This window comes from Denticeps clupeoides, chromosome 2 (genome assembly GCF_900700375.1).
Source record: "Denticeps clupeoides chromosome 2, fDenClu1.1, whole genome shotgun sequence".
In the NCBI taxonomy this organism is placed as follows: Eukaryota; Metazoa; Chordata; class Actinopteri; order Clupeiformes; family Denticipitidae; genus Denticeps; species Denticeps clupeoides.
In genome coordinates, this window is record NC_041708.1 from 32598350 (window position 1) to 32881384 (window position 283035).

Genomic DNA, 283035 nt, shown 5'->3' on the forward strand with positions numbered 1-283035 from the left:
GATCCCCAAAGGAGAATTAATGAGTATGTAGACTGATATGTATATTTGAGTGTGTAGTAGTAGCTTTAATACTACAAAGATCATAACGTTTATTCATAATTTGAGCTTCCCTTGTATTGCACTGAGCAGAATTCATCAGTCAGCTGTATAATTTTAACAGAAGAACTCATCGTCTCACATGCCCAAAGTAGACTATATTCATTAAACGGAGATGTATTCAAGATTCAAAATTGGTTTATTGCCAGTACAACATTATACACAGTATACCGTGTACTTAAATAGTGTTTCACTCAGATTCCCCCATAGTTTAATCATAAAAGAAAGAAAAAAATCTATGTGTATACACACTAAACTAAACTCTACTAACTAAAACTAAAACGTAAATGCTGTACAGTTCTCTATAAGAGAAAAGTGAAACTTTTCTGTGCAATGAACAGGACAAACAGGACAACATCATGCAGGAACATCTTGTAAGTGGATATGTTGGATGTTTCAAACAGGACACACAAGACAAGACACACATGTGCAAAAAGAGCAGAAATGTACGAATTGAATTGATATTCATTATTTTTATTATTATTATTATTATTATCCACGGTCAGGTATGACAGATCTCGTCACCCGGTGCCCCCAGGGAAGGCGAACCGCGCATGCGCGGTCTATTAGGTCCATTACGGTAGAGCCGGGCCCGCTCACTCCCCCCATGTGCGTTGACATAATTGACATGGCGGAATCCCACATCAGCTCGGTCCGCGGCGGACGCTCCAGTCTGGTTATGGCTTCGTTTTGATGCCAGTTGAAGGAGGGACAAGAAAAAAAAAGTGGACAAACAAAAAAACAACAACAACACAAAAAATCACGTCCGACGAAAAGGAAAGAGAAGTCGAGGTAAGGGGAAGCGAGCGGTCTGTATTTTTTCCCCTCCCCGTTTCTGTCGTCCGATTGTCCCGCGTCGCGAAGTTGGAGAAAGTCGCACGGCGCCGGTTCTGCGTTCTCGGTAAAAGGAAGTTTTGGCTTCGGGCGAAAACGAAACTTTCGGCGCCGCGTCGCACGCTGCTTGTGCTATTTGGGGTTTTTCTTTTCTTTTCTCCCCCCCTCCATTTCTTTTAAACGCACGAATGCGGCGCGACTGCTAAACGTTGCCGCGTTTTCGTTGGCGGCTCCGACGAGAAGCCGAGACCCTGGACGAAGTTGGAGAGAACTTCACGTCCACGCAGGAACGTCCACGCCTGCCGGTTCCCCGCGCTGCGGATTTGCAGAATGGCAGAAGTTTCTGGAATTTGAATGTGCGAAAGGTGTTACGAAGCTCCCCCCCCCCCCCCCCCTCCGAAGACCGCAGCCAGAGACGGGACACGGTGGCCGCAGGTTTTATTTGTAAAACTTAAAAAAAAAAAAAAAAAAAAAAGAGAGAATTTAATGATTTTATTCGGCGTGGTGGCGATCACGCGCAGGAAAACGCCGTAAAAACGCCGAACCCCGATTTATTAATATGATTATTGTTGCTGTTTATTGATTTGATTGGTTTATTAATGGCGCGTCGCTCCGCGGAGATGCTCGCGGGAAGGCAGGAATGCGCCGCCGGGACTCCGGGACAGTGGCGACACCGTCGCTCGGTCCCACGAAGGAGAAATTCGATCCCAAATACGTGACGTCAGACGAAATTCCAAGACCCGTGTGGAGCTGAAGGGAGCAGCGCTTTTCCACTCGTTCTTTTTAACTTTCACTTTTTTTTTTTTTTTTTTTTTTTTTTCCTTCTCTCTCTTGAATTTTTTTTTTTTTTTTAATTTTTGGGAAAATTACAGCGGCGACGTGCATCTTCCGACCCTGGAAGGTCTAATCTGTTTGCCTGGGGAAAGTGTGGAGAGGAGCAAAGAGGATTTTTCCTCTTCCTTCTTGTTGTGTTTTTTTTTTTTTGTTGGCCTGCGAAATGCCTCGCATTTCGTTTGCATTGTTCGGCGTGTGAAGTTGTCAGACGCGCACACCCCCCCACCCCCCTTTTGGCCAACAAACGCCGAGCCCACCACCACCACCACCTCGAACCCCCCCTCTCCCTCCCAAACTCCAGACGGGAAAGAATGTTAAGCCGCTGGCAATTACCAAAGCCCCTCCGCTCCGGGGACGGAGCTGCTTAAATATGCCGAAAGGGACCAAAGTCCCCCCCTGCGACGTCGCCAAGGGTACTCGGCGCGAGCCGGGGTTTGGAGGATGAGTCGGACGCCGCGCCACGACTCTGAGCAGTACCCCCCCCCCCCAGGACGAGTGGGTGCTCCACCCAGAGCTTCGAAGCGAAATCGCCGCCGCCGCCCCGAGCGTTTATTGCGTGGTTTTCCCATTCAGGCGGCGAGAGAGAGAGAGCGGTGCACGGTGCACGCGCCGAACCCGGTGCCAGGCGCCCTGCTGCATCTGCCCGTCCCCATGGGCACGGCTGCATTCCTCGCCTCCCCTCCGCTCTCATGTGTTCCGCACCTGGCGCGCCGCTGTCCGGCACCTCCCCACCGACAACCCCGCTCTCCTCCCCGGGGCCGTGGGCTCCCTGCGGCGGCTCCCTCTTTGAAGTGCGCCGATGTTATCCACAAGCGCGCCTGATAAAAGCCCTCTGCCGTCCCTGAGGACTGAGAGTAAGATGCGGCGCCTCCAGCTGTTGCCGCGAACCGTGGGCCGAGGGCCTGTGCTGACCTGTCGTTAATGAAAGTGATGTGATTTGGTTGTCATTGTTGATACACTGCAGCACAGCACACGCCGACGCGCCGAAATGTGTCCTCTGCTTTTGACCATCGCCCTTGGTGAGCAGTGGGCAGCCGTGACCGGCGCCCGGGGAGCAGCGTGTTGGGACCGCGCCTCGCTCGGTGGCACCTTGGCGGACTGGGATTCGAACCGGCAACCTTCAGATTATGGCGCCGCTAGGCCACCACTGCCCCTGATTGTAAAATGGCAGCTTGCTTTGCCGTAAATAGATTGATGAATCTATGAGTTATAGCGCACTGCTGCACAGTAGGACTTAAGGTGGCATGACGATATCAAGGAAGATATTGCAGGAAGAGAATCCAGACTGAGAAAGAAGTCATATTATTTAGCAATTAATTACATCCAGAGCGACTTGCAGTCACTAGTTACAGGGGACAGTCCCCCCCCTGGAGACACTGAGGGTTAAGTGTCTTGCTCAGGGACACAATGGCAGTAAGTGGGATTCGAACCCGGGTCTTCTGGTTCATAGGCGAGTGTGTTACCCGCTAGGCTGCCACCACCCCTTCCTTTTTATCATTCCTTCCGGGTTGATTAAAGATTTCTTGAGAGATCTTGCAGCATCGCAGCTGTGTGATGAGCGCTGCCACGTCACATTAGCAATTAGAAATAGTTGCTTCTAATTGCCCACATGTAGCCCACATGTAGTGACTAACATTTTGCTGTCCAAAGTCAACAATAAAGTGCGGCACTGCAGTAAAAACGGGACGTGTGCGGTAGTAGCGTTTTTCGGCGTGTGTGTGTGTGTGTGAGACGGCCATGTCGATGGTTTACTAGCAGAGGAAGACCATTGTGTCGTCTGTGCGAGTGACTGCTGGGATGTTCTTTTTCGCGGTCTGGTTTCAGGTAGCTAGGCTTTTTTTTTTTTTTTTGGTCTGCAGTCCCAGTGCCAGTGGTGGCCTATCGGTTAAGGAAGCGGCCCTGTAATCAGAAGGTTGCCGGTTCGAATCCCGATCCGCCTAGGTGCCACTGAGCAAAGCACCGTCCCCACACGCTGCTCCCCGGCATGGGTTAAATGCAGAGGGCAAATTTGACTGTCCACCGTGTGCTGCGCTATCACAAGTGACAATCACTTCACTTTATCACATAGTACATCCATCCATGTTATGGTCACCGTGAGCACCCAGAGAGACCCCCACTGAGGACACACACACACACACACATATATATATATATATCACACACTCACGGTTTTCCAGTATGTAGAATGTAGTAGAAGCATGAATGAGGATGAGGAATTTGACCTGTTGACCTTCTTAAAAAAAAAAAAAAAAAAAAAAAAAGGAAGGTGGTGGGGGCGTAAATGGAGGAGACGCTCTCTGTTTTCGGCACAAAAACATACATGACGGTGGCAATTTTTATTTATTTATTTATTTATTTTTGCCTCAGAGTTATTATTTTGAAGGCATCACACTGGCCTGCCTTTGATTTTGTCCTGATTTCCTGTAGATGCCGCATGCCGAGATCATAAAGCGCCGCTTCTGCACCAGGCTGATCACATCAGCTGATTTTCGGGATTTCGAGCAATGGGTGAACATTCAATCAAACTCCGACTTCACCGGCTTGCACGTTGTCAATACAGTCCAGGTGTTAACTTTTTTTTTTTTGACTGAACGAGGGTTCGGCTATGATTTCATTGTTTTCCCGTGCAGTAGTCACTGGTCTTATCAACATTTCGACCCCACCCGTATACGTTTCGGCCTGTCTGATTCATTGTCATTTCCTTTCCTGTATTGCCCTGCCGATGACTTCCTGCTTTGGTCCTCCAGACTTTCGTTTCAGATTTTTTTTCCGCATTCTGTTGAAATGCTAGTCATTGCTTGCTTCCATTGGAATTTACGTCACACGTCAGTTTTATGGCACTAAATATTTGTTCAATTAGTTTAGCTTTTTGGTGTGGTTGTCTGGACCTACGCGAGTTCGTGCTTTTGATTTGGCACTGGCGGCTTATTACTCCTCCTCAACCAGTAAACCCACGGTTCCCCGTCCGGGCTCCTATCGGTTGGGATTCGGATCGAAGAGCTCGAAAGCATGTGGGTGAGAGAGTGACCCGCTCCGTGTATGTTTTAAACCTTGTGTACAGTGTCTGTGAGGCTGTTCACCTGCACTTCACTGACCTGACGACCTTTGCCCTCCCTCGCTCAAAGCAAAGGGGTTCACCGGGGTTTTCACCCAAATATGCTTTCAGTTCCCAGCAGAGCGGGCTCTCTGTGTTTTAGAACGTTAAACTCCTAATATAATATGATCTTAATATCTAACTAGATATGTTTTCAGGTTTAATTATTATTATTAAGAAGGGTGGTAGTAGCCTAGTGGGTAACACACTCGCCTATGAACCAGAAGACCCGGATTCAAGTCCCACTTACTACCATTGTGTCCCTGAGCAAGACACTTAACCCTAAATTGCTCCAGGGGGACTGTCCCTGTAACTACTGATTGTAAGTCGCTCTGGATAAGGGCATCTGATAAATGTCTTAAATGTAAATGTAAATTATTATTTCTACCCGTGGTTTGAAGAGGCTGTGGGTGAAATGAGGGGAGTGGTATGTTCTTAAAGACGTGATGTCACCTCCCAGTATCCGTTGGTGACTGGAGACTCCAGACGTGTGTAATGGGTAACGGAGGGCCGAATGGAAACGGTGAGGCTCTGGCGTCGGCCGGGTGTTTGCGAGGTGTGCGGCTGAGCATCGTGCGCATAGTGGATGTGGCTGGGGGGGGGGGGGGGGGGGGGTATCATTAGTTGGATTATAGGGCCCGTGCCAGACTGACTCCCCATCTGGGCCTGTAAAACTGCCAGACGTGAAAACAAGACCCCCCATTCCCTCCCTTTTGCAAAAATCCGACTTTTGAAAAGTTTTGAGGGCTGGAAGGGGGGAGGTGATGATTTTGTTTGCTTTTACTGTGCTCATTGTTAAAATTATGATTTATTCTCACTGCTGATTGGTAATCGAGTGCAGATGGAGGCGGTAGTCGTGACGGGGTTTCTATTGGGATGCATTTTTTTTTTTCCAGATATTGGGACCGTTGAGGGGGGTGGGTGAGTTCCAACTGAATGCTGGAATTTGGAATATTATGGGGAGGGCAGCAGGGTCTCCTGAAGCTTTTCAATTATTTTAAAGGTTCTCCTTGTTCTTCAGCTGTCCTTTTAAACGTAGAACAGGAAAAACCGTGCTTATCCCCTGCACCTTTTTTTTTGCAGTTTTGAGATCCTGTTCCAAACCTGTTATCTCAGACCACCATTCCAAACACCAGAGATGCTGTTGCTAGGGTAACGTCTGTCTCCGTAGGGCTGTTTAATTTGTGTGAAAGGCACGCGGACGCGGGTGGTGCTGCTGGTGGAGGTTTCGGTTGGAGGGGGTGGAATCTGGCCTCTCGTGGTGCCTCTCGGTCCGCTGGATGAAAAGCCTTTCTGCCTCGTTTGAGGGCGACACGGTTAACCAGTGCCATGGTCCTGAGAGGTAGGGGGTCTGCACTCTCGCATACTTGCATCCTGCCAAAATCTTGTTTTCTCTCAAGGTTGAATTTCCGAGGTCTTCTCTTCTCCTCTCCCCACCCTCTGATTTAAACGAGACACTAAACCTCCAGGGGAAAAAAAAAAATGTCGGGAATTGACCGGGAGAGTGAACGGCGCCCCGGTGGAAGAGGCAGAGATTACAACCGGACTTCTGTGCCCTCAGGGAGACGACATGTTAAGTCGGTGTTGAGGATTTCAGACCCCACAGAAGAGGGGCTGAGGCAGATCCCAGAAGGAAAGGCTCATCCAGCAGAAGCTAGAATAGCTGTTATCTCTGTTCTTGGAAACCGTCTTGCCGGAAGCAACAGGAAAGAAAACGCTGTGGAGGTGCTGCTGATGACAGTAGTTCTCCAAAGTCCGGCCACGGAGCCTGTAAATCACTTCCGTAGCACAGAACTTTGCTTCCATGCATGCTGCGAAATACTCTGAAATTTAAATATAAGCATGTAGGGGTGGTTTTCTCACGAAGGTCTGGGTCATATTTTCCAGTAATAAATGTTGTTCTCACTTTAGAATAGACACAATCTGCGTTCGCATCATGTTATTTTTGTTAATCAGGAATGTAATAGATGGAAGATTCAGTGACTGTCTGTGGGTGATGCCGAAACCTTAATTTTTAGTGATGTAGTAAATGTTTTTTGATGCCCTGCGCAATTAATTTAACCTGATTTTTTAACAAAAAAATTTTATTACCATTTACATAAAACAACATAATCTTAATAATGGTTCTCCTTTGCCATGATACCATGCTATGCTTAAATTTCAAAATCTGTCGAATGACCTAGAGCAGCGTTTCTCAGCCCTGGACCTTCCCTCCAGCCCTACCTGAATTAGGCTCGGGGGTTTATTAATGGTTTAATAATATGTGGGGCAGGTTGTGAAGCCGTGTGGGTTGGAATGAAAACTTGGTGGCAGACGTTCCTGCAGGACCAGAGTTTTGGAAACACTGTCCTGGTTACGGAGCATTGTTTTTTTTTTTTTTTTTCTTCTTTCCTCCCCACTGTTCCTAGATATGAGAGATACTGGGTCTAAGTGTGATCTGGGAATAAATCATTGAAATCCTTCCCCCTTTTAGAATATCCACTTTTAACAATAAATCCAGACAGGAAAGAGGAGGCCTATTACGGGCATCGTCAAATTTTTTGTCAAATAATCCTAATCCTAGTTTGATATCGGTTTGACAGACATCTTGAGAAACACCCATGCAGCAAATTAGTCATGCATCTTTGCAACTCTCTGGCATACTGTTAGCAGAGAACCGAAATAAACTCGCAGTATAACTGGAGGCTAGTTGGTCCTTCACTGTAACTCAAGGTGAAGTTTGTTTTTGCAAAATTCAATTGAAGGTATGAAAAATGGCAAACCAAAGGCAACCATTTTGCAAGCTACTGAAGTAAATCCTGTAATGGTCTTTTTCCTCTTTAGAAATGTATTTATCATAATGCAGATTTCTGGAAGCTGTTATATTGGTTTCATCTTGATTTTTATTTATTTATTTATTTATTTATTTATTTATTGTTTTAATTTAAGAGGTGGTGGACAAATTATCACCAATTACAGACTGAAAATATTTTGCCCTGTAATTTTCTGATTTTGATATTTGTGCTTTCGCAGATCCAATACCAAAACCTGGTGTTTGGATATCGGCCTATCTTGACTACCGATCCGACACGAGTGTGAACCAGTTACTTTTCTGGCATCATTTGTTCTGTCGCACGTTCGGAAGTTTTCTTGGCGTCGATCTATACTGAAATCCAGAAAAAAACGTTAGACGGTTTGTGAACGGCAGTGAATCGGCAATTAGATGCAGCTACACAGCGTAGAAAAACGTGTAGGGTTTTTAGAGTGCATTCAGTTCGACCGTCAATTTGAACGAGGCTTTACTCCTTTCCCGGAGCAGCGCTGTACTCGGATCAGGCGGCCACAGTCACTACCGGCACTTCTTTTTAACTACAATTTCTATGCCGCCTCCAGAAAATCACCAAGCAACATCATGATCTAATTGATTACGTTGTGCACAGCGTTGATGTAGAGTCGCGCTTCAATACTCTTATTGCATGATGTGCGGAACACAAAAACCACACTGATATGCACGCTGTTGCCTTATTTGAGTCAATTTTTTGACTTATAATTGTACTGGATTAGTGTATTCCTAATTTTATGCATGAATGCCCCTTGGTATATATGTATATTACATGAACATCACCAAAACCGCTCCTTTTGACTGGAGTTTTGTTTTGGGTCAATTCATGTGGGAATCATCACGTTGACCTTTCTTGTTCTGACTGTTCAGTGTTTCATAGATCAAAGCTGCACTGTTCGTCTATCGGACATGCCGATAGGCTGCGGTTCCATGGCTTTTTGTAACTCCTCAGGGCCCTTGTGGTGAGTTGAACCTCCGGGGCTTTGAGGCATCTTGATTTGTCAGGGCGTTCCGAGCACTGCTTCCTTTTAAATAAAAATTGGGTTCAGGAGGAGGTTGAAATTCATTGATTCAGCAAGTTGGCCTTTTTTCCATTTAGTACTCTGTAATTTCTGCCGCAAATTTGTTTCTAATGGAGTCATTGGTTTCTGTTCTCTCTCCTTGTGTGACTCCAGCAGGTCTGCTGAGGGGCTGGTGGGTATCTGGAAGAGTGATTTTGTGAAAGAATGGGTCCTACTTAAGGAGATTTGGGGTCTCCGTAGGCTCCCCTGTGGTGAAGCTCTGCAGTCTTGCCTCCTTACCCTTGCCCAGTCTTCCCACTTTGATGGAGACTTTATACAAACATGACATCATCCTTATACAGATTACATCATCATCTTATAAATCCTGGTGACCGCATCTTTTCATCAGTGTCTTTTTTTTTTTTTTTTTTAACCCGCTGGTAAACGATTGTGCAAAGTTCTTTGTGGAAACCAGATTATGAAATGTAAACTTTTTTTGGGGGGGGTTGAGTGGCTATTGCTCTGAAATGTTTTTTTCACAAGTTGCCGTACTATTTATTTTATTAACATGTGCCTGTCCCTGCAGGAAGCCAGACCTGGAGAGGTCTCCATGAATGTATGTCACAATGATGATGATGGACCACATGGAACTTCCGCCAATGCCGAATGGCGATGTTCCCCTTCATATGCTTAATGGGGATGCACCTCAACAAGTGAGTCCCCTCTCCTTTCAACTCTATGCTCAATAACCCCTTGTTGCCATGGCTACAGCGGTTTCTGCATCTTCCCCTGCAGGTTATCCTGGTCCAGGTGAACCCGGGTGAGACCTTCACCATCCGGGCAGAGGATGGTACGCTGCAGTGCATCCAAGGTCAGCTTTTGAATTTCTTCTCCTCCCTTTTTTTCCATGTGACTCGGTGTGATGTCATCTTCGTTTTTTTAAGAACTTGAAATCATGCCCCACTAACTTCATAAAGACTTTTTAAAGCCTGGTAGCCGGCGCTTGAAAGGGCTGCGTTGTGCATGTAAACGAGCTAAAGACCTCGAGGGGCCGGCGGGGCAGGGCTGCACGCGAGGGCCACGGTTCCGCGCAGCAGTGCGGCGAGGCCACTTTTGAAAAATTCAATTTGTTTCGATGCAAAGCCCGGCTTCCTCCGCGCCGATCCGTTGGGGTCAGTCGGGGCGGCCGGAGAGCAGTGAGTTCACGGAGCTGAAGCTTAGCGGGCGAGCGCCCGCCAGGACTGCAGGGGTGAGGTTGCAGCACGCCGGTGATTCTGCCCGTGTTCTAACGTTTCGCATTCTTTCGCCGCGTGATCCATGCCAGGTGACTGGGGACTCGGATAAGCTGGGTGCTTTGGTCACTTTCGGTCATTGCAATTTGTAGTAGTAGGCCATGCCGACTTGGCAAGCTTACCTTTGAATTTAAACATTTGTTTAAGTGGGCCGGGTTTGGGCGGGGTGCCAGGGGGGCTCATTTGTGCGGTTGGTTCACCAGTCAGGAATGTCCTCTGCGCTCTTGTGGTATAATCGACGCGCTGCATGGGTATGAAGCGGCCGTTGCCCTGGTTTCTTTCGTGTAAACTGCTCCCACCGTCGCTCCGTGTGACGCCCGCGTTGGACCAGGTCCGGCCTGCCAGAGCCCTCCGGCCTCCTGGGATTTTTTTTTTTTTTTTTTGCCTGAATGTGCTGCAATGTGGACTGCCGGTAATGACCTCAGTAAGGCGTCTGGGAGGCTGCCCTCCTCTCCTCGAGCTCCCGGATTGCCCGGGTCCCTGATGAGATGAGCAGGTGGGGAGGAATGGAGGTGATGTAAGCCGGGCACGCCGTTTCCCAGGGCTCCGTGGGTAATGATTAAGCCTCCAGATTATGGCCCTCCGCTGTGTGGGCCTCAATCCGAAGGGTAATTTAGGCTGCCGTGTCACCTTGTCATAAAAATGTTCCAGCTGACTTGTGTGCCACCAGCGGGTTCAGTCTGGTAGCCTCACCCACACGCAGGCACACAAACAAGCTCATAAAAACATACACTGCATGCACAGTCATATGGCTGGACTTTCTCAGTGCAATTAAATGCTAAGTGTGCTCTTCTGAAGTATTAGGTGCACTATATGCGAAAAAATGACAAAGTCGCATCACCTGCGCGAAACCACGTCTACTTGCAGCACGAGAGTGCAAAGTGCACGCCTACATTTAAAAGTCTTTAAAAAAAACACTGCAGACCCAATAAATGAAATAAAACAAGTAATTCGCCAGTCAATGCACGCTGTGCGCGTCCGGGTTTACTAAGTGCAGCACGTGTGTCAGTGCCCTCTTGCCCGATCCGTACCACTTGCCCGATGAGTTCCGCGAAGTGCGTGCATGAATGCAATTTTTAGGGTTAGGTGTTACACATGTGCAGAATCTGTATGGTAAGGGGTATAGATTTTTTTGTATTGACATCACTCATGGAAATTACCTGGGGTGGTCCCAGCCTGTTTGGTACCCTGTGCAAAAAAAAAAGTCTTGGTAATTTTGAAAACATGAACAAGCATAGTGTTATTTAAATATTTTCTGACTATATTTTTTATGTACATTTGTACAGTTGATACAGAAAAATGTTATATATATAGTCACTCACATCAAACAAATACCTGGTATGTCAGTGGCCTTATGGGTGTAGCCGAAAGATATTGTTTCATCTGGTATATGGTTATGCTATATATTTATTATCAAAGTTCCTCCTGCAGTGACTGCTGCAGTGTACAGTTACAATTCATATTGTGATATAAATTTATGCCATATAGCACAGCCCTACCTCACACCTCCAAAAGTTCGAATCACTGCTCAGACCTTATGTGTGTTTGTGTGTGTGTGGTTTTCTTTTGTGCCTTCTTTGTTTTAGTACATTGTTTGTTTGCATTGATCAGACACCCTTATCTAGAGATGCTTACAGTAGTTGCAGGGACGGTGGCCCTGGAGACACTCAGGGTCAAGTGTCTTGCTCAGGGACACAATGCTGACTATATAAATAAACTGAACTTGTGGTAATGTTGTAAGAATGAGTTATTTTCATATTTTATCATTTTTCACATCCTTGAATACTTTTTGGTTTTTATGATTCCTATGCTTGACTGAGACTCATCAACATGTTATTCAGAATTTAATCTGTAGTATATATTTTTTACACTTCTAAGATCACTGACCCATCAGCCTTCATCAGTAAAAACGTAGTCGGTGGTGCATTTACTGTTTTTGATGCCAATGAGACATGTGGTATGCAAGACATTGAAAGAGAGGAATGTGAATTTGTGCCGAAGTTCAATAGTCTACATTCATTATCCTTACAGTCTGGTATTTTTTGTTTTCATTATCGTTTATAGCTGGTATTTCATGAAAATCAGATATTCAACATTTATATTATGTATACTGTCAGTGCATGGATTAAGCTGAATGATTTAAGGGCTTACCTTTCTGTATTAAAAAAAAAAGAACTTTGTGCCTTAATATAATAATTCATACATGTATACACACACACATACATAATTCATATTTTAGCATGGTTTGAATTTTAAAGAATGAGGACCGGTTTCACATAGTCACATGGAGTTGGGTATTGGCAGAAATTTGGATAGAGCACCATAGCAAAATGTATGTGGACCATTTTTTTAATTTTTTTTTTTTTTCTGATAATAAGAATCATGGCGAGAGGAACTGTAGATTTTGGCAGGAATTTTTCTATTGCAGCAACTGCTCTTCCATCATTATTTCCAGTCAAGGAGAATACATGCATGCATGCATGTAAGTAAAGGGAAGGTGGGAGTATTTTATGGGTGGTGATTGTCTATCCCCACTATATTGCACCATGTCATGTGACCTAGCAATTTTGTGAAGTGTGCCTTTCGGAGATCACCTGAAATAGCATGTGATGGATTGTCTCGAAATGTAAATTTTTGGCATAGTTTCTTTTTGCAGTGTCATTTTCTGAAACTGATGAAAAGGCAAGTGCAAGTTTTGACTTGTGCAGAGATGTCCAGAAGTGGTGGAAACCGTGGCTTTTGAAGTTGCATTAGAAATAAAAATGGAATCTCAGAGGCAGTCCGCCGCCTCCCAGCAGCCCCCGTCCCCCCAGCCCTGCGTTTCTGTCAGGCTGCAGTCTCTACTCTTTCCTGGTGTGGAGGAAACCCCCTCTGTTCCACAGATGATCATAGCAGAGCGCCAATTCCATTCCTCTGAGTCACGGCTCAGTGGAACAGTGGATTTTTGTGTGCATCATGGAGAAGCGTTGCTGGACGGGGGCTGTGTCTAACCCACATCCTCACACTGCTGTCGCTGTTTTTTTTTTTTTTTTTTGGGGGGGGGGGGGGGGGGGGGTGTCTGTGTCTGGATGGTGTGAAGGTGTCCATCCCATCACAATTTACCCAGAAAAGGAAGGTGGCGCATATCTCAGGACTGTGTGTGAGGAGTGTTTCTCATTCTGCTGGCACTACGCAGCGTAGAACATCAGAACAGTGGAACATTCCACAAAATTTTTTTTTTTTTTTTTTTTTTTTTTTTTTATATATATAAACTGCTATTTTGAGAAGCTGTTCTGTCCTGCTGGGCTCCTCATGCTTTTACGGGGCAGCGGCTCAGTATTCGGAATCTGCAGTTCTAGTTCACACACACAAATTGTTGGGCATCACACACAGACTCAGAGCAAACTCGGTTAAACTAATTTATCACATTTAGCAAACGCCCTTATCCAGGGCAATAAACTTCCAATAAATAGTTAAGTGTGGGTTGAGTGTCTTGCTCGGGGACACAATGGGGCTTGAGCCTGTGACCTTTGTGACTCCTCCTAGGCTGCTACCACCAAATATATAATTATTTAGAATGGCAGTCAAAATTAACAGGTTACTTGCTTTCTGAGCCAATTGTGTGATGAAATGTACCAAATAATGTGTTTTCATGATTTTAAAGTGATGTCGCTTATATGGAGTTTAAGATGCTATTGATGCCATTGTTTATTTATTTAATTTTTTTTTTTATGATCGCATGCCATACCTGTGTCTGTTCCTTTGAAAAGTCTCACTTCACACCATTGCATTTTGAGCGCAGGGTCACATGACCATAACACAGGAGCGAACTCCTGTTTTCTCAGAAACCTGGTGACTGCTGAGCTGTTTGCAGTCTGTGTACTGGCTATGGCTCCGTGCCCTGGGACAGATTTCCGAAACTGTCCTGTTTGTCCTAAGGTTTTTCATTTCTGTTGACGTGTGCAGCTATGAGCTGGTCCTGCTGGAGTCGGTGGAAAATCCTCTTCTTTGTGCTCTGCATGTCTGTTCACGTCACAGAGCTCCTTGTTCTCTCCTCTTTGTGTTTTTTTTTTTTTTTTTTTCTTCTGCCCCCATCCCTGATCTCTCCCTTCTGCTTTGATCTTCTCCACTCCTGCCCATGCAGAGCATTCTAGAAATCCGTTTAAAATGTTAACGGCAAACTCCACATTACAATGGCGTGTGCTTCCTGTGATTTTTTTTTGCGAACTGCCACGCTCTGTGCGCGAGAGCATCAGGTTGATGAATAAGCCGCGGAAGTGGGTCATCCCTCCTCCCGTTGCAGCACTACAGCAGTAAACACCCGCGCTTTCATGGGGCTTTGATGTTATGCATTATGAGGAGGGCTATTTACACCTTAGTTCATTCAGCACAGAGGCTTCAGTTGATCTCAATAATACATGTCCACCCTTATTAATAATTACCTCCCTGAGTCATAAATTCACTCAAATATGTGGCAAGTCGACTCGAACCTCTTTATCTGTCAGCGGTGGACCCATCTGCTGCTGCCACATTACTTCGGTGGTAAAGGCAGCAGAGGGTGTCAGCCAGTGCACTCGGGTCGGGGGGAGAGAAAGTGAGGCAACGCCTCCCTGACCGCTAAACTGAGGTTGATCCACCAGCTGATGCTCTACCAGTGGTTCTGGTGATGATGGTGTGGGTTTTGAGTGTGACATCCTCAAGTCCTACAGTCCAAGTCCTTTTTTTTTTATTTAAACTATTTTAATTTGTAATAGTTTTCAGTACATTTAAAAGCCTGCTATCCTATGTATTATGTAGTCAAAAGTTGGTTTAAATAGTCTAGAATGAGGAAGTAGGGTACACGAGTGCAGTTAATCATCGCTATGGGCTCCTTGGTGTCAAATATTTACACACCATCAGAAAGGGGCCGTTACGCAGTATAAACGGTATGCGGTTATACATTTGGCCAACGGAAGAGGTTTTGATTGTACCTACCGCGGTAATATCCATTTTGGGCCAGAGTGCAAAGCGCATGGCATGTGTTCCGCTGACCTTTTAAAAAGTTCTAAATTCGATTCCATAAAAATAGGGCTGTAAATATCATTAAAACGACTGGTTATGCTTAAATCTAGATTTTAAGTCTCAAAGATACTGCAGACCCAATAAATAAAACGAAACAAGCCTTCAATCTGTCAGTAATTCACTGGTCACCGGTCAATGACAAGGGGTAGTCACAGCCTGTTAGGTGCCCTAATTGTTTGCCCAGATATTGTTTTATCTGGTGTATGGTTATGCTACATGAAAGGGGAGTGATCGCTTTTTCCAGCGATTAATAGAGTAATCTGATAACTCATAGTTTTGGCGTTTTGGAACTACTCTAAATAGTCTGTTATGCAACATGAAAATCCTCTTAAAATGAGCAAGCAATTGGCTGTTATTCCTCACAAATTATTATTATTTTTTTTTATTCAAACTCACTACTTTTGTTAGATCAAAGCTTAAAACCTTTGGGTTACTCTCTCCAGAACTAAGCCCATTTAATCAATCTTTCTGTGAAACATTCATGATGTAAATGAAAAAAAACTGACACAGGGTAGCCTATTTGTCCTTAGTTTTATTTTCATTTAAAAAAGGAAAAAGGGGGGTACCCCCTGCTTTAGCCCATCTGGGAATTAAGAGGAAAAAAGTATAAAGGTACAAAATAGTAAAACGGAAATATAAATAAACAATTCAAGTATTCCTAATAATTCAACTTAAACAATACAGTTCAGTTTTCAGTTGTATCCAGATGAGGTAGGTAGGTAGAATGTTTGTCTTTGTGCAATTTTATGTGGTGGTAGTAGCCTAGTGGGTAAGACACTCGCCTGAACCAGAAGACCCGGGTTCAAATCCCATTTACTACCATTGTGTCCCTGAGCAAGACACTTAACCTTAAATTGCTCCAGGGGGACTGTCCCTGTAACTAATGATTGTAAGGCGCTCTGGATTAGGGCGTTTGATAAATATATATTTATATATTAGAGGTGGGCATAGATGAATTGTCTTAATCTAGATTAATCTCACTGTAATCTTGGAATTAATCTATAGTAAGAAAAAATTATCTACATTAATCTAGATTAAAATGGCTCATTTGAATTCTGCCAAAGGCATTCAGAATATGTGTGTGCTGTCCTCACTACAGTGTGGAACTGAAGCTATACAGCCAGTTAAACTCTTCCCGCAAATAATGGCTCGAGTCGTCGTAAGTTTTCTTTTAAGCCATTTACTGTGACTTCATTTATTTACAGAGACAGAGTGAAAACTATAACACAGAAAAACATAAATTAACCATCCTGTATGTGTTTAACAATCATAAATAAATTGTCTTTGTAACATACATTTACGTTTCTTTTCTTAAACAAATAATGCCTTTAACATTAACCTAACACTTTAATTTATGAAATTAGGTACTCACGACATTGCATCTGTGGTGATTGCAGTGTGGATTACATGCGATGGACCCAGATTACACACAACTGAATTCTAGTGTGGTCTTGACTAATTATAAGGAAACAGGATATGACCCATAACAACTTCCTGTACAAAATAAAAGCACTCGCTAAAAGTTTCTAACTTTGAACCTTTCAAAATAATAATGACTAAAATGTGTGTGCAATGCATGTGCAAGCCTGCACCGCTGTGATGTACAACAAATGCTACAAACTCGCCCAAAAGTAAATCTATATGCTAATGAATGTAGATTTGTCCATCTGTTGCATTTATTATTACTACCTTATGTATGGGGAAGATGTGTTTTGAGATGTAACCTATCTGTGTGTGTGTGGCGCACGGGAGGGATGAATTACATGAGTGAGATCATGCCTCATCACTATCGACTCATAACACAAATAATTACAAATAATGTACGTTCTAAGAAGCGCTAATGTTAGTTAGCAATCATAAAAATACAATACCTTGTAGAAGCTCAGAGTCCGTGGTTTACGTGAGGATTTGTTCGGTTAAGGTGCTGTAGTTTTGAAGAAGTACTTCTATGGTAAGATAGGTCCGTTTTACAGTGTATACACAGCGCACTACGTTGTCCATGCAGTGTAAAATGGTCCCACACTTCAGACATTTTATACCTTGTACGCACACTGGTATCTTAATTTTCCGCCAATAAATCGCGCCTCCTTAAATCTTTGAAATGCGTGTTAGTTCAAACAGTCCATGTAGAAAAGTGATTCCGGTGCTGCGCAGCTCCGCGGGAGCGATATGATAATTGATGGACTTTGGTGACTAATTAAACGAAGCCTCGAGGCAAAGAATTTTCCTCGAATATTTTTTGGAATCAAATTATTCGAGTTATTCGAATAATCGTTTCAGCCCTAATTTAAATGTACCTATCAAATTTTATACCAAAATATGTATATTCCACATAGTCTACTGTTTATGGTTCAATTTATATGGCAATATAACTTATATGCCATATCCCCCAGCCCTATTTTTCTCATCCTCAATAGTCAATTAGCAGCAAGATTTTATAAATCTATACATGTGATTTAAAAAAAAAAAAAAAAATTTAATGATTAATATAGCGATTAATTATAACTTCAATTTTTTTTAGAATCTGTTTGATTCAATTTTTGGATTATTTCCACATTAATTGACTAATTACAACTACCTCCAGTAGTTGCATGCCTGGTCCCTCCATCTCTGAAGGTAAAAGGAAGACCCTCATCTAGACTCTTTTCTGTTTTGGCTCCTCGGTGGTGGAATGACTTTCCCCTTGAGGTCAGAACAGCTCAGTTACTGAGTATTTTCAAACGGCAGCTTAAGACATTCCCCTTTAGAGAATATTTGGATTAACTTCTCATTGTCTGACTTATGTATAGAAACTACAACAGAGTGAATAAAGATCGTAAATCGCTCTGGATAAGGGCGTCTCCCAAATGGCTTGAATGTAATATGGCAATTTTTACATTTTAACATGCATATTACAAAAAAACATTTAATAATATTCCAATATATGTATATAAATTAAGAGTGAAATAGGTGCAAAATAATCAAGAATACTTCGTCAGAGCAAACTAAAAGAATACAATAACTAATGTAAAATTTAAAACAGAATTTGTTTTAATGAACAATGGAATTTACCATCCTACTATGGTGTTCTTCCTGAACCAACACAATTTAACACATTTTTTCATTTTGAAAACTCAACCCACTTTTTTTTTTTTTTTTTTTTTTTGTGGAAGTAGTCCTCCGCCCTGCTCTTCTTGTCCCTGAAAACATAAATACTGTAGACGGGTAAATAAAAAAATGAATAAAATTTTGAATGCTGCAGAATGCTGTTTTTTTTTTTTTTTTTTTTTTTTAAACAAACTGATCAACTCTGCATGTCATGCGCATGCTACATGCATACGGGCACTAAGTGGGTCGTTTTCCTGCAGTATAAAGTGGGGAGTTGAGTTTTGCCATCTGAACTCGCTGCACCAGGATACCACCTCTTCAGGTGTTTGTGCTCCAATTCTACTGCTGGCCAGCGCCGCCATTTTTGTTTTGCTTCTGATGCACTGGTTAGTGTATTTTGCATCAAAGTATTTATTTATTTGTTTATTTGTTTGTTTGTTTTTGCATTGAGTCAATCAATGGCATCGATGAATCACAACAACATACAGTGTGTCTCAATGGGCTTTGATGGGCCCTACAGTTGACACCCGTCCACACTTGACCCACACAAAAAAACTCTATGAGAGAGGAAAAAAGGAAAGGAAGAAATGTTGGGAAGGAGTGAAACAGAGAGGGACCCCCTTCCAGGGTAGAGTGGTGGTGTCAGTGCAGGGTTGGTGATTTGTCCAATAAGAGAAAAAGTCCTACAGTTGTAGAGGTGCAGAAATCCAAAGTGTAGTCCAGTGTCAACAGACACGTTATGTACACCATATGATGCTACTGGTCCATTTGAAGATCCCTGAAGCTGTAGTTGTTAAGGTAGTGGTGACTGTCATGCGAATTGAATGAGAGAACTGCATCAATGAGGACACCTAGATCCTTTACTTCAGTACTTGGTGAGATAGAAAGGCTATCCAGTTATGATGTAGTCAGCCAGACCCAAGTATAAGAGCTTCTGTCTTATCACGGTTTAGCAGAAGAAAGTTGGTGAGCATCCACTGTGTAATGTCCTTCAGACTAATTCTGAGCTGCTGCCTCTTATCTGGCTGATAAATAGAACAGTGTGTCGTCAGCATAGCAATGAAAGCTAATACAGTGTTTTCGAATGATGTCACCTAAAGGTAACATGTATGAGGAAAATAGCAACGGACCTAGGACAGAACCTTGTGGAACACCAAACTCTACTATGTGAAGACGAATCACCATTGGTGTCCACAAATTGATACCGGTCAGTCAAATATGATCTGAACCATACAAGGGCTATTCCCTGAATCCCAACAACATTCTCTATCCTGTCAAGGAATTAGTGGGCAGTTTGAAGGTGGCCGTCAATATTTCTGTGCCGACTTCAGATGCTCCCAAATCTCTTCATGATGTGTGTCCAAGGCTGCATCTGATCCTAATCTTGAGTTTGACTGACTGTATCTGGACTGCTTTTGTTCCTTTTTACCATCACCAAACCTGTACAGCAGGCCTGGCATTTAAGATGCTGTTTAATCTAGACCTTCATAAGTATGAATAGTGTTGTCTGGAGAAAGGGAACTTGTGACTACTTCTTTTTCAGATATTGTTATGGTAACCGTCCAAGGTCTGTCCTGGCCCTGGAAAACCAGCTGTGTTTTAAAGACGATGTAATGGCAAAGGAATCAGGGTTAGATTTGTGTCTAAGAATGCAAACGTCTGTAGCGCCTCAGACGCCCCTCCTTCCAGACGGTCCCCTGACCCCACCTCCCCCAGACTGCGCCGCTTCTACTTTTGCCCCCACTCCAGAGATGATGCTGATGGTGTTTACAGCACAGACAATGAGCAACGCAATCACATGCTTTTGTGTACAGTTTCTCATCGCGTGTACGGCGCTGGCGCTCCTGCGGCGTGGATCTAATTACAGAAACAGGATTTATGCACCCATGCTCAGTTCATACAGTGTTTATGTGCTCATGGGAAGATTGATTGTAAATTTGTTTCCGTAATTTCCATATCCTGCCTGTTTTAATGTCCAACAAGGACATCTGAAATTAAATTTAAAAAAAAAATGTCTTCGTGCTGCTCCTTGAATGTGTGTCATTATTTTGTTGTCCTCACACACGGAAATGTATGTACACAGAGAGCACATGTATGTCTACACCCCATCCCACCCCCTCTCTTGGCTAAATCTTTACAGCCATTCCAAGTTCCTCACTGAGAAAAGGAGGGAAAAAAAAAAAACTGTTCTCTTTTTCAGTTGCTCTCGCTCTGCTGTCGTCTCTCTGTCTGGCCAAGTTAACTTTCCAAACTAAATTAGTGTGGATTTTTTTTTTTTTTTTTTTCTGCTTAAGGAACCCATGCTTTCTTCCCACTTCCACTCCACACACGTGTAGATTTGCTCTCGGAATGTCCTTATTCTTTTTTGGATTCAACAGGTCCTTACTTTCACCAAAGTAGTTCCGTAACTGAGAGAATAGGACGGGCGCGCACACTTTTCCCGGTGTGTGTAGGAGTGGTGGTGTGGTGCCGTAGCCTCCTGTGGGGCTCGGTGGCCCAAGCGAGGAATCCTCAACCCTGACTGCAGGCCTCCGGAGAGGGGAAAAGCCTTCAGTCGGGAGCACAAAGAGGGGCTTGTTCTGGAGATGAGGCCCCACTCCCTCTGCTTGCTCCTGGGAAGCCTGGCAAGGGAGTGTAGTCACCCCCCCCATCTCTCTCGATTTTCTCTGCACCCCCTTTCTATTCTCTCTGCAATTTGTGTCGTCCTCTCTGCTCAAACCACATCTCCTCATCCTTGATTTAAAAAAAAAAAAAAAAAAAAAACATTGTTTTTTTTTTTTTTTGTTTCATATTTTGTCTGTCTGTCCTATATTTATCACTCAGTTTGTCCCTTTTCGGACAGTCTCTCCCTCCCCCGTCCAGCAGAACGGGTGGAATGCTGCTGTTTGCCCAGCGTCTTGGCGGTGAAGGCTCCAGTGTTCGCTCCTCTCTGCAGCAAGGCGAGGCTGAAAGGGGCCTGTTATTCTGAAGAGGTCTGGATGCAGCGGTGGAGAGGCTGGAGCTACCCCTCCCCACATACCACCCCCATCACCCCCACCCGCCGTCTCTTCCCCGGCCCCGGGGCTTGGGTTCTCAGGGTGGTGGTGGTGGTGGAGACTGTGGGGCCCTCCCTTGACCCTTCAGCATACCTGAAGGAGCCCTTTTTTCTCCTCTTCCCTTTTCTTTCTTTTATTTTCTTCTTGAACAATGTGAGTGGGTCCTGCTGTTGTGGGTTTGCCCTGCCGACGCCTCGTGTCCCCCTGCGAATTTAAACAGGAGCTTGTCCTCATATTTGTGCCCGTATCAGGTTCCCTCATTTTGCCCGAGGCTCCTGTTGTACGTGGAAGGAGGTTGCATTCTTTCTCTCCATTCACTGAGAGAGCAGCACAAGCAGCACCCCACCTCCACTCCACCCAACAATAGTCTTTTGGGCTGGAGGGTGGGGCTCGGGGACTGAAGACTGCAATCAACTGTAAAATTCATCAGAGAGCTCCAGTGATTTACGGACCCTCCGCTCCTGTGGCCGGTCATGCCGCCTCACCTCTGGGCTTTTGGTGGGGGGGTACAAATGTGTTTAACAGCTGCCGGTCTGACCACCGTATCCACCTCCAACCCTCCACTCCAACTCCTGTGTGATCGAGAGAGAGAAAGAGGGAACTGTTTTGGAAACTATGTGGCACGTCTCTGTCTGAGCTTCTGCTGTACTTTTGCGTTTTGGGTTTTATTTCTGTTATAACAGTGATTGAGAGAGGTCTGATCGCCTTGCGGGTAAGGAAACCGACCCATAATCAGAAGGTTGCCGGTTCGGGATTCACGCCACTGAGCAAAAGTACCGTCCTCACACACCGCTCCCCGGGCGCCTGTCATGGCTGCCCACTGGTCACTAAGTTTGATTGTTAAAAGCAGAGGACACATTTTGTTGTGTGCATCGTGTGCTGTGCTGCAGTGTTTTACAATGACAATCACTTCACCTGCTATGCAGGGAAAGAGGGGTTCTCAGCAGGAGATCTCCTGCTACTGGTGCTTTAAAACAACCCAGTTGGTGTGTTTGCCCGATGTCAACCTGTATAGGATTATATTTGGAAGAGGCCCATTGTACTACCATGAGATATAAACTTTGCAAAAAAAACAAAACTTTTGTATGCAATTTGATGCTTGTCTTCTACCTTTTGAACTACAACAGTTTTAACATACAGCTGGTATAAATGGAAAGATAGTGGTAAATCTGGATGTGATATGCATTTGTCTTTTATATTTCTCAATACAGTGGGCACAATTCATAAATATCTAAGCAATGGTTAATTTATAGATGGATAAATGGAAGTTCACTTGCTTGATTGCAGTTTGATTGACAGAGGGCCTTGTAGAGACAGATGCTGAAGTGGAAGATAGGAATTGCAATCCCAATACAGAGCATGATTACATTGCCCGTAGTATCAATGTTGATACAATAAAAAAAAAAAATCCATACTTGTAATGGGTAATGCTAAAAGTATCATGAGACAGACTTTCAAATTCTTATTATTTTTACATTTTTTTTAGAGGGCTTAAAAACTAAAGGTAAAAAAACAATGCCCTATTATTTCTTGGTTCTGGAATTAAAGGGTTGAGTATCTAAACCACACACCTAATTTTTGAGATATAGCTTGCCAGTGTTCATGCTCGGGTATAATAATACATTTAAGAATTTTTGCTCCATTTGACTCTTTTATTTTCAAAATGGTTCATGATGAGTCAGACCAATGCAATCCATTTGTCAAAGCGTCAGTCTTGAAAAGATTTATGAGTCCAATTTATCATTATACACCCAACCATCTTGCTGCAAGGTCAGAAAAAGTATATTTTTGGACTAAAATAATAAATGCATTCCGAAAACCGCTAGACCCGTACAGTCACCCCACAGTTCCACCACTCCCATCCATGTTACAAAAATTACAGTAAATAGATTTCTGAACATATGAATGGAGTTAACTCATATGTAAATATGTTCGTTGTTCCATTGTTCATGTTTAAATGGTGTTTCAGTGCGTATAAAGGCATTCAAGTTTCATGTAGCATGTGGGCAAACAAGACAAATAAGGGTGCAAAATTTCATCATTGTTCATGATTCTCTGGGCCCATGATGAATGAAAACAAGTATGGAACTGATATGGGGTCGTGTGTGAGAAGTAGTCCACAATGGACAACTTTGCAGTTGCTCTTGTTCAGCTCTGTTTCTTAGCTCCTTTACAATGACGTTAATCTTCTTCTTTAATGTAACTGTAGCCTTTTTCAGGTTCTTCTTCCATCTTGTACAGATTTGGGAGAATCTCCTATTGAAGCCCCGAATAAAACCCTGGCTGGATTTAGTTGAACCGGTTCATGCCATTTTGTTATTGATATAGGTTTCCGGTTTATATTGAGGCACGCAGAGATGTTGGGCTTTATGAATGAGCTCTGAATATTTGAGGTGGTCCTGAAGAACAGTGTCCTCTTACAATATGCCTTCTCTTTTCTCCTGAGTGACGTCCGTCTTCTTTTCTCTGCTTTATTAGGGCCAGCTGAAGTTCCCATGATGTCACCCAATGGCTCCATACCACCAATCCACGTGCCTCCGGGCTACATCTCCCAGGTAACAGTGAAGGAATTAAATGGTTTTGTTAAGGGGGGAAACTTATTTTAAAGAGGAGGGGGGCACATTCCTGTCTCCTCTCCCCCCCTCCTCTTTTCTTTGTAATGCAACGGACACACACACACACACACACACACACACACACACACACACACACAGCTTAGGCAGGCTGGGGCACGTAGTCATACACTGAACAATTTGAAGTGTTCTGTAACTGTGACAAACTCCTTTGGAGCAGTGACACCCAACACTCAGGGAAAGGTCAGGCCCGCTGGCATTTTAGTGAAAGGTCAAAAAAGGAGGAAAGAAAAGAGGGAGGGAAGTGTGGGAGATAATGAAAGTTGCCCTGCACCTCTTGAGAACAGCAGAGTTTTTTTTTTTTTAAACAAGCCATGTGATGGGACCAAAAAAAAAAAAAAAGAAACCCTTACCAGTCTTGATCCTCAGCGTTGTCATAGTGAGTTAGTGTCCAGGGTCGTCTGTCTTTTCTCTGGTCTCTGGAGGGGCTTTAAATCTCATGGTCCCCCCCCCTACCTTAACTGTTTAGGTCATGAACCAGGTCACATGGTTCACCCTCCAGTGGTCTCAATCAGCCACATTAACCAAAAACAGTCAGAAACTGTTTGTCAAAGGTACTAGTGCACCTCATAATTAGGATAATATGGAAGAGTGCATTGTTTTTGTAATATTATTTAGCCCTTTCAGCCACAGTACTTTAATTTAAAAAAGATAAAGATATTAGTTAAAAAGTGCTCTGCTTTCCAAGTAACATCTCCTGGATTACAGTCCTACTTTGAGAGAATAATAAATGCATTTTCTTAATTAATTAAACATTGTACATTAATTTCACATTAAAAACACTTTACGTCTAATGAAGTAAGCATATTCAAATGTATGACTATTAGAATTTTGATATGCTGCTGTGCTTGGGTCACAGAAAAACAAACAAAAACCAAAAGAAATCCTTCACAAAAAGCTGCAATCGCTTCTCGTTCATTCAGCAGTCAGGTTGGGTAGCAGATGCTGGTAAGCAGAGGGCAAAAGACCACATCATAGCACGCCAGTTCTAAAATGCCCCTCAGACCGTCATGATGCCAGGCAGGCTGAAACGAACTGTTGCATTGACACTGTGAGTCGTTGTCCCCTGCTAGTTTTTTTTTTTTTTTTTTTTTTTTTTTGCCGCATGCTGGGGGATTGCTGCCAATGCTGCAGCTGTCGGTGTTCTCAACAATTTTAGGAATGCAAAATTTGAAGCATGTCCTCTATTATTTGAGTGGGCAGTAATTATTATGACTGGCCAGATGGAAAGAACTGGAGGGATTTGTTTCTGTAGACTGCAGCCTACTATTTTTTTAGTTAGTTAGTTAGACTTATTTTTGTCATTTGGCAGGTCCTGGAGGACAACACTGGGGTCCGGCGCGTGGTGGTCACCCCTCACTCAGAGTGTTACCCTCCCAGCTACTCTCCGGCCCTCTCGCCACCCAGTCACCCGCTGGCCCCACCCTACATCGCACACCCCCAGTTTATCCCTGCCTCGCACACAGCATACTACCCCCCTGCCAGCCCAAGCGATGTGGCCACCCAGTTTTACCAACATCGCCTCTTTTACCCAGAGGGTGAGTTTAAGTTTGTCCGCTCTATGGGACGTACATTTTTAATGAGGTGGAGCAGCGATATAAAAAAATGTTCCGTAAGTTTCTAAAAACCGATTCTGTCCCCAAGGTGTTTACATCTCCACTGTCTACCTGTCCTTTAGAGATCATTCCGCTGTACGCCATGTCCTCCTTCATTGGCCGCGAGGAGCCGTACTGTAAACCCCCGCCCAAGAAGCAGAACAACTACAAGACCAGCTCGGCGTGCAGCTCCACCACCAACGGGCACGGGAAGAGTCACGGGAGCGGAAGCCCGGGCAACAAGAGGCCGGAGCGCCGGTCAAGGGGAAGTCCCAAGAGCTCGGACCCAGCAGACCAGCAGGGTGAGGGTTTAGGGTTGGACCGGTGTATTATAGACAATATAATACTGTACTTAACCTGCCTCACCGTACTGTGAAACATCGTGTCACCAGCAGAGGGTTACTCTACATGTCCGCTATGTTTGGGCCCACGCAAGGCTCCTGGATTTGATGCATTAATAAAACAAATCAAATGTCAGTGTAACAACTTCGCGCATGGGACAGATTCAACTCGCGGCAATTTAAGAACGCAAAGTGAATGTCGGTGCAAAAACTCGGCTGATACGTCTTGTTCACCAACCAGCTGCTGGAGGCCCTGTGCGTAAATGTGTTACTACAGACTGTAAAATGCAGTTTTAAGTGTTTCTTATGCTTCATAGTAATAACATTTTGAAAAGGCAGCATGTTTATTCGCCCGAGGGTGGGCCCACATGTCTGGTATGAGTGTTTTGTACGTACTGCAAGTCATGCATACAAATATTCGTATTTCAAATCCCAACTCGGCCATATGTGCGGCAGGCCGTTACTGTAGAACTGAAGCGCACCACAGTCACGTCATCAGCGCGTGATGGCGCTTGTGCTCGCGTTCCCGCTCGGTGTCTTGCTGTGCGCTATCTGGAGCTCACTGGAACATTTTCGGAGCGGGGCTCGGGCAAAGTGTGCGAAGTCATGCTGTTCGCCAGCTGTGCGAGTCTACATTCTCACACATTGTAGTCTTTGTCCCCCGCCTTTGCATTCGTCTATCACCTTCCTTCTCATCCCCCATCCTGCCGTCCCTCGGTGTACACGTCCTCCCCCAGAGCAACAGCTCGGTGTGAAGAGTAAACAGACTTGGCCACATCCTGGTAGTGGGAGCCTGCCAGCGCAAACAGAGGCTGTGAGCGCGTCACTGCCCCGTGGCCTCATGCAGCACGTAGTCCTTCAGACGAATTGTTGCACGGTCCGCTCACGTCCAGTGATTTGGACAGGATTTAAGCGCAATAACTTCATACACCATACATTTAGCAATCGACATGTCCCTGAAATTGTCACTATACTTTAATTGAAAGGTTATGAGGGTAGTATGCAAATATTTTATACATTTTATTACTATATTACATTTATTACTGGGTGTTAATAGCCTTGTTGCTTAAGGGGGACTGTCCCTGTAACTACTGATCGTTAGTCGGTCTGGATAAGGACGTCTGATAAATGCTGTAAATGTAAATAGCCATTTGCAGTTAATCAGTATTAGCTATTCTTCTGCTGGTCACCTTAGTGTTGTTTACAGGCTTTTGTTTTCTAAGAATATCTTGAACAGTAGCTTGACTCGCAGTCTAAAGAACTGGAACTTTTCATATTTTTCATTAATATTTGTGCATACAAATTAATCCACACAGTCCCGCATGTGGGACGGTGATACTGCTAAAATGTCCCCAAAGCAAATCAGTCTCACTGTGAATTTCTCTCCACTCACACACCCCCTGACACAGTGGTCCGCCCGGCGCTCGGGTGGGTGTCTTGCCAGCGGTGACGGTGTTTTTCTTTAATTAATTCGGATGATTAATGCTGGGCAGCTCGGAACCGCCTTTGTCGGACCACACCGCCCCAGACGTGCCGGGCTGTGTGTCTGTGGGAGGGAAGGAGGCCTGTCCAGCTCCCAGTAGCGGTGGCTGTATTTTTTTTTTTTCCCCTCCCGTGTGTATTTCAGTTGCCTCGTGGGAGCTATATAAAAGTCATTATTATGGTCAGTCAGCTGCTGTGAAACAAAGACCATGTGCGCATGTTCCTGTCACTGTGTGTGTTGCTGGGTTTATGGGGGATTTAGCCCACCGATTCTGTACCACACTCATGCTATTTCCTAATACTGGCATCCAAGAGGTCTGCAAGGTACCCCAGGCTGTAAATTTTTCCCCACATTGTTTGTTAGTCTTGACCACCTGTTGAATGTGGCGCCCTCCTGTGGTCAAATAATACAAATTTGTTTTCTTTGCTAAAAATTTGGATTCTGAAACGAGGGGTTTTGAGTGTGACATCTGTGGGGCTATCTTTCCAGTGTGGTTCTTTAACCCCCCCCCACAACATATTTTTTTGTCTCTTGCTTTGGTTGTCTTTATTAACCCCCCCCACCCTGTTTCTAATTTGAACCACCCCTCCACCCACCCTTTTCTGTTTCTCCTCCGGTCTTATCTCTTTCCTCACCTCTCTTCTCTGTCTTTGTTCTCCATCTCTTTCCTTTCCCATGACTCCTTGACTCTGTCTCTCCATCCCCACAGTCTGGCTGTTTGCAGCCGCAGACTCTAATGAGACCCAGATCTCTTCCTGTTTGGCAGTGGCTGGAGAGCACAGGCCCGGAGTGCAGCATACAGTGCAAGAAAACAAAAGAGCAAGAAGCACTATCGGTGTGTAATAGCCAGAGGTTCACTTCGGAGGACAAACTTTATTTTGCCCTAAACGGGCCATCTTCATGTTGTTAAAAAAAATAATCTACATATTTCTGTTAAAATGAGGATTTGACTTATTTTCAGGCCTTTTGAAAGAGCATGTGGGGCTTTATTTCCCCCCAAAGTTTGGGGATTTTCTGGAGAGCTGGTCCAAACAAAACAAACTGAAACCCGGAGAATGAATATAAGGTTTTGCTTTTCCTGTTTTATGTGTATTATAAAAAAAAAAAAAAACCTGTACGAGTTCCCATCTCCCCATCTCCTCATGCTTATTCCCAGCAGCATTTTGGAGGGAAAAAGTTGGCCAATAGCTGAGGTCAGCCAAGATCACTGTGCCCTGGCTTGATCCGGTCAGTGACTCATTGCTGAAAACCTCACAGGGTCTGTGGAAAGCAGGCCGGTCACCCCAATCACATCACAGAACACAGACCCATGCACAATCACTCTGGCCTCTTTATATTTATTTACTTTTTCTTTCTTGTTATTCTTGTTTATTCATTTGTAAAATTTGTTGTTTTTTTTTGTTGCAGATCACAATTTGGAGACTAGAAGAGTCCAAGAGATGCTCTCAGGAATGGGGAGACCACAGGTCTGTGTCACAATCAGTGCTAAAAATAGGCTTTTGGGGTAACATCAATTGCACTTGCTTGTATACTATTAATAATCAATTATAATTCCTATGACAGTCATTCCATGTCCATTATTTGGTGAATTTAATCACCAACGCCAACACTCCTTCAACATGTTGAGTAGATGATTTGATGATTGTACCCACCAAGTACCCCCAAACCTTCCATTTTCCCCATCCTTTTCTAGTCTTTCTAACGTAGTGTTATCAAATGGTTTAATAATGGCCATAAGCTTGTTTAGTTATTTAGAACGTATTTTTTCAATTGAAAAGTCAGCCAAAAAGTGTTTTTTTTTACAATTGCTTTAAAGCCCGGTTCTATATTACGCCGACAATCCCGTTGCTGTATATGCGTGTGCGACTGTCATGTCACCAGGGGGCAGTAGTATTCTGCCGGTCATGTGTTTTCCCTCCCCTCCTGTTATTATGTTTGTCAGGTTTATTATTCCCATTTAAGGCTGTGGTTTCCAATTGAGCAACTGGGAACATTGTGACCTGTGTGCCGGTAGTAGGACATACCTTCTCAAGAATATCAACATATACGTACACAGTGTGTCAAGGACTGTGTTCTTTATTCGGTAATGTGTAGTTTTTACAGCTCTTGAGCGATCAGATATTGTACTCTGATTCAACGGTGATAGAGATGCCTGTTTAGAGCACCCTGTGAACAGGGTGTTTCGCATGGATTCTAGTTTATTTATTTTTATTCCTTAGACCTGTCCTAGAAACATGTACTCCATGGAACAAAAATACATATTTTTACTTATTATTTTTGTGTGTAAAGTGTAAAAGCCTGTACATTATGATAACACAGTTATTATAGTTAACCCTGTCTGATCATTCGTTGATGAAGTGGGTGGTGAAACAAAGGCATGTGTACAGATGCTAAATAAATATCAGAAAGAAAGAAAAAATTCCAAAAGAACCTGTCTGGTGATATTTATTTGGTCTATAAGGGACACTTGACATTGACATGGTATCAGTTCCATTACTGGAATAGCTTTCTTCTGTGATCTGTCTGACTCCAGGCTTTCATAGAATTTCTCGATCCCCATTTTTATTCAAGAGTGTGTTCTTCATTGTACAAAAAATGATTTCTGTCATTGTCATCTTTAAGCCACACCGCACTGCCAAAGGAGAGATCAAAACCATTCCTGTCGGGCTTTGGTATAATTTCATACCATCTGAACCCAATCTCTGTTTTGCGTCCCGTGGAGTCCCGAACCAGAGCCATCGTTTCCCAGTTCAATTTGTATCAAGCTGCAAAGCAGTTCCAGGTATGCAGAGTTGGCAGTGATGCGAGGCTCTTTGCGTTTTACTGCACCCAGGTGTCTAAGGTACAGTCTCGATCGGCGCTGGTGTCCTGGGCTCGGGCGGCACAGGGGGACGGCACCCCCATCTCCTGTGGCTATGAACTGATGCTGACCGATAAAGGCAGTGATGGAAAATATCGGGTGGTGTACAGGTAAGAGACCTGACCCGAACAAGTGATGCCTTATGTATTGGTGCAAAATGCCACATATTGAACACAGCCCTGGGTTAGTTCTAAATGCCTGAACTCTATATCTTGTGCAGCGGAGAGCTTCTGGAGTGCCACCTCACTGATCTCAGACCAGCCACAGATTACCACGTCCGGTAGGTTGCATTTTTTATTTATTGATTTGGTCTTCAAAACCCCTACGGCCTAGGTTTACCCACATTATCGGAATTCATCGCTTCAGCTGAAGCATAAGAACAGGGCCTGCTGACTCTCCAGTGGTGCTTTTATTTATCATTGCACCACATTTCTGCCTCAGAGCACATCTTTTAGTGAACAAAGCATTTGTCAATACTCAATGCATTTTTAAACAGGGACCTCTTCTACCTTCTGGTCTGTGTTTTTATTTTATTTTTTTTATTATCCACCCTTGCAGTAGGCACTCGGTTATATATGTGTGTGTGTGTGTGTGTGTGTGTGTGTGTGTGTGTGTGTGTGTGTGTGTTTTTTTTCTTTCTGCAGAGTAAGCGCATTTTGTAATGCAGTCAGGGGGCCATTTTCCGAGCCAGCAACCTTCACCACTCACTGTGGACCTCCAGATATCCCTCAAGCTCCCAGACTGTCCCACCGCTCCAAAAGTTTCCTTAGTCTACAGTGGAAGGTAGGAGTGTGCACAATTCCCACTGCATGCTGGGAACTGGGAGCAGTGGTACATTGAGTTCTGATTTATGGTCCTGCATGCCCAGTGTGGAGTTCAGTTTATTTGCGGGCCAGCAGTAGGTTCTTTTAACCATTTATATTCTGATGAGTTACGTAATGCCATTGATGTCTGCTTTTCAGCCCCCTGTAGACAACGGATCAAGAATCACAAACTACATTTTGGAGTGGGATGAGGTGAGTTGCTTCCCTGAAAGTGTTTGCCTTTCACGTCTAGCTATACATCTCAAATGTTTACGGAGAATGTTTTTACTCACCCTTTAGTTGACTCAGTAGTCCATATTCCTCTTCCTCAATGAATTACGGACTCGTCTGTTGCTCTCTGCCTTGTTGACAGGCCCTGTTTGTGTTCATTCAGGCCATGAATGATGCTATTGATGGACATGTTTCCACTCTGATCTTCTCATCAATGCGCTGTCTGCTTTTCCAGAGCTGCTGAATGGCTTCTTATTTTACTGCGCTCCAAAGCGCCTTCTGTAGTCGCCAGTTCGAGCACCAGCAGCTTACCATGATTAAGCCCCTTCAATTGGATTAAAGCTCTAAAATCTGATTTTAAATAATATTATTCAGGGTAGATCAATTGTAGATCACAGATTAGAGGAATGGAGAATGTGTGAGACATGATCTAAGTGTTTGGTTTGGACGAGACTCTGTCATCAGAGCCAGTAACTCTCCAAGGCAGTGTGACTGTTTGTCGTTATCTGTGTGCCATGGCTCCCTCTGTCTGGTTCTGCTGTTAATACCTTCCATCCTTCCACACGCCGAGGATTGCGTGCTCCTGTTGTCGCCTTTTGGCGCTTATTTCCTCCGGATTGCTCGCGTGTGAAAACCAATGCGAGTCTTCCAGAGCCACTCTGACCTCAACACGCCCCACAGTCTAAAATCCCCTTAATAATCGAGTAACAGACAGCTTCGTGTTCTATATGAAAATAAAGTGAGTTGGTTGGGATGGTAACTAAATGCAGCAATATGATTCTTAATGTTTGTCGTGTTGCACGGTATTGCAAGGGTTGTTGCAGGATTCCTTTGCTGCACCGTCCTGATCACGGCTGTACTCTGGATACTTTGTGTTGAACAGGGCAAGAAGAACAGCATATTTAGAGAGTGCTACTTTGGCAGCCAGCGGCATTACAAGGTTGTGCGGCTGTGCCCTGGCATGGGCTACACCTTTCGGGTGGCAGCGCTGAACGACATCGGGACCAGGTACTACTCCCTTAAAAAAAAAAAAAAAAAAAAACACTGCCTCACTCACGCTTAAATCCTGTGTTGTGACGGTGATGTGTAGAATACAAGGTAAAACATCTGCATTCAGTCCATATTACAAGGCAGTTTTTCACCAACCCCCACCAACCCAACACTGGGATAAATAACTGCTTATTTGTTATGTTCGTGCGTTTGGGGCGTACAAAACAATATGTAATGTGTACATATTTTCCTCATATCTGTACATGAGGTTCATTAAGAGGGTACAAAGGTATATCCATAGGTCCCTAATGGACCCTCTTTGCTTCACATTTTGTACTATGCCTCTGGTGTCCTTGCAGTTAATGGACTAGAAAGGGGATGGGGACTTTGGCAGGGTGTAGATGCGCTCTTAGCGAAGAGAAAGTCCAAACCTGTCCTCACTGGCTAAATTTACCAGTACTACAGTACAGCATTTGTCTTCCAAGAACAAAATAAATACCAAACAAACGTAATCTCATAAAGGTTTACAGTCATTCATAAACTGAGGGTTTTACTGCAGTTGCTGAAGTGATCTTTTTATTTATATATTTATTAGTCCTGTAAAAGAGCTCTTAAATGTGACTGTCCTTTTTATTTATTTATTTATTTATTTATTTTTTACTTCCCCCAGTGGCTTCAGCCCAGAGGTGGTCTTCCAGACGACTGGAAGCCACCCCCAACTCCCCCCTGCGCCACGGCTGGTGAAGGTGGGTTCTGCATGGGTTACACTTGAATGGACTCGACCCAGCGGCTGCAGCCAGGAAGAGCCCATCACCTACACCCTGGAGGGTCAGGAGGAGGTGTGAACCATTTCTGCTTCCTGGGAATTCTTAGAATGTGTCTAAACGCTCCACAGGGTTGCCAGTTTCTGCAGAAGTGCCCTTAATAAGGGATTGTGCCTTTTTTGTAATTTGCCTCATTTTCTCATTTGAATGTAATGTAACTGTGTTCGGCACATTGCTTGTGGAGTCACTTTTAACCAGTTGTCTAAATGTATTTAAATGATATCTCTGCAGGGACCCGAGTTCCATCCAAAGTACAGTGGTACAGACGTGAGTTGCAGGGTGGAGGGTCTGAGGCGCAGCACACAGTACAGCTTCAGGGTGAGCTCCACTCAGCTTTGGTTGCAGTGAAAATGAAATCAGAAAGACTGGATATGGCGTTCACCTCTATTCAGGCCCTGCAGAAGTACAGTGAGGCTTCGGCAATATGCTCTTTTTAGGACTGCTGATCGGATATGAAATGCATGTACCTGTGTGAGACTTTGTCCAAATCCCATTTGGCCAATCAGGTTCCTCTGACCAGCCAATTATCTTGCGTCTCCCCATATCACACAATTACGGTCACCAGATTTAGTCCACGCTGAAAGCAATGTAAGAAGGACCTCTGTAGGAATAATTGGTAGAGGAAGATGAATTGCATTTGACCAAGTTAAATTTCGTTTTCGTCAAGAATCGGAACCCTGCTGTTGCACTTGGCGCTGATGTCTCTCTGTCACCACCTGCAGCTCAGAGCATGTAGTGCAGATTGGAGTACCGGACCCAGTGCGGTGTTGGTATGTAAGACGAGCCCAGAGAAGCCTGGACCTCCTACAGACCTCCGGGTTGATGATGTAACATCGCACAGCTTCTCTGTCATGTGGCGTAAGTGACCAGAGCTTTTATTGTAGCTTTTCTGTTGTATTTGACTTGTGGATGGATAAACTTGCTTACATGCATTATGACAGAGTTAAGAAATCTTAAATATGAATTAGTTAGTGTTATTACATACTGGTAGTTACATTGCATGATTTTCACTAGGAAATGAAAATCATTCGTCCAAACAGCAGGTGAAAAATAGGCCTGGAAAAAACAGGACTGATAAGGCTTATAACAATGCTGATAAGGCTTATAACAAGTTTAACTGAATGGTCATTTTATTGTAATATTAATTCATTGACACTTTTGCCTCAGAACCTCCAGAGGACGATGGTGGTTCAGGCCCCTTGACGTATATTCTAGAAATCACAGAAGGAAATTCAAGGGGTAAGATGCAATTTTAAAAAAATCTTGAAAAGATCCAAATGAATTCAGAATGTGGGATTGAGTGTATATTTTGCAGAGGGCCCGTGGAATGATGTGTACAGAGGTCCAGGTATGCAGCATGTGTGTGACGGACTAAGGCCAGCTGCCTGTTACTCGCTACGGCTGTGCAGCGTGAACACAGGAGGGCAGAGTCAGGTACTTTCCTGTCATATCTTGTTCCTTTGCCCCTGTGCTGATAGCTGTACTCATAATCTCCATTTTGAAGCATCAGTTTGGGTTTTAAGATGCCTCAAAACTACAAGATGGCTAGGGGTTTGCTGATGCTGACGCAAATTTTCATTAGATTAGATAATATAAGATGATCCTTTATTAGTTCCACGAGTGCAGGATTTACAATGTTATAGCAGAAAGTGGACAGTACAAGATAAAACCAGCAACAAAAAAAAAGTAATATGTAATAAAATATGATTTATTTACTCTGTTCTCTTAGGGATCTGTGAGCCTGTGTGTCCAAACTCTCAACCTGCCTCCTGCAGCCTGTCCTCCCCCGAGGGTCGTGGGCCACGTCAGGCACAAGGAGGTGAATTTAGAATGGGGTGAGTTAAACTTTTTTAATCACTTATTTCATCAGTGCTTGTGCGGCAACACCAAAGGAGTTATTTGCAAATAAGAAAAACAATATATATTGATATTTTGTGGGTGAGTGTGCACGAAATGTTTATCTATTTGTGTAAGCCATTAGCCAAAGAGCACAACATTTCTATTTTGTGTTTGTCATTGTGTGTAACTGGCTTAATGAATGCAAAGGCCTGGCATTAGTGTTCATGTGAACTCTGGTCTGTGGGAGAGGATATATGCAATGTTTGTGTGTGCTTTTTTTTTTTTTTTTTTTTTTTTTTTTTAAACGAATTGCTCTCTCTCATTGTGGGCTTCTGGGAAGTGACCTCAGAGACTGCCCTGAGTTTGTTTACATTCACTTGCTCATTATGATGCAAAATAATATGCACCAAGTGTATACGAGAGTTGTCTGTGTTTGAAAAGTGAAAAAGAGGTTTAGGGGATACAAAATAAATTATGACTTTATTTTTTTATTCTGTGCGTGTGTGTGTGTGTGTGTGCACATTCTGGTTTGTATCAGCACTGTAGATTGGCTCATCTGAAAACCTAGAAATGTTGATTAAAAAGCGATGCATATGATGGAAAACAAGTCTTTAACCATTTCTGTGCACCATTCTTAGATTCTTCTTGCCTGATTGATGCCTGCCTCCTTCTGGCTTTGTGTGTGTGTGTGTGTGTGTGTGTGTGTTTTTCAATGTAATGCTACTGTAATACTTCCTTAAGTCAAGTGCAGTGCTTTTTAAAAGATTGACTCAAATAGCAGAGCAGGCTAAATCAGCCGTACGGCGTCTGGCTCTCCTCTCAGTTAATAACAGGCCTGTTTTTGCACAGTTTGTTCCCAGTCAGTGTAATAGATTGGCTACCCGGTCTGACAGGTTGCTGAGGAAACTGTTAGGTTTGTTACTATGTAAGAAGCGGTCAGAGTCCTTGTGTTGTTGCTCTCTATTCCTCTCGCTGTCTTTCTCCTGTGTGTGTGTGTGTGTGTGTGTTTTTAAATGTTGCTTAGGTCATCCTAATATTCCCTCAGATTCTTTTTCAGTCCCTCTAAATAATAATAAAAAAAAAAATTAAATGATGACTGATACCATGCCGTATTCGACACGTCTTAACTTTTTTTTTTTTTTTTTTTTTTTTTTTTTTCCCCAGATCCCCCAGCGCACGATGGAGCAAGTCTAGGAGTGGAGTTCAGCGTGGAGATGTTTAAGGTGGAGGAGACGTTGGAGCAGGAGGAGGTTTATCGTGGACGATCCACAGAGTGCACGGTGGGCAGTCTGCTCCCTGGCGCCATCTACAAGTTCCGCGTTCGCGCTGCAAATGATGCTGGGGTGAGTCGGAATTTGTCTGAAGAACCTGTTAACATGAAGGCTCTAATAATGCCAGAGTCTCGAGTAGTAGCCAGGTGGCACATTCAGTGAACTAAGCACCCAGCTCTAATAAGACGAAAACGATGTTTCCATGCCTACTCATTAATTGCACACAACAACTTGGAAGTATGGCACCGAAAAGAAATGTTAATGCCCAAAATCGAGCTGGAAACAATTAAATATGCATGGCGGAGTTCGGGAAAAACCAACACATAATTTTGGAGTTCATTTAACTGCAATTAAGCCACTAGCTGTGCCCAGAGCAACACAAAAAATGAAATGCTGGTCTCCAAATAAGTGCCCAGGCCAGTATTTTCATTTAGTATGGAAAACATTTAATTAGTCCAAACAAGTCCTTGGTGTCGTTGCTGGTTCTGCAGGATCCTTATAAAGTACGTGATGGTGAACTTTGAAAGAGAAAGGATTTTAAATTGGATGATGCTGGTCTGTAATGACACTTTATCATGTTGGATGTTTTTCGTGTTTGTGGCTTTCATTACTCACGTCAGGTCCAGCCGTCCTCAAAAGGTCACTTTGACAAAATGACAATCTCAACATGAAAGATGAGGCGGTTTCACTGGGCAAGGTTATGTGTCCTGTGATGACGTCGAGTTCTGTTTCAAAGATGCATCAAAAGCAAAATGCTTTTAGTGAAAACCCTGTGCAGTCACCTTTTAATAATTTCTGCTTTTTGCCACTTAAAAAATGATAATTTTGTGTCCCTGTTCTTTCCATAAACCCACTTTTTTTTTTTTTTTTTGCACGCATATTTCTAAAAGCTCAATTATGTAGCTTGCCTCCCTTGGACTTTTTATCCCTTGTATACAGAATGTCTTAATGGAATGGATTAATTTCTAGGTAAAAGGTCCCCTTTCCACTTTTCTCAACAGTATGGGCCTTACTCTGAAGCAACTGAGGTAACCACAGCAGCAGGACCCCCAGGCCAGTGCAGGGCACCACATGTCACCATGTCATCACACACCTGTGCTGTGGTTAGCTGGGAGGTATGTGACGTTGCTACTTCAAACATAATAATAAAAAAAATTAAATGTTCAGAGGTCTGGAGTAATCCTACTTCACCATGAACTGACTGATAGATACACATCCACATTAAACAAATGTGTCCAACACATTATACTATTACATGATTTCCTCTGAAATTGTCAAAATCCATACACAGAGGCAGCTAAGAATCAAGAAAATGAAACAGGGGAAAAATGACTGATGCGTTTTTCAAGAAAAACTTCTGTAAAATAGTGAAAAATTGATGCAGTGGGCCTTGTTCTCCCACCCAGATGTATGTTAACAGTATTTTGCACCTGGGCACCAATGCCCAGACCTCACTGCTGAAAGGGATTTAATTGACCCTGTGAATTGTTTTTCCCCCCATAGTGCTGACACAAACGTTTAACTAGGAAGTTAATCGCTCACGTGTCTTAATCTCTCCCCATTCCCACTGGCTCTGGGATATCTGAGGTCTGCTTTTGGTCATAGTAAAGATTGGCATGCAGCATGTTGCATTAATTTGTTAACTTTTTGTTGTTGTTGTTTTCAAGTATAAGAACGATACCATGTATGTATTTTTTGGCAGTAGCCTTGTACTTTAATGAACTCAAGATCTGCACTTCCCTGCGTTTCTGAACATGACATGTTTTTTACATTTCTTATCCAAAGCAAATGATTTTTAATGTGGCATTCTTTAAGGCAGTAATGTTTCTTGTTATTTGCAATCATCTGCTGTTGGACCAGATCCATATTCCCATATGTGTTCCTACCTCTTCAGGCATGTGCGAGCTCCGGGGCAGATATTTCAGAATATCGGCTCGACTGGGGTGGAGATCAAGACTCTCTGGAGCTTGTGTACAGTGGCACCAATATGTTTTGCCAGATATCGAACCTCGAGGCAGCATCAAGCTACTGCTGTAGACTTCAGGTAAGGTCACTGAGAAAATTCTGATTAATAAAATCTTAGTCGGAATGTCACATCAGGAGTGAAAGCTTACAGAACAGATGACCGATGCCAAGCTTTAACCCACTGCATTACTTTAAGCGGGTAGGTTTAGTGCTTCATTAATCTTAAAGGTCACCATGACATCAACACCATTCACAAACCACAATGTTTGTCTCAGACAGGGAAGTAGTGTCTTGTATGACTGAACTTTTTACATCGAATCACTGATCATATGCAATGCTTTGTTCGTTTGCAAGCCATGGTGTTCAGTCCAGTTTGTTTTTTACGGGAGGGGTGTGAAATTCTGTGGCCATACAAAGCATGAGAAACTGGACGTAACCTTTCCCCATATGATGTAATAAGTGGCCAAATACTAGATCGGCCATCTGAGCTGTCGCTCTCTGAATGACCAAAGCACTCTTTACACCTATCGCAATTTTTAGCCACTGCAGGACCATAGACAGGCTAGGGGAACTCCGTTAAATAATCTCACGAAGTGAAATTTTCATGTCACGGGACCTTTAAAGCAGCCTGTGGGCCTTTTTTACAAAAGAATATCCGACCAATCGGGTAGCCAATGACTAAATCAGAGTTGAGTTCTCCAGCTTTTGAATGCTGTTTGACACATGATCAATTAAACTGCTGAGAGGGGGAGTGAATAGCATTGATTATTTCCTTACAATGGTAAGAAAATGGGATAGATTAGCACTGAACGAAGGGATGGGGTGACTGATATGTGTAGGCAATGAAGGCTGGACCATGGATCAACATAAATTGTTGCACCCTGTTGTGGTAACAATAATCCCTTATGGCTCTGTGAGGAAATGATTAGTTGGCCCTGAAAATTCAGTCTGTATTTCAATTTGATGGTGTGTCCAAGAGAGATGATTCCTCATTCCTCATCAATTCAGACCTGTATTGGTGGCTCAAGGTATGCCTGCACCCAGTGATTTGGTTGACCGCATATTAACTATGGTTGATGTAATCACCAAAGCACTTTATCATGAGTGCAGCATTGACACAGAGGAAGAGTTTTTCTTTGTGATTTTTCTTTTCTTTGTTTTTTTTTAATGGCACTCTGTGAAACAGGTCTTTTATAGAGAATCAAGTATTGGTGGTCTATAGGGACACTGCGTGAATCAAAAGAAGGAGGAACAACCCACTGATCGGTGTCGTAATGAGTCTTTTTAATTCATTTGTTTCCACTTGTCTGATGAGGCAAGGAGAATAGCATTGATTTCCCCCCCCCCTCATTCTGCCTTCCACTCCGTGCCTTTTTTCATTTGCTTTGAGCAATAAAGGGCAATGGAGCAGTGCAGTACAACACTCAAAACTGATAGTGTAATGTGGGATGCCTCCTTTTCTTTTGTCATGTTTTGAATTAGGATTGAAAGTACAGTTTGCCTGCTTATGGTGACCTTAAAGAAGGCTTCAGTAGTCTCTATTTGGCTTTTTGGCAGGATTCATTGTGTAAATTATGGGGAGAAAATCCTAAATAAATAAATATAAGCGAATGAGGATGAAGACTCGATGAAAGCTTTGATGTTTGCACTTTCTGCAGGGTGCTGGTAATTCTGTCCAGGCATGGTGTTGCACGCTTCCTTATTCACTTTTCATCCAGATGGTTTTTTTCCAGGAGGCTCATGAGATTTGGTGCTGGGTTGCATTACTTTATATTATATTTAGGGTTTTCTGTTAATATGAAAATTTAGAACCAATTAATTAAGCATTTATTAAGCATTGAGGGCATAGGGCACTGATCTTTATTTTATTTACATATATTATATATTGCATCACACACACATACCCTGCAGACTCTGACAGTAGATAAATGGATATAAAATTTATGCTTATTATTGTGTTTTTTTTTTTTTTTTTTTTTTCTGCCAAAGGGAATTCATCCAAAATGCTGAAAAATTATTTAATTTCTTTTTTTCATTTTTTTGTTGTAGATGCTCCTTTGTGGTCCAACTTTTGTTTAGCATACTAACCATAGTAACCATAGTAAGTAAAGTTCTGTTTAATCACAAAATTGTCTATTTTCTTCTTTCTTTTTTATTTACCACAGGCGGTCAACCAGGCTGGGGCAGGCCCCCACAGTGAGCTGGTCACCTGCCGAACTCCCGCAGCCATACCTGATGCTGTCCAAGGCTTTTATCTCCAGGACCACATAGATGCCCATCATTACTCGCTCTCAACATCCCTCTCCCTGGTGTGGGAGGAACCCTGTTGCAATGGGGCTGAGATCACATCTTACACCATTGCCATGGGGGACCGCTTGATCTCCACTGGCAACGTGACTTGTTACGTTGTGTCGGACCTGCAGCCTGACAGCGAGTACAAGTGAGATTTCATATGCTTCGTGTGATCTTACATAAGGGCCAGTACATTTACTTTCAGGCCCACTGAGTCAGGACACTCTGAAATGGTGGCCATTATTTTTGCATTAGCTCGAGCTTTGCACCAGTCCCTGTTCCATTTGGTAATACCAGGTAGATGGTTCTCAATGGAATTGTGTGAGTGTGTGTGAAATATATGCTGTCCAGGTTGCAATAAAAGGACTATTTTTTTTTTTTTTTAAACACCATAGCTTTGGAAAATGAGTTTGGGTTGGGGTTTTGTGGGGCCATGTGGGTTTCACTTGAGTCTAATGGACCATGAGCTGGGCTCTCCAGCTGGAACTGAGAGGCTGTTCTTGCTCACAGTTGAGTAATCAGGAGTATTGTAGATGAAGGCTTTTTACAAAATATGGCAATTAGTGAAGGATAATTGCATGCTGTGCTTTCACAAGAAAAGTGCCTTCAAACTGTTATGGGTTCTTCTCGTGTGTGTGTGTGTGTGTGTGTGTGTGTGTGTGTGTGCGCGTACACCTGTATATCTCTACAACCACATGGCATTGTGGAGAGGAATTTGTGGATGAAAACTCTTATTTCCTAAATTTTAATTGCTGAACTAAAACATTATTTAGCTGATTTTTATTTTAAAACATTAAATTAAAATCATCCAACGAATGTGGATGATTTGCAGCAGTGCTCTATGTTTTGTAACACCATGGTCCTCTCCAAGAGGCAATAGTGAGTTTTTCTGTAGCTCTCAGCCCCCCAGTCCCTCCTAACCTAACATTACTTGAGGGTGAGTTGTTACCTGCAGCAGCAGTGTTCAGGGCACAAAAAGAAAACGCAATCAAAATGAATGATCCCAAAATTGCAGCAGGGTTTGTGATTCTGGTATTGTCTGATGGAGGCCGCATTCGGGAGCTTTTTTGTGCCCATTGTGATCTTCTGTACCAGGGAACTGGCTGAGCTGAGAAGTGAATCTTTTTGAATAGTCTCCTTTGTTAACATCCAAGCATAGTGTGTTCATGATGTGCGATTCGCAGGCCAGATGTTTCTCTGGTATGAGTAGAGCTTCTTTCTCTACCTAATGTTTCCTTTCGCTACTTGTATGTACTGTCTGGGTCATTGTTTGTGTGGCATCGAGTTTGGACACTGACGGTGAATTAACCCCCATTGTCTTGCTGCCGATTTTTTAAGTTTCCAGGTTCGGGCCGAGAATGCGATGGGAGCTGGGGCTTTCTCTCAGCGTCTGGTTGCGAGGACAAGACCTCTGCCCCCTTCCCCGCCTAGGCTCGAGTGTGTTGCGGTCGGACCTCAGAGCTTGAAACTGCGCTGGGGTGACGGAAGTAGAACACAGTGCAGCGAGGACACCGTGTACACCCTGCAGATGGAGGACCGGAACCAGCGGTGAGTTCTGTTTACGTCACGTTATTGGCCTAAGTGTTCCCTCCCTTTCATATACTGATGCTGCTTATTATTAAATGACATAAAGTTTTCATAAACATAATTTTACATAGACAAAACAAGAACAGTGATGTGCATGTCTTGTAGATGGTTGTGGGTTTACCTCCTCATTCTGGATGGTCAATGCTTATTGAGTAGTCACATTTCTAAGACTACTGGTGGATTTGCCTAATTATCTAATGTCAATGGGTTGGAATATATTTAAGGCAGCAAGTGAGCTGTATGTGGCTTACTTCATGTGTCCGTTGTGTTAATGTTGTGGCTGTTTGTTTACACTCAAATGTGACCAAGGGTCTGCTCATGTGGTTTGGTGATACTATATGTTGTAAGGTGATTTAGGACATGACGCTCTGCTCCAAAGGAGCATATGTTTGGGGTCAGACTTTTTATATAAATAGTAAGATGTAAAAATTAATTCCTGACTCCGACCGGACGTTTTAATTTGTCCCCTGCCGATCCCAGAACCAGGCTCGTCTCCCTGAAGCTCTCTCAGGTCCTCTGAAGAGCGCTTCATCCTCATCGGCAGGCACATTAAGCCTCCGCAGCTTAATTAGTGGGTCCATGTTCCCGCTGCTGGCTAGAATTAGCCAGGCCAGTGCAGGTCGTCTCCACCGGCTGCATTAATGCCAGTTGACATGGGTGCACCACCGACCAGTCTGATCCTTGAATTATGCTCTAAATGAGACAATGTGCTCTCTGGTGCCCTGGTGCCTGAGTGTTGTCGTCAGGGCTCAGGGGAGCATGTATGTGCTCATTAACTTGAATCAGCAGGGCTTCCTCCACTTTTAAAAAAAAAAAAAAAAAAAAAAAAAAACGTCTTCATTACTTCCTGAACTCACTCTTTGGGGAGATGTTTTACCCCTCTAGGTAAAAATGACCTCGTATTAATGCCGTCCTGCGTATATAATGGATATTGAGGCAATGCAAATGCCCATGTGCATCTGATCACATTTCGTTTGTTCACAGTGTTCTAAATTACAATGGGGACGGGCTGACCTGTTAATGATTTAATAAAAGCTGAGCAGATTTGGAATTGATTCTGTTGGAATAGTTTTATTTGTTTACATTTTGGTAAGTCTCAGTCAAACCCTTTCGAGTGTGTGGGACTCATCAGGGTTTGAAGGATCCTCTGTCAAGTTGTGAGATCCGCCGTATATAAGAATCTTTGTGCTTTTTTTTGGAGGTTGTCAGGGTTGTTTTGTGTGCTTGTTTTGTGCTGTTATCTGGTGACCATGTGAATTCTTAATGTAAAAAAAGTTTGCTAAGTGTGTGTAGTGGACAAATCTTCAAGCCAGGATAATTTGTTAGAGGTCAAATGCATGTATTTCATTATCAACATCTTGTCATTCTATTTAATGCATTAATTATTTGCTTCACTTATCTGGTTCAGTTCTGATGACACTGCTAGTTTATTACTTCTGCAAATGCAAGGAAAGGGGATTGCCTTCCCTAAAACGAACCCAACTGGGAATGATCCTTGAGTTTGAATAACACCACACCACGCTTAATCACAGTATTGCTTTTTTTTTATGGATTTTTTGGCATTTATCAGACACCCTTAAGCAGAATGATTTATCAGTAGTTACAGGGACAGTCCCCCTCGAGCAACTCCGGGTTAAGTGTCTTCCTCAGGGACACAATGGTAGTTAGTGGCGTTTAAACCTTCTCACTAGGGTACCATGACCACAGAAGACATTGGTTTGTGTCAGTTCACATCACTACCCATACTGTTGTGTTACCAGTGTTCCTTCTACTGTCTCCTGCCTGTTAATCTTGTATGTGTCCTTTGCCATTTTCAAGTCCCACATACTAGGCAGACCTCTTGCCATACATTTTCTTTCATTCTGCTTTAGGAGACCGCTTCTCTTTGAGGCTCCCTCTGTGTTTGGGGGAGCACTGGTTTCCCTTTTATTTAAAACACACATTGTGGTTGTCAATGTTCTCTCATTGGATGGTTAAATGGTTGTCATGACAACATGTCCCATGGATAAGGACATGGTTCTCTGGTCTTTTAAACGCAGGTTTTATGTTGTATTTACGTACTGTATGTACTTATTAGACCCAAATTCAGGTTAGACAGAAAATCCTTTCTTCCCCCTTGTTTAACACTAACAATATATTGAGCCACATTACACTAGTAGTCATCTGGCTTAGATATTTAATCTAAATAAATATTATAAAACATACATTATTATAAAAAAAAAAAAAAGTGGTTGCTGACTGGAAGTGTAATTTGTGTTTTAGGAGTAGCTTTCCCATCCTGATAAATCATAAAAAACAAACATGCTTTCATGTTTTAATGTCAATAAAACATTTTAAAATAGGTTTGTTTCCTTTTGTTTTCTAGGTATATTGTCATTTACAGAGGGCCGAGCCACACTTTCAGGGTGCAGCGGCTGTGTGAATCAAGTCGCTACAGCTTCAGGATCCAGGCAGTGAGTGAGGCCGGAGAGGGGCCGTTTTCTGAGATCCACACGTTCTCTACAGCAAAATCTCTCCCCCCAACATTAAAAGGTATCTCTCTTTGGCTTCATCATTAGTGCTCTTGATTGCTGCTTTATCAATTAAAAGTTGGCTTTGTGAAATATTGTGAAATTGCACGAGCACTTTATAAATGCAATGTTAGTGTTTTTTTTTTTTTTTTTTTTTTTTCTGTCTCTCTCCCTATGAATCACTATGAATCATTGTTTGAAGCAATATTGGTTGTAACCATGCTGTGTCTCTTCTCACTGAAGCACCAAGAGTTGCTCAGGTGGAAGGCAATGGTTGTGAGGTCACCTGGGAGGCGGTTCCACCAATGAAAGGAGATCGCATTGCCTATCTACTCCATGTTCTGGGCGGGAGAGATTCTGAATACAAACAGGTTGGTCCATATGGAAATGAAAGTATAAAGACATTAATAAAAATCGACACTCATTGCTGTCTATACTACTCAAATTCAAGATTCAAGTATACCATGTATTGAAGTAATGTTCCATTGTATTGAAATAATGCTACTATTACTGCACCATCTGTCCTGCGATTTAAATCAACATAATTAGAGTGCAGAAAATGTAACATGTTCATGCATCCATGAGCATATTCAAGTTGTCTGCGTGTAATATATTTCTGGTGTCTTATTATTTGAAAGCCATCTCTCTTTCTTTTTTTTTTTTTGCTGTGTTACACATGCTGCAATTTTGAAAATCAATATGCTATTTTTTTCCCCGTCCAATTTTGTACTGCAGCAATTACTGATGTTTATAGATTTTTTATTGAGCTCAAGACTCTTCTCAAGTACATCAAAATAAGAACTGATTATAGCTTCATCTGAATTAGTGTATGGAATTCAATCTCTAACTTTTAATTACTTTGGCCTTTTGGCGGTTTGTCTAGAGTTTTAGTTTGGTTTTATATATAGATGTTTTATTTTATAATCATCAATTATCTGCATGGACCTTATGTGCAAATAGGCTCAAACACATAATGCTGGCACAAATAAGAAAAGTAAGACCCCAGACAAAGGGTTCATGAATTGAAATGAACGAATGAAGACCGTTTGAGAGGTGAAATGGGCTCTAATTGGAAGAGAACCGGCTTTTCGATCACCTGCTGGTTTTGACAGCAGTGGTTTAACTTCGCCCATTTAATTCTCAGCCAGTCACAAAGCGTGCATTTTTTTTACATTTATTTTACCTTTTTGTCTGTTTTGTTAGATTCTTGGTGACGTGTCCTATTTCCTTCATAATTTTGTGGCTGTAACTTGGTAGAGACAAAAGCATGTGCTTGTAGTCCTTGGTACATCTCACAAAAGCAGGGATGGAACAAAGAATACACTGTAGGGTTGCTGTATGAAGACTGAGCCTAAATCCGTAATAATCTGTCTAGACTGTGTAACTTGATTCTGGATAATACAGCTTCACTTGGTGGGCCAATAATATTTGGACCTTTTAATAATAGCCCCCCCTCCTTCCGTTTGTTTATTTGCTGTTTGTCAAACTGAAGACCCTGCAATTAATGATGAGATGGGTGATATAACAGACATTATGACATCGCTATCAGAACTAGGCCGTCCATCCATGTTATGTAGGTGGATTGCTTTAATTGACTTCCTGTAGTGTTCAGCCCATGCAATTAAAACGTGGCTTTATGTTTTCATGATCGATTTAGACCAAAATGAATAAATAAATAACCCAGTTGCCTCTCGTTTGACCTGAACAAGGCGCTCTTCCTAAAGGTCTTGTAACACTTCCTAGTTTTCTCTCAGGACTGTGCACCGATGTGATCAGGAAACGTGCAGATGTCAGATCGGCATGTAATGAGGCCGCTCAGCGCAAACTGACAGTTGTGCCCTTTCCTTGTGACACTCATATGCTTTGTTTTTCAGCTAAATAAGAGGGTGATATGCTGCCTGGTTGTGGGGGGGGGGGAAAGCATGTTCTCATGAGAGCAGGACCAGTTACTGTCGAGAAATTAAACAAATTGCACCTTTTTGTTGTTGAAAAAATGTATTTTTCCCCACTAATTTCCTCGGGGTGCTGCTGTTAATCATGCCGCTTATTTGAGCATAATTCCCCAGCTCAGCCCACATGCATGCAGAACAAACATGCGTGCAGAACCCATGTACCTTTTGTTCCCAAATGTGTCCTCAGAAATACAGGTAGGCAGAGGGTGTACGTTGTAGCTGCATAAATTGTCTGAAATTAAACGTAATGTTAGTGCCAACCACGTTTTGAATGCGCTTGTGCTTGTCATTTTCTTTGTCTAAGCTCTATAACTCAGGCAAATTGCTGATTGGGCAGGAATTCTGGTTATGTTAAGTTGAGATTCAAGGGAATAATTCAACACTAGGTTCACATAACAAACCTTTGCAAAAAAGTAATTGTGACGGAACACATTACTGAATATTTCTACTCAATCTTCCTTTTACATGTGGCCCTTCACTTCATACTATTCCAGTCTCCAGCCTTATACTCCTCTCCTGTTGACTCATGTAGTCTCCAAATAGTGGAGGAACCCTTTCAGATTAAAGAGCAAGTATCTCCTTAAGAACTTCACACTGCCCCCTAGTGGACTTGTACAAGGAGTCATGTAATTAACGTTTCAGAGACCAGGTGGCTTTATAGTGAAATATAATGCTAAGTAAAGATGCTAAATCTGTTTTCTGTTTTCATTTATCGATACAAAATGATTCCAAAGTCAGTACTGATGAGACCTTTCACATTTCCCAGATGTCTCTCAGTTTTGAATTGACTTAACTGAACATAAGCAGCAGAAATGTAGTTAAGAAGGGCGGAAAAGTTTGAGCCAAGTGTCCTCATTTGGATTCTGTTACACAATGGATTTCTGCATTGTCTGCATCCTACATGGCGAGAGTGCGATGTTTTCGTGTGGCTGCTGCTTCCGTAACATAAAGCTGCCGTTTGCCACAGCCGAGTGAAAGGCTTTTTCATTACTCTCCAGATGAAGAGGGGGTGTACATCATCTGTGGAGCGGAATAATTTTGATTATGCTGCAGGTGGTATCTTTCAAGTCACTTTTTGATTTATTTGATTTTGTCACTCAGGATGTAGGGTTTATAGAAACCCCTATCAAAGGTTTGGGCTCAAGAGTCTCTCAGTCTGAAATCTCATTACTTCTCTTATTTCAGCCTTCATATGTCATAGCATGAATATTGTAGGTGGCCTGGGGATCGGTGTCAGTGCATGCTGGGTAACTGCTCTGTCCCTCCACTCTGCCTCACGCTCGCAGGTGTTCAAAGGAGAGGACACCACCTTTCAGCTCTCCGGCTTGCAGTGGAACACAGACTACCGCTTCCGCGTGTGCGTGTGCAGGCGCAGCGCAGACGCCTCTCAGGAGCTCTGTGGGTCCTTCAGCCCCGCCTCTCACTTCACCCCTTGCCGATCGGACCTAGCCCTCGCCGTGGAGACCAGCAGTGCCAGCGCGCCTGCAGCAAAGGCCTTTGGAATAGCCTCCACAGATGGACAGTTTGCCACCATGATGGTGGTGGGACTGGCCTTCTTATCCTTCCTCATGGCCTTCATCCTGCAGTTCTTTCTCGTGGAGTGACAAAGGGAGAACGAATGGGAAGTTTTATCAAATAATATAGGGGAAACAGGAGTTTAACTTGAGGGATATTTTCTTTTCTTGTGTATTACACATTGTAGTCTCCTGTAGGTGACCTTTTCTCTGTTCCCCTCTACCCTAAAGGATTTAGGAGACAGTTGGCTTTATTGTGCCAGTTAGAAAAACTGCCAACCTGAAAATTAGTAAGGAAAAGTGTTTTTATGGTTTTTTTTTTGTTGTTTTCTTTCCTTTTTTTTTTTTAAATATATATTTTCTACATTGCAAATCTGATGTAACGTCCCCAGTTTTCTCTACACCTGTTAAATGTATTTATGTTTGTACTGTTTTTTTTTTTGTTTTTTTTTTGTGAGTGATGCAGCTTTAACATCGCCGGTTAAGGGATATGTAAGTGGCCTTCTAATTTGTGAAATCACAAATGATGCGCTGTGGCTTTCAACAGTAATTCACTAAACAACTGGCAGTTGGGATCAACCCTTGTTTCCACCGTGCATTCAGCAACACTGAATCATGCTATTAGCTGAATGCTGCATATTTTTAGAATCAAAATTGGAGACTAACTGACCCCGAGTTGTCGGTTGCAGAGTGAATGGCGCTGCTCCTGCGTGAGCAAATGCGTTGTTGTCACATTAGCGTCGCCTTCCTACTATTATACTAAATTTCAGCTTCTTAATGGCACAACTTGCACCTTTTTTTTGGTTTTGTTTTTTATTTTTAACATCTACTTAGCAATCTCATGGTGCATTTGATATGGAAAAAAGGGAAGTGTCCTTGAGTCTTTCTTGGGGTCCTAAAATCCAGATCCAAAGAGGGTCTTTCAGCAACTCAAGCCTTTTGGCAACTGATGACGTGAAGCCTGGAATGTACCTCAGGGACTCGTTTATTTATTTATTTTTTTGATAGAGGGATGGATTTGCGTTCCAGGGTTGCCGTGTCAGAACCCACCCTTCTTTCTCAACGTCGCTGCGTGTGGTTGTTTTGTTCCACTGTTCTTTTATTAGCCTTAATGTGATTACTCTAGTGGAGACTACAGTATACACTATTCATAAATGTTTACTAGCTCGATCATACCTTAACCAAAGTTAATGAGCAAGTAAGGTATAACAGTTGTTAGGTTTATTTATGCTACATATTTCAAACAGTACTTTATAATGCAAATCACAGTGCAATCTACATTTATTTATTTTATTAAAGAAATCAAAATAACTGTCATACAATATTTTGTCATGTAGCATGTCTTGTAGTCTTTATACCTTTTCATTAAGAATTTACTTTTCTTTTTAAAATAAATATATATATTTTTAATAGTCTCAGAACAGCATTCCTAATATGATTTAACCTGTTTTTAAACCTTTTTTTTTTTTTTTTTTTACTCTTTCTAACATCAGAAAATGTCAAAAGAATGAAGTAAACAGATGCTGAATTTAGTAGCTGCGGCCCACATATTTGGCATTATTTTTGTAAACTCTGTAAACTCTGTTGATGTGAGGCTGCTTTAACACTACATGCTAAACTTGAACTGGTAACACATTTTAAGGTTTGATTTAACGTTTACTCCTGCTGAAAGTTTTATTTGAAAGATCCATGTTTTTATTAAATGGGGGTTTCTCTACCCTAACCCTTCAACTTTAATTGCACCCTTCAGGATTTTAAACCATTGCCCTTTAAAGTAATAATTGTGCGTGTTAATGCCAGTTTAAAAAAAAAAAAAAATCCACGCTGCCGTTGTCATTTTTTTAATGTAATCATGGTTCAACAATAATTGTACATTGTAATCATAGACTTGTTATGGAATACTACCATACCCATTATAATGTATAGATTTTGAAAATACTACCTTTTGTATTTAAGATGATTATGTATCTGTAGCATATATGTAATATATTTATGCACAATAAAATGTTTTAAGTTTCTCTTCTCTTGATTGTTTGGCCACCAGATGTATTTGACGTTGAATTCATGGCGTCGTTTTATGGCCTTATTTGTAGCTTTGACAGTGAGCGAGGTCTAGGAAGTGGCCCGAGTGAACGTTTACAGCCCATTTCAGAACGACTGTCTTCCTGAGTTGATGCTGGTCTCTGGTTAGAGAAACGCAGCACTGCCAAATGAATAAATGTGTTTTCAGGAGATTTTGACAACTAATTGCAAAATATGTGTACACACAGTTGATGAATGTTCATTTGTAAGTTTAAATATGAAAATAAATGGCACACAGTTTGTAAGTAAGATTTTATACAATTTGTAATACATTCAACAAGAGAATTTTGGCATGTTCCTTTGTGCTCTTTTAGTTGCTCCACAGATGCAGTATACTTTAATATCTTGTCCACGCTGAACAAAAACAATTAGCTTTTTTTTTTTTTTTTTTTCTTTTCTTTCTTCCTCTCCCTGCCTGAATGTGAACACATACAAAAGCCTTTTTTATGCCACCGTTAACTAACAATATTACTTGATGTAACAGAAGCAGATTATATTACGATCAAAAACATATACCCCCCCCTCCTCCCTTGTTAATGCAATGCAAATGTAAGTGCACTTTCTGTTGGCCCAGGTACAGTAACACTGATTCACATGCATAAGTTCAGACAACGATAATACTTGTACAGCTTTCAGCACATTCCCCTTCCATTTAAGGGTCGTTTACAGGGCTTACATCTACAGTGCTTGCTATTGTCATCCAGTATTTAGAACAGTTTAAGGCAGTTTCAAGTATATTTAAGTGTTTAAGTTGTAAACATACTTTATGACTTAAATGAATCATTAGATGATTTAAAAAGTCAAGTGATTGCACCAGCGCAGCACATGGTGCACACAGCAAAATGACTGCGTTTATTCCACCATATCGAGCAGTGGGCAGCCATGAAAGGCGCCTGTTGAGCAGTGTGTGGGGACGGTAGCTTGCTCGAAGGGACCGTGGTGGTTTGGAATATGAACCCGCAACCTTGTGATTATTTCTGAGTTATTTGTTTGTTTTATTCATGTATATTTACATTATTCTGCTGTCTTGTGTCTCTGTTTGTGAGATGTGGCAGTCACCACACAAACAGTTTCCTAGGGGATAAATAAGAGTTTATTCTGATTCTTACCCGTTAGGCCACCACTACCACAAGAATTATGTTGGAATGAATCAAATTTCATTATGTGTGTCAATTATCATTTGTATAGTGTAACAAAAAAAATCATTTTGTGCTTGTTTATTTGTCTGCTGTGCTTTTTAATTAGGTGTTGCGTTTATTTAGTTATAATTAGAGGGTCAATGTCGTTCAATACGTTGCCAGGTCCGCTTATTATAAGCTACATGAAACCTGTTTTAAAAAGCTTACTTAAAAATCCATTTTGACCATCACGAGTTGTAAACAATTATTTGCAGTTTTGTTTTTTGTTCTGTTAATAATGTAATTTACAAATATTAGCAAGGGTTTTAGTTGAGCTATTTAACATTATGAGTCTTGTCTCGAAAATGCGAAATTGCGTGTTTATTTTATAAAATAAAAACACACGAATCTATTTGCACCTTATTTCTAAATAAATGCACAAATAACTTTATAAGCAATATAGCAAGTGTCTGTACATTTTAAATATTCAAACCAGTCCAGAATGGTTTTTGTGTTAAGTGCGCCCTACTATCCTCTTACTAGCTTATCTCGACACCTGGCAACCCCGACAGGGTTCCGCGACCACCGAACCCAGCAGAATCATCGATGCACCACCCATCGCGGCCCGGGCCTGCACCCCTCCGCGGTCCGTAGTGTCCACTCGTCGCGTCCCTGCAGTCCCCCCGCGGACGTGTGCGTCCACTCGCACTCGACCCTGTCCGCGTTGACGGGGACCGAGCCGCACCCCTCCGCCGACTGTCCCGCCCAGAGCAGCTTGCAGGCCGCCGCCCGGTACTTCTTGGACATGATGTTGTACAGGATGGGGTTGATCGCCGCGCTGAGGTAGAACAGCACGAACGACACCAGGTTGCAGTACTCGCTGATCTGGGAGATGAGGGCGGAGTTTCCCTCCGAAGACTTGGAGAAGAGGTACCGACCCACGTGGAAAGGCAACCAGCAGAGAACAAAAGCCATGACCACCACAGCTGCAGAAGATCCAAAATGTTCATCAATTGCTGATTTATATAAAAATCAATGTCGGAACACATATTGACATCTATCTATCTATCTATCTAGAGAGTATGGCAAGCCAAACAGGAAGTGTGTGTGTGTGTATATATATATATATATATATATATATATATATATATATATATATACACACACACACACACACACACACACACACACACACACACACACACACACACACACACAAATAAAATTACATTTACATTTACAGCATTTATCAGACGCCCTTATCCAGAGCGACTTACAATAAGTAGTTACAGGGACAGTCCCCCCCTGGAGCAACTCAGGGTTAAATGTCTTGCTCAGGGACACAATGGTAGTAAGTGGGATTTGAACCCGGGTCTTCTGGTTCATAGGCGAGTGTGTTACCCACTAGGCTACCGCCACCCTATGACAGGAAGCTGACTATTTGGAATGAAACAAATTTCATTGTATATATTATTTATTTCCTGTTTGGCTTCCCACAAGAGAGATATTTAAATATAAATTTAATAGTAATGATATTTATTTCTTGCTCTTTGCCAAATGCGGCAAATCTCTAGCGGACCCCGGGTGCGCATTCATGATCATGCACATCTTGACTGACTGAATGCTTTATTTAAGTACAAATGCAGACACAGTAATGAAGGTTTATGGTCGGTATAATGCTTACCCAGCATCTTGACAGTTTGCTTGTTGTTTTTGTCCCGGCTGGAGACGTTCGGGCCGAACGGGTCCCTCTTTCTCCTCCACAGCCTCCGGCCGATCAGGCTGTACAGGACCGTGAGACACAGAACCGGCAGGAAGAAGAAGACGCTGGACACCCACACCATCATGGTGAGGAGCCCGGAGCGGATGGCGTACTCCGTCGCCTTGCACTCGTTCGTCTCCCACGGGTTGGTGCCGTTCTCGTGCTCGACGCCCACCAGGATGAAGATGGGCCCGGCGCTGCAGAAGGCCACGGCCCAGAGCACGAAGATGACCCCCCTCACGCGGCCCCTGGTCACCACCACCTTGGCCCGGAGCGGGAAGCAGATGGCGAAGTACCTCTCCACGCTGAGCGCGGTGATGTGCAGGATGGTGGAGTAGGTGCAGCTCTCGCTCACGAACTGGAACAGCTTGCACAGCTGCTCCCCGAAGTTCCACGGGCGGTACCGCCAGACGCGGTACAGGTCCAGCGGCATGCAGAGGAAGATGAGCAGGTCGGAGAAAGCCATGCTGGACAGGTACAGGTTGGTGGTGGTGCGCATGTCTTTGTATTTGGCGACCACCAGGATGGTCGTGAGGTTCCCGGTCACCCCCACGAGGAACAGGAGCGCGCAGGTCACGGTTATCCCGGTCAGGATGGGCACTGGGAAGAGGTGCACGGGGTACTCGAAGTCCCCGGCCGTCTCGTTGCCCGCGAAGCCCCCATCACACAGGGCGAGGCTGAGGGGACAGATGGAGAGGTTGGTCCACTCTGCCATTACGCACGGCCGCTCCGCTCAGCTCCGGCGCAGCGACCATTTCTCACTGCCACCAAAAAGCTTCTCAAAAATACACATATTCACATGCTAATATTCAAGAGAATTATTTGTACAACCGTGGAAGAGGTTGGTTAATTGCCCGGAAAACGGAACAGAACTATGGCACCGCCATGGCGTGTTAAAGGTCTCCTTCGCGCTCCCGTCGGAAGAGTCACTGGCAGCCAGGAGACGTGTTACGTCGCACTGAAGCCTCGTAAGGTCTGTGCCGGTGGTCGCGCTGTTGAGGAGGTGGGGCTGCGTGGCGCCCTTCGCGCCAGTGGACATGCGCACAAGGGGTCGGTGGAAACGTTTCAGCGTTGCCACGAATAGGAGGGTGGACGCACTCGGTGCATTTAAACGTATCTTAAAACCACGCGTCGGCTCGGTCTGGCTTGTCCGGCAAACTTTTTAAGGGGTGAAATTGCTCGTCTTCTGCCATCTGCTGGATTCGGGCACAAACAGCAGCGAACGTGAAGGGGGAATTAAGACTAATCTGCACAATAAACGAGCCAATCGACCTGTTCCGAGTATGAGTTCGGATGGGAACAGAAATGTACTGTGCACATTGATTTTTCTAGGCTGTAATTAGAACAAGTGGACGAGTTTTCATTTACATTTACAGCATTTATCAGAGGCCCTTATCCAGAGCAACTTACAATCAGTAGGTACAGGGACAGTCCCCCCTCTGGAGACACTCAGGGTTAAGTGTCTTGCTCAGGGACACAATGGTAGTAAGTGGGATTTGAACCTGGGTGTTCTGGTTCATAGGCGAGTGTGTTACCCACTAAGTTAGTCGAGTCATATACAGAAAGTGTCGTGGTTAGTAATTCCCAGATTGATAATAAGGTGACTGATTTATTGAGTCTTTATATCTTTTTTTTATTTGACCTGGCAACCCGAATTGTATCCCAAAGACCAACTGCACTTTAACATCACACTGGAAATTGTGCAGTGGCGGCCTAGTGGGAAAGGAAGTGAACTCGGAACACCACAATCCTGTCTGCTCCGAATGGCCCCATAATAAACCTGACAAGCTGTGAGAATTGTAGTGGATTGGGATGAACACATTCCAGGGTTGGAAAAAAAAAACCCTGACTAGGGGATTCTGTACGCTGTCCAGGGTGCTGAATAATTTAATATCCTTTTCCATTTTTTATCAAGACTAGAAAAAGACCAACCAGTTTTATGTGATAAAATGCCACTAAACCTATATTATCTAGATTTGTTTCCATATGTGTATAGAAAAGAAGACATTTCAGTAGTTAAATCATTTCTCTATATAAAACAAACAGAGATGGACAAAGGTGGGAAAAATTCTCAGTTCAGAGGAAACCATATTCCATATTCACCTAGCCAAAAAAAAAGTTCCAAAATGCAATTAGTTTCCGTTTGTAATGATGAAAGGTTCTCATGGACACACAGTGGTAATGTGGTTAGCGATGTGGCGCCAACACCTCCAAGGATGTGAACTTGAATCCTGCCTTGGACCTTGAAGTTGAAGTTGAGCTTTATGGTCATTTCAGCTATATACATGTTAGACAGTACACGAAATAACGTTTCTCTGGAACCTGTAGCTACCATTTTAACCATTAGACAAAGTTACACACTGGGCTACATAAGGTGCAAACATTTTATAAAAAAACATGTAGACAACAACGAGACAGACGGCACTAAGTAAAATAATGTGTAAATATTGCTGTTCAAAATAAAAGAGTGCATTAATAGATAATATTACAGATAGATAATCATGCAATATAACAGAGGTAGTGCGAGTGTGCGTGCGTGTGTGTGTGTGTGTGTGTGTTAGGCCAGAGTGGAAAGTCGCTGAGTGCTGAGGCGTCTGATGGCCTGTGGGATGAAGCTGTTGCAGAGTCTGGCAGTGAGGGCCCGAACGCTTCGGTACCTTTTTCCGGATGGTAGGAGGGTGAAGAGTGCATGTGAGGGGTGTGTAGAGTCCATCACAATGCTGGTGGCTTTCCGGATGCAGCGGTAAATGTCTGTTATGGCGGGAAGAGAGACTCAGATGATCTTCTCAGCTGTCCTCACTATCCGATGTGGTGCAGTTCCCAAACCGGACAGAGTGGTCTGGTCAGAATGCTCTCAATGGTCCCTCTATTGAAGGTGGTGAGGATGGGTGGTGGGAGATATATATTTTGCATCATACTCTGTATGATATTTTGTATTATATTTGTATATTTTTACACGCAGCATTTACGATACCTGTCCGGCTCAGGGACTGCACCTATGAAGATATTCTGGTTCTGATTCTGAATTACAAGGTGGCATATTTGCCACAGGCCGAGTCAGAAGAATATGAAGTTATTGAACCGGATGGTGAATGGCGCCGCTTTCTCGCGAGGGCGACAGGGGTTTTCGGGCCAGAGGACCGGAACCGGTTTGGTCGCGCGTGTTCCGGCTCGGCGCTCGTCAATCCGCGGGTGGGCGTGGCCCCGCGGGTGGGCGGGGCCCCGCTGCCGGGGAGGAACGGCACGCGCTCCGGTCCGCGGCGTCGACGACGACTCCGGGAGACGCTTCTTTCTTTTTTACTACATACCTACACACGCTTTACTTCTAATGAGGTACGTGCCGTCTTTTAAATATTGCGCGAACTGTGTGTTTCATCTGCAGACCGGAAGTCGAAATGTTGACGCTTTTTTCACCCTCGGTTAATAGTGGCGTTTTATTTTTATTTATTCTGTTTTTTTTTTTATCGCTCTTTCAACGTCTAGTACGTCTGTCTGAGACGAGTGTCCGTCGGAATTTCTGCTTGAATTCAGTGGTGCTTCCTCCAGTTGGACTGGAATGACGTTCATTTAACTCTAACTTTTTAGGTGCTCAGTTGCTTCCCAGGCACGTTTTTTTTTCTCCAATTTTCCATCCTGTTTCTCACCAAAATGTGGAACACCAGCTACTGCTCTTCTGGGAATAAAAAGAAAATCCGCAACAGACCACTGGACTAGTGATTCAATCACGTAAAGTACAAGGGCGTCACTCTGCTGTCTGTGGTTTATTGCAACCTCACTGTACACACACACACACACACACACACACACCAAACACATCTTGATATTTCCTGCACTGCGGCATGTCCATCGGACTGAGTTAAGCAACCTGCTCTTCCTGTAAGGCCGCTTCTAGCTCCAGTAATGAAAACTAGGTGGACGTGGCGAGATGCCCAAACGGATGAGAAATTTTTTTGCACTGTCTGCCATTACGTACCAAACACTGCTCCATTAAGTATACGTGCGCATGTTCAATCACCCCAATAACAAATAAATCCTTGTTATATGTGGATGTGGAAGGCCTTTGTTTACCTTCCTTACTTTCCCGAACTGCCAGCTGAGCAGCATCTTAAGGAGCCATACGGAATTGGAGAACAATACTGAATAGGAGGCGTGTGTGGTATTGGTTAACCGTGAACAGTGAAGACTTTTTACACCACTGTCGTGTGTGCCGCGGGCCCTGATAACTCGGCAAACATTGCATGGGTGTGTTTGGTTGCTTTAGCCAGCTGCCGCAATCGAGTGCCGTTTGCGCTCTTTGCCCCGGGATGAGACCTTCTGTAATCTCCCGGTGATCCCCTCCACGCCCTGCCACGGGCAGATAGGAATGCCCAGCTCCACGGTTCCCGGGGTTACCGGCGACGTGCTATCCCAGGCTGAGCTGAAGAAAGCCACTGCTTAAACAAGGGAATGCTGTGGTCACGCTGTGGTCTTGTGAGTTCCCGATTGGAAGCCTCAGCCGTCCTATTTGGTGCCAGCAGGGCTAGATTGAATCATCTCACCCAAGTTGCTGCTATTTGGTATTATTTGCATTATCCAGAAACATTGCATGGATGATGCAAGCTATACTGGAAGTTAAGAGTTTATTAAAAAGGGGAACCCTGCGAGCATCGTGGTGTTCGTCAATGTCATGTGTTAGCCGGAAGTTTAGCAATCAGCTGCCCTGTGTGAGAGAGACTGATGTAATACACAGATACTTAATTAGTTCCTCTAGTCAATATAGGTGTGTGCGTGTTTTAGAGAGAGAGAGAGAGAGAGACCATACATAATATATTACTCTTCTGCCTATGTATATAGACACCACCCAACCTGACCACACAATGCAGCGCGTGTGTGTGGACAGTGCAAGCTCGTCACGACTTCACTGACCTTGTGACCCTCAGCACGGTCTGAAAGCCACCAGCCAGGCTGCACTGTTATCTGAACCTGCATCCGTCATGGCTTCATAAAGTGGCTTCGTAGAGTGACTTTTTTTTATTTTTTTATTTTGTATGCTGTGTTGTGTGTCTAACTTGACTACATTGCTCTCTTTTGTTTCGTTTTACCGCAGTTGTCCCGTTCTTGAAAATCACGACTTTCACCTGCAATGTGCTGCAGGGCCGCCAGAGGGCGCCCGCACCGCACAGTTGTTGACACGGTTGACGCGCACATACTATGGCGCATAATAGATGCATACATTTATTGTTGATTGTAATTTAACTGTCAGGTCACGCTGTAAAATACATAACGTGGGGAATGCAATTGTCCGTCAGCAAACCCTGCTTTCTTGAATGTAATCAATCAAGTAATTGGCAATAATTTAAGTCATGGTAAAGTGAGAGAATGGGCCAAGTGTCACTGTAACCAAAGCTTTTTATAATTGTTGTCTGTGGCATTAAGGTTACAGTAAGTCATGATTAGTGCGGAACTGGAGGATCATGGTCCTCTCCAGAGTATAACTGTGCTATACATTTGTCCATGTAAAACACAACCTAATCTTTTCAAAGTCATAATACAGTGTTATATGTGGAATTCGGATTAAAGTGTAAGAGACACACAGTTTGCTTTAATTGAAATGAGCCCCTCTCCAAAATTATGACTCGAGGACTCCTCGTGACCGACTGATTGCAGGACCGATGCTGTGTTTCCACTGGAATGTTGTGTGTTTGTCAAATGAACATAAAACCAGGGCTGTCAAGAAGGCATTGGATTGGATTCCCACCAGGTTAATAATTCACCGGGCCAAGCTCCTCGGGCAGACACCTGAAGGCAGAAGGTAAAGCTGATGTGCCCTAGGTGAGGGAGGAGAGAAACAGGGCGTGTGTATATGTTTCTTTAGGCATGATGACCTTTCACTGCACTTGGCAAAAGCGAGGACTCCAGCTTCAATGGAACGAACTCAAAAGGCTCTTTCCAGATTGACTGGTACCGTTTTCATGCTGTTTGCTACTATCATGTAGCTTCATCTCTTCACACCACACTTCAGGACTCAGAATGTAATGCAGCTTTAGGCAAATGTATTTTATATCAGTGCTATTACTTGCCACACATTTCCATCTTTGGGATGTACAGGGTGTATGCATATTGTGTTATTAGCACTGAGTTACCAATGTTGAAAAGAATAAAACCAATATTTTGGGTATAAATTGTGTATAGAGACTCCAGAAGAAATCGAAACGCTGGACACAATTGGAACATTCTGGTTTTCCTGTTTATATTAAAGCAGAACAGCGAAATGGGAACACCTGCACCTGCCGTGGCCCCTCCCCTCCGAGTCTGATTGGCCGAGCTGCACGACAACGTCTCAGCCAAATCCTCACATGCCCTCCCCCGTTGCCTGTGCGTGACTGCGCTGCACACCCACCCTTATGGGCTCCGCACTCCCGTTCTCATTCCGAGTCCCACAGTGTCCCTGAGAGACACTGCAGCACAGGGGAGATGTATTGACAGACGGACAGAGAGACAGACAGACAGGCAGACAGAAAGAGGGCTTATGCTGTTTCCCCTCAGACTCTCAGACAGAGGACAGGCATTAGGGAGGACGGACACGATGGGGACCACTCACCCACTCAGGGTGCAGGTCAGTGATCTGCGTGTGTGCGTCTGTGTGCCGAGAGTGGAAACAGTCCGTTTTGTATTACGAGTCAGGAATCATATGGGAATTTCAGCACGTTTCTCGCATCACGCCCTTCACAGTTTGCCCGTGTGAAAATAGCTGAGTGTTTCATTAAATGTCTGGTCAGTGTCTTGTTTGTGCGATTTAAGTAGAACTTTGCTGTGGGTGAAAAAATAATAAGCACTTTTTTTTTTGCCATATTTATTTGCTATGATAAAATATCCTAAAATTTTATTTTCTTCCCCACCTGTCCACCAGCATTCATGTAGAGAATCAGAACTTTATTAATCCCGCAGGAAATTGCTTAAAGGTATGTGTGTGTGTGTGTGTGTGTGTGTGTGTGTGTGTGTGTGTGTGTATGCGCGTACAGTGAAAGAGACACTCTGACACCTGGCTGGCGGAGGATCTGGTCAGATGTATTCCAGTACAGGTCGTCCACCCGTTGTTGCCCAATTACTGTAATTGCTGCTGAGGCCGGGGCCTGCTGGCGCTGAGCCCTCTTTATGATGCTAAAATCCCTCGAAATCCCCGGGAACGGAGACCCTTTTTGCCCGCGAAGGCTCCGCACTCGCCTCTGTGCGCTTTGCAGCAGTACGTGCTGCAGACGTTTTAGCTGAGGTACAGCGTTTAGGATATGGACCAGGTAACTGTGCTGTGCCTGACAGGATAATGAATGAACACCGAGGGCATGTTCCTGCTATATGTTCTCTGTTATACCGGTTTAGTAACATCTTTGACTGTCTCCTCACGGCTGTCAGCGTCCTGTACACTTTTTACCAGTTGTAAGTGAAAAGACAAAGTGAAGTAATGGTGAGTCATTTAAGCAGTGAAAGTGTTCCTTTTATGGATTCCTTTCCTTAAAAAAAAAACCTCTTCATTACATGCAAAGAAATCCCAACATAAAAACATGATTTAGAAATAATCTTTTCTAACTGAAAGGTGTTGGTGGACCCGCATTTTGCTGATTTACTTTACTAGTCCAGATGTGTTGCTGCTTTAATTTGTACTAATGATTTCAGCTACAATAATTCATTGCTACTAACCGTTACTAATTGTTACTGAAAATGGAACATCTGCATACATGTGGAGACCCATCGTTAACAGACATTTCCAGCTACCAGTCATTTCCAACAGGTCCGGAGTGTAGAATTGCTCTATTTAATGTTAATTAAATTAAATGACACAAAATGGTTAATAATGATTCTGAACAGGTTGGAGCTGAGCTGGGCAGTGTCCTGGGTTTGAGTCATTATGTCTTTACTCATCATCTCTGATAATTGTCATTGGCCCCACGATCAACTCCGGTCCAGCTGCAGAAGGAGTGGTTGGATGAAGCGTCTCCACCAGCCACATTTTCATAACCAGTGGAAGGAGTCCATGTTTATTGAGGTCTGGTGTGTGTACTCATGTAAACAGGAGTGTGTTATGTGTATGTGCATTGTCTCTTCCTGCTTCAAAGTCACAGTGAAATCCAGACCATACTCCCATGACATCATAGTAGTCTTCAGTTTGATTTATTTGCATTTTCAGCAGTGTTTGTTGCCAGTGGATGGGTGCTGGTGAAAGAAAATTGCAGTGCGTATGTAAAAGAACCCTACAGTTCAGGGCAGGTTATCTTGTCAGCAATGGAAAAAAACAGAACCCACCCTAACAGTGCAGAGAAAGCGGTAATGGCTGCTGGCTCCCTATCTGTATCTGCAATCTCCTCTTCTGCAGCGATGAGCATGCAGACAGACACATACTTCAGTACCATTCTGCTGTTGAGCAACTTCGAAAGGCTTCTGAACAAGCTTGTGTGCGCTACCTTGAACCTGCATCCCCCACTGCATGCATGGCATGAATGCACGAGCTGCTGTTTGGAAAAAGAGGGATGGGGAGTGGTCTCGAAACCAGGCAATGTCCAGGCGGCTCGGCCTGCCAGAATTTGAACAAAGATGATGCAGCACTCCTTCGTTTGCCGTTAGAACTTGTGTGCTGAATGCTAATTCATTTTTTCATTTTCCTAATGAAAATTCTGTGTTTCTGTTGGCTGTGGCTCAGCAAGGGTCTCCTTTTTTTTTTTTTTTTTTTTTACCTCTTGTACTTGTCCAGCATCTCGGCTGAGCACATTTTTGGCTGCGGGGTTTTGCCTCCTATAAAAGTCGCCTCAGAAGTGTTGCCTATAAAAGTCTTTTTTTATTTGTGCCTTTCGACTATCCCCTCACATCGTTTCAAAATGAGATAATGCCTAACTCACAGTTTGTGGAGAAAATGTTCTCCAAAATGACTAGTCCAAGCAATTTTTTGGCAGATCTTCTCAGATGTTTAGACATCTTTACAGCCTCAGATCCACCAGAAGAGTGGGATGAGGTATGATTTTTCATACCAATCTGTTGTGTTAGTTTTCCCTTCCCAGGCAGCCATTTCTACTGATTACTCATGTGGCGACGTGCCGACGCTTCTTATACTTTTAAAGCCTCTGCGGCATCAATTAGATTTGATTCAACTGATTGATTTCATGATGTATGTTTATTGCGAAAGCCACTGCTTTATTAAATTCATCTGCAAAAAGCATCAAAAGCATCACTGGAAGAGATTTGGTAGGGAACTCTAGATTGGGGGGCTTGTAGCACAGCAAGCATAAGGACACACTAGGATGAAGAGCCAAGGAAATGATGTCTCCACTTTACCCTTTCATTTTGTTAAACCTAAAGCTGTATGCTGTTGTGGGGTATTAAATGTATTGGGTCAAACCGAGTCATTTGAATTGTTAAAATGTATTGTACCCTGTATTGAACTCCACCCCTTGGATGACCTCGCACTTGGAGAGGTGTACACACGAGGCATTTACACGTCAGTTTATGTGTGGTGATGTTTGTTTAACATACCACCCATCGTTTCTTTATTGCGAAGAACAAATATGATTAAAATCACCCACTGGCTGAACTGGTTCTTGTGTTCTTGTATTTAGGGTCCTTTGCCAGCAGTTGAAAGCAACACTAATCTGGTCGTGGGTGCTGATATGTTTTGAGCAGAGTGTCTAATGAATGCCTGCTGATAACGGACATGCACACTCATTAATCTTTCAATTTAATTGTCCGCCCGTGAAGGCCATGCATGGATGTGGATGGGCTCCTGATGTTCGGATAGTCTGAGAACTGAGGTGGTGCCTGTGTTTATGCTGCTGCTGTGTGCATGTGGGCCTCGGACCGTGAGAAATGACACAGTGCTGATTGTCACACCAACCGTCATAGGTGCCAGACAAGTCGGTTCTTTCACACGTAACTCGTTGAATTTGCATTTGGGGATGAATGGTGTTGTGGTGTATTTACATTTACAGCATTTATTAGTTGTTCTTATCAGTAAGTCCCCCTGGAGAAACTTGCTCGGGGACACAATGGCAGTAAGTGGGGTTTGAACTTGGTGAGTATGTATTACCCACTAAGCTACTACCACTCCATTTGTAAGAGGGGTGCTAGAGACGTCTGTAACATGACTGATCAGCATTCTATCTTCTTTATTCAAGTTAAAAAGTTCTGGTTTGTGTCTGGTTCATAAAATGTCACAGTCCAAAGCGTCAATGCTATGCTAATTATAAGTCTCACATGCAAACACGCACATTTCTCAAAAACATTATGCAAACTTACTTACGTTCCTCAGAACTTCACACCCCATTGATTATTTTTATTATTTGCCCTTTCTCGCTGGTCCGTGAGTTGTTTTTAGGACGAGTGCATAACTGCCGTCTGCTGTCCCTTGCTGTGGTCCACAGGAGGGCCCTGGCCGGCAGGCTGAGTGTTAGCCATGCAGCCCGATCCCTCGTCCAGCACCCTGCAACTTGTGGCCAACGACATGACCCAGATCATGGAGACACTGGACACACGCGAGCTGGACATAGGAGATGGGGAAGAAGTGTTTGATGGGAAGGATGTCAACAACCCAGGTGGGTCATAGCAAAATAAAGGAGCACTCACACTGGCCACTGTTATTAGAGGCACCCACATCATTAGCTCTCTACATTTGGCACATTTAAAAGCTGAAGCCCATCTGTTGCAATTCTTTTGCTAAATGAATGAACTTCTTTCATGATATGATATATCTCTGTGAAACACAATAACTTAGCCAGAGATGGACTAAACTTGTAGCCCTGCAAGACCTGACAAGTGATTGCTGGAAGGTAACATGGTAGCTCGTTGGATCACGAGGAACAGGGTTTAGTAACCCAGCATCAAACCTTTTAAACACCACACAGGTAATAAATGGAGAATTATTGGGAAAAATAAGCAGTATTGAGTTGTAGGTGCCGTCCCCTTGAACCTCTCCAGAGACCCCATAGAAATGGGATTAATTGGCTCCCGATGGCATTGCATTAGGCTTAATATTTACTCTGTTATTAAAGAATTCTTAAAGCATCTCTATGATGTAGGTGCCTCTAATAAAGTAGCACTAGTAGATTTTGACAAACCTGTGACTAACTGTGTTGCTGAATAATTTTTTGTCAGATTTCCAGATGCCTTTCTCCTCTGTGTATGCCACAAAGGGCTTTAAGGAACCGGAAATGCGGGTATTTCTCCCCTCTTTCCCCATTACTGCCAAAGTCCTGGAAGTTGAGCGCTTCACCTCCGCCCAGGACCGCTTCAACCTCACTAACCAGAGGAGCGTGTCGAAGGTTGGACATTTGCCTACTTCACTGTGAAGCCTGAGTTTTTAAGCTATTTGATGGAAATGTGTATCCCAGAATCTGAACTTTCTTGGTTGACCCGTAGCAAAAAGAAATAAGAAACAAGACCAAAATGTCTTTATCCCTCAACATAATCCAGGTGCTCCCTGCGGTCTTTAAGATTGAGATGAAACATGGAAACTTCACGTGGGTGGTGAGGAGGAAGGAGAAGCACTTTATGGAGCTGCACAGAGAGCTGCGCACTTACAAAACCTTCCTGAGGATCCCGCTCCCCTCACGCAGGTCTGAGGTGCCCTTTCTTATGGACACGTTGTCCATTCAAACAATAAGGCAATAATACGACTAAATAAGGGTAGTTTGTCCTTCAAGATGCAAAGATGTTTTTATGTAAATAATGAGGACACGTGACTAGACCTAAATATCATATTAGTACAATTGAAATTCAGTTTAACAGTTGATGATTCTATTATATGCAGTGACGCTTCTAGACCTAAACATATCATCACGCTTAAAATTTTGCTGTGCTGATACACCAATTGCATTGTGTTTTCTCATTGCGTTTATATGCGTTTCAAAGCCCCTTCCATGGTCAAAATTAGCCTAATTCATTGAAACTAGAGTAACCGTATAACTGTCTTTCTCTGAAATTTCTGCAGTCACACAGAACGCAGACACACTGTAAACAGAAACCTGGCACGTGAGATGCCGACGCTCCCACGAGGAGGCGGGGATGACTTTGCCAGGGAGGAGCAAGTATCCAGCAGAAAGGTTGTTCTTGCTTCTGATTGGCCAAATTATCATGTCAAGCATCTGCAAATGCAACTAAAGAGCGTTTCTATTTTTTTCTACAGCGACAACTGGAGGATTATTTGAATAAGCTTTTGAAAATGCCAATGTACAGAAACTACCATGCTACGGTAAGATTGTCCTGTGGCATTTTCTAATTTCCTTATTCTTCTATTCCTCCATTATATATATATATATATATATAATGCAAAATGTACATATTTTTCTTCCAGATGGAGTTTATTGATGTGAATCAGTTGTCCTTCATTCATGATTTGGGACCCAAAGGCTTGTAAGAATTTGAAACTTATGTTTTAAAAAAATGAATAGATAATGTGTTCATAGATAAACTGATTAAATATCAGTTGTGAATGCAAAGCATTTTATATAATCTTATTTATTATTCAGTAATGCATATGCTGTGTTGGGCCTACTTTTTTTTTTTTTTTTTTTTTCCAGGGAAGGGTGGGTTTCTAAGCGGTCCGGTGGTCATCGTATTCCTGGACTCAACTGTTGTGGTCATAGCAAAATGTGTTACCGCTGGTCGAAGAGGTCAGTATGTTGAATTTGTGTGTGTATTCATGTTGTACTTTACAAATGTCTTTTCCTCCAATATTTCTGGGTTGCTCTTTCATATCATGTTATATCCTGTTCCAAATGGGGAAATTGAATTTCTTTTTGCTGATGTTTGGACTGTTTTCTGCTGAAGGTGGCTGGTGGTGAAGGACTCCTTCCTGCTCTACATGAAGCCAGACTCTGGGGCCATCTCATTTGTCCTCCTTGTAGATAAGGAGTTCTCCATCAAAATGGACTCCAAGGACACTGAGACCAAGCATGGTGTGCGCATCGACAGCCTGTCCAGGTGAGTTTTTCACGTTTTTTTCCCCTCGGTGTTTTGTTTCATAATTCTGGCGATTTAACCTCTGCATACACAACTGGACAAAGATGTAAAAAACGTTACATCTGTCCTTTGTAGGACTTTGGTGCTGAAATGCTCCAGCTACCGCCATGCTCGCTGGTGGGGGCAAACCATTGAGAACTTCATCCATAAGCATGGAAGCGCCTTCATCAAGGACCACCGCTTCGGCTCTTTTGCAGAAGTGCAGGACCACACGCACGCTAAGTGGTAAGGCTTCTTCCCTCTCACCTAACAAAATACCCCAGCATGTGGAACAATTGTAAAGTAATGATGTACAAGGAAGAACAGTCGGCAGTGTCCTCAAATATCCATCAGTCAAGGCCCGATTTGCCTGAGTAACTTGAGAAAACATGCAAGGGAAAGTGAAACGCTAGCTTTGATCTTTTCCTGACCCTGTGGTGGAATGTGATATGTACTTCTCTATTGGCTGGGAAAGGCCGATTTATTTATTTATTTGTTTATTTATTCCTGTTTTAGTTACGTTAATGGCAAGAACTATATGGAGGATGTGGCCAATGCGTTGCAGGAAGCTAAAGAGGAAATCTTCATCACAGACTGGTGGTGTGTATGAGACAAAACTTTATCAAATTATTATTTGAAGACTTTTCACCATCATCATCATCATGAAAAAAAAAACAATCATTTTATGTCCTAAAATAAAATCTAATCTCTGATTCAGAGATTACAGATATTTAGTTTCAGTAATTGTTTCGCCAAGGTCAGTCGTAGTTGAGGGCATGAAACAAGGCAGTGAGCGCAACAAGGCAGCAGCCCAGCCCAGCACAGCATGAAGGAACACCAGGAAGAACAGGGGACGACTGGGCAAACAAATGTAGCGATAAAGCACTGAAATGTAGTTAAATTAGGCCAGAAACTCTGACCTGTGGGAAGCGTATAAAAAAGCCTTTTACAAAAAAAAAAAAAAAAAAAGTACAGTACAGTAGCTTGATTGTATTTGTTACCAACTCAGGACAGACAGCTGGTGCCCTGTTACATGTCACTCAGTCAGGGTGTTCGAAATACCCTGGTGTGCAGTGTCAAACAAAGTGCTTCATTTTAATGCCACTGTTCAAAATCTTTGTTACAGGGCTTATGCGCTTTAATGTCAAGCAAACACTGTGGACCCAACAAATACATACAGCCATTGTTGTTGGTCTGTAATTACTTCTGCCTCCCAGAAGCTGAACGTTAGTGGTGTTATTATAATTTTTAAATTATAGGAGCACATAGTGGTGATTGTCACCACTCTCTTATTCTGGAGAGTGATGCAGGGAGTACTTTCAAATTACTAGCATATTACTAGCATGCCAAATTCCTATAGGAATTCAACTAAAAATGCAGAAGTTATGTAGGCCATGTGCTGTGTATGTTACTATGGGTGTCAAGACCATCGGCTAATCTCATGTGTGAATACAGGCTCAGCCCCGAGATCTTTCTCAAGCGGCCAGTTGTTGAAGGCAATCACTGGCGCCTCGACTGCATTTTAAAGCGCAAGGCGGTGAGTTCGAACTTTGCCTCTGCCAATTACGACATGATTTTATTTTATGTTAACATGTTCATTTTGTTCATCTGTCTGTCGCTGCCCACTGATTGTGATGAAACATGTCTGAGTCACATGTGAGCCACTGCAATTTATGCGCCACAGCAACAAGGAGTGAAGATCTTTGTGATGTTGTATAAAGAGGTGGAGTTGGCGCTGGGCATCAACAGTGAATACAGCAAAAGAACACTACACCGTCTCCACCCCAACATTAAGGTGAGTGGTCAGTTCAAATTTGCATAAGATTTAACTGACAGAGGTGTTATTGTTATCATTTCTTGTGTTTTTGAAATACAGGTAGGTGAGTGTCATCTAATTTAATTCGATAAAAACTAATTAATGACAAATGCTTAACGTTTAAAGTTAGAAATAATGAACAAACACAGCATTCCATTGGAACTAAACATAAAATGTTTTTTTTAAACTTCCATAGTCACATTTTGTGTCAAGTTGATGTTTTTTTTTGTCCAATTTCTAATTTACCCTGTCTATAAAAAGACTAATATTGATGGCTTCTACTACCTATATTATAAATATTATTTTCCTGTATTAAAATTTTTTAACTATTAGGTCATGCGGCACCCTGACCACGTTTCCTCCTCTGTCTTCCTGTGGGCCCATCATGAGAAAATTGTGGTGATTGACCAGTCTGTGGCTTTTGTTGGGGGTATTGACCTGGCGTATGGACGCTGGGATGATCTGGAGCATCGCCTTACTGACGTGGGAAGTGTCACTCGAACGCTGGTCACTAATATAGAGGTGAGATTTGGAAAAAATTCATTCTTTGAATTATTTCCCCTTTGAAATCTCTGCCTCAAATTCTAAAACTGGTCTTTATAGCGCCTATAATGCAAGAACTACTTATTCATCGTCTATGTATATATTTATTTTTTCCAAGCCTGGAGTAGAGGTGCCTTCCCTGGCGAATACTCCCCCGGCCAGCAACGGCAAAAATGTCACAATCGACAGTGGGGACCTGCTCAGGCTGAAAGGGCAGGGTCGGGCATGGAAAACCCGCTTCAGCATCCGGAGACACCTGCACAAACATGGGCTGTCCCACGCTGACAGCGTCAGCAGCCTGGAGAGTGCAGCGGAGAGTAGGTTCAAACCTTCTGCACAAAGAAAGAAAAAAATTAACAACATTTTCCCTGTTAACTAACATTAACCAACATGCTAGTCTGCGTGCTATTTAACAATATAGTCTAAGGGGAAGATTTGCAATTGTAAACTTCTTATTTAGGTAACCTGTCTTTCCTTCGAATGGAAATGGAAAGAAAGTGGTTGCTTCATGTAGTGCCTAGCATGTTTAACAAATGCTTCTTTGTTTCTAGCAACACTAACACTCTGAGCTTAACACGTTTTAAGGTCAGCAAAACGACACACACGTGACCTTTAAACACTCATCTTTGAGCAAAGAATTGGAGCAGGATGCATCATTTTTCTGTTATCAGGATGTTAGAAGTGTTTGTTGTGCTATCTCCAGGGTTACGGTCTGTCAGAGATACATTGAAAGGGATTGAGTTTCCCTGTCAGCCTGCATCTTATCATGTCGATCAGAGTCCATAACAGCCACAGTTGTGAGGGTGTACATGCTTACCCCCTCTCGCAGGTTGGTCTAACAGCATTTGCAGTCAACAGAATTTGATTCCAGGTAGATGGGTGGAGTTGAAGGTAGCCACGCCCCCGGGTCTGGCCCAGGCTGGTGAGTGTGGGTCCGGAATGGCTGTGAAGAGTTAGGGGCGGGTCCTGACTGCAGGACTGCTTGAGCACTATTTCCATTAAGTCAAAAACACTGGCTCTGCACAAACAGAGGTGTCTTTGAATAATGACTGGCCACAGCCTTGTATCAGTGTGTGCTTTGGTGTGGTTTCTGGCTTTCCTTTCTACTAATTTCCTTGGCCTGTTCCTTATAGCACCAATACAAAACTTTCTGGAGGTGGTCCTCAAACATGTTCTGTGCAATTTGCAAAAACATTTACTTGAATAGTGAGTATCCATTTGTTCAACCCATCATCCAAAATACATTAATAACAAACAACAAGAAATAATTAATATATTTATAACATATTATATAATTTAGTTAGTGTGGCTGGAGCACGTGCCTCATTTGTACTTGGAATAAGAAATAAATGAGACCCCAGACCTGTGCCAGAAACTGGTTGAGAACCACCAGTTCTAAACGAATTTTAGGATCTCACGACATCAACACAAATGTTTTTTTTTTTTTTTTTTTACATAACCCATCAGCAAACGCAATCACTTCAACTGCTGATGTAAGTGTGGAGTGACTTGTAGGTTTGACTGACACGTGGGCATGACATGAGTGGTTAGGGACAGGGACATATCTGGACAGCATAGGACATGTTGACTAGATTATTATGGCTGGAATATGATTTGGCAAGCTGAGTGCATATTTAACCACCTATGTCTGTCTATATTTTTGACACTGGGGACACATTTCTACCACAGTAAACAATGTGACAGTAAAATAAGTCATTTCTGCCTGGGGTGCTCCTGAGAGGGTTGACACCCAGTATAATTTCACTTTAGAGGTATTTAGTTACATTTGATTACAGAGATTTGTGACATGACTGTTTTTATGTGCCTTTTTTTTTTATAGAATCAGAATCTTCTCAGAACCTTCAGGCTGACGTTGCTGGACTCATGGGGAACACTCGTTTTTGGCATGGAAAGGACTACTGCAATTTTGTTCACAAAGACTGGATCCAGCTGGACAAACCATTTGATGGTAAGCATTGCTGTCTAAGCCTCAAAGATGCTATGTGCTTTGCCAAAATGCATTGAAAAATGGCTGAATACTGAATACATTGTCATAAATGCATTCCATTACAGGACCTAAAAAGTAATGTATTCAGAATACTTTGACAATATATACTGTACAGGCCAAAGGTTGGACATACCCTCTCATGTGTTTTCTTTATTTTCATGACCATGTACATTGGTAGATTCTCACTGAAGACATCAAAACTATGAATGAACACATGTGGAGTCATAGTTTTGATGCCTTCAGTGAGAATTTACCAATGTAAATGGTAATAAAAAAAAAGAAAACACACTGAATGAGAAGGTGTGTACTAATGTTTGGCCTGTACTGTATATGAAATACATTTTGAAATGCCTGTGTAAATTGACATGTATATATGCCCAATACATAGTGTGTATACATGTATATATGCTCTCCATTGCCCTCTATTTGTTGGAATATAAATTTACTAGGTGGCCAAACATTGTCACACATTGCACCCTTCAAAGACAAAGCTATTTGTTGACTGTTAATGTGACATCTGCTTTTACAAATCATGGTACAATTCCATTTTCAACAGATTTCATTGATAGGCACACTACTCCCAGGATGCCTTGGCATGATATTTCCTCTGTGGTTCACGGGAGAGCAGCCAGGGATGTTGCCAGACACTTCATTCAGCGTTGGAACTTTACAAAGGTGCATGTTACCAACACTCTGCTATTTTACTCTGCAAATACTTTTAGGTTCAGAATTAATCACACTTGATAGAAAATGTAAACCAGCCAAGATGTAGTTTACTCATTATTAGCACAGATATATTTATATTATGAAACCGAGAAAGGTTTTTCACCTTTTCCTTCCTCTTTCTTGTGTAAGTGAAGGTTTAATTCCTGTTTTTTGAGGTAGTGCTCTAGCCTAAGAGGCTCTATTTGATGCTTCCTAAATAGCACAAAGAAACATTTTTCCACGTTATGTCCCAATAGTGTTCATGACTTCAGGACTAATTGCAAAGAAACCCTGAAAGTAAGATGCAATTATGCTTCACAAATGCAGTACTTTGTGCTGAACAGCAGTCCCACGCAGCTGAACAACAATATTGTCTCTTATTGTAGGTTTACTGTAGGAGACGGTGTAGTGTTCATCAGTAGGATTTGAGCTGAAGGTTTCCTAATCTGTCCCCTTAAGGTTTCTTTTTGAGCTTAAGGGTCAAAGAGTAGCTAGGAAAGTGTGTGTTTTTCTTTGTATGAAGACTGCTCTCTTTTTAAAATTTGAAAGAATTGTTCTCCCTTTCCATCATTTAATTGTTAATAGCCTGGTTATATTTATTATGGAATCATCTTTCACCAGATCATGAAGCCCAAGTACAGATCTCTGACGTACCCATTTCTCCTTCCCAAATCCCACACTACTGCCAATGAGATCAGGTACCAGGTCCCTGACTGCATCCAGGCCAAAGTACAGGTAGGCTTTCCACACAGGCATGGCCACAGACAAATGTCTTCTACCAGTCTTGTACATACATTCTGTACATTTCTCTCCTTGCTTAGGTGTTGCGATCGGCTTCAGACTGGTCTGCTGGTATAAAGTACACCGAACAATCAATCCACACTGCATACGTCAATGTTATTGCAAACAGCAAGCACTACATCTACATAGAGGTCAGTGGCAATGGAGACACATTTATTGAAATAATTTCTGCTTCTTACATAATTTTTAGGTGTTGAATTTTGGCTGATTTAGAGTAAAGTATTTGTTGATGTTTCTAATAGTCATCAATTGTCTCTATGACCTATAGTTTAAGGAATAAATATAATGTTGCCTTGTTTGATGTATCTTTCTTACGGCAGGGTGATAATTATAACATTTTCTGCTTTACATTATAGTATATGTTTTATTATAATTTTTACATACATTCGTATGTTTTTACAGGTGGTTAATTTTATTAAATGGAGCCCAATGGATTATATGTTCCAGATTTCTCAAAAATCTAATTTTCCCATGATAGAACTGGACTTAGTATTTAGTAATAGTATTTTTTTTCTCTTGTATGGCATTCTCTATAAATAGCAGTATACCTGTCATTTGTTTATCCTACAAGCCTTGCATTTTTATGTATTGAAAAATGACGGCTATTCCTTCAACATTATTTCATAAGTAATTTTTTTTCACAGAATCAGTTCTTCATAAGCTGTGCAGACAACAAGATGGTTCACAATAAGATTGGTGATGCTATTGCTGAGAGGATCATCAAAGCATACAGGTAAAATACACTGCCCAAAAAAATAAAGGGAACACAAAAATAAATGAAATATTGTTATTAAATACCTTGTTCTTTACATAGTTGAATGTGCTGACAACAAAATCACACAAAGTATTGATGGAAATCAAATTTATCAACTCATGGAGGTCTGGATTTGGAGTGGAAAAACACTACAGGCTGATGCAACTTTGATGTAATGTCCTTAAAACAAGTCAAAATGAGGCTCAGTAGTGTGTCTGTCAGTAGTGTGTCACGTGCCTGCATGACCTTCAATACCTGGACATGCTCCTGATGAGTTGGCGGATGGTCTCCTGAGGGATTTCCTCCCAGACCTAGACTAAAGCATCTGCCAACTCCTGGATAGTCTGTGGTGCAATGTGACATTGGTGGATGGAGCGAGACATGAAGTCCCAGATTTGCTCAATTGGATTCACGTCTGGGGAACGGGCGGGGCAGTCCATAGCATCAATGCCTTTGTCTTGCAGGAACTGCTGACACACTCCAGCCACATGAGATCTAGCATGGTCTTGCATTAGGAAGAACCCAGGGCCAGGCGCACCAGCATATGGTCTCACAAGGGGTCTGAGGAGCTCATCTCAGTACATAATGGTAGTCAGGCTACCTGTGGCAAGCCCCCAAAGAAATGCCACCCCACACCATTACTGACCCACTGCCAAACCGGTCATGCTGGAGGATGTTGCAGGCAGCAGAACGTTCCCCATGGTGTCTCCAGACTCGTCAGTCAAGTCTGTCACATGTGCTCAGTGTAAACCTGCTTTCATTTGTGAAGAGCACAGGATGCCAGTAGCGAATCTGCCAATCTTGGCCCTCATGGAGTCTGTTTCTGAACGTCATTTTTCAGGGCTCTGGCAGGGCTCCTCCTGTTACTCCTTGCACAAAGTGGAGATAGCAGTACTGCTGCTGGATGGTTGCCCTCCTACGGCCTCCTCCACGTCTCCTGTACTGGTCTGTCACCTGCTAGCGCCTTCATGCTCCGGGCGCTATGCTGACAGACACAGCAAACTTTCTTGCCACAGCTTGCATTGATGTGCCATCCTGGATGAGCTGCACTACCTGAGCCACTTGTGTGGGTTGTAGACTCCGATTCAAAAGTGACCAAAACATCAGCCAGAAAGCATAGGAACTGAGGGGTCTGTGGTCTCCTCCACCAAGCAAAACAGCAACCGTTTTATTTCACAGAAGACTGATTGACTTGGAGTACATTGTGTTGTTTAAGTGTTCCCTTAATTTTATTTAACAGTGTATTTTTCATTTAATTCATGTTATTAAAGCCTTATTTGCACTAATTTGATGTGATTGTGCTTTATGGCATTCTATGTTTGATGGGGTACCAGTAGAATGTCCTAATTGTTTTGTGCTTTTGAGGACATTTGATACTCAAATATACACAGTGGTTGACCTGGTAAAGTGTGTCCATATGCGGACTGGTTCCTCTCTGGCTCTTTAGTGTGGCTGACTATTTAAGGCTAATGCTGTGTGGTTTAATCACTGTGGAAATACAATAATCTACTGACAGCAGATTACGGTGACGACTCTAAAAACATTACAGTGTTATGAAATCCCCCCCCTGCTTTTGTCTGAATCTGTGTCTCCCTGCCTGCTGTCTCCAGGGAGAAACAAAAGTACCGAGTCTATGTGGTCACGCCCCTTTTGCCAGGTTTCGAGGGGGACATCAACACTGGGGGAGGCAGTGCCATTCAAGCTGTCATGCACTTCAACTACAGGTGAGTCTGAGGGACAGGTCGGAGACATGACCTTTTTATTTTTTTATGTCTGAGATTTGCAGTTTGTTAAAAGATAATCTCATGGTTTGTTTGTTTTTCCCCCCTCCACTAGAACAATGGTCCGGGGAGACTGCTCCATCATGTCTCAGCTGAAAAGAGAAAGTAGGTTACTAGTGGGTCAATACAAGTAGGCCAGATCCCTTTGCACCACTTGGGCGCCCTGACCACCAAACAGGCTGAACATACTCAAGCCTCAAACCCTCATTCTTTATCCAACTTCAGCAGTGACTCATGGCTATATAGGAATATTGTAGCTTAGATCTCAGTTAGGTCACATGTTTTGGGTCAGTTTGTGACCCAAATACCCCTTTAGCAAATATCCTTGGTCTGGCGGGCATATGGAATTGGGAAGTACCTGCCTGTTACTGTAGTATTTTTGCCAACACAGTGTGTTTGTACCTAATTCCTTAGATGCCTCACAGAATCCTTCCATTTAAGAACCAAGTCTTCCCACGCTTTGGCATAGAATACAATATCCTACACTATATTTCCCTAAATTGATCCATGTAAGAGGTACAGTGACAGAGGACACAGCAGTTCGGTGAAAATGAGGTCGGAGAAAACGAACAAGTTAGCAATGAAATTAGCATAATTGGGTTGACCTAAAAGGACTGCTTCTTGTCACCACACAGGCACGGGTGTCACAGCGCCATACACTATGTATAGGAATGTGCTCGCTGTGGTCGTGTGAATTATCCAGCAGGTTTGTGGTGTTACCTTTCAGCGTCACTGAGAAGGCAGTGCCTTGGACGAACACTGGCCACTCTGACCTCTGCTGTGTCCCTAGCACCCTCGGTTGACTGAATCATGACTTTCCAGAGTTTTACTGTGTGTGTGTGTGTGTGTGTGTGTGTGTGTGTGTGTGTGTCTCATATGAGTTTATCCACACACTGGAAGTTCTCTCTACTTTTGTTTTCTCACTAGTTCTCTAGCCATGAGGTCTCTGTTGAAATCTGAGTACATTTAAAAACAGTATCAATATGTTAATCTGAAAATAACTTCACTGCAGGTGTTATGTATAAACGGGTTTGGTAGTAGCCTTCTGGGTGACACACTCGCCAATGAACCAGAAGACCATAGTCATAGCAAAACACCTAACCCTGAATTACTCCAGGGGGACTGTGCCTGTAACTACTCATTTTAAGTTGCTCTGTATGAGGGTGTCTGATAAAATGTAAATGTATAATAGCTGTACGATTTGTTAATAAATCTATGTATATACAATACATAAATATTTTGTTAGACTGAATGAAATGTGGTCTCTCTCTTTCCCACCCTCTGTCACTTCAGTGGGGGACCAGTGGATTAATTACATCTCATTTGGGGGACTGAGGACCCACGCAGAGCTGGAGGGGAAGCTGGTGACGGAGCTCATCTATGTCCACAGCAAGATGCTGATTGCAGATGACAACACAGTCATTATTGGTGAGTGCATTTACTGTTGACAAAGAAATATTATTAACATTTATAATAATGAGTCAATTTCTGAAGTTGAAGAGTTTAAAAATGAGTCTGCTGCTCCCCCTGCTGGTGTCATGACTCCAATACTCACAAAGAACCAACACCAAAATTCTACGCTTGTCCTTGTTTCTTCTCTCAGGTTCGGCTAACATCAATGACCGCAGCATGCTGGGCTCGAGGGACAGTGAGGTGGCAGTCATCTATGAGGACATAGAGACGGTGCAATCATTGATGGATGGGGAGGAGTATCAAGCAGGGAAATTTGGGCTGCAGCTCCGACTAGAGTGCTTCAGGTTGGTCTACCATTCTACACAAATGCATAAATACATAGTATTGCACATTTTAGCAATCCGTTTTTAAACTTCTCCATGCAAGAAAGTCCTGTAACTGATGAAATGCATTATGATTTATAGAAATACAGATGGGGGAGGTGGAATAAATTCAAATTCAGATTTTATTTGTCACATACACAGTCATACACGGTATGATATGCAGTGAAATGCTTTTCATGGCTACAGAACAGAGTATTGCAAATATTGCAAGTAAACAATGAACCAATATGCAAATATTGCAATCATAGCCAAATATTACACTTTTATGTCTTTAACCTAAAGGGTGAAGGTGTGCAAATAGGTGGAGTCAAAGTATAAAGTGACAAAGTATAAGAAAGTAAATGTGCAAGGTAAAATTTAAAAATTAAATTAAAGGTTTGTGCAAGGATTTCTAGGGGAATTGAGTCCAGAAGTGATTGAGAGTGAAAGTGAAAGTGCTGGTCATCCTAACATAGCAGTGCTATGCTAATTCTACACAACTTACTTATGAATTTAATGGCAACATAGGCAAATCATTAAACACTACATATTGCAGTAAACACTACATATATAGAGGCTTCAGATTTTGAAATGCTGCTCTAATTGAACAAACAGATTAACAGCTCTGGTGGTGGTGGCGGCCTTGCGGGGTGGCCAATCAGGTGTCAAGGGTGGCCAGCGGACACACCCCTGGCATGGCCTACCTGGAGTTGAAAAGCTGATATGGCTTTTGTGCTGCATATTTTGAGGACCAAAAAATTAAACACAATGTTATAAAATATAATCTACCTTTAAATAATCATTTATTTTCCAAAACCAGAGTGAGTGGCAGTGTAGGGATGAAAGAACCACATGTAGCCCACAGACCCCTTATCTAAAACCATGAGAGAAGGAGAACAAGTCACCAATGTAACAAGCGAATAACAGAGAGAGTGTCTCCTGTTTGGTCAGTTTTCTCAGTAGGAGGGCTTTACAGTCAGCTGCTCTGTCTGATCTATCAGTTTAGTACCATCCTTCAAATTAATACCTGGAGCAGATTTCACTCAAGATTATATTTACTATTTACATTAGTGTAATGTATCTAGTATCTAGCAATTATCTAGTCTTCCAGATTATTATGAATAATGTATTTTATGGTGGGGTATGCAGTGATTTACCTCCTTGTAGGTCTTCAAACATTGAACCCAGTCTTAAAGAGATGTGCAAATCAAGTTCAAATGAGCTTTATTGTCATTTCATCTACATACAAGTTAGACAGTACATAGTGAAACGAAACCATGTTCCTCTGGAACCTGGTGCTACATGTAACATTTTAACAGTCACGTACTGATATAATGTGCACATCGACAAACTGGGCTGCTTAAAGTGCGAACAATGGACACCGGCATTGCATGGGTACATTTGAATCAAACAGAAATACATAGACAGGTGAATAATGAAGGTGCCAAGTAAAAAAAATATGCAAATCCTGCAGTAGTAATGTGCTGCTGTAATAGAAATAGAATACAGCTATATACTGTACAGTCATGGCCATAAGTTTTGAGAATGACACAGTTTGCTGCTTCTGTTTTTATTATGTCCATTTGCATATACTCCAGAATGTTTTGAAGAGTGATCAGAAGTCCATCTTTGCCATGAAAATGAACTTAATACCAAAATACCACTGTATTTCAGCCCTGCTATAAAAGGACCCGCTGAGATTAATTTCATTAATACAAGTGAGCGTGTTGACCAGCACAAGGCTGGAGATCATTTTGTCCTGCTGATTGGGTTAGAAGAGCAGACTGGATGCTTTGAAAGGAGGGTGATGCTTGAAATCATTGTTCTGCCCCTGTAAATCATGGTTACTTACACGTAAATATGCGCATCAAAAGGGCTTCACAGGCAAGGATATTGCTGCTACTAAGATTGCACCTAAATCAACCATTTATCACATCATCGAAAACTTGTGGGGCTGCTTCTCATCCAAGGGAGTGGGCTCACTCACCATTTTGCCAGAACACGGCCATGAATAAAGAACGGTACCAAAACATCCACGACAGCAACTTCTCCCAACCATCCAAGAACAGTTTGGTGAAGAATGATGTCTTTTCCAGTGAGAACTATGTGGTACTGAAAAATTTTAATCGAATTTAGAACTTGTGGTCAATCCTCAAGAGTGAAATTGAAGTTGTAGTTTGTGATGACCTGTATGCCCTGCCACGTGCACAGGGCCACCTTGTCACCCTTCCTGAAAGCGGAGTCTTGAGCTTTGAGCAGATTGTGTACCTCTACAGTCATCCACAGCTTCTGGTTTACATTTACAGCATTTGTCAGATGCCCTTGTCCAGAGCATATTACAATCAGTAGTTACGGCCACAATGAACAGTCCGCCAGGGTGTGCATTCTGCAGATCGCTAATAGCTACGTACGGCACACGGAGTGCCTCCTTCACATTAGCGCTGGGTGGAATGTCTACTATGATGCCTCCGGTCTTAATGAACTAACAGATTAAGATTTTTAATTTTCTTTTCATATTCTTCCAACAGTATGATTCTTGGTGCAAATACTGACCCCTCCATTGAAGTGAAAGACCCAATCAGTGATCAGTTTTACAAGGAAGTGTGGATGGCTACAGCTGCACGCAATGCTACCATCTACCAAAAGGCTAGTATTTATCTTTATGGTTTCATTTTTTCTTGCAGACCTTGTTATTTTTGTGTTTTAGTACTGACTTCTCCCTTTTTCTTTCTAAACCTGAACAGGTGTTCCGCTGCCTCCCGTCCAGCGATGTGCGGAACCTTGCTGAGCTTGAGAGTTTTGTAGCCAAGCCAGGTCTGGATAAAGAAGATCCCACCCGAGCCCAGGAGGAGCTAAAGAAGATCAGGGGCTTTTTAGTTCATTTCCCCCTCTACTTTCTGAGTGAACACAACCTGTTTCCTCCTATTGGCTCGAAAGAGGCAATGGTGCCCACGCATGTTTGGACCTAAATGAGAGAAGCTGAGCAGTGGTCACTGATCTGCTCTATTGCTGCTGGCCTTTTCAACACCAAGACTGGGATGCTTTCTTTGTGCACTTAAATAGATATGTATTTTCTGTCTGTCTGTCTGTCGTGTTACATTTTGGTTTATTTAATATGATAATGAACACTATGCAAGTATGTTGAAATGCAAGATATTTGCAGTCCTCTTCCCCGCAATCTATTTATATCTATAGAATGATTTAACATTAAAGCCCTAGATATTGGTATCACAAGTGTTCTAACATATATTAATTATGGACATGGTGCATGAACTTAAGTGCCAAATTTCAGTTCTCTCACACATGTAGGTATATTTTCAGTAACATTCCAAAAATCCAGCCCTTTGGTTTTTAATATTTGCCTATAATTTGACTAAGATGATTAACTATGGTTTGTGTAAGGGGATAATTGACTTTCTTATGGAATTATTGTATTTGACCTTATTACTGTGAAACTGCATAAACCCTGTATGAGTTACTACAGCCTGACTACTGTAAAAGCCATCAGGAATCAACTTTATAAGCAAGACCACAGCTTGCTGAAGTGCCTCGTGAAAGGATGCATTGCCACATTGTTCGTATGCTGCTGCTTGAAGGGTCTGTGTGGCATAGTGTCATAGTTCATTTGCCAATTCTCTCTGCTAAAGGAAAGTAGGAAGCGAGTAAACGTGCTGTCTTGCTAGTGGTTGACTGTATCTGGCTTCTTTTAAATGGTCCAGAGAGAAGTGTGCAACTTGCCCTCTACTTTAAATTATGCATTGATGGAATGTATCATGTTTATTAATTGTTAATACAATGTTATTTTAGATGTAGTTTAGTACATAGGGAAAATTAAGGGAAAAACTTGATCACACTTGCCACCTCTGTTGCTATGTAAAACAGTCCAGTTGCACAGACTGGATATAAGGGACTGTATGGATATATGAATTAATAATAATGAATACCGGTGACGTGCACACATTGTATTAGTCCTTTTCCTGTTCTTTACAGCTCTGCCTCCTGTCATTATGAAATTTTGCACAGAATGTTCTGATTGTAAGCCTTTCAAAAAAAAAAAAAAAAAACACTCATGATGTGCATTAATGTAAAGCCAAAAGAAAGTGTATTATTATTATTACACATATAAATATTATTTTCATAAAGTCAGTGAAACCTTTCCTCTCAGACCATGTTTATTCCCATCTTTTCTCCCAGATAGAATATTTTACTTGCAGTGTTTTTGGTTACTTTTCTTTTGCCTTGAACCAAAAGTTCCTTTCATCATTACATGCATCTGTGTGGGTATGGGCACTTTTGTGAACCTGTACCTCATGTTAATCATCCTGGTATCACTGTCTAAGTACATTTGAGCAATTTGGTGTTAGAAGAAGGGACGCCACAGTCCAATTAGTGCTGCAGAAATCAGTTCAATGTATGATTGACACTGTCACTGAATGAGCTGTGTCCTCTTTGAGGTAGCCAGATGGGACCTGACTGGATTTCATTTGCTCTCTCAGTTCAGCTCTCACTTGAGAAGACTCCTTTTGAAACCAGAATTTCCCCAGCAGTAAAAAAACAAAGATGGAGCAATGCGATGTTATCTGGAGCAGGATTTGCAGGCCCGAACACTGTTCCTGCATGCCCCCGAGGCATGAAGCAAATCACTAGATGCTGGAAACGCAGGCAACTTTACATCAATTGTAATACATTTAGTTAATTTGATAAAGTTTTGTTCAGGTATTTTGTGGAAAGCTTCCAAGATATAACAAATGTATCTGTTTCCCCTCAGACTCAATATCAGACATTTTTTTTAAAGACCTCTCAGCCAGATGTCCAGAAGTTGCCAGAGGGTGCTGATTTAAAGGTCATCTGTAAAGCCCTCTGTGATTCAGGTTCCCAACCTTTTGATGTGAAACAAATTGTTCCCCATTTTTGCCGCACAGTGTGAATATAGGGCAAAAATACCCATGAAAAGAACTCCATTCTCAACACTTCTCCCCACTGCTCCTCTTGTGTCTGTCTCCTCATCTATTTGAAGTGTCTCCAATCTGAGTTCCGTGGCCTGATTAACCTAGTTAATGTATGAATCATGGCTCATACAAATTCTTGTGAAGTGCTGCATAACACTGCCTCCAGAGATTCTCAAAATGTCTAATGCTTTAATGTTCAGTCTACATATTTTTGCAAGATGTATTGGAATAATAACAAATAAAAAAAAAAGTCATGCTCTTAGGACGGTGCATACATGATCACACACTGGTTCCTTTAGAAGATCTACGTGGAAAAATGTCTTTGACTAAGCCAACCAAAAAGTCTGCGCCATGTCAAGTGGTGACTGAGCACTAATATCATTTTTGCACCCTGAGACTTTCCCTTTACACTGAGGCCACCAGATCCTAAACTTTGAAGCCACAGATAATAGTCTCCCTTTTTGCCAGTAGTGGATACCAGGGTTCTGAATAAGAATTGTACAATAGGTGTCAAAGGTTGTACGATTTCCCCCACAAACCATAAAATATTACACAATGAATCATGATTTCACCAGTATGATTGTGCTGCTCACCCAGTGTAACCACCTCCCACTCCTTGCCCTCAAGATCCATGTTACTGATGATTTTCTAGCTTTCAGTAACTAACAGATCTGCATTAAAATTGCCCAGTTTTAAATGAACAGCATCAATATTGCTCTGTGGAGACTTTAGCATTTCATCCCTTTTGGGGAGGAGGGGGGGGGGGGGTAACTGACATGCTTCAAAATAGTCTTGTTACTGTTATTGTGCACACCACAGAAAGGAAACCATCTGGAGACATTTGATAACATAAAACCACAAGCTTCAGTTAGGGTGATGTCCTGTTTTAATTGTGGAGAGCTTTCGACTGTCATAGGTCTGACTTTATTCCCTACTTTTATCTAAACTACTCTAAACAAACCCTGAGCTCCAGTGAACTGGGAACACTGGGTCAGCATAGTGCTGCATAGTGCTTAACAGACAGGATGTTTGCAAGCTGAGCCGATGCAGACAGGATGGTGGGAGGAGGTTTGTAAAGTCGGATGGTTACATAAAAGGAAGGTGTGAGGAAATGACTGCTGTTATGTGTCTCACCGTCCAAAAGCTTCCTGTTTGCCAGAATTTTTGCACTGTATAGCTGCATGCAAAAACACACGTGCAGATGCAGATTTCCATGCAGATTTCCACTCTGGATCCACAAGAGTCCATGGACTTATGTATAATTTCACAGAGCTAAAACTCTGGCGGTGAGCTAGTGCTAGACATTACACATTAAGGATGTGTCTGTGGTAAGCAGGGCATTTTAAATAGCTCTTTGTATAATGCAAACAAAGAGTAAATAAAGAAAACATAAGTCATGTACTAGTAAGTCTACAAATTAAAACTGATAAATGACTAATAGGTGTTTGAGTATTCATTTCACATGGGATGTATAGTTTGTCTGGGGCTAAATTAATATTTAAGGGGTAGTGGTGGCCTAGCGGTTAAGGAAGCAGCCCCGTAATCAGAAGGTTCAAATCCCGATCCGCCAAGGTGCCACTGAGGTGCCACTGAGCAAAGCACCGTCCCCACACACTGCTCCCGGGTGCCTGTCATGGCTGCCCACTGTTCACTCAGGGTGATGCAGAGGACAAATTTCACTGTGTGCACCGTGTGCTGTGCTGCTGTGTATCACATGTGACAATCACTTCACTTAAAAAGTAAAGCTACAGATTTCATGAAGTGGAAATAAAAGTCTCAATTGCACAACATCTTCTGCCTGCCACACTGTATAAATCACAATACAGGCAATTTACTATCATTGATAAAACATGTTTTAACCAACTGTTTTCTTTTTATCATTGTAAAGAAAGTGTGTCCAAAGATCGCTTCGATCATTTTCTCCATCAGAAGTATCCTTAAACCTAATTAATGTGTAATTGTGTATTGTGGAAGTGATGTCATCTGTGTGACCGGATGGGAGATACAGGAAACAGAAATCACAATATATTAACGTGATTGTCTCGTATAATAATGCGAAATAACACCATGTCTCGTTTTCGTCAACAAAAACATAGAGATATTTTACTATAGTTTTTTTTTTGTAAACCATAGTCAACATTATTACATTTACATTTACAGCATTTATCAGACGCCCTTATCCAGAGCGACTTACAATCAGTAGTTACAGGGACAGTCCCCCCCTGGAGCAATTTAGGGTTAAGTGTCTTGCTCAGGGACACAATGGTAGTAAGTGGGGTCTTCTGGTTCATAGGCGAGTGTGTTACCCACTAGGCTACTACCAGCCCTGGTATATATTATATAATCGTTATCATCACATGACCAGCGTTTACATCTCATCTTTATCACATCAAAAAGGTTCGTTGACGCAGATATTTGGTCATAATTTTAGTTTCGCTGCAGCTGTCAGGAGCTGTAGTGGGGTGCGCACCCGCAGAACAGCTGGGTTTGGTCTGAGTGCAGTTGGAAGGTGTTTACCAGAACATCGTAGTACTTGAGCGTGAAGAGCACGCCGGTTGGTTCTATTTACCGTCTAATCCACTCGTTCGAAGCAGTGTGCTGGAGGCTTGGTATGGTCATGAGCAAGATCGGGAACTGCGATATCAAAACAGACACATGGGTAATCCACAATACGAAGATCGGGGACAAACAGGTTCAAAACCAGTGTAGCCATTCAAAAAAACGCAAGTATCACATCATCATGCGGAGGACCTCGCTGCTTTTTTCTGTATTTCTTCGCGTGCCTCACAGGAATCGTGACAGTGGCATTTGTGACACATATTTTGAGCAACAAATAATTGTTAAAAGATCACAATAATGTTCAAATTTTGAACTACAAAAAAAAAACAAAACAAAGGAAAATCGCGGTTGGGTTCTGTAGAATGAAACTAGCTTCTGGTGAACGGCAGGACCGCGCACGTGGGACCTCTACCGACCTCATGGAACTCAGCCATGAAATATTGGTTGTTTTCAACCGTGACACAATTTTATGTCCACCAATTTCTGCTTTTGTGAGTAACACCCGTTTTGTTCAGAGGGACATATTTACCCATCTTTCAGACACGCAGACACATTTACATTTACGACATTTTGTCAGACGCCCTTATCCAGAACGAAGTACGACGTGCTTTCATGTTAACATCAACGAAGGAATCAGTCTTGGTTCACTAGGTCTCAAACCACAAATACAAATCATTTAATTCACTCTGTTGTTCTTACATAATTCAATCTATAAGAAAGTTACAGGTTAGTGTAAGTATTCTTTAAAGAGGAAAGTTGTGAGGCACGCTTTTTATGGGGATGCGTGAGGAGAAGTGGTGTGTGTGCACACCACTGTGTGATATAAAGTACAGGCCAAAAGTTTGGACCCACCTTCTCATTCAATGTGTTTTTTTTATTTTCATGACCATTTACGTTGGTAGATTCTCACTGAAGGCATCAGAACTATGAATGAACACGTGTGGAGTTATGTACTTAACAAAAAAAGGCGAAATGACTGAAAACACGTTTTATATTCTAGTTTCTTTGCTCTGATTACTGCTTTGCACACTCTTGGCATTCTCTCGATGAGCTTCAAGAGGTCGTCACCTGAAATGCTTTTCCAACAGTCTTGAAGGAGTTCCCAGAGGTGTTTAGCACTTGTTGGTCCAGCTCACCCCAAACCATCTGGATTGGGTTCAGGTCCGGTGACTGTGGAGGTCAGGTCTCCACTTTTTGTTAAGTACATAACTCCACGTGTTCATTCATAGTTCTGATGCCTTCAGTGAGAATCTACCAATGTAAATGGTCATGAAAATAAAGAAAACACATTGAATGAGAAGGTGTGTCCAAACTTTTGGCCTGTACTATATGGCCGAGGGGGCGTCTGATAGAAGGTCACCCGAGTTTGTAGTATTCGTGTTTTTTTTTTTTTTTTTTTTGCTCGGACATGATTGGTCAGTCCGTCTGGCCCGGACTCCCGTTCGTGCTGGACGTGAACGTGGAACGTTAATGTAATGACATTGTGGGCGTCCTCGGCGCGGCGGAGGGAGCCCCGCCCCGCCCCGCCCCGCCCCGCCCCGCGCCGGTGATTGACAGCGCTTCGCCCGGCGGCGCTGTACGTGTGCGCGCACGCCCGCCCGTTCCCTGCCCCGCGCGTCTCCCGTCGTATGCGTCAATGTAGCGTCCGAGTCGCGGCCCGTCCTCGGCGATTCTTCCGGGATTTGCAGGGCTGTGGGGCGCACGCCGCGCATCTTCCTGAGCCGCCATCCGCAGGGCGCGGAGCCGCCGCCTGGGGTTGGACGCGGTGAGCGAGGCGGATGTTTCCGCCAGTCTGCATGACATTCTGGGCGTCATCTTTTTGAAATTGCGTTCAGCGAGATAATCATGGCGAGCGATTCTCCAGCGAGAAGTTTGGACGAGATCGACCTCTCGGCTCTAAGGGTGAGTAACAATGGCAAAAAAAGCCCACCATCGTTGATGGAAGCCAAAATGGGGGACCGGTCGTCAGCTCCCTGCACCTGATCTCGGTCCGGCTGTCATCGGGGTCCGCAGGGTCGAAATCCGACGCTGGCGCGCGGTGCGGATTTGTCGTGTCGATAAATAATCGCCGCCCGCCGCGGCAGCTCGGCGTGGGAGCCCGGCGCTCGACAATGCGACAGGAAACGCGGACGTGATAAAATAGCACAGTGACGCAGGTGCCAGGTTGCGTCTGCGGCGAAGCCCCACGCATAATTTCATGTAATGTGACATAAAACCGTACAGCAGGTGCGTTTTTAAATTCCACTCGTTCGAATGCAGCGCAATCGGGCCGATGGTCCATTCAGCATCCAAACCCACGTGATCTTGGTGTAACGTTCCAACAACGTTATATATATATATATATATATATATATATATATATATATATATGTATATGTTTGTTGTTGTTATTGCATCCTTAGAATTACAGACCCTCTGTCGTCCTCCCCCGTGACATCTGACACATTTTGTCACAGCCCGAGCGCACAAGCCTCCCCGCTTCCTCCCCATCGTCTGCCCTGTAATAACCACCACACTTCCTCCCTCCCTCCCTCTCTCCCTCCTTCCTTCCACTCGAGCTGCTCTTTCTTTCAATCATTCGCCACGGACCGCATATCGTACGTCGCACGACCCCGTTTTATCCTTTTTATCTATCTATCTATCTATTTATTTATTTATTTATTTATTTATTTATTTATTTATTTATTTATTTATTTATTTTCGCGCCATCCGCCATTTTTAACGATGCATTTGCGACGTGTTTCTATGCGTGTATATTTGTGACGTGCGTCGCTACAGTAGAGAACGCTCGGAAAGGAAGGGGGGCGTCATGGCAGCCTACAGTAGGCAGCGCCTTCGTCCCCCCTTCCTTTTGTTCCCGGGTGGACGGGTGGCGAGGCACGTTAGTTATGCAACGCGAGCTCACCTGCGACGCCCGGATCAAGTCCGGGCAGGAACGCTGCTGTGGTGGCGTCCATTTTTTATTTTTTTATTGTGAGGTGCTGTTTGAGTGAGTCGTCGTCCCCCTCCCCTACTCTCATACGTTCTATTATTATTATTATAATATGTATATATTTTTTGCAAATGGACACAGAAGACTTACTCTTCTATGATGTCCCATTACCGATTGCTGTGGCGTGTGTGTGTATATATATGTTGTGCTAAAAACAGCCACTTGTGGGACTCCTGCAACGAGGCCATCGTCGTCACAGCAGCTTCCACCAAAACCTGACATCAAGAGTCTCTCCTCACTCCCACCTGGATGCTGCCGGGGGGTCATTAGCATCGGCGGCGTCAGGGCGTTAAATCACCCCCCACCACCCCCCCGATTCCCTGCCCCCCCCTCCCCGACCTAAATGAGAGCAGCTCCGTTTACCGCACAGCATCACACATCTCTGTGTGGGTGTCTGGCAAATTCAGCAGCTCTTTGACCCCCCCCCCCCCCCCCCCCCAAACCCACGGCCAGGGCTGTCCTTGCTGCTGCCCGTGGATGGACCGCTCTCGACGGGGCCCGTCACGCCCGTCCGGGCCTTCTTTAGGGGATTTCGACGCTGTGCGTGTCGCCGGCGCGGCTCAGAGGCGCTGGTTGACACCCTCGTTCTGAAGCGAGTCTGTATGTCTGACCCCCACCCCCACCGGCCAGAAATAACACCGCAGATCAACCGAGTAACATTTACTCGGCGTGATTCGTCTAGATATACAGTTAGCGTGGGGCCACTACAGGATGGTGTGTTTTCCTGGACGCGCAGACGCGTTGGGATGTGACAACATATGGCTTGGTTTGGAAAAAGCCGTGCATTTTGCACTCTGAATAATTAATAGCGTGAAGAGCAGACCTCTCAGAGAGTTGTTAATGGGGTAGAGAGGGGGATTTTTTATTTTTTATTTTTCTCTCCCCCCCCCCCCGGGTGTCAACTCTGGATGCCATTAGGGGCCAGGGCGACGTCACCCGAACGCGGAGCGTCACGGGCTGCCTTCCTGCTGATGGCCTCGCACCGGGGAAGAACGTGGGTGGCTGTCGGAGCCGGAGAACGTTTAGTCCTCGCGCTGGATCGTCGTCACCGCTAGCACCCCAGTGCGAATGTTAATTCTGCGTCCGGTCTGGAGCGGGAGGATGGACGAGCGTCTTGTCCCCTCGTCCTTCCTGCGTCATCTTCTCTACGTGTCATGTTATCGATCAGGCGTAGAAGCCATAATGTAGGGTTAACGGCCCCGAGTTCATTAAAAGGGGGGTAATGACGGGGACCGTGTCTGCTGCAGCCCATCATGTTGAACCAATCCAATCGCATGTATCAGGTATTAATTCATTGTGAATGGGTGAATCTCCCGGGTCCATTGGACATTGTGTTTTAGCAGACACAGATGTTCCGTCGAAGTTATTTTTGGTACAGTGGGCCGTGTTCCTTGCCAGTGGATGTCATGCCGAGCAGATGATTGTGGTTTTAGTCAGGATTAGAGTATTTGTTTTCAGTGACCTTGACTAAAAAGTGTACATTTGATTTCCCAAAGAGAAAGAAGATTTTCAGAGATTTGGTGTCAAAATCTAGACTAGAAATTTTATATGTAATTTCAATATATGATTTATTTTTGGAATTAGTCGACTTTTGGTGTGATGAACAGGCCTTAAGTGACCTGGTATGAGCTGTCAGTGGAATATGTCCACGTTCCAGCTGGTACAATGTGCATTCAGTGCACGGCCTTTTTTTTTTTTTTTTTTTTGTTCTTGTGGAGAAGAAAACCTTTGACCAATTGTGCAACTGCCGTCCTGTTGCTCGGCGTACTTTGAAAGGATTAGTCATTTCATCCCTCTTTTAAAACCACTGTGCTGAATGAAACCAGCATGCTGTTCAGCAGAGCAGCATGTCTCGACAGGTGCTGCCATGTGTTGGCGGGCATATGTGTAAATGAGTTAGAATGTTACTTTGAAAGAACAAATGTGTGTGTGTGTGTGTGTGTGTGTGTGTGTGTGTCTGTGTGAGAGCGAGGGAGATGGAGATAAGAACTCAGCCATCGGGTAAGAGATTTCTTCAGTGCATTTTAATGTTATGCTACAACTGGAAGAGCTATTTCCACAAATGACATTACTCCATTCCACTGTGGTAGGCACATTTTTGGAAAAAAAAAAGTGCTTGAAGACTACTGCTACCTGGATGAAGGCTGTATGTGTACATGTCTCAATATACTCTTAAACACTCTTAAACACTCTCAACGTGGATTGTAATATGGAGCCATTTGCTGTTTCATCACAAAGACAAAAGGATCCTTCCAAAAACATTATGACCACATTCACAGCAAAACTGCCCATCTAACTCAATGGCGTGAAACGTTTGTTTTTCTTCATTCATTCGAGATTTGTAACTTGGTCAACTGATTTTACTCACTCACTTGCCTGCCGCAGGGCAAATAAACATACACACCTTACACTCACACCTATGACCAAGTTAGAGTCACCAAGCCCCCTATTGTTCATGCCCTTGAGCAGTGGGAGGAAACCAGAGAACCTGGAGAGAACTAGCATAAAACTAGCTCTTGGGGAGAGCATGCAAACTAGACACACGCAGAAAGCTGGGTCCCAAATTTGAACTTTGAGGCTAACCACTGCACCACCATGTGACCCTTTTTTCCTTTCTGGTCACAAAGAAAGCACCTATTGAGACACAAGACAGAACAGGAGAGCTGATGACGTAACGAGTCAGGAACATGACAACAATCTAGAGGACCTTATTTGCGGATCCACCCTGACTTTGAACGCATTCTGTCTTTCCCCACGTTACATCCACCACGTTTCATTAAAATCAGGTCAGTAGAATCATGCAGACAGACCAACAAACTACACTTAAAAACACAACTTCCCCTCTGAATGCAATACATAATCACATATGACACAAGCCAGTGGCAATATCAGAAATTGTTTTTGAATTGGCCATTCGTCATTCTCTATATATAATATATGCCTTTTATCCAATGTGAACATACTAAGGTTTGGGCAGGTTTACTCTAAAAGGATTTTATAATTTACTCTATAAAATGCAGGTGTCCTGAGGCCTTCTGGTATTCTCTGAATTGCGGAAATGAGCTTTGGTCACTGTGGGTTGTAAGATACCACATAAGATTTATATGAGGAAAAAAAAGTTTCAAAACCTCTTTTTTTCTTTCCCCATCTAGTGTGATCTGTTGTTCCGGTTTGCGCTGTCTGTTGCCTACTTTGATTGGTTCTCTAGGTCTTTAGGGATCTTTTCCCAGTTGTAGGTTTAGATATAAGTGAAAGTGAAGTTGGCCTTCATGAAAGTCGCCCAAGGAGCAGTGTGTGGGGACGGCACTTTGCTCAGTTGCGCCTTGGTGGTTCAGGATTTCCTTACCCACTAGGCCAACCACTGCCAAAATCCAAACACACAGCTTCAATGAGACATGGTTAAAATGCAGTCCCATCGTTAATTAGCTCGAATCTGTTCCCTGAAGAGAAAAAGAGGTTATTTGTATATGACTGCAACTAGAGAATATATTGTATGTATATGAATCTGTTACAAAAACGATCTTATGTAGGTTTAAATGAATTTTTATTGGGTTTTTTTTCAGTATGACATATTGGTGTATTTACCAGAGTATTCCCTGGAACAAACTGATATGAGAACTGTAGTCTTCCATTTTATTGGAAGGAAGGCGCATCTATGAGGACTCCTAACATAGGATTTGATGGATCAAATTCTGCTCTAGGGTCAAACTGTATGGTTGCCTCAATATAAATTTTATCAGAATGTAGGATAAATATTATTTGGTGTGCTGTAGAAATGCATATAGAAGGTTTTACTACATGCTGTGATAAGCTTGGACAGAAAATTTACCTGTAAATGTAAGCATTTGCACACAATGCATATTGGAGCAGGACCATCAGTAAACAAGTTTCATGCGGCCAACAGCAAATAGTATGACTCTAAAGATCTGGACCTGCTCAAAATCTATGCTCCAAACACATTTTGGAACCTCCACAACAGAACCAATCTTAGATGTGGTGCTGATATACTGCAGTGCAGTAGACTGAATGACTAGGGAAAACACCTAAATTTCGACAGTTCTCATTGGCAGCAAACCCTCAACGTAATGTGATTAAGCTCCTCGAAATTGCTTTTTTTGTCTTTGTTTAAGAAACCCCTGATTATACGGATACTGCAATTTGTATATTTACATTTTGTGAAAAACAGAATTTACTAGATCACTCTGCGAGTGCAAACCTCCCCCAAGGCATACTATGAAATGCTAATTTGAAACAGTAAGTGCAATATGTACAGTGGGGCGTATTTGCCAGCCACTTATTGTGCAAGTTCTCCCACTTAAAAAGATGAGAGGTCTGTAATTTTCATCATAGGTAGACTTCAACTGTGAGAGACAGAATGTAAAAAAAGTCCAAGATTGAATTTTTTAAAGAATTAATTTTTATAATGGTTCAGAAAATAAGTACTTACAAGCACCCACAAACAAGCACGAATGATGTCCTTCACAGACCTGTTACTTCTTCTTTAAGAACCTCTTCAATCCATCACTTGTTACCTGTATTAATAGCACCTGTTTGAACTTTTTATCTGTATAAAAGACACCTGTTCACACCTTCAGTCAGACTCCAACCTTCACCATGGACAAGAACAGAGAGCTTTCTAAGAAGTCCAGGGGCAAGAATGGCTCGTCCCAGTCTTGTGCAGGAATACAATATACAATAGGCAAACAGCTTGGTGACAAGAAATCAACTGTTGGAGCAATTATTAGAAAATGGAATCACTGACAATCTCCCTGGACCTGGGGCTCCATGCAAGATCTCAGCTCATGGGAAACAAATGATCTTGAGAACGGTGAGGAAACAGCCCACAACCACATGGTGGGAACTAGACAATGTTCTGAAGAGAGCTGGGACCACAGTAACAAAGGTTACTATTAGTAACACACTACGTCGTCATGGATTAAAATCCTGCAGCTCTTGAAAAGTCCCCCTGCTTCAGCCAGCACATGTCCAAACCCGTTTAATGTTTGCCAGAGACCATCTGGATGATCCAGAGGAGAATTGGGAGAATATCATGTGATCAGATGAGACCAAACTGGAACTCTGAATTGCACCCCAAGAACACCATACCCACTGTGAAGCATGGGGGGAGGAAATATTATTCTGTGGACCTGCTTTTCTGCAAAGGGGACAGATCGATATTAAGGAAAGGATGACTGGGGTCATGTATCATGAGATTTTAGGCAAAACATTTTATCAGTGAGATCATTGAAGATGAAACGTGGATGGAGCTTCAAGCAGGACAATGATCCCACATGAACCAAGCAATGAATGAGTGGCTATGTAAAATGCATTACAAGGTTTTGGAGTGACCTAGTCAGTCTCTAGACCTCAATCCAATTGAGAATCTGTGCCCAGCAACAGCCCCAAAGTAATCACATCTCTTGAAGATTTGCCCGGAAGAATGGGCCAAAATACCAGCTACAGTGTGCAAACCTGGTGAAGACATAAAGGAAAACGTTTAACCTCTAACATTGCCAACCAAGGTTACATTACAAAGTTGAAGTGTACCTATGATGAAAATTACAGGCGTCTATCATCTTTTTCTCAAGTGGGAAAACTTGCACGATCAATACTTTTTCCCCCCACTGTATGCCTACATAGAATTTTAGTTGTCTTGACAACTCCCACTAAAACAATGTAGCAAAACTTGAGAGAACAGATGAGTTTCTGATATTTTAATTGTAATGATGTTTAATTTTGTAATCACTTTGAATTCATTTATAATGTGAAGTGCTGATAATCTATTTGCACGTTTGGTTTGGTTGTGGACACGGTCATGAGATATAATAGAGATTATTGATTGTGCACTGTATTAACTTTGATACACGAAAACAAAGGGAACTGGAGGAAGAACAGAGACACTTGCATGTGTGATGTATTGACAGGAAGGGCTTTAAATCACAATGAGGATGCAGGGTGTCCCAAGCCTCACTTGCTCCTCCCATTTTAAACGTCGTTAACATCATTTAATGCAGAAAAAATTACTGGGTGGGTAGTGAGTTCCCATTCTGCAAGTTACAGTTAGCTAATAAGTAGTCAGCATTCCCCGTGCTATTTCTGATATAGTGTCACTTTAATTGGGCCATGCTCTAGGTTCCATTTTTTTTATTCAGTCTATTATATCTAGCACTTGCACTCACCTTCATTACTTTTTTATTATTCTTTTATTTATTTGTGATCGGTAATAAAATCATAGCTTTCGTAGAATTCAGCAACTGTTCATTTATGTGGGTCTTGCAAGTGACTCAAAACAAACAAAAAGGGGACAATAAATCTCTGGGCCTTGTCAGGTGATGAAGTGTGTGTTTTGCAGTCAGTGTATAGCTCCATTTTCCAAACAGTGGATTCTGCAAGGCTGTCAAAGGTACCATAATGACGGTTCATCCATCAGAGCTTGCCTGTTCTGTGCCATCTGGCCAGGCTGAGGTGTTGTCCTCTGGAGAGACCTGTCCAGCTCGCCTCGGCTCGCTGCCTTGCAGTGTTCACTGTGGGACTGAGTTATGGTGCTGTTTGCTTGTAATGGGGGTAGGAACAACAGTAATGGTGTGCGATTTAAAGCTGGCCATCACACAGTGAGATTCATGCTGGAGTGAGGACCTTACTGAAGCACGTTTGCTTGATTGGCCAAAAATCTGTCCCAAAATAGATGTCCCAATCACCTCTCCTCACTCTTGTGCAGAGTTAGGAAGCTCACCTGCTGCCCTGCCATCGGTTGTTTCCCTTCACTTGCCAATAATTTTGATTGGGAACATTTCTTCATGAAGCTCATCCTGAAACAGACTGGGGGAAGTGAAAGTTCCTTTATAGCGGACCTTTTAAATAAATAAAAAATCTCTCCACCTTTATGTAGTTTTAGATATACATTTTAGCACGGTTGTATGATTTATTAGTTAAAATGTTGTAGTTGTCAATTGACAACTCTACAATCAATATATAGATTTTTTTTTACTGTACTGTGGGATTACCACCTCTAATATGTGTACATTTAGAGACTAAGCGCATTGTCTCTCTTGGTTTTTTACTGACATCACGATGTTTCGTGTGGTTTTTGGAGTGAACCTGATGTGTGTAAAAATCAAATCAGGACTACAGTGCCTACAACACACCAGCAATGTCCCACTAGCATGTCAGAGTCCCTGTGCTGTTAAGTATGATCTCACACTTAAACCATGTGGTCAACAGTGGTCCTTGCTTGTTTGGCATATGCTGAATTCTCAGAGGTGAAGGTGTTCATGCTACTTTTTATGAATGGTCTACTGGACAGATGGCACGGCCCCTATTACCCAGCAGCCCTGGGGTGTTAATGTAGGTCCACTGCACACATGGTGGTCTGCTGTAGGGCCAGTGTCCTAAGAAGAGAATAATATTTGAACATGACCTAGTTTTTTTTTTTTTTTTTTTTTTTCCCCTGCATGTGCTTAGTGACTGGGGGTTACAAGTCATGCTGGCTTTGGGAAAAATCTGCCCAAGTTTGATTCAACATACACCGAATAAGTCAAAATGCAGCATGTCATCCATTTAATCCCTCAGCAATGGCTATTGCTGTTAAATGTCCAAAACATGAGACTGAGGGAGTAGGTCTGACCATTACTTGGGGTATTTTTAACGTAACGTTAATATACTTAGCGTTTTATCATTGTCATCGCAATTTAGATGTTGCAATATGGCCCAATTTACTGGCACTTTTAATGTGATCTTTTTCTTTCTAAGTCCTCATTTGCTCTGCTTTGTCCTTTACCACCTGCTTCCTTTTTTTTTTTCTCCACTCAATGGTTATTTTGGAAAGTAGATGAAAAGTTTGAAGAGCTTTTATTGTTACTCGAATGGCAACAATTGTTAGATTACCATGGCAACATCCCATGTCCGGCACATTGTTACCTATTAAATGCATTATTTATCTATTTAGGTTTGTCTGTAAAATAGTAGAGAAGATTGTGTGTGAATGTGCATCTAATATTCCCAGTTTTCATTTTTAAAACGATAATGATGTCTAATCAAACGACCACGTCCTATTATAATAGTTGTATGGATGCAAACATGCCATGATAAATAGGATAATATAAACTGTAACCTAAACACTCCAGTTCTTTATGTACTGTGTATAGTGTGCATATGGAGGAGGTGCAGCCTATGAGTTTGTATAATGTATGAGTACAGAACATCCAGTGGAAAAAGAAAAATATTTTGTGCTCTACTTTTAATGAAAAAAAAAAAAAGGCCACTATTTCAAACTGCCCCTAAGCAGCTGAGCTGCAGAGCTTGTTTGGTAGTGAAGGTTTAATGAAAGAATAATGGACTCCTTGGTTATCTGTATCTTGAACTCGAGTTTTACTCAAAACCTGATCTTCAGTGATTGTTCTAAACCAAGTTTAAAATTGGAGCAGGCAGATTATTGACAGAATCTCTCTCACACACACACACACACACACACACATACATACACACACTACAAATACCAATGCCAATCAATATGTCACATACACAAAAGATTTTACCATTTTCATTATGTGCACTAGTAAGGCTTGTCATAGCTCCAGTTCAAAAATCATGCCATAACCTGATTTGTAATACATTTAGAAAATAACAGGTGTTTTCATATATTCATCAATAATCAGTGTTTTTCCAATGATTTTCAATGTACAGCTTTGGAGAAATGTTAAGCTTCATGTTGAGGATTGTGTGTTTTGTATTGAAAATCATAATGGACATGGCTGGCAAAGAGAATGACATAGAAACCATCAGAGTTTATTCTGATAGATTTCTCAGACTGTACCCTGCAGGCTTAAGGCCATAAGTTATTGTCTGAGTTTGTGTACCATCAGAGGAAAAATGATATATCCTCTGTCAGGGCTGCCAGTTAATATACTATAATATATAAATCATTAATGTACTATGAAGTGTCAAACATGTATAATAATAATTTGTTCTGCTTGACCCGGAGTTATTTGTCAGCCTGTGCACCAACCTTTCCAAATGAATCCCATCGCAATAGGACAGATTTACAGAAACCCATACAGGAGTATACAGTGTAGTTTTTTGCTGGCCTGTTTTTGTCATTGCGTCAAGCTGTCATTTTAGTGTATCAGTCATGTCCTTACTCATTTTAGTCTATTTTCAGTCGACTAAAAGCATTTAAGTTTAATTTTAGTCAGTGAAAATTTTATTGTAATCTCTTTGTTATTTAGTAATGCAATTATATTTAACCCAGTAAATATAGTACAAGCACCTAGTAGAAAAAAGCTAAATTTTCATTTAGTCTTTCTTTTTAATTTCATAATTAAAACAAGGTTATTCAGGTTTTGCCAAAAAAAACCTAATTTTTTTGGCAAAAATTCCACTGCTGCTGTAGATATACTCACAAGAAACTGAATAGAAATTCTTTCACTTAAACCAATTACAAATGTAAAATACTTAGAAAGAAATAAGTATGAACTTGAGCTTGTTGACACTTCAAAAAAGACCATCCCCAAAGTAGCAGGTAAAGGCTAATAAGACTGAGGGCACACCATTTCTCAAGGTAACAGTGACATCCCACTAAACCCCACCGCCGCCGCCTCAAGAACGGGGATGTTTCATTAATCATTTTATTATTAGTGTTGTTGTTATTAATTGCTCAGACTTGTGGAAGAAATGATTTGATACATGGCACAGACAATTCAATAAAATTGGTTGATTATAATGTGAGAATATGTCAGTCATCCTGTGATAAAGAAATATGACCAAGACTACTTGGTCTGAACATCTGTTGTCAATGAACAGGCTGTAAAAGATTTTGCTACAGGTACTCGGCATTGAAAAACTCATGCTAAATATCTGGGTGTTTGTAACGTTAAAACAGAAGATGACTTACTCTGTTCCCGAAGTGATGCTCAGAGTGCTTGTGGATGGGGTCAACAACATTTTCCGAAGATTTCGTTAGAAGTTGCAGTATCATGCGAAGAATTCCAGGATTCCTTTTAAATGGTGGTGCCGTTGTATTTTACAGTCCTGCTATTTTTTGATTGACTGTTGTGTAGGCCCTTTCTTTTTTTTGATTGGCTGGTGAGTGACGGGCACTAGGACTCAGGGGAGACACGCTTGTTGTCGTGAGGTTGCAAATGTGCCTCCAGATGGGAGATACAGGAAATGGAAACTGCAATATAATAACACGATTAAACAAGAGGAAATAACGTCTCGTCAACGGCATTTTATTCTAGTCAACAATATTACACGATATATTATGTTATATTTATCGTCACGTGTGATGAAAACAACACTAGTATAAAGGTTTTCCTCTGTCAGTTGGTGTTGAGAAATCCTGAGCTATGGAGATAGTGAAGACCTCAAGTTATTTATGTATTCAAAGTGTTGGATACAAAATTTAAAACCATAGCCATTGGTAGGGCTCAATTGTCTGCACCAGCCACTGCCATATATGAAGGTGAGGGTTAGGGCTAGATTATCATCATCATCGTCAAATCAAGGTCTCTTTACTACTCAGTGTGGTTTTCACGGCTGCCCACTGCTCACATTTCGTTGTGTGCGTTGTTAAGTGTTTCACAATGAGAAAAGCAATCACTTTCATTTAACAAATAAAGCAAATATTATCAAATATTATCCTGGATTCATAATTGTAATTCTTGGGTTACTTAGAACAGTCAGAACAGTGTGGTTTTTCTTTAGTCTCTGTTAATGCCTTTTACGCCTTTATGTTAGAGTGTCAGCTTGTGTGGTTTACTGCATCATTAGAAGAGCTTTAAAGCCTGATTCCTCTTTTTTTTTTTTTTCTTTCAGGACCCTGCGGGTATATTTGAACTGGTGGAACTGGTGGGAAATGGGACCTATGGGCAAGTCTATAAGGTAAGACATATAATATATCCTTGTTTCCCACAGTCAGTCTAGTCACTCTGTGCTTAGGTCTAGAATGAGCTGGTTAAAACGGCTGCTTTATGCCTCGGTTATGGTTATTGCGAAACATTAGGGGTTCTTTGAGAGGTCAGTAACAACCTTCCTCTGATTGCAATTTTTCGTTGGATTTCACAGATGTGCATGTACCTGTCTGCGGCACCGCCAGTCTCTTGGTGTTTGAATGTTTGTGATGCCGCTGCATGTTAGGACTGATGTGTTGTTTAAACCTCCAGACACGTGTTTTGCTCCTCTAAACAGATTTTTACCGGCCTGTGAGAGGCTGCGCTGTTTGTGAGCAGCTCACCGGTTGCCCGTTTGAGATATTTGGCTGTTTGATATTGAAATACTATGAATGTCAAGCACTTGTTTTGCAAGTTAAACCCCCCCCAACCCCCCACCCCCCCCATGCAGGATGCTGACACTGCTCTGTTTTGTTTCTTAGCCTATATTGCATCGACTCGCTCAAACTTTTTATTCCCTCGAGCACGAGTGCTGCTCAGCGTGGTGGCATCAGGCATGCATTTATTATCACTTGCGTACGCCATGATGGTACAGTACTGCTGCAGAACCTCCTACAGTACTGGATCTGTGTGTGTGGAGAACAAAGATCTCTGCACTGTCCAGTACCTCCAAACATGGACAGATGCTCTATACTACACTTGGGACTTTTCCACCTCTACAACTGTAGGACTTTTTTTCTCTTATTGAACAAACCATCACAAACCCTGCGCAGACACCATTTGCAGGCTCACTTTACCCTTCTTTTTTCTCTCTCTCTCCTAGAGTTTTTTCTTCTATGGAGTTTTTCCTCATGTGCAGAAGGGTGTGGGGGGTGTCAACTGTAGGGTCTGTCAAAGGCCATTGAGACATACTGTATGTGATTTTGGACTATTTAAGAAATAAATATTGTTGTATCATTCATGTTGTGGGCTCTTGGTTTACATACTGTCAAAGTTTCACCTAGCGAGTGCAAATAGACCATTTTGATTCTGGAAAGTTTAAAAGTGAGGAGAGGGAGCAGGGGGTGGCACCCATTTACTGTCACATCTGTCGCTCGGTTGACACAGCAGCCAAGAAAGTGTCGTGTGGTTTTAAGAGCCTATTTCAGATGACATTGACCCAGTTCTGTGACAGTGACACCTCAGCGAGAAGCGGCTCCCTCCAATCACTGGTGGGACTCCACAGGAAACTGCAAGGGTGCAGGGGATCAGGCGCTCAGTTGCACCAAATCCTGGTGTACATGGCTGTGGGTGCAAACTGGCCTGACCTTTCCACCCCTCTGTCCGGCAGCTGTCAGTATTTAGCGACCTTGTTCACGGCCTCTGGCGACTGTGCAAATGCGCATGAGTGACATCATTTGAATGGGGTAAACAAAAAAAAAAAAAAATATATAGTTTTTTTTTTTTTTTTTTTTTTGCCATTCTGATTTGGCGGTTGGTCAGCTTCCAAAAAAACATTGACAGTGGGGCGCTATGTGTACTAGTGTTGGTTAAGGGGTATATTGATGGAATGCTTGGAAGACGGGTCCACAAACATTAGCACCCATATTGGTCAATCGTGGACCTGATTGAACTTAAAAGAAGATTTAATGGTATTACCTGCAATTGAAGGATTCACAAAATTCAAATGTACTCCTGAAAGTGTTCTTCAGGGTACATCTGGTGTCATCTTATATTTGTGGTCTATACTGGTAGAAGGCACCAAGTATTGGTAGTAGCCTAGTGTAGTAGGGTGGTGGTAGCCTAGTGGGTAACACACTCGCCTATGAACCAGAAGACCCGGGTTCGAATCCCGCTTACTACCATTGTGTCCCTGAGCAAGACACTTAACCCTAAGTTGCTCCAGGGAGACTGTCCCTGTAACTACTGATTGTAAGTCGCTCTGGATAAGGGCGTCTGATAAATGCTGTAAATGTAAATGTAAGTATTTTGAAAGATATTAATTTTCTGTTTTCAGTACTGTACACTATGGAAATTAAATAGGCTTTGCCCCAGTTTTTTCAATTTACATAAAAAAAAATGCAAAGAAACGTGTATGCTGTAAATCATCTGGTTTGTGTTTGTTCTTATAGTACTCCAAGAAATTAACAGAACAATAATTGGACAGTCGGGTTTTGCCGGATGTCATTATAGCTGTCAGAGAAAATCGACCGCTATTAACGGTTGGAGTGATATGGTGGCTGAACTGAATAGGATAGGAACCGAATAGGATTTTAACGGAGGGGCGTTGCAGGTCAGCGTATGATCTGTAGATACATTTTTACAAGTGGAGGAGAGGCAGAGGGGAGGGAAGCAAGATGGAGCTGTTGAATGCGAGACGGCGAGGCATAAGAATCAATACCAGCCCATGCAGGACGTCGCACTTGCCATATTATAACCCCGGTACAACAGTCCCGACAACCCAAATAAACCATCATCTTCTGTAAGGTCACTGCCGGACGAGACGCTCATCTTGTATTCGCACATCCTGCTCCTTCCAGTACGTTTAGCGCGTTGTGTGGGCTTACCAGTCCAAATACATAGAGACGCAGGGGAAGATGTGCTCCTTTTTATTTTTGTGTGTGGGAGTCACTCACTCGGCGATGGTGTGAACTGGAGCCTTAAGATGTGTTTAGTGCTCGATTTCATACAGGAATGTTGGCGATGCTCGAGCGCAGGTGGAGATCTGTGCAGCTTTGAATCCCTGCCTAGTTGAAATGGATCTGCTCTGTGAACGATGAATAAGGGAGCCTGCAAAAATGTGAACGGCGCTCTGGAGGAATTTTAATTAGCCCCCTTTTTTTTCCTAAATTCTTTTTCCTGTTGAGCATTCATTCAGAGGTGCACTGTGGAGGGTTTGCTGGAAGGAAAGTGCTGAAGGAAGCTGTAATTGAACAGTGAGGGTTCGAATCGCGACGACTTTTAACACACAATAATCAAATCCTGTTCCTCATATTTCATCCTGTTTTCAGTTAACAGGCTGTATGTATGTTTCTGCCAGCATTTTGATGGCAGTGTGACAATATAGGGGTGGGGGGGTTCATGCGCTTCCTTGGTTAATAACAAAATCAGTCACACACTGCGGCTTTACAGGACTGGCTTTTTAAAGGGGATGGGTTCTCCCACCTGACCCAGCTTTGCTCTGCTCTTGCGTAACGGACGGGCTCACAGCACTCCAGGCCCCTGGTGGAGTCAGCATCACAACTGGGTTAATCTGGCACGTAGAAACTCTCACAACAGCAACGCATTTATGTTACATTCCTAACTAAACCCAGCCTAGACTAAGGGATCCAGACCAATAGAGGTACAGGGAAATGTATGAATCATTGGGGGGGGGGGTAATATGGTCCTTTCATGAACTTAAAAAAATATAATAATATTTTGTACCCTTGCTTTGTTAATTGGCAATTCTGCCATAATTAAGAGCTAAAAGTGGGCGGGGTTTTGTGTGGGGGTAGGGAAGGGCAATCGAGCTTTGTTACATTTACATTTACGGCATTTGGCAGACGCCCTTATCCAGAGCGACTTACAACGTGCTTTCAAGTTACCATCGATGAAGAGATCAATTCCGGTTCACTAGGACCCCAACTATGAATACATCTATTTAATTCACTCTGTTGTAGATTCTGTACACAAAGTTTGACAAGAAAATTACAATTTAATCTAAATATTCTTTAAAGAGGAAGGTCTTGAGCTGCCGTGTGAAGGTGCTCAGTGACTGAGCTGTTCTGACCTCGAGGGGAAGTTCATTCCACCACCGAGGGGCCAAGACGGAGAAGAGTCTAGATTAATGTTTTCCTTTTACCTTCAGAGATGGAGGGACCAGGCGAGCAGTACTGGAGGCTCGGAGTATACGAGGTGCAGTGCGAGGTGTAATGAGGGCTGTGAGGTAGGATGGTGCTGCTCCATGTTTGGCTTTGTAGGCCAGCATCAGTATTTTGAACCTGATGCGTGCAGCTACTGGGAGCCAGTGAAGGGAACGTAGCAGAGGGGTGGTATGGGAGAATTTGGGAAGGTTGAAGATCAGTCGTGCTGCTGCATTTTGTATGAGTTGTAGAGGTCGGATGGTACATAGAGGTAGACCAGCTAGAAGGGAGTTGCAGTAGTCCAGTCGTGAGATTACTAAGGACTGAACCAGTAGTTGGGTGGCCTGGGTTGACAGGTAAGGGCGGATTCGTACGTCACTCGTTCATTTTGATAAATTACTGCCAATACTACAACGAAGCGGTATGAACGTATCGGGACTTGATGCAGAGTTCAAACACACAGACACAGACAGTTTATCCTGTTTCACCCAGCTGCCATGGAGACAGCGCACCGCACTCATTAGCTGCGGTGCCGTTGTCTTGTCAGCAGTCAGACCTTTCCTGTTGCTCTGCCGTGTCCCTAGAGCCCCCCCCCCGGTCACGTGACACGGAGCTGGGTAGAGTAGCGGGCGTGCCACCGAGGAGGAAGCCTCCCTGCCTGCTAAGCTGGGCCGAATGTGGCCAGCGGTAGTAGGCCAGTGGGAGGAGGGGAGGGTTCGGTTTGTGCACGCTGGGTCCCGTGCGGCTCTTCCTCTTATGGAATGCCATCTTGGGCGGTTGGGAGCTCCATTAAAAACGGTGTCCCTGTGTGCAGGCGGAGAAGTGGATTCTGGGTCAGGGCGTGCTGCAGCGAGGCCGCATGTCTCCACGGTCACATGTAGTTTGAAAGTGAACAGCTGGGAGAGAGAGAGCGAGAAGAAGATCTAAGGAAGGGATGCGAGTGAAATTAGAAATAAAAGGTGAAAAGGGGAGTGGCATGGAACTGGTGGAAACAATACATTTTTTTTAGTTCCTTACCTTTGAAATAAAAAGTGATGTTTTTCAGACTATGATTTTGGTTTGTGATAGCTGCTGTAAATGTTCATGTTGCACTCGGTGCAAGGAAGCTACTCGCGTTTCCTCCACATCAGACCTAATTCAGCCCAAAGCTTTTATATTAAACCAGCAATAAACACACAGGGGTTCCCTCGATGATAAGACACTTTCTGAACACTTCACATTTTTATATGCGGCGTCTCATGGGCCCTATTTTATGATTTAAAATCCCAGCTCAGCGTGTGTGTGTGTGTGTGTGTATATAATATGTATGTGTGGTGTATATGGGGCATATGTAAATTAGGACAACATAAAATAGAATGTTGTGAACATTCTCCCGAGTCTGCAGAGTAGGTAAATCTACTGTTTATAATGCATTCTGGTGATCAAGTTAATCTATAGACAGAGCGTCTACCTTTATAGCAGGTCTACTCCAAAGCCCACATAGATCCACACCAAAGCACGGATAGATTACTAGATAATGCACCGTTAAATAACAGTGACTGTAGTCACACCATTGGCATCAGGTCGGGTTTCCGTTGGCCCACCAAACTGTGTGTATTGTGTGCAGGTCTGAATGTTTGTTCACCCTGTAGTGGACTGGCATCCTATTCAGTGCCTGTATGGAGTTCCTATGCTGCTGATGAAGGCTCAATCAAATACGGTCGTTAACTGGATTAGCATATCAAATAAAAAAAGACAATTGATGGTAATGTGCTCTAAAGGTGTTGAAGGGGATGTCTGTGCAAGGGTATGATATGCTGGTAAAATGCTTCTCTTAAGCAAAGAGGTGGCCATCATTGCTCATTTTAAAGATGCTTTAACCTGTGCTTTCATTTTTACCTGATTGGTCGCTGCACTAAATGTCTGCATAACACACCATAACGGATATTTGTTGATGCGTTTAGAGAACTTTTGACAGACCTATAATCATTTGGGTAATTTAGTCTACATCCCATGTAATTAGATATATTATGGTGTGAAATCGATCTGCCGAAGCAGAAGAATAGGTCACCTTGTGGAGAAAGCAGGGTACGAATGTAAGCTTGGTCCCATAGAATCCACTAATACTTACATGTGCAGAAATATTCTCACTAACCATGCGTTGAATTATTGTCTGTGGTTATATATTATCGCAACCATCCCAGATTCTCCACAAGTGTGGTCTGTGGGGATGAAAAGTTGAAGGTCATTTGTCATGTTATAAGAACAAGGTGTTCAGGAGTCTCCCCAAAACACGAGCATCTCACAGTCTGACCCTACTTATGGTTTAACTGGCGCAGCCCTCTTATCATGAATGTTCCTACAACATTCAGTATGTGCAGTTAAAAAGTGATACGGTGCATGCTGGTCCGGGCGGATTTCTGTACTCGTTGTGTCGTGGTGGCTTGCAGTGTTTAGTATGTATGTATGCATGGATTAACTGCTGGAAGTGCCACAGTGTGGCTGAAGGGGTATCAGGAGGTCACATATCTCTGCAGCCAGTACAGCCTGTCTGACCGACAGTGTGAAAATCAAGAATCTGTCCTCAGCCACCCGCCTCTGGAACCTGCCAGGCTTGTTGCTAGGCTACCGAGAAGGAAGTGGTGTGTGTGTGTGTGTGTGTGTGTGTCTGCGTCTGCATCTTTTTCTTTTGAGTGTTGAGGCTCCACCATGAGTGAGACCTAAAATTCTGACCCTGGCCAATTAAAGAAAAACAGAGATGGTTGTATCATTTGCTTTTGATTTGCTTGGATGTAAATCTGGGGTTGTGGACACGTGACACTCTCACCCCTGACACACAGCAGCGCTGCCCTGGCCAGACGCCGCTCTGCCGCCGCCGCCGCTTCCAGGAGGCTGGCTGCGTTTCACACAGGCACAATGATGAAACTGCACAGCAATTCCCTCTGACAGCGGTGGATGAGCGGAGTAATCTGTAGAAAAGACAAAAGAGCCACACACACACGCACACAGTCATTGTGGCCATTTCCCAACACTTACAGCACTGCGGTGGATGCTGGCAATCACGTGGCATCAGACCTCTGTCACATTATGAGAGACAGAAAGTGTGACGCTCAAAAGCACCAGCGGCCTTTTTTTTTTTTTTTTTTTTTTTTGGACAGACATGGTACAGCCGAAGGATAAGTTTCTATCTAGTGATGGCGCTCATGGCCAGTTTTCCTTATGTAATAACATCACTGGGAGGAAAGCCTGGTGGGCAAGTTGGGTCAGGGTAATTTGTGAAAACTGATGCTTAATCGCCTAAATGATTTCATTTATTATAAAACATTCATAGTTCCCAAATGGCATTTATTAAAACTTAAAGTAACCTGTGTTGTATATGTATGTTTGCATCATTTCCTGAAATAGTACTCGAATAGACTCACGCTTCCCTATGACCCTGACCTGGCTAAATTAATCACAAGGTGTATGGATGGCTCATTTGTTACCTAATTATTGCTCTTGTGAAATGAGGTCTGTAGCTATAGTCAGTATTTATAACTAACTTCTGCAGATGAGTTTCCTAGAGGAGATCATGATATGGTTGCTGTGAAGGACACCATCTCACAGCAGACCCCACCACACAGTTGACCTTCAACAAATTCAAAAATATGAGTTGATGCTTGTTGGAAAGGTAAGCAGAGCCGTGTCTTGATTTTTAAGCCTGTTCCAGTTGACATTGTGAGGATGGAGTGAAGCCGGGGGTGATGGGTTATGTAAAATTCTCTTGGTCCTTGCATCCAGTGGTCGAGAGGCAAGGTGTCTCTTTAGCTCCAGCTTAGCTATATCTTTGGTATTCTCTTGATTCCAGTTCGGTTCTGTTTTGTGCCAGAAAAGATGGCATTAGATGCCTTTATTCTATAAATTCTATAAATTTTATTCAGTTAATGGCTAGTTAAAAATAAGTTATATCGCAAAAAAGTAGAATGAATACACACATTAACGTACACGTATGTATATAAATACACAGAATACAGACACACACATAAAAAAAAGGTCCCGTACTGAATACAAAATATTAAGAATATAAATACTAAAACACCAGATTTGTGCGCTTGAGGGGATGCGGAGGTGAAAGAGCTGAATCACAAATGTTCAGTTAACACAGTACATAATTCCTTCAGGCAATATTCACTGAATATTATTGCACACAACCAAAGATAAATACAATTGTTTAGGGACACATAGAAATGCTGTTGTGTCCGATGGAAAAACAATAGTTTTGTCCTAATAACATCAAATTGATTAAAAATTGATTAACTGGAATATCTGCATTAATATTTGTTCACTAACGCAAGTCTGTTCATTGATCATTCGAATGAGAGCAACAAACTGTGCACAAAGTCTGATAATGCTGTAATTTCTGCCAATAGAGTATCTTTTGACATGTTTGTTTTCGAAAAAAATAAAAATCATAATTTTGAGGGTTGTCAATGACTTTCGTAATCATTTAGTAATATTTTCTTTTCCTGAATGGTAGAGTGTGTTTCCACGTTTGTGCCGCCATATGCCCGCTCTTCCTGCAATTCTCAGTTCGCTAGCTAATAAGGGCTAATAAAAGCCGATGCCCGCTCTGCAGGATAAGTCCTTCCTTGTGCTGTTGCTGATCGTTTAAGTGAAACGTGACCATGGCGAATGGTCACTGTAGTCGCTGTGTCGAGAGTGATGGTTTGTCCTGGTGCCCGAGCTCTAGATTGAGAGCATAATAAGAAAACACTCTGCCTGGGGCCGAATGTACCATTTCCACATTCTGCTCGGCCATCCCAGAATACCACTGGATTGCATAATGATTTTGCTAATCTACACAGCATTGTCGTGTGGTGACAGGGTGGTCACCAAAAAGAGGGGGTGGGTTGGCTATCAGCATAACGGTCCAAGCTCGGTATTTGGATGTATTTCAATCATCGGAAGTGTAAAAATGGAATTACTCAATCATTTGCCAAAAAGCTGTCTCTCGCACATGCACTTGCATATAAAGAAACACACAGTCTAAGCTGTAGTGTTTTTGAAGTTCTTGCTGGTGTGTGAGTTTGAACTAAAATGCCCCTCCGCTCTCCCCACCTCTAGGGCCGCCATGTCAAGACGGGCCAGCTCGCTGCTATCAAGGTCATGGATGTCACTGGAGTAAGTCAAAATAAGATTTCTTGCTTTTCTCCTTTTACTTCATACTTTCTGGCTCCTCTTTTTTTTCATCTTTATCACCCTTTCCTTGTCAGGATGAGGAGGAGGAAATCAAGGCGGAGATCAACATGCTGAAGAAGTACAGCCATCACCGCAACATCGCCACCTATTATGGGGCCTTTGTCAAGAAGAATGCGCCGGGAATAGATGATCAGCTCTGGGTGAGAAAATGCTCTGATGCTCTGAGTACACTGTTAACTGTCGAATGAGCTGGCAAGATGTGCACATGTCTCTCAACTGCAGCTGTTGGCATGTTTACACTGTATTTTAACAGGATCAGTTGAGGTAAAGATGTTTGGTTGTATATGAGCTACCAGTTGGAGACTATGGAGACTATGAGGGAGATGAATGACTCCTTTGAACACTGTTGTTCGCATCACATCCAGTTTCATGAGATGATCGGTAACCTGAGTGGTTTGGAGGAAAGGCAGCAGCAAGTTATCAACACAGGACTGTTGGAAATCCACCCCCATACTCTGATTTAAAGTGGTTTAAAAATGCCAAGGGTGTGAAAAAAAATGAAATGCTTTGGTTTTGTTTTTAATGTTCTGTTTACTGTATAAGCATAACCTCACATGTGATAGGGTGGTAGCAACCTTGCCCTTGAACTAAATGAACTCCTCTAGTTAGGATTGCAGGTTCAATCCAGCTACTTTGTCCAATCGTTCAAGTGTTACATGTAGCACCAGGTTCTTGGAGAACTGCTATTTCGTTTCACTATGTACTGTCTACCATGTATATAGCTGAAGTGACCATAAATCTCAACTTCAACTACTACCGTTGTGTCCCTTAGCAAGACACTTAATCTTGAGTTGCCCTGAAATCAATGGTCATATTTGACTGTAATTCAATGGAAAACACCATTTTAAAACAAACATTATCAAAATGTTTGATTTCCTTTGCTCTACACAAGGTATCTTCTTGACCCCTATAACTGTGAACACTACACTGAGGTATGAGCTGGGGAATATTCATTTGTATGAGGGGGGGTTGTTTTGTTCAATTTGGTAGGAACAACTTACAGTGCAAGGTGCGAATCAGAATGAACAGTGTATCAGTTTGAGGTCAAATTTCTCTGTGACACTTCCCAGCTCTGTACTGTCACTGCAATCATTCGGTGTTCCCTTTTATATGTATGCTGGTGCAGGTATAGATGTATTGTGTTGGTGTTTACACAGCCTTTATTTATTTATCCTGAAATGAAGTATCTTCAGAAATGTCTGAATAAAATCGATTACTGAAACTTGAACTGAAACTGAAATAACATACTATTTCAAGGAAAGGCATAGACCACACTGATTTCTACACTTGTCGGGCATTTATGGATGCCCAACAAGTGTCGAGGCATGAACTCTGTAATACCTTTATAAGTGCCTTGTGGTATCCGACACCAAGATGTTAAAAGCACATCTTTTAAGTCCTTTGAGTTGTGGATTTTTTTTATTTATTTTTATCTCCCATCACATCCCACAAATTTAGGAATTTGGAGCCCAAGTCAGCATGAGACCAACCCGCCTTCTACCAAGAGTTCCCAGTTCTGACACAGTTGCTCCTGTTGTTGCATCTATCAATAGTGCTGTGCCTGGTTTGTGTCAAAAGGGCTGAATTTTCAAAGAGGCGCAATGTTCTACACTCATTAAACATTACTCAGTACATTTATTATTTACAAAGTTCTTTTGTAACGTTGTTGAAGCCACGCTGTCTTTGTTATTGACTACATCTGTCATATTCCACAGCCTGCGAGCCTCTTCACCGGTGCTGCTGATCATATCGACTAATGCAGGCCCGTTTCCATGCCCTCTGCGCTTTAAGCAACGAACATTTGCGATAAGAGCCTAATCAACCTTTATTGTGTTCAGTGTCGGGCCCTTTTTTGCGAGCTGCATAGTTGTCTTGCTTAGGCCCAGGCTCTGGAGTCCGGCACAGTTGTACTCTCATGGTGTTAGCACAGCTGCAGGAATTAAAACGACTGCGGTCATTAGCGCAAATCTGCTCACATGCCAGTAATTGATTAACACTGTAATGTGGGGGGTTGTCTGTCTCCCTGTAGCTGGTGATGGAGTTCTGTGGAGCAGGCTCAGTGACCGACCTAATTAAGAACACCAAGGGGAACTCCCTGAAGGAAGAGTGGACCGCCTACATCTGCAGGGAGATCCTGAGGGTGAGTGCAATGCTTTCGGATGCAAAGGACAACTTGACAGAGGTGTTTTTTTTTTTTTTTTTTTTTTTTTTTTTTTAAATCACGCTTTTTTTTTTTTGTGTGTTTAGGGTCTCACTCATCTCCACCAGCATAAAGTCATCCATCGAGACATCAAAGGCCAAAACGTGCTACTCACAGAGAATGCTGAGGTCAAACTAGGTAAGGAGTAGCTATTAGGGTTCATCATTAATTATATCTGGTCACTATTAGAAATGGTCACCATTAGAGAAGTCCTCAGCGTTTGGTAAAGGAGAATGCGATAGATTATCAGTTGATTGGGACAGTGGTAAATTGACGCTCTGTTGCTCCAAGCAGTTGCTCCAAGCAGACTGAACCTGTGATTAGTGATTGGAAGCAAGAGCGTGTTGAGACGTGCTGACACTCTGGGACAGAGAGCCGATTTCATTCTGCCGTTCAGGTTTTATAAGACGGTGCAGGTTGTCGCTGACAGTGACTGGAAACTAGTGGCAGGAAGGCAGATGGTGGTTTGTACTTTCCTCTAGTTACCGTACACAGTAGGCCCATGTCCCCTTGTCTGATGTGTGGTCACTCTTCACCTTGCAGTGGACTTTGGTGTGAGTGCGCAGTTGGATCGCACCGTGGGCAGGAGGAACACGTTTATTGGCACGCCATACTGGATGGCCCCGGAGGTCATTGCCTGTGATGAGAATCCCGATGCCACATACGACTTCAAGGTGCCTATTGTTTAATGGTGATAAAGGGTATTGGATAAGTGTATGTCATGCTTTTACAGAGGTCTTCATCTCACTGGGGGTTTCACTCCAGAAAAATTTGAAGTCCTTTCCTCTGACTTGTGTTCTCTTCCATTGATAGAGTGATCTGTGGTCCCTGGGCATCACAGCCATTGAGATGGCAGAAGGAGCTCCACGTAAGCAAGGAACACTATATTGAATGACCGTACAATACAGGATATAGTTCTATGGGCTTTGACCTTATGGCTATGTATTTTTACATTATCATGGGAAAAATGTAATTTTCCACATCATATTGGAATGCATACGTGTTAGTAATATAACACAATGCATTGACAACATGATGGTGTAAGATAAATAATCATGAAGCCAAGTTAACATAAATCGGGGCAGTGGTGGCCTACCGGATAAGGAAACTGACCCGTAATCAGAAGGTTGCCGGTTCGAATCCTGAACTGCCAAGGTGCCACTAAGGTGCCACTGAGTAAAGTACTGTCCCCACACACTGCTCCCCGGGCGCCTGTCATGGCTGCCTACTGCTCACCAAGGGTGATGGGTGAAAAGCAGAGGACATATCTCGATGTGTGCAGTGTGTACTGTAATGAGTGTTTCACACATCATTTTCCACTTCCTGTAAAGTACAGAACATAGTGCAGCATGTCATACAGCAGTACAAAGCAGGTTATTTGTACATGAAAGTCAAGACCTTGTTGGTAAAAACATTGAAAAATAAGACAATTCAGAAGAAAATGTTTCGTTTTTTTTATATTGTATTTATACTGTTTTATGTTATTTATACTGTAGATCAAGATATAAGATCAAGTTTAGGAGTCCTGTATTTAGATTTTTAATTTATAGACTGAGGGTTATGCCCATTGTGCTTGGGCATAATTTCACTATGTCAAATGCCCTATCAAAACAAATTCTTTGCGTACTTTTTGTACTTAGTGAAAGCACAAAGCTGTTAATATAAAAAATATTTTTTAAAACATTTTCTCCATGCCTCCCAGCTCTTTGTGACATGCACCCTATGAGGGCACTGTTTCTGATCCCCCGGAACCCAGCACCCAGGCTCAAGTCCAAGAAGTGGTGAGTAAGGCTTGTACTTACTCCCAGACGCCAATATTCCCTTCTAGCCAAACACAGGAAGTGCTATGGGAACAATCTAATCTCTCTCTGAGGGGGTGTGAGGAGGTTGCACTGCCACTTCAGTCTCGCGCTTTAGTCATCGGTGTACAGGAAGAGCGGCAGACGGGATTGTGGCTCCTGGTCAAGTTATGATCACTGACCTTTCAGGTGGCACTCGTGCAGCAGCACATCAGCAGCTGTGAGAATTTCTGACCCCTGACCTCAGAAAGCTAATCTGATCATTTGGTCTTTTCACCTTCTTTTGGTTTGTCTTGTGTCCTCAATTTATTATTTACTGTTTGTGACAGGAGCTGTTCACACAAATTCATTAGTGTCAAATACGGATAAGTGAATTTATCCTATCACATCAGTTCTCAGTACCAGCTCCAAAAATATTTGTCTCTCCTGGTTTGATCATTATGACTGACATGTTTACACAGGAAGCAATTTTGTTGCTAATATGAATATTATTTATGACAGTCATCCACTTTCAATATTACAGTTAAACACATCAAGTGATGATATTAACTATATTACATTGGAGATAATATAATAACTACATTGCTTAGAAATGCACAGCAGCTTTGAATAAACAATATTGTGTACACTAGTGGGAGCCTGATTACCACAGTTAGAGAACCAAGGTTTTGTTGTACCTAATTTGTGTACCTCTGGAGCTTCAGGCGTTGTTCATATTTTAATTACTGTAATTAATTAAGTATTGTAGATTTCAACATGCACAAGGTTAGAGCCTGTGTGACCTGCTCTTGTGCGTTCAGTGCCTGTGGTTACATCTCAGTTTTGGGACTGGATTCATTTGAAGACCATATGTGATATAAGTGGCCTGACCAGGCTATCCCACTTCAAATTGGAATGTGCTCTTGTAAAAAGAGACACTGTATTGTGACACAAAAATCACATCTGGCGTGGAGGTTTTATAGATCTTGTCCTCAGAAGGATCCAGCTTATGTACTGGGTGACCGATCTCTCCTATCACCTACACTGGTGCTGGGGGTTTGTGCCAGTTCTGATGCTCAGCCGGTGCAGAACTGGGAACCAACCCAGAACGAGTCTAAGCTGCATGATAATACACCACAGGTCAGGCCCACAAAGATCACACCCTTATTTTGCCATTTGCTGCTCTTTCTTCTTTCTCAGTGCACTTTCAAATGTCTGTGGACGTCCATATAGCTAAAAGAGCTTCAATTTCTTCAGCACTCGACATTACTGAAATTTGTCTTCTCCTTTTGTACAATATCAGACGAATCCGCCCTTATCTGTCAACACAGGCCACCCAGATACTGGTTCAGTCCTTAGTAATCTCACGACTGAATTACTGTAACTCCCTTCTAGCTTGTCTACCTCTAAGTAACATCCGACCTTTACAACTCATACAAAATACAGCAGCACGACTGATCTTCAACCTTCCCAAATTCTCCCACACCACCCCTCTGCTACGCTCCCTCCACTGGCTCCCGGTAGCTGCACGCATCAGGTTCAAAATACTGATGCTGGCCTACAAAGCCAAACATGGAGTAGCACCATCCTACCTCACACCCCTTATTATACTCCAAGCCTCCAGTACTGCTCGCCTGGTCCCCCCATCTCTGAAGGTAAAAGGAAGACAGGGAGTGCAGAATTATTAGGCAAATGAGTATTTTGTCCACATCATCCTCTTCATGCATGTTGTCTTAGTCCAAGCTGTATAGGCTCGAAAGCCTACTACCAATTAAGCTTATTAGGTGATGTGAATCTCTGTAATGAGAAGGGGTGTGGTCTAATGACATCAACACCCTATATCAGGTGTGCATAATTATTAGGCAACTTCCTTTCCTTTGGCAAAATGGGTCAAAAGAAGGACTTGACAGGCTCAGAAAAGTCAAAAATAGTGAGATATCTTGCAGAGGGATGCAGCACTCTTAAAATTGCAAAGCTTCTGAAGCGTGATCATCAAACAATCAAGCGTTTCATTCAAAATAGTCAACAGGGTCGCAAGAAGCGTGTGGAAAAACCAAGGCGCAAAATAACTGCCCATGAACTGAGAAAAGTCAAGCGTGCAGCTGCCAAGATGCCACTTGCCACCAGTTTGGCCATATTTCAGAGCTGCAACATCACTGGAGTGCCCAAAAGCACAAGGTGTGCAATACTCAGAGACATGGCCAAGGTAAGAAAGGCTGAAAGACGACCACCACTGAACAAGACACACAAGCTGAAACGTCAAGACTGGGCCAAGAAATATCTCAAGACTGATTTTTCTGGTTTTATGGACAGATGAAATGAGAGTGAGTCTTGATGGGTCAGATGGATGGGCCCGTGGCTGGATTGGTAAAGGGCAGAGAGCTTCAGTCTGACTCAGATGGCAGCAAGGTGGAGGTGGACTACTGGTTTGGGCTGGTATCATCAAAGATGAGCTTGTGGGGCCTTTTCGGGTTGAGGATGGAGTCAAGCTCAACTCCGTCCTACTGCCAGTTTCTAGAAGACACCTTCTTCAAGCAGTGGTACAGGAAGAAGTCTGCATCCTTCAAGAAAAACATGATTTTCATGCAGGACAATGCTCCATCACACGCGTCCAAGTACTCCACAGCGTGGCTGGCAAGAAAGGGTATAAAAGAAGAAAAACTAATGACATGGCCTTCTTGTTCACCTGATCTGAACCCCATTGAGAACCTGTGGTCCATCATCAAATGTGAGATTTACAAGGAGGGAAAACAGTACACCTCTCTGAACAGTGTCTGGGAGGCTGTGGTTGCTGCTGCACGCAATGTTGCTGGTGAGCAGATCAAAACACTGACAGAATCCATGGATGGCAGGCTTTTGAGTGTCCTTGCAAAGAAAGGTGTCTATATTGGTCGCTGATTTGTTTTTGTTTTGTTTTTGAATGTCAGAAATGTATATTTGTGAATGTTTAGATGTTTTATTGGTTTCACTGGTAAAAATAAATGATTGAAATGGGTATATATTTGTTTTTTGTTAAGTTGCCTAATAATTATGCACAGTAATAGTCACCTGCACACACAGATATCCCCCTAAAATAGCTAAAAATAAAAACAAACTAAAAACTACTTCCAAAAACATTCAGCTTTGATATTAATGCGTTCTTGGGGTTCATTGAGAACATGGTTGTTGTTCAATAATAAAATTATTCCTGAAAAATACAACTTGCCTAATAATTCTGCACTCCCTGTAGACTCTTTTCCGTCTTGGCCCCTCTGTGGTGGAATGAACTTCCCCTTGAGGTCAGAACAGCTCAGTCACTGTGCACTTTCTAATGGCAGCTCAAGACCTTCCTCTTTAGAGAATATTTAGATTAACTTGTAATGTGCTTAATGGGGCAGTGGTGGCCTAGCGGTTAAGGAACCGGCCCCGTAATCAGAAGGTTGCCGGTTCGAATCCCGATCCGCCAAGGTGCCACTGAGGTGCCACTGAGCAAAGCACCGTCCCCACACACTGCTCCCCAGGCGCCGGTCATGGCTGCCCACTGCTCACTCAGGGTGATGGGTTAAATGCAGAGGACAAATTTCACTGTGTGCACTGTGTGCTGTGCTGCTGTGTATCACATGTGACAATCACTTCACTTTATTATTATTATTTATAATGTCAAACTTGTGTCCAGAATCTACAATGAGTGAATAAAAAGATTGTATTCATAGTCGAGGGTCCTTATGAACCAGAATTGATCACTCCATCGATTGTAACTTGAAAGCAACTTGTAAGTCGCTCTGGATAAGGGCGTCTGTCAAATGCCTTAAATGTAAATTTAAATGTCTTTTTTTTTAGGGCACCGGCACCAATTTTTTTTTGAGGAAAAGCGCGGTACACGAATCGGAAGACTGTCTTCCAGTTGTCATTTAGTTTATGGTTGAAGAGCAGTGAAACATGAAAATGTAAAAAGGCATCTTGCAGGCATTTTTGGCAAAGCTGTCTGAACCTAATATGATATTGATACAACTGTAAAGGAGTAGACATTATATTTATTAGCTGATTAATGTATTCACTGCCGACAGAGAACAAGAGCATAACAGAGAAGTGGAGTTTAAATAAAGCAGCGTTTGCCGTTTGCCGTTTTCCTGTTGTCTGTTGTCGTGCTTCATGTGCAAAAAATGTATTGAAGAATGGAAATCTTTTTGTTCTGTGCCTAAGCCCTCTCTTAAAAATGTAGACAGTACAGATATTACCTGATAAAAATGTATTTACCAAAAGTAAAAAATTATCAAATAAACTATTGATATATGAAAAGTATTTGTGCTTCCAATATATTTGTATACTTCCCAACTCTATATAAACGTGTTTGTTATATATAACACACACACACACACACACACACACACACACACACACACACACACACACACACACACACACACACACACACACACATATATATATATATATATATATATATATATATATATATATATATATATTATATAAAAATGTCTTTGTTATATGCAACCGCATAGCCAGTGTCTTATTTTGTCAGGTCAAAGAAGTTCCAGTCCTTCATTGACAGCTGCCTGGTGAAGAACCACAACCAGCGTCCAAGCACAGAGCAGCTCCTCAAACACACGTTCATCAGAGACCTGCCCAACGAGCGGCAGGTCCGCATCCAGCTGAAAGACCACATCGATCGCACCAAGAAAAAGAGAGGAGAGCGGGGTGAGTGGGCAGTCAGGGGCGGGCTGCTGTCTGTCAGTCCCTGGATGTTCTGAGAGTGAGAGTGAGGAGATTTTTTAATTCTGCTCGACAGATGAAACTGAGTATGAATACAGCGGAAGTGAGGAGGAGGAGGAAGAGCGAGACATGGGTGAGCCCAGGTAAGATGGTCCTTCAGAGTTTCAATTCTGTCTTCTATGATTTGACAATAATCAGAGAATTGAAAAAAAATCTGTCCAGGCATTGTATTTAGTTCTCTCAGGTGGCCCCATAGGCTTTACCCCTGACTCACAGGTAGAGGAATGCAGGAAAGTCAGCACCTTTAAGTCTGTGAGCTGTAGAGAACTGCTCGGCAGCCAAATGTTTGAAATCTTTGTTTCTTTTAATGAGCTTATTACGTTGGGATGAAGATGATTAGGATGATTCCGATGTCTCTTTGTGTCCCGACAGCTCCATAATCAACATCCCTGGCGAGTCGACACTGAGGCGGGACTTCCTGCGCCTGCAGCTAGCCAACAAAGAGAGGTCAGAGGCACTACGCAGGCAGCAGCTGGAGCAGCAGCAGAATGAGGAGCACAAGCGCCAGCTGCTGGCCGAGCGGCAGAAGCGCATCGAGGAGCAGAAGGAGCAGAGGAGGCGGCTTGAAGAGGTGAGAGGTGAAGGCTCTGGTTGGAGGTGCACTGGACAGGATGCATACATTACGGTATTTTTTTTGGGGGGGGCATGGCACTGCCTCCGAGCAGCAGCAGCAGGAGATTGTGGGATGCGGATGAGTAGCTGTGCTGTGCGACAATAAACTGGTTCCATCCAGTTATGCTGTGTTGCAGCTTGACACAGCCGCTGTAAATCTCACGTTTACTACGTTTATGGCAGGTAGTGCGAGAAGGATTTTACATTGTTCCACTGTACCGGTTGTGCACTGGCTCGAGAAGAGTACACATCCTTATACTGTAGTTGCCTTGAAAAATGTCTTGATCCTTTATTAACAATTCACCCTCCTTCAGCATTCAAAACTATTCTAAATTTCACTTTTCTATAAACCTCTTTAGTTCACTGAAATATTTGTAGACTTCGGTTACCAGTGCACTGGTATTGGAGATGCATATATTAATGACAAAAATGACTGCTGAACTAAGGTATGTCCCATCTGGCAAATTCTAGCTGTCCGTCCAGGACAGATATCTTACATTTGCAACAATTAACACAAATTAATGGGAATTCTGCATGACAACACAATTTTGTCCAGTCATCACAACCCATCTGCAAATGTGACCAATGTGCTCCATCTCTCTTCAGCTTCACCAGATCCCCCCACAAAATCCAGAGATGTTCATCACCAAACTCACGTCCTTGTTTCTGAAGATATGTTGTGAAGATATGTTAATGTGGAAGATTTGCCACGTAATCATGCAACAAAACTGCAGCACATATCACAGAGGAGCCCAAATCAAGTTATGGTGGTCTGATGAGAGTGCTGCCATGTGCTGCTGCTGAGCTGTGTGATGTAGAGCTGGAGTGATGGGGGGACCCATGGGGATGAATCAGCCCCCCCCCCCAGCTCCAGCTGCCGGCATCTACTCCTCACCCATCGTCCCGCCTCCTCACTTCTAGTGTTAATCAGTGTCATGGGTACATATGGATCCAAATGATGAAATTAATTGGTACTTTGACATAAACATTGCCATGAGTTTCAGCAAACAGCACTGAATATATTGTGTAAAGGGGAGTTTAACGGTTTCACATTGAGCAAACTCTTAGCATCATTTAATTTACATTTACAGCATTTATCAGACGCCCTTATCCAGAGCGACTTGCAATCAGTAGTTACAGGGACAGTCCCCCCTGGAGCAACTAAGGGTTAAGTGTATTGCTCAGGGACACAATGGTAGTAAGTGGGGTTCGAACCTGGGTCTTCTGGTTCATAGGCGAGTGTGTTACCCACTAGGCTACTACCACCATTTAATGACTAAGCATGTTTTTTCAAGACAGTTCACCTCCTGTTCTTGCTACTTAATCTTAAGGTAGTGGTGGATTAGTGGGTAAGGATACTGACCCAAACCGCCAAGATGCCACTGAACAAAGCACTGTCCCCACTCACTGCTCCCCGGGTGCCTTTCATGGCTGCATGGTTAAAAGCTGACGACACATTTCGTTGTGTGCAATGTGTGCTGTGCTGCAGTGTTTCACAATGACGCCTGATGCCCTTTCTGACGCAATGCATCCTATTTGCTCAGGCTTGGGAAGTGGTATCAACAACGCAGTCACATGTGTCCCCAGTCCCTGGGTTCAATCAACCCTTAACTGACCCTAAAGAGTTCTTTGACAGGAATAAAACTACTTAAACAGAAATGTAAAAATATGCATGATCTATAATTTCTGTGACTGCATAATGCTGAACAGACAGAAAACTATCCAGTCCAACATCATTGCTGAATGCATATATAGGTGTGAAACAAAGGTTTCACTAGCACCACTGTGTGACTGTCAACGCACCAACAGAATCTAGATGTGTTGACAGCATATGGTTTTACAACTGCTTTAAGAGGGAGGACTATTATTGAAGCCATTGGTCTGTTTAATGGGAAAAGACTATCAAGATAAAATGGTATAGAAATGGTCCTGAAAAAAGTAAAGTAAAAGTGAAGTGATTGTCACATGGGATACACAGCAGCACAGCACACGGTGCACACAGTGAAATTTGTGCGCTTAACCCATCACCCTAAGTGAGCAGTGGGCAGCCATGACAGGTGCCCGGGAGCAGTGTGTGGTGATGGTGTTTTGCTCAGTGGCACCTTGGCAGATCGGGATTCGAACCGGCAACCTTCTGATTACGGGGCCGCTTCCTTAACTGCTGGGTCACCACTGAAGACCTGTTGACCAGGGCTGAAGACCCAGTAGGCCCAGTGAACCACCACCTGTTGAGTGGGTTATTTATGTCTCTAGTTCCTCTCTGGTTTTGCTGGACCTAGTCAGTCTGGTAGACCATGTCTGACTGGTCATCATCTGTGTCTGGTTCCATAGCAACAACGTCGGGAGCGGGAGCTTCGGAAGCAGCAGGAGAGGGAGCAGAGGAGACGATACGAGGAGATGGAGCAGCTGAGGAGAGAAGAGGAAAGGAGACATGCTGAGAGAGAGCAGGTGCATAAATAAATGCTCGCGCACATGCATGCATAAACACACACATGCTATTTATACTCAGGACATGCAGTGACTGCATATGTACAAACAGTAATACACACCTACACACTGAATTACTGTTTAGATATTGCACTCACATACACATAGAGAAGTGTGTACAACACACAGGCAGTTCTCTACACATAAACAAGCTCATAAAACACACACACACACACCAGACACATGGCAGCACATGCATGCTCTTCACTGGTCTATATGCAGGCTTACATTCACATTTGTGGCATTTAGCAGATGCTCTTGTCTAGAGCGATGTACGTCAGTGCGTCATGCCTGGGATTTTGTTTCTGGGGTGTGTATAAGAATGGAATTTCTGTTAAAGTATGTGAGTGTGTATGAAGGTGTCCAGCTGATGGCTGCCTGGTTCTCTGCTGGAATGAGATGCCCCGATGCCCCAGTTCTTTATATAAACTCCACTCTCTAGCATCTGACTCATATCCCTCGGGATGTGAATGTTCCAGGGTAGGGAATGCATATTTAACATGCATTCCTGGAGCAGGAGACCCCCCCCCCTTCATTTTTCCATCCATCCCATCCCTCCTTCTCCTCCCACATCCTCAGTTCATCTCAATGAGCCACCAGTCTCAGCAGTGACTGATTATAAACCAAGGAGACAAGCTTAAAAAAAAAAAGACCTGAAGCCATGCACAATATTTGTCCCATAACACCAAATGTTATGAAACATATATTAAAAAAAAAATTGTGTTTGCCGACCCACTGCAACACCGAAATACATTCAATCAAATAAATTTTATCTTATTATAATACATTACATTTACATTACATTTACAGTATAGTATATAATACTGTATACTATACATTTAACCAGTGCGGTAAACCGGGTAAAACCAAACAGTTCCTGGACAGTTCCTCTAATCCAAATTTCATTATCAGAGGTGGACAGTTAAGATTTAATAACTAAAGGTCCATGAGTCCAGCCATGCACCTTTTACTGATCTAGAAATGTACACCTTCACCTTCAACATGCTGTCTAGAGACCCTGCTTCTGCTGAAAAGAGCTGCCATGTGTGATAGCAGAGAGAGCCCACAATCATATTCCCACTCCGGAAGCCACAGACTGTTTTTTCAAGGCCCGTGTGACAGTATGGCCAGTTCTGATTCTCTCTGACACTTTCCTGTTGGTCTTCATTCACTTTTTGCCGCCTCTCTTTTCACCTGTTCTTATCTGTCAGTGCCCATTATTTAAAATTCCTCATCCTTTTTTTTCCTCTCACATTTGCAAAAACTCTAAATAGAGCGTTCACAGTTTTTTTTTAAAGATTGTGCTGTAGCATACAATTGGAAATATCACTTAGTATAACATAAAGTATCTTTACTGTAATATCTGTGATAAATGACCTAATTTTCCTATATTTGTGCACCTGTTGTCAGAATATTATCATATCTTGAGCTTTTTTTATGTTATTTCCTAGATAAAACCACTGCTAGAAACCACTTTTAGTTACTGTGCATGGTCAGAAATAACTGAGATGTGTAAACATGTCTCTCATACTATATTGCACATTCCTTGTCACTCGTCGTGTGTTTTGGTTCATGGATTCTGCCCCCTTCCCTGCTCTGGTTGCCTCGGTTTCCCTGACTCTCTTCTTTATCTGTTGCTGATCTCTTGTTCTCGTTTCTCTAGTTCACTCTCAGGTTTCCGGGGAACCTGTGGTGGCTTCGCTCTGCGACTTCGCTCTGCCTCACTCTTTACGCTTTTGTTCTCCCCCCTTGTCTCTCTCTGCTGCTGCCTGGGGTAGGAGTATATACGAAGGCAGTTGGAGGAAGAGCAGAGGCAGCTGGAAATCCTTCAGCAGCAGCTGTTGCAGGAACAGGCACTTCTCCTGGTAAAAAAAAAACGCTAAACCAGCCAAACATGAGGATGTGGGGCTCTGACCTTCAACCCCCAGTCTTGTGGTTATGCTCTTTGTGATTTAGGCTTGTCCTTGTGTGTAATCCGGCGTTACTTTTATTCTGAATGTAGGTGTAGTTTGGGTGCTTTACGATCAGCAAAGTTGTTGATAGTTATTGATTCAACTACATTGTCCTGAAAACCAGAAAAAAAAATCATTTTCATTAAGTAGATGGTTTTTCAAGTTTAGGGTCATTAAAAAATGTCATTGTTTCCCATTAGAAAAAGGATAATGACCTCTCTGAACCCAAATGACCCAAAACCTTTGAAGGGTAGTGTATATTTTAAGAGTAGCTGCATGTAGAAGTTGCTGAGTTTTCATAAGCCACTGAACATTTGCGGCTATGAGAACTATGGTGATATTAGACCATGTCAGAGGTCATGGCTGCCCACCGGGATATTTCCTTTGTTGAGGACACAGAGCTGTGTCTAACCCATATCTTTTTAGTCCTTTACCGATTTGCCAAAAATGAGTTAAAATAAAACATTTGTTGGGTCCAGCCTGCCTGTTGTAGATGGTTTTGGTCTGGCTGTACTGTCTTGTGTCCATTTGTAATTTATGTCTCTATGTGTAGAGTCTCCCACTTTATTTATTCTGTCTTAACCTTGAAGTCCAAGTGGTTTAATTGTATCTTTTTCTCTCTCCCCCTGTCTGTCCTTGTGTCACTGTCTGTCTTTCCGGTGTCCTCATTACATCTGTCCTTGGGTTTTTGTTCCCTGTCTCTGCCTTCTTGTTTGTCTATCTGAGTTTCCCCTTCTACTTTGTCTATTATTTTTGTCTCTGTCTGTCTGTCTGCCTGTTTGTGTCTGTGAATATTTCCCTTTTTCTGTCTGTCTTCTTCCCTGTCTATTTCTTTTTTCCCCCTCTTTCCATCTCTCACTGTCTCTGTCTTTTCATTCATTTTTCTTGTGCTCTGTGTTTTTTTTTTGTCTGTCTGTCTGCCCGTCTTTTTTTCGATGTGCCTGTCTCATTTTCTCGTCGTTTTCTTTCTTTCACTCTGTCTGTCTGTCTATCTGTAGGAGTATAAGCGTAAGCAGTTGGAGGAGCAGCGTCAGGCGGAGCGGCTGCAGCGGCAGCTGCAGCAGGAGAGGGCCTACCTGGTCTCCTTACAGCAGCAACAGCAGCAGCAGCAGCAGGAGCCGCGCCCAGCCGACAAAAAGCAGCTCTACCACTACAAGGACTCGGTCAACCCCAGCGACAAGCCCGCCTGGGCCAAGGAGGTGGGACACACCCCTGACCTCCAGTCACGTTCGCAACATGCAGCACAAACGAAAACCAGTGTTCATTGTGCATACGCACAGTTTCCTTCCCACGTCTGATGTAAAACGTGAATGAATGTTACATTGAGTGCTTTTCAGGGGAGGCCCTGAGGATGTCTTGAATCTTTTAACACCATTTGTGCCCTAATTCCCAGGTGATGAAGCGAGCTCAAAGTAACTCCCCTCGCGTTCCTCCCAAGAGGTACCACTCCTTCAACACGCAGAGGGACAATTCCGACACCCCTCACCTCCATCCAAACCCTGCTCCTACCCGCCCCCCCTCCTACCCAGCAGCCTCCTCTTCTGTATCTTGGGAGAAGCCGCTGCCTCCAAATGTTAATGTTCCCCAAGGTGTTAATGTCCCCCGAATCAGAGTGTCCTGTGAGCCTGACCTGGCTGACCTGGCCCGGCAGGGTTTTGACCTTGAGTCCCGTGGCCGAAGTGCTGTCCGCACAAACATGCTGGTTAGTGGAGGGACGGACTCCTGCATCCATGGTGACGGTGCATGGAAGTTGATGTCACACAGAGCGGTGTTTGCAGTGTTTCTGATCGGAAGCCCCCAAAGTGGAAAAGGGGATTTCGCTGGGTTCTCCACTGTCCTTCTGTCACTTCTAAACTGTAATGGGAGAAGGTTTTGGGTGTGAACGGGTACATAATGCAGGTCACCCTGGCAGTTATGAACAGCAATTGGCTACGATGCATTCTAGGACATTGCATCCTTTTAAATATAATTTCAAATGCTTTTCATTGTGAACACTAAAATCTAAAGATACAGATATTGTTGCGTCAGTAATACCAATAAAAGCCATGTTTTACTGTTCAATGTTTGCACTGGTGCCTGCAGAATTGCCTTTTCATGTAAATGACCTCAAAATCATCTCATCACTTAACAATACTTAATTCTCTACCAGGTATCCTTCTTTTCTTCTAGCATGTTCTCCAGGATGGGCTTTGGGGATGGTTGCTAATGCCTTGAAATGAGTTTGGTGATTTCACGTGGTTCTTTAGAGGGATTTGCATCACAATCCTGATTGAATTTTCCTAACAGCTGGAACCTTCAACATGCAGGGTTCCTTTGTACCCACACAAGCTTTCATTTAATCCTGTCTTTAGTGAGTCTGCTTGTGAAACCATTTTTTCTACACACTATGTACACAAACATTGGGCTGGGTGATAAGACTTGATATTATATCTCACAGTAGTGTTCCTTTAGGACATATTAGAAAAGGAAATATTATAGTATGTATTTAAATATGGCTCATTTTGGGAAGTGTGTCATTTCCTGCATTGATCCCTTACTGATATTATATCTTTTAGTTATATATTCACTGTAAGCCAGATATATTACAGAATAACAGCCACTCAGCCTCCACATTTTGTTGTCGTGAGCTACTCTGGTGGTGGGTCATGTTAAGTGTTATAAAAATTCTGGACAGGGGACTCTGTGTGACCCACTCTGTTTGTGGGGTTAGGTGGAAGAGAGGTCCAAACTGAACCGGCAGAGCTCACCAGCCCTGCAGCACAAAGTGGCTAACCGGATCTCGGATCCATCCCTGCCCCCACGATCTGAATCCTTTAGCAGTGGGGGCATCCAACAGGCCCGCACCCCACCCATGCACCGCTCTGTTGAGCCACAGGTGAAGCCACCAGTAAAATATAAATTCTGCTCATTTTAAATTTGAATTTTTTTAATAACCTTGTTTTATTGCTTACTCCTCTCCTGCCACAGATGGCCCACTTGGTGTCGGTGAAGTCTCACGGTTCCTCCATGTCAGGCTCCCAGTCTCTGCATGACCAGTCTTCCCAGGGTGTTTCGGCCTTCCAGGAGAGCCTGTCTCCGCACCGACCCCCCATGCCTCGTCAGAACTCAGACCCCACCTCTGAGACCCCTGCGCCCCCACCACGCATCACTAGCCGGGATGAAAAGTTTGACCGAAGCTCCTGGTTAAGGCAAGAAGAGGATCTCCCACCCAAGGTGAGCGAGGTCATTGTCAATGTCAATATTGATCTTGAGCCATATGAACTGAAAATTAGCAGTTAAATAATGTAAATAATGTCATTTACACAGTAGGTTTTCATAACTATTTTTAAAATGTAATGCAACCTACACAAAATGTTCTGATCTGCAGCATTGTCCTGATTTCAGAACAAAGTGTATATTTGCAACATATACTTAATCGACACTTTATATTCTTTGATACTTGCAACAAAATATATCTGTGGCCCAACTGAACAATTCATTTTAAACAAGTTGTTGCATATTTGAAAACACAATGTGACTAAAAATCAATAGAAAATTTAGGCTACAGAACTTCCTTTTCTGTCTTTTTAATGTTCTTTGCCTCACTATGACTGTGGTAAACATTACATTTGGGGAACGGAATCCTTTTTTGACTTTCGTGCAGTGCAATAATAATAGCACTAGTAGTTCAGTATTAAAATGTGATTTCTATAAGGTGCCACAGAGGACCACCTCTATATCTCCAGCCTTGGTGAGGAAGAGTTCTCCAGGGAATGGACCAGGGGGTCTTGGGCCACGGCCAGGATCCCATCTCATCAGGGCCAGGTAGAGTACAATAGTACACATTTGCCCCGATAGTGTATGCATTTACATTTCAGCGCATCTTTGATTAATTTGTAGCACGGAGCTTCCTCTTGTACGTGAGTCATTGTTTAACTGGTGTTAAACACAGCAACAATCTGTGTTTGTGTGCGTGTGTGTGTGTGTTGCCACAGTAACCCAGACCTGCGGGTTTCCATGGACTCGGCCCTCCAGAGAACCAGCAGTGGGAGCTCGTCTAGCTCCAGCACCCCGAGTTCCCAGGGTGGCTCTAGCGAGAGGAAACGGACAGAAGGTGAGAGTTTTCTCATCGGTTGGTCACCCCTGCATTTTACTAGACTGGAACCCCCTCGCTTGCCTCACAGTGAAGTGTGCTTTGGTTTAGTGAAAATTCTGGCAACTGCTGGTTCAGACTCCTTTTACTGAGCTTGAAAATCTGTTTTCATTAGAGGTCTGAAAATGCATGACCCCACATGAAACCACTCATGAGAACCTGGATCAGATTCCATTTGGACCCTTGTTACTTTAAAGTGAATGAGCATGGTCAACTAAGGTGTTACATTCTCAGCTACCATGCTGTTTTTAGGTAGTCTACCAATTTTTCTGTGTTCTCTCTGTAGCTCCCAGTAGCTACTTCATTAAACATTAAAATACAACCTGCTCTTCAGAGCCAGTATTTTTTTCTCTATTGGCCTTATGTAAATAACATGTGGAAGTGGGATGCTCCTTAAATAAATGCAAAACGCTCATTGTAAAATTATGAGAACAGGACATATTTTCTAATAATATATGTAAATAAAAAGTGGATTTTTATTTTCTGAATGCGATTCTGCAGTGAAAATGTGTGGTATTAAATCATAGTTTGCACAGGAACAATGAGAACTAGAAACCAAAAATTCTGGAGAAATTTTGATGGGCCTGTCCATGCTTTGGTCACAGGAGCAGGCGTTGGCCTCCAGAGCTGGTGTCAGCTTTAGGAGCAGGTGGTCGTAATAAAGGTCAGGTGGTCATGTGAAATTTGGTGACGTTTGGAGCATGTTGAAAAATAGAGTGCGGCCTTGAACGCAAGACACTTCCCGCCTCAAAATTATGCGTTATCTGTAAGTCAGACCCAGGCAAGCCATATGTCAAAATGTCGGGCTTGTCGATCTACTGGAAGATGTCTTTGTATACCTAACAAAGATCTGGCCACAAAGTCCAAACAAGTCACATTTCAACCCGTGGAGTTATGTACTTAACAAAAAAAGGTGAAATAACTGAAAACATGTTTTATATTCTAGTTTCTTTGCTCTGATTACTGCTTTGCACACTCTTGGCATTCTCTCGATGAGCTTCAAGAGGTCGTCACCTGAAATGCTTTTCCAACAGTCTTGAAGGAGTTCCCAGAGGTGTTTAGCACTTGTTGGCCCCTTTGCCTTCACCCTGCGGTCCAGCTCACCTCAAACCATCTGGATTGGGTTCAGGTCCGGTGACTGTGGAGGCCAGGTCTCCACTTTTTGTTAAGTACGTAACTCCACGTGTGTTCATTCATAGTTTTGATGCCTTCAGTGAGAATCTACCAATGTACATGGTCGTGAAAATAAAGAAAACACATTGAATGAGAAGGTGGGTCCAAACGTTTGACCTGTGCTGTAAACATGTTGGAAGGTTTTAAAAGGACATCAGCCTCTGCTTTTCTTTCTGTCCAGGGTCCACTAAACCGGAGGGATCTCCAGCCTCGTCACAGGAGACCAAACCCAAAGCTCAGGAGGAGAGTCGTGAGGTGACCAGGTCCAGTCGGCCAGCGGTGAGTGACTGTTGCAGCAGAACGCATCACTTCTCTCCTCCCTTCCAACTTCTGTGCTTCTTTGCTCCAGAATAGATCTTCTCAGACCTCTGCTGCAGAGCTCCAGCAAACCCCCATTCACATTCACCTCTCACCCCTCTTGTCTGACTGCTTATATCTCTTGCTCCCGTCTTTCTCAACCGGGGCAGATTTTCCTGAACAAAACCACAAGGGATGATGATGGCCCCCTCTCTGTATTTTTAATACTGGTTTCTCTCCCTCCATTCTGGGATGATCATGTGTCACTCACATTTGCTCTAATCCATTCTTCTTCTTTCTCTCATCTCTCCCTTTTTTTCTCCTCCTCCTCTTTGTTCCTACCGACCTTTTCTCTTCTGTTGACTCTCTCACTTCTGCCAGAGCTATAAGAGAGCCGTAGATGAGGTCAGTGATGTTACGCCTCTTCATCTCTACTTTTCTGTCTCTCTCTCTTTCTTCTTCCTCCTCCTTCTGTTTATCCAGTCACTCTCTTGTGAACAGTACCACATACTGTACAATCACTCATTCATCCTTCATGTGTCTTCCTCATGCAGACTCTTCCTCATGCTTCGTTTATTATTTAAATAAGTTAAGAGAGATAAACTGTGGCCACTGTCCCTGGAGTGTAAGAGGAGGTTGAGGTTTGTGTTCCTGTCATTAAATTCTGGCAGAATAAGCTCATGAAATCCTCATCAGCTGTGCTGCTATGAGATCAATTTATTTTCTGAGGGAAATGAATGAAACCCTGGCAAGTCTCATATTGCCCCAAATAAATGTTTCTGAGATATATCAGCCTTCCTGATAAAGGAGTCATTATTAAAAGTGAAGTAATGTAATCCACTGGAAAAGGGGGAGCAGTGGGCAGCTGTGGAATGCACCCGAGGAGCAGTGTGTGGGGATGGTGCTTTGCTCAGAGGCACGTCAGTGGCACCTTGGCGGATCAGGATTTGATCCGGCGACCTTCCGATTACGGGTCCATTTCCTTACCCGCCAGGCCACCACTGTGTCACCACTTCCTTTCACAAATGCAAGGTTCACAAATGCAAGGTTCTCCAGTTCAGAACGCTATAATTATAATCCATCTGCACATTTGGTTTGGTAGCGGATGTGAGATGACTGTCGGCTGACGCTCTGTGTGCAAGGTATTACGAGCAAACATGGAGTGAGACAGGCGAGAGGGAGCAGATCTTACATTTACAGCATTCATCAGATGCCCTTATCCAGAGCAACTTACAATCAGTAGTTACCGGGACTGTCCCCCGCTGGAGACACTCAGGGTTAAGTGTATTGCTCAGGGACGGAATGGTAGTGGTGGGATTTGAACCTGGGTCTTATGGTTCATAGGCGAGTGTGTTACCCACTTGGCAACTACCACCCAGATCATGTGCAGCACATGTAGCTCATTTACAGTAGGGGGGTTGAAATCGCAGGGTGTATGAGAGCTGGCAGTCATCCCTATGGGCTCCTCATATTTTAAACTTTATTTATATATATTTATTAATTTATTAATTTATTTGTGTGTTTCTTCATGCGAGTCCTTTCTTGCTTATTTCTGTGTATTTCTATGAGTCCAGAAAACGTTAAACAAACAACTTCCTACACAATATCGCTGTTATAGTGCAACTTTAATCAGGCTTTTGTTGGTGCGCTGCCATCACACCATTCATATGGTGTTAGAGGAAATGAGGCTGTCTGTAGGGAGGCTCCCCATTCCCATTCCTCACTGGCATTTCTCTCTGCCTGGCTGCCCCACCGCAGGAGGAACTGGTAAGACAGGAACGGTCTGGTAACACTCCTGACCTCAGCTGTCATGCCTGCATGCACTGCAGCCTGGTCCTGTATTTTGATGGATACGTATATATATTTTTTCCCTTGTGCTTTTTCTGTGGTGCATGGTGTATTCTTTCCTCCCAGCAAAAACATCATTGGCAGCAATGATGGCTGCTTTCTTTTCTGCCCACAGAAATTACGTTAAAAACCCTCTGGTGGGAGTTTTAAAGGGTAGCCAACGAAGCATCTCATTAAGTTGCTTGACAACTATCTTTGTTTGCTGGTTGGTTTGACCTGAAATGCTGTGCTCCGTCAGACCTTGATGTTTACACTGATCCTTCCTCTATCTTCCTCTATCTCACAGGACCTGACAGCCCTGGCCAAGGAGCTTCGTGAGCTGCGAACCAACGAGGAAACAAACCGTCCACCCGTCAAAGTGACGGACTACTCGTCATCCAGTGAGGAGTCGGAGAGCAGTGAGGAGGAGGAGGATGGTGAAGGTGGGCACCACGACGGCACAGTGCCTGTTAGTGACATCCCACGAATCATGTGAGTTTTCCTTTTGTCCAAGTAATATGTGTGTGTGGAAGAATTAAAACAGTGTGGCATTCTTTCTTTAAGGAATTAATATTTATCAAATGCAGACAGTCCTATGACCAGTACATTGGGTTTGAAAATAAATAAATAAACAAAAATGTCATAAAAATAGTATGGAAAGTTGGATGGACATTTATTTAATCACATTCAAAATGTCATGTTCTTGTGTAATGAAAACAGAATTTCAAAAACTCCCTTTGTTGTGGTTACGTTATCAGTCCTTTATAGGCAACTTTTATCAAAGGTGTGGTTTCCTCTGATAGGCCGTCCGCTGCTCAGGGTGCCAATGAATCGTTTGGTGGGGTGGGTAACCCGGAGGACTCCCATGGCAACAACAACTATGGCAACAGCTCGAAGGACAGCACCCTAATGGTGAGAGAGGTAATAATAAGAGGATATTATAAGTATATGGCGCTTTTCTCATACCCAAGCTTGCTGTACATAGTTCATCAAGGGCAACAAACATCTGACAATAAGGATGTCAAGCAGGGTGGTAAGGTGGTGGCAGGAAGTTATAGCATCTATTCATAATTTATGTTTTCGTAAAGTATGTCTTACTGTCCCCTTGTGTTTGTGATCTAGACAAAGCAGGGACCATCGGTAGATGGTAAAGATGAACACTGGTGTTGACAACTTGGTTGAAATAGTGCATTTTATTTGCACATTTGGATATATGAAATTCTCATTTATTATTAATTTCAATGTGATGAATCTAAAATGGAATTGGATAATTTAATAATTTAATGATTTTATTTAACTGATGTTAAAAATAGCCAAAACAGTCACCAATATATCCATTTGTATAAATGCCTGCATATGAATTTAGAAAAAGCGGTTGTCATGTACTGGGGGTTGTATGATTCGAGTCAGCATGGTAGTTGGATTTTTTTAATAAGACAGAAATTATTTTGAGAAGATGATGGGGAGAAGTGCACACACTGAATGTCCTGGAATCCACAACCTGATCTTATTGGAGTCCGGCTTGCTTTTTAACTGGAAGATGAGTCTGAGATCAAGGTGAGAGGTTTTGAGAATATCAACATGGATATATAGTCTCTGTGAGAAATTGTGGGATACTGTGCTCATGTGAGTCTAATGCCAATGAAATATTTTGACACGCCTAGCCTATGGATTCTATGGAGACTATGTTTTGAAGAATGTCAAAATTGGGGAGTCATATTTCTCCCAGAAGAAAACAAAATGTGTTTCATTTAAAGACATTGAGGTCCAGAAACTCCTGCCAGAGGGCAGCATCTGAAACGCCCCATGTCCCGGGTGTGTGCAGTCTCTAGTGATGCATCGTGCCTTCTTGAGACAGCAGGTGTTGTAGAGGTCTTTTAGGGAAGGAAGCCAGTGATTTTTGACCTTGGGGTTATGTATTGCTTGTTCTACAGTTTAAAAACCGAAAGAAACTGAGAAGGTGGGAAGGTGTGTCAAAACATTTGACTGACAGGGTAAGCAGTTGAGGAGAGCTTGGTTAGAGCACCGTCAATGGGGTGCAGAAAGTGTGCTGTGCTTTAGATCCTTAGAAGTCAAGCATGTTGAGATAATGAGGGGGGTCTCTGATATGTGAGAAATGCATCCATCTGTTGGCTTTACTCCCATGATTCTTGCCTCAGTTCTCATAAAGGCATCAATAGAAGCTCAGTTGGCCTCATTGTTTCTTATTCTTATGTTTAAATTTTTTTTGTTTTGTTTTCTCACTGTCTGTTGAATTAATTTTTGTTGTCTGCATAATTTGAGCTCTTTGCCCTGTTTGGCTTCTTACCACCCACGCCTATTTTAATTTCCATCCTGTGGAAGAGCGCTTCATTCAGTCTGCTCGAGCTGACAGCAGGTCACCCATGCTGCACGTCCTGCTTTCCCCACAAGGTGGCGCACGGGCACAGACGCAGCAGCATTGCATGGCTGACAGCAATAGAATGTAACAGGATGCCCCACCCCCAGCTTTAGAGTAGCCCTTCTCTCTCTCTCTTCCTCTCCGCAGACATTTGGGGATAGAAAGCGCTCTGGTCACGCTGAGAGCAACGGTTTCCCCGGTAACGCCAATCTGCCCGATCTAGTGCAGCAAAGTCATTCCCCTTTGGCCACACCCAGTGAGGGCCCGGGGCGGCACTCCAGTCTGCATGCGCAGGACATGGACACGGTGGCTGAAGTAGGTGAAGGTGTCGCCTGTTAGAGCCACCCTATGCCCTTTGACCCTTGACCTTACACAAACCCAACACTACCCCAAACCGTCATTCCAGTCACATTCAGTGACACACTTGTGAAATTCCTCTTTCTTTTGATCCAGTTTGTCTGTTCCACTCCTCTTTTTTTCACTCTCCACCCCCTCTTATATCTTCAAAAATTCTCATTTGTCATTTACTTATTTATTCATGTTTCTGTGTACTCAACTCATATAAACATTTTTTTCTTAGCTTCTTCAAATTTGACTTGTGGATTTGATGTAAAATGGAATCAGGACAGTTATTGCATTATGTGCATTATGCCAATGCTGTAGTAGCAGCCCGGTTTTAATCACACTGTACCATGCCATGTTTCTGTCACGTTGGTAGTTTGGTATGGGCAGTGGCTCAAAGGCGTCTTTCACCCCATTTGTGGACCCACGTGTGTACCAGACCTCCCCTACAGACAATGATGAGGAAAACACTGTTTCAGGTGAGTTTCTTGTGTGCATTTGATGCTGAGCTTGGCTCTGTTTTCCAGGTTATTTCTAAAAGAAATGTAGCTGTGCTATAGAAAATAAAGAACTGTATCTAGTTATATGCTTTAGGAGAACATTTATTTCAAACCCCAATAACGAAACAGTTAAAATTAGACATTATTTCTGTAATTATTGGTATGTTAATGCTCTCCTGTTCTATGTTCAGCGCTGTTTGCAGATGAGCTTCTTCGCCAGGAACAGGAGCAAGAACAAGTTCGGCTTAACGAGGCCCGGAAGATCTCTGTTGTCAATGTGAACCCCACCAACATTCGGCCTCACAGCGACACCCCTGAGATCCGCAAATACAAAAAGCGCTTCAACTCTGAGATTCTATGCGCTGCTCTCTGGGGTGAGATACCTGCTCAGGTTTTGAAAAACATGAACAACTTATTACACAAGAGATGTATTAACAGAAGCTATGTGCAGTGGGTAACATTTTGCCATGTTTAAAATTTTAACTCAGTCGGAGAAACTTTGAAATGCACAGATCTTCAGACTTCTTATGAACATAATTTATCAGAAACTTTCTTTGAAAGTGGTGGTTAAGGAAGCGGCCCCGTAATCAGAAGGTTGCCGGTTCGAATCCCGATCTGCCATGGTGCCACTGAGGTGCCACTGAGCAAAGCACTGTCCCCACACACTGCTCCCCGGGCGCCTGTCATGCCAAGGGTGATGGTTAAAAGCAGAGGACACATCACTTTACTTTCACTTCACTAAAGGGCATATCAAACTATAACTCATACCTGGCTCAAATTGTTTTTAGTCATGGGGGGGTTGAAATTATTTCAATTAATCTCTAATGGGCACATACAAAATGCCTCAGAAATCCAGCATTTTCACAGCAAACTGTCACTATAATCATCTGGATATATTTATCACGCCAGTGTAAATAGATCAGTCATCAATACACTGACTTTTCAGATAATATTGTTAATATGACTGTTTAATAATGGCCAAAATGTTATGAACTTCATCCCCCTGCTTTTTCAGGAGTGAATTTACTGGTGGGCACTGAGAATGGGCTGATGCTGTTGGACCGCAGTGGTCAAGGAAAGGTTTACAATCTCATCAACCGCAGGCGCTTCCAGCAGATGGATGTTCTGGAAGGCCTCAATGTCCTGGTCACTATATCAGGTGAGTGCAGGCCATCATGCCCAAGAGGTTCAAGGGTCATTGGTGCTAGTCGGCCATTGTTTAATAGAGCTGGGTTTTTTTTTACCTAGGCAAGAAGAACAAGTTAAGGGTGTACTACCTTTCCTGGCTCAGAAATAGGATACTTCACAATGACCCAGAGGTTGAGAAGAAACAGGGCTGGATAACAGTTGGGGACCTGGAGGGCTGCGTGCACTACAAAGTTGGTAGGCGTAAATCACATTTTCCTAAATCATGTTAACACATGCGCCTCTGAACCAGAAGATCACCAATTCACTGGTTCAAACCCCACTCACTACCATCTTGTCCCTGAGCAAGACACTTAACTCTGAGTGTCTCCAGGGAGACTTTTCCTGTAACTAATGATTGTAAGTCGCTCTGGATAATGGCGTCTGAATAATGCCATAAAACGTTGTTGTTAGTTCCACTAATCACACGCAGTATCTCTTTGTTTTGTGAAGTGAAATATGAAAGGATCAAGTTTTTAGTGATCGCCTTAAAGAATTCAGTGGAGATCTATGCCTGGGCTCCAAAGCCATACCACAAATTTATGGCTTTCAAGGTAAGAGAGAGACGTTTTCTGCTAACTATGGTATTTAAATTATAAATAAAATGTATAACATTTGAAATGTTTTGTATAGCAGAAAAGTTGTTATACTTTACCATTAAAAAGCAACTAAAAAAAGAACTAATATATTTGAATATACCACCAAAGAGACAAGTATCCACAGGTTGTAGTTTCTGGGATATTGTGTCCAGAATATTCCAAGGATAAGAATTCAGTGAATTCTATCAGATTCTGCTCGTTTTCTGAGGTGGAATGATTGTGTAACTCATCTTAATGATTTTTTTTAAAAGAGCAGTTTATTTGGGATTATTTTTAAATCCACCCCAGGCCACAAATATACAAGAAGGTACTATATAGACATACACCCAAACTGTTATTTGGCTGGCTGTTTGATTTTGCACATTGTCCAGACGAATTTGTTAGCTTCTGGTATAATTGTGGCTGGATGTTCGGCCAGTCTTCAGAGTTAAGTTGGTTGTTGGTTTCTGAACGTCCTTTCTAATTTAATTTTCACGGCGGGTGACAGTCTTCTTCTAGTCCTTGGCAAATTGGCAGCACCTTATTATACTTATTTTTAAATACTTATATTAAAGATGTATGTAGTACATTAATTATTCATCAAAAAGGTTTGAAAGTTGAAAAGGAAAACCATTAAATGTCCCCAATGACATTCATGTCCTTGAGGATTGTATGTAAACGTTTAACCTTACTTATTGTTCAGTGAAGGTGAATATTTTCAGCATCTATCTTCTTCTGTTTCCAAGTCTTTCACAGAGCTGCAGCATAGGCCTTTACTTGTGGACCTTACCGTGGAGGAAGGTCAGAGGTTAAAGGTTATCTATGGGTCCAACGTTGGTTTCCATGTGATTGACGTGGATTCTGGGAACCCATATGATATCTACATCCCATCCCATGTAAGTGGTGAGGGCTGTAGCCAAGCATCCCCAGTCCTCTAAACTCAGCTTGGTCTTAGCCTCCTGAAGATACAGAAGTGGAGGCCTCATATCGTTTTTCCTTTTTTTTTTTTTTTTTCTTTTTCTTTCTTCGATCTTCTTTTCCTCCAGCTTCAAAAGACGTTTCTACTGTTGGTACAGTCTGAATTGGGTGTCCTGAAGAGTGAAATCTAATTTAAAATGAATGGAGAGAATTCTGTTCTGTTATTGTGAAAATGTACATTTGCATTATGAATTTGCAATGCTGAAGTTGTGTATTTCAGTCAATGTAAATAATGCAATTGTAAGTTATGCAGTAGTAATGGTCATAGATCATACAATATGTAGCTTTAGGGGGTGAAATCTTCTCAATCCACGACCTTTGACTAACCAAAATGTAAAACAATTAGAGCAAAAGGTAAACCAAAGCAACTGGAGGATGTTGGTGACCCCACGCCGACAGTGGCGTTGGGTGGGTTTGCCGGTAGCGGTATTGGCTCGGTGATGAGTGGGAGATGATATTGTTGCAGCAGTTTCTCGCAGGGAGAAGTGCTGGCCATCAACAATGGAAGGGGTTAAAAAAAAAAAGAAAGAACAATAAGAGAAGGAAGCAGATGTTAGGCAGGGAACAGCGGCACCAGGTGGATGATGATGTGCACTGCAGCTCGTTCTTGTCACCCGAGGCTCATCTGCGCCCCCTCCCTCCCCGTGTTCCCTCCCCCAGATTCAGAGCAGTGTCACGCCCCACGCCATTGTGGTGCTCCCCAAGACCGATGGAATGGAGATGCTACTGTGTTATGAAGATGAAGGGGTCTATGTGAACACTTACGGCAGAATCACTAAAGACGTGGTGCTACAATGGGGAGAGATGCCCACCTCTGTTGGTAGGTTTTGGTTGTTTTATTTCATTGGGCACAATGTTCCTGTTCTCCTTTCAGACCTGTTGATGGTAGGTGCACTTTCCCTGACCCACCCCCTCACCATTAAATTTCCAACACTGTGCCTGCACACTCTCTCAGCGCAACACCCCACCAGTCACACTTTATTAGGTACAATCAGTAGCTAACCGTTCATCCCCATTCGTCGGCTGGTCAAATCGACCAAGACATAAATGTGGAGGTTGTGTATTGGACTCCAATTCTGCAGTCACTATAAATGTGTGGCTTGTGACTGTACACATACACACACCCCTGTACCAGGTATCACTTTCCCCCAATCTCCCCATGAATTTACTTTCAGACTTTACGCGGACACTTTTACTCAAAATTAGGTTTCACTTACTAGCACTAGCACAGGTCAAACTCCCCCAAAACGAGTCCTCCATGTTAACCTTCACCATGGCCCTTCTGTCAGCAGTGATTGTGTACCTCTAACCCCTGTACCAGTCAGAAATGTTTTTGTCTCTGTGTTCTTCATTTTGTGTTATTTCCGTAACATTTGGCAAAAGTGTTATGTTAACTACACCAGTATTGCAAAATTAAAACGCAATGAGCTCATTTGAGCTGTTCTCCTGAAGATTGTCTGTCGTGTGTGTTTGCATGAACCCCCCCCCTCCTTTTTTTTTTTTTCCCCCTCAATGCTTCTTAAATTTTCCCATTTTATATGTGCTTGTGATCATGTTTACTGAAATCTTTTCTCATCTTTTAATCCTTTATCAAGTCTATTCTGGAATACAGATAATTTTTTCGTTTGCAGATTAATTGACCATATTTCATCTTTTAATGTTTGTGTCTGTCAGTGTCTTTGACCAGTGTGAATATGTTTCAGTGTTAACACAAATGCCCTGCCCCATCCGGATTTCATGCAATTTAATTAAATGGATCACTGTTTGGTTCTGTAAGCAGAACCTGAAATGGTTGAGACTGGTGAATATCAAGAGTGCATTATTAACGGTGCAGCGAACAGTGAAAGCACATCTTCCACTTATTCATGTTTTCTGGGCATTTTCCATTGTGAGAACCCAAATCAATGAGAACCTGTATAAACAAGAAAAAAACCCTTTGGATTAAAGGGATCAAAACGTCCGAAACCCAAGGATGTTTGTTTCATGGTTCAGAAACTGCTGCAATAATTACCTCCTAGTGGTGTGGGGTTGCTTTGGGTAGCCCGTTGTTCTGGGCACGGGTTGCAAAGAACTTACTGTTGGACGTCAGAAGTCGTCGAGACAGTGGTGTGAATTTGCAAATAGGTAGCGGATTTTTTTTTTTTTTTTTTTCAAATATTCCTCATCAGTCAGGAGCCTCCTTGTTACAAGTCTGCTCCCCCCTCTGTCCCACCCCAAACCCCTGTTTTATTCTCTGCAGCCTACATCCACTCCAACCAAATCATGGGCTGGGGAGAGAAAGCCATTGAGATCCGCTCCGTGGAGACGGGACACCTCGACGGAGTTTTCATGCACAAGCGAGCTCAGCGACTGAAGTTCCTCTCGGAGAGGAATGATAAGGTAACCTTCACCCTACCACTCACACACTCACCCACCCACCCACTTTCATTTAACACTTTATCATGGGTGCCAGAGCCCATCCCTTGACATTGGGTGCAGGACATGGACTCGCCCAAGATTTAATTAATCTGTTTCAGTACCTGGTTTAGGGTGCAACAAGATGATGTTCCTTTATGCAAATCTTGTTAATTGGTTAAGGCGGAACACGTTCAAAATACCTAAATGTTCACAGGCACCATATGGAAACCGTCACCTTTAGATATGGACACAATGTCCGAGACAATTTGAGCCAATACTAGGGAAGGATTTAACATGGTGCTTTTCTGAGGGGCTTCTTCTTTATTTGTTTCTTTCTTTCTCCTTGCCTAGGTCTTCTTTGCCTCTGTCAGATCAGGAGGCAGCAGCCAAGTTTTCTTCATGACCCTGAATAGAAACTCCATGATGAACTGGTAATCCTCTGCACCCTCCCTAGCATTCTGTCTGCAGACTTGTAGGAGTCTGTGGAACGTGCAAGGGACAAGAAAAGCCAAATCTAGTAGAAAATAATAAGAATCCAAGGAGGACACAACATCATGTCATCCTCAAGCGACAGAGCTTTTCAGAAAGGGGTTTGGAAGGAGTAAAGGTTAACAGAAATGGGGAACAGCCTTTCTTGAGAATTCCACAAGGCTGTGCAAAAAGGGACTGTTGATGCAATGCATACTTATAACAATAGATTGAAGTTGGGCTGTACATTAAAAACGCGAGGGATCCCTGTATATTGATGTCCAGACTTTCCAAACCCTGTTTGTGGCAGAACAATTTTTGTTTTAGGGCTTGTCCAAAGTTTTTCCACTGTAACTGTGCTAGAATGTGTGTACGTATGTGCATGTTTGTGTGTGTCGGAATGTCTGGACAAACAAAAAATGTTATTTTTGCTACATCTTTGGGTAAATAAGACCCATAACAAAAATAAAAAGTGAAGTCAGTCAAATTTGGTCAAGTACATTTCTCAGCACAGAATCCTGGAGCTCCGTTCGTACATGCTGCCTACATGCCTGTCTCGTAGGTTTTGTATTTGTGAAGAAATGAGTGAACGTGTCTCTCAGATAAGTGCAATAATTGGGTAGAAAGGACCGATTATGTGTATGGTGCTCAATCATCCCAGTTATATGTCTTTTTGATAGTTTTGGAGCAGCACCACTGTCCTCATTCCTGTACACGTCACTGTTCGCTGTTTGAGAACAGAGGACCTTGTTACCACCCAACTTGTAAACAACCATCACTGAAACTGTGACCATATGAGAGAAATGTTAATTACTGTGTGTGGGAGTTGTCTGTATGAGTGGATGTGGATTTATCAGTACTGTGAGAATGACACTGGGATTTTTCCTCCTAACCTACCTCGTTTCTTTTTCTTTTTTATCATCATCTTTTTGCTTAACTTGATGAAAATTACATACTGTTGTTATTTGGCCCAAATGCAGCAAAAGTGAAATTATAATTATTGTGTAACAATTTAGCATCTACATGGGAAGTTATATGTGTGGGGTTTAAAAACAAATATTTAAACCAACAATTGGGCCGGGAACACAGATGTGCCAAAACAGCCAAAAAATACTATATTGGAAATGAAAATACAGTATGTTATTTTATTGCTAATACAGTGCACCCAGTGAGAATTATATGTATGTCATTTCAAAAGGGACAGCAAAATTTGAGTGTTCTTTAAATATTGCATTTTTGTTCTATATGGGATATTTTTTGTTTTTCATAAACCAGATTTAGATTTCATTGTTTTTGGTATGTATGAAGAGAGTATGTGTGAGCATGCGTGTGTGTGGGTGTGCATAAGCATTTGTGCATGGAAGGCACAGGGAAACTGGTAGATAAGTTACACCAATATGTCAAGTAAAGATAAGAAAAATTATGTGAGGAAACAATGTGCATTTTCTTTCATGTGCTGCCTGCAATGTGTATTATGTATTTCTACATTCATTTCTATGGAGTTTTATATTAAGAAATATGTGTGCTGTCACTTTGTTTAAATCTGGACTATTATCAATAAAAACTGTACATTATATAATGTTAAGTTAAACAGTTATTAAGTCCTCACTAGATCACCTCTTTGAATCTTCCTTCCTTTTTTTAATTTAGGTGATTAATTTTTGAAATAATTGACACGGTGTAACACATGGGAACAACAATTTACTCAACTTTTTTTCCTTTGGGAATCGACTATAAAAAGATTACTTTTGAAAAAAAAAAAAAATTTAAAGAAAAAAAACATGCACTAAAGCATCACCTTGTGTCAACACTCAGTGGCTTGTTCATTGGAACAGAGGCCTAACATACATAAAGAAAAGAATCATTCATGTTCCTTATAAAATATTCTATGTTCATGATTGGACACTTTAATTTTTTTTAAAGCTGCATATATTTAAAGACAGCATTTTCTATAGACATTTTCCTGAAAAACAATTATGGTACGACAATTGCTGGGTTTATTGTTACATTGATTATGTTGTCCATTTCACAGTGTTTTTATAATGTCAGTTCAGCACACACTACACTTGTCAATCTAGTCGATCATCTTTGAGTTTATATATACTTTTATAAAACTCATACTTTGTGAGTTAGGTATTTTTGATTGGTTAAACTTGGTGAATAGGATTCAGAAAATTGTGTAGAATCTGGGTATTTTGTTCTCTTATTACTCATGTTATCTCAAGTTTGGTAAAGTTTTTGGTATGTTTATAGCTTAGTTTTTTCCCCACCTGAAGACTGCACTATTATTTTTCCCAAAAGGTTTTTTTCTATAACTTACTGGGAGTAGATAGTGTGTCTGAAAGTGCTATGAAATCTCTATTAGAATGTGGGAGGTAATTTAAATATCAGTGCTTTATCTAAGAACAATTTATCTGGTTACAAAGGTTTCTTCAGTACTGTAAAATGCTTTCTTCATATTTCCATCTTTGTCTGCATTACAAAGTCAGAAAAAGGATCTAAATTTAGTTTATCTTTTTTTTTACTTTACTTTACAGTAAATACATAAACATTTGAAAATGAGTTCCATCTAAATCATGATAATTTAGCAATAAATTGTGCAGCTGAAGATTTTAACCTTTTTCTCTGTCATTATATGGGGGAAATTCTGTCTTGAATTATTCTGAATGACAAATGGATGCATTGGCTTTTTGGCAATATCTCAGTATTTTCTTGACTTCATCTCACAACTTCACGTTTTTCTCATGTATTATTTTCAGGAAATGATAAGAATTAGAAATGTGTTGTTTTTAAATAAACCAATGCGTTTAAAGAAAAACTATTGTGTGGTTGTATTTTAATATGTGATATTAAAACTAAATACTGTGTACAAGCATTTAGTGATCAGCATTTAATTAAATGGGAAAGAATGGAAAGATTGGGGCATGAAAATGAGGGGTCCTGGTGTGTTCCACAGTGTAATGGGTAGTGGTGGCCTAGAATCCCGATCCAAGGTGCTTGGTGAGCCAATGCTCACCAAGGGTGATGGTTAGAAACAAAGGACACATTTTGTTTTGTGCACAGTGTGCTGTGCTGTGTATCACAATGACAATCACTTCACTTTTTTTTCCTCCCAACGTTTTGTTAAAAGGGTGAAATAAACAGCAGTGGTCCGGAGACATATTTGTTCTTTGACTCGGGACCAGACAGCTGAGTGGGATGGTGATGATGTCTATATGCAGTGGGATGGTGATGTGTAAATACAGTGGGATGGTGATTGTGTATATATATATATGCAGTGGTATGGTGATGCTGTATAAATACAGTGGGATGGGGATGGTGTTTTATATATATATACACACACACACACACACACACAGTGGGATTGTGTTGGTGTACATATACATTGGGATGGTGATTGTGTATGTGTGTGTGTGTGTGTGTATATATATACACACACACACACACACACACACAGTGGTATGGTGATGCTGTATAAATACAGTGGGATGGGGATGGTGTTATTTATATATATACACACACACAGTGGGATTGTGTTGGTGTACATATACATTGGGATGGTGATTGTGTATGTGTGTGTGTGTGTGTGTGTGTGTGTGTGTATATATATATATATATACACACACACACACACACACACACACACACACACAGTGGTATGGTGGTGCTGTATAAATACAGTGGGATGGGGATGGTGTTATTTATATATATACACACACACAGACATACACACACACACACACACAGTGGTATGGTGATGCTGTATAAATACAGTGGGATGGGGATGGTGTATATATACATTGGAATGGTGATTATTTATAAATACAGTGGGATGGTGATGGTATATAAATACAGTGGGATGGTGATGTATAAATGAGTAATAATTAAAAGTGCCCCGAACGCGGAACCGGATGCTGCGGCGCGCAGGCCCCACCCACCGCGCGGGCGCCGCAGTAAAATTGCGCGCGCGTGCGCACTCGCGCTCCTTTTTTTTTTCTCGGAAGGTGAGTGCTGCACGGCGCGCGCTTCTCTCCGCGGAGCGAGCGAGAGGGAGGGAGAGCAAAAAAAAAAAAAAAAAAAAAAGAACCGCAACGCCGCGCTTCTCCGCCGGTCTCCCCGCGTAGGTGAGACGCGGCCGCGCCGGCCTCCGCGGCCCGGGGTTTTCGGGCGGGCAAGGGTGCGCGGGTCCATTTTAACTCCGTGGAACGGAGGCCCTAACGCGGCTCGTCACGCTGCTAGCCGCGCCGCTAGGCGCCCGCCGGGTGGCTCGAGTCCCCGCTCTTGCCGCGTGGTTGCCGGAAAAACGCGCGTCCAGGGGACGACCGGGTTTCCCAGTAGACTGTCCCCTTCTGGGACGGGCTGGTGACGAACGCCGAACCGTTATGGGCGCTCGCCTGGAAGTTAGCCTCGGCTGCTAAAGGCGGCGTGCGCGGTCGTGCGGTCTCGCGTGTGCGGCTGTGGCTCCTTTTCCTAAAGAGAACTTTTTTTTTTGTGTGTGTGTGTGTGAAGTCTTTTGTTAAAAGTGCCGACGCCGAAATCCAACACGAACCCGTTTTAGGTCGGGAGTTAACGGAGTGTGCAACTTGCCGCCTGTCGTTGTCGATTTCTACGCATTCGCGATTTTTGTATTAAAAAAGTTCGACCGACGAGTAAGCACGAACCGCGCGGCTCTCCTGGTTGTTCACGGCGGCCGCTTATTACACGACTGTTCTCGGATCGCCCGACGTGATGTTCCGTATGTTCCCTCCCCACCCGGCCTAGGCTCGGTCTCCGCGCCGCCAGCGGCTTCCTCTGCCGCTTGTTTCCTCCGGCCGACGCCGTTCGGCTGGATGGCGGCGTGTGTGTCGCGGGCCACGTGCGGCCGTCGGTCTGGCGGTCTCGCCTCGGACCGTGCGGCCGCTGGGCCGGGGTGTTGTAGCACCATGATGCGGCAGGTTTCCGCTTCCCGACCGACGCTGGGACACGTGGACAGGGTGTGGGGTCTCGGTAAAAATGCAACGGGCCTTCCAGGTTCGTGTGATCTAGCATTTTATTAGTCGGGGTTTTGTCCCCGTCGTCGTAATGGCGTCAGGAAGGGATGACGTATGCGGTCAACTTTTCTCTTCCATCGTTTAAATCTAACTTAGCCAATTTGGGAATCGTCTGCACTCGTGTTTTTAGCCTCTGATTGCTTATTTCCTACCTTTTCTTGTACTCAGTGCTCCTTGAAACAACCCCAACATGGCAGATCCAGATCTTGATTTCACAAGTGGAGATGCTGGGGCCTCTGCCACCTTCCCCATGCAGTGCAGCGCCCTGCGCAAGAATGGCTTTGTGGTCCTGAAGAGTCGTCCCTGCAAGATTGTTGAAATGTCCACCTCCAAAACTGGCAAGCATGGTCATGCTAAGGTAATTTTTACTGTTTAACTGCAAGGGCTTCATTTAATGTGTGTGTATTAAACGTAGACTGTAATTTAGGTGTCTTTCCCATTAGGTTCACATGGTGGGAATTGATATTTTCACTGGTAAGAAGTATGAAGATATATGCCCTTCCACTCACAACATGGACGTGCCCAACATCAAGAGAAATGACTTTCAGGTTGGTATGCATTGATGGAATCCGTTTTTTCTAAGTTGCATTGTCTGATTTTGAATCAAGTTTCTCTTCTCTTGGTTCAAAGCTGTTATTAGCACATGCGACAGTTATGTTCGTCTAATGTGACACATGTACCGTGATATTGCAGAAACGTCTTAGCAAGATTTGGCCAGAGGTTTCAAATTGCGTTGTGGATTTGCATAGATGTGCATCCTTTTATAACTCTTCCGTTCTGCCTTAAACCTCTGCTGTACTTCTGATGCCCCAACTTGAGCATGTATGTACATCTTAAGTAGAGCTTTAGAAGCAGTTCCTACACCATGTAGCGATCTTGTTTTGAGTAAAAATTTATTTACTAACTCTGCACTCCTTGAACCTTTCAGCTGATTGGCATCACAGATGGGTTCCTCTCTCTTCTGATGGAGAATGGTGACGTTCGTGAAGACCTGCGTGTTCCTGAAGGCGACCTGGGAAAAGAAATCGAAAGCAAATTTGAAGCTGGAGAGGAGATATTGGTGAGTCTTCAGTGTAATTTGTCAGATTTCTAATATTAATTGTAATTAATACAGCTTATTCTTCCATATGTTCACTTGATTAATCTCTCCAAGAAGTTATTCTGATTGCCAGTTTCAAATCTGATGTGCATAAATTCCCATTGATAGAGATTGAACAACATCTGTAGATGTTCAGCTGAAGTGTACAACTCAGTCTAGAAAGATGATCCTGAACTTGTTGCTAAGTTTTGAGAGCAAATTAGACTAAATAATGCAAATTTAACCATGAGAAGGTACATCAGGAAGTAATCCACTATTTCAGTGAAATTATTATTATTTTTTTTTTTCACTCGTACACTGGTTTTTAACAATTCAGTGTTTCTGAGCTGCCATCCTACACGCCTATTGACTTCCGCTTGTGATGGTGGATCGGTTTCCCACCTACTTGCGCAAGTTGAAGTATCACTAGCAGACTCCCGGCCCTCCTCTGCTCCGTTTTTAACCATTTCTCGCTTTGCTAGATTTACTCCATGAACCGCGTGTGTTTAAATGTAATGTAAATTGTGCACATGTCGGAAACAAGTACAGTCAACAAGCAATTTCCTAAACAGTTATTTGAAATTCTGTCTTTTAATTTTACTTCTAAATATGAATTTTAAATCAGATTAACAGCAGTTTTTATTTTGCGTGCTGTCTAATTTGTCGACTCAGGGCGTGTTTGGAATGATAGTGGTTCAGCAAGCTTGAGGTCTCCAGATGTAGATATTTACTGAAATTTTTATTCTACTTCTACACCAAGGTTTTTATCTTGGAAGTTGACTCCTAGAAACTTGGCATTGGCTGTTCACAGCAGATGCTTGAGCTAAATTATTATTTAGTTATTTATTTTCCTTACTAATGTTGGTTTTTGGGAGTTGCATCCTGCTCTGAACAGTGCTGTTTGATTAAAGCAGTAACGGCACCTTGTTTCATCCACAGGTCTCTGTGCTCTCTGCTATGGGGGAGGAGGCTGCAGTTGCCATCAAGGCCATGAGCAAATAGGAAGAGAGACTGGGCTGCTCAGGCTGCGACATGCTCCACTATAACAAATCTTGCAATTTTTTTTGTTCTAATTGTCACCAAAGCTATGGCCTTCACAAACAACCTCAATCATTTTTTTTTTTCTTTTTTGGTTTTTCCTTTTTCTTCTCCTTCCAATACTGTGCTGGACTTTTAACACCATGTCTTGTGGGGTTGATTGGCATTCTGCCGAATCACTGAGGTTTTGTTTTATTCTTCTTTTATAGTTGTATTTTTAATTTCTTTGTTCATTCCACTTTATTTTGCCTTCAAGATGTTATTCTTGCCACTTACATTCCTGAATGTTTAAAAAAAAAAAATATTGGGATCCAGTTTTTGTATGATTATTTTTTTATATTACTTATTGAATAGTGTGCAGAATTTATGCCTTTTGGGGGGAAAATATGCGTTTGAGTTGTAGAGGAGAGTGGAGGAACCATCCCTTAACTGACACTGATTTTTAATTTTCTTTTTCCCTTCTCTGGGTGCCATACTGTTTCCTACCATGGTCAGTGCCACTGTGGCCCGGACCGACTGACTTTTTGCCCTCTATCTAATGCCTTTTTCCCCAAAGTGAAGATGCTGGGATTACCGGTAGTTAGCACTTAAGAGCAGGCTTTGAGTACCACTTTGAACCTTTTCAGAACCCTTGCATACAAAAGAGAACAAAGAATATGAAACAAACTTCAGTGATTTTTCTCTCCTTTTTGCCAGTCTGTGTTGTATAGAAGTTGAAGGGACGTGATGGCCATGTGCGATTACCTCTGTAAAACAATAGATGCCAACCTGCTATGGAGGCTGTTGGCAACCTAAAAATAAAGTGTTGAAGCCTGTATTTGTCTCCAAATAGGTAGGCATTTCTGAATGTTCTGACCTTTTTTTTCAGGAAGGGTCTATATGAGGGACTCGATCTTGGGGGGGGGGGGGGTGATGGAGTTGCAACCTTATTTTGTTCACTCGAGGCCTTTTGTCACCTGACTGGAGATAGCAAAAAAAATAAAGATAATAGAAATTACCTCCTAGTTATCTTGTATTCATCAAGCAGTTTTAAAAATGATTTTTAGGCTTGTGAGTTGTAGGAGTTCTCTTCTACTTCTGTATGCAATTTAAAATCGTTCCTTGCGCCGCATCATGCCAGTTTAACGTGTGCTCTGCATCCTTAAATACAACTTTTTTTACTAATTGGGTGTACGTCTCCCCCCAAACCATACCTGCAACTCTACTTTCCTTGTTAACATGTCCCACTGTGCAAAACTATTTTTGTTTTAGAAAGGTATATAGTATTATTATAACTTTCTTGCCATTCGTCAATTTCTCTTCAGATGTTCCTTTTCATGCAATGAAGTGGGATGTGTGTATTTGGGTGGGGGGTGCAGATCCTCCTGCAAATGAAATCTTGGTCACGCAAACGTAGCGTTTGGTCCTATCTCCTCCAGCAGTGTTTTCCTTCTTGGCTTCTTCCAATACGAGGAACATGCAGAAGCGAGCTCGCAGGTGGAGACCAGCAGGCAGGGTCGCCGGTCCAGCCCCACCCCGCGCTGCCGGGGACCAAAGATGAGTCACGATGCGCCGCGTCTCGGCTGACCCTCCGACAGCAGCGCACAAAAGCATGAGCTTCGTTTAAAAAAAAAAAAAAAGGAAATAAAATAATGTCGGGCACTTTTAAAATGAGACGGTTTAAAAATGACCGCAAACACGCCTACCTGGTTGTCAACTAGCAATAATGTTAATATTACAAAATTAGATTCTTCTTTGCGATTTCTGACACGTTTGAATCATTCGGTGAATGGAAAGTTCGTAATTCATGACAAGCTCAAACACGCATGCAAATGGTAATAAAACCGCCCGCGTTTATTCACGGAGACGCGTCACGGCGCTCAGTACCTAGCGGACTTTTAGCGACCTTTAGCGGACAATGACGTTTTATATGACGTCCGTCCGGAAAGCACCGCCCACCTTACGTCACTTCCTTTCTATGTCTCCTAACCCGCCATGGCGCCGGTATGTGCTTCTGGTCGCGTTCGTTCGATCGAGAATTTAACGAATATGTTTAGTTTTGCCCATCACATTATTGTTTTAATAGCCGAACTGCCTAAACGCCATGTCTGTGTGACGTCTTCATTTGGAAAATGTTTTTTTTTCACGTGTTTAATAGTGAACGGCGTGCACGTGTCATTACCCAGTGGGGGTAGCTAAGCTAACGCGTTGCTACTGTTAATTTCTATAGTAGTTTCATTCTCGTGATATTAATATTTGCATATTGGAAGTGAAGATTGTTGCCGCTTTTACTTATTTGGCGGTGAGTTGGCACAATTAGAACATTCAGATTAATACGACTCCTTACCTTATTTCAAGCTGAAAAAGCCGACCGCCGTGAAAAAGACGAGGAAGGCGGCTGCTTTGAAGTACACCCTAGACCTCACCCACCCAGTGGAAGATGGGATACTGGACTCTGCGAACTTTGTAAGCTTTACGGTTACGTCCTGGTCTAATCTTGTGAACGGGTGCGCTTGTCCTTGCTGTACGAGTAAACGTGCTTTCTGAACTAGGGTTCCCTTCCCTAGTGAAATGCCTAGGGTTCCCTTCCCTAGTGTGGTCACTTTGTGTTCTGACTAACAGGAGACGTTCCTGAAGGAGAGGGTGAAGGTTAACGGCAAAACGGGGAACCTGGGGAACGTAGTGCAGATTGCCCGTCAGAAGAACAAAATCAGTGTTACGTCAGAGAAGAAGTTCTCCAAAAGGTTTGCCAAATTTGCGTCCGTAGTCTATTGTGTACTTGCCCCCCCTGTAGGTCATCTGAGATGTGCGCACATGTATTGGGTTTTTTTCAGGTACCTGAAATATCTTACTAAGAAGTATTTGAAGAAGAACAACCTGCGTGACTGGCTGAGAGTTGTTGCTTCTGACAAGGAGACGTACGAGCTGCGTTACTTCCAGATCAGTCAGGATGATGAATCCGAGACCGATGAGTGAAGAGTGTGTTGGTGAGAGAGTGAGCGAGCGAACTCTCTGTAGTTGCATATTGATCTCTCGTAACTACCTGTAAATAAATTCTTGCACCAACAAATATTGTGTGTTTTTATTTATTTACTATGGTTTTATGCATCCATAGTGAATAATGTGCACCTGAAGTATATCTTAATGTACACTACCAGTCGATTTACTTACTCATTTGTGGATCATCTATTCGTTACATGATAGAAAATAACTGAAGACCCAGGACCTGGGTTATGCAATAAAGAGAAAAGGCAAAAAGTTGAACATTTTAGTCTCAACAAAGCAGGGAATCTTTGCTGTGATGCCAGGATTTCATACATGTGGCATCTCTCCACCACTCTCAGGTGGTAGCTGGTTTTTAACACTCCTAAAGGTTTATGCTTAACACTTATCATTCACTCATGTTAATGAACATTTAATGAGACTGCTTTTTATGGTTTCAGTAGTGAACAAAGCAGTCATGAAGGTAAAAAAATGATTAATCAAACACTAAATATGTTTATATTATTGGTTTCTTTTTAATGGTCTTAATCTTGTTCCGTATAACCAACAGCATAGGTACATCCTGTCATTTGATGCAGTGTATGAAAATGCATTGAGCCAAATTCATAAAATTGTGTATTTTTCTTTATATGTACAGCTCAAAATTGTGACAACTACATAATAATATCGGTTTCTGATCAGCTACTAAAAGCTGAATCCAGATCTGGGTTCTGACTTCAGATACCGTCTCAGTGTTTAAATGTACACTGAAAACACATGGCCTTCTCTGGCCTTCTGTTAAAGTCCCAGACACGGTGTCAGTTATTAAGTCCACTTTACCACACAGTCACCCTGTTAAGCACAGACAGTGTTAAATTCACCTTAGTTAGGCACGGTTGCACAAAAATACCACTATAACCACATATTTCGGTATCAGTCGTACAATGCCACCGCCTGCCGCTGCTTCGGTTTGTTTTCACCAAGATACTGAACCAATCACACAGACTCCAGTGAAGAGACCAGCAGATAAATCCTGGTTCCTGGCAACTGCTAAATGAGGAACCAGAGGGTCACCTAAACCCCCACCACCGTAACAACTAAAGCTTCAGGGATTTTCAAATGGACCAGTAGCATCATAACAGGCATGAACACCATGACACTGGACTACATTTTGGACTTCACCTCTACAACTGTAGGACTTTTTTTTTCTTAATGGGCAATCATAAACCCTGCACTGACACAGCTTGCAAGCTCACTCTACCCTGGAAGGGCGTCCCTCTCTTTTTTTCTCCCATTGAGACACACTGATTTTGGGATATATATTTCCAATGACAAAACACTTAATCAATTAGATTAAGCAGATTAATGATTAATGCTTTCAAAAAAGGCCAAAATTGTGAGTATGTTTCACATTCCATGGCACAAGTAATAGCAGTACGCTGACAACTTACTAGGCCACCAAAATATGTCTTCTAGTGGCTGTATTCTCATGTATTTATAACCACATTAGAGCTGTGTGATTCAGAGCTGCTGGAAGAAAAACACTCAAGAGTTTGTCGCTCATTCTATGATCATTTTCCTGATCACCCCCCCGTAACTGGTCTTCAGGTTCATAAACTACTACCACCCACAAATGAGACTTTAAAGCATGTTGACATGAGCATTGAAACATATGCAGAAGCTGAAGAACTTGTTTCGAATGGTTTTTACAATGCAGACCCAAATGCCATTTCCAGATGTCAAGTCTTATGGAAGCCAGGCGAGATCAAAGCTATATATAAATGAGCAAAAAGAGAACAAAGCTGATATTTTTTCGATTAAACTGGCCACTGTACTCTAGTCAATAGGTTTTCCTTATTTGCAGGTAAATTTAACGAAATCTGTTTTTGAAGTTTTCATAAAGATATTTTGATATTTAGGTGTTGCTCAAGTGCCCAGGATACAGATAATTTATTGGTTTTAATTGGTGGTGTAACGGTGTCAGTGTTCTGTGAGAATGTGATGAAGAGGGTGAAACTTTTTATCCAACAATCATGACACAAATTTCAAAGATAGCTGTGGAACCAATCCCAGACATTTTGGGGACATTTCTGTATGTCATGATAAAGAGATGTGTTCTAAGTGCTATTTCTGGTATGTACCAGTGGAACATGGTAACTGTTTTTTAGTTTCTTAGTTTGAGCACTTAAAATAGCTGTAACAGTAGATGTGGACACTGGATCTTCAGGGCTATGTGCCATTTTTTCATTGCTTAATGCAAACCTTTGTTTATCAAGTCTTTTATTATATCTTGCTAAGACTTGAAAGGCATATTACATGTTATTGCCCCATTATCGCCTATTAAGGATGAAGTCCTTAATAGGCGTGGTGTGAAAGTCAGTAGGTTCTTTGCACTGTTCAGTTGAACAGTAATTAAGTCTGTTGAGGTCTGTTTAACTATCACCCTGAGTGAGCAGTGGGCAGTCATGACAGGTGCCCGGGGAGCAGTGTGTGGGGACGGTGCTGTGCTCAGTGGCACCGAAAACAGTACTTTCGTCGCCGTGACGTCACGATGCGACAGCGAATCGCATTCGCAGCTTCAAAATTCGGCGACCAACTGTTGTGTCCAATAATGTTGAATATGTTGGGTGGAAATGTTGGCTAGGTATTTACCAGCTTTTCTCCACGTCAGCAACTTTCCCTGCTGAGTCAAATTGTCATAAATCTGTGCATTCTTCAAAACCTAAGCTCCACGCAGTTATTTATAATATGTTTTAAGTGATGCTAGGCTTACGGTAAGTTTGCTGGGTTGCTACGATGTGTTGTTCAGTAATCATGACTAGAATACAATGAATTTAGAATGTAGAACTCTGGCCACCTTTTAATATGTGTTTGGGTTATATACAGCACAGAAACACCTGAAGCTTCAGCATCTCAGCTGCCGTGTTTATGGTCAGAGTCTCTGTCACCACATTATAGACCCTGTCCACATCCAGGACTCGAAGTGCCCTCTTGTGCAGCCCTACTGCTGTGAGTCGCTGACATCTACATGCGGGGTTGGGACAGGCTACGTTCACCCCCCACAATTTGTAGGGCATCCAGACAAGAAGTGGGTGGGCAAAAAAGCAGTCTGGTACAGGAACCTGGTCATGCAGACATGCAGACCTGGTCTGTTTTTATTTTCCTTTTCAAATAGAATTATGTCAAATATACTAACTGACATATCTGTCTTTGACCAAGGTTTGCGTGTGACATCCGGGTTATCAAGCTTCTGCAGGAGAGAGGCCAGGGTAACAGCCCTAGCCGGATTTTGAAGCAGCTGAAGGAAAATCTTACGGAGGAATGGTTGCATCGTGTAGCAAGGTACACCAGCGAGTGTGTGAACTTCCTCCAGCGTCCTGGACTGCTGCCCATAACGTTCCCTGAGCCGCCAAAGCCGGCTGTGGCGCCGAGCTGTGAGTGGCTCCTCTCTGCTTACAGTCAAGACATTTTAAGCAGGTTGGACGACATCAAGGCTGGAATTACATCAATTTATGGCTCCATTCTAAAAATGGACTCATCCAAAAAGGTTTTAATTTAAAAATGGTTGAATGTATAATTTCCTATATTATCCAGTTACTATCAATTTTGTGTTCTTCAGATGAGCAAGAAGCTTGCTGGAACAGCCAGGGGGGCAGCACTATGGCTCACTTCTGTGGGAAATGAGTACGGTCAGATTCTGATAAGTGTGTTGACTGTTGCAGAGGGAACTGGCCTGGACTTGATGGCAGCAGACCTTGTAAAGAGGTACAAACAGGCTGGTGTGAATCCCCCTGTTGCCTTATATGTGGAACGTGACTGCTGCACTGAGGAAGGAGTGGCAAAGCCAAAGGCCAGATTCAGTGGGTGGCCAGAACTTCTTTTAAGGCTGGATATCTGGCACTTCATGCGCCGGCAGAAGCTCATACTGCAACTGCAGCATGAGGCCCTGTCCTGTTTCAGTGATGGCGACATCAGTGAACATCTTTCTAGAGAGGAGCTGATTCTCCATTGCCGAAGGAGGACACGTGGTGAGGAGACCACCACTCATCTGCTGGAGGAGCTGCTGCGAATATTCATGGGGAGCAGTGGCAGTGATTCCTTTGGAGTACCCCTGTTTGATAGGGAGAGGATGGAGCGCATCTGGTGTGTTCAGCGGAAACACATCAAGTGCATCCAGGACCCACCAGGTGTTGCTCTTTATATCAAAACAGGGGAGCTCACCAAGGGAGGAGTTCCGCTACCTGTGTACAGATGTGCCAGAGGTTCAAGACCCTTAGAATCTTTTCATCTGTACCTGAACCGCTTCATACCAGGTCGGTTTCTGCTATATGTTTTCATGCCCATATTCATTCTTCAAGAACATTTCAAAATGTAACAGGTAATAGTGTGCATCTAGGGACGAGTGCAAACCATCTGAATTTTCAGATATACCTGTTGGAAGGACTACACAGATGGAACCAGGACCATGGTGGTACTGTCTTGTCTACAGGACCATCTGTTTTACGCAGCTACCGCAGTGACCTCCTCTGCTGTATCAACCAAAACCTTGAGAAGTTTTACAACAGGAAGATGGCACCAGAGTTCTCTCCACCCTCACTTTACACTGGTATGTGGTAAATTAACTAACTCATTTTTCTTTGCAAATCAAAAATTTTAATAAAACAAATTTACAAAATGAGAATTATGAATAATCATTAACAATAATACTATAGACCGGAAGTTTGTGTTTATGCTGATTGCTCATTTACTGCGTGAAGTAAAAAGGGAAGTGTGTTTGTAATGTGGACTACCATGATTGACATTTACACAGAATTCACCAATTTATTTATATCTGCACCCTGATTCAGTAGACATGGCCCAATTAATAGAAGAGCATGATGTGGAGGACCACGTGGTCGAAGATGAAAGCTTCTCTAAAATCACAGATGATCCAACTGTGCTTGAGGTCAATGAGCCTCCAGCCTCTCCAGCTCTTGGTTCCTCTGGCATTATATATGGTCTTGGCTCCCACGCTCCCAACACATCCAACCAATCCCTCACCACATCCACCCAGGCCTTTAGCACATCCACCCAATCCCTCACCACATCCACCCAGGCCTTTAGCACATCCACCCAATCCCTCACCACATCCACCCAGGCCTTTAGCACATCCACCCAATCCCTCACCACATCCACCCAGCCCTTTAGCACATCCACCCTAGCTCCCAGCACATCCACCCAGGCCTTTAGCACATCCATCCAATCCCTCACCACATCCACCCAGGCATTTAGCACATCCACCCAATCCCTCACCACATCCACTCAGGCTCTACCCAGTGCATCTGGTGCATCGGCTTTGCCCTCAAAATCTTCCTCAGAAAATATTAATAAAGCCATGGTAAGTGTGTTCATTTTAGAAAATACATGCTTGTAGATTTGGGGTGCAACAATTAGTCGACATTGTTAACAAAAATCAACAACTACAATAGTGACAAGTTTGATCATTGAACATAGTCACCTGAGGTATTGTAGAGAAGGGTGTGGATGCGGTATAAAGAGAAGCAGAGCATTTCTCAGCCACTATTACTTATTATCACAGCACGCACTTGCCGGCCCATCACCCAAACTAACACTCACCCAAACGGTGTGTGCCCCAGTAACCCCCCTGTTTCGATCATCCTTTGCCCTTTTCCAATGCTAACAAATGAAATAATTATAATAAGAATGCCGGCTCACTAGTTTGTAGAATTGTTCTGACACACACTGAGCACAAAATATTTTTATATAATATTTATAAGCCACCTGTGTTTATTTTTCGTCAGGAGTGAATAGACTGCAAGATAAACCATGCTTCCGAACTTGTGCTCTGTCTAACGCAATGTAGGCACCTTGTCAAGATGTCCTGCTTGCTCAAAATTGCACTTGTTAAACTGAGTGACATCTCTCTCAGCCGATTGTACACACTTTTACCTTGAAACTGATACACGACCTGGTGAATGAAAGATGTCTGTTTATCTTTTACATAGGCTGACCAGCACATAGACAATCTTGCTGAGTACTTGGTGAACCTTCGGGATCAGACCTCACTATGCCTCTACAAACAGCAGGCAGGAGCAATCATATCACTGTGGCGGAGCCTAGATGAAAATGACAAGCAAGATGTTGTTAATGCAGTGCGACTTCAGAAGAGACTTCTGATGGAACGGTACAGAACGCCAGAGAAGTCTTCAGGAGCGCCAGCTGCTGAGAGCAACACATGTTACATGTTAGGTGCTAATGGTGTTCCTGCCCTGTGGCCTGACTGCTGGTGGGGAAAATTTTCATAAGACTCTGCGCTCTTCATCCAAGCCCGGCGAACAAAGGTAAGGGGACAGTTTCACGGTGGTTCTTAATTCTGAGGGACCATCACAGAATTAAGCAGCTTTTGTTTGGCAACTCACTGGTGACTCACCGAACGAAGATTCAGCTGGTGGAAGTGAATCAGACCACCCTCGTCCAATGGCACAACAAAAATGTGAAGATGTGGCAGATGCTCTGTGTTCCACCTCAGGGTGCTACACCGCCTTTAGCCTTTAAAGTGAAGTGATTGTCACATGTGATACACATGTGTTTACCAAGTCAGAAGAGCCTATTCAGGGGACACCCATTCCAACTGGAACAGAAGGTCAATGCCCGCTGCCAGAGAGCACAGTGGATCAGAGGCAGATGGTCTGTAGTCTGGGCACAGGTTTCATCATGCCAAAGGCACAAGCAAGACAAAGTGAGTTTGCCACACCCGCAGAACCAGGCACAGTTCTGGCACCACGGATCCCCACCCCAGCAGGAAAAGTCTGCATTGTAGTTGTTCGAGTTCCCGTGCCAGTAGCGCAGGCGACCGCGCCTTGCGCTGGTCAGTCTGCTGCCACAAAGGAAGGTAGAAGCCTCCAAAGCAGCACATATAGGCGAAGAGTACTGGGCAATACTTGTAAAAAGTGTGGCCAGTTCCGCAATGCACAGACAGGGCACAGCCAGTACCGTGGCCGGGTGCACTGCCCTCATTTTGAGACTCTTCCTGCAAGTGGTTGCAAGAGATGCGGAAAAAGTCCACAGCTCAATGTAAGAATTCATGAAACAAATGTTTAAGTGTTATTCTTTACTCTGATTGGTGTTGGGGGGGTCAAACATAATTCAAGAATGCATCAACGGTGTAATACTGAGAACGTTGTTGGTCAATGCTACTTGAACATTGAGAGGACTCCAAAACCCAGTGCTAGTATCAGAAAAGTAGCCATTGGCGCCGACATTTTGAAACCTTCCTGTTCGCTGATTGCTTCTTGTTCTTGAGAATACTTTTTGCATTTCATTTTCATTAATTCTTCCTCAGTTGATCTGAGAATCATATGAGTTTGCGAACACTCAGTTTGTAGTTCTTTAATAAAAAGATGAGTTTTCTTTACCTCTTCTTAGAAAGACTTCTTTTCTATAGTCAACTGCTTTATGGACATTTCCTGTGATGCTACAATCCTAGTTGACTCTTCAAGTTGTCTTTCCATCTTTTTAGATACTTCTTTGACATAGTTCAATTCACTCAGCAGACTGTCTAGAACTCTGAAACTATCTTTTAATTATTCTAGGGTTTTGTTAATTTCTTGTGAGAGTTGAGACCGCCATCTTTACATATAATTCTTTGCTAAAAGTATTTACTGTTCAAATGAAAGTGCTAAAATAGTTCCTGATGAAAGTAAGTGAAGTGATTGTCACTTGTAATACACAGCACACGGTGCACACAGTGAAATTTGTCCCCCTTTGATCATGTCAATCACCTTAAATCAAGTTTGAAAGATGATTAAAATCTTGTCAAGGTAGGCTACATCACAGAGCTGTTCATATTCAAATGAATTGTCTAATGGGGTTTTCTGTATAAATACCCCTTGTCGCTTTTGTGGCACATCTCGAGAGACTCGTCTCAGAGTTCAGTAAAGGTCTACGACAATGCTGTCAGCTGGCATGTGGAAGGAAGAACCTGAAGCAACATTCTGGTCTGAGACTGGGAAAAAACGCATTCGGGAGCGTTACCAGGCCACTCTGGCTGGACTTTTGGAACTGGAGGTTTTGAGGGCCAGGTACAGCAGGATGGTGGACAAGGCTTTGGAGAGCAGTAGACCAAGACGGCAACATTCCGAAGGAACTGAAAATGGAGTGATGACCCATCAAGGAAATTACCAGTACTGGGTAGAAGGAAGCTCGTCCCGGTTGAAGTTAAGTCGTAGTCTTTCTGCAGATGATTTCAGTGACTTGGGAAAGCCGTTCATTATCCAGTCATGGTCCAGAAACTCTTCTGAAGATCTTCTGCTTGACCAGTATAGTCATGAAGATGAATCTGGGGAAGTAAAGGCACACCCTGGTCAGAGAGACACATGGTCTATGGCCAGCTCAGGTTTTTGTGATGATGACATAAGTGAGGTCATATTATCATCAACTTCTCTGATCTCATTGTCACCTCAAAGTGTCAAGGAAAATTCATGTCGTCCTATTCTGATGGACAACGGTGAAGACAGAAAGGAACAATGTGTGGATCATGCAGCTTCTTGGAAAGATGAGGTAATCCCTCAAGAAAGCTTTCTCTCTGTGGCTGACCTCTACCCTGATTCTCGTTGGCCAGAAGTATCTGATATTCTTCAGCCCAAGGTGGTGCTGGAGCCCAGGTACCGTTCAGACCTCCTGTCTCACCACAGGGCAGATGTGTATCGCTACCCCAGCCCTCTACATGCTGTGGCCTTGCAAAGTCCCCTGTATGCTCCCCAAAGCAGTACTGCCCAGATCAACGGAAGAGCGAACTATCTGCACAACTGTATGGGCTCCCAGAGTGCACCACGATTCCCAGACTGCTCTCAGACTTCCTCTCTGTCATTGCCTCTGGTCAGTGGTCATCAAAATTTGCCCCTTGTCTGTTGTGAAAGGCACCGACTGGATGCCCTTATTCTTCGACTGGCACTCGGCCACAAGCCTGGTGGCGCCCATCAGCCTCAAAAGTCTCAGAGGAGCAGTTGGATGGCCTCGCTGCGCTGCACATGCTCCATGGGCAAAGGTAGGAACCTGGGCCATAAGCCGGTAACGCTGAAGAGAGTTTCTGCAGGCAAGACGGGCGACAAGGCAGAACATGGCGCAGCACCTTGCTCCGGCAGCTTCCGGAGGGGAATCCGTACTTACAAGAGCCACAGCAGAAGGTGCACAGACACGCTGGCTCATTGTGGCAAGGCCTGCCAAGGTGCTGGGGCGAGGTCCAAAACCGTTACGTTTTCTGTGGACAAGAGAACCGGCACAAGCGGTGAAACATCGAACGCTGCGGGCCGACCTCGGCCTGCGCTGGATTATCTGTCCTTCAGCGGGTCCTCTAGCGTCACCGAGCCCAGTGCTGTGTTGCGGCACAACGACGCAGCACCAGAACGCATGCAGCGCAGGTTCGGCTGTGCCTTTGCCCCAGACTTGTGCCCCCTTCTACTATGAGACTAATACGTTTGATTAATATTGTTACAATAGTCATTGAGTTATGAGTCTTTGTTAGAGAGTTTTTAGTTTGATCATCTAATGCTGTACAGATAAACATGTTTGAAAAACAGCCGGCGGTATCTGATAACTTTCTGCTTGACATTGAAATGACCTTAAAAGGAGAATAATTACTCTTTGAATATAATATTTATTGCATATGCTTAACCATTTTGTAACATATTTACTGTGCACTGCTCAAAAAATAAAGGGAACACAAAAATAAGACATCCTAGATCTGAATGAATGAAATATTCTTTACATGTGCTGACAACAAAATCACACAAAAATTATAGATGGAAATCAAATTTATCAACCCATGGAGGTGTAGATTTGGAGTGAAAAAACACTACAGGCTGATCCAACTTTAATGTAATGTCCTTAAAACAAGTCAAAATGAATGTGGACTCGTGGCCTCCAGTCCTGATGAGGATCTCCTCCCAGACCTGAAAGGAATTGCAAGGAATCTAGGGATTTCATCATCTACTGTCCTATGTACGTCTATGTCCATAACACAATCAAAAGATTCCAACCAACATTGTATGCCTGTGACCTATTTTTTTTAAATCATGGATGTTGTGTGAAAAGTCAACATCTGTGATGGCACGGGGGCATGTTGGAGCCCATGGCATGAGTACATCGGTGAACATCTGTGAAGGCACCCTTAATGCTGGAAGGTACATACAGGTTTTGTAGCAACAAATTCTGCCAACCAAACAGGGACATCCCTGCTTAGTATACCAAGGCACTGCGACATGCGGCTTCATAGTAAAGGAGTGCGGGTACTAGACTGGCCTGCCTGCAGTCCAGACCTGTCTCCCATTGAAAAACTTAGCCACATTATGAAGACGTCGGAATGTTGAGAAGCTGAACGTGTTCATCAAGCAAGAATGGGAAAGAATTCTACCTACTCAACTTCAACAAGTATTTGCAAATCGTTCTATTCTGTTTTTACTTTCGTTTTGCACAACGTCCTGACTTCATTGGAATTGGGGTTGTCTTGTGCATGAACATTTTTAACCATTAACCAGTATTAAAATAAAGCAGATATAACTTTGTATCTTGCACTTTTTTAATATTTTAAAATATTTTTACAAATCAAATCTTTGTTCATGGCAACTTATACATGAACTATTGTCAAACAACCACCAGATGTCAGCAAAGATTCCGTATTTCAGGACACAATCTTTTTTCACTCTCCATTGTGTGACAACGTTTGAGAATAAAATTGAACTTAAAAGGACATTTAAATACAACTCAATATAATCACATATAATTGCATGATAAAATACATAGAATACAATATAATATTAATACAAATATTGCCCAAATGGCACAATTTTAGAATTGTTGTTTTTTTTTACAATGTGGATCAGCATAGTCGAACTGTGATAAAGTGGTACATTTCATTGGTTTTGCATAAGACTTGGAAGTCAACAAGACTGTTATCCAGTTAGACATAAATATGTGAATATTGTTCACATTTTTACATTAGTATTTATTTTGACAATTCCAGTTTTTATTTTTCTCCTTTCTTTCCTCAAATGTCTCTCATCGTTTATGGATGGAGGGGTTGTCCTTCAGTGGGAAAGGAATTCTTTTGACATACTATAACTGTTTGGAGATGAAACAGAGCTGCCCCTGGGATTCTGCGCTTTTCTCTGAAATGGGTTTGGAATAACAGAAAAATGGTAAAAAAGGGATTTTTTTTCTGACAGAATTCCAACATTCCTGTGGTTCAACTTTGGCTAAGTTCATGACTTATGTGTAACACAGAGGGAAACCACAATGCATTGTGTGGTCACTCAGTACATTTTTCTATTTTCAAGTTTTGAAAATTGGTTTCATAAAGTTTTGTGTTAGCTGATATAATTACAAAAACCTACTTACCTACTTACTGTCTCCAGGGCACTATGAAAGTAAAAATCTACACCACAGCCCTAAAAAATAGTACACTTTTATCATACAGATCCAATTTATGATATGCAGTTGTCAGGCCTTTTGACCCCCCTTCAGGTATGTTTACTTTACTATATAACATTTTGACTTCACAAGAAAATATTTTGTTTTAGCCAAGCTTAGAACGATCATAAAAAATTATGGAGCACAGGTGTAGGGAGGTTTTGACTCTTTGAGGCTCTTTCATCTTCATGAATTTCAGTTTCAATATCTTCCCATATGCAGCATTTCTGTCCTTCCCTAGCAAACTCCATGTTTTTATATATTTTAGTAATTCAGCTCTTTCTGTATTTTCACAGATGATTTAATTTAAATTTACATTTAGAAGATGCTCTTATCCAGGTATCTTCGTACCTGTAAAGCTATATCTAAATAAACTGCAACAAAAAAAAATCTAAAAAGTGTCATACCATCACAAAGGGCAAAGAATCACACATTTAATCCTTCCTTCTGTGCAAGCTCTAGTTAGACCTTATACTAAAAGCCAAAAAGATATATCACAAACAGTTCACTTCAAAGAACCTGACATGTAGGGTGCCAGATATTACACTGTTATCTGGAAGCTTGGCAATGTCCTAGATCATTTGTGAACAGTTGTGGAACACAAATGTTCTGAGGTGTATGCACATTTTATGTGAAGCACAATTAATGTGTTTTATTGAATTTAGCTGCGTATAATGATTTAATATGGGAGTGTGAGGAACCTGGTTACCATAGCAACCGTGAGTCATGACTCAAGACTTCATTGAGTGAGAGAGGGGAATGGTCGTCACCCTCCCTGTATAATGCTTCCAGGGGTCCTAGTATCCACCCTATATACCCACACAACCATTGTATAAAAGTAAAATTACACAGATAATTAAAATGCAGCCTGCATATACAATTGAATTTTGAACATGTAACTACTCTTTGCAATTATGTGATGATTAATCTGCTTTTAAAAAATAACACTGATTTGTCTGGAAGTCCCCACTCAAGCACAAAACCAGTAACGAATAACAAACATCACTCACTCACTGTACGCAACTGAAGAATCCTAAACAGGGTGACCGGAGCCCATCCTGGTACACCATTCACTCACCTTTGGCCAGTTTAGGGCGCTGGGCCTGCAAACCTGCTAGAGCTCTGCACACACGAAGCTGGGGTATGAGGTGCCAGAAAATCAAGTGAGAAATCAAAAGTTATGTATGTGTTTGAGCATTCAAAATGCAGCCTTAGGCATCTGAAATGGAATCTCACCTTCTGAGAACATCAACATCCTCACATTAAAAAGAAAAAGTGAAATCTAACATGTCATGCGCAAAGGCAACAAATATTTAAAATTCTACACTTGAGTGGTCGCTACATTTTGCATTCATCATTAAAGCAAACTGTATAAACAGATGTTTGACCGCACTCTACTAAACTGTTGTTTTTCACTCATCAGTAATTATTTAATGCATGTAAATGTCTGTAATTGTCGAAGCCATTTGTAATTAATAGATTCAATTGTTTAACGTAGAGTGTTTTGCGCAACAGTAGAACATTTTAGAAAGAGTCAGTTTGCACGTTTTCACGCCCCCCAACTTTTTTTTCACCCTGCAAAAACATTGTGGGCAAGCAACAGCGCCAGACGGCCTGCTAGTGTAAACAGGCCCCACGTTACTCTCGGGGATGGTGTCTCATCTTAACAGACGTGCACTGGGGCAAAAGATGATCTTGGCGGAACGTTCCTTTTGTTCCAAGTGATCTCAGATGCAGGAACGCACTTTCCTTACGCGCATCGTTCCAGTAAGGAGTTATTTACGGTGCGCTTGCCACAGAGTGCTATTCTCATTCCAAGTCATTGTGTGCCGAGTGTGTTCCTGATAAGTGTATTTGCATCTTCTGCTCTAAATATAAAGCATGTCTTAGCCAAACACTGAAATCTGACCAAATCCACCACTGCATAAACAGTACAAAAGTATCATTCTATCCTCGGGTGTATCTTGGCATTCTGGTGAAGAGATTAGTTATTTAATGAAAATCTCTCAATCGCTGTAATACTGGAATCCCTTTCGTAGTGTTTTTTTTTTGGTCTGCGCTGAATTTATACTGATATATATGGTTAACGCAGGTAAAGAACAGTGTATTGGTTCCTGTACCTGGCAAATTTTTCATAAATGTTAATGTTAAATTTGTGTCCTGTTGTTCCTGTTAGTGGCATTAGTTCATTATTTGCTTAATTAGGCATTGTTGAGTGAAATTAATATTGTGAATTTTTATATTATAGCAGTAATTAATGACTTTTGGATAATGCTTGGATTTTCAATGAATCGCCAAAATCCTTGGAGAAATGTGTGTTGTCTCTAATGAATGATGAATTTGTGAGTTTAGTCCTCCTTTGAGACTGACCCCAGCTCTTTGCAATAGACACAATGGGCCGTACGCTCAGATGCACGATCTCCATAGCAACCTTTGGTGTCCCTGAACGTAACCTGAGATCCACTTGAATTTCAAGAGCTGTAAGCGTGCATGAGGAAGGGTTATTAAAAATAAATTGGTTGCCATATCCGGCATGACATTTGCCAGACAATTCCTTGGCTTGGCTTGAATCTTTGGTCTCAGGAGACGGCTTAAACAAGCTCCTTTGGCGATGTGCTCATTTAAAAAAAAAATTGTCAATCTGCTTCATGAAATCAAAAATGAATAAATGTTTTTTTTTTCTCAACATCCAGCTTAACCCCGAACACAGTGGAATTATGAATGAGAAGACACACACGCACAGAGGCAGAGAACACCCATAACAATGTAAAAAGTCTATGAAGTCACCAGTCTATCACCAGCACGTCCCTAGATAAGAGTGTCTTCAAAACAGAGTTGTGTAACATTATGACCACCTTCCTTATACTGAGTAGCTCTTCGTATTGCGTGGACTCCATTAGACCTCTGAAGGTATGTTGTGGTATCTGGCACCAAGTCGTCAGCAGATCCTATAAGTTGCCAAGTGGATCAGACTTGTTTTTCCTGCACGTCCCACATATACTTGATTGGACCGAGACCTGGGCCGAGAACCCTTCTTGAACCGTCTTTTTTATTTTTATTATGACAGGACGCATAATCCTACCCGTCATAATTTTGGTCATCACGCAAAATCATTCAGTTTCCACATTTCATCTGCTTCCAACACAGTCAGCTTCAAGGACAAAATGTTCACATGCTGCCTAATCCACCGCCCGGTGCCATTTTAGCCCGATAATCAGTGTTATCCATTGTGTCCATTGACGGCTGGATCGACAGTAGAAGACAAGTCAACAGACACGGTGTGATCCTCTGGACAAAAATTGGGCCCAACATATTAATTTGCCAAGATGGTTGCAGACTATGTAGACAGGATAATTCGCCCTGCCAGGAATGGCCACAGCAGCTTCACACGGATTTGAAAAAATCCGTAAAAGATTTGCTGACTGGCTTCCTGATCTCATTTCCTGAGACACTTTGATTAAATGTTAGTATTTCAACCATCCTTAGACCAGCCTGGTTTTGATGTCATTAGATGCACATACACAACATAAAGCACATGGTTTTAATATTGTGTGTGCTTAGTGTATTTGTGTACATGTATCCTACTGTACCTCCTCAGCGTCAAGCGTAGGCCCCGCCCCCGTCAGAAACATGCGGTGACGTCAGCGGCTGCTGCATAATTCATCTCGCCCCGGGTCACGTGGGAGGCGTGATGAATAATTCATGAGCCGCCGGCGACCAGTCGCGCCGCCTGCCCGGTCGTGGGGATCGCAGGGGACGGGGACGGATCCGTGACCGTGATGTCGCACCGACCCTCGGGGAGCAGCTGCCCGGGTAAGAGCGTCTGATGCTCCGGGAAAGAAGCCGTCCCCCCCACAGGACGATTTCGAAAGTAAATTCTATTTTCCCTTCAACCCTGAATCTTGCAAAAAATGTCAACATAAATATTTCTTTTACTTTGCCAGAATACTTGGTTTTCTTTATATTCTGCATTATGTCAAATGATGGTTTGTTCCTTATGGAAAATCTATTCGAGAAGCTGTAAACTCCTCGGGTAATGAAAACCGGTTCACTTTAGTCATAAATATTTAAGAGCGTAAATATTTCATCATGGTGAAATTAAAACAGCCGATTTTATCAAATGACAAAAATATTTAGACACAATTTATGTCAGTGACCAGTAGTAATTGCACTCAAGGCTATTTCTTGATTACAACAGGTTATTCAGAATCAGAATTAGAATTATTGAATACACACAAAATGTGTATTCAATAAATGAATGAGGAATTTTGGAATTTTCATTTGTTTGTCTTAATGTCGTGTAAATTAAATGAAAAGCATGTGATTTAATGTGGTTGTTCCACTGGTCAGGTAATAAGATCATCTCGCTCATAGTATCTGAAAATTTAATCTGGGAATAGTTAATTGCTGGTTTTAGTGGCTTATACATGACTGAAAGTTCACGAAATATTTCTTTTCCCATTGTTGTTCACTTTTGCTTGAATCCCGTCAAACATCCATTCAGTAGCCTGCCATCTGCACACAAGTGAGCTTTTGGTTTTGATGAAGATGAAGACCAGTCAATCAACACCTGTCTTTTGATCTCTGCTTTTTTTTTATTGAACCGTTGGTTCACTTTTTTTGTGTGACTGAGCCGTCATGGTGACTCTTCACCTGCAGCAGGTTGGAACGTTGCTCAGCATTTAGAGCAGAGTCTGGCTGAAGCCCTCCCGCTGACGTGGGACGCCACATGACCTGGTTCGTATCTGTGTAGGTCCCTCCAGGATGCTTTGTCATCTCCCCCATGCAGGAGAGAGCCCAGGGGATGCCATTCTGGGTTCTTACAGAGTTTCTTTCCTCACTGTTGGTGCTCTGATGATATCATTCTAAACACATTTCCATTTTACAGCATTTACCAGATGCCCGTATCCAGAATGCCATACCCACTAGGCTACTACCAGCCTAGACACACACAGACATATAAACCGAAACCAAGCTGTACTCTTAGAGAATGTCACGGTTTTCGCTGCTGTTAACCTGACCCAGAGTTCAGGTTTTGCTTATTCTGGCCGTGACTGTGTTGTTAGTCCTGACGTCTAAACTTGCAATTGTAAAGCATTTGTGCATAATTTCATCGGACTTACTTTCACTGGGGATTTTACCTGGGAATAAACCAGGACATATTCTCATGGATGGAAGTTGGTTCATGGATTAAAGCCTGTTGCACTCCTACGTGGACTCAGGTGCATTTTCCGTAAGAAGGAAATGGCTTCTTGAGGTACTGGCCCTTGAGTGAAGTGGTCAATTCAAACCCACTCTACCCCACTTCCCCACAGGTGTGGGTGGAGGAATGGGAAAAATTCTAATGGACCATGACATCAGAGAGTAAACCCTGCAGCGTGGTACCAGCCTGCCCCCCGTCAGGTCTGGTGAACAATGACAGGTCAGAGGAAGCCGTAATTACGGGCGACAAGCAGCAGCGGCTCCTGGCAACCCCTAGCACTGATCTGGAATCAGTCGTTATCTGTAATTGGACCTTGTCACAGAGGGAGAAATAAATATATATATTTTACAGGGAAAAGAAGAGGAGATGTTTGAGGCTTTGGTGATATATTTTAGAGTAATGAAATGATAAGAAAATGGATAAAAAGTAGTTGTGCCTGATTTAGGCATAACTGAAAGGAATCATGGACATAATATTGATTTTTTTTGTTGTTCATGCAGTTTATATACCCAGAGATTACTATTTATTTTTATCTTTTAGACCTTTTTTGTTCAAAATACAGCGTGCAGCTGGTGGGCCATCTGCTGCTTTGAAGACCTAATGAGACATCCTAGCAACACGTCACAATGAAATTTTCCTTTGTTGTCCATTTTTAGTTAAATACAACATCTTTGTGGTGTGTGAACATGGCTTCACATCAGTGCATTAATACATGAGTGGAATTCATTGATCTGACAATCCCATATTAGAATTGAACCACCATTAGAACACTAATTTAAGGGGTATCAGACTCTGAACTTATATCTTGTAACTGTTAGTAACTTTTTATTTAGTAATAATCTTTATTCTTTTGGTTCCATTTAGTTTTAATTGATTAATCATTTTATTTCTAATAATTTATGTAACTCTACCCAGGTCTTACGCTCATTTAAGTGCTATGGAATTCAGATGTAGAAAAACGTGTCAGAATTTAAAGGTAACCTGTTCCTTCTTCCTCTTTTTGTCCACAGCATGTGAGCGCCAGTTTTACCTCTAGAGCCGTGCAGACTGAAGTGACAATGGATCCTTTCTGAGTCAGAGAGGGCGAGAGCAGGGCCCAGAGGAAGAGAAAAACATTAAGAAAGAAAGTGAAGAAGTGCGGGGAGAACCTGAAAACCTCCAAGCAAGTGCAGCAAGACAGAGAGACCGAAGATGAGTTCTCTGCTTGCAAAGCTGGATCCGCGGCAGATCGAGTGGGAGGCCTCGTGGTACGGCCTGCACTCCCGGGTTCTCCGGACCAAACCCGTGGAGTCCATGCTGGAAGGCTCCACAGACCTGCACGGCACCAAGCTGGCCCAGGTGCTGACGACCGTGGACCTGGTGTCGCTTGGTGTGGGCAGCTGTGTTGGAACGGGCATGTATGTGGTGGCGGGCCTTGTTGCTAAGGAGATGGCCGGACCTGGCGTTATCCTGTCTTTCATCATCGCTGCTGTGGCTTCAATTTTGTCAGGTCTGACGATGCAGATGTGTGTCACTCTGATCTCTATTCTAGATGTAGTTATGCTCAGAAAGGTGTTTGATGCCGTGCATTCCTGAATATGACATTTGAAATCAGTTTCAGATGCGAAGGGGTTTTTATTCATTTTTAAATTCTTCCATTGTGGATAAATAGGAGTGAGGCTTTATGAAACAAAACAAGGATATTATGCATTTTCTCAGTTTATCCGATTTAGCTTTGGGTAATCCTGGAAGTCATATTGGTTTGGTTTTTGTGTTGATCTTGATACATTGCCCGCCATAATGAACCCCTGGTTAAGAAAGCCTTAAAATAAATTTGATTGTTATTACAGAAGCATACTCACACACTGAAAATTGTAGAAAAATATAACCTTCATCTCTAACCTGTGACTTTTAAGGGAAGAAAAAAATTTCACACAATCACCTGTTCCTAACAATTCCTCAGATATAAAAGTAATTGAAGTATTTCTACTGTAATTTCTACAGTAGTTTACAAAGTTAAACATTTGAGTATCTGTGAACATTTAATTAGTATTTGATCACTTCCTGTTTCCCTGGGGTACAAATATGACATGACACAGAGGCTATTTCTCTTATCCAGTCTTCAATATGGGAAAGACAAAGTACAGCCGATGTGTGTCAACCTTCACAAATCAGTCAACGGCTGCACGAAAATAGCCTGCAGCTTCCCATGTCTACTGTCAGAAGAATTATTAAGAAGTTTAAAAGAACTGGAATGGTGGACGAGGAAGCAAGTTTATTTTGCCTCCACGCACAGTGAAGAGGATGGTAAAAAAGTTCTCCAATGCTCACTGTTACAGAATTGCCACAAATGGTAGCATATTGGGGTCACAAAGTCTCCAAAACAACCATCAGGCGCCACCTACATGCCAACAAGCGGTTAGGGAGACATGCAAGGAAAAAAACATTTCTCACTCACAGTCACTAAGCATCACTGGGGCTTCAACTGAGACCATGTGCTTTGGTCAGATGAGACCAAGATAGAGCTTTTTTGCAACAAACAGTGTAAGTGGGTCTGGCAGAACACAAAAGATGAGTATGAAGAAAAGCACCTCATGCCTACTGTGAAGTATGGGGGAGGATCGGTGATGCTGAGGGCCTGTTTTTCTTCCAGAAGCCCAGCAAACCTTGTTAGGGTGCATGGCATCCTGAGTGCTTTGAAATTCCAGGAAATTTTAAAGCAAAATCTGGTGGCCTCTGACTGAAAGCTGAAGATGGGTCATCAGTGGGTCTTTCAGCAAGATAATTACCATCTCCAGACAAGCTCCAGATAAGCTCCTCACATGACCATCTCGGTCCCCAGACCTCAACCCCATTGAATGCCTGTGGTGTGAGATGAAGAGGAGAGTGCAGAGGAGAGGACACAAATTGTGAAAAGAGGAATGGTCGAAGATCCCTCTTTTTGTATACTCCCACCTTGTGAAACATTATAGGAGAAGATAAGGTGCTGTTTTGCTTGTGAAATAATAATTTCTTAATGTGGGATTTTTTCCCCACACTGACTAACTACGCTTGGGGCAGTGGTGGCCTAGTGGTTAAGGAAGCGGCCCCGTAATCAGAAGGTTGCTGGTTCGAATCCCGATCTGCCAAGGTATCACTTAGGTGCCACTGAGCACAGCACCGTCCCCACACACTGCTCCCCGGGCGCCTGTCATGGCTGCCCACTGCTCACTCAAGGTGATGGGTTAAATGCAGAGGACAAATTTCACTGTGTGCACTGTGCTGTGCTGCTGTGTATCACGTGTGACAATCACTTCACTTTCACTTTAAAGGTTGGATTTTCCTCTTTTTTTCATTGTGGTCCTATATTATTTAGAACAAAACTGAATTTATTAGAAGCTAAAAAAACACATCTTAACAAGGGGTGCCAATAATTATGGCTTTTCCTTTGCTTTCCATAATACAGGTGTCTGCTATGCAGAATTTGGTGTCCGTGTGCCCAAGACAACAGGCTCTGCGTACACCTACAGCTACGTGACAGTTGGGGAGTTTGTGGCCTTCTTCATTGGTTGGAATCTTGTCCTGGAATATCTGATTGGCACAGCAGCCGGGGCAAGTGCACTCAGTAGTATGTTCGACTCCCTGGCCAACCACTCCATCAGCCGCTTCATGATTACCCATCTTGGCACTCTTAATGGTCTAGGTGAGAGTTTAAAAATATTCTAGCATGAGATAACAGCAGGCTTAATATGTATATTAATGAGCTACTGTCAATTGTGAGACATTTTTTAACCTTAAAGTCCAAATATAAATATTATATTTATGTTTATATTGCTGTATTTATCTTGTTATATTTTATGCTGGTGTACAAGAAATGGTGTACATGAACAGATTACACCTCTTCATGGTTCTTCACATTTATCCAGGAAAGGGAGAAGAATCTTATCCGGACCTCTTGGCTCTTCTCATTGCCATTTTGGTCACCATAATTGTGGCTGTGGGTGTGAGGAACTCTGTGACCTTCAACAACGTGCTTAATGTCATCAACCTGGTGGTGTGGGTCTTCATTGTGATTGCTGGCCTCTTCTTCCTCAGCGGTGCCAACTGGGACGGAGGGAGGTTCCTACCTTATGGTTGGTCTGGGGTATGACAGGCAGTCCCTCATATTTTCTAAAGATCGTTTTGGTGATTTAAGAGCCAAGATTGAAATGTCACCGTAATAACTCAATCTGCACTTTTCTGAAGGCTCAGGTGGTGAAGACTTCAGTGATTTGCTATAAATAGCCATGTCGCTGTCTGGTGAATCAATGCTGACTCTCTGATCTCTGTAGGTCATGCAGGGAGCCGCAACATGTTTCTATGCCTTCATTGGGTTTGACATCATTGCAACAACAGGAGAGGAAGCAAAAAGTCCCAACACATCAATCCCGTATGCAATCAGTGCGTCACTCATCACCTGCCTCACTGCATACGTCTCTGTGAGTATCCACTCTTACCAAATGCTGCATCACTGCAACCCACCACAAACTCCTTCATCAAATAAAAGACGCTCATTTTATCCAGTTTTTATGGAATGTTTATTTCTGCTTTTAAAATTTGAGCTTGGCCTAAGGTTTCATTAGCATATAGAATATGTGAATGTATATAAACAAATATATAAAGGCTTGTACACATATTTTCAGTATTAAGTATTCCGTTTTTTTTGCATATGACTGCACATATACATTAATGCTTTGTCGATGACCCCTTTGACAGCTTAATTCTAAAAAGGGCTGTGCTATATGGCATAAAATTCACATTTCGATATAAATGTAACCATAAATGGTAGACGGTGTATATTTCAGGATGTAATTTGATAAGTAAATTTAAATGTTACTGTTTTTGAAAGGGTATTATGTATCCATTGTCAAAGGTACTGCAGCAGGAGGTTGTATAATAAACTTTAAACATATAGCATAACCATGTACCAGATAAAACAATATCTGGGCAAATCTACTGAAAGTGGACTTTCTGTCACAGCCATAAGGCTAGTGAAATAAAATGTAAGTGATTATATAAAATTTTAGGATTATCTGTATTCAGCTGTAGAGTATGTAAAGGTTTATGTAGTTTGAGTTTATGTTTTGTCAGAAAATATTTAAAAAACACTGTGCTTGTTCATATTTTATCATGCAGTATCTCCAGGATTCCAAGATTTTATTTAGTGAGTTTTAAACTCATAATGACTTTTTTTGGACAGGGCACCAAACGGGCTAAGACTACCCCTGTTCATTTCCAATGCATGCTGTCAGTACCTGATCGGTTCCACTTGGCCAGTTCCACGCATGTGTGTGCCTGCATAACCTGAAAGCCACCATATTATGCCCTAAACGTAACCCTAGTCCTAAACCTAAACCTAACCCTAACTGTTGCGCATGTGCTGAGCCAATCGGGCAAGTGGTACAGGGACCGGTGGATTACTGACAGATTGAAGATTCTTCTCATTAGGGTTTTCTACAAAGTATTAATGTGCAAATAAATTAATACAGTCTCTGAATATGTTCCTTAAAAACAATAAATCAAGCACTACATGACCTTTGTAGCCTTTGTGGCATATTTTGCTTCAATTTTGCTTTGCATTTTAAAATGTCATTCACACTAGATGTTTCAGAAATATAACCTCCTAAAGGAATTTTTATTTTGTCACTTTTTAGGGGGCCAACCCAATCCACACTTGCAGTGTAAATGAATAAGCCATTCGCTGTTGTATGATGAAACAGTTGCTCATTTTTGTGTAATGAACCCTTTTAGGTTAGTGTTATTCTGACCCTGATGGTGCCTTACAATCTCATTGATGGCGATGCGCCCCTAATGGAGATGTTTGCAGTCCATGGCTTTCTGGCAGGAAAGTACATTGTTGCTGTTGGAGCCATTGCTGGGCTAACAGTGAGCCTTCTGGGCTCTCTGTTCCCAATGCCCAGAGTCATCTATGCCATGGCTGGGGATGGTCTACTCTTCAGGTGAGTTAAAATGCTGTATATCAACAATGTTTTCACAGTTTCTAGATGCCATTGAAGTGTGTGGTGTATTGGATGTGGTGCAGTGGATAGGTACTGGGACCTTCATCTCTTTTGGGGACAGAACAAAAGAGACCCGTCAAAACATCTTTAGTGCTTGTGCCACAGATTCTCCAGTGTCTCTGTTCCTGTGCTGGGAAGATGAACACCGTCCTCCCCAAGATATTTGTGTTTTCATGAATGTGGAGTGTCCAAGATGTCAAAGGTGGTTTGAGCTCTGGTGACTGAAGGCTCATACCATATTTACATTTACATTTGCATCATACTCAGAAGTCTTTTTATAATGCTAATGTAATCCAGTACCGAAATGTTAATCAAAGAATACACATCATTGCTCACAATAGCTTTCAGTTAGATAAAATTGCCCATTTTATGAGGACATCTCAGAAAATTACTACAAATACAACAGCTTTGTAATAAATCTGAATCCACTTTACTGGAACAATATTGTTTGCATCTTTCACTGAGCTAAACTTAAAATAATACAAACTGTTTGGGAAATATTAATCTCTGTCTCATTCTCATCCTTACATTTACATTTATGGAATTGATCAGACTCTCTTATCTAGAGCAGCTTACAATTAGTAGTTATAGGGACAGTCTTGTTCAGGAACAGACTGTGACTTTAGTCTTCTGGTTCATAGGCGGGCACGCAAGGTACTTTCTAGTTATTATAATATTCTTACCATTTTGGATATTGCAGTTCTTTACACCACTCATTTCTGAGGAAACCACTGCCCAACACTGCTATCAGCCACCAGTTTTGTGAGATTAGGCGTGCCAAGTTGTCAACAAAGTGGCCAAATGGAAACTACAAGAGATTGCCTCTCAATGCGAGCATGAATAATTCTATAAATTTTGTTGTCTGCCAATTTTTTCAGGTTCCTGGCTCATCTCAGCCCATTTACAGAGACCCCAGTTGTGGCCTGCGCCGTGTCTGGCTTTCTGGCTGGACTGCTCTCCCTGCTTGTCAGTTTGAGGGACCTGATAGAAATGATGTCCATCGGCACTCTACTGGCGTACACCCTGGTCTCTATATGCATTCTGCTGCTGCGCTATCAGCCTGAGAGGGATGCACATGGCTTTGTAGACTTCCACGCAGATGAGGACGAAGGGGCCAAGAAGATGAAAGAGGGGGTCCTGGCGGATTGTGAGAGGGAGGTGTATTCTGGTGAGGGCAACGAGTACAATGACACCAACAACACCTGTGGGGCCAAGAACCTGCCCTCACAAGGAGATGATGAGATGCTTATTGATGGGTCTGACGCTACTGGTTACCAGTCTGACAGCTCGGGCTATGGTGTTGGGGAGAAAGGCTTGGGGTTCGATGGTTCAGAGAACGCAACCACCAGGTTTCTAAAGCGAGTGCTGGGCCCACATTACAATACCCTACAGACCCGTTTGGGCCTCCCTACCTCAGCCGACCAGCCCACACCTGCCACAGGACGGACCGTAACCACTTGTGTCCTCCTTCTCTTTGTTCTGACATTTGTGCTATGGTCCATGGTCATCTACGGCTTTGATCGGCTCTCAAGCGGCAGCTATTGGGCACTGGTGCCATTGATGATCATGATAGTCACCAAAATGGCTACCCTGGTCATTATCATCCTTCGGCAACCCGAGAGCTCCAGAAAGCTACCCTACATGGCACCATGTGTGCCCTTTGTACCCTTGGCAGCCATGATGGTCAACATCTATCTAATGCTAAAGCTATCCAGGATCACATGGGTTCGATTTGCTGTGTGGTGCACTCTTGGTAAGTCTGTGTGTTTGTTGAAGAAAAAAAAGCACATTTTATCATGTAAAAAATAAGGATTGGCAAAATCAAACATCCCACAAATGCTCTCCTAGGTCTGCTGATCTACTTTGGTTATGGGATGTGGAACAGTTCTCTAGAACTCTTCGCCAGAGAAGAGGAGGCACATGCTAGCACATACCAGCGCTACGATGCTGGTGTGGATGACAGCTTCACTGTTGACGACGACCCCGTTCCTCAAGGAAATGATGAGGATGGCCAGTATCAAGGCTGGGGGGGCGAAGAGCGAGGCTATCAGTACCAGAACCAGAACCAGTATCAGCAACAGACTGGAAGTGATGGCCACAGGACCGCCAGTAAACCCAAGAGCCGTGGAAGAACCAGGAAGGGCTTTGAGGAACTTGTTGATGACGAAGACTATTCCCCTGAGTGAGAGATGAGGAGCAAGCTTTTTTTTTGTTTTGAGTGCTGTTATTGTGATTATTTCATTTTTATTTCATTTTATTTGTTGACACCCAAGGTAAATAGTGAATATTTATTAGTGTCTTTTCTCGTATATATTCATGTGATCGGCAATCTTCATTTTTGTGTTGTTTAGTTTGATGACCGAGTTAAGAGATGGGACCATGCGCTCGGTGTTGCCAGATTGGGTGGAATTGTGTTTGTTTGGAATTGGTATTGAGGAAATTCATTTGCAGTCACAGCATTGAAATTCCTTTTGGCCAAATTTTTGGGCATTTGGACTGAAAGGATCAGGTATCTGGCAACACTGCCAATGCTAATTGGATGAGAATGGGAAGTTAATGTGATGGTAGGGTGTGTGAGAATTATCGCTGGGCTCATCACAATTCAAACTGTTCATGAAAACCTCATTAAACAGAAATAACACATCAACAGAAGTGGTTGTTTTTCTAAATGTCTTTATCTAAGGTTTATGACCTTATTTTGACCTTACACTTACAAACAGGGCCAATAGAATTTGATAAAACTAAATGAAATAGATTAAAATTTGATTAAATTAACATAATTAGACAAAAATTCATAACACTGAGCATTTGTTTGTGCCTTTGTTTTATCTGCTGTCTTAATTTCATATGCGCAGGGATGTCTAGGAGTGATCATAGCACTGACATCACTCTTTGTAAATCCTGGTCCTTTTTTTTGTAGTATTTTAGTGAATGATGTTAAATGCTACTTTCAACAGGCTTCACCCCCCTATTCCATGGGACCCTTGAGCACAGAAGGCCTGAGAAACATGCAGGAAGTAAAAGAGAGAAATCAGACACTTTTATTTTCGCTCTCAGTACTGCAAACAGCATTAAAACTAATTAAAATTGTATTTTGTCTTGGAGACAAAAAATATTTTCACGATGCCTTTATGGTCTGTTCATTGTAACGTGACTACAACTGGCTCCAGCTGCAAGCATTTTTTTTTTTAAATATTTTTAATATTTGGTTGCTGAGCTGTTTTTCTGTGGCTAATGTTTCAACTGTAAAACAACATCCACTGTACACTGTATTTTCATTCTCTGTTAATGAGTATGTGCACTGTTTAATAATATATGATATAATATATGATTAATCTCAGAGTATAATCTCAAAAAAACAAAAATTTATTATGTAAATGTAATAAAGGAATCAAGTTAATGATCGTTCATGAAATGAAAACTTGATGAGTCCACATTTTAAGGAATTGGGATTTAAAAAATTACATTTACATAGAATTAGGGGAAGAATTGTTGGTCAATATAGTATTTCTCATCTGATTTTTGCTAGAAGTTGCTATATACACTGCTCAAAAAATAAAGGGAACACTCACACTTCTGTAAAATCAAACTGTCCACTTACGAAGCAACATTGATTGACAATCAGCAGCAGGACCACTAACTCCGCCTTTGTGCAAGGAGGAACAGGAGGAGCACTGCCAGAGTTCTGCAAAATGACCTCCAGCGGGCCACAAATGTGCATGTATCTGCTCAAACGGTCAGAAACAGACTCTGTGAGGGTGGAATGAGGGCCCGACTTCCACAGGTGGGGGTTGTGAGACACCATATGCTGGTGCGATTGGCCCTGGGTTCCTCCTAATGCAAGACGATGCTAGACCTCATGTGGCTGCAGTGTGTCAGCAGTTCCTGCAAGATGAAGGCATTCATGCTATGGACTGGCTATGTTCCCCAGACCTGAATCTGGGACATCATGTCTCGCTCAATTCACCAATATCACATTGCACCACAGATTATGCAGGAGTTGGTGGATGCTTTAGTTCATGTTTGGGAAGAGATCTCTCAGGAGACTATCCGCCACCTCATCAGGAGCATGTCCAGGCTTTGTTGGAAGGTCATACAGGCACGCGGAGGACACACACAATACTAAGCCTCATTTTGACTTGTTTTAAGGACATTATATCAAAGTTGGATGTGCCTGTAGTGTGTTTTTCTACTTTAATTTTGAGTGTGATTCCAAATCTAGACCTCCATTGGTTGATAAATTTGATTTCCATCGATGATTTTTTTTCTGTTTTTGTTGACAGCACATTGAACTATGTTAAGAACAAAGTATTTATTAAGACTATTTCAGTCATTCAGATCTAGGATGTCTTATATTGTGTTTCCTTTATTTTTTTGAGCAGTGTTTTTTCCAGCCCCACCCTCAAATGAGAATGAATGTTAGTCCTAACACAATTCTGGCTCATTACAGGCCTGATGGTGCTTCATATAACACAATTACCCAGGAAACCAAAAAATCTGTCCAGATAATTACGTGCACACTCCATTTCACTGATACGCCTGTAAGGATGAAAATCTAAATGATGTAGAATGTTTTTCTTTTGTCTTTCTCCTCAGCCCACATTTCCTGAAGCGATGAGCGCAGGATGGAGTGCAGCGCTTTCCAGGAAAAAACACGGGGACGGCACCTGGCCCTCTGATTCCAGTCGTTTCCTGTCCATTTGACAGTGGACTGAGTCATCTGGTCTCCATTAGCATTGCCGGGAAAGGCTGCAGATTTTAATCTGCAGGGTCTGAGCGTTCCTGCCCGTCTCAAGGACTTCCTGAACAGCACAACTCTACTTTATTATGTGAGAAAAGGTTCATTAGATGAGAATCATTTATTACACGTCAGACAAGGAGGCCATCAGAAAATTAAAAATCTTTCCTTCGGTGAGCGAGTCATGTGACCCACACAGCACCACAATTTCAAATTTTTGTCCTAACCGAATTCTCTCCAACTATCCGCTAAGAGGCTAACATGAAAGGGTACCAAAACAATTAAACACGAAAGGTTTGAAAGGGAACGGAAAATATAAAATATGATTGATAACTCTTAACCGAGTAAAATCCAGTTACAGTCTCAGCCTGTAGGTTGGGTTATTTAAGAGATGCTTGTTTGTTCCTCGGTACAGACGTGTATGGAGAAAGTCCCCCTGCCCTCCTCTGGTTCTGTGATGGGCGAGGTGGTCTCTGATCCCTTGAGTGCAGCACTAGGTCCGAGGGACTCTGCAGTCCACTGTCCCATTTCTCACACATGGGCACTCTTGGCATGGTTGGCAGCAGACAGAATGGCGTTGGCCGTGCCGCTATGTTTGCTGTAGTAGAAGTGGTTCTTGCCCTGCTGAGAGTGGTGACGTCCACCTGAGCAACAGGTCATCATGGACCCTCCGAGGAGGCACATGACAGAGCCGACCCAGCCCGCGTACAGGGAGAAACCAAAGGTCATCAGGTGGTCTTCATAGTGCACCCCGATCGGGAACCACACCGTGGATACGATCCCACACAGGGCTGTTGGAAATGTGTACAGAGATGTTAATAACAATCCACGACAACCTTCCCAACACAGGCTGTGCATTTCATGCATGTTGGGAAATTGGGAAAAACCATTTCAGTTAGTACCATGTTCTTTATTTGTTGACTTTCAGTAACTACACACTTTCTTCATGATGAAGCCAAATCTCACCAAACAAGGAAACGTTTGAGCACCACTGCTGTAGACTTAACCCTCCTATTTCCTCGATATGGGTCATAAATTGCATGGGGACTAAATGTTGTCACATTATTGTTTTTGGTTTTATTTCAGTCTGTGTTGTGATTAATGTTATAAATACACTAAAGTCATTTAAAGAATAAAAATTAATCGACAGCACAGCTGCATGTTTAACTCAAGGTAAGAGCTGTTCTAGCTTTACAGGATGCAGGAAATCTCTGGATAATTCAGGGCGTGGACGGCCGTGCAGTGAGCTGAGGTCAAGGACAGGCTAGGTCCTCGGTGCTGAAAGCTCAGACAGGAAAGGAGCTCAGAAAGCAGAAGATGCCCTTTTCATCCTGCCATTTCTGGTCATTTTTTTCATCAGTCTTCCAGGCCCGAGAGCTCTACGCAAAAACTAGCTGGACTTTGTGTTACTTTCTTGAAGACATTTCATTGTAACATTTTGCGCACAATGTGTAAAAAGACTGGCCCTACTTCTGCTGCCTCTATGGCCAACCCAAGTCACTGTCGAAGTAAATACCCTGGAAAGATTTTACTTACAAATAAGCAGGTTGAGGACCCCGCCCAGAACAGCCCGCTTCTGTTTGGTGGCCTGAGTCTCCTCTCCCAGCCTCACGCAGGGCAAAGCAGTCATGAGGAGGAGCAGCGATGGGAGGCCGATGATAGAAGCTGTGGTCATCAGTGCCCGGGCGGTCTGGAGGTAAGCTGGGGGTGCAAAAACACACACTCACACGCAAAACCAACCTGACTACAAAAAGGATGAAAGCAACCCACGTTCCAACCCGCATTATTTCTTTGCCCTTCGATTTTTCCCCCAATCATGATGTAAGGTAACAGTGTAAGTCAGCATTCCTAGTTTTGGTGGTAAATAGCATGATGTGTTTTTAGACAGTGTTGCAGAAATATGTATTTAAAACATATTTAGATGTGCATTTTAAATGTAGTTGAGTTTTTTTCTGATTAGTCCACTCTCTTATATAAATATAAATAGTGAAAAAAATGTTTTCTTACCTGGCAAATCCAGAATTTGGTTGAGTGTGACACAGTGATATAGGGAGGTGGATATGAAGCATTCTGCCCACAGGCCTTTAACTCCAAGCTCATCCATCTTCTTGCAGGTGTGCAGGCCATACCTACAGGTCACCACCCAGTCGTTGGTGGCAGTGGCCACCACAATACTGATCCATCCAAAGAAACAGAGCATAAATCCACACAATATCCGGCAGATCAGCGACATGATGCAGCAATGTCACAATCCAAAGATGGAAAATATCTGTGACCTTTTCCAGTTTTACAGATGGCAAGTTTGTAAGAAAGGCATCCACATCCACACTGTCCTTAGAGTTAAGAGTTAAAGGACTGACATACATCAAACGCCACAGAAGGTCACTGCTGTATGGTAGATGTTTTCTTTGAAAGGAGCTTTTATACTCCCCATTGGAAGCCCAGAGAAGCACCTTCAGCCTATCAGGAGAATGGAGAGTCTCTAAAAACATTCAGTCAGACACCCCCCCCAGTCTAGGACCCCCTCAGTGGTGCCCAAAATAACAATCAGATTACTAACCCTTTCTGACCGGTCTCTATGTACACCTATGGAAATTTAGGATTTAATATTTTTTAAAACCTAATATTTTTTAGATTAATTTTAAATTAAGGTGACTTGAAGACCAATACAGAATTTGTGAGCACTAGCGACATCTCGTGGCAGTTGACAAAATTGAATGATCTTATATACCAAACAGGTCTTCCATGCTAAATGATTACTTATTGCTCCCAACCATCTGCCATTTTAAACATGTATCTGACATTGAACAGAACAGAATTATAATCTGAGAGATTCTGAACTAAAATGATTTGATTAATTTTTTTAAAAGTGATTGTATAGCTGAGACAAATGCAGAATAAAAAAAAAAGTCATATATTCAGTAATCAGTAAAAAAAATGGTTGTTTCTTTAATTAAATAGTTGCAGTGGCACGGTAAAAGCAATGTGACAAGTGAAAAACACCCTTTACATGGTACTATATGCTATAAAATGCCTCATTGGTAAAAATGGTTTTACACAGGCACTCTCATTTGCCTCAACAGAAGTGTTTACGTGTCTCCAACCATCTCGCACAGTAGTAAATTATTCATAAAATTCATCAAATCAACGGTTTTGCTCATCACTGTTCAGTTCCCCTTTATAAACGTGAGTGTTTTTCAATGTGTTGTACCTTTTAGAGCCTCCCAAACAAATATATTAAATATTACAAATTCTTCTGAGAACACTCGTAAATGTACACACACAAGGACACTGCCATGTTATACATGTACACATATACAGTACAATGAAAGTATCTACATAGGGACATGCTCACGGCTAAAATACCACCATTCTCTCCCCGGTAAAACACAGACACAGGGAATGGTCCACTCTTCTCAGAAGTATAAAAAACAACAACCCTGATCAGACCTATACAAAAAGGTGGACACAAGAAAAGATCGGCACTGTATATAGATTTTGTATATGTTATACATATATTAACCAAATATTGCTATCATGCTTCAGATGCTAAATTACTGGTGATTTTTCCCCCCCTTTTTTAAAGATTATTTTCGATTATGCAAATACACGCAAGAAATGACACACTGGACTCAATCTCTTCGGTTTAAAGTGCACAAAACGGCTCTACTCTATTGGCAAGGGCTCTTCATGGTTGTACGGGAGGGGTCCACTCCTTCCGTCCACCTTCCCTCTCAGGGCTCCTTCAGCGAGTTGATTCGAGCACAAATCTTGAGCGCCGGGCCCAGCTTGATGTTCATGGCACTCATTAGGTGGTCTTCTGTCAGCAGCAGTAAGGCCTGCCCGTCAATCTCTTGAGCTCTGAAGGATTCAGCAATTTCTTGACAGCCTGAAGATACAGCACAAGGGTAATTAAGAAAATTATGAGTGACTTTTATGGCTTGTACAGTTACAACAAATGCTAGAATTTCCTGTTCCAATACAACATGACATTATAGTGAGTCGCTCAGCATCTACAATAGAATATAAATATAAAGGAACACTGATCACACACAGTCAATGCAGCATTACAGAATACTGGGTTCTTTACTTCTAACACCATGATTTTATTTATTAAAATATTTTTTGTGTACTATTTATACTCTGTGTCTGTTAGCGAGACTAGGATGTTCATTACATAACCTCATTTGTGTTATTTCCTAGTCCTGTGGCTTCAGTTTTGTTCTAAAATGTAAAATATGTGAGAAGGTGAGTCCAGATTATTCACTAGTAATGTACTATGGGACACCACAGGAATTGGAGATGTTCACATGATTTGTTCAAAAAAGGCTGCCACAAAACAAGGAATGTGAAACATTTGGGAATGGCAGTAAACAATCCTGCCTGGGCTCCTAAAATCATGAAGCACCTTCACTGCACTGTTGATGGATGATGGTGTTTTTTTAATCTGCTGTAACATCACCTGGCAAGGTGGATATAAACTCCCACACTTGGTCCACAGACCAACCTGCCGGTTTTGGCCGGGAAGATTGGTCTGGGCTGGACACGGGGTCAGAGGTGGAATAAGCGTCCCTCCTGGCCCCATCAGAGCTCTCCCGAGTGATTAGTTCACGCTTGCGTTCCTGCTCCGTATACCGACGAAGCCTGGTTCTCATTGGGCTTGGGGCGTCTTCCTCCCCTTCCTGTGGTTGGTGAATCCTCCAGTGTCCCATTGGGCTACACTGTGTCTGAAAGACACACACATTTCCATTCTTATTGGACATAGGATCACCACTCTACAGGGTGGGCCATTTATATGGGATACACCTTAATAAAATGGGAATGTTTATGGCACATTAGTATATGTGAGGGGTAAACTTTTCAAGATGGGTGGTGACCATAGTGGTCATCTTGGATCCAACTTTTGTTTTTTCAATAGGAAGAGAGTCATGTGACATCAAATTTATTAGTAATTTCACCAGAAAAACAATGGTGTGCTTGGTTTTAACTTTATTCTTTCATGAGTTATTTACAAGTTTCTGACCACTTTTAAAATGTGTTCAATGTCACCAACCATTCCCATTTTATTAAGGTGTATCCATATAAATGGCCCACCCTGTATAATATTATATAATAATATATAAGCATGTTGTAGTAAGATAATGAAATGTGATAGTACCTCACTGGCCTGGTCTGGGCTTTGCTGACCTTCCTGACTCCCACTGTGCCGAAGTGTGCGGAACCGCTGGGCATAACTAAACCTAGTATTGAGTCACGAGAAGAGAAAGAGAGACGAGGGAAACTTAAGCAGAGAAAGACCTGCTGGTCTATTTATAGACCTACTACACTCCAGAGCAACACTGCTGCATATGTCTGCATGAACATAGTGTCAGAATTACTCCGTGCCTCATATGCTGGAGCAGAGGGTCTGACCACATCCTCTTAACGGTTATTTTGAGTATCTGATGTCATGCATGCAGCCAATCCTCAACTTCACACCAAAAAAAATTCTGAAAACTGTGTTCCGGACGGACTTAAACATAACTGCTCGGAAATTAAAATGATATACGAGTGGCTTTTTTTTTTTTTTTTTTTTTTTTTTTTTTACTGTTGCAGCTGGGGTGGAGGGTTGCAATAGAAGCAGACAGGCCTTTCCTGTTGAAACCTTGTGTTGTGGTCTGGTTGTTTGTGTTTAGGGCCGGCTTGTCATTTCTCCTAGAGACATGTTCTCCCAGCCCTTACTCTGACTGAAGGGAAAATCCAATCAGATCCCCACAAGATGGCTGGAATCGAATTAAAGTCCCAGCTGAAGGTCAAGAAAAAAATCTGGGGAAGAGCCTCACCGCTTGGCACAGGAGTTGGAACAGAAACGCCTGGATCGGAGGAAGGTGCGAGGATGTCCTTTCTTCCTGCAAAACTCGCATTGCAGCATGTCGTTCTGCCTCTCCTCAAACTCATCTACACGAGAGAAGGAGAAATACCGTTATCACACAGTCCAAAACGACTATTCAAATGCACCCTCCGGCAACTTTATTAGGAATATAGACCACACTGACACAATTTAAAAGGTGTGGAGTTCACAGCAATGGGACTGACATGGTCGTGGGGGTGCTTGTGTGGAATTGGTAGGACTGGACATGTGTTTTGATGCTTGTCCAGTGAAGATTTCTTGATATTATGCTATTTAAAAGCCACCTTTTCACGTGCAACGTGTGTGTGTTTTGAATGTAAACAAAAGACACTCACTGTCCGGGACCGTGTCGCCTGCATCCGAGTCAGAGGAATTGTCTTGTGAACCTGCTGAGTCCACCAGGGAGAGAAGCTCTTCCCCTTTATGCCCATTCACACCCTCCTCCTCAGACTCCTTAACTGACGCCACCATCAGAGACGAGCGACTGACCTGGAGATCATGACAGGGGTTCTTTATAATAAAAAAAAGTCTCATTTAAAACCTGGTTCTATGCACCAAACAAGCAGACAATGCTTGTGTGCCAACAGTGTACCACTGTCAACCACCAATTAGCAGTAATTAAGTATCATGCACCATAGTAGTTATTAGTAGTGTATAGAGTACTGGAGAGTCGAGATACCGGGAATGGCTCTAATCCCTCCTGAATGATGAAGCCCTCAACGAGGTGCGTTAAGATGACCGGTTTTGCTGTGCCTGCTTTGTGCTGCTCCTCTACTGCACTGCTGAAACTGGATGGAGGGGACTGGCCAAGGTTCTTGTCCAGTGAGGGTGAGATGACCGTGGGTGGGCCGTTAGACATAGTGGGCCCATTGGAGGGTTGGATCACACAGGACTGGGCAGGCGAGGTGTCCATGGCGTGACTATGGGCAGCTTAGAAGCAAGAAAAAGATTCAAATTAGACACTATGGCACTAATGACAATCGTGTGGATCGTGTAGACATTCGTATGAAACGTCTGTACCTGAGTGATGGTCAGTATGAGCAGAAAGAGTGTTTGTAATAGTGGGTTGCACCGGATCCAAAGGTGAAGGTGTCTTCACAGGTTCTTTGCTCCTAGATCCTCTCTTGAAGGCACAAAAATAAAATAAAATAAAGTCACATAAATTGTGCCATTTTGTCCCCGACTAAACCTGAACAGAAGATGCGTTAACCCAGGTATTGCCATGTAGTGAAATGAGCTAGATGTTTACCATGGTGTAATCCATGGCTGTGTCCTCTGTGGAAGAAATTGTCACAGTTTCATGTTTTCCTTCTGTGATTTTCTTCAGGTCTATCTGTAGCTTCTCCTTCTCCACCCCATTTGCTTCCATTTCCACTCCAAATTTCTGCTCTGTAGGAGAGGACTGACCATGTGGAGTCACTGGAGAGTCTGGGAGTTTTTGGAAGCTGCTGGGAGCCCCCAGGGGTAGGGCAGGGGAGGGAGGGCAAGGTCTCTGAGGAGAAGGCAGGGGAGAAGTGACTTTGGGTGATGCTGCTGGGATGGATGGGACCTGGCTGGAAGAAGGAGAAAGCTGCATGTTCTGCTGGACGGGGATCTTCTGCACTATTTTGCCAGGAGATTCTGACTTAGCGGGATGTGGGAAAAGGGAAGCAAGAGTCTTGTGGTGGATGCGGTCCCGTGGCGGAGAGACAGCATTGGCCGACTGGTTGCTGGCGTGCTTGACCGTGGGGGAGGACAGAGCAATTTTTAGCAGCTGCTTTGTTGCCAGCAGAGAGCGTTCTGTGGCACATGAGGGGTTCAGAGGTAGGGTCAAGGTGGAGGCGTTGTGTTGAGGTCGATCCATGGCAAGGGCAGGGGCTGGGCTGGGTGAGCTTGTCTGAGCTTGCTGGGTCAGGGTCGCTGGGCATCTCTGGAGCTCCAGTAAGCTCTTCTTTGGCGTGGCATGTGGGCTGCTGGACGGGGTCAGTCTCGGAGCACTGGGCTGCTTCTGGGGGCTGATCTGACTGTGAGACCTCTTGAGGTTTCCAGTGCTACTGAGTTTATGCTTGGCCAACGCGTGAGACTGTACAGGATTGTAAAAGGCTGCAGAGAGAAATAAAAAAAATATGTGTTAATGCGGTTTGGACAGTTTTGCTGAAATTAATTTGCTTGGATGAAAATTGTGACCTACACGCAGGTGGCACTGAAAGGTGCCGAACAGGTGCCGTTTTGGATCCGGCCTGCGGGGAGTTCGGACCATTTCCGCCTTTGGACGCTTCCTTTCCTTTGGCACTGGGTGGTGGGTTTAACCGCAAAGGAAATGTGGGAGCACGTGGCTGGGATGAGCCTTGGGGTTTGCTTAAAACTGTGGATTTGACTGGAAGGTTTGGAGGAATGGTCAGTGTTCCGGGTGGAGGTGGGCGTAGGGTCAGGCTCTGGAGCTGGTGAGGAAATTATTAAGGTGTTAATGAAATTATATAAGGTGTTAATGAATCACAACATTTCCGAATACAGTTAGAAGCTCTTAAATGCACATTCTGAAAACCAACCTGAGGAGAAGCAAATCGAGAAGAAGAGGAAAGGACAGACAGTTCAGGTCGTACTGCAGAGGTTAAAATCAGCTGCCACAAAAGCCAAAAGAGAAATAAGGAAACAGGAGGAAACAAGGAGGACAGAATAACTTAAAAAACAAATAGTTAGACAGAGGCTGAATAAATGGTTTAGAACAGGACAAGTGTCCTTGTGCTTCATCAACACCTATTCAAGGGGTGTATAAAGGACCATAAGGATGCAGCATCAGAATCTGACTTTAATGACTTGGAAAGTTTGATGGCATTTAATCATGGATTTTTGCCCAACACTTGAAACATTGGAAATGAAATGCCATTGTGTAAATAACAGGAATGGTGGCATTGCATCAGCAATAAGCCTGCAGAGAAACTGACACATTGACCTCAATGTGGCAAGCAAGCGTAAGCTCCACCAAAAACGAAGACCATTAACAGCCAAACTGTTATTAGAAGACTTGTTGAAGGACACTCCACATACCATTTGTGCCCTCAGGAGCATCTGAGCCTGGCTTGTACATGTGCCTTTGCCCTGAAGTAGCGCGTGGGGGGAAATCCTCGGGCTTGCAGTGCCTGGGCTGGAGCTCTGGGTTGTGGTGAGTGTTGACACCGCAGAGCTGGTTAACGTGACCTGTACAACACAACGGGGAAATAGAGCAGATTAAGTTAAACCTTAAGCTAAATGTCACAATACCCCAAGAGGACAAGACATTTGTACAAATTTGCTGATTTAATATAATAAACAGTTAATTTAAATACATTTCCATTTAGGGCATTTAGCAGATGTTTTCAGTAGTGTCTATCAGTAACTTTCTTCAGATACTGCGTGTGTGTGTGTGTGTGTGTGTGTGTGTGTGTGTGTGTGGACAGAGCCACAGCACCAACAGTTTCAAAACCTGATTCGTATTCTGCTTTGTTTAGCACCCTGAACTTAGCCCAAACTCAAACTGTAAAAAGTAATCCTAACCTTCACCATAACCCTTTACTGTAGCTGTAATCCAGTGGGTGTAAAACTGCTGACCTGTAGCACTGTGATTCCACAAATGATATTAGGTGAGAGAGACCTATAGGTTTTACATGGATTGTAAATCCAAGAATAAACACCACGTTGCACAATTTAAACACAGGAATGAGACAAGAAACAAACTATGACATACTGTGATACAAAATGTGTACTTGCTATGTTTGGTAAGAGACGATAATCATAAAACAGATGGGTTTTGTGTTCAAATAATTGTGATTGCACTGAAATGTGAGCCACGTACCCTTTATTGAATCATATTTATTTTTGTGCCTCAAAAATAATATTTTTGGGAATACTGGCATTCTATGACATCCTACTGTTCTACCCAGGCACGTGTGGCACGAGCCCAACAGGGTTGGGCTGTCTGTCAGCAGTCCTGCAGATGTATTCCTGTTACCCCACCCTTCACGTGAGAAAGCCTGACACGGCCACATACTGGGGACTGGTGTGACGACGCCACCGCCACTCTGTCAGTGGTTGATGAGGAGGGTGAAGAGGCAGCCGTCTTGTCGCTGAACAATGACGCCTGAAACGGAGAGGAATTGGACGTGTTGATTGCATGCAGGTTGTTGGAAACACACACAATGTCTCTTTGTTTGTGTTCGCACACTGGCAAGACTGACACAGAGATCAAAGCACTGGGAGGCAAAAAAAATGATAATAATAACCAAAGCACGCAACTGAAGATAGATGCACAGCATGCTCAGCCAAACAGTCTTTCAAATGAATGCATGCATCTGTTTTTTTTTTTTTTTTTTTAAAAGGAGGTTTAGAAGCAAAAAGAAAACAACACAGAGAGGGAGAAGCACACTGCAAGTAGGGCTGGGCTGGGTGTGTATATTATACTGACAATTTATGTCACTCGGTAAGATACTTGTTATTTTTATTTACATTTAACCCAAGGGACTACAATCTTGAACAAAGAACAATCTTGTCTTATTGTGTCAATTTGGTATCATTACCAGGCTTTTGGGTTGTTTTTTTTTTTTTAACCCCCACCCGCCCCTAGGTGCAGGTGAGCAGTGTCAAGGTAGGGATGTTAGTGCAAACACACGTTGGGCCAGAAGCAAGCAGATGTGTTTAAAGGGGTCTGAGGTTCCCCTGAGCCTCTGCACCTGCTGTGCAGAAGGCAGATGGCTTTGTCGCTGCTGCTGCTGCTGCTGCGCTGCTGCCTGAAGTGAGCCATGCTTCTGCTGCTGCTGCTGCTGCTTCTGCTGTGCGGTGTACATGTGATGCAGCAGCTGAGCAGCAGGCCCCCGTGGCTGTCGAGTGGTTTGCTGGATCACCTGACGAGGGCCACAGTACCACAGCAGAATGCAGAGTGAGGCCATGGTGCATATATGAGGTTGGTTTTTGTTTTTTTGTTTCGTGTGGGTGCGCGTGAGAGATAGAGGCTGGGTAGCAGGGGGGGCAAAGTGAGGCCCGAATCAAGAGTCTACCTGCACTATTTTCCTTTCTGTGGTCATGGGCATGGTGTGGAATGTGGTGACTGCTGTGTGGGCAGGAGTTGCACCCGGGTTGCCATTGGCCTGACTGGGGAGGCTGGCGGTGCCGGCAGGGGGAGGACTTTTTTTCGTCTCTGATTCTGAAGGCTTCTGGGGTTCCCTGTCCATCTCTTCAGGGTGTCTAGTAGCAGGAAGCTGAAAGGGAGCAACCACAGTAATCATATAAAAACAGTGACGGGGTTCCCACTCCAAGTCAGACGTAAAATTCCCTGACTTTTCTTGACCAGAATTTCCAGAAAGCAGAATTTCCATGACCTCCCATATAAACAAATGTCCAATAATACATTTGGGTGCAAACCAGAAAAAGGGCATTTTAAGGGGTTATAGAACTGAAAACTGCATTTACATCATTGTTGCTGAACAACAAAAAGGCAGCTTGGTGTGTCGAATGGAACAAACCAAAAGGCAAAACCAAAACCCTCACTGGGAGCAAAGACGCGCATTCACTGCACATCAGGTTTTGACTACTGCACTATTAACTTTTAACAAAATTCCCTGATAATCCCCTGACTGGAAACGCCTTTACGGAAAATTCCCTGACCCGTTGAAACCCTGCAATGAATAAATTAACAATAAAAAAATAATAGCCCTGTCAGGGAATTTCTGCATACAAAAAAAAAAAAGAAAAAAAAAAAAAGCCTGTTTCCTTTTGATTTTACTTGACATCTTTTTCATTATATTTTTCAATATTACTTTAACAACTACTATAGTTGTTACTGGTCAAACAATTAAAGATTACTACTGTTATCTGATGTCAAAAAAACACGGGGTGACAGTCAATTACATTTCTTATATATCCTTTTTACATTTGCACCATCTCACAGCCTGACTAGACACAGTGTACAAATAATAAAAAAAAATAATTTAAATATTTGTGTTCTTTCCCAGCTAAAATGTTCGACATTTTTTGGTCAATTCCGTCCACAGCATCAATGCATGAAAAGTGCGTTGATGATTTTGTACGAGTCCCACCAGACATCTGCACCTGAAAGCTCGGCTTTTAGGTACCTCGGTGTTGGCAGGTGCACACATTGACCTGAAAAAGTTTTCAACCTTTTCAAAGGCGCAAAACAGTGGATTTGCGATCCTAATTAGCAGATGTGTGTTTTTATTTCAAGCTATTATGGCATGACAATCCATATTTACTACTGTGCATCCCAGCCATGTTACGCATTGATGAGCTGGCCTATTCATGGCGGTTTAATTAAACAGTATAATGAACATTTAATCTTTGGACTCTGGAAATGGGAATTCTTGCCATTTCCACCCCTCAACAAGGCTACAGTATCTTATTAGTGGCACATCTGATCAGAAGCACACACATTTATAAAAAAAAAAAAAAGGTTCTTGTTTTTGATAGAAAACAACTGCTAGAAATGGTTCAGACCTCCCTGTCCAGACATCGCTCACGTTGTAAATGGCAACGGTGGCTGGAGGTGGCTGTTAATAACGGAATATCTGGACACATGTAGAGCGGAACCTCAGCAACAATTAGTCTTGCCTTCCAATGGAATGCTGTGTTCACTAATTCAGGTCTGCAACTTTAAAAGGGTTAATTGATTATTAGAAAGCCCTTTGGCAACCACCACAGCACAGCTGAAAACGGAGGCATTGATAAAATAAGCAAAAAAAAAAAAAAAGTTTTCAGACCACCTCAGAATTCTTGAGAATCTGGAGAATCAGTGACTACACGTTCTTCGTTTTCTATATTTCCCCCCAATACTGAATGGCAAATCGAGATGCTGCCCGACCACAAATTAAGCTCATTTTGCACCAGCTTGACGTTGAAAACATGCACGGAGAGTAGCGGATGATTTACAGAAGGCGTGACGAAGACGTGCTAGTTTCAGGTGACCTGTGGTTTGCACAGGGGCGGCGCGAAAGCGACATTTTCAAAGCAAAAGTGTCTAAGAAAACGACACCATGCGCCATACTCGACTGGTATTCGCCATCAAAATGCAGATTTCATCTGCCGGCCCGCAGCTCCCGGCTGCAGCCGTGGCCTGAACCGCTTCACACGGCCACAGGCAGAGACGCACAGGAAGCGGACCCGCATGCATTCCGCGTTTTCTGCCACGGCCGTGGACGCGACCGAGCGCCGTGTCACCAAGTTGCCGTTTTTCGATGGCCGGTTCGCACCTTCATTCATGATTTTTTTTTTCTCTCCTCCCTGTGATGCTCCTGACGACGGAGGCCTCGCGTGGTCATGAGCAAATCACAACAACGCCGACGACCACAGCGACATTAATAACAGCGAGCGTGATCCCCACGGAGCTCGCGTAAAACCGGGGTCACCGTGGGGAGTAAAACCGGGGTTCGCTGGCAGAAAAATGGGCGTGTGTGTGTGTGTGTGTGTGTGTGTACGCGCAGTGACAGGACCGATGTGTTGCTACAGATTTACATATCCACTTCCGAGACGGCGGGGACGCGGCGCCACAGCAACGAGAACAGAAAAAAAAACGCAACAAACCAATCGACGCCCGAGTTCGCCGCGTTACGAAGCAGAAAGCCCGTCTTAAAAAAAAAAATAACAACGATAAAATAAATAAAAAAAAAAACACGCGGCGATGTGAACTGACGTGCGCGTCCTGCGCCAGACCCGCGACCGCACGACAAAAGGATGGCGACAAACATCCCGCCGCGACATCCGCGGGTCAGAAACGCGGCCGCGGCCGCTCGGCCCCTACCAGCCCGGAGTCAATAAGCGAGACCATCCATCACACGGCGACCGTCTCTGGCGAGCATGTCCTAATGCGTCAAAGGTAAAAGTAGACCGCGCACATACGCGGCGCGGAGGCAGAGAAGTAGCGCGGCGGACGCGGTATAGCACCCCGCGCAGTGCAGGAGGAGTACGGGCCGAGCGGCTCGGCTCGGCTCGGCTCGGCTCGGCTCGGCTCGGCTCGGCTCGGCTCGGCTCGGCTCGGCGGAGAAAACGTCGGGGTGTCGACCCATAAAAAAATAAAAAAAACTACACGCGAGCTCAAATGGGAGAAGTGCAAGGAAACAGTATGGTTAATACTATAGAATAATAATAATTATTATTATTATTATATGTTATATGTTATTATTATATGTTTGATATGTATTTTTTTCTGGCTTCTCTATCCACCTCCAGAGCCTTAAACTTTATTTTGCATCCAGAACAGGACCTTATTTACCCACTGGGTGTTTTTAATTCTACTTATTGCACTTATCGTGTTTTGCTGTATTGTCAAGCTGTATCAGCTGTACGTTTGCTGCCTTGCTGTGTAATAGCAATAAAGGTGTCTTGTCCAAATTATAAATATTGCATTTGCTCAGAGGCTCCTAGTGAAACTGTTTGTGATGTCCCACTTAACAGAATGATTTGTGTTGTTCTAATTAATCAGTATTTGGACTGAGAATTCTGATAGGGGTGGGACTACTGAATTATGACATGACAACAGGCCCTCAGAAACAATTCACACAGGGTTGCCGACTGGATTCATTGGCAAAAGTTTTATATTTCAACATGACAATCTAGATCAGTGTTAATTGTTACCAGTATAATCTTATACCTCTGTAATTTCCATCAGTGTTCTGCTGTGCTTTGTTTCAGCTGGCACTGCTGTCCCTGCCAGTGAACACTACATTTCCCAGTAAGCCCTGCAAACCTAGGTGCAGCGATAATGGGATTACCATGGTGACCGCCTGTTTGGCTTGAGCGGTGTCTTGTTGAAACAGAACATGTTGAAGCTGCATTTAAATCAGCCAAACTGCATTTATAAAGGGTTCTCTTGAAGCTACAGAGAAGTGGAAGGATGCAGGGGGAACATTGAACACTTTGAACATCTGTGGTGTTGGACTAAACATGCCATCCACAAAGGTGATTAAACCTAATAGTTTAGATATCAAAACGAAGATCATTGAAGTTAAACCTCGGCGGACTGAGAACCCGGGATCGCTGCAGACCAAAATCATCGGTAAGAAGAGGGCCTCAAGCTGCTCGAGATGCATTCAGACCAACAAATGTGAGAAGACCAGCAGATCTCAGACCCACGCCCAGGCCTCAAAGTGCGAGAGGAAAGGGAAGACTGTCCCTGCACCCCCCCTCAAGTCGCGAGAGAAGCAGGCGGAGAAGAAGGAGCAGCAGGCCACTGAGAAGAGGGTGATATTTGAAATTCAGAGGTAAGAAGGAGCCATATGGTGCTGCGTCCTAATCCTAAAGACAGCATCCTGGCGTCTTATCTCTGCACACCTGCTTGTCTAACCTATTTCTATTGCCATTATTTCACCAGATGGATAGCTGCTAATTGTGTTATATGTAACAAACTCAACCCAGATGACACAAATGTCACAGATTCCAACCCTCTTTGTTAACTTCCTTAACAAAGAGGGTTGTGAACACAAGAGGGTCTTATATATGTAAAATAATATTTATAATACTTAAGGCAAAATGTTTAACAGTTTCTTACATTCCTCTTTTATTCATTTGTCCCCCTCTTATATTTTTTTTCAGCCATAAGGCTTTCACTGTCTTTCCACCAAATCCAAAGAAGAGAAATGAGATCCAAAAAAGTATGTTTTATTATAAAGGCATGTGTGTGTTTTTTTTTTTTTTTTTTTACCATGTTAGGTATAATTAGCTGTTTTAGATATTTAGATATGCACTCAGTACATTTGATGTGAAGCATAGGTCAGAGTAATATGAAATTCTTTTGCTTTTAGTCTACTGTTTATGTTTGTGACTGGTTTGGATTTCAGATGCTGAGGCTGAGCTGGCAGCTCTTGAGGATCTACGTCTGAGTCGAGCGATGGGTTACATTTCCCTAACCCCTGGCACTGTGGGTGAGTGCCTTCCTCCGTCCATTACTTTTAACAGATGACCACTTCCAGCCCTCCAGATTAAAGAGAAGAACCCCCCCGCTGGTACACAAATTAGCCACAAGGGGGTGCTACAACCATAAAAAATAGCCTTCCTATAGAAGTTTTTCTTTTCAGGGATTTTGAACGTAATAACATGAATGTGGAAATGTTGTGACGTTGTTACGACTGAATAACTACTGATTCACTGAATAATGACTTGGAAGATGGAAGAACCAATGAATGAATGGTTGTGCTTTTGTAATTTACATTCCCTTGTACATTCATGCCCTTGTAGGGGGCTCTTTGACACTGGAGGAAGTTAGAAGCAAGCAGCAGCAAGAAATGCAAATGAAAAGAAGGCCAAAACAGGTATTATGAAAAGAGTCAACCATTTTACACCCTTTTGCCAATTTATCAGCCTGATTTTAATTTCTCTGTTTTCATCAGGTTAAAAGGAACCATTTGGAAACCTTCCCAGTCCTGGGGTGACCAACACATTTTATGTGAATATTACAGTTTAGCAAACTATTAAAAATGACTGGGCTCCTTATCGTATTGCACTGACTAGCACTATCCTTGATTGTCTGTTGTTCGGTTTGAGTTAATCTTTCCCGTTCATGGAGGCCATCAGTTTTGGACCATATGTAGCACAATGAATGTTTCCTTAAATGCATTTGTGGCATGAAAATGTTTTTGAGAATTGTTATTTTCATGCATAAGGACAACACAGTGTTGGATATTCTGCTGCTGTAAGTGTGCAAAATTGTGACTGTTGTGTCATTAACCATGTATTGTCTTTGTTCCTTAAAGTAAAAAAAAATTTCAATATATATTTTTGTGGTCCACTATATAATGTGCTACGTTAAAATTACATCTCAAGAAAATATAATAAACTTCTAGGCATGCATCCAGCTGCTAATGTTAGCTGGTTGTGAAAGGGGTTATAATTATACAGTCTCAATCTTGCAATTACAATATATAATTAGAAAAAAACACATAGTGATAGATTTGGGTTGTGGCCTTTGGTAAATATGGGAGATCTATATTTACCAGCCACTACATTACATCAAAAATCACCTTCCAAACATTGCGCCCAAAACCACAAGAGCTCTGAATGTGTCCTGAAGGATCTGGCACAAAGATAATATTGCAAATGCTTGAGGTTCTGTAAGCTGTGAGGTGAGGAATCTGTAGGTTTTAGTAATTTTTCCCCCAGCATGCTGGTGATGCTATCTGGATATATTGGAGGCCAAGTCAACAGCTCGATCTGTCAAAGAAACATCTGCAAGGTATCTCAGCGGAGGCAAACTACACACAACTGGCTGTCATGCGCTCTAAAAAGAAACCATGATTTACCGCACCATGCCACCTTCTTTCACCTTTGTGCTCTTTATAGGCAATTTCGGCGGTGATGGGTTAGAGTGGTCACCATGACCGGTTCGCAGCAGCACGGTTTCATACACAGCAAGCTCTTCTGTGAGTTGTGACACCTTTCTGTCATGGCTGCCAATTTGTGCCACCAGGCCTGATGACAGTTTACAGGTTGGCATATTTTCGCAAAGTAGAACCCACTGTGTACTGGGAACACTGCAAGAGGGATATTAAAATGTGCACCATGTGCAATATAAGAGTGTAACCTGGCAGCCAATATATTCAAATTCTGTTCCTGCATTTTATTGTTCATTCCAAAGGAACGGTTGAACTTTTAGCATGCCGTGTCCTGCCACCATCAGTACAGCTATGTTTAAGATATGTTGCTCGTCTCAAATTCCATTTGACATCTCTGCGGTCTGTGATCACCTGAGTTCGGTTCCCACGAAAACCGGTTTTACCACATCCCCCCTGTTGCAGTCGTAGGTGCGAATGCAGAGCAGCGTGGTGCACGGTGTGATTACATCGAGAGGTCAGAATAAGAGACTAATTGCATTTTCTGTGCGTGGATGAGTGAAACTGAGTTTTCTCCTGCGAGCCCCCTCCGCCAAGCCGTGACCTAAATGGGCTCCAGGCCAGCTTGCCCCCTCCTGACACCACCAATACGCTGCAGAAACCCAGCCAGAGCACATTCCGGGCCGCAAGGAATATTTCATCTGCGACTATTAAACGTTCTGGGCCCAGAAGTTACGGCCCATGTGAACACAAAGGCACTTCGAGCACGGGGGAAAGGCGGGAATCCGTGCACGTCCTGCAGCATACAAATGCAAACAGTGATGCAAATGGCGGGAGAATTGTCACCTCTTGCGGTTTATGTTAATGGTCTGATGGGATGAAATAGGCGGACAAAAGAAAACGCAAATCCACGTCTGGCCGTCTGGGCAGACAAAAGACAACCCGAATCCACATCTGGCTGGTGCGAGGCTCCGACATCTGCATACGGAGCGCGTTTGGCCACGTTGACCGCCATTCCACTATTCATTATCATCCTCTAGTATTCTGACGCGATTAAAAGAGTATTATTGTTTTTTTTTTCATTAGAACACCTCGATTCTTCGACGATTGACTTTGATAAAGCCCTTCTCGCATGGTAAACGAGGTTTTAAAAGAAGCGAAACCGATGAATGTAATGGATTAAATTGGTTGTCCCGTATCCTACAGTCGATGTATTAGCGTTAGTATTTCGGGCACAGGGAGAGATTACCATCTGACCCCAAGCCCTGCCCGCCAGACGGACTTCCCATCAGCGGCGTCTGACGCGCGCGCGCGCGCCCGCCGTCTGGTGACGTAAGCCGCCGGGCCGCGGCTTGACGTCGCGGGGTCTCGCGCCGCCGACGCTCGTTCTCGCCAGTCGGCCGATGCGTCGAGGCCGGAGCTCCGGTCAGACCTCCAGCCGGGACCCAAGGTTACCCCCACAGGCGCGCCGGCGGCGAGGAGGTGAGCACGATCCACGGCGGTTGTACGATGGCGGCCGGCGAGATGTGCGCGTTTCTTACTTTTCCTGTTTTTTTTTTATTTTTTATTTTAAATTCGCTCACGAAATACAATACGTTATCATGCCGTGTCGTATAGAATACACAAAATCCAGTCTTTTTACACGGTGAGCCAGCACGTGGGTACGTAGGTAAATTGTAATTGACTTGACTACATATTTATTCGTTACGGTCGGACGAAATGAATAAACACGCAGTCGCGGCTCGTTCCATTCGGGGACGTCGCGATGGAATTTCTTCTACGCTCTCCTCGCCAGCTCAGGTGATGGAAACACGAGCTGTTTTCTTCCGAGCTGGGTCGTTTCGATAGATGTACTTTTCCTCCCACCCAACGATTAAAAAAAAATAATAAAATAAAATAAAAAAACCGGTCTGCGATGCGCGCTGTTGCGGTCCCGTGTGGGGCGAGAGGGGGAGGGGAGCCCGTGGGAGGGAGTGGGTGAGTGGAATGCTGGAATTCTGTTCCAGTCACAACAACGTCTAGGCTTTTTCAACAACACGAATAAAAATATAAAAAAAACTGTTCCACCACAACGTCGTCGGTGAGTGTCGTCAGACATAATAATTTACATCAAATGTTTTAAGTGACCCATATAATCCTAAATATTGACAGAAGTGGAACTATAATAATGTTAGAGTATTCCTGGGTGCAGAAAGTAGATATTGCCCAGGTGTGGGGATGGATCTGTGGGTTCAGGTGGTGTTATGTGTAGCCTAAAAGGGTTTCTGGGGTGGAGGTGTCGGGGACACAAATTGAAAATGTCAAGAAAGTTTAGTCCTCGCCACACACAATTAACAAGCTGTATATGAAGAGGTGTGTGTGATTAATTCATTATTATTCGTTTTTTTATAATAAGATGAAGAACTGACCACAGAGGAAGGACATTGAAGAACATTTGAAACCCGAGTGAAGCAAGATGGCCAGTGTCCAGCACAGTCTGCTCCTCGTCCACAAGGACCACGGCCCATTCAAGGGCTCCATGAAGAGGTCCAGCAGAGAGCGGCCACTGGAATCCACTCCAATTAAAAAGCGAATAATGGCGTCCATGAGCCCCAAATCAAAGAAGAGCCCTGATGCATTTGCTCAGACTGCCAGCGTGAAGACTGAACGCATGGAAGAGGAGGCGGCAGGACACTTTCTGCTGCTCGGGCCTGGCCATAATAAGGGGTATCATCACGGGCCATTTTTGAAATATGGAGGCGCTTTGGATCTCAGCCCAGGACTGAGGCACACTCTGGCCCAGTTTACTCTGAGCAGCCAGTGCTCTCTGGGCGGCCCTGCCGCATTTTCGGACCACTATGGTCACAGAAAGACGCCTCCTTTCCAGACCATGGCTGGTGCGACCGGCGGCCCGCTCCTGGTGGCCCCTGACAGCTCCACGGATCTCAGCCTCTGCGTACTCGAAGGAGAGTCCATTTCCTGTTTCTCGGTTGGGGGGGGAGTGGCGGCTCTGTCTGCCCCAGGTGCTGAACACTGTGCTGAGGGATTTCACTCTGCAGCAGATCAACGCCATGTGCGACCAGCTCTACGTCTACTGCTCACGATGCGACGCCTCTCAGCTCCACGTCCTGAAAGTCACGGGCGTCCTCCCGCCTGGCGCCCCGTCCTGCGGACTCATCACCCTGACCGACGCCCAGCGCCTCTGCAACGCCCTTCTTCAGCCAGGGGACGCGGCTACGGACCACGACGCTGCAGAGGAAGGAGAGGGGAAGGAGGTGAAGGACGCCGAAGGCTTCTGGGTAGAGCACCAGTGTCTGGGCAAATGCCAGGGTCTGTTTGTGCCGCGGCTCTACGCCGCGCCGAACTTGCCCTGCATCCGCTGCGCCCAGTGCCGCGCCCTCTTCTCCCCGAAGAGGTTCGTCATGCACTCCCACCACCAGCCGGACAAGCGCACCTGCCACTGGGGCTTCGACTCAGCCAAGTGGGCCTGCTACCTGCAGCTCGGACGCAAGCACCTCGGCGCAGCGGAGGAGCCGGAATTCCAGCAGCTGCTGGAGAGAATGAAGGAGAAGTTCCACGGAGTCCACACCGCGGAGGCAAAACTCGCTGTAAGTCCGCCATTATTATTTTGGCCGATGGGTTTAAAGAGGGTGACTTAACAGTTCCCGATGTAGGCGCCAAGCTTGCCTGTCTACTGGCCGCGTTCAGAGAGGTTGTGCGGTGAGATGGTGGTTATGGGCCGGACAGACGGCCTATTTTCCGTAGATAAGCTGAAGGCTCTTATAAACAACCCGAGTTCTGCCCCGATGCAGATCGTAACTAAAACAACTAAAACAAGCACCCGGGCCTTCGCCCATTCCGGCACTTACGAGGAAACGTGATTTCATGCGACTGTAAGACGTGTAGCAGTTGTGCTGAAGTAGAGCCCTGGAATACAGCAGATGTTTCCCCCCAAAGGAAAGGGCTGGCCGGGGTTCAGCTGGGGTCACATGGCTCTCAAGCCCTCGCAGAGAAGAACTGTTTTACACAAACAACCAGAGAATGGCTGCGACGGGGCGGGAGGGACCGAGCGAGAGCAGCCGAGAGCAGTCCGTCACATGCCCCTACAGCCTGCCGCATCCTCTTGCAGGGCCAGCACTCACCTCGCTGGACCCGCCCACCTCCGGCTCAACAAGCTTCCAGCCAATCGTAGTGGAGACCCTCAGGCCCGGCCTTCCCCCCGCGGCAAATCGTCATTCGGTTCATTCCCGTCTCATTATGCGTAGACTAGAGGCTCCTCGCTCAGGACACACTATCCTGTGGAGTCTCAGATAGGATAATAGAATGATAGAATAATATGAGTGCAGCGTGTTACCGACCTGGGTGCCAGTCAGACAACCTTCAGACGTGGAAAAGGGCCCTCTTGAAGTAACCTTGACGTCTTCCGCCGGCCTTCTTACGTGACTGAATGATTTATGTTTTTTTTTCCTTCCATAATGAAGTTTGCATCTGCCATTTTTTTTTTTTTTTTGGCGTGTGACATGTAAAGCGGATCAGTCCCACACTCGACCTTTCTGGCCCGAGTGCCAACACGGTTTAATTTGACGTGCGAGCAGCTGGGGGTTAAGTAAAGGTTGTGGTATTTTCTAGTATGAGGGGGGGTGATACGTCTGCCTGTGTCACATGTAAATAACTGGGCGGATTAGTGTCCTCATGCTATGGACGCCACGTGACTGATAAATGCAGGGCCTCCCCTTCCCCCAGTGCCCTACACACACACACACACACACACACACACACACACACACACACACACACAGCTCATCTGCCCTGCAACAGTGCAGCCAGTGGGAATAAACATTCATAATTCAGGAAACTAAATGTTTTAGCTGCAAATTAGAAAGCCTCACAAGAGGCCCGTTGGATCGTGCTATATTTGGTGGTTGACACCGGGTGATTTCCTGTTATGAATTTATTATGGGCTGTTTGTGACCCGGTGAATCAGATCTGTGTGGAGAACACAAATTAGCGAAGACGCTTCCTCTGCGTTCCGGCACTCAGACGCTCTTGTGCTAAGAGGATGTTTTTGTCTGCGGCTGCGTGGGTGTGTACAGTATAGGCTGCCCCCCCCACCCCCAGGGGCCATTCTGTCTGCACGACTCTGATGAGTGCTCATGTGATACGTTACTGCCCCGTTTTCATTAAAAGCAGATTAGGTTACTGTTGGATTACGTAACAACTTCCCATGTTTCCTCAGTATGGCCCCAGACGTAGATTCCTGTCTGCTGTTACATGGGAAGGGTGGGTCTGGCAGAGCATCAGAAAGCTGAAAAAAAAAAAAAAAAACTAGTTCTGTTCATGGGAATAATTGGAGCACAAACAGCCAGAGCTGGGCCTGGGGGCCATCAAAGCTCTGAACAGACCGTGAAGGCCATTTGAAGCTCTGCAGGGACTTGTTTAGTCACTGGCACCATGACACACACTGTGCGTGTCTTGCAGGAGGGGGCCGGAAAGCCAAAGGTGGGGTTTGATCTGGGCCCTGTGAAGGACAGGCTGTGTGGGGCTGAGTCTGGTGAGAAGGTACGACAGCTACCTAGACCTGAACCATGAGCTGCTTCTGTCAGCGCTTTCTCCTGAGTTCTGACATGCTTCTCCATTCTCTCCCGTTTTAGGCAGCACCTCCACCCGTCTTTGCTCTGGGCAGCCACCTGCATCCAGGCATCAAAGGCGACCCACGTCACCTTGACATCATACGCCACAGGTACTGCAACTTCATACACCATCTGTGCAAATAAAGAAATATTATCAGCTTAGTAATGCAATTACACAGAGAATCAAACATCATAATAATAATAATAATATTCTAATATGTTGCATATCATGCAATTTTCCCTCTTCTAGCTTTTACTTGTACATGCAAGAGAGGTTAAATGAGTCTGCCGTGTCCCCAAGTCCCGGAAAGCACGCAGGGCCACTGAACGCGAACGTGCTTCACGATCTCCTTAGCCAGGCCGACAAGAGACAGGATGAGAACGCCGCTGTGCAGAAGACACATGTTGCCACAGGTATGTGGCGTTTTGTTTCAGCCACATCATCCAGGAAAATGCCTTTTCCCCACTGGGCTTATGTGTGAGCGTTTATTATTAGCTCCGAGTGTAGCTGTCGGTTAGCAACAGTCTGTGATCAGTCTTGCGCCATGCCGTGTTGTAGAACTCCAGAGTCCAAGTGGATCCGCCGCCCAATCGCAGCAAGAACGCCCTGGCGACGAGCAGCCGGAGAGTGTCTCCATAGAAACGTCACAGAATAAGCGGGATGTTGGCGTCGAGAAGGCGAGCAGAGACAGCGTGGTGATGGAGGTACTCCAGCTATACCGGATTCAGCACGAGAAGCTTCTCTCCACCCTGCAGAGGCAGCAACAGCTGGAGAAGGTGTGTAATGTGTCCACCCCACCAGCACAGTGCAATGCAGCACAGTGCAATGCAGTCAGATTGACTCATTTGCCCCTCTCTTTCGGGCTGTAAACAGGAGCTGGAGGCTTTGCGTGGGGGTGAAGTGGCGAGCTGTGGCGGTCTACTGGAGGCAGGGCAGACTGAGCATGCTCAGAGGCTGTGGGAGGAGAAGAGGAAGACAGTGAGTCGGGTGAAGCAGACCTCCAGGCACAAAGCAGACGACGGAGAGTGTCAGGGGGAGAGCCGTTATGTGACAGAGGTACAGAAAAATACACAACAAAACAAAGACATACCTAAAAATTCCAGAACTAAATAAAACATATATGAATGTAGGAAATATGAGCTTTTACAGACTGGTCAGTATATCTGTAATAGATAAACGTTAATGCCCATACAAAAAAAATGGTACTGTCACTCTCACAGCAGAACAGAGGGCATGGTGGACGTTTTTTTTAATATATGGAAGTGTCTCTCATTTAATGTGCTAAATGCCTCTGCTTTTGGCTACCCGCGTGCACAGTCTGAGTGCGAGACAGTCTCTAGATAGTGTTTTTGTTTGGTCTCTCAGCAGCTGTGGCCTTGGAGATCAGGCCCATCCTCCCAGACCTTTTATGTGGATTATTTATTTATTTATTTATTTATTTATTTATTTATTTATGGACAGCCGCTCTTAGCGCCCTCTGGTGTTTGTGCTTCCGACTGCAAATCAATCAGTCTTCATTTCCTGTGTGTCTGCTCTTCTTCCTGGAACTGATTACAAATATGTCTTGTCTGTCTGTAGTTACTGGAGCTTCGTAGGAGGCTGGACCGGGCCGAGGAGGACCGCGAGGAGCTGCAGGAGGAGTTGCGGAGGGAGAGGGAGGCGAGGGAGATGCTGGAGCGGACCATCGGCGAGCTTCAGCAACAAATGAAGGGTCCCGTTCCCCTGGGATCTTCTATAAGCCCAGCCCCATCCCCTAATAATGACTCACAGGGACCGAGTACCCCATAGTGCTTAATCCATCACTCGTACAAGCATTCTTCTCTATATGAAGGCCAATCTGTTGGAAATCCTTGATCTGATGTCACCATCAGTTAACTCGGCACATTGAAAATTTCCAACAACTGTACAATTGGCTCCAAAAACATTTATGGGAAACTTGTTGCAAAAATGGTTCAGATTTGGAACAAATTTCAAAGCAAAAAAAAAGAGACAATTATCAAGGATATTTAGCTTTTGTATCATTTATATGTTTTTTTTTTGCTACTAAAATTAGGTAGGATTGAAAACAAAAACCCAAATTTCATACTGTACATTAAACTGTATATATTACTTGGAAATATTTATTGTTTATGGAAAGACATTATACAAAAGAGAATGCTTATGTTACTGCACATGTACTTAATCTTTATTGGACCCCGATACATGTATGAATGTATGTTTAACAAAATGTATTGTGTTTAAGACAATTTGGTCCATGCAATTACACAGATTTGAGATATTTTAAAGAATGTTTTTCTCGTTTGGTTGCTGTTGAAGGAATACGGCGTGAGCTGTGGATTTAGAGGTTATATAAAAATGTAGGTATTTTCTATGCAGCGTCTCTGTTTACAGTTTTGTAAAGCTACTCTGTATGTTTTATTAATTTCTCACTAACAGAAATAACATGCTCTGCCTTTTGCACACAACAGCACGCTTAGGCATTTTACAACTGGTTTGTAGTTTGAAATGTGTGACAAACTCCTTAACCTGTTTTTTTTTTTTTTGGTGTGTGTTTATTTCACCAGACGACAATCAATGTCACCATTTCCTGATAAGAACCTACGCTGCTGAAATGTGTATCTACCTCAGATGCAAGTCTTTCAGAGAGGCTGTCCAACATTCTGTACTTACTTGTATTTTTATGCAGAATTACTTACAAAAGAACAATGGAAAAGTAAGCATTTAAAAAAAAAAAAGACAATCTTTTTCTTTTTTTTTTTGATGTTACTGCTTTCGTTTTGCAATTGTACAGAACGACACGAATTCCTACCTCCTGTTAAAACGAACAAAGACCATCTTGCAACCCTGCCGTGCTGTGTCCACGTTTTTTTTCCCTCGCTCACGGGTTCACGCAGAGGTCAAAGGTCGTTTCTATTGTCTTAACGCGGATATTTAAATGCGAGGCGTCAGGTGTTTCGCCCCTCCCGCCAGTGCAAAGTGCAGCTTTTCGTCTCTCGGGTGTCTTTATGCGGAAGCGCTGACGCCGGGTCACGGCGCAACCCGCTAGCGTGAGGCTTGCGTGGGGGTTTTAGGCCACGCGTGGGGTCCCGGGTGGGGTCCTGTACGCCGCTACCCTTCTGCGCCCGGTTGGTGGATGGAACCCGGTTTCCTCCCAGGGAAGCAGGACGTGCGCGTCACACCCTGTCGCACTTGCACTGTCGCGGTTCAACAAGAACAAGTCGCGGCGTTGAGCAGCAACCGAGCAGAAAAATGGAACCCACGGGTATGTTGAACCCCCTCTACCACGCACCGCGCCAACCTGACATTTTCACAATTACCAGAACCTGATGAATAATAATGATGTATTCATGCATACACAGGTCAAGCACGACATTAAAACCATTGACAGGTGAAGGGAAGAACATTGCCTGCCTAGTTGCAATGGTGGATCAGCTATACCATAATTGCAACTGGCAGGGAGTGAAGTCATTTCATGCTTTTACTGAAAACCTTAGCTGCAGACAGGTCAGATTTCCAACTGGACCAGGAATCAGTGGAAGAAGGTGGCCTGGTCTGGTGAATCACATTTTCAATTAGATTCTGAGGGGGAAGAGATTGAAGCACAATTTAATATGCGAAGAAGAGAAGCTACTGTGATGTTGTGGGAATTTCCGGGTCTTGTACCACCTACCTAAAGATTACATACATACTAGTAGTTCAGGATTTATCTAAGGAAGCATTAAAATGGTTAAAATAGCTTCTACATCACAATATATTTGAGTAAATATGGTATGTGCTGCAAAAACAAGTCCAGCCTATCTCACAAATTTCAAAACAGGTTGAATCTGCTGCTAATGTCTTCAGCACCTTCTGAGGTGTTGTGGGGTCCATGCCTTGCACAGGGGCACCTATATAATATTGTGGGTTTAATGTAGTGGCTGGTCCACTTATGTACAATACAAGTAACTCAACCCATCTCTACCACAATAAAATCAACAATAATTAACATTATTGTTAACATTAAGAACATTTACATTTACATTTACAGCATTTATTAGACGCCCTTATCCAGAGCGACTTACAATCAGTAGTTACAGGGACAGTCTCCCTGGAGCAACTTAGGGTTAAGTGTCTTGCTCAGGGACACAATGGTAGTAAGTGGGATTCGAACCCGGGTCTTCTGGTTCATAGGCGAGTGTGTTACCCACTAGGCTACTAACACCCTGACATTTAACATGTCAGCACACCATTTTCTTCGAGGGTAAGCAGAAGACTATGAAACTATGCATGGAAAATATAAGTACTAGAGTATAATTAGTTTTTATATAGAACACTAGTAATTAAAAAGCACTTATTAATTTAATCATAAAAGAGCATGCACAGAAACTATATGAACAAGACGTCGCCATCTTTTGGTTAAATGAAGTTTGCCCTTTGGCTCTCTTTAGTTTTGATTTGATTTTTGTACATTGAAAAATAGAGTCCCAGAAGGGCCGAGATGGCTCTCAAAAGAGGTCCCCTCTAGACCTGATCATGAATCAGATTCGAAGGAAGACGTCGTTCACAGAACGCCGCCAGAAGCCATCTGTTGGCCGCCTGTTCCGTACCTCTGAAAACAGTGACAGGAGAAATGGAGGCGTCCCAGAGGTGAAGGAGCAAGATGCCTTTGAGAAGGAGAACTCTGAACCAGGAACAGGTGATACATGTACATATTGTGTGTGTGTATATAAAGAATTCACAATGGGAATATTCGATATAGTGCTGATTGATGTTCTTTAGAGGGAACCGATGCAGTGGATGGTGAGACTGGTTCTGTAGTGGGATGGGGCCGAGTCAAGCAGTTTATTCAGAAACTTGGGAAGAAGCCAGACAGCCAGAGCCTCAGCCTCAGTCACTGTGACCTGACCGCTACCGATGTGGTGGAGCTGGGTAAGCTACGTTTCAGAGAAAAAGTCAAGGCTGCCCGGTCAACGCTGGATGTCTAATTCTAATCATTGTTTTGTTGGCATCAGCAACTCTGCTCCCATTTCTGACACATTTGGAGGTGATTGATCTGTCTTGGAATGACCTTGTTGGAGGATCACTGAAAGCATTCACCTTTCAAATGCAACATGTGGAAAAGCTAAAAATCCTGAGACTATGTGGCTGTAGACTGACAGCACAAGATCTTGCAGCACTTGGTAAGGCTACGTCTTCTGAGATTATTAATATCATAGCCATGACATTCAGAGTGGCTGGAAACTAAGAATGAAGAATAGAGACTACTCTTAGAAACAAGTAAATGAAGAGCTGACAACAAGATGAGGGCAGCTGTCAAACAAATGCTCTTGTCACAATCAGATTCCACAATTTTAAAAGTTAAATAATATAGAGCATATCATTAGTATACAGTGGTGCAAAAAGTATTTGGCATTTACAGATTGTGCAAGGTCTCCCACTTAAAAAGACGAGAGAGCTCTGTAATTTTCATCATAGGTACACTTTACCTGTGAGAAACAGAATGTAAATAAAGTGTAGGAATGTTTTTTATGGGTTTTTTTTTAAAGAATGTATTGGTATAATGGTACAGAAACAGGGCAGTGGTGGCCTAGCAGGAAGCGGCACCGTAATCAGAAGGTTGCTGGTTTGAATCTCGATCCGCCACACACTGCTCCTCGGGCGCCTGTCATGGCTGCCCACTGGTCACCAAAGGGGGATCGTTTAAAGCAGAGGACTCACAGACCTTTCACTTCTTTAAGTAGCTCTTCAATCCTTCACAGTCAGACTCCAACCTTCACCAAGAACAGAGAGCTGTCTAGGAAGACCAGGGTCAAGATTCTATACCTGCACAAGACTGGGATGAGCCAATCTACAACAAGCAAGCAGTTTGGTGAGAAGAGAGCAACTGTTGGTGCAATTATTAGAAAATGGAATCACTGACGATCTCCCAGAACAAGATCTTGAGCATGACGTGAAAACAGTTCAGAACTACATGGTTCAGTGACATGAAGAGCTGGGGCCACAGTAACAAAGGTTACTATTATTAAGACATTAGATCTTCATGGATTAAAATCCTGCAGCACTTCACCCAGCACATGATCCCAAACACACCACCCGGGCAACGAAGCTCTTGAGAAGATCTGAATTGAAGAATGGTCCAAAATGCCGCACTGTGTGCAAACCAGGTGAAGACCTACTGGAAATGTTTGACCTGTCATTCTGTCTCTCACAGTTGAAGTGTACCTAATATAAATATACCTCAATCATCTTTTTAAGTGGGACAATCTGTGGCTGCCAAATACTTGTTTTTGCCCCACTGTATATCAAGAGGAGCACAGGGTCAGTTTTTTATTTATACAAAAAAAAAAAAAAAAAACCTCACACAATGGCTGTTGAATAATGATACAAACAATAAATCATACAATTTAAACATCGGCCCAGCACAAAGTTTTTTCTTCATACCAAGGATACATATATTACACATCTTTTCACCATACCAGGTAAATAGGAGAAATGGAATAGGAACACGAGTTGAATATGTTATTGTAAAGCTGCAAGTATTACATTTTCTCAATGGCTCAGGGGACGCTCTTGACTTGGTGCCATTACTGGAGGTCCTTGACCTGTCTTGGAATGCTGGAGCAGGAGGAGGAAGTCTCCAGAGTCTGACCAGAGAGTTCCAGTTTGGAAGCACACTGAGGGAGCTCCATTTAGTGGACTGCCAGTTAACGAATTTGGATATCAAAGCATTGGGTAAGGAGCTAAATGTCAAAGTCAAGTCCAATAGTCAAAGTAAAATGTATTGTAATCTTAGCTACAGAGAGTCTGATATAAAAAGAAAGATTAGACAATGAAGCTCCAGATACAGCAATACAAGAAACAAATTGGACACAGAGTAGGCATATGTCAGAGAACCAATAACAAATCTCGGTCTGAAGCAGACATTTGGTGCTCATGGGTTGTTATTTCCCCCCAAGGACAAGCTCTTCACAAGTTACCAAGTCTGGAGGTTCTAGATCTTTCCTGTAACAGGCTTTTGTCAAGCGGACTTGGGGACCTGTGTCCATTCATGAATGCCACTCCAGGACTGACAGAACTTCACCTGCACATGTGTGGTCTACAACAAGATTGTCTCTCTATCATAGGTAACCCTTTCATCCTAAAAACAAAGTAAAAATGTCATGTGGTTTCTGTGATAGGCTCCAGCTTCAATTACCAGGTTTAGAAAAACGTTTAAATGGATGCAATAATAAAAAAAAAAAAACTTTTAACAATTTAGCAATCACTATTTACAATTTAAGCAATTTAACACAGGCACACACATACACACACACAACACACACACACACACACACACACACACACACACACACACACACACACACATATATATATATATATATATATATATATATATATATATATTTTCCATGTTTTAGTTTATTTTGGTGTTTCCTTAGGTGAAGCACTGAAATTTCTACCTGGACTGCAGTTCTTGGATCTCTCCGGAAACAAGGCGACTGGAGGAGGTTTCTCTGAAATGACCATGCACTTGGCCCAGCTGACTCACCTGCGCAGTCTCGCCCTTCACTCCTGCCGCTTAACTGAAGATGACATCAAGGCCCTGGGTAGGGCCGAGAATCGAACAAGCTTCTCGGTGACCATTGTTGTTTGACTATATGCACTGTATGTTGTTTTGTAGCCCAGGTTGTTCCGTCGCTCGTTGAACTCAACGAGCTGGATGTGTCCGGTAATAGAAAAATCGGGGACGCGGTCCAGTCTCTCTTCGCCGTTCTTCCATTTTTGAAAATGAGAAAGCTTCCATTGAATGGTTGTTGTCTGAGCACTGGAGCCTGCCTGGCACTAGGTATGTAATAACATATGGCAACATTTTGCAATTCGGATTCCTGGAATTTGGAGTTCTGGTGAAACACACCGTTTTCAAGTTCAAGTGAGGTTTATTGTCATTTCAGCTGCGTACTGCAGGGAAAATAAAAATGCAGATGTGTCAAATACTTATCAGTAAGGGCCAAAACTTGAATTCATACAAAGAAATCAGATCATTTAAGTATAAGTATTGAACACACTTTATTTATTACTTTGTAGAAAATAGTGGTTACAGCTTCCAGACGCCTCTTGTATGGAGAGACCAGTTTGTATTGCTCAGGAGTGAATCTGGCCTACTCTTCCACACAAACAATCTTTAAATCTTGAAGGTTCCTTTTCATAACTTTCTTCAGTTTTTTCCATAAATTTTATCTGGAATTTAGGTCCGGTGATTGACTGGACCATTCAAGCAACTTGATTTTCTTTTTTTGAAACCCCTTAATTGTTTCCTTGGCTTTGTGTTTGGGATCATTGTCCTGCTGAAATGTCCACCCTCTTCATTTTCAGCTTTCTGGTAGATGGCAGCAGATTTTTATCCAGAAGTTCTCAGTACATTTCTTCATTCATCTTGCCTTCAATAATGTGACGTCTGCCAGTATCCCGTACTGAAAAGCAGCCACAAACCATGATGCTCCCACCCCAAACTTAACTGTTGGTATGGTGTTCTTGGGGTGGTGGGCAGCACCATTTCTTTTCCAAACATGGTGTAAACTTTTTTTTCTGCCAAAAAGTTCAGTGTTGCTTTCATCAGACCATACTAAAGTTTCCCAATAATCCCCAGGCTTCTCCAAAGGCTGTTTTGCAAACCAAGCCTCAACATGCTTATTGTTCATCAATGGAGTCTTGCCTGGTGAACATGCATGGATGTCATGGCTGTTTCTTTGAAACAACAGTACCTGCTGATGGAAGGTCTTCCTGACGTTCTGCCCAAATGGTTCTTGGCTCTTGGAGATCTCACCTGTTTATTCTTTGGACTCCTCAGAACGGGACCTTGCATGGAGCAACTGATCGCTGACGGTTTATGGTGAACTGATGCTTTTTCCATTTGCAGATAATGGCCCCGACAGTGCCCACAGCAACATTCAGACAGACAGCACTAAAACCAGTGAAAAATAATGCAAATACTGCTGTAATAGATTATATCTTCTAAACATAAAGATGTGTGTGTGAAACACCATTTTATATATTATTTGGTTTATATAACATTTTTAAATTAATATATAAAGTCTGTGTGTGGACTGGGCTGATGGATTTAACTTTACATTTATGAAAATAAAATGACTATATTTGTATTTTTAAAATGCACTTTTATAGTACTATAGTTCTCTTTCTATTACACTTTAATATTGTAATTACACATATTTGCAGGCCTGGCCATGCCATCACTCTCACAGTTGGAGAGCATCAACATGTCTTGGAATAAATGTCTGGGGGGGAATCTGAAGGTGCTGCTGGGATCCCTACCGCCTGCATGCAAGCTGCAAGAGCTAAGGCTCAGCAGCTGTGGTCTCACCACCGAGGATATTCTTTACTTAGGTAAAAATTCACTCAGTCGCTGTTTTAGATGATTTCTGAATCAGGTTTGTTAAATCTGAAATCTGTTTTGCAGCATCAACCTCCAGACGCGGAGCTCTCTCCGCACTGAAGCAACTGGAGCTTTCGTATAATGGCGGCGTGGGTGACAGCGGGTGGAGTGGGTTGTTTGGTGAGGCCACGGGTCTAAAGGGCCTTGAGGTGCTGGACATCAGCGTTCGGCCCTCCTCTCCCTCACCAAGTATGTCCTGGCTGCCTGCGCTGTTGGCAGCCCTGCCAGACCTGCCCTCCCTCAAGGGAGTCTTCCTGGAACACTGGGAGCTGAATCCGGAGGAGAGGGCGAGAACGCAGAACTTGTTCAGCAAGAGGAATATCACTGTGAAGATGTGAGCCAAAGAACAGCTGGGTTCTAAGGTTGTACAATAAACCAATTATTGTGTTTAGAATGGATTTGGTGCACCAAAAAATTATATATTTCATATATTCATTACACATTATGTGTATTTTATGTTGATGATCATGGCTTACAGCTGCTGAAAATCAGAAATCCAGCATTTAAAATATTTAGAATAGTACCCACCATTGGGGACAAATGTCCAACTGCATTTATACAGTCAGTAGTGGGTTGCGGCTGAAGGTTTACTTTTGAATTCAATTATGAAAGCGCTTAATTTATTTCATGATATGCATGATTTAGACACGCTATAAATCTTTTATTGTGCATAGAATAGAACTGAGGTTTCCACTATACAACTACAAATAAAATGTAAATGCAACTTATTTAAATAAAAAAACTGTTTCACGGACTTAAAAAAAAAAAAAAAGGCACTTAATGCTATGTCTTTCTGACATCTGGCTCTGGAAAACGGTACAGGATGCATTCACTTGTGTGGCACGAGACAGAGGGGAACATGTTCCAGTGGTTCAGTTAAAGGGTAGACAGCGCTTGGGCAGAGCAGCTGGCAGGGTCTCCATCGTGGCCATAACTGGGTGTCCAGTAGTAGTGCCTGTTCAGACCATGGAATGTTTCAGCCAGACACACACGACCGTCCGCCGCGTACGGGGAGACGTCAGTGTTCGGTTCAAGCAGGCGGCCGGACCCAATGAGCTGAGAGAACGCCTGGGTTGAGCCAGTCGGTGGGAACAAAGCGCAAAAGGGTTAAACGTGCTACAAATGCAGACATTGGGTTCTAACTTACCGTTAATGAAATAAACCACATAAAAACACCCACAATTCCTCAGTACATTGAGAGACAAATCTCACCTCACACACAGGCTCTTCCAGTTTGTTCCCCCAGATGTAGATGTGCGTCAGGGTGCAACTGGCCCTCATGGCTTCAGCAAGGGACACCAGTCCTCGGGTACCGATGTTGTTACTCGAGATGGACAACCTGCACAGGACATACGGAACAAACAAATAAATAAATAAATAAACCTCCTGTTACATTTTCATCCAGACCCGGTCTGAAAAGGCCATTTCACAAAATAATCACACTTGCACATTTATTCCAGAGGTCAGTTTGAAGATCCTGGGACTCACGCTTTGAGCCGGCTGTGAGGCAGCCTGGTGGCTGCGCCCAGAAGGACCGCCCCTTCGTCCTCGATGTGATTGAAGGACAGATCGAGAATCTCCAACAAACACCTCTCTCTCAGGACCGCCGACAGGCACTTGGCGCCGTCCCGGGTGATTCTGTTGCTGCAGGAGAAGGTTCAGTACAGTGGGGAGGCTGCTGAACATTGGGAGTGGCCGCGAGCATGGCATACCAGCGAAGGTCCAGGTAGCGCAGGCCGTGGTTTATCCTCAGCGCCTCGCACAGCCTCTCCACGCCCGAGTCCGTCATTCCGTGCTTCCCCAGGTGCAGTTCACGCAAGGTGTGGTTGACCAGCAGCATCTGAGACAAATGGACTGTGGTTTCCTCCTGACAAGGGGGCCCATATTAAACGTTGCCGTACCCGTACAGATTAGTTATGTTTCTGCCTCCTTTCTAACCTACCTGGTGGCTGAAGAGCAAAGGACGAGTGACATTAACGCTGCGGATGTTTTTACTCTGCCTCAGGGCAAATGAAATTGCTACTAAACCCTCTGTGTCCTGTTATGAAAGAGCAAATATCTTATTATACAGCATTCATTAAAAAATTATATCAAAGCTGCAGCAAAAAAAAAGTAGAAATGTGACACTTTGACCCACCAAATCACAGTCTGAAATGTCCAGTTCTTGCAAAGTCGTGTTCATTTGCATCATGGCAGCCAAGCTCATGGCTCCTTTCTTTCCTATTTTATTTCCTGTCATTCTGAGTGTCCTCAAAGACGTGTTACGCTGATAAAGGAGACAAGGTTTCAATCCTGGGGGACAGGATATGTGCGTCCAGCCATGGATCTGTACCTACATGGAGACTTTCTGCGATGAGTTCTGCACCCTGTCCTTCGATGTCGTTACCCATGAGATCCAGGGACTGGATTGTTCTGTTCTCCTGTCAGAATTCGTTGTAATACCTGGTTGCTCATTCTCCTAACTCCAAAAAAAACAGATTAATCAAATTTTAAAAGAAAATATACATTACCTGCAGGAAGTCTGCCAAGTGTTTTGCGCCATTGTCGGTAATATTGTTATATCTGAGATCTAAACCTTGAAAAAAAAGAGGTAAGTGCAGCGCAGTTGTGGTTTTTTTGGCTGATTTTACGTTCACAACGTGATACCTGCCACCGAGCTGTGGCGCAGCGCCCCGAGCAGGACGGACGTGTCGCTGTCGCTCAGCCTCTGCGCCGGCCCCGCTCGGTCGTGTCCGGCCAGCCGGATTCGGACGTCCCTGTTCGTAGCGGGCCAGGCTATAGTTACTCTGCGGTTAAACCGGCGCCCGTCGCCGCGGCTGCCCACTTACGTCGCGGAGGCGTCCAGCTGCCGCAGGACGCGCCACGCGGACGAGTTGACGGGAGCGCGGGTTTCCGAGCACGCCTGGGAGTAAAGGTCCCCCAAGGTCCCTACGGTCCCCATGGCTCGACGAGGTCACGGGTTCAACACGGGCACAGCGCGCCCTGTCTCGCCGGTTACTGTGGCAACAGCTGCGTCCGCCCCGGCCCCGCCCCTTTACGGCGACATCAGACCATTAGACTACATTCAGATACTTCCGAAATGTTGTCACTTAGTTTTTACTCATTAGACGGGGACAAATGACGCATTTATTAGTTTACATTATGCATGGTAAACATTCGTTTATTATTTACACCGGTGTCATAACGCAGACTAGGAATGTTGTCTTTATAAAATTTTAAACCATGAAAAATACTTTTACATAAAGTTCCTTCAGGGACTCAATGCATCTTAAAAAAGAAAAAGAAAGAAATTAAGCATTAAACACATGTTTAGTTATCTACAAGTGATCTGACGTGGGAGATTTATGGGGCTGGAGCATTGCTGGTCCACAAGCACTCCTCAACACTCTTTTTGCAAGTTGAATGATGCACAATTTACAACATGTTCACTTAAGGTTGCTGAGGGGAAAGGGATTTTGACAAACCATCAAGCACACAAAGCATCTTCAGTGGATCCAAAAGTAAACTACGAAACTGAAAGGAAACCATCCCGGGGTTCTTATTCAATTGTGTGAACAATGACAATTTGTGCGGTCTCCAACCCGGCGTGCGCCGGGATCTCTAGCTGCTCAAAAGTGACATTTTGTACTTCTGGAGTCTCTGAGGGGTTGTCCGAGGGAATACACACTCGTGCAATCAGGCTCTGGTGGTCGATGGGAATATTGAGAGGAAGTGCTTCTGAGCCTTGGGTCTCTTCCACTGCCGCCCCCGTTGTTGCTGCTGCTGCTGCTGCTGCTGCTACGGAATAAAACAAAATACAAGCGAGTCTTGCTTTTATGTTCGTCTGGACATTTTGCCCGAAAACAGGAAAACAACTGACCGTTGTGCTTCTTTTCCTTGTGCCTTCTTAAGTAATTCGCGTCTGACAAAGTCTGTCCACAGATGTCACATATCATCCGTTTGCTACCTACAGTAGAAAGTGCAGCCAGTATATTAAACAGTTAACACCAACACATTTTTCCTTAACTATGATACTGATAAACAACAAAGGCTTTAATTAAAAATTCGTATGGAATGCTGAACAAAAAGCTTGCAGGTCAAAGACAAAAGCCTACATCATTGGAACCCTGGTTTTAAACACCAGTACCGCAGCAAAAGCAATATTTACCACTGTGATAATCCATGTGCTTCCTCAGTTCCCCGGTAGTGAAGAATCTCTTGCCACACACCAGACAGAGATAAGGAGCCTCCACTTTAGACACACACAAAAAAAAAAGAGGCTCATTATGGGGATGTAAAGAAACAGAATGAAATATTCTGGCACAATGCACTGCCATTAGACCAAATGTTTGGACATAAGCCAATTTCCTCCAACACAGGAACACACACAGAATATAAATAAATGACAGCAAGGACTCATTACATATATGCTGTGGCTTTGGTAAGTTCAGTAGGATCTGAAGACATTTTTATAGGGCACCAGCCCAAACAGTCATTATTAATGATACCAAACAGAAACAGGTGACAGCTATTCACCTGCTGCCTCGTGTGGAAGGCTCTGCTTCGGTGGATTTTAATCTTAGTGGAACAAATTGCTGGTTGCATTAATTCAGCATTAACAGTACCGGAAGTGACCAATGGCATAGTCAGGATGTTGTTAATTAAAGTCACTCATGGTTGTGGTTTTAGGAATCACATTAGCCCCAATTCGATTTCATGCAAGGAAATTCTATAGAATTGGCATGTGTTGAGACAACGTGGTGAAAAGGCCACAATGTGCTGTTAGATAACCATATTATTGCACAATGTAATACATGGTGTACTAATTATATGCATGTGTGATAAAAAGATGACGACTGTCCTGTCAACTTGGTAGGCCGTACTTCTATAAAGCCTGAATATTCAGCATGTGGTAGTTGTTTTGCTTTTCTGTGTCAAAACAGGGTAAAGTAACAGAATTGTTTTTTTTACTAAATAAGGCATCCCAGAATGCACAATAATAAAATATTTTGAATGTTCAATATGAACTATAAAACACTGAAAATTTACAAAGCACAGTTTCTCTGCTTTCAGAAACCGTTGGATTTTTTTCTATTGCGCAAACGGTTGAAGAGTGGTAGTGGCCTAGTGGGTAACACACTCGCCTATGAACCAGAAGACCCGGGTTCGAATCCCCCTTACTACCATTGTGTCCCTGAGCAAGACACTTAACCCTAAGTTGCTCCAGGGGGGACTGTCCCTGTAACTACTGGTTGTAAGTCGCTCTGGATAAGGGCGTCTGATAAATGCTGTAAATGTAAATGCTGTAAATGTTAAAACTATTGAAAAGAACTGGTTGGAAAAAAGGTTAATTTGGGGTGTGTATTAAAAGGTTCTCACAATACGATACGAATCACGATACACGGGTCCCAACGCAATAATATCATAATATACTGCGATATTCTACAGTTCACTGAAAATGTTTCACTATTCCTGAAATACAATGCAGTAACAAGGCGTACTCAGCAGTACAGCGCCATCGACAGGAGTGGAGGTTGTAGTCAAATGATTATTCTCTGCTGAACTATCTAAAGAAAAACGCTCGACACCACCACCTGGTGGCCTAAATTTGGACACGCAAATATATATTTTTCTAAAAAAATCGTGATTATTAAAACTACCCCTATTATTAATATATTCCAGGTTGAAGGAATGGACCTACAGAAATGTGAAGACCACCTAACTCTGTTAATGTGGGGCAGTGGTGGCCTAGCGGTTAAGGAAGCGGCCCCGTAATCAGAAGGTTGCAGGTTTGATTCCCTTGATTCCCGATCCGCCAAGGTGCCACTGAGGTGCCACTGAGCAAAGCACCGTCCCCACACACTGCTCCCCGGGCGCTTGTCATGGCTGCCCACTACTCACTCAGGGTGATGGGTTAAATGCAGAGGACAAATTTCACTGTGTGCATCGTGTGCTGTGCTACTGTGTATCACATGTGACAATCACTTCACTTTAAATAATATCATGACCGGTACCTTTCTCCACTGGCTTCTTGGCTTTCTCGCCCGTGTGCTTCTTTGAGTGCGTGATGAGAGAGCTGGAAACTGCGAAGGCTTTTCCACACGTGTCGCAGACGTAGGGCTTCTCCCCAGTATGCCGGCGCATGTGGTACGTCAGAGTGCTGGCCTGAGCAAAGCGCTTCTCACACAGCTCACAGTAGTAAGGTTTCTCGCCATTGTGCTTCCTGTGAACATCAACAAGCCACAATTGCTTTAGCACGCCAAAAATGAACAAATCGACAGTCTTGTGCTGATGTGAGTTAATAGCACAGAAATCATAGTTTGTGTGACAGACCAACCTGCAGTGTATTTTGAGGTTGCTGGACGTGGCGAACTGCAGGCCACAGTCATCACACTTGAAGGGCTTTTCCTCCCCATGGTGCATTCTGCAGTGGAAAACCAGTTGACACTTCTGGGCGTAGCTTTTGTCACAGCGGTCACATTTAAATGGCTTCTCTCCTAAGAAAAGGGAAAAAAAAGGAGATGGAATGCATACTAAATATCGATGCAGTGAATTTTTTATGAATATTTCATCGCTATTCAATCGCTACATTAATGCTGACTGTAGTGCCAAGTGGAGTAAATATTTTTACCCAATGCTGGGTAAAAAACGCAGCATGTTCTCGAAGCTAACGCGAACGTCGGAATATTTCACCTGTGTGTATCCGTATGTGCGTCTTCAGCTGATTTCCCTGTCTGAAGGTGCGGCCACAGAGTTGGCACTTGTAAGGCTTCAGTCCGTTGTGTATGCGCATGTGTCTGCGCAAGCTGCTCAGCTCGGAGAAGATCTTCCCGCACGTGCTGCACACGGGCTTCTCTTTGGACTGCAGCTGGTCCCTCAGCGGTGGAGTCTCCTTGCCCTCCCGGTCTGTGTCTCCTGCAGCCCCGTCCGCCTCCTCCGGCTCCTCTATGTCACTGAAACAGTTCTCTTTCAGTTTCTTACTGGGGATGCGTTTCCTGCTGCTTTTCCTCCTCTTCGTGGGGAGTTTCTGATTGTCGTCCTCTGTGTTGGAGGCGGGGTCGGGGGTCTCCAGAGCCTCTGACACCATGGCCTTCGGCCTCCCTCGACCCTGCCCAGTTGGCCTTCCTCGTCCTCGTCCTCGAGGCCTACCTCTCCCTCGCCCCCGGCTACTTTCTGGTTTCTGAAATTCCTTAACTTCATGTTTTGGATTGGGCTTCCGACCTCGTTTTTGTGGCATGTGTGAGACTTGCTCTATGTGAGGGGATGATGGGTTTGTGTTCTCTAAAGGTTCCTGGTCTTCCAGGTGCTCAGATTCCTCGTTCTGCCTGTCCTTCTGTTCTTCTTCCGCCGGCACAACAGCGTCACAGCATTCAGAGCCGGGCGAGTGAGGCTGTGCATCTGCTTCAGCAGTTTTCTCCCGGATGGTGTCACCAGAAGGGGCTTTAATAGCAGCCTGGCCTAAACTGTCACATTGCGACAGCACTTCTGCCATGCCCAGGAAACTGGCAGCTTTTCGAATGCTGGACACACAGTCACTGGAAAATGACAAAGCAAAAATGACACGTCAGCAACCCTAGACGAAAGAAATGTCCAGAATATTTGTTACACAAAATCAACTATAGAGCAACTATAATTATTCTGGGATATTTTTATATATATATATATATATATATATATATATATATATATATATATATAACAAATAGGCTGAGAATCACGCCATTTTCTGGGACATTTCATTAAACTTGTTTAATGTTGAAAATATTTTTTAAATGTCATACAAGAATAAACTCACAAGCAGTCTATTGACAACAGTTTTTTGGTTTTAATCACTTGAGCACATTTACACTTCTGGCACTAAAGCAGGTGTCCTCATCCAGAGCGGATTACAATCAGTGGTTACAGGGACTGTCCTCCTGGAGACACTCAGGGTTGAGTGTCCTGCTCAGGGACAAGATGATAGTTACTGGGGTTCGAACCTGGGTTTTCTGGTTCATAGGTGCGTGTGTTGGCTACTACCACCCTCTATTAGTGTTAAAAAGCTGCGTTTTATTATTTTCTCATTCCGAGTGTTGCTCCAGACTTCGGTTTAGCTATGCTCTTTTATTGAAACGTCCAATGACACAGAGGTCAGGGGTCATCAGAGGTAAGTGTCGCCCTTGCCTGTCAAGACGTAGCTCTCCGGTGTAAATATAATCCAAGATTGTGCGGAGGGCCGCCTCGTCCACGCACTCGGGGTCCAGTGTGGCGACGTCCCCTGCGTGGCCCCCGGCACCCCACGACGCGAAATAGTCGCTGAAGGCGGCCAGCACGTTGCGGTGCGCGCTGAAACGCGCCCGGCCCACGGCGACCGCGCAGTCGCAGAAGCGGCCGCGGCCGCGCTGCGTCCTCAGCCGCTCCAGCAGCAGCTCCGCGTGGGCGACAGACGACATGATCCACGCTGTGCGTGGGGCCACAGAGAGAAACGGGGTCACTCGGGAAATAATAACAGACAAATACTTAGCCCTTAAAGATTTGAAAGAGCTGCAAAAATAGAATCAGACAGACACAAATTCACTAACAGATGAACAGAATTTGGTCAGTTTAAGTCGGGTTTGAATTATTGCTGTGACGTCGCGCGTTAAGACTAGTTGTGTGTGATGGGCGTTGCAGAAATAAAAGTTCCCGCTCATCGACGCGCCGGTGCGAATTAACCCCTGAATAGGCAAACGTCACACGAAAGCGCCGCTAATAAAATACTCGACGGGAGGTCAAGCTGTTTTCATCTAAAGTACAAACTTCCCGTTTTGCCACAGAACGGCGTAAATGTCAAAAGCAAGTCTGGCCGTCCGTGTTGACAACAAAAGGGCTCTTATTTCGAAACCGCCCGGCCGCCCCCTGATCCCGGCCCGCGGCCCGCTCACCCACACCCCGCCGTCGAGAGCAGCCGCAGCCGCGGCCGCGCAGAAAACGCACCGGCGCCGCGGTTAAAGGTCGCCGCTGGTCTGAACGAGACGGAACAAAGCCACGTTACCTTATAATCGCCTTTCTCACACGGCCATTTTCTACCGACGCCAAACGGAAGAGACGTATTCTACTTCCGCTGGGACTTCCGCGTCGGCAACACGCGCTGGAAGATTAACGAGATCTATGTTCCCCATTTACCAGTAAAGATGTTTTTATGTCTACTAATTTTATTTAAAGCACATTAAATAAAACTGAAGTCTTAGCACTCAACATTTATTAATTTAAGAGGAACATTTTAATTTTAATATTAACCAAACTGCATGTAAAACTGTGTATCACAACGACAATCACTTCACTTTATCACAACCAACAATTTATTCAACAAATTCATTTACCCATACCTCAGCATCCATCTTTTATACTATCCTTAAGTGTTCCTCGTGAGTAAGATGGGGTGGCTCTGAGTCCAAGAATTTCATTTATATGATGTTGCGCATAATAATGAACTTGAAGTTGCTTTCCACAGCATTGCTGTTTGCTCCTTCAGGCTCCAGGCATTATAACTAAGGGTGAAACGCCCTTGGTAGAGGCTGGAAGAGATCTACAAAGAATTATAATGCCATTCCATATTCTTATTTATGAGATATCAAAATGGACAGTTAGTGGAAATATGCTCCAAAGGTCTGTATCTGCTTGTCCATTGCGACAGCATACTGCAAATGCTGTAAAAGGCTGTAAATGCATACACCTTCCACAACGTAGTTCATTTTCTAGGAATTCAGCTGACAACATAAAATAAGTGAAAGTGAAGTGATTGTCGTGGTAAAACACTGCAGCACAGCACACGGTGACACAACGAAATGTTTTTAACAATCACCCTTGGTGAGCAGGTGAGTGGGCTTTATCTCAGTGGCACCTCAGCGGCACCTTGCCGGATCAGGATTCGAACCGGCAGCCTTCTGATTACAACAACAACATTTATTTCTTATATTGCCCAAAATCACATACAGTATGTCTCAATGGGCTTTGACAAGCCCAAAAGTTGACACCCCCCCACACTTGACCCTTCCGCACTCAAGGAAAATTACAGGGCCGCTTCCTTAACCACTAGGCCAGCACTGCCCCAAATAAATGCAAACTATGTCAAATAACACAAGATATGAAATTGTAGATACGAAGTGGTAGAACTGTGGTGGACAATTAATTTTGTCATGGGAACAGTTAAACCCTTTTTTCTGTTTACTGTAACAATCAATTAACTTGATTCTATTTGAATGATTATACATATTAATTTTCACATAGGTGGCAATTCAAGCCTTATTCATGATCAGCTTTGACCACATGTAGTACTGGTTGGACAGGTAAAACAACACGTGGAACATCAGTGGATCCAAAAACAGTTTTGTAACTTCTGCCCTGCCTATCGTTTTTCTTCCTGGCCCCGAAGTCCAGGGTTACTTAACCACGTGTATTTTTTTTTGTTAATGTCCATTTCTATTCATTTCTCTTTCCAGGCTGTAAACTCACCTCTGTGGAAATGGAGGTTGCATTAATTCTCCTCCTGCCCCTCATCTCTGCCCAGACCTTGTCTGTCACCCTCTGTCCAACCTGACTTTGATCTCTAGAGGAAATTGTTCATTTTTTTACTTCACATTCTTATTATTGTGTATTTTTGTGCATACAGTAACATCAATCAATTTAGCCGATGCTTTTATACAGAACAATTTTGGTTCACTTTTAAAAGTTTCCCATTGACATTTTCTTGCTCCTGTGTCTTTGTTTCCCGCTGCACATTCACCAGATAATTTACATTATGCAACTGGTAAAATAACACATTAAAATGTATGGAGCAAAATCCCCGATGAGGAAAGGATTAGGCAAATGGGTTTAATGCAGAGGACAAATTTCACTGTGTGCACTGTGCTGCTGTGTATCACAAGTGACAATCACTTCACTTTATCACTTTTCTATGGTGCCAACATTGACATCAGCAGTATGACCCCAACAGACCAACATGGCTGTGATTAAGGCTGAAATGAGACACTGATTTTTATTGAATATGCAGGTGATGGAGACAATTGAGTGTCCTGATAAGGTAGTAACTGGGGTTCGAACCTGACCAAAGCTCCGTCCCCACACACTGTTCCTCGGGCGCCTGTCTTGGCTGCTCACTAAGTGTGAGGGCTGTGCTGCTGTGTATCACAATGACAATCACTTCACTTTTTCACAACCAACAATTTATTCAACAAAAAACAGAGTGAGAACTGTTAAAAATAAACTTAGCATACACAACAGAACAATAAAAGCAAAACAGTGGGAGTCAGGAAGGTCAGCAAAGCCCAGACCAGGCCAGTGAGGTACTATCACATTTCATTGTCTTACTAGAACATGTTTCATTAATATTATATAGTGGTGATCCTATGTCCAATAAGAATGGAAATGTGTGTGTCTTTCAGACACAGTGTTGCCCAATGGGACACTGGAGGATTCACCAACCACAGGAAGGGGAGGAGGACGCCCCAAGCCCAATGAGAACCAGGCTTCGTCGGTATATGGAGCAGGAACGCAAGCGTGAAATAATTACTCTGGGGAGCTCTGATGGGGCCAGGAGGGACGCTTATTCCACCTCTGACCCCGTGTCCAGCCCAGACCAATCTTCCCGGCCAAAATCGGCAGGTTGGTCTGTGGACCAAGTATGGGAGTTTATATCCACCTTGCCAGGTGATGTTACAGCAGATTAAAAAACACCATCATCCATGTTTTGTGGCAGCCTTTTTTGAAAAAATCATGTGAACATCTCCCATTCCTGTGGTGTCCCATAGTGCATTACTAGTGAATAATCTGGACTCACCTTCTCACATATTTTACATTTTAGAACAAAACTGAAGCCACAGGACTAGGAAATAACACAAATGAGGTTATGTAATGAACTAAAAAAATGCATACAAGAAGGTAACCATGAAGGCAAAAAGATGCTACAAAAATACTAAACATGTTTTTTACATTGTATTCTTCAAAATTGCTTCATCCTAGTCTCGTTAACAGATACAGAGTATAAATAGTACAATAAAATATCTTAATAAATAAAATCATGGTGTTAGAAGTAAATTATTTGGTATATAGATCATTCAATTTTGTAGACTGCCACGAGATGTCGCTAATGCTCACAAATTCTGTATTGGTCTTCAAGTCACCTTAATTTAATATGAATATAAAAAATTATTAGGTTTTTAAAATATTAAATCCTAAATTTTCATAGGTGTACATAGAGACGGGTCAGAAAGGGTTAGTAATCTGATTGTTATTTTGGGCACCACTGAGGGGGTCCTAGACTGGGTGGGGGTGTCTGACTGAATGTTTTTAGAGACTCTCCATTCTCCTGATAGGCTGAAGGTGCTTCTCTGGGCTTCCAATGGGGAGTATAAAAGCTCCTTTCAAAGAAAACATCGACCATACAGCAGTGACCTTCTGTGAGTGGCGTATATCAGTCCTTTAACTCTTAACTCTAAGGACAGTTTGGATGTGGATGCCTTTCTTCCAAACTTGCCATCTGTAAAACTGGAAAAGGTCACAGATATTTACCATCTATGGATCTGATTGTGACATTGCTGCATCATGTCGCTGATCTGCCGGATATTTTGTGGATTTATGCTAAAGTTTTTTTGGATGATCAGTGTTGTGGTGGCCACTGCCACCAACGACTGGGTGGTGACCTGTAGGTATGGCCTGCACACCTGCAAGAAGATGGATGAGCTTGGAGTTAAAGGCCTGTGGGCAGAATGCTTCATATCCACCTCCCTATATCACTGTGTCACACTCAACCAAATTCTGGATTTGCCAGGTAAGAAAAACAATTTTTCACTATTTATATTTATATAAGAGAGTGGACTAATCAGAAAAAAACTCAACTACATTTAAAATGCACATCTAAATATGTTTTAAATACGTATTTCTGCAACTTCACTGTCTAAAACCACCAAAAGTAGAAATGCTGACTTACACTGTTTTCTTACATCATGATTGGGGGAAAAGTCAAAGGGCAAAGAAATAATGCGGGTTGCAACGTGGGTTGCTTTGTAGTCAGGTTGGTTTTGCGTGTGAGTGTGTGTTTTTGCACCCCCAGCTTACCTCCAGACCGCCCGGGCGCTGATGACCACAGCTTCTATCATCGGCCTCCCTTCGCTGCTCCTCCTCATGACTGCTTTGCCCTGCGTCAGGCTGGGAGAGGAGACTCAGGCCACCAAACAGAAGCGGGCTGTTCTGGGTGGGGTCCTCAACCTGCCTATTTGTATGTGTCACGAGGCAAATTCGGTCAGTGCTGTGATCACTCCTAGACATCCCTGTGCATATGAAATGAAGACAGCAGATAAAACAAAGGCACAAACAAACTCTGTTATGATTTATGTCTAATTATGTTAATTTAATAAAATTTTAATCTATTCCATTTAGTTCAATCAAATTCTATTGGCCCTGTTTTAAAGCACTATAAATGTGTTGTTTGCTAGTGTAAGGTCAAAATAAGGTCATAAACCTTAGATAAAGACATTTATAAAAACAACCACTTCTGCTGGTGTATTATTTCTGTTTAATGAGGTTTTCATGAACAGTTTTTCACACACCCTACCATCTCATTCTCATCCAATTAGCATTGGCAGTGTTGCCAGATATAATTAGCATACACAACAGAACACTAACAGCAATCTGGGTTATTTAACAACAGCAGAGTGAGAACTTTTAAAAATAGAATTAGCATACACATCAGAACAATAAGAGCAATCTGGGTTATTCAATAAACAGCCAACTGAGAACTATTAGCAATATAATCACCAAACACACCAGAACAGAAAGAGCAATCAGGGTGCAACTGTGTCTGGTACGCAAAAAGAGAAATGTAAGCATAAGTGACATCCCCGAAAATGCAGCATGGAACAGTGGGCCATGTTATGAACTTCTCATTATACCTGAGTTTTCCCTTTATATTCAGTTTTTCTTCTTTAGAATCCCTTTTCTTTCCACCATCAGATTCCTCCTGATAAAATTCAAATGAATAGAATGGTTAGAAGCTGATGAAAAAATCAAGTTAAAACTGAAGAAAAAACCAACACACCCAACATGCAGATATCAGTTCTTCTAAGATAAGATAAGATCCATAAGCTTCTGTTTCAGATCCTTAAAAAAATAATAAGAGGTTTTATGTGGAACGGCATGTGGAACGGCTTGCCTGTCAGTGTCCGGGACTCAGACACAGTCTCAGTGTTTAAATCCAAACTCAGTTTTTTTCTGGCCTTTTGTCATTTCACTTCACTTTGACGCAGTGTCAATTATAAAGTCCAGTTTATCACACAGTCCCCCTGTTAGACACAGACAGTGTTAAATTCACCCTAGTTAGGGTACCGGGCCACTGTAGCACCAATATACCACTATAGCCACATATTTCAGTATCGGTCGTACAGTGCAACCGTCTGCCGCTGCTTCTGTTAGTTTTCTCCGAGACACGGAATCAAGCACCCAGACTACCGGCAGACTCCAGGCAGCAGATAAATCCTGGTTCCTGACAACTGATAAACGACGACTCCGCATGAAACGAACCAGAGGGTCACCACAGCCACCACCGCCATAACAACTACAGCTTCAGGGATCTTCAAATGGACCAGTAACACCACATGTAATCTAGACCATGACACTGGACTACATTCTGGACTTCTCCAACCCTACAACTGTAGGACTTATTATTATATTGTACAAATCATCACCAGCCCTGCACTGACACCATTTGCAGGCTCACTCTACCCTGGAAAGGGGTCCCTCTCTGTATCACTCCTTCCCAACGTTTCTTCCTGTCTTTTTTTTCCTCTCTCCTAGAGTTTTTTTCTGTGGAGTTTTTCCTTGAGTGCAGAAGGGTCAAGTGTGGGGGGTGTCAACTGTAAGGCTGGTCAAAGCCCATTGAGACACACTGTATGTGATTTTGGTCTATATAAGTAACAAATGTTGTTGACAAAGGTGCCAACTCAAGTCCAACTTCATTTCCAAGGTAAGCAAAAACATGATCATAAATTCTTTGTTTTAATAAATAAGTTAATATTCAGACCAAACACATAGAAAAGTATCATTTCTATGGCAGTATATTTTTTCCTATATTAATATCTACTTGAAGTACAAAAGGTAACTGATCTAAATTCAGTAATAACATTAGATTGGACTAAAGAATGAATGCTTACAGACTGGATTACTTCTTCTTGTTCTTCAAGCTCGATTTTGGAGTCTTCCAGATGTTGCTGCACAAAAAGTAAACATTTGTATGGGTATTTATCTCTGTATCATAACTCCACATGTGTTCATTGTAAATGGTCATGAAAATAAAGAAAACACATTGAATGAGAAGGTGCGTCCAAACATTTGGCCTGTACTGTATATTAGTTATTTGAAATTGGATTTTTGGACCTGAGCTCTTCTCATGGACACTTTTTGCGAGTGTTCTTGGGTAATAAAAGCATTTTAAAATGACAGGAGACGACGTGCATAATGTTTTTTATCAGCTGTGTCATTTTCGACACTTAATTCTGGTCAATATGTAGACAGATAAACTGACTAAAAGAAATCCGTGTGCCCACGATAGAAATGTATCCCACCCTCACTGGCTGCGTGTTTTACCGCAGTTTGCTCAGAATGTAGTACAGCTGTTATTACGGCCTATTTATTGTGCGTTTCTGTCATGTTATGTCACGTATTTTATCGACGTCACAATGGTGGTCGAGTTGAGCTATTTCAAATATGTTTAAAGCTGTATTACTATTTTAAACACAAAAAAAGTTGAGGAAATAAGATCAATGATGAGACAGAATAAACAGCATAATATGTTGAGTTGAGCTATTTCGAATTTGTTAAATGCTGTTTTTTTGGTTAGCATGCTGTTTTATCGTCAGCATGCTAACTACACCAGCTAATTTCAGTGTGTGTGAGATTTTTTTTCGTTTACCTTTTCCGGCGAGAAGCACACAGCTCTCCTGCCCTTGCAATTTAGACAAATACAAATTCATACAGACAACTCCAAATCTTGGATGCCAATGTTAAATAAAATATAATAAAATTGAAAAATAAGATAAATACACCAATGGCATCTCCAACTGGCTTTCCAGATCCTTAACCTTCTCTTTCAGATCCTTAAAAAATTAATAAAAGGTTTATATTATGTAGTCAATATATTAGACAAAGGTGCCAACTTAAGTCCAACTTCATTTGCAAGGTAAGCAAAAACACAAATTGCAGGTACCTGCTCAATGTTGGAAAACTCTTCCAATGAAACTTTTAGCTGATCGATCATAAATTCTTTCTGTTTTAACAAATAAGTAAATAATCAAACCAAAGATATATGGCAGTATATTTTTTTCCTATATTAATATCTACTTGAAGTACAAAAGGTAACTGATCTGAATTCGGTAATAACATTAGATTGGACTAAAGAATGAATGCTTACTGACTGGATTACTTCTTCTTTTTCTTCAAGCTTCATTCTGGATTCTTCCAGCTGTTGCTGCACAAAAAGTAAATATTTGTATGGGGTATGAAAAAATGGGTATGATGTACAAATGTCAATCAAGTGGTTGGATGCACAGAACATAAAGATACTTGGATGCTTCAGTAATGACTACCTGTACAGCTGTCACGTCCGTGCCGGATCCGCCCCCCCCAACACGCTCACCCTCCCCAGAGTATTAGACTGTGTGTCCGTGTCTGCGTGTCATGTCGTGTAGCCGCGGGTGCCCGGGTAAGTCCCAATTCCCTAGTGTGCACGGGGCGTGTCCCTTATCACAGTCCTGGGTCGTGGGTTCCTCAACACATTCCCTCTCCAGGCTCCTTCGGCACGGCTAGTGATCCTCACGGGCTAACGAGCGTCAGGTGCGGCTGGTTTAGTCTAATCCGCCTCATTATAAAAGACCCGTGTGATCCAGAGTCTACAGAGCGATTCTCCAACGCGACTACCGGAGTCTGAGCCCCCTTTGTGTCTGTCGAGTGTGTTCGTCGAGTGTGTTCGTGTGTACGAACGCCCCAGACCCCTGCGGAGTCTCACGAACCTGCCTGGCCGTTTGTGCAGGAGCGCACGTGAGGAGGACCCCGCCGACGCGCGCCGCACCAGCCCGAGGGTCGAGTGGGACTCCGCCCCTTCCCTCGGTTCAGCGCAAGGCGCCGTGGTTTTGTTCTTTGGATTTTTGACCTTTTTTCCCTGACGTACTTTTGTTTTTGTAAATAAACTGTTTTCCCCTTGTCACCCCGCCATCCGTCATTTTTCCCAAGCAAGACTCCGGCGTGACAGAAGAATCGCTCTCTCTCTCATGATGGATGGCTCATCAGTGCCCCTGCCGCCGGATTACCCCCCCCCCCACCACCCTGGAGGAAGTAGTGGCCGCACATCACCACCAGTTGGGTAGGCTAACCCACTCCCTGGCAGAAGTGGTGGCACAGCGGGATCAGATCGCGGCGCTCACCACAGCAGTCCAGCAGCTGCTGGCCCAGCCCCCCAGTGGAGCGCCCCCCCCCTTAGCTCCCACCCCCCACCTTCCAGGAGAAGGCCCTCGGGTTCCAGAGCCCCCCCTTCGCCGGGTCGCTAGTCTTCCAGAGCGATATTCCGGTGACCCCGCAGAGTGTAAGAACTTTTTACTGGGGTGTGACTTATACTTTGCGGACGTCACCGGGCTCACGGACCATCAAAAGATTAGTACCATGCTGCAAAGACTATCCGGGCCGGCTCTGGATTGGGGCGGGGCCCTCTGGAGAAAGGGGGGCGAAGAGGTGAGGACTTATGAGAATTTTATACACCACTTTAAGGTGGTGTTTGATCAGTCGGAGCAGGGGCGGTCCGTGGGACAGCGCCTCCACACCATCCAGCAGGGCAGGTCTACCGCGAGAGAATATGCTCTCCGATTCCGGGTCCTGGCAGCAGAGAGTGGTTGGGGGGAGGACGCGCTGCTGACCATGTTCCGGGCCGGCCTGGCGCCCGAGATTCAGCTAGAGATGGCGTGTCGGGACGCTGGGCGGGGCCTGGATGAAGTTATAGACCTTGCCATCAACCTGGACGCCCACCTTCGTGAGAGGCGCCCAAGGCGCTCCCCCCAGCGTGCTCCAAGGTCTGCAGTGGTCCGGGAGGAGGGCACAGTCAGGTCCCGGTTCGGAGCGACGAGAGGTGACAGGCGTTCACCATCCCCGGAGGCGATGCAGGTCGCCACGGCCAGTGTGGAGCGGGAGGAGAGGAGGCGGCGTCTCTGGACAGGGGCGTGTCTTCGCTGTGGGAGTCCAGCTCACTGGAGGGACAGCTGCCCACAGCGCCCCCGATCAGAGGGGCAAGCAAGAAAGGTTCTCTCCCCCAATGACAATGGACAATTTCTTATCCAAGTGTCTGTGTGTTCCTGACCATCCTTGTGTTTCTCTCCCTGCTCTTGTAGACTCCGGATCAGCGGGTAATTTCATCGCACGGTCTGTTGTGTCTACTTGTCATATCCCTACCCATCCTCTGCAGTCCCCTGTTTCGGTACAAGCCCTGGACGGGCGACCGTTAGGGGACGAACCCTTATCCATAGCAACCGACCCCCTTTTTGTTTCCATTCCCCCGTTTCATGTAGAGAAAATGTCATTTATGGTTCTACCCCAGTCCCCCCACCAACTAATATTAGGTCTGCCCTGGTTACGTACACACAACCCTCACATAAACTGGAACACTCACACCATTTTGTCATGGTCCCCTACATGTACGTCCCGGTGTTTTGTTCCACCCACCCCTGTGCACGCGACGACGGTCGAAAGCCCGCGGGCACAGGAAGCGCACGCCATTCCCCCCGAATTTCAGGATTTGCACGAGGCCTTCTCTGTTGATAAGGCGATGTGTCTACCGCCGCACCGTCCATGGGATTGCGCGATCGACCTCCTGCCAGGGAAAACCCCTCCTCGGTCTCGTATTTACTCATTGTCTGAACCTGAACAGCGGGCAATGGAGGAATATGTTGCCGAGGCCCTGCGTCAGGGTTATATTAGGCGTTCACGCTCTCCCGCCTCCGCCAGTTTCTTTTTTGTGAAGAAGAAGGACGGGGGTCTGCGCCCATGCATTGACTATCGTGGGCTTAATGAGATCACGAGGATGTATTCCTACCCTCTTCCACTGATCCCCGTTACCATCGAGCGACTCCGGGGGGCGACCTTCTTCACGAAGCTCGACCTCCGGAGTGCCTACAATCTGGTGCGTGTTCGAGCGGGAGACGAATGGAAAACTGCATTCAGCACCACGTCGGGGCATTACGAGTATAGGGTGATGCCCTACGGACTTGCGAATGCTCCGGCCGTTTTCCAGGGGTTCGTGAACGACGTCCTCCGAGACATGCTGGATAGGTTTGTAGTAGTGTATATTGATGACATCTTGGTGTTCTCCAAAACCCGTAAGGAACACCTCCAGCATGTGAGGGCGGTCCTCTCCCGCTTGCTTACGCATCAGTTGTATGTGAAGGCTGAGAAGTGCTCCTTCTTCATGAAGGAGGTGACATTTCTGGGGTATCACATAAGCTCAGCGGGAATCGCTATGGAGGAACCTAAGGTAACGGCGGTGACTGAGTGGTCGGAGCCCACGTCTATCAAAGGGCTGCAGCGCTTTCTGGGGTTTGCCAATTACTACCGTCGATTCATCAGAAATTACAGTACTGTGGCAGCGCCGCTCACATCCCTCCTCCGGGGGCATCCAAAGACGTTACAGTGGACCGGTGCTGCAAAAGAGGCGTTCTGCGCCCTGAAGGAGCGGTTCGTCACAGCACCGGTTCTACAAATTCCCGACCCGACGAAGCCGTTCGTTGTGGAGGTGGATGCCTCGGAGGTGGGATTGGGGGCGGTACTGTCACAGTATCATGGTAACCCCGGGAAGCTTCACCCGTGCGCCTTCTATTCGCGAAGATTGACGGAGGCCGAAATTAATTATGATGTGGGAAACCGGGAACTGTTGGCCGTACGGGCAGCGTTGGGGGAGTGGCGCCACCTGCTTGAGGGAGCGCAACATCCCTTCGAAGTTATTACTGATCACCGGAACCTGGAATACATCCGGCAGGCGAAACGCATGAACTCTCGTCAGGCTCGGTGGACTTTGTTTTTCTCCCGTTTCTCATTTAAAATTACCTACCGGCCCGGGAAGCTAAACGGGAGAGCGGACGCACTCTCCCGGCAGTATTCTGCAGGCGAGGTCCCTAAAGAACCTGCCCCCATTCTACCCCCTTCCATGATTGTTGCCCCGGTCATGTGGGACCTTGACGAGGAGATCATTCAGGAGACCCGGAATCACCCGGCTCCTCCTGGATGTCCTCCAGAGCGAACATATGTACCGGAGCGCTTTCGTGGGAGGGTGATAGAATGGGCCCATACGACACCAGCTACTGGCCATCCGGGCATTCGCAGAACGGGAGAAGTGGTGGCCAGGAAGTATTGGTGGCCCTCGTTACAGAAAGATGTGCAGACCAGTGTCTCCTCCTGTACTGTTTGTGCCACCACAAAGAGTCCACGTAGCCTACCCGCCGGGAAATTAGTGCCTCTTCCCATACCAGAAAGACCGTGGTCCCACATAGCAGTGGATTTCGTGACGGATCTGCCGGTTTCGAAAGGTGGTCGTGGATCGATTCTCGAAGGGGTGTAAATTTATACCATTTCGCTCCCTCCCTTCTGCCCTCCAGGTGGCCGAGGCCCTTTTCCAACATCTCTTTCGGGTCTATGGCATCCCGGAGGATATCCTCTCTGACCGAGGCCCCCAATTCACCTCCCGGGTGTGGAAGGCATTTTTTAGGAGGCTGGGGGTTGCGGTGAGTCTCACCTCGGGGTATCACCCACAGTCCAACGGACAGGCAGAGAGGATGGTGCAGGAGTTAAGCAGGTTCTTAAGGGCGTACTGCCAGTACACCCAACACGATTGGGCAGAGTACCTCGTGTGGGCAGAATACGCCCAGAACTCCCTGCGTCACTCTGCCACGGGTCTGACTCCTTTCCAGTGCCTGCTTGGACGCCAGCCTCCTCTGTGTCCCTGGGATGGGGAACAGTCTGGGGTGGCTCGAGTGGATGAGTGGTTTCGGCGGGCTGAGCAGGTCTGGGAAGGAGCTCATACTGCCTTGCGGTCAGCGGTTCATCGCTTCAAAGTCCAAGCTGACCGGCGGCGGCGGACTGCGCCTGTTATCAGAGAAGGTGACCGGGTCTGGCTCTCCACGAGGGACCTGCGCCTCAAACTCCCCTGCACCAAACTCACCTCGCGATTTATCGGCCCCTTCCTTGTTGTGTCCCAAGTAAACCCAGTAACATTTAAACTGAAACTCCCCTCAGATCTTCGCATTCATCCTGTGTTCCATGTTTCCCTACTTAGGCCAGTCACGAGGGGACCCTTGCACTCGGACGACGCGGACGTGACTCCCCCAGGGGCAGTAGAGGTGGCTGGTGCCCCTGCCTACAAGGTCCGGAGGCTCCTAAATTCTCGGAGGCGGGGAGGGGTCTTGCAGTACTTGGTGGACTGGGAAGGTTATGGTCCGGAGGAGCGGAGTTGGGTACCAGCCGGGGATGTGCTGGATCCGGGATTGGTGGAAGAATTCCATCGAGCCCGGCCCGGCCGCCCAGCCCCGCGGCCGAGGGGCCGACCTCCCGGTTCATCACAGTCCTCGCGCCCACGCCCAGGATCAGTGAGAGGGCGTCGCTTCCGGGTCAGAAGCGTGCCTGGAGAGGGGGGTACTGTCACGTCCGTGCCGGATCCGCCCCCCCCAACACGCTCACCCTCCCCAGAGTATTAGACTGTGTGTCCGTGTCTGCGTGTCATGTCGTGTAGCCGCGGGTGCCCGGGTAAGTCCCAATTCCCTAGTGTGCACGGGGCGTGTCCCTTATCACAGTCCTGGGTCGTGGGTTCCTCAACACATTCCCTCTCCAGGCTCCTTCGGCACGGCTAGTGATCCTCACGGGCTAACGAGCGTCAGGTGCGGCTGGTTTAGTCTAATCCGCCTCATTATAAAAGACCCGTGTGATCCAGAGTCTACAGAGCGATTCTCCAACGCGACTACCGGAGTCTGAGCCCCCTTTGTGTCTGTCGAGTGTGTTCGTCGAGTGTGTTCGTGTGTACGAACGCCCCAGACCCCTGCGGAGTCTCACGAACCTGCCTGGCCGTTTGTGCAGGAGCGCACGTGAGGAGGACCCCGCCGACGCGCGCCGCACCAGCCCGAGGGTCGAGTGGGACTCCGCCCCTTCCCTCGGTTCAGCGCAAGGCGCCGTGGTTTTGTTCTTTGGATTTTTGACCTTTTTTCCCTGACGTACTTTTGTTTTTGTAAATAAACTGTTTTCCCCTTGTCACCCCGCCATCCGTCATTTTTCCCAAGCAAGACTCCGGCGTGACAACAGCTCTGAGATCCTGCTTAAGATTTTATATGTTCTCCATGTCAATCTCTGTCTTAGACAAGATGTTAGATATCTGCAACACAATGTGTATTTAACAATTATGAAAAACTGACCCATGAAATGAATTTTGAAAGGACATTTACCTCACTGGAAACAACTTCGGTTTGTGTTTTCAGGGCTTTGTTTTCCTTTTCCTGTGAACACACAGATCTTAAATAAACTTAATTTTAATGGTCCAATTGATAATAATAATAATTAAAAAAATATTATAACAACAATAATAAAACAATGCTTAGAAAGCATCTCACAAGTGTACTGACAGACACCTTAAGACTGAGTCGGTCCCGCTCTTTCTCAGCCAAATTCCTACAGAGCTCCTCCATCTCCTCTGTCGGCTGGTGCACGTTTTGCATTGACTCTCTCAAACTTGAAATTACATGACAAGAGGATTCACAGAGAGAATTTGTGACGTGCATTAGCACACGTGTGGATGGCTAATAATTACATTAACAATACACCCAATACACACATCTTAGTCTACAGAATACGCAGAACTTGTGATTGATGTATAATAGCAATATTATCCATGGTTTATTTATTGTTTGTTATTATTAATATTTCAGTTTGTACTTGTCCAGCTTGTGTTATAATTCATGTGTGTACAGACCAAAACAAACAAATACTTATCATTCTCATTTGGAACGTTTATATGAACATGAATGAAAACCAGCTGCTGCTACAGGAATGGCGCTTCTATTCAGCTGGTTCTTTAAGGCAGCGTTCTCAAGGTGCAAGCGTGAGTCGCGATCCTCATATGCATCAAGAGACTTCTGTAGATCTTTGTTCATCTTCATCAAACGGTTATTGGAGTGCACAAGATCTTCTATTTCCATGCTCCTGCAGACACAAATACACACGCACACTCCTGCACACTCAACCAAAATTCCAACACTCCACAGGGTGTGCAGAAGATGGCACGACTGTTTCCTGAGAATCTTAAATTAAACCAGTGTGCCTCCATGACCTGTCATTCATTTTGTCTGTTCATCCCACTAAAAAAAGTCAACCAAATAAACAAGCATTATGAAAGCTATTATATTTTGGTGGTCAAATGATGTTACCCAAGTTGTATATGAAGGATATGAAGAATGCTGTTTAGCTAACTGCTAATGCTCACTTTTCTCTAATCATCTACTCATTCACTATCCGAAACTGCTTAATCCAACTCAGCGTTGCAGGCTGTCCATCCCATTGGTGGCAGCGGTGGCCTAGCGGTTAAAGAAGTGGCCCCGTAATCAGAAGGTTGCCGGTTCGAATCCCGATCTGCCTGTCATGGCTGCCCACTGCTCACCAAAGGTGATGGTTAAAAGCTGAGGACCAGTGTTGGGGCTAGTTACTCCAAAAAGTAATATATTACATATTACTCTCAAAAATAGTAATGCCTTACTTTACTTTATTACTCCCTGGAGAAAGTAACTAGTTATATTACTAGTTAATTTTTTTTCTTAATTACTCTATAATTGCCTGAGATGCATCAGATGGAGGGAGAACATACAAAGGAGGAGTGTTCTTTAGGGTCTTTATTACACCAACAACAGACTGGCACTGTCTAGCACAAATAACTACAAACAACTGTACTTGTGCAATCGGTCCCTGCTATCGGTATTTTGCAGATTATCTTTCGAAAAGACAGCGACTCAACTGTAGAAAGAGGTAACATTTCTTCTAGTTCGTACGAGGCAACAAGCTTAATGATGACTGAATCTCCTCCCGTCGAAACTAGCTTTCTGTTGCTGGGAACCTTCCTCTGAAAAAGAGCTTGCCGTTGTTGACGCTTCCATTTTTCCCATCTGTCTTTGCGGGTGCCGCGCTGCTGCCGGGTGTCGACCAATCGGTGATGGTAAATGATCCCTCGTGCCAAAGTAACGCGTTACACCCAACACTGCTGAGGACACATTTCGTTGTGTCACCGTGTGCTGTGCTGCAGTGTTTCACAATCACTTCACCTTCATTGAACTAGCACTTACACGTTGCCAGGTGAGGATACACCCTGGGAAGGTGCACACACCAACAAATTAATACACTCAACACCCATGGCCAATTTATAGGTGGCAGAATGAAATTGGCAAATGTGGAGCTAATCACACTCCACACACACAAATCAGGAGCCGGGACTCAAACTCACAACCTTGGAAGCGTGAGGCCATGACACAACACGGCCCTTCATTTCTGTCACACAATATTAATAATAAATGGAAGTGCACAACTTTGACAGAAATAGGTTTGATGGCCAAAAACACATGGCTTCCAACAGAGAACAGCAAGGAATACAAGTAGAAGATGAGTCAATATACATAGAAACTGGCACAGACAGGGATGTGGTGTTGATCCCCGACCCGCTCTTCGGCATCAGGTTCATCCCAAGGTTTCTTTTCTGAAAATAAACAAAACCCAACCACTTCAGTTTATAACCATTCCACAGTGCACACAATAATGCCAGAGCAGATAAAAAAAAAAAAAAAAAACAAGGAAATATAAGATAAATTATGAGATGAATTTCCTTCTTTGTTAAGTGGAGGGTGTTGCCACGTTAATTTCATTATAATGGGATTGTGGTGATCTGTTTTACAGATACACTGGCGTCCATGATCAATATATAAACCCTTTCGTAGGAAACTTATAACGGTGTTTGATAAAGTCAGTTTGATGGGACCGAAGGAATATATGAACTTATTCAATATCGAAATAGTGGTAATAAAATTGCCTTTTTAAAAGATACAGTAAAGGCCAAAAGTTGAAACACACCTTCTCATTCAATGTGTTTTCTTTATTTTCATGACCATTTACATTGGTAGATTCTCACTGAAGGCATCAAAACTATGAACACATGTGGAGTTATGTACTTAATAAAAAGTGGAGACCTGGCCTCCACAGTCACCGGACCTGAACCCAATCCAGATGGTTTGGGGTGAGCTGGACCGCAGAGTGAAGGCAAAGGGGCCAACAAGTGCTAAACACCTCTGGGAACTCCTTCAAGACTGTTGGAGAACCATTTCAGGTGACGACCTCTTGAAGCTCATCGAGAGAATGCCAAGAGTGTGTAAAGCAGTAATCAGAGCAAAAAAGAAACTAGAATATATTTGATGTGTGTTTCTGTCATGTTATGTCACGTATTTTATCGATGGTCATAATGGTGGTCGAGTTGAGCTATTTCAAATATGTTTAAAGTTATTTTACTGTTTTAAACCAAAAAAAGTTGAGGAAATAGGATCAGTGATGCGAAAGAATAAAAAGCATAATATGTTGAGTTGAGCTATTTCGAATTTTAAAGCTGCTTTTTTGGTTAGCATGCTGTTTTAGCGTCAGCATGCTAACTACACCAGCTAATTTCTGTGTGCGTGCGTGTGTGTGTGTGTGTTTAATTTTTTTTGTCGTTTACCTTCTCCGGCGAGAACCACACAGCTCTCCTGCCCGGCCGCAGCAGTCGAGCCACGGCCGCCGCGGGGCGGGGGGAACCGGTCCATCTCCACGGGGAGCGGCCGACTTCTCCCCAGAATCCTCAGGTCGGACCGTTAATATCCGTTAATAACCAACGTTAATATCTATGTGGGCGCCTGTTTTTTTTTTTTTTTTTTTTTAAATCAATTGTCCCATTTTCTTACTCTCGGGGCTTCACACTTTCTCTCAGTAAACCACGTTTAATTGTGCGCCACGTGTACAATTAATGTGACTATAAATGTTCGGATTGGCGTGGAATGAAGTGGAACGAACACGTGGTGCGAAAATCAACTTCGAAGCGTCGGGAAAGTGCAAAGACGCAAAAACGCACACATTTATGCATATAATTAAAAATGTTTAATCCAATAAATCGTTACATTTTCGGTATTTAAACGTCACAGCGTGTTTTATAATTGCATAACGCCTGCTAATGTTTACAAGTTTTACGTTACTTGTGTTTTTTTTCATTCACCCATACCTCAGCATCCATTTTATATACTATCCTTAAGTGTTCCTCTTGAGTAAGTTGGGGGCTCTGAGTCAAAGAATTTCATTTATATGATATAATATATAATATAATGAACTTGAACTTGCTTGCAACAGCATTGCTGTTTGCTCCTCCAGGCGTCTGTGCACCTTCCCCGACGTAGTTAATTGTTTAAAGCTAATTGGCCAGCTTCGGAATAAATGCTTAGGTAATAATTCTGTCTCAAAAAATGTCCAGACAGCACAGGTCATGGATTTGCAACCTCGAGCTGAGAAAGTTCAGACATGAATGGCATGTTTTTATAAGAATGCCCCAAGTCTTGTCCCATGACATGAATTTGCCTCATCATCTGCGTCCAGTTAGAATGCGACTTACAACACAATATCAGTGTTCATCTCACCAGATGCCGCTCTCCTCTCCACACGGCTTCCTGACCACAGACAGCATCGGACAAGGACCCAGCAGGTAACAAGTCTCTTTTATTGGACAAATCAACATACAGTGTAGAATGTTCATTATCAACTGTGTACATTATCAAGTAGTTCATGTCACAAATTCTAAACTATCTACTCAGCATTTCCGAGGTCGCAAACATTGATGGTATGAGTGACAGAATTGTGGTGGATGATTAATTTAGTCATGGGAACAGTTAAACCCTTCTTTTCTGTTTACAGTAACAATCTATTAACTATAATTCTATTCAAATTATTATACATATACATTTTCACACAGGTGGCATTTCCAGCCTTATTCATGATCAGCTTTGAGCACATGTAGTACTGGTTGGACAGGTAAAACAACACGTGGAACACCAGTGGAAGTTTTGTAACTTCTGCCCTGCCTATCGTTTTTCTTCCTGGCCCCGAAGTGCAGGGTTACTTAACCACTTGTATTTTTTTTGTTAATGTCCATTTCTATTTGTTTCTCTTTTCCAGTAAACTTACCTCTGTGGAAATGGACATTGCATTCATTCTCCTCCTGCCCCTCGTCTCTGCCCAGACATTCCGTTGGGGACCTTGTCCGTCGCCTTCTGTCCAACCTGACTTTGATCTCCAGAAGGTATTGTTAATTTTTTTACTTCACATGCTTGTTATTGTGTATGTTTGTGCATACATTAACATTAATCACTTTTAGAAGTTCCATTGACATTTTCTTACTCTTGTGTCTTTGTTTCCCACTGCACATTAACATCATAATTTCCATTATACAACTGGTAAATTAAGATAAGATAAGATCAACCTTTATTAGTCCCACAAGTGGGAAATTGCAAAATTTGTAAAATAAAACTTTAAAATGTATGGAGCAAAATCCCCAATAAGGGAAAGATTAGGCAAATGTTTTTCCAATGTAATGTTGTTCCAGGCTGACAGTTGACAGCCTTTTTTCCCCCCCAGTATCTTGGAAAGTGGTATGAAATTGAGAAGCTGCCTGCAAGGTTTGAGAGGGGAACTTGCATTGAAGCAAACTACTCCTTGAGACCAGACAACACCATCAAAGTGGTGAATGTTCAGACACGGTAAGTGTGTCCTGCTACCCTGCATTCCATGCATGATCATGTGTATGAAATATTTCAATCGATTTGTATTGCAGTAAAGGAAAAGTGAAGTCTATTGAAGGAACGGCTGTTGTGCAGGACACCCGGGAGCCTGCAAAGCTTGGAGTCAGCTTCTCTTACTGTGAGTCATACATCCCTGGAATTTACTGTGGGCATATGTTCAGCTAATTATCCACAATTTTATATTTCATATGTTTTCATTTTTTTAAATTTGCTGTCCAGTTACACCCTACAGCCCATACTGGATTCTGTCCACTGACTACACTAGTGTTGCACTGGTCTACTCCTGCACTGACGTCCTGAGGACATTTCATATAGACTTTGCCTGGATCCTTGGACGTTCTCGCATTCTGCCAGCTGAAACCATATTCCATGCCAAGCAAATTTTCTATGGTGGCAACATTGACATCAGCAGTATGACCCCAACAGACCAACATGGCTGTGATTAGTGCTGAAATGAGACACTGAGTTTTATTGAATATGTAGGTGATGAAGAGATTTGATAAGTATTCATTAATGTATGAGATGGAACTGATCTTCATGAATTTCCAGTGCTATGTCCTTCTAGCTGAAGAATTGAGCAGCAGAGTAGATTGAAATCTTCTGGTTTGTTTTCTTGGATGTCGGCATTTCCACTTAACTAAAGTTTTTCCAGTTGTTTTACAAATTTTTGTTGTTAACAGAAAAAATCCAAAACAAACTAAAATGCCTTTATAAAATAAAGAACCTACTGTGTGTAATGCAAAATGTGTGTGGTGTAATTATTGTGGGTGACTAATGCCCCCCTGTGGTTGATAACGTGTACAAAACTACAGAAGCACAAAGTTAAGTATACACTATGTTAACTTAATAGAACTTTTTGTATTTTTACAAATGCTTAGTTATACATAATACTGCCACAATTATTGCCCTGATACATCTAACATGTAGAGTATAGTATGAGTATATAATAAATTTTTATTCTGGGGTTAAAAAGGGTTGGGAGATTGGAGGGGAGGGGACAGCATGTGTTTAAATTCAGGTCCACTGTTCACATTTCTGCATTTTGGCATATCCTTTTGGAAACTAGAAGTGGATTTAGCGTATACCATACTCAAGGAGAACTACCAGGTGAAGCTACATGAATATTAATTACACAGAAACCTACATATTATTGTCAACATAATGCAAAAACATAATATCTGCTGCCTTTGCTGATCTCTTTCAATATTTAATTGTTTGCTAATGATAAAAATCTATGTTTTTGTATTTGTACATTATTTACATGATGTCATTTACATTGAATATTTTTGGTTTCAGGCAAAATGAAGTTGTTTACCCCTTTTTGCAATTTCTTCGTCTTTTTCCTCATATTACAACTCAGTGGTAAGTAATTTATAATAATGTTTTGACTATATTCTATTTTCTTTTATACTGAGCTACTGATAAATTAATATATATATAATATACCAGAGGTGCCTGTTCAAACTTAGTAAAGCATAATATTTGAGAAGGAAACCGATGCATTTTTAGAATCCCAAGAGAGACCCAAGTTTTCTACAAGTGAATTGGGTCTTTGTAAGTGGTGTGCAAGTATTTTTACTCCCTCTCCCTGTTCATAGAGGCAAGAGTCATTCCTGAAGATGGTAAGTATTTTGGTCACACTCACGATTTGCTTTTGACATGGAAAACATTTTAAATATATTGTAGCAATTAATGAGTTTAAAGAGAGAGGATTGTTTTTAAAAACGCTGTTAAAGCTGTAGCAAGTCCCCCAGTCCCAGCTGCTGCATAACCAGAATAAATGTTATTCCATTATTATTATTTTTTAATATATATAACTACTTATTTAATCTAGAACCATATGAAGAGCAAGCTGCAGTGCCATACTGGACCTATTCCACAACAGATTTCTGGAACTATGTGGAGTACTTCCGCAGTATTGGAGCCTACAACCAAATCAATGAGATGGCGAGGGCCTTCTTTGCCCACCAGCATCTGGGTGACACCCTTGGCTATGGTGTGCCAGAGCACCATGAATAGTCATGACACTATGTTTAATAAGCCTGAGAAAGTGACCATTCCTAAAAATTCTAGAAATAAATGTGTTGTCCTGTTTAGTCTTTCCATCGTTTAGCAGATAATTATAGATATATATCATATACATGCTTAGAAATAGATTATCTACTTTAATGTCATAGCAATGGCTTTTGATGTACAGTGTTGTCATGTCAAAAGTGCCTCATCAATATGCTGTACTTTACTATATAAATAAAGTCTTGAGAACAATATTGACATTTGTTGTCATTCACAATGAATAAGATGACAAGATGACAAACAATTCCAGGGTTTTGCATTTGCCAGAGAAAACGACCAAATCGGCGAGTTTATACATTAACATACCATTCAGGTAAAGTTGGTTTGATATACAACATTACCTGAGTGTTTAAAAAAACATTCCTATGGCTTCAAGTAGTATAAACAATGATGTTTCTGCATGAAGATACGGCAGAACGTAGTGCAATTAACATCTTAAATCTGCAGCAAACCCCCACAAATTTGTTTTACTAGTGTCTAAATTACGGTACTCTGTGAAAAAAGACTTTCAAATTTATTTACTACTTTCTTCAGTCATGTAAAATGTTGTGATCAAGCCGACTCCTATATCAGAAATTGTTAATCCTCATATACCACAAGTCTTGTTGGATATAAACATTTCCAGATTTTTGGACTTAATTTGAAAAATAATTTCAAGAAATATACTCATGATGTTAAACATTTTCCATCATTCTCCTCAGTTTGGAGATCAAATGGGGTCTGGAAGACAAAGAAAAATGTTCTGAAAGAATAGTTTGTTGCAGTGACAGGACCAACTTAGAAACAGTATAGAAAGTTTTGTTAACTCTTGAGTGATGTTGGAAGAAACAATCCTGTCAAAAATCATAATTTTGCAGGAAAACTGAAATGAGTTTGTTTCATTCTCTATTTAAAGTTTCTCCTCCCCTGCCAAACAAAGACATAAGGGACAAGTTAATAGACATTTTGTATTTTGTACCTGTGAATTAGTACATAATTGAGTGTAAATTGTTATCTCATTGAAAATGTCATCCTTATCCGGTCAGTTCTTCTTCTGCTCATTCTTCGTCAGCTAGTCACAGTAGCTGTCAGGACCCGGTCCGGAAGGGTCCACTCCAGACCCGGAGTTCAGGCCAGAGTTTCATGTGGGTCCTGTGTTATTAAGTTTCCTGATATTTTTTCACCTCTATATGTTTGGTGAGGTCTCCCCTGTCCTGTTCACCACGTATTAAACCCCTCTTTCGTGACATTGTGCGTATGCATCCTTCTTCCTCGCCATGTCCAACCATCGCACCAGATCTCCTTCCTCGTCATTTCACACCAGTGTGACAGTAGCAGACTTTTGAGTATGTGCTAGTGAAGCTCTGTACATATTACATTTACCATTTCATAAGACCATGATAAAAACCTGAAAAAAATTATTTTGATTGGGAAATTCACCTGTCTGTGTCATCCTCTTTTCCAAGTTTTCATTATTTCATTCATTCACTTACCATAACCGCATATTCCTGTTACTCAGGGTCGCACTTCCAGTAGTGTGAGCAGGTGAGAAACTGATCCACTAGTGCAAATACAATTTTAATCACTTCACACTCATACTCCTTTCCTCCTCTCATCGTTTCATCGTTCTATTATGAATTTCTAATCCAAATTCCCTTTATCTAGTTTAATTGAATGTACTTTCTGCATTGCTGGTAAAGCATATTAATTATCATGTATAATTTTAGCCTGGTAACATATCAAATTTTAATATTCATGTTTGGTATGTTTAACATTAACATTAAGTAAAACTGTTTTAACATTCTCTATGAAGCTGAAAGGTCCCTTTTATAAGCCTAGGAAAGGATGATTTGAATTAACATGGTCTGTAAACTAAATAATTGTAACAAAGAAATATTTTTTACAGTATTACTTTTTTAAACAAGCAATAAAATCAATATTTAATATTTAGGGAGGATTAATATCTGTACAGGAGAGTCAATTTGAGGCCCGAGGTAAAACTACCTGAAAGAATGATAGTGTATATGTGTAATGATTTTACATTATATACTTCTGTAGGCAATCAAGCAAACATGTTAAAAAATACGTTAAAAATACCCTCGTGATGTGCGGAATATAAATCTCCCTGTTTTACTTATTACGTGCATTGATTTATTTTTACTGAACGTTCAGTAGTTTGTGGACGATCCCTTATTTGTTTTTTTCAACGTCTAAATAATGTTGAAAATCAAACGTACTTTACCTCACCTAACACACCTGCCTAGTTTACTTAATTAACTTCAGCAGACAGAGAGACATTACATAATGATTTAATGTAATCTATTTTCAGAATTTCTCTAATTCCGGTTTGTGAACGCGTAGCATTAGGCGGAACGCTTATCGTGCAGATGTCATCTTTTCTACCCGGACCGTTTCGATGTGACAACACGAGGACCTCCGGTTTGGTGAAGATTGTTGTGGTTTTCCCAACGCTGCTGAGCGTTGCCTACTCTTCCCAACTCTTACTCGAGACATGAAGCCTGCTGTTGACGAGATGTTTCCCGAGGGAGCGGGTCCATATGTGGATTTGGACGAGGTATCATCGTCATTATTTATATTATTATTACACTGCCGACGTCGACTTGACTTGACTGCACGGCTACACGGCAGCGTCGGTTGATAAGTACAGAATTCCAGGATTCCCTAGAGCTCTTCCCAGCTCTGCTCCCGTTTACCTTTGCGGTGTCGCCCGTGCGACACCAGGCTTAAACCGGGATCCTCTTTATCAAGCCGAATCTTAAAAAAAACACGACACAATTGTCAGACGTTTAACTGGCTGTCCACTGGACTGTGGACATGTGTACACGCTTCATACAGTTTAGGGGCAGACACACGCGTTCTTGTCCTTTAAAACGCCTTCTCTCTCTTTATAACGCATCGTCTCGGCTCGCTCCATAACCTCTGCAATGCCATCGTGTTTCAGGCAGGGGGAAGCACTGGCCTGCTGATGGACTTGGCCGCCAACGAGAAAGCCGTTCATTCAGACTTCTTTAACGGTGAGAAGCACGACCTACATTTACATTGAAGGCATTTTGCAGACGCCCTTATCCAGAGCGACTTACAACGTGCTTCCATGAAGAGATGAAGAGATCAGTTCTGGTTCACCAGGACCCCCAACTATGAATACAATATTTTATTCATTCTGTTGTAGTTTCTATACAAAAGTCAGACAATAAGAAGGTTACAAGTTAATCTAAATATTCTCTAAAGAGGAAGGTCTTGAGCTGCTGTTTGAAAATACTCAGTAACTGAGCTGTTCTGACCTCAAGGGGAAGTTCATTCCACCACCGAGGGGCCAAGACTGAGAAAAGTCTAGATGAGTTTCTTCCTCGTACCTTCAGAGATAGAGGGACCAGGCTGGAGGCTCGGAGTATATGAGTAACCCAGTCTTGATATTATTAGGGTCTGAACTAGTATCTTGTTGGCCATGACAGATAAGGACGGATCCGTCTGATATTGTAGAGAAGGAATGTACATGAACGGGAAAGATTGGTGATGTGTTGTGCTGACCTCCACGTCTGAAGCAGGAGCTGGGTGAAGGAGGGCTTGTATATGCTCTACACGAACTGCAAAGCAAGCCTCGGCGCAATTAGACACGCGTGCTGCTGGTTTTGCGAGCTACTTCTGTGCTTTGGTGACAGCACGGTGCCGAACCGCAGGCATAGATTCACCATGGGGCAAATCTATGTTGACTGACGTTTATGGGAAAGTGGTTTATATTTTTTGCAAAAATTTCCACACTTTCTTATTCAAAGTCATTATGAGGAGCAGCATTCTCAAAAATCTGAGTCCCAACACTGTCGTTAGCCTACAGACAGTAATAATGGCTCCCTGGACCTCTCCCAATATTCCACGGGGCAATCATCTGACAATTTTTTTTCTTTTGTTTGTGTTGGCAACAAACTGTTAAGCCACATGCAACAGTGGGTAAGCGCTTCTGCCTTCCTGCCCTCTTTGTGATTATGAGCCATTTTGATTAAAAGCAGCTTTGGCAGGGCCTGAAAAAAAGAGGGCCGTTAAACAGTAATGGGAAGTTAAAATACAACCCCACTAAAGCACTTTTATGGGATCATGTTGGCTCCAGCACAGCATGACTTCCTCATTTTCAGCCTGATCATCCTTCTTTGTTGGGGAAAGAGGCCGCACACATGTCATACAACAATCCCCCTCAGGTCTGGTGAAGAAGCTTAAAACCAGAAAGGCAGCTGAGCACTGAAGGACCAGAGATATCAATAATAGCAGTATAACTTCCAGTATAGAGCGAAGTTGAATATTCATCATCCATGTTTAATCTCCCCCTGAAGATGACAGACCAGAGAGCAGCACAAAGAAATGTAAAACAAAATCTATGCTGGTGCCATTTTAAGATTAGGGTTGCAGAGAACTGGAGAATTATCAGAAAACGTTATTACAAAAATGATCTGATTTCTTTTTTCTTATTAGTAAAGATAGATTTGTATAAAATTAGTATGAAACACAGAAGAACGTAGCATATTATTTAAATGTCAGGCTGCCTTTTTGTACCTATTAGTAATTATTTTAGGTAAAAAAAATAAAACTTTGTTATATAACATCAGATTCAGATGCTGGGTGATTTGAGATACTCTCAAAGTCTACACACACAGATATGTGAATATATACATGCATACATATGCACATACAGGTTAGAATGAAATTGTTGCACACCTGCATGACCTTCGGTTGTCTCTCGGAATCTACTCACAGTAAAAGCTGTCGTCTATGTTTGTTCTGAGCTTTTCTAATAGATTAACAGCACTTTTAATAACACAATAACCTTGCATACATTTTTCTTTCTGATCTTTATCTCAGATTTTGAAGATCTTTTTGATGATGATGACATCCTGTGATGAAGCCCCAAGAATTGAAGGTCCCTGAAGTGTTTTGTTCACTGCCTGGAAATTAGGTTTATTTCTGTTATTAGTTTGTATAAATAAATGTAAAAACAAAAGACATGTTGGTTTCCCAGAAGAATTTTTGACATCTCAGACATACTGATGCAAAAGTTATGTGAACAGTTTTTTTTTCTTCCCCTTCATGTTTAAATCTGTTTTTGGTAGAAATTGTGGGTTCTTGCACATTCCTGAACACCTGCAAACACTCATAATTACATGTGTGAAACACACAGATGTTACAAGCGGCACAGAGGAGCAGTTGTCAAAATATGTTCATTTCCCCCTGTAGCTGCAATATATGCAACTGGTGTTTTGTAAAAGTCCATGTAAAAAGGTGCACAGGGCATAAATAACATGGTGTAAATGTAAAAATGTGTCTGGAAACTTCAAACTCACTCTACCTCACAGATTTATGTCGAATGCAGAAATCATTGTTGCAAAGCCGTTATTATTCTTTCATACTGATCTTTGGGGGAGTTTTGCATTAAAAATATAATATCAGTGGTCCGTGGGGGTAGCAATATTTATTATAGTTTTGGGGTCACTGACCTCTGAAAATCTGCCTGCATAGAATGAGACCCCAATACAACATGGTGATCTGTAATGTCCCCTGAAGGTTTAAGAGTTTGCTTTAATTTTAAAAGTGTTTATTAACTATGGTTTCCTGGGACCACTTAGTCGACAATTTCACAGTTTTAATCCAAATCAAGGAAAGTGCTTGGGTCTTCCTTTTGTGAAAGTTTTGCTCTATTAAACTTAAATGAAACTCTTTGTAATTGCGTGTGAGCTTGAAACATTTGTGGTTGAAATCTGCAAAGTGGCATTTTTTGAAACACATCGTTCAAGACCCAGCTTGACATCCTATGTGGTTTTTAAGGGGGGGGGGCAACCAGAATTCATGCATTTTTTTCTCCAGCATGTAGACTTGTATAATTACAGCGTCCCATTGGTCAACCAGCTCAGTTGGAGACAGCCAATCACAGGGCTTCCAGCAGCATTCCTGTGGCCCCATGGGATGCACCTTTTTGTTTTAAATTATGAAGGTGCCATTTAAAACGTGGCCAAGTTGTTGTCAGTGGCACAGACTCTTTGGAAGGGGGAGTTGGGGCATCGGGGATTTCTGACCTCAACCCACACGCCCACCCCAGAACTGAAGCGGCAGGCCCAGACCTCGCTGTTCTAGGGCCAGACGACCACATTTTCAGAGCAGGTAAGTCCTCACTGATCTGAATTAGATTTAACGTCAGTGTTCAAAAAATATATACACATGTTACAATGGGTTGGTTTACTGGTACAAAGATCATTTCTCACTGAAAAGGCATTAGAGACCTGAAATTCTAATGCTGAGCAATATGTATTATATAACTTTCACTTGGTTCCCTTCACCTCGAGCTGACTGGTAGGAATGAATTTTCTAGACCTTGGTGGAACTTGTCTGGAAATTACATAAATGTTTGAAACTGTCAGTTAACGAACCCATAATGTCACAAAAAAGCATTTGATTATTCAGTGACAAAAGGGCAGCAGGCCAACATCACAAAGTCGCCCTTTCCCGTGATGAGGATCACTGTAGATCACATCTGTTATGGTTGCATGATCCCAAAACAAGCAGAATATTTTTGAGCCATCATATGAGTGTTTATTACGATATAAAATTAAGTTGAATTGGGTTTATAATCAAGGTAATGAAACAGAATAGAATATTATGATAAAGATCCATTTTTTATTTATTTTACACTTATTTCATTATAAAATAATGAAATAAAAAATAATGAGATACATTTTTTTAACATTACAAGAGATTGGACTTTCATGATGTGTAAGAGGTCATAAACAACATAAATAACATTTAATGAGTACAAAACATTGAGAGGCGAGAACCATTTAGGCATTTTGGGCAAACGTAAGATAAACATACCAAATAAAAGCACTTGATCAATTTATACTAGCACAAGAATATGAAAAAAAATATTATTAAAGGTGTTAAGCAAAAGCCAAATGACTTGAACTTAAAACAATTGTTTTAGAAATATAATAAACTTATAAAATATTGCTTACTACAGTATATAATCTAACATACATTTGTTCTTACACAATGAAATCAACACAAATCATTTTTAAACCTTTTTCTAAATTTTAATGTTTTTGTAAAAAGCAATGTATGCCACAGTGATGAAGACTATCATATGACATTGTGCAGCAAAAAAAAAAAAACAACGTTAATGTTTTAGGAAATTCTGAGTGAGCTATAAACCCTCTACTCTTGATCTGAAGGACGCCAGAAAGCTGACCATGGCTCGTCAGACAAAATCCTCCTGCTCCTACATTTTTACCAGAGCACTGCTGATCACGGTTCTGTCAGCAGGTGAGTCTGCCTACTATTTAGTACTATCAGTACTAATATGTGTGTACTTATGATACAGTCAAAAATAAAAATGATTAATTATTCCCCTTGTGGGAAGCAACTGTAGAAATATGCAAGCACCTCCACTGAAATGTCATGATGTTTCATCTCTTAAACACTGATAAATATTGAACCAGGTGGCTGTTCACAGTTGTTCCAAGATGAGAATAACCTCCATTAAAACTTTCTTCGTAGTTTTGTCATGACTTGCCTGCAGTCTTCTCTGTCTCTCTGTGTTTGAGTGAGATGGGGGTGAAAATACAGTACTGTCTGTCAGCAAAGGAGCCTCTTCCTAAACGTTACTGTTTCCAGATGTGCCAGGAGCCTCTAAATGGCTCGTAAAAGTAATGCTGCAGATATACCGAGGCAGCGGCATTTCACTCGCTCCCCTCTCACCTTTCAAAAGTGACAAAGCCCTTCCATAAGTCTTCATCGACATCGGCCCCATTCAGCAGTTTTCTAGCAGCTTGCGCTGCAGTTTCCTGCACGGCATAATGAGACATAATGCAACTTGTACTTCTCTAAGATGTTTGTGGGGGAAAGAAAATACCTGTGCATATGCAGAGCGCCATCTGGCCCCATGGCTCCTATAGAGTGGAGTGATAATTGCGTGTGCCCCTGGGCACAGCAGTGGATCTGGGCCTTTGTAGATTTTATAGGTTTTCCGTCAGCAACAGTGACCCCCCTGCCACCGCTCTTTAAAGTGCTGATGTGTAGCGTTTGAAGATTAATCTTACACAAAGCCACCTGTACATAACCCACTTGACCCCACCTCTGCCACCTTGAAAAACACATAAAATCGTAGCCATGTGCTTATTAGCATCGGTTAGCGTTGTTTGGCATAGCCGTAGACGTGGAACATCTGGTTCAGACCGCCGTCCCCCTCAGCTCCATTATTTTTTCCTGTCCTACTTCCCCTCCCAGAGTTGCTGGTAGCTGGTCCAGTGCCTCCACAGATCAAAGGTGATGGTAAGTTAATTGAATTTAGTGAATGCTTACTTACACCTGTTTATTCATGTTAAAATGTACATGAAACTTTTGAAATAGTGCTGAAAAAAGTCAACTTTTGGTTTCATGAAGATGCTGTTGAAGGGAAGACTGCTGTTTCTTCAGCCACATCCCAGAGGCTGATCCGCAACAGGAGAAACATCAGCTGGTACAAACAGCACTCAGACTTCTGGAACTGGTACAAGTACTTCACTGACACGGGCAACCAGGAAGGAGTGAGTGTTGAGCCACATTTTCATGTCTAGTATTCCATTTACATTTACAGCATTTATCAGACGCCCTTATCCAGAGCAACTTACGATCAGTAGTTACAGTCCCCCCTGGACACGTTGGTAGTAAGTGGGATTTGAACCTCTGTCTTCTGGTTCATAGGCAAGTGTGTTACCCTCTAGGCTACTACCACCAACTGCTAAACACCATCATTCAACTGCTAAACATCATCATTGTCAAACAGGACCAGGTTTTCTTAGTGCTACATAAGACAATGTAATGTAACATCCAGTATATATTTTGGATTATATCATTAGAATTTACAGACAAGACTGCTTGCTTGTTATCTGTATCTTCACTTTCACATTACTTCACTTTCACTTCATCTTAAGAAGGAGGAAGAACTAACCATGCCCTTTTGTTGGTGTGTAATAATCTCTGAGACCCAGAAGATTAACTTTAATAATGCTTTTATAAAGAAAATTTAAAGCTGTGGTTGTAGTTAATTATTGAATTTGGCAGTTGTGTGAGTGAGTGTGTGAGTTAATGAATAAGGAACCCATTGTCATTATTGACAGTTCATATGTACCCCACTTCCTTATTCTGGACTATGTAAACTCACTCTTGTCAATACGTCACACATGCAAGTGTAGTACATCTCAGTCTCCTCCCTATTTTCTTTGCTTATAATACCCGTTGTTCACATCACAATCTGTGCTGTAGACATCCTAGGAACATGCCTGCCTCAAAACCAACCATACATATACACGATCAGCTCCTTAAGCCGAGAATTCTGACTAGTGAACTATTTCTAACATGTAATATATCTTATATGGCACTTTGAAATGATCCTAATTAGTCTTAAGAAAATGATAAAATCAAAGTTTTCCCCTCACCCATTCTGGTCCAGGTTCAGCAGCTGGATCGCGTCTACCTTGCCTACCTGCAGAACAAAAACAGGGCAGAGGGCCAGCGCTCTTATAAAATGTACCTCCAGCACCTGGGTGATATCTACAAATCTTGTGCCGAGTCCAGTGATCCCAACTGCGTGGCCTCGTACATGGCCAGACCCAAGGAAAAGTCTGAGCCTCCCAAGCCAGCCCAAGTTAAGGCCTGTGACCCTTACAGGGACCCCTATTGCCTCTACAGTCTGGGATACACAGCGTACCCTTACACTGTGCCCTCTGCTGCCAAAGCTCCAGCGCCGGCTGCGGTCAAGTCACCGGCCTATCTTCACACTGCCCCGGTTAAAGACCCCCAATCCGGGTACTACTACTATGCACCGGTGATGCAGTCATTCCTGAGTGCTGAGCAGAGGTCAGAGCTCCTGCGTATCTGTGACCCTAAGGATGTTGAGTGCCTGCAGTATCATCTGCGTGCCGCCTACGGGTACAGGCCCGCCACTGGCCCACTCCCATCCTATGCCCACCTGAGCTGTGACCCCAAGACCGACCGCTATTGCCAGCCCCAAATAGTTCAGAAGGCCCCATCCGGGGTGTATGCGTCCTACCCATACTGCAACCCTTACACTGACCCCTACTGCGCATATGTTGCCGCCCTGCATGCTGACCAGAATTCAGATGCCCAGTCAGCCCCAGTAAAAATGCCTTGTAACCCCCTCTTCGATGACAACTGCAACCCCCTGACTGCTGCCAGGATGGCATCACCCCCTCAGAACCTGAAGGACGAGCCGGCACCTGCAGCCAGCGACGCGCGTGCTGCCCCAGCTGAGCCCCGCAGTGACCCTTACGCCATGTACCGCGAAGCGGCCGCTGCAGCCCTGCACAGACGTCCCCCGCCCCAGCCCTTGCAGCCCCCGACTCACCGCTACCAGCCAGACCATATGCCTGAACGGCAGGAGGAAGCGCAGCACCCCTTAGGGCCACGTGGAAAAACCAAAGAAGGATACGACTGTTTCATTGGCTACGATGAGGAGTGCTTTCCTCTGAGGGCTGCCCAACATGAGCCTCGATCTGGCCAACACAGGCAAATTCCCTTCCATCCAGAATCCTATGAGCCCCACCTCAATCCAGACGGCACCAGAAGTGGCGTGATCGAGCCCGACCCCGATTGTGACCCAGAGTACGACAGAAACTGCCGCCTGCGTCGCTATGAGCCTGAGCCTGCTGTCCCCCATGAGGAGGCCCAAGAAGCCCACCAAGCTGAGAGGCACCACGACCAGTCCAATCACGAGGAGGAGCCACATCCTGAACACCAGCCTGGAAGCCCCAGCTACAGCCAGGACAACTATGACCCTTACCAGAGTGGCCAGGAAGACCCTTTTGCCTCATATGGCTCCCAGGATCATGGAGCTCCCAGCTTCCCAGATGTTCTGAGGGGCTTCGGGGGCCAGTATGGTCAGGATGACCACCGTGCCTACACAGGAGACTACAAGAAGAAGTGAAGGCACACACACATACGCCAGTAATTAAAAACAGACCCGTATGAACAATTGGTTTAGCAAATGGGAAAACTTCACTGGAGTGAAGAGGCAATTATACAGTTTTATTTCTATTTAGGTGCTGCAGCACAGCACAGTGCTGAGGTTTTAACAGCACTTATACAGGATTTAGTTTAATCTAATCTACTTTGATATTGTGTAAACAGTGTGCAGTTTTTCTGAGATTGCTAAACTTGATAAATGTATTGGAAGTAGCTATGATTGTGCAAAAGGACATCAGGTCTGTCACAACATATTCACGTACAGTTCACTTATTAGGGGTCCTCTGTTGAAGAGATGGAGAAGGGTTAGTAAGCTTTACTTGAAAGTAGGCTATGGATCAGTTTTTTTTCTGTTCTGCTTTTGTTTAGGATGATATGGTTTAATATTTAATGGTTTAATATTTAATGAATCCTCATTGCAAGACCTGAAAACCTTTTTGTTTTTTTTTAAGTTCTTAATAAAAGCTTGGAAAACAAATGATAAGGTCCTTTTGTTGGTTTTATTAATCAAAAATGCTTTAAAGATTAAAATAAACATACATTTTTTTGTGCAGTCTGTGGACCACACACTGGTCGAGGCTATTGCTGACGTCATTCATGAATCGATTGTTTTACCCAAGAAACCGTTGTTGAATGTGAGTTTTGATTTTAAAAAATCTGCTACGTGACAGCTGTTATTAAAATGAAAAATAGCCCAGTGATAACCACACAAACACCCTACCTCAAATGTGACTGTGGTCAACTGCCAACTGGTGCAGAGTTTACATAGCGATAAGACACACAAACAGAACATACACATACTCCGCCACAGGACGTCACATCTCTACAGAACTCTCTAGTCTCTAACAAGAAAAAAAAATGTAAGAGACATTCATCAAGACCCATCTGAAGCTTCCGGAGGACACTGTGAAAAACTTCCGCTTCGAAAGAGTCCATCGGCTCGAAGAGGCCTGGCGCCCTGAGAGCGCGTCTCATCGTGGCCAAATTCAGCTACTTTAGCCCTAACCCTCTAATCCGTAAATTCTCTAATCCGTAAAAGAAAATAGCGTGATCAATAGTGTCAAGCAGGACAAGCAGCGAGATGAGGCCCTGGTCATAAACATATTATAGTTAATTAATTATTAATTAACGTTCTAGAAAGCCTCCCCCGTCCTGCTCCGTCAAACCATAAGGGCAGTGGTAGCCTAGCGTTTAAGGAAGCGGCCCCTTAATCAGAAGGTTGCCGATTCAAATCCAGGCCGAGGTGCCACTGAGCAAAGCACTGTCCCCACACACTGCTCCCCGGGTGCCTGTCAGGGCTGCTCACTGCTCACTCAGGGTGATGGGTTAAAAGCAGAGGACATATTTCGTTGTGTCACCGTGTGCTGTGCTGCAATGTTTCACATTGAGTTATTCCTCTTCTGTCCCCTTTTGGCCACCTGCACTACTGACCCTGTCATCATACAAACATTTACATTTACAGCATTTATCAGACGCCCTTATCCAGAGCGTCTTACAGTCTTACTGACTTACAGTCAGTAGGGACAGTCCCCCCCCCTGGAGCAACTTAGGGTTAAGTGTCTTGCTCAGGAACACAATGGTAGAAAGTGGGATTTGAACCTGGGTCTTCTGGTTCATAGGCAAGTGTGTTACCCACTAGGCTACTACCACCCTAAACATATAGGACCTTGGGCTCAGTTATGCCCATACCGAAGGCTGACTTCTGACTGAAGGCTCTCTCCCCTTGTTTGCCTTTTATGCCATGAATGCCTGGGATGCCCTGGGGACCTGCTTGACCCTCTTCACCTTGATCACCTGGATCTCCTTTGCCCCCTAGAACTCCTTTAAATAAAATAAAAATATTTTATTTTAATGTCTCTAACATCTGAATGCCAGCAACACCTGCTGTATTAGCAAAAACATGTATACCAGCTCCAACATTTTCCTCTCATACATATATAGCCAGTGTCTCCCCTTCCTGTTTCATACCCATACTGGCCATCTCTGGAGTGCCTGGCACACCACCCATCCACCTGGCACATGGCTCCCTGGCATCAGGTGCCATCAGCTTTCTGGGAGGTACACAGATGGACCGCTACCAGCAGGCAGGGCAGCCAGCTCCCCTCTGCAAACCTGTTGGACACCATGCCACCTCACACCACTGGTGCTGCAAGAAGTGCACTGTACTGAAATCTGACAAATTTAATCATAACCTGTTATGCAGGAATCCATGGTCAACATATATACATTCACCAAGGTACAGGCAGAAACTGCAGTGGGATTGTTAAGATGTTTATGTTAACACTGTGGTGAATTGACACTTATTGACACTGTGGCAGGGTGTCCGGCGGCGGAGTAAAAAATATTTTAAAAGTGCTCTTCCTTTACTTTAAAATTTTTTTTTTTCCCCTTTTCCCCAAAAAGTGATAGAAATATGTGCACATGTGTACAGGTAAAAAAAACAGAAGTGTGCTTCAAAAACAACACAAAAAGAACAAAATCACAGAAAACAAAAGACACGAAACACGAATTAGGGCAGGATAAACAAAATGGTCCTGCACCAATACTAAGTATCAAAAGTTTGTCTCTCTAGCTCTCCGGCTCTCTCTTTCCAGTCTCAGCTTAATGATTCTTCGGGCCTAATACAGGGTTACCTCACCTGTAGTCCCTCCTCCTGGATCAAAGCAACGGCCAAATATATAAATGAAACCTTCAACATTCTTAAACACAGTAAACAAAAGCACAAAATATACACCCCAAAATATTTACAAGAATATGCTAAACACGCAAAAAACAAACAAACAAACAAACAAACAAACAAACAACAGAGACACCTACACAAAAACCTTCAAACACCCCCCAGTGACGGTATCCCCCATATCCCCAATCATGGGATCAATCAGCTTGATACATGTTTTTCTTGTTGTTAACTTATTGTTGATGAAGAGAAATGTGTTCTTCTAATTACCAGTTCATATTCTGATTGGACTGGGATAAAAAGTTATCGAGTTCTATAATGTTGCAATAGTACGTACCACGGATTTAATGTGTTGCTTCTTTTAAGAGGTCACTTGCCTGAAAAGGTGACGACAACCATCAGTGATTTAGAGCTTTGACCGCCAATATTTAATCAGTTCATCCAATAAGTTAATCTTCAAACATAGCAAATATGTAGACAGTCCTTTGAGGTGTTCTGGAGGTGTTCTGAATCAGTTCATCTTAAGAAACCTGAAATCTTGGAATCCGAATGAACATGTGAACCAGATTAGAAGAAATTGCCTGGAGCAAGAAGACTAAAATTTTTATGACAATAAACCTTAAAAAAAGTTGAATGCTCCCAAAATAATGTCTGTTTGTCTGGCCATAAAGATGAATTTATTATTATGACATCAGACAACATTCAAATTTACACTGTGAAGTTTGCAGAGAAGCTGGCTATAAACACCTGCTTCAGGTTGGTTTTAGAACTGTTTGAATAGCTCTACTCTCAAGTGAAATTCCTGTAGGATTATATTTGTCTTCATTACTCTTATCCATATGCAGTGCACCACTGTCTGTTTGAAAAGCTATGAAGCTATGAAGTTTGAAAAGCTATGAAGGTTGCCTGTTGAGGAGATTAAACCGTTTTCTTTTCAGATCAAAGGGGAGATTTTCATGTAAAATCAAAAATGTGTAAAAAGCCTGGGGACAACTGTCAAAACGTACAACGTCCTTTGACTAGTGACATACCGAAAGAGTCTTTATACTCCAGCAAACATTTGTTAGAGGCAAAGGCAAAACTTACCAAATCACACAGGCGTTCATAAGCAGTAAAAGTAAATGACGAACACTTACCCGATTTCTCTTTATTCTTGGGTCAGACTGCGGTGAAAAGAATATGGTCAGGATTGAGCTGCGTCCTGGACACCCTTGTCTGTAACATAACGGACTGTCAAACCTGATTATATCTCTGGCATGGTTATACCGCTGTTGTTGGCACAAACTACTTTGAGTAAATTGCTGTCCATCCTATTCATGATTAAATTTGAAGTGTCTGGAAAGACGTATCTGTAATTAACACCCGGATGAAAAATTTGGATTAATACAATTATTTTTTGAAGAAGAAGATTGAGTCATTCTGTCAGGCCTCTGAAGGGTTTCTACAATGTCTGTGGTCTAGGTTGGTTTATTTTTCAGACATGTGATAAAACAGAAAAAAAGTGGCACTGCAGTTCTGTTTCCTGGAGCCCTTCTAACAGGAAACACACATCGACACTCTTTTGTTGAAAAGCCAGGTCTGGTGCTCGACGCGGTACGTCTTCTTCAGAACAGTAAGTAATCCTTTCTACATCACCAGCTAAGCAAGTATTTGAATGTGAATCAGTAAGTCTGCATAACGTCTGGAGAGTTCTGCATTACGGGCAGACACGAAGCCGGAACGTGCTCGGTGGCACGGTGGCATGGTGGCTGATGATAAGTTAACACGTTAAAAAGTGCGGTGAACAGCAGTGGTTAATAATTGACTATTGTATTTAGCAACGAGAGTTTTTTTTTTTAGACAGTACGCAGGTGTGAGACTCTTCCATTCTTCTGCAGGTATTTCTCTCTACCTTCGTACCTCTAGTCTTTTATGTGGCTGGCCAGTGAAATGACCTCAGCTGTATCTAAGGTGATCATTGGCAATGCAATTAGGCGTTTCAATGAATAGTAAACAGACTAGCAACATCCAAAAAGTAACCCAAAAAAGTATGAGACTAACACACTCTATTCTGCCTTGTGCAGTGAAACCTGGTTATGAATAATTCATTAGATGACCACATGATCCGTCCTAAGAGCAGGGTTCATCCTGCAGAAGCTATTTGTTGAAACCATCAGCACTGTGAACACATCGTGACAAGGCTGTGGATGTCCAACTGAAGGCTGAGGCAAAATGCAGACTGGGACCAAGAGAACCTGGCGGCACATTTCGAATGTTTCCCATTGGTTTGAGATGTCTGGAGTGGGACTGCTTTCCATACCTGCGCAATGTTGCTCGAAGTATTCTGTCATTATTTTCTGCTGCTTCGTCATAGCGTGCATCTTTTATCTCTCACTAAACCTCAACTTGACACCTAAGCCTGCATTAAAGGAGATGTGGAGACAGATGAGAACCGCGCACAATGCCAAGAAGCCTACTGATGGTGCAAGTATATCGAAGGAAGTGAAAGAAGCAGTGACGCATTACAGCTCACTGAACCAGTTCAAGGTGGCCGCAGCTGTGAAAGGGCGGAGCATGTCTCTGGGGAGAGCTGACATCACGTGTGAGTTGAGGGCCCGGGTTCCCCTGCGGGTGATCAAGGCTGGGGATGGGCCCTTTTCAGGAGAACAGTGGGAAAAAAGTTTACCCTCGCGTGGACTGGAAGAGACACTTGGCCCACTGAAGACCTGCGCTGTTGTAATGTCATCGGGTGCTCTGAGACGCTCCTCACTGGGAATGGAAATTGGTAATGTAGTCAATTTTCGGGAATTTAATTAAGAAAATACATGCCTTCAAAAAAATCTTATTTGTGTGTCTAAGCATGCAGCACCATTCTTGTCCTTCCTCCGCGGCAATAAAGCACCAGTAGAACTGAATGCTCTACAGAAAAGTGCATTAACCCCTCAATTCCAGTGGTTCCAGCAACCAAAAATACCCAAAACCATAGAACACATTACATTTACCTAGGAGGTGTCAAATTTGTAAATGTTTAACATGCTAAAATATTCATAATGAACATAATTAACACGGCTGCATTGCATTTATTTTATGTGTGAGATTCACTCTAACTCACCAATAACGTGCACTTCTCTTTAAGTACAGAGCCCAGAACTACACGAACGGGCTACAGACAACTCATGTTGTTAATTATGGCTTCTCGTTTGATCATCACTCATTTCCTTGGCTCATTGCTGGTGCAATTACACACAAATACAAATGTTGTCCTACAGAGATGACTTTGTAATACAAATTGTAATTCTTAATTTGTTCAAACGTCTTTTTCAAATGAGCTGAAATAAAACAGAGACCTACATTTAAAATTCTGATATGATCTCAAAGTTGATCTTTTAGTTTGACTGATCAACCCAATTTTTTAACTCGTAGATGTGTTTCCCTTTACCTTTTCTGATATTTTGTCCCTAATTACTGTACTTCGTGCTATATGCTGTGTTCATTCTCCACGTTCTCTGTAAAGTTACCATTGACTGTGTCCTCAGCTATTGACGTCCCCAGCATATCACTGATTCACTCTTCATTGCTGTTTTTTTTTGTATTCATCCCCTCTGCATCCTGAAGTGCACAACCCTTTATAAATCTTCTCCCGTAGAGCCCATTCCTTTCTGCATTTACAAGCTGGAATTATTTCAGCAGGGCTGATTAGAGGACAGATGAGGTGGGTAACTCACCTATGGATCAGAAGACCCAAGTTCAAACCCTGCTTACTACCATTGAGTCCCCCAAGACACTTAACCCTAAGTTGCTCCAGGGGGGGACTGTCCCTGTAACTACTAAGTCGCTCTGGATAAGGGCGTCTGGTAAATGCTGTAAATAAATGAATAACAGAAGAACAGAAGAGAAGTTTTTTTTGTACAGGAACTTTTGTACTGCACCAACCAAGTGATTCATGTTTCCAAGCTCAATGTTTCTGATGTTTCCACAGTTTGTGAGTTGTACTTTGGCCAAAAATGCTACAAAGTTAAAAAAAGAATTGCTGAACATGCATATCTTCTCCATTTCAAGACTCACATGATGCTGTTCTTCGCTTTAATGCGGCACCCACTGAAGGTCACAGCCGGGATGTTGGGAGTAAAACAACCCTACGTATCGTGAACTCTCAGGTTAATAAAGTTAGCAACTAGCATAAAAGTTCATTTTTGGTCATCATTACATGTATGAATTTGTGTCTTCTACTTCCTCCCATGAAGCTCATGGTTACACAGAAGGCAAGATTTCTCCAAGATGCATTGTTCAATACTGGTGTTCTGATTATGTGGGACCCAGCACCCTACTCCAAAGACCTGCATGAGGTGAGAAATCACCCACCATATAGTGCTGGTCAATGTATTTTGAATAATCCCTACTGTGCCTCTAACATTGAACAAACAATGGTTCCTGCAATCCTTCCCTGCTGTGCAGTGGTACAGGAACCCTGACTTTAACTTCACAGAGACTTATCAGGACTACCACAGACTGCACCCCCGGCAACCTTTCTATATTCTGAGTCCCAGCATGCAGTGGGAACTGTGGGACATACTGCAGGAGTACTCTCCAACAGCCATCCAGCCCAACCCCCCTTCCTCTGGCATGCAGGGTGAGCGCACACTCCAATGCACAATTCAACATGTTCCACAAGAGCTTTATATTTCACCGCAAAAATAAATGTGTTTAATATCTGTTTAATTGATTGTGCTACCAGTGACATGGTAATTGGCTGGGATTTATAATAGTTGCCTGAAAAATCCAGCATTTCAAAGTGAAATTGAATTAATGAAGGTGACATTCATGTGATGAAATGTGTCCTGCAAAGGAATTATTGTGATGCTGAGCCTCTGTGACCGGATCAGCGTTTATGAGTTTCTTCCTTCGCATCGGAAATCGGACCTGTGTCACTACTTTGAGGACATACACAACTGGCAGTGCACTCAGGGCCACTACCACCCACTCAGCTTCGAAAAGAACCTAATCAAACACCTCAATCAAGGTGGGCAGGAGGACGTCGTCAAATTAGGAAAAGTCACTCTAAACGGGTTTTCACAAGAACGCTGCAGAAGAACATGACACCGGTTAATGTATAGAAACTTCCATGCATGGACAGTACATGATTTAATGGGGAGGAGCGAGGAGTTGGCCCAGTTTCCTTTGGACACTACAACATCAGCCGAGTTATTGCATGTACTCAAAAAGACATTCAATCCAATGGCTCCCTCTTATGGACCCACATTCAATGCAATGGCTCCCTCTTATGGACCCACATGGAGTGACTACAAATAACAGATCACACTTTATAATACATTTTGTCTGGACATCAGCACCTACCTTCGTGAGACGCTGTGAGAAAAGAACAGTTGCCTTAAAAACTGCAGTGTGCAAAATGATGGTAGCGACTGGCTTTATTGTTCTGTGGAGCCCTCTTCATGTTGTAGAGTTTTTACAGTCAAAGAGAAGCTAAATTTTTCCCCCCAGTGGTACCGTTTCTCTGAGTTAACAAGGAGTTTAATTAAAGGCATAAAAGGCATATCTGGGGGAAACATTGTCCTCGTGTCTGTATCTTATTAAAGGTCAACAGACGGCTTCTCCTGCACACTGAGCGAACAGCTTGGAAGATTTCCTGATTATGAATGCCATGGCACAATGGTTCAAATATAGCTCCAAAATGTTAGGACTTTGCAACTATTTTGTCTCACCATTTGATACATAATGTAGATTTCAGACAGTATCAATGACATGTTGACAATTCATAATTTGTGTGCCAAAACATTCTATTTACAAAGCTTAATAATATGTTATGCTTAAGTCCAGGCATAACCTTCATAGTCACCTATGGCTATTAAAATGCTATACCTTTGTTACTTGGTCTATGTTGCTTTATTTTTATACATACCTTTTTTGGATTGGATATCGATTCAAAAGCTATTCAAAGCTCTGTGGGTCAAATTTATTGTACAGTTTTTCAGTTGCACTGTACTAATTTGTATATATTCACACACCTCAAGGAATTCAATTATAATGGTGACAGGAATTAGATTGCTGATATTACTTTTTGTACCAAACTCACTTTATATATAGGAGTCATAGGGTTTGCACAGATTACATTTGACTAGGCCACTGACAATCATTTCACTTGAGATATGAATTTACAGTGGTATAAAGTTTAGAAAAACTGCCTTGTCAGCACTCAGAACAACAGAAAAACACTTTTATATTCAGAAGTAATAAGTGAAGAAAATGGGTTTGACAGTTAAGAAAATGACGCAGTCTCAATATAGTCAGCACTGGAAGCCATCTCTCTCTCTCTTTCTGTTTCCTCTCTCCAAAATCAAGCCTTGAGGACAGAGTGACAGAGCCTGCCAGAGACTAATTAATGCTCAAATATTAAATTGAATTGTGCAGTCGCTATTTATGTCCATGCCGTTCATTTTACCATTCAGGACATTTAAAATGCAAAGCAAATAATAATTAGGAGCTTTTGAAGATATCTGCTGATCCAATGACTGCATTCAAATATGTCTAAGGAAGCATTTGGAGAGGTTAAAGTAATAACACTCCGGAGGGTTTCTTGAGTTCAGGTGGTAAATGAAGAGCAAATTGCACTTATCTTACACCCACACAGTCAGCCCGGCTAAAGCTACACTCCCCCTTCTGCATGGAAGGCACTGCCAGCGGGGCCTTGATTTTTCAGGCAAATGAGGAAAATATGAACTCATTTCATACTCAATTAATAACAGGATTTTTACAATTTCAATCACATCCTCCAAAAATATGAGCCAAGTTTTTCTTCCATTGCAAATTACCTGATTAAGAGAATCCCCCCCAAAATAAATTAAGTGTGTCAGCCTAGTTTCTTCCCTTTTTTTTTTCGTGCACCTGGAAATATACAGACAATCCTCGAGCAGAATCCCTGGGAACAGGCAGTTTTTTTTTTTTTAAATAAAATAAAAATGAAATGAGCAGAAAAGTTCTTGCAAGCTGCCAAAGTTGCTCAGTCTTCCCCATTCAACTCTGTCAGCTCAAAGTTATCTCCGACAGATAGGCTGAGTAAACAGCAGCAGTGTCCTCACTGTCCTCGCACTCCGCCATTAATTAGGGAGCGGGAGAATCAGGAGAGGGTATAATGAGGATTACTGTATGTGCCTATGAGAAGATGGTTTGATCAAGCACACCCAATATTCTCCAAGGTCTCCTCTTCTGCCTGGAATAATTGGTTAAATTCAATTCTTGGTGAATACTCACCTGGGCAACTTTGCTGCCTGAGAGGCTTAGCACATGGAAATGGTCCAGATGCCCATTGTCATGATGATCTATTGTTAACCTGTCACGTCGCAGGCCAGCGCATGCATCTTCATTTGCATGCTGTGGAACTTGGCTTTGAGAAGATTAAGCGAATTATGGATCTAACAACAGCAATGATTTCTTTATTTTGGTGCTGCCGCTGTTTGTAAGGCCCTGTTAAGTGAAGGGTCTTAGATATACTGTCCTCAGCTTGGTACAGGACCATTCAGGAATCATTCAAAATCATCACAATCTCTGTTCTCTTTGGAGGTGCTCAGAATTTTTGCCTTAATTTGCTAATTTTAGCTAATTTTTTAAAACCTTTTTTCAGTGTGTGCAGAATGGATTTGGCAGCTGGAACTGAACAGTACACAGTAAAAAATGATGTGTCAATATTTCAGAGTAAACCTATTTTAACCAAGATGAAGTATTTACAACTCTATGGGGAGTAAACCAACTCTAACTGCAGAGTTAAAAGTCAGCGTAAAGATCTGCAGACCCACCGTGAAGATTCAACTCTACACAGTGTGGATTAGTACCAGCATGCATTTTGAAGATATCTGCTCAGTAGAGGCGTTAGCGGGCGTTCACCCACCATGAGGCAGAAGGTGGGGTATATTGATGGGCCTTGGGGGGGGGGGTTGCTGGTTTAAATGGTTGCAATACTGGCTGCTCGTGTCTTGAAAGCGCTTGTAAGGTTCAAATTAAAATGGACAACCCAGTCTACTGATCTGCCTTTCCAATACTATATTATTTATCACTGATGGCAAGTGAGGGCATAATGGCAGCATTTACGCATCAGTGTAATGTTATAATCGTGTAGCTACATGCTACATCATACAGCTTTGATTGCAGACATTTAGTAATATAGCATCATATGTTGAATATGTAAAATAAAATAAGACAACAGGGAAATGTCTGTGAAGATTCTCAGTCATCCAGGTGAATATGTTGGAAGTTGAGTCATGGCAACTGGACTTTCTTTCTTTAAGGTAGAGACGTTTCATTCTGCATCCACAGAACTTTGTCAATCTGAGGAAAGTAGTTTGTATTGTAGTGGGTGATGTGAATCAAACAATATATATTGGTCAGTGTGGGTCGGTTTTCTGTAAATATCTATGTCCAGCTTTCTATCAGTTCCAACAATAACCGCACTGTCCAGGAAGGCTAGACGGTTATTATTGGAGTCCTCCCTGGTGAATTGTATGTTTGTGTCCACTGAGTTCATGTGACCTGTGAAGGCCTGTACTTCCTGGCTCTTGATCTTCACCCAGGTGTCAGCCACATACCTGAACCAGTGGATTGGTGTCGTCCCTGGGAAGGAGTTGAGTGCTTTCTCCTCCACTTCTTCCATGTACAGGTTGGCAACAATAGGTGACACAGGCAAGCCCATGGCACAGCCATGTCTCTGTCTGTAAAAGTCACCCTTGTATGTGAAATAAGTGGTGCTCAAGCACAAGTCCAGGAGCAGGCAGATCTGGTCTGGGTTGAGGTTGCTTCTAGCGGTGAGGGTGCTATCTTCTTCCAGTCTCCTTCTTACAGCTGTTAAGGCTGCCGTGGTGGGGATGCTGGTGAAGAGTGATGTGAATAAGATAGATGTATTCATAGTTGGGGGTCCTAGTGAACCGGAATTGATCTCTTCATCAATTGTAAATTAAGCACGTTGTAAGTCGCTCTGGATAAGGGCGTCTGCCAAATGCCTTAAATGTAAATGTAAATGTAAATGATGTGACATCAAAGGATACCATGGTTTCATCTGTATCCAGTTTCAGCTCCAGCAATGTCCACGTTATAAGTGTTATAAGTGACGATGGGTCTGAGTGGGGCTCCATCCTTGTGTGTCTTGGGGAGTCCATAAACAAGTTTTACACACATCTTCTGTTTGTTTGGTCCCTTCATTGCCTCACGATTTCAACATTGGTCTATTCCTGCAGCCAGAGGTATACAATTGGCTCTCTTTGTCATGTCAATACAGATACACCAGCAGATGAAAGCAGGTTATCGCTAATGATTACAAAAAGGGCTGGGGTCTGTTCTCATCAGCGCGATCAAGGGCAAGTTCAAACATTTCATGACGAAGTGTCATTTTAGACCTTAACTCCGCCCTCAGCTTTAGATTTTTCATGATGTTGTGCTGCAAGTGCTAGTGTTTAATGGCTGTCAATTGATTACAAATGTTATTATAATGTTATTATAAAAATGTTGTAATGGATTAATCACGATGAATTCTTCCCTCAGATTGACAAACGTCTCTACCTTAAAGAAAGAAATTCCTGTTGCCATGACTCAACTTTCAGACACAACAGAGAAATAAAAAATCTATATATCAGAGTGTTCTTATTAATTTGTAGTTGAAGTGGAACCATATTACTCTAACAGTGTGGGAGTAACCTGTGTTAAATACACATTTCATTGATAATTTATCACTAAATTTAGAATGGATTCATTCTGAAATGTCAACACTGGCCATAGAGTAAATTTTACTATAACTTTGAGTGGTACCAAATGTTTTCTGAAATGGAGTTCAAATCAGCGCTTTAAGTGTAAATTGTGACGCAGTTTTTACTGTGTAGTAAAAAATCCAATATTGGTTGTCCTTCTCCACAACCTTTACAACTGACCTGTTACCTACAACATCACTGACAGGAGGGTCACATTACAGCAGTAAAGCTTCTGCTTGCATATTTGGCAAACTCACCACAGCCATAACTGGCTATCACCTCTTGGGGTGCACAGTGCTGTCAAAATTGTTATTTATTCACTTTCCTTTGAAAGGTTTATCTATTCTTTTATGTCTAAAAATGCAATTTGTTGGTAGATACGGGCTCAATTCTTTATGCTTTATTTACTGTGTCAACTGAGAAATCCCTCTTGAGTGTCTTAGTAGGAAATTTAACCTATGGTACAGTAATGGTTTAGGTTCCTATTCTGAAATCAGATTGACAATGGATGCAGGAAAGATTGTGCTGAACTGGTTCCCTCCAGCACTGTTGGAGTTGGAGGCACCTGCTTCAGAGAGTGTAGATGCTTAATCTTTGGTGGGCCTTTTTCATGTTTTACACATACCTTCTGTTTTTGGTCCCTTCATTGCCTCACGATTTCAACATTGGTCTGCTCCTGCAGCCAGAGGTGTACAATTGGCTCTCCAGTAGCCTCCAGGGACATTCGTTAGGAGTAAAATAAGTGCAAACGTGGAATCTTCAGGGGCAGAAATCACTCATAACAAATGGCTGCAGCATTGTGGTGTGTCATTGATGAATTCTTCACTATAGGGTTTGAATAACTTTCAGGCCATCAGACAGGGCCGTGCAGGCCTGTCTGAGCTTTTCTTCAGGTGAGGAGACTCAGGAATTTAGGGCTCAGCCCCTGTTGTGCTCTACCTGCATGAATCACAACAGACAGCAAACAAGGAGCAAAGGGCAGATAAGACCTGCATGTGTGGACATGATGCATGAACCTGTTCCTGGGCATGGACTTGCTCCTCAAGAGGCAGTGAGTGTATGTATCTACCTACACTGCTTCAATTTTAAGTGTAAATACAGTGTTGTGTTTATGCATGAGCTTTTTGAGATGATTAATGGTATGGAACTCTATCCTCCCTCTCCACCCCCCACCCTTTCTTTCTCACCATTATCACTTTCACAGTTTTTCTCCTGGGTGGAGGTACACGTACAGGCTGAAAACCTAAACTGAGCAGATTTACTGATACGCAAAGCTCTCGCGTCACTGTTATCAGTGCAAGTAAATCCTGAGTTTGTCATGTCAATACAGATACACCAGCAGATGAAAGCAGGTCGTCGCTAATGATTACAAAAAGGGCTGGGGTCTGTTCTCACCAGCGCGATCAAGGGCAAGTTCAACCATTTCATGACGAAGTGTCATTGTAGACCCTAACTCCGCCCTCAGCTCTAAATTTTTCATGATGTTGTGCTGCAAGTGCTAGAGTTTAATGGCTGTTATTTGATTACAAATTATAATGGTATTATAAAAACGTTGCAATGGATTAATCATGATTAATTCTTCTGACTAGATGCAAGGCATGTTTAAAACTGTGAGACCATTCAGCATTGGCACACAGGATGGGAATAGAGTCTGTAGTTACTGGTGATAGGAATTCTGGCTTTTTTTAAGAGAGCCGACTCTTGTAGCTCAGCTCACTTAAAAGATTCACCTCTTTCTCCTCTCAAGTGGCTTGTCAGATTTTTTTTGGTGCTAAAATTTATTTATTTACAAAAATAATGTAAAATTATAAGTGAAATGAATGAGTAACAATGAATGAGTAACACACAAAAACAAATATGTTTATAACATATTAAAGAATAATAATATTTAAGGTACAAAAACAAAACCATCTCAATTTGATAAAAGATACAATATTTTTTATTTTATTTTACCACTGCACTGATGGATGTTCAGTTGTAACAATGGTTGCAGGTTATTTAAAAGTGAAGTGATTGTCACTGCAGCACAGCACACGGTGACACAACAAAATGTGTCCACTGCTTTTAACCATCACCCTTAGTGAGCAGTGGCAACCATGAAAAGTGCCCGGAGAGCAGCGTGTGGGGACGGTGCTTTGCTCAGTGACACCTTGGCAATCTGGAAACCGGCAACCTTCAGAACCGGCAACCGGTCTGAATATGGGTCCATTTCCCATAATCATTCATTTGTAGAGCCTGTCTGATCTGAGATTTTAACCTAGCACGCTCTACATTCTGCCTTTGTATTATTGGTGTAATTGAAATGTATCCAAACTTTACTCAGTTTTCTTGCTTCACTCATTTTGTCATGTACATCTCATTCCTCCCTGTTTTCTGTGCATGCAATTGTCACCACCAGTCACCATGTCACATGGTACAAAACCTTTGCAAGAGAAAGACGATTTAAGATTAAAGACTAAACCCAAGTCAAGCACAACCTGTAGCACCGCCCCTCCCCCTCCTGCTCAGAACAGACACGTATCGTGCACTTGACCAATCTCGAGTGACTTGAAAAAAATTGAAAAAGGGAGGAGCACTGGCCATGAATGCTCCTGGTGATCATTACTGTGGGCACCAGGCCTTGGCGCGGCGGCTGTGAGACCGGGAGGTGATCTGGTGATCTGACTGATACATACGAATTACTTTATTTTTAAATGTTACAGCTAAGGGCTGATTTAGATAATAAGTATGAACAGTGTTTGGAAGGTTACTTTTAAAATGCATTCCGTTACAGATTACAGAATACATGCCCCAAAATGTAGTTTGTAACGTATTCCGTTAAATTACTCAATGTGAGTAACGTATTCTGAATACTTTGGATTACTTAATATATTGTCATGCTTTTTACAACTACATGAATGTAGCAATCACAGATAATAAAAAAACCCTGTTTTTCCTTAACAATTTCTTTATTTATAAAGCTGAAAAGTGGAAGAGAAACATAAAATATGCCATTGAAAAGTATTTACTGGTCACCAACATATTCCATCACTTAGTTAAAATAAAAAGTAAACTGGCACAAGGATCTTTTTGATTTGGACCGCACCTTCCTTGCAGCGGAAAGCGGCCAATTACAGCCATCTCTGTCCCGTGCGACCCTCCGAGCGGCGAGGTTAAACCGGGTGATGGCGTGTCACCTTACACACACTCGGTCCATGTGCGCTGTAGGAGTATAAAGATCATGGTGTAGGTAGCGCAACTCGATAGTCAACATGTTTCGACAGAACTCCTGTGTTATGCGTGGTCCACGCAGCGCGGAATTACCAATATGAGAAAGGAGATAGAGAGGGGATAGCCTAACATATGAAACAGGAAAAGACCGCTGTGTAGTCCATTTATTTAAAAAAAGGAACTGTGTTCTGATTATCACTCATTTAAATGGTAACTGTAACGAAATACAGTTACTCATATTTTGTATTCTAAATACGTAACGCCCGTACATGTATTCCGTTACTCCCCAACACTGACTATGAACCTGGTTTTGTGTAATATTTTCATCGCCTTTCCATGTGAGACAATCCACAAATTGTCTCTGCCTTGGATGAATCTACAGGAAGTGAACCAAACACAGCCGCATTAAATGTATGACAAATAGCCATAAATTAATCACGAAAATGAATGTGTTCATTTTGAACACCTTACATAATAATAGTGAAAAAGTGCATGTTGTGAAGAAGCCATGTTGGAGTGGCTGTTTTGATATTCTCAAGATTTGATACCTGACAAGCGCCACTTGTGGAGCTTCTGAAACATCTGCGGACAGCCCATAATGTCCTTCGACGCCATGGCGACAGGTCATCCAGGCAGCCTTCATTTGATGGATGGCTCTTATTTCCCTGTCAGCCTGGAACTATTTTGGTGTTTATCTTGTTAGCCTTCATTATGTGCCATCATTTATCTTGTACAGTCAAGGGAAAGGAGATTTCGCCACATGTATCATTTGATTAAACATTAATGTGCAATTAAGTTTCTCTGTGGTTAAAAATACACTTGCTGGAAAACATCAAACTGTGATTTGTACTAATGAACTGCCAGTAACTTGAAATCTAACAGCAATGATTGATGCGTCCCTGCACTTGGAGATAAGAGATATTTATGGACACTTGGAGACCTTTTGTCCTCTCTTAGAGGTTTGGCAAAGCCAACAGCTTGGAAACCCAGAGTGGAGTGAAAAGTGACCCATGAGTGTTATTTTGGTGAGATATACGGTACCGATGGTGCCAGGGCTTACACCTTCCATCAAGGTTATTCTAAATATCCGAGTGGTCATTGGATTTCTATTCTCTCAGGTATTGACTGCTATTTTTTCCAGTTAGAGTGTCTTCACACCTCCTGCTGTTAGCTGGCCTTGGCTCAGGAGTCAACAAAAAATGGAGAAAACATTTTTCCACCTGACAGAGCAATGCTAACAGAAGTCTTTAAACGGATGCTGACTTGGGCAATCTTGGTTCTTTTCTTTGCCTGTCTCTATGGTCCTTAAAATGACACTTCTCTGGGACGGGGAAAAGGCAAATTTAGACATCAGCAGTTGTTTTCAGTAGTTTTCATCTTTTGAAATAAAAAGAGTTGCTTTCTGGCTAACATTGTGTGAGATTTCTTTAAATTCAGGGATCGGAATGAAAAACTTTGCCTGAAAGGGTTCAGCAGCAATCAGCGTCAATGGTAAATCCATTTCCCCTCAGAGACACCCAGGTAACATTGAGCATTCTGTTCCTCTGGGAGGATGTTCGGAACAAATTGGTGTTTTCAGAGAAACTTTGACATTTTAAAGTGTTTATTAGTGGTGGAGTGTTTTTCCGTGAAAGTAATTCAATTTCACCTCTGCATCCATCCATTCCTTTTCTATGCTCAGGCTGCATTTATTTAAGCTCTGATGGTTGTGCTGGATGCTTCAGGATGTGATCTGTTCATTCAAAGTGTGCGAAATTATCTTGTCCTTCAACAGCTATTCAATACTGAAATTCAACAAGTCATAAAGGCACTGGTGGTCTAGCAGGTAGCAGGTGAATAACAAAGTGTGAATTATGATTATCACAATAGCTATTAGTCAACCACCAGCTTCTTAGCTTCATTCATCGCCTCAAGGATGAAAATTTTGCTCAGGTTACCTGCGCATGAGCTCACACAGAGAACAAATTACACACACACACACACACACACACACACACACACACACACACACACACACACACACACACACACACACACCTAGCAGGTAAGGAAGTGGCACTGTAATTGAAAGATTGCCAGAGAACACATTTCATGGTGTGCACTTTGTGCTGTGCTGCAGTATTTTGCAATGACAATCACTTTACTTTCACTGAAAAAAAGGTATTTCAACAAAGTACTATTTTAACAGCATATGTGACCAGCTTATTGTCTATTGTCTGTTATTTTTCATAATCCTTTACATATCACATGAGGCCATAAATAAAAACAGGCACCCCTTTAAGTTTGACCTTGACTAATGTCTGTTCAGATCCTTGTGCACCATCAAGGAAATTGTCAGTTATGGCTATCAGCATATCCTAGAAGCTGTCAAGGTAGGAAAGGAAATACTAACAATCTTCATGGAACTTGTTAACACGTCTAGAAGCATCAATTCATGCAGCATTTAATGCAGCTCTGGGATTAAACATGATGGCCAAAGCAATATTCAGAACCTGCCAATCAAAACGATATAAAATGGTAAAATATACAGGTAGTGTATATTTTTAATCACCATTCAGAATTAATGTGCTTGTCGCAAGGCGGCAGGCTAATCTGTGAAACCATCTGTTCTGGGTCAAACTCGTGTAATTTTGTCATCAGTAGCAAACAAAATATAGGAGCGTCAGAAAAGCGAAAATCAATCACACGAGTTGTACTGGTTTTACAAACTCCAAAGTGTTCATCTCTCATCGTGAAGATTGTGAAGTGGCAAGGAGGTTCCAAAAGTGAAAAAGGTGACCGTGAGCGATGGGTGTGTGGACTGCAGGCGATGACACGTATTCTCTGCTCATGCAGTATTTATGTCATATTTCTCACAAGCAGCTGCACCACTGAAGTGGGAGTTAATATGCCCAGGCTGTACGTGTGTGTTTGTGTGTGTGAGAGAGAGAGAGAGAGAGAGAGAACAGGCCGTGTGTGTCATTTGCAACTCTCTGGGCAACAGATGGATGAATTCCCTTTTTTCCCTCTTTTCTCCGGGAAGCACGCACGCAGCACAACGGCCCCTTGATCTCTGTTCTACCGAGGAGTGGTTTTTCTTTTCCCACTTCTTCATAGACAAAGACAATTTTTCCAGTTCCCACCCCACTTCCTCCCTGAAAAACGACCTGCGGTTGTCGTAATTTCTGTGGCCTGGAGAACAGGTCACCGCCCACCAGGTAGGACGTTTGCTCCACTGCAGGGGATCTGTGCGGCCCCAGGCTATGAGCCTTTATTCACCCTCGTCCTGGGAGGGGAAACAAGTTTAATTATCTTCTTTTATTTGAGCGACAGATTCCAGGGGAGTGTGTGTTTTTTATTTTATTATCCGCTGTGACTTTTCTTTGCCGCCCACCGCCTCCCCTTGCGGAGCCACCGCTTTCCCAATAAATCAATTTTGGTTCAGATAAAAAAGTAAACTTTTAATACATCTTTAGCCTGCAGAACGTTTGCTTCGCCCAGAGAAATGATAGGGGGAGACGCCAGGAGCAAATTGAACCGAGTTAAAATTCCCCTGTAGCTCCCTACATAAAACTGGGAGTCTTTGAGGGGAAACAGAAAGTAAGAGAGATCGAGTTGGCTACTCTGCTGCTATTTTTACCGGGGATGTGGGAAATGCTTGAGCTCAAAATCAAGGGACTCGGGATATTTTAGCAGGGGGCGATAGCGCAGGATTTTGTCGGCGAGCAGATTGCATCAGTGTGTTGGGACCGGAACGGTTCTGGGTCTGAGGGCGGAATTGGATGCAAGGGAAGTGTCCATCCCCACGGAGGGCCCCAATGATGGAAGCTCTTCGCTGTCATCGCACTACCATTCATCAGCAGCCTCCCTGATTGCCCATGCTGACGGTTCTCCTGTGTGGCCACTGACGGTCACACCGGAGTAAAGTCAAAGTCCCTGGAAGTCATTTAAAATGTATGAGAGGAACGGAGGGGAGGCCGGAGGCAGAGGCAAATGGGCGATCAGAATGAATGACCGCGTTCCCCTTCATCTTCATCCCCATCAGCATCCTCGGGCCGCTCAAGTGAGGACATGAAGGACCATGATGGATGGCTGAAGGACTGATGACATGAAAGAAAAAAAATGATTCTGTCAAGCTTTTCTTGGAGCCATCCAGACCTCTGGGAGTACAGTATATGTGCAGTAGATCAATACCAAAAAAAATCAATGTTTATGAACACCCATATTTACACAAAAAACAATGATCCCATGGGATGGGTCTCTGAGTAATTTCTCAGCAGTCTGAGGTTGAGCCCTGTGGTGGTGGTGGGGGTTGATGGTAAAGAGTGAACACACCCTGGATGCTCATGCTGTGGGTCCAGTAGGTCCACTATTAATAACAAAATATCATCTTTTTATTTACACGAATGTCTGTGTCAGGCTTACTCAACAGCTCAAGGTGAACTGCTGTTGCTTGGGGTAGTTTTGCTGGAAGAAATAAGTTTCCAAATGTGGTCTGAATAAAATTAAATTGAGAACGTATAATGACCGGCTTGCAGTTGGATGGTTCACAGCTGGTTTTCAACACCCAGTCAACCTGTAAGTGACAACCATTACTGCACAGCATGGTCTCATACATTCACTTTATATTTGAATGTTCATCTTGTGATCAGTACCTTTTTCATACAGAAATGTTCTGAATAAACATTTTTAGGAATGCCATACTGCATAAAAGATTTTTTAAAAAGCTCAAAATGTGTGTTAAAGGGAGTCATATTATACTGAATATTCAGGTCATTTTGGTAAATACAACACATCAATTTAAAAAACAGGTAAATAAAATGATTTAAGTTGGGAAGGCTTCTAGGATTTTAAGGTTGTATAAGAAAGTACCACTAGATGCTGCTGCATGATCTATGCTGCCCCCTTGTAGAAGCCATTATTAGACATTAAATGGCAGGACAACTACATTAAGTGAAATATGTCTCTTTTAAATGTCGGATAATTGAAATCCAGTGAAATCTCAAACTTCATAAAATTATTTCTGCATCAATATGGTGGGGCAGCAGTGGCCTTGCGGGTAAGTAAATGGCCCTGTAATCAGAAGGTTGTTGGTGCCACTGAGAAAAGCACCGTCCCCGCCTGTCATGGCTGCCCACTGCTCACCAAGGGTGATGGGTTAAATGCAGAGGACACATTTCGTTGTGCACCATGCGCTGCGATGTGTTTCACAATGACAATCACTTCACTTTCAATATTCTAATCAAGATATTTAAAAATAGTGGGTGCGGATTCTATTTTTGTCCCAATCTTGGAGTTCTTGGAGTTAAGATACATGTACAGCTAGGTACACAAGGGAAGCCACCGACTGTAAATCTCACCTGGATGCAGGCATGAGCAGAAAGATGAAAGCTGATAAAAAGGAGATGCGAAGGGTGTAGGCCAGGCTCAGTAAATCATGGGAAGACAGGTAATTCATCTTCTCCTCAGGGGGTGTACTAATGAACATGGATAAGCCCTGGTTTCCAGTGGACCTCTAAAGTTTTTTCTTCTAAACTAATTTTCCTGCAGCCCACACATCTCACCGCTTTTAATGAGAAAAGAAGATGGGAAGCAGACCACACACTCTACGGTGGAGGGAAGAAGAGCTGCCAAGAGGACAACTCCAGGATCAGAATGAAATCTTCACATCTTTCAATGATTTTTTTTTTTTGGCTGTATGAGACAGGGTTCAAGCACCACTTCCTCTTCCTCAAACAGGTTCTCCAAGTGCTTCCTGCTGGTCACTGATTAGCATTCATTTTGCCAGCCCATCTGTTGTGCAGGTTACTGGTTCACCTAAATCAATTTTCTCCTCTTGCAATTTGGTCCATTCCCCTCCTCCATATTTAATTTGTCTTTTTTTTCTCATCTCAACAAACCCTAGAGAACCCTCTTAAACAAATGAATGTCTACGACATTAAGGACTTACAGTTTTTTGTTAGAGAAAAGAACATGGACAGAGACTTTTCTTTGTGAAGAAAGATCTGCTTGCAAAATTGCCTTACAACTGTGTATCTAACAAAGCAAATCCTTTTTGCTGGTTTTGTTTCTCTACTTGAATATACAACATTGTTACTTTTAAATTCAGAATTTAATGTGAATACAAATTGCTGTTTCTCGTTTAGCTGCTTGTGTTGTTTTGGGAAGCCTCTTGTCTTAAAAATCTCCTGTGCCAGAATCGTCAGCTATAGACCATCATAGCAGAATTACCTAAAAAAGAAAAAATGTGTATGTTTTTTAAGAAAGATGTGTGTTTGTGTGAATATGTAAATACTCTATGAACTGTAAAATGCACACAAGAGGTCAGGCTGTGTATCATAGCATCAGCGCTCAGGCCTTGGGTGTGTGTGTGTGTGTGTGTTTGAAGGTGTTAGTGCATGCCAGAGGGGGGTCTCAGAGCGGAAAGGACAGCTGTAGCGGGATGATCTGCCAGCATCTTCCTCTTTATGTTCCCATCAGCTGTACAATGCTGTGCAATGCAGATGGTGCTCCTGCTCGTGCATCCCAGGGAGCATATAAAGATCACATAAGAAAAAATCCACAGATGTGCAGGGATGAAAATAATGATCAGACAGTTTAGAGACAAATCTCATTCAAATAAAGTTCTGTGGAATGAATAAATATTATTTCCTCCATCCATTTTGTGACTTCACTTTTCTCTCACTGGCTAAATTAAATTTCTTTAAGAAATCATTTTCCCCGTATGAAAATGTCTGGTTTTTGCCTAAATATCTTTATGAGAAAGCCAAAGCTCCTGTGTAATGCCTGCTGAGAACATCCAGCCTGGGAATGAAACCCAGTTCTCCCAGAAACATTACCTAGCTGCCCTGAAATGGTGTTTCAGTGCATAATGCATTTCCCCCCGCAACAGATCAATTTGTGAAGGTCAGTCTGAGTGTTATTTATCCAGTTTCACCAAACTTAGTGACACAAAGTAGAAAAGTGTTTATCCCCTGTTTCTCTGGCAGCATACTTTTTTTCTGTGTAAACTCTATAAAACCACAGTGCAGAGGTCCTGCAGTCAAGCTGGCTGGGCACCAGACCACAGTCTGAGCCCTGACTGGTGACCTGCGTCACTACCTAGTCCGTGCCAGGCTGCAAATAAATTTTTCAGGACTTGAGACCCTCTGTCTCAAAAAAGAAAAGACCTCAGGGGTTCGCCTTTGTTCTTTTTTCTTTTCTAAAGGTTGTGAAAATATCATTAAATGACAAGCTCCAACAATGTGGCTATTATTTGACAAGATTTATTACACGTACCTTGGAAAACATCTAGAGTGCATCAAATGTTGGCCCCAGAGAGATTTTTTCTATTTGCTATTAGAATACTGGGAAGGATCCTGTGAATAAATGAAAATCCATCATTGGATGTTACATGGCTAGTTGGGTGCCAAGGTCATTTCAATAGACTGAGAGTTTCCTCTTCGGTCAAGGCTCTGTGAACTGAGAGCCTGCTACTAAAGATCAATGATTTTGCCAGAATTTCTAATTCCACTGTCCTGCAGTCACCACCTGGGCTTAAACGATTTAGTTCATTTGGTGATTAATATGCTTCAGTTGGCAACTTGTTATTTAATCTTCACAGATGCTGTGAATGGAGAAAATATGGCTGGGAAACTATCTTAGAAAGCAGACGTGTGAACTCATTTTAAAAAAGAAGGTAAATGCATTTCCTCATGCACTATATCACTGTTTGTCCTGACCTGAAGCCCGGTGAGGCTCTTCGGGTTACAGTGGAGGACACTTTACACGGTGGTTCAACAATACCATTATCCTTACAAAGTCCCTGGACAAGAAATAAATGTTGAGCAAAAGTTTACTGTAACAATACCATGGTGAATTCATGCTCTAATCAAAGAAAGGAATGATCCAACCAAATATTAGGCAGTGCTTTTTTTCATTCTCTCTCATTGAGACCTTAGATCTCAAAACTGGCAATTAAATATCTGACTGCCAGAGTCAGAGATCCAAGTGGAATTAATTGATCTTATTCTTTCCATGTTGTTACTGCATTCATAAAATACTGAATAATAAATATTTTTTTTTTTAATTCTCGGTGTGTTAAATCAGCTAACATTACAAAGGGAAAAGATGATGCACTGAAAAAATGGCAATGGGGGTCTTTGAATTTGCACAATGTGGTAAATGTAATACAATTGATAAATGTTTCTTTTGTAAGTGCGATTTAGTTAAGTTCAATACAGTTGTTTATCAAGAATGATGAATTTTTGCTAGATTCTCTCAAATTGACTGAAAGTGACTAAATTGAAAACATGAATTTAACCTCGATTTAATCATGTTTGGCCACCACTGGAATTGGAAAAAAGCACGTGGAATGGGTCATTGAATCAGAATAGGGCAGGTTCATTTGCATGTGCCTGGCTACTGGGGGATAAACCGAACAAGGAGGTTACCGGGGGCACACACACCGTTTTTCGTGATTGCTAGTTCGGTTGATGGGTTGGTGTTCTTGTAAAACTAGGATAGAAAAATAAATTGCTGTGAAAATTGTCAGGGTACTTTCCTGTTCAACTGCTAAATGGCTAAAGAAGGCTTTGCTTTGATAGAAATGCAAGTCATGCCTTGGTGTCCCTAGACCAGCCAGGTGAAGCCTATAGACAGCTTTGTTGGGTCCTGAATACCCAAGGTCCTGTCTATTAAGACTGGGTGACACTTTATATCTGAGCTGATGTCTCATGTCCCTGTTGCTTTTTGGTTTCCTTTACTCTCCTGATTGTATGTTATCAGCCGATACTCCTTTTATTAAAAATCTTTCACTTATGTTGTACTGCAGTACCTGCTCCTTCATCTGTACTGTGACACCGTATTCAATTAAAACATGGATTCAACTTCACATTTTCACATCATAGTTAAAAGTAAAAAATTTGATCATGTAGTGTGTTTAAATCACATTTGATCAACTTAATGCTACTTAAAAAAGTCAAGCTTACCTAACTTAATAAGTATGGTATAAAATTATGTAAAGAAATTAGGACAGCCTAAATCAAATGAATCATGTGGAACCCACGTCTGTTAATCAATTAAGTAACTATTTTTTTTCATTGTGCCTCCAGGATCAGCAGGAGGTGAACACCACAGTCAATAAATTTGCTAGAGGAATACCTCAAGGTGCCTGGAGCAGATGAGCTCTCAAAAGAGAGGGGAACGTATACTGTTGAGGGGTGTGGAAAGCTCACCGTCATCGATCAGGCTGTGTACAATAAGCTCCACAGCCCATTCATTTCTTACAACTGGGGAGAGCCAACAACCAGGCTAATGTTCGGACCCCTGGGCATGATGGGGGGAGACTTGCTACACGGGTAGAACTCAAAAGAGAAGCCCTGTGAGTGTAACACATTACGAACTGGACTGAGCTGGATTACCTAACTGGAGTTGGACGCTAGGACCAGGAAAAAACGATGAAGGAATGTCAAGAAAGATGCACCCAGCTTTTGTCATTTGAGTGTTTTATATTCATTATGCATCATCAATTGGTTCCAATCAATTGGCATCCAATTCCGCCCTCAGTCCCAGAACCGTTCCGGTCCACACTGATGCAATTCACATGCGTACATTAAAAGGAGAGATAACCAAGATGCTTCATCCAAGAACATGAAATGCAATAATTCCTACCATCCTGTTTTAGTTCTGCTTCTGGAAGACTCTCAGACTGGGTAGATGCTGCAGTCTGATCTTGAAAACTTTTTTTTGCAACAGTGTTTGCCGCAAAATCCTCATTTGAAATGCTCCCAAGCCCTGCATCTATATATAAAATGATTTGATGTGACCTCATTTATTTGATCAAACCACTTACCCTTCAGAAAGCCTAATTTTAGCTGTGCAATGTTTTTTTTCAAACACAAATCAATTAAAATGGCTTAATGTTTCTTCATTTGCATGTATTTGAAAGTCTAAAGGCAGTGGAGAACATTGAAAAAACAGAAACAGCATCGCATTTCTCAGTAAATATGACATATTGCAAATTCACAGCTTCGGTGCAATGCACAATTTACTAAAGGTTAATGTACTGTAATTTTTTGTTAGTTATTATTAATCATAAACAACTCCAGCCTATTGAAGAAGTACTTACATTATGTTTATCTAAAAAGTTTATGCAGTTAGTATGGGACGGAAAATATAATTTGACAGTCTCTCTGGCAACCACCCTTCCCATGACTTCTAGCTTTGGCCCCCTGGGGTTCTGTCCCTACTGAAAGGGGTAGAGAGCTGGAATGTTCTGAGCCAACATGGGGTAAAACTGTCCCAAGCAGCGAGCTGATAACCAGAGATCAGAAATGATCCACTCCCTGCTTAGCAGCTAAAATAAAAAAATAAAATAAAATAACATCAAAGCACTTACTTTAAGCCCCTGGCACTTTCAGTTACCTAACTGGACACTGTCAAGAAAATTTCCAAGGGCAAGCACTCTTTAATTGATTACCATGGCAGCCACCCTGCATGTAACTGGACGGTTGATCAACATTGAATATCTAGTGTTTGGAGTCGGAACCCAGACTCATCACAGCAGTTGTCCTCATACAGGCCTGCAGACTCCACTTGGTACTCCTAGATAGATTTTGTATTTCTGAAATGTATTTATTTATTGGCTGCAGTCATGCAAATTGAAGATAAGATGGGCACCCTCGGGCCCCAAGTGCGTTTCAATGCAAATCACACCTTTGAATTATGCATAATTTTTTTAATCTATGAAAATGGCAAAATATTTCCACTCCACCCCACACTGCTATCAACCTGCCATGTTCACAATTAGCCCAATAATGATCCTCAGGTCTGATTTAAAAAAAGGTCTGTAATAGGAACATTGAGGTAGGTGGGGCTGGGGGGAATGGGACTGTGGGAACTGGATTGAAAGTCACTGGTTCAGGAGTCTAGGGGATGGCTCCATTACAGAAAGCTAAATGAAACTGACCGCTGTGACTCAGCCTGTTGTCAGGGGAGTAATGGAGAGAAGAGGTATATAGCTGAACTGAAGTGAAAACTTTGACCAACTGCGGAAGCATCTCAGTTCCCCTAATCCTTGGATAGCATTGTCCCGCTGTTGGTACAATAACATGCATGGTCCAGCACTTAGAAGTCCCATGTGATTATCTTAACGGAACGTTGAATCAGTGCCAGAGACCCAACAGGCCGAGGAAAGATTCCGTTAACTTCTCGCCACTCAGGCAGAAACACATTTAAAAGCTCTCTGGGGGAAGGGTAAAAAAGAGTCCTCCTAAATCCTTCAGACCACATGTTACGATCTACTTTCTCTTATGTGATTGTTTTTGATGCGCCATTTGTGAAGATTCATTTTGTGAGGGCTACAGAAATTTGTGTATTGTTACTAAATATTGTTATTGGTGCTTTCCTTTTTCGATTTGGTCTGAGAAGCAGGATAATCACGTTCCTAGCCAGAAAGCCCAACATGTACTGCTAATGATATTCATAATTCAAAGCAACCTGAATGTGGCATTTTTTATTTATTGTGTTCTGTTTCTAGGCACCATGGGGAAAAAAGGCATCAGGTGTTTCCCACAGAAGGATCTTTTACTGAGATGCTATCTCACTGAATCCTGATGTCTGAGTCCTTCATTTACATAATTGCAATGATGCATGCCAGTATCAGTATCCTCAGAAACATTTTAAGATCCTACAATCCTTTGTAGGATCTATGTTCTAATGCACCATTAATTATGTATAACATTTTGCATAACACATATGCCACAGCAAAATCCACATGCTATTTTATGTCTTTTTCACCACATTTAGCTGAAGGCCTCAGATGTTAGTAGAAGGGAAGCAGCTGGCGTTTTCTCTAAGGCCAAAAATGTTTTACACGATAAGCCCAGGGGCCAATTCCCCAGCCAACATCCTTTTTCTGTGCAGCAGGTCACCTGATTGAAAACTCCACCTGAACACCTCCATTTCAACACCTCACCTCTTTGGTCCACATTGTCTCCTTATTTAAATCCAGAACCCACCAAGGATCAGTGGCACAGACAGTTTACCTTCATTTTCAAGTGCATGATATTTTTGCTGAAAATTTAAAAAGAACTAAATAAATAACTAAATAAACAACTAAACAAATAAATAAATAAAAATTGGTCACTTACAAATTTCCTTGTTTTCCATTAAGTGATGCATGAAATGAGGTGGTATAGAAAATATGAATAATAAATAGTTATTGACCAAGTTAAAACAATGATGTAGTCAAACCAAAATCTGCTGATGCACTAGGTTCTAGTGTGAATTTGTCCAGTCTATTAACAGTGCAACTGTTTTCAGTTTTACTAAGATAACTGCAAAAGGGTTTTCTAATAATCAATTAAGACTTGCATTTAGTGAACACAACATTCCATTGGAACTCAAGACTAATGGTGGCTATAATAATGGCTCTTGCTACATTTAGGTTGATGTTCCATTCAATAACCAATTTGATGTTTATTTAATGGACACAACACTTCCTTTCTATAAGACTGAGGTGATTTCTAAATTACCTTAAACTCTGGAGTGGTGTATGCTGAATAGATACATATAAAGGGAGATTCTGGGTCACCCAGTGAGCCACTGGAAGAACTTAAACAGTCTTTTCTTTGTCGCGCAAGCTGTGTGTCTGAAACCCATTGACTTTGCTGCAATTCAGGATTAAAGGAGTAGGACCCTCAGTAAGTCGCCATCTAAAAATGGAGTTGCTTGGACTCCTCCGCTGGGATTAGGCTGTGCAAGCGAAGGCCGCAGGAGTAGTGCTGGGTGACAGGTACTCCTCCAGCGCAGCACTTCTGTTGAATCTGTGGTCCTCCACTCAGGTTACCGCTTCATTAGAAGCCTAAACCACAGGACACAGACAGGCTACCAGTAGTACGGAGTCACAAAGTGACTGTTCCGCCATAAGCTGCATTAATTAATGTCAACGACTGCTCCTGTAAGCATAATTTCTGATTACGGAGCAAGATGGAAAATTACCATTTTAATTTGGACAGTGTGACCCACCAAATGTTTGGGACAAAAAAAAAATTGTAGCTAATTTTTTATTCATTGCTGTTCTTAAAGAAGTAGGGCTGTGTTGGAACACGAGATGCGGCCGTGGAGAAATTATTCAATGTTCCCTCACCGGGCTGCAGGATGCTCTGAAGTGCAAGATACCCGTGCAAACAGTAGACACAGTCAGTGCAACATTACAGATACTAATTAAATAAGATAAGAGAGCACTTTATCTTCAGCCACAGGACAGTTTCAGGCTACTTCCTATCTCCCAACGAGCTCTTCTCTGGTACCATGTTTTCTTTTTTCGACCCCCCCCCAATAGAGTAGCTGGTGTACTTGGTATCGGCCTGCGCCTCCCATGGAGTGTGGCAGGCTTTTGGAGAAAAGGGGGGTTTGTGCAATAGGGGCATTGATATAAATTTGTGCCGATTTACGTGTTAATTACGTTCTTGCCTTCTTGAGGCAAGTCTAATTATAGACTGTGCCAGGAATTATGCACTCCTGTTTGGAGGTGTCTTCTTTTAACACAATAGTCCTTGTTAAAGGATTTCCTTGACTGGTCTTGTATTGATCCTTGGGGGATATTCATTCTGTAACCTGCATGCACTACTAAATAGTACGAAAAAAAAAGGACAGATCTAAAATAACCTAAAATCTTCTGGACTCTGATGACTAACTGTATGGTAAATAGAATTTAATAAATCATTTTACCAAAATAAAAAGAGAGATTGTGCCTGATTTGGTAAATTTGCACTTTTATGGCCCAAGTGCAATATGTCTTTCTTCTTATGATTGTGTCTCATGCAATGTCACATAATGTGTTTTATTACTTAATCAGTCAGTACAATTAGCATGCTTAGAACATGGTTGTAGAGGTCAAGCAAAAAAAAGAAAATTATAAACAATCATTTTGTGCGTGTGTGTGTGTGATTCTATCAGATCCTATCTATGCCAGTTCCTTCCAGCCTTCCCTCATGGTCTCTTGAGATTCCCTGCCTGACATTGAGAGTAATAGGAAAACAGTGTGCACCTTTCCCTGGTTTCCTCCTAGCATTCCCTGCAGAGCACGGTGCTGAGGTTCAGGAGCTCCGCAGCAGATAATCAAACAGTGCAATGATGCATTGTGGGCTCTGAGAACTGGTCGATCAGAGAGGAAGGGGGGCGTCTGCATTGGTCAAAGTCTTTACGGTGGCGTTGTTAATGCAGCTGTAATTAAATATTATATTGTGTTATCTTTTACTGTTCTATGTTTATGTTTACTGTGCCTCTATTCTTCTTCATTTCAACAAACTGGTCTTGGGTGTAGAACAATTAAATTATGTGTTTATCAGTTATTTTTAACATGTGTATAATTATTGTAATAATAAATGTTATAATGATCTTATAATGACATCTATATAATCAATTTAAAACATGAGTTATACTGTTTGGAGACATTTTAACATGACATGTTACAATTACTAAATTGTATAATCTTTTGAATTTGAAGAAATATTTACTGAATGTCTGGTTCAGTAAATTCAGATGCTGAGATGTTAATGTAAGCACAAAGACCTTTCAGGGTTGAGCCACCCCCTTTAACAAAGCATTTTCCAGCTGAACAATTTTTAACAGAACCTGGGAAAGGTTCTCTCACCAACCACCACACATCTCGCACCTGCACTCATTACAGTGCACTTTTAAAGTAGGAAATGGGGTGGCACAAGAGAGCACATTTGCATACGGCAAACGTGACAGCTTCTCTGTGAGGCTGAAATTAGCTGTGTATGATAATGTGAGATTGGAAAAAGGGGGACCTCCTGTCCTTTGGTATTTTACAGAATAAAACATATGGGAATACAATTAATAAAACTATTATTTTAGAAGATAACAGAAGGTTATGCTTCAAAAAAACAGAATTGGTCTAATGAATTTTGCAAAAGTAGCTCAGATATGGTAATGTGTTGGAAATGTCTTGCCAGATGAATATATCACAGAGAAAGCGGCTCACTGCCTACTATACACTCATTTATTATAAAATGCCCTTTAATAGGACTCACTGGTATGCCCTCATTTGGTCTGTTCACTATTGCACATCAATTTGTAAGCATAATTTCTTAACTGTACATCAAACAAGTACGCTACAATGGAAATATTGCCTGCTAGCTTACACTCAGTTACATGCCTCAGACGTGCCACTTCATGTGCTCATTAGTAACCATTGGCTGTCAAGTGTTTATTGGGGGCCCTACATCCTACTGGTTGACGTGACCGGACTATGAAGAACTGCTGCTCGGTTTGTATTGGTCTGGCTTTTGTACATTTGAGCCTATCGATACTGTAAAATACGCAGGGTCTATAACATCAGTGCACATTGAGTCTTAAGTTTCACATTCTTCTTTCATAGTGGTGGCCTAGAAGTGGTGGCTTAGCGGATAAGGAAGTGGACCCGTAATCAGAAGGTTGCCGGTTTCAACCCGAAATTGCAGAGGTGCTTCTGAGCAAAGCACCGTCCCCACACACTGCTCCCTGGGCGCTTGTAATGGCTGCCCACTGCTCACCAAGGGTGATGGGTTAAATTCAGAGGACACATTTCATTGAGTGCATCGCATGCTGTGCTTGCTGTGTATTACAATGAGAATCACTTCACTTTGTGAACATAAAGATGTTTCCCCCAAAAAAATGTTTTACACCCTGAACTTCAAGGGGTTCAGTACCAAAATGGCTATTAGTTAATGGGTTTACATTAGATCTAGTTGTAGCACAATAAACACAAACAATTGCTGTTTATTGTACATTTATTGTAAATTGTGTGGAAATTTTACCTGTAACCTTTAGACAATGTTTTAGAGCTCCCCCAGTAATCCGAAATATTTACACTGATGTCATTTAGCAGACACCACCCAGAGTAAGTGAGGTTTGGACCTATCACTTTATGGCCTTTTGGTTCATAGGCGAATGTGAAACCCACCAGGCAACAACCACACCCATTTTAAAGTATGGTTAGCATGCCAGTTGATAAACAAAAATGCCCAAAAATTGACAAGTACGGTTGTGAGTGTGTGTGCGTGCTCCTGCGCATGCATGAGATAATGTCCTTTTACGGAAAGACTTCAATTGCGGCTGTTGAGTTTTTTGCACATTGCAGGTTTTCTCAGAACTGTGTTATACTTCATGTTGCATGCAAGATGATGCAAATGTAACCAATAAACGCGAGCTTCCCCACCAAAATGTGCCTGTACTTGTTTTTTTTACCCAGGCCTTATTTACTCTGAAACTTACTGACTGTTTTAGACCGAGTTTGAGTACAGACAGTTTGAAAATGAGCAGCAAACAGTTTCACATCGTTTCTTCATGCATAATTTCTCCTGAAATATGTTGCAAAGGGAAAATTCCACCTGAATACTGATTGGATGAAGATTATACACATGCTTGTTCTTTGTCAGGAAACAGACTGCTTGGCTTCAAAGTCATGTTTGATCATGAGATTATGAGTAAAAATACCATACAAAGACGGGAAATGCGACTAATTTAATTTTAAAATTTTAAAGAAACAATTTTACCACTAATGCCAGCCCTAAACTTTATTTCTTAATTAATTAACTCATTCTGCACATGCCAAAAACTACCAGGGGGTTATTAGACAAAATGTATAGCAATTACTTATTAGAAAAAAAAACACTTCCAGTTCTGCTATCCATGAAACATACATTTTCACCAACATGTCTGGACTTGCATGTGTGTGCATGACTGTGTAGATTTACACTATCAGTCAAAATACTGTACATATAAGAAGAAGCTCATATAAGAATCATATTTATTATTTTGCCAGAAGAAGGGTGGAAGTAGTCTAGTGGGTAACACACTCACCTATGAACCAGAAGACCACAAAGTCTTAACTTAACCCTGAGTGTCTCCTGGGGGACTGTCCCGGTAACTACTGATTGTAAGTCGCTCTGGATAAGGGTGTCTGATAAATGCTGTAAATGTAAAACAAAGTATAAATCAAATTAATAGAGTGATTGAAAAGCAACAACAATTGCTCAGGACTGTTTCAGGACTGGATAACCATCCACATTGTCTAAGTAAAGGTGGCTGAAATGAAGAGCCTAAAATGTGAAACACGTTTTGTTGTCTACATAAACTCACGTGTTATTTCATTGTTTGGAACTTTCAGTTTGTTGCTGTGTGGAAATGATCAGAAAAAGAAAGACCCATGAGTAGGTGTGTTGTTTGACTCGTACTATACCAAATATCTTCCAGATTGCAGGTTAATTAAAGCAGCACAATTTTGACCAAGGGGTCATATGGGACTGAGATTTTTTACCTTTCTCTGTTGCCCATATTTCTAGCATCGCAAGCCAATCCTTGATAAGGAAGAGCTAATGCTCTTGATTGACATTGAGATCAACCGGGACATCACCAGAGAGATAGCACCTAATCCGACATAAGGATCTCTTCTGAAGTCCCTAACCCCCTCCCAAAAAAAGACAGTTCTGAACAGCGGCGACAGCCGGCGTCCCTGGCGCCCTCGTGGCCGTTTGCAATGCGAGCGCGCCGCACCGGAGGGAGGCGAACATGAATTAATGAGTGAGGGGCCGCGCATACAGAGCACTGCGCCGGGAGACGTGGCCCTGGAAGCAGACAAGAGCTCGCGCGTCTCAGCCTACAATGCTGTCCTTGAGGCTGTTAGGCAGTCAGCAGGACACCCTCCCGTTTTACACCTCTCCCAACCCTGCGTTCTTATTCCGTCTCTCCTTCGCTCCATCACTCCAGACCCCGTATGAATAAATCATCGCAGTGGGGCCGGAGAGGATATTCGCAGACTTCAAATTACAGGTACGGCCCACGGTCTCATTTCATATTCAGGCGATTTCGTAAAGGGCTTCTGTTGCAAATGCCTCTTTAAATGATCTTTCTTCACTTAATCCACTCAGAGTTTAAAACAAACAGAAGTCTAATCAAAGAAAGAGAACTGCAAATCTTCTAGCGTATCTGCAGCTATTTGATCCATGTTCCCCCTTCGGAAATAATAATATTTTTTGGATTCATTTTAACCATGGGCCAAAGCTTGTTACTCATAATAGAAATATTAGGGCTCTTAAGGCTCATTGCAGAGGCTCCCGTATGAGCCACAGTGACAGTAATGCTGGGGGGACTGGCTGCAGGGCTGTGCCTTGAGAGAGAGGCGTTAACCTAAAGTTATGCAGTTCATTAGAGCACAGTGCTTTGCGAAAGGACATATGCCCCTATTGTTTTCCAGACACCTTAAAATCCTGTAGCAAGTAAGACGAAAGTGTGGACGTTGTAAAATAATACAGTGTTTCCACACATGGATGGTGTACTTGGACCGAATGTTCGAAGTTCATGATTAATTCATTAATAGGGATCAGACATGGACAGGCTCTTGCCACACAGTTACAAATAAGGAACCAGCTAGCTTGTCTGCTCTTTATGCAGGGGGTTCTTCTGGGTTCAACGGTTTCCTCCCGCGGTCAGAAGAAACAAGGTAATCAACAAATTGGCCCTCTGGTATGTTTGTGTTCAACTGCTCACCCAGGATTTGTTCCTGGATGGGGAGGATCAGACTCTGACCTTACCATGGATTAGCCGGTTTTCAAATAGGATGGACAAATCAGACATTGACTGAATTCACAGCAGTTTATCTGCTTGAAGCAAAGGCAAAATATGACAGAGAGGAGAAGGTCCCTCTCTCGAGACGTTCTAGCAAAGGAGTCTATGTAGTTGCGGGCGAGGACAGCTAGTCGTGCTTAGTCATGACAACAGCTGACAAATCCTGTGAGACTCTCTATTTTGTTGAATTAAGCAGCTGAGTAATTGGTAAAGCAAAGACCAGAATCCCAAAGAGGAACACATTTGCATCACAATGAACCTGTAAGATGTTCTTTTTTCTATTCTTGCTCGCTAATTCAATGATCTGCATTAATCACGGTTTGCATAATTAATCTCGGGATCAGACGGCTCCTTTCTGAAGCTCATACAGTACACTGTGATAGTGGAGATGCCATTTTGACCCAGTTGTAACGGTGGGGATTTAAGACGATGGGTTTGGGAAATTGAGGCACTCCAGGTCAAATAATTTCAGAGTACAACAATCATGGTGCATAGTCCCTCCCACCCCCTCCCCCCAAAAATCATTTTCTCCTCCTCATTCATGCATGAGAAAGAAGAGAGGGCTTTTGATGCTGACAACCAAATGACCAGAGTCCCCAAAAGCTCTTTTCAATCTGTTTACTGCGGGAGTGGGAGAAAAGAATCACTCCTTCTCAAAACATCCATAATTTGATGCTCTACAGCCTGAAAAAAATAGATTAACTGGATATTCACATGATAAAATATGTCTAACCGCAAGATACCAACTGGGCATTGGAATTTTAATCAAATCTGGTGAGCTTTAGAGACAACAGAAGAAATATTCCCTGGTGGTGCAACAAGTTAACTCAAGTCTATGGTGCAATTGATGCAAATTCCAATTGGATCGTAGATTAAGTTGAAAAATGTGTTGCCCATTCATTTATCTAGGCAACCATAGCCTGGAAATGAATTTAACAACGAGGCTATAAAGTTATGAGGGATGTTGCTTTTGGTGCAATTGCTTTTTGAAACCTTGGAAGATTTTGTGGCCAAGGACAAATCATGATGACCAAATCAAGGCAGGGTAGATTTATTTATATAGCACGTTTCATAGATGGGGCAAAAAAAAAAAAAAAACTGACGTGTCCTCACAGGTTATGAATGCTGGCTTGGACCTTGTGTCTCTGGAGTTTTCATGCTCTCCGTGCTGATGTAAATATCCTCAGAGGTTTCTGGTTTCCTCCCACCATCCAACGGCGTGCACACTAGGTGGTTTGGAGACCTAGGTGATCAAACCATTGAACAATTCAAAGCCATCAATGAACAAAGTCATCAGTGCAGCATGGGGTCTAAATACTGTCTCACCATGTATAGGTCTAATTTGTGGCACTGTCAGTAGCCAGAATACCATATGAAGATGGTGGTTTTCATCCTGAAAGCGGCATTTCTTTTACTGGGTCACATGTCATGATGGAAGGGACAATGCACGGAGCAAAATGGGGCAGTGGTGGTCTAGTGGGTAAGAAAGCGGATCCATAATCCTGAACAGCCTGAAGGTGCCACTGAGCAAAGCACCGTCCCCACACACTGCTCCCTGGGCACCTTTCATGGCTGCCCACTGCTCACTCGGGGGATGGGTAAAATGCAGAGCCCACATTTCACGGGGTGCTGGGTCACTGGGTCACTGTGGTGTGACAAATAGTCACTTTCACTAAAAAAAAAAAACATGCCATTTACAAAATTGGGATGTCCTTGGTTATTTTTCATTATTTTATCATTAAAATCCAT

General features: G+C 42.9%; 19 protein-coding genes across 42 annotated transcripts; 14 read left to right on the top strand and 5 right to left on the bottom strand.

Moving 5' to 3' along the window:
• The first annotated feature begins 696 nt into the window (after window positions 1–696).
• fndc3bb (fibronectin type III domain containing 3Bb) lies at window positions 697–49842 on the top strand. 6 transcript variants are annotated; one of them, XM_028967523.1, is made up of 27 exons: window positions 697–888; window positions 9267–9393; window positions 9476–9551; window positions 23613–23689; window positions 25080–25305; window positions 25446–25664; window positions 27896–28021; window positions 28594–28652; window positions 30020–30156; window positions 30267–30326; window positions 30691–30829; window positions 31009–31062; window positions 31964–32088; window positions 32741–32909; window positions 33126–33212; window positions 33617–33752; window positions 34062–34133; window positions 34210–34328; window positions 34624–34729; window positions 35898–36076; window positions 37006–37119; window positions 37899–38048; window positions 40135–40409; window positions 41600–41809; window positions 44214–44380; window positions 44599–44729; window positions 47597–49842. In XM_028967523.1, exons 2-27 carry the CDS (start codon window positions 9295–9297, stop codon window positions 47912–47914), a joined length of 3630 nt encoding a protein of 1209 aa, XP_028823356.1. In that variant the 5' UTR covers window positions 697–888; window positions 9267–9294; the 3' UTR covers window positions 47915–49842. The 6 variants fall into 6 exon arrangements, with proteins under 6 accessions (XP_028823356.1, XP_028823359.1, XP_028823360.1 ...); XM_028967526.1 differs by having other exon boundaries at window positions 44602–44729; XM_028967524.1 differs by lacking the exon at window positions 697–888 and adding an exon at window positions 1206–1295.
• Window positions 49843–51415: 1573 nt separating this feature from the next.
• Window positions 51416–53652, bottom strand: ghsrb (growth hormone secretagogue receptor b). Its single transcript, XM_028967530.1, has 2 exons — window positions 52709–53652; window positions 51416–52010 (listed from the first exon to the last, which is right to left on the bottom strand). The coding sequence occupies exons 1-2, from the start codon at window positions 53499–53501 to the stop codon at window positions 51625–51627; spliced, it is 1179 nt and encodes a 392-aa protein (XP_028823363.1). The 5' UTR covers window positions 53502–53652; the 3' UTR covers window positions 51416–51624.
• Window positions 53653–56000: 2348 nt separating this feature from the next.
• Window positions 56001–80090, top strand: pld1b (phospholipase D1b). Of its 3 annotated transcripts, none has more exons than XM_028969527.1 (27): window positions 56001–56119; window positions 63169–63339; window positions 63899–64065; window positions 64217–64359; window positions 64734–64845; window positions 64929–64994; window positions 65097–65155; window positions 65323–65415; window positions 65573–65725; window positions 65840–65989; window positions 66260–66343; window positions 67199–67280; window positions 67428–67538; window positions 67893–68081; window positions 68221–68419; window positions 68932–69024; window positions 69943–70071; window positions 70667–70785; window positions 71437–71550; window positions 71637–71747; window positions 72261–72349; window positions 73981–74094; window positions 74207–74256; window positions 75445–75579; window positions 75755–75908; window positions 78455–78572; window positions 78671–80090. In XM_028969527.1, exons 2-27 carry the CDS (start codon window positions 63201–63203, stop codon window positions 78893–78895), a joined length of 3198 nt encoding a protein of 1065 aa, XP_028825360.1. In that variant the 5' UTR covers window positions 56001–56119; window positions 63169–63200; the 3' UTR covers window positions 78896–80090. The 3 variants fall into 3 exon arrangements, with proteins under 3 accessions (XP_028825360.1, XP_028825363.1, XP_028825362.1); XM_028969529.1 differs by lacking the exon at window positions 56001–56119 and adding an exon at window positions 59192–59381; XM_028969530.1 differs by lacking the exon at window positions 68932–69024.
• A 4906-nt stretch (window positions 80091–84996) lies between these two features.
• Window positions 84997–138233, top strand: tnikb (TRAF2 and NCK interacting kinase b). Of its 8 annotated transcripts, none has more exons than XM_028958619.1 (33): window positions 84998–85336; window positions 97239–97304; window positions 106219–106275; window positions 106368–106493; window positions 108383–108493; window positions 108601–108691; window positions 109097–109227; window positions 109367–109421; window positions 110256–110334; window positions 114854–115029; window positions 115121–115187; window positions 115477–115675; window positions 118048–118164; window positions 119982–120068; window positions 121154–121354; window positions 121549–121857; window positions 122866–123030; window positions 123123–123368; window positions 123850–123959; window positions 124130–124248; window positions 125642–125739; window positions 127892–128076; window positions 128388–128505; window positions 130112–130279; window positions 130683–130785; window positions 130998–131180; window positions 131822–131965; window positions 132055–132189; window positions 132445–132545; window positions 133316–133465; window positions 134208–134367; window positions 135787–135926; window positions 136296–138233. In XM_028958619.1, exons 1-33 carry the CDS (start codon window positions 85280–85282, stop codon window positions 136377–136379), a joined length of 4338 nt encoding a protein of 1445 aa, XP_028814452.1. In that variant the 5' UTR covers window positions 84998–85279; the 3' UTR covers window positions 136380–138233. The 8 variants fall into 8 exon arrangements, with proteins under 8 accessions (XP_028814494.1, XP_028814452.1, XP_028814461.1 ...); XM_028958628.1 differs by having other exon boundaries at window positions 128388–128496; XM_028958661.1 differs by lacking the exon at window positions 134208–134367 and having other exon boundaries at window positions 84997–85336.
• Window positions 138234–140407: 2174 nt separating this feature from the next.
• On the top strand, window positions 140408–144375 carry eif5a (eukaryotic translation initiation factor 5A). Its single transcript, XM_028967093.1, has 5 exons — window positions 140408–140536; window positions 141611–141800; window positions 141886–141990; window positions 142371–142502; window positions 143460–144375. Exons 2-5 carry the CDS (start codon window positions 141633–141635, stop codon window positions 143520–143522), a joined length of 468 nt encoding a protein of 155 aa, XP_028822926.1. The 5' UTR covers window positions 140408–140536; window positions 141611–141632; the 3' UTR covers window positions 143523–144375.
• A 1130-nt stretch (window positions 144376–145505) lies between these two features.
• On the top strand, window positions 145506–146607 carry rpl22l1 (ribosomal protein L22-like 1). Its single transcript, XM_028969796.1, has 4 exons — window positions 145506–145541; window positions 145896–146003; window positions 146160–146281; window positions 146372–146607. Exons 1-4 carry the CDS (start codon window positions 145533–145535, stop codon window positions 146511–146513), a joined length of 381 nt encoding a protein of 126 aa, XP_028825629.1. The 5' UTR covers window positions 145506–145532; the 3' UTR covers window positions 146514–146607.
• Window positions 146608–161684: 15077 nt separating this feature from the next.
• slc7a14b (solute carrier family 7 member 14b) lies at window positions 161685–172189 on the top strand. 2 transcript variants are annotated; one of them, XM_028966960.1, is made up of 8 exons: window positions 161685–161798; window positions 164199–164677; window positions 166613–166849; window positions 167073–167290; window positions 167478–167624; window positions 168937–169145; window positions 170084–170958; window positions 171054–172189. In XM_028966960.1, the coding sequence occupies exons 2-8, from the start codon at window positions 164380–164382 to the stop codon at window positions 171389–171391; spliced, it is 2322 nt and encodes a 773-aa protein (XP_028822793.1). In that variant the 5' UTR covers window positions 161685–161798; window positions 164199–164379; the 3' UTR covers window positions 171392–172189. The 2 variants fall into 2 exon arrangements, with proteins under 2 accessions (XP_028822793.1, XP_028822794.1); XM_028966961.1 differs by having other exon boundaries at window positions 161708–161856.
• Window positions 172190–174045: 1856 nt separating this feature from the next.
• LOC114784441 (claudin-11-like) lies at window positions 174046–176608 on the bottom strand. Of its 2 annotated transcripts, XM_028969850.1 has the most exons (4): window positions 176220–176608; window positions 175951–176117; window positions 175480–175644; window positions 174046–174734 (listed from the first exon to the last, which is right to left on the bottom strand). In XM_028969850.1, the coding sequence occupies exons 2-4, from the start codon at window positions 176045–176047 to the stop codon at window positions 174475–174477; spliced, it is 522 nt and encodes a 173-aa protein (XP_028825683.1). In that variant the 5' UTR covers window positions 176048–176117; window positions 176220–176608; the 3' UTR covers window positions 174046–174474. The 2 variants fall into 2 exon arrangements, with proteins under 2 accessions (XP_028825683.1, XP_028825681.1); XM_028969848.1 differs by having other exon boundaries at window positions 175951–176608.
• A 260-nt stretch (window positions 176609–176868) lies between these two features.
• Window positions 176869–186244, bottom strand: LOC114784880 (polyhomeotic homolog 3). Of its 3 annotated transcripts, none has more exons than XM_028970699.1 (14): window positions 184843–186244; window positions 184519–184689; window positions 183840–183929; window positions 182861–183010; window positions 182362–182433; window positions 182004–182253; window positions 181083–181915; window positions 180854–180956; window positions 180513–180763; window positions 180169–180322; window positions 179766–179880; window positions 179102–179183; window positions 178406–178670; window positions 176869–177832 (listed from the first exon to the last, which is right to left on the bottom strand). In XM_028970699.1, exons 1-14 carry the CDS (start codon window positions 185218–185220, stop codon window positions 177678–177680), a joined length of 3069 nt encoding a protein of 1022 aa, XP_028826532.1. In that variant the 5' UTR covers window positions 185221–186244; the 3' UTR covers window positions 176869–177677. The 3 variants fall into 3 exon arrangements, with proteins under 3 accessions (XP_028826532.1, XP_028826530.1, XP_028826531.1); XM_028970697.1 differs by having other exon boundaries at window positions 180169–180343; XM_028970698.1 differs by lacking the exon at window positions 182362–182433 and having other exon boundaries at window positions 180169–180343.
• A 6098-nt stretch (window positions 186245–192342) lies between these two features.
• skilb (SKI-like proto-oncogene b) lies at window positions 192343–199394 on the top strand. The gene is given in 9 exon segments (XM_028967770.1): window positions 192343–192600; window positions 193514–194089; window positions 194091–194705; window positions 196576–196656; window positions 196749–196837; window positions 196978–197141; window positions 197287–197504; window positions 197602–197784; window positions 198307–199394. Coding segments are annotated over 8 exon segments (2076 nt in total). The 5' UTR covers window positions 192343–192600; window positions 193514–193573; the 3' UTR covers window positions 198517–199394.
• A 289-nt stretch (window positions 199395–199683) lies between these two features.
• On the top strand, window positions 199684–206907 carry lrrc31 (leucine rich repeat containing 31). Its single transcript, XM_028957400.1, has 10 exons — window positions 199684–199990; window positions 201188–201403; window positions 201487–201636; window positions 201720–201887; window positions 203269–203439; window positions 203664–203831; window positions 204147–204314; window positions 204389–204553; window positions 205942–206109; window positions 206183–206907. The coding sequence occupies exons 1-10, from the start codon at window positions 199978–199980 to the stop codon at window positions 206494–206496; spliced, it is 1701 nt and encodes a 566-aa protein (XP_028813233.1). The 5' UTR covers window positions 199684–199977; the 3' UTR covers window positions 206497–206907.
• A 5-nt stretch (window positions 206908–206912) lies between these two features.
• lrrc34 (leucine rich repeat containing 34) lies at window positions 206913–209146 on the bottom strand. Its single transcript, XM_028957636.1, has 10 exons — window positions 208987–209146; window positions 208805–208914; window positions 208669–208733; window positions 208495–208578; window positions 208296–208424; window positions 208101–208196; window positions 207871–208025; window positions 207647–207802; window positions 207371–207497; window positions 206913–207226 (listed from the first exon to the last, which is right to left on the bottom strand). Exons 1-10 carry the CDS (start codon window positions 209097–209099, stop codon window positions 207035–207037), a joined length of 1227 nt encoding a protein of 408 aa, XP_028813469.1. The 5' UTR covers window positions 209100–209146; the 3' UTR covers window positions 206913–207034.
• A 118-nt stretch (window positions 209147–209264) lies between these two features.
• On the bottom strand, window positions 209265–215212 carry mynn (myoneurin). 3 transcript variants are annotated; one of them, XM_028957393.1, is made up of 8 exons: window positions 215151–215212; window positions 214301–214577; window positions 212831–213672; window positions 212475–212634; window positions 212152–212360; window positions 210306–210389; window positions 210018–210104; window positions 209265–209932 (listed from the first exon to the last, which is right to left on the bottom strand). In XM_028957393.1, the coding sequence occupies exons 2-8, from the start codon at window positions 214567–214569 to the stop codon at window positions 209697–209699; spliced, it is 1887 nt and encodes a 628-aa protein (XP_028813226.1). In that variant the 5' UTR covers window positions 214570–214577; window positions 215151–215212; the 3' UTR covers window positions 209265–209696. The 3 variants fall into 3 exon arrangements, with proteins under 3 accessions (XP_028813226.1, XP_028813216.1, XP_028813206.1); XM_028957383.1 differs by having other exon boundaries at window positions 209265–209935; XM_028957373.1 differs by having other exon boundaries at window positions 209265–209941.
• Window positions 215213–218541: 3329 nt separating this feature from the next.
• Window positions 218542–219493, top strand: LOC114774449 (claudin-11-like). The gene is made up of 2 exons (XM_028966319.1): window positions 218542–218924; window positions 219207–219493. Exons 1-2 carry the CDS (start codon window positions 218699–218701, stop codon window positions 219491–219493), a joined length of 513 nt encoding a protein of 170 aa, XP_028822152.1. The 5' UTR covers window positions 218542–218698.
• A 13351-nt stretch (window positions 219494–232844) lies between these two features.
• On the top strand, window positions 232845–234753 carry apodb (apolipoprotein Db). Its single transcript, XM_028957570.1, has 5 exons — window positions 232845–232916; window positions 233387–233510; window positions 233846–233967; window positions 234042–234127; window positions 234229–234753. Exons 1-5 carry the CDS (start codon window positions 232855–232857, stop codon window positions 234453–234455), a joined length of 621 nt encoding a protein of 206 aa, XP_028813403.1. The 5' UTR covers window positions 232845–232854; the 3' UTR covers window positions 234456–234753.
• A 311-nt stretch (window positions 234754–235064) lies between these two features.
• Window positions 235065–236276, top strand: otos (otospiralin). Its single transcript, XM_028957596.1, has 4 exons — window positions 235065–235116; window positions 235306–235371; window positions 235608–235631; window positions 235844–236276. Exons 2-4 carry the CDS (start codon window positions 235311–235313, stop codon window positions 236026–236028), a joined length of 270 nt encoding a protein of 89 aa, XP_028813429.1. The 5' UTR covers window positions 235065–235116; window positions 235306–235310; the 3' UTR covers window positions 236029–236276.
• A 2175-nt stretch (window positions 236277–238451) lies between these two features.
• cops9 (COP9 signalosome subunit 9) lies at window positions 238452–241789 on the top strand. Its single transcript, XM_028957609.1, has 3 exons — window positions 238452–238636; window positions 239024–239096; window positions 240931–241789. The coding sequence occupies exons 1-3, from the start codon at window positions 238574–238576 to the stop codon at window positions 240966–240968; spliced, it is 174 nt and encodes a 57-aa protein (XP_028813442.1). The 5' UTR covers window positions 238452–238573; the 3' UTR covers window positions 240969–241789.
• A 379-nt stretch (window positions 241790–242168) lies between these two features.
• On the top strand, window positions 242169–247377 carry and1 (actinodin1). Its single transcript, XM_028957623.1, has 5 exons — window positions 242169–242223; window positions 243288–243378; window positions 244342–244386; window positions 244498–244646; window positions 245552–247377. The coding sequence occupies exons 2-5, from the start codon at window positions 243306–243308 to the stop codon at window positions 247037–247039; spliced, it is 1755 nt and encodes a 584-aa protein (XP_028813456.1). The 5' UTR covers window positions 242169–242223; window positions 243288–243305; the 3' UTR covers window positions 247040–247377.
• Window positions 247378–251267: 3890 nt separating this feature from the next.
• LOC114766574 (beta-galactoside alpha-2,6-sialyltransferase 1-like) lies at window positions 251268–268322 on the top strand. Of its 4 annotated transcripts, none has more exons than XM_028957473.1 (6): window positions 251268–251704; window positions 251818–252518; window positions 253793–253890; window positions 253978–254079; window positions 254189–254363; window positions 268222–268322. In XM_028957473.1, exons 2-6 carry the CDS (start codon window positions 251966–251968, stop codon window positions 268242–268244), a joined length of 951 nt encoding a protein of 316 aa, XP_028813306.1. In that variant the 5' UTR covers window positions 251268–251704; window positions 251818–251965; the 3' UTR covers window positions 268245–268322. The 4 variants fall into 4 exon arrangements, with proteins under 4 accessions (XP_028813306.1, XP_028813286.1, XP_028813315.1 ...); XM_028957453.1 differs by lacking the exon at window positions 268222–268322 and adding an exon at window positions 254580–255618; XM_028957464.1 differs by lacking the exon at window positions 268222–268322 and adding an exon at window positions 254580–255618 and having other exon boundaries at window positions 251325–251366.
• Window positions 268323–283035: the final 14713 nt, after the last annotated feature.

What these genes read in the sequence shown, in the direction of transcription:
- mynn (XM_028957373.1), bottom strand. Translation starts at nt 214,569, where the DNA reads ATGTCGTCTGTCGCCCACGCGGAGCTGCTGCTGGAGCGGCTGAGGACG. An exon ending in GCACATACGGATACACACAG is followed by an intron (nt 212,635 to 212,830) that starts GTGAAATATTCC and finishes CCCTTTTCTTAG; the next exon opens with GAGAGAAGCCATTTAAATGT. An exon ending in AACCTCAAAATACACTGCAG is followed by an intron (nt 212,361 to 212,474) that starts GTTGGTCTGTCA and finishes TGATGTTCACAG; the next exon opens with GAAGCACAATGGCGAGAAAC.
- LOC114784880 (XM_028970697.1), bottom strand. Translation starts at nt 185,220, where the DNA reads ATGCCCTTTTTCTGGTTTGCACCCAAATGTATTATTGGACATTTGTTT. An exon ending in CGTCGTCACACCAGTCCCCA is followed by an intron (nt 183,011 to 183,839) that starts GTATGTGGCCGT and finishes TGTGTTGTACAG; the next exon opens with GTCACGTTAACCAGCTCTGC. An exon ending in TGCTCCTGAGGGCACAAATG is followed by an intron (nt 182,434 to 182,860) that starts GTATGTGGAGTG and finishes CTTTTGTGGCAG; the next exon opens with CTGATTTTAACCTCTGCAGT.
- fndc3bb (XM_028967523.1), top strand. Translation starts at nt 9,295, where the DNA reads ATGTATGTCACAATGATGATGATGGACCACATGGAACTTCCGCCAATG. An exon ending in AAGAGCAAGAAGCACTATCG is followed by an intron (nt 28,022 to 28,593) that starts GTGTGTAATAGC and finishes TTTTTGTTGCAG; the next exon opens with ATCACAATTTGGAGACTAGA. An exon ending in ACACAGGAGGGCAGAGTCAG is followed by an intron (nt 34,329 to 34,623) that starts GTACTTTCCTGT and finishes CTGTTCTCTTAG; the next exon opens with GGATCTGTGAGCCTGTGTGT.
- and1 (XM_028957623.1), top strand. Translation starts at nt 243,306, where the DNA reads ATGGCTCGTCAGACAAAATCCTCCTGCTCCTACATTTTTACCAGAGCA. An exon ending in GATCACGGTTCTGTCAGCAG is followed by an intron (nt 243,379 to 244,341) that starts GTGAGTCTGCCT and finishes TTCCCCTCCCAG; the next exon opens with AGTTGCTGGTAGCTGGTCCA. An exon ending in TCCACAGATCAAAGGTGATG is followed by an intron (nt 244,387 to 244,497) that starts GTAAGTTAATTG and finishes GGTTTCATGAAG; the next exon opens with ATGCTGTTGAAGGGAAGACT.
- cops9 (XM_028957609.1), top strand. Translation starts at nt 238,574, where the DNA reads ATGAAGCCTGCTGTTGACGAGATGTTTCCCGAGGGAGCGGGTCCATAT. An exon ending in CATATGTGGATTTGGACGAG is followed by an intron (nt 238,637 to 239,023) that starts GTATCATCGTCA and finishes ATCGTGTTTCAG; the next exon opens with GCAGGGGGAAGCACTGGCCT. An exon ending in TCATTCAGACTTCTTTAACG is followed by an intron (nt 239,097 to 240,930) that starts GTGAGAAGCACG and finishes TCTTTATCTCAG; the next exon opens with ATTTTGAAGATCTTTTTGAT.
- lrrc31 (XM_028957400.1), top strand. An exon ending in GAACTCTGAACCAGGAACAG is followed by an intron (nt 201,404 to 201,486) that starts GTGATACATGTA and finishes GATGTTCTTTAG; the next exon opens with AGGGAACCGATGCAGTGGAT. An exon ending in ACAAGATCTTGCAGCACTTG is followed by an intron (nt 201,888 to 203,268) that starts GTAAGGCTACGT and finishes TCAATGGCTCAG; the next exon opens with GGGACGCTCTTGACTTGGTG.
- slc7a14b (XM_028966960.1), top strand. Translation starts at nt 164,380, where the DNA reads ATGAGTTCTCTGCTTGCAAAGCTGGATCCGCGGCAGATCGAGTGGGAG. An exon ending in TGGCACTCTTAATGGTCTAG is followed by an intron (nt 166,850 to 167,072) that starts GTGAGAGTTTAA and finishes ACATTTATCCAG; the next exon opens with GAAAGGGAGAAGAATCTTAT. An exon ending in GGGGATGGTCTACTCTTCAG is followed by an intron (nt 169,146 to 170,083) that starts GTGAGTTAAAAT and finishes CAATTTTTTCAG; the next exon opens with GTTCCTGGCTCATCTCAGCC.
- apodb (XM_028957570.1), top strand. Translation starts at nt 232,855, where the DNA reads ATGCCGCTCTCCTCTCCACACGGCTTCCTGACCACAGACAGCATCGGA. An exon ending in CTGACTTTGATCTCCAGAAG is followed by an intron (nt 233,511 to 233,845) that starts GTATTGTTAATT and finishes TTTCCCCCCCAG; the next exon opens with TATCTTGGAAAGTGGTATGA. An exon ending in GTGGTGAATGTTCAGACACG is followed by an intron (nt 233,968 to 234,041) that starts GTAAGTGTGTCC and finishes TTTGTATTGCAG; the next exon opens with TAAAGGAAAAGTGAAGTCTA.
- pld1b (XM_028969527.1), top strand. Translation starts at nt 63,201, where the DNA reads ATGCAGCCCGATCCCTCGTCCAGCACCCTGCAACTTGTGGCCAACGAC. An exon ending in CCCGGGTCTGGCCCAGGCTG is followed by an intron (nt 69,025 to 69,942) that starts GTGAGTGTGGGT and finishes TTTTTTTTATAG; the next exon opens with AATCAGAATCTTCTCAGAAC. An exon ending in GTCTCAGCTGAAAAGAGAAA is followed by an intron (nt 74,257 to 75,444) that starts GTAGGTTACTAG and finishes CTGTCACTTCAG; the next exon opens with TGGGGGACCAGTGGATTAAT.
- lrrc34 (XM_028957636.1), bottom strand. Translation starts at nt 209,099, where the DNA reads ATGGGGACCGTAGGGACCTTGGGGGACCTTTACTCCCAGGCGTGCTCG. An exon ending in CAGCTGGACGCCTCCGCGAC is followed by an intron (nt 208,915 to 208,986) that starts GTAAGTGGGCAG and finishes CGCTACGAACAG; the next exon opens with GGACGTCCGAATCCGGCTGG. An exon ending in ACTTGGCAGACTTCCTGCAG is followed by an intron (nt 208,579 to 208,668) that starts GTAATGTATATT and finishes GAATTCTGACAG; the next exon opens with GAGAACAGAACAATCCAGTC.
- rpl22l1 (XM_028969796.1), top strand. An exon ending in TACTGGACTCTGCGAACTTT is followed by an intron (nt 146,004 to 146,159) that starts GTAAGCTTTACG and finishes TCTGACTAACAG; the next exon opens with GAGACGTTCCTGAAGGAGAG. An exon ending in GAGAAGAAGTTCTCCAAAAG is followed by an intron (nt 146,282 to 146,371) that starts GTTTGCCAAATT and finishes GGTTTTTTTCAG; the next exon opens with GTACCTGAAATATCTTACTA.
- otos (XM_028957596.1), top strand. Translation starts at nt 235,311, where the DNA reads ATGAAGTTGTTTACCCCTTTTTGCAATTTCTTCGTCTTTTTCCTCATA. An exon ending in CCTCATATTACAACTCAGTG is followed by an intron (nt 235,372 to 235,607) that starts GTAAGTAATTTA and finishes CCCTGTTCATAG; the next exon opens with AGGCAAGAGTCATTCCTGAA. An exon ending in AAGAGTCATTCCTGAAGATG is followed by an intron (nt 235,632 to 235,843) that starts GTAAGTATTTTG and finishes TATTTAATCTAG; the next exon opens with AACCATATGAAGAGCAAGCT.
- eif5a (XM_028967093.1), top strand. Translation starts at nt 141,633, where the DNA reads ATGGCAGATCCAGATCTTGATTTCACAAGTGGAGATGCTGGGGCCTCT. An exon ending in GCAAGCATGGTCATGCTAAG is followed by an intron (nt 141,801 to 141,885) that starts GTAATTTTTACT and finishes CTTTCCCATTAG; the next exon opens with GTTCACATGGTGGGAATTGA. An exon ending in AAGCTGGAGAGGAGATATTG is followed by an intron (nt 142,503 to 143,459) that starts GTGAGTCTTCAG and finishes TTTCATCCACAG; the next exon opens with GTCTCTGTGCTCTCTGCTAT.
- LOC114784441 (XM_028969848.1), bottom strand. Translation starts at nt 176,176, where the DNA reads ATGTCGCTGATCTGCCGGATATTGTGTGGATTTATGCTCTGTTTCTTT. An exon ending in CCAAATTCTGGATTTGCCAG is followed by an intron (nt 175,645 to 175,950) that starts GTAAGAAAACAT and finishes TTGCACCCCCAG; the next exon opens with CTTACCTCCAGACCGCCCGG. An exon ending in GGTCCTCAACCTGCTTATTT is followed by an intron (nt 174,735 to 175,479) that starts GTAAGTAAAATC and finishes CATTTCCAACAG; the next exon opens with CCCTGTGTGGGATCGTATCC.
- LOC114766574 (XM_028957453.1), top strand. Translation starts at nt 251,966, where the DNA reads ATGCAGACTGGGACCAAGAGAACCTGGCGGCACATTTCGAATGTTTCC. An exon ending in TACGTATCGTGAACTCTCAG is followed by an intron (nt 253,891 to 253,977) that starts GTTAATAAAGTT and finishes CCTCCCATGAAG; the next exon opens with CTCATGGTTACACAGAAGGC. An exon ending in CCCTTCCTCTGGCATGCAGG is followed by an intron (nt 254,364 to 254,579) that starts GTGAGCGCACAC and finishes TGTCCTGCAAAG; the next exon opens with GAATTATTGTGATGCTGAGC.
- tnikb (XM_028958619.1), top strand. Translation starts at nt 85,280, where the DNA reads ATGGCGAGCGATTCTCCAGCGAGAAGTTTGGACGAGATCGACCTCTCG. An exon ending in AGCCCGCCTGGGCCAAGGAG is followed by an intron (nt 121,355 to 121,548) that starts GTGGGACACACC and finishes CCTAATTCCCAG; the next exon opens with GTGATGAAGCGAGCTCAAAG. An exon ending in TGTCCTGGTCACTATATCAG is followed by an intron (nt 131,966 to 132,054) that starts GTGAGTGCAGGC and finishes TTTTTTACCTAG; the next exon opens with GCAAGAAGAACAAGTTAAGG.
- ghsrb (XM_028967530.1), bottom strand. Translation starts at nt 53,501, where the DNA reads ATGGCAGAGTGGACCAACCTCTCCATCTGTCCCCTCAGCCTCGCCCTG. An exon ending in GCAAACTGTCAAGATGCTGG is followed by an intron (nt 52,011 to 52,708) that starts GTAAGCATTATA and finishes GATCTTCTGCAG; the next exon opens with CTGTGGTGGTCATGGCTTTT.
- LOC114774449 (XM_028966319.1), top strand. Translation starts at nt 218,699, where the DNA reads ATGTCGCTGATCTGCCGGATATTTTGTGGATTTATGCTAAAGTTTTTT. An exon ending in CCAAATTCTGGATTTGCCAG is followed by an intron (nt 218,925 to 219,206) that starts GTAAGAAAAACA and finishes TTGCACCCCCAG; the next exon opens with CTTACCTCCAGACCGCCCGG.